The sequence below is a fragment of the Canis lupus genome, chromosome 7 (assembly GCF_011100685.1).
Source record: "Canis lupus familiaris isolate Mischka breed German Shepherd chromosome 7, alternate assembly UU_Cfam_GSD_1.0, whole genome shotgun sequence".
Taxonomy (NCBI): Eukaryota; Metazoa; Chordata; class Mammalia; order Carnivora; family Canidae; genus Canis; species Canis lupus.
The window spans coordinates 41,998,731-42,248,290 of record NC_049228.1 but is presented as its reverse complement, the minus strand read 5'-3'; the positions used below and the strand labels follow the sequence as shown (position 1 = coordinate 42,248,290).

General features: G+C 41.8%; 4 protein-coding genes and 1 long non-coding RNA gene across 28 annotated transcripts; 3 read left to right on the top strand and 2 right to left on the bottom strand.

The window, feature by feature from the left end:
- Nucleotides 1-11,169: 11,169 nt before the first annotated feature.
- Nucleotides 11,170-20,459, top strand: FDPS (farnesyl diphosphate synthase). Of its 8 annotated transcripts, none has more exons than XM_038543103.1 (12): nucleotides 11,180-11,322; nucleotides 11,609-11,742; nucleotides 12,106-12,321; nucleotides 12,399-12,561; nucleotides 14,208-14,348; nucleotides 18,005-18,085; nucleotides 18,213-18,335; nucleotides 18,640-18,728; nucleotides 18,816-18,888; nucleotides 19,501-19,578; nucleotides 19,668-19,802; nucleotides 20,200-20,459. In XM_038543103.1, the coding sequence occupies exons 3-12, from the start codon at nucleotides 12,143-12,145 to the stop codon at nucleotides 20,398-20,400; spliced, it is 1,263 nt and encodes a 420-aa protein (XP_038399031.1). In that variant the 5' UTR covers nucleotides 11,180-11,322; nucleotides 11,609-11,742; nucleotides 12,106-12,142; the 3' UTR covers nucleotides 20,401-20,459. The 8 variants fall into 8 exon arrangements, with proteins under 8 accessions (XP_038399036.1, XP_038399034.1, XP_038399031.1 ...); XM_038543102.1 differs by having other exon boundaries at nucleotides 11,219-11,322; nucleotides 11,570-11,742; XM_038543104.1 differs by lacking the exon at nucleotides 11,180-11,322 and having other exon boundaries at nucleotides 11,445-11,742; nucleotides 12,420-12,561.
- Nucleotides 20,460-20,686: 227 nt separating this feature from the next.
- RUSC1 (RUN and SH3 domain containing 1) lies at nucleotides 20,687-28,644 on the top strand. Of its 5 annotated transcripts, XM_038543101.1 has the most exons (11): nucleotides 20,687-20,838; nucleotides 21,486-22,889; nucleotides 23,172-23,584; nucleotides 24,190-24,288; nucleotides 24,434-24,510; nucleotides 24,606-24,780; nucleotides 24,949-25,054; nucleotides 25,195-25,241; nucleotides 25,698-26,247; nucleotides 26,662-26,790; nucleotides 27,956-28,644. In XM_038543101.1, exons 2-11 carry the CDS (start codon nucleotides 21,571-21,573, stop codon nucleotides 28,122-28,124), a joined length of 3,084 nt encoding a protein of 1,027 aa, XP_038399029.1. In that variant the 5' UTR covers nucleotides 20,687-20,838; nucleotides 21,486-21,570; the 3' UTR covers nucleotides 28,125-28,644. The 5 variants fall into 5 exon arrangements, with proteins under 5 accessions (XP_038399029.1, XP_038399027.1, XP_038399026.1 ...); XM_038543099.1 differs by lacking the exon at nucleotides 23,172-23,584 and having other exon boundaries at nucleotides 21,486-22,903; nucleotides 28,360-28,644; XM_038543098.1 differs by lacking the exon at nucleotides 23,172-23,584 and having other exon boundaries at nucleotides 21,486-22,903.
- A 5,062-nt stretch (nucleotides 28,645-33,706) lies between these two features.
- Nucleotides 33,707-214,652, bottom strand: ASH1L (ASH1 like histone lysine methyltransferase). Of its 4 annotated transcripts, none has more exons than XM_038543093.1 (29): nucleotides 214,549-214,644; nucleotides 201,589-201,742; nucleotides 188,049-188,569; nucleotides 151,661-156,230; nucleotides 138,179-138,280; nucleotides 130,474-131,212; nucleotides 121,080-121,259; nucleotides 97,278-97,372; nucleotides 71,101-71,174; nucleotides 69,565-69,610; nucleotides 69,343-69,451; nucleotides 63,347-63,553; nucleotides 63,072-63,218; nucleotides 54,312-54,420; nucleotides 53,752-53,916; nucleotides 53,489-53,583; nucleotides 51,350-51,507; nucleotides 49,815-49,967; nucleotides 45,350-45,404; nucleotides 45,135-45,267; nucleotides 43,353-43,601; nucleotides 42,522-42,608; nucleotides 41,526-41,616; nucleotides 40,456-40,594; nucleotides 40,177-40,349; nucleotides 39,055-39,221; nucleotides 38,343-38,383; nucleotides 36,777-37,078; nucleotides 33,707-36,077 (listed from the first exon to the last, which is right to left on the bottom strand). In XM_038543093.1, the coding sequence occupies exons 3-29, from the start codon at nucleotides 188,466-188,468 to the stop codon at nucleotides 35,986-35,988; spliced, it is 8,898 nt and encodes a 2,965-aa protein (XP_038399021.1). In that variant the 5' UTR covers nucleotides 188,469-188,569; nucleotides 201,589-201,742; nucleotides 214,549-214,644; the 3' UTR covers nucleotides 33,707-35,985. The 4 variants fall into 4 exon arrangements, with proteins under 4 accessions (XP_038399021.1, XP_038399022.1, XP_038399023.1 ...); XM_038543094.1 differs by lacking the exon at nucleotides 214,549-214,644 and adding an exon at nucleotides 213,976-214,265; XM_038543095.1 differs by lacking the exon at nucleotides 201,589-201,742 and having other exon boundaries at nucleotides 214,549-214,652.
- Nucleotides 214,653-214,958: 306 nt separating this feature from the next.
- Nucleotides 214,959-249,185, top strand: DAP3 (death associated protein 3). Of its 10 annotated transcripts, none has more exons than XM_038543086.1 (14): nucleotides 214,959-215,120; nucleotides 221,992-222,072; nucleotides 233,756-233,892; nucleotides 236,879-236,989; nucleotides 238,646-238,747; nucleotides 241,161-241,269; nucleotides 241,397-241,489; nucleotides 242,966-243,096; nucleotides 243,949-244,029; nucleotides 244,331-244,489; nucleotides 245,040-245,099; nucleotides 245,872-245,961; nucleotides 248,154-248,271; nucleotides 248,825-249,185. In XM_038543086.1, exons 3-14 carry the CDS (start codon nucleotides 233,851-233,853, stop codon nucleotides 248,989-248,991), a joined length of 1,263 nt encoding a protein of 420 aa, XP_038399014.1. In that variant the 5' UTR covers nucleotides 214,959-215,120; nucleotides 221,992-222,072; nucleotides 233,756-233,850; the 3' UTR covers nucleotides 248,992-249,185. The 10 variants fall into 10 exon arrangements, with proteins under 10 accessions (XP_038399014.1, XP_038399013.1, XP_038399012.1 ...); XM_038543085.1 differs by having other exon boundaries at nucleotides 221,989-222,072; XM_038543084.1 differs by lacking the exon at nucleotides 221,992-222,072 and adding an exon at nucleotides 215,373-215,656.
- On the bottom strand, nucleotides 234,150-238,244 carry LOC111096737. Its single transcript, XR_005362370.1, has 2 exons — nucleotides 237,882-238,244; nucleotides 234,150-235,276 (listed from the first exon to the last, which is right to left on the bottom strand). It is a non-coding gene; the product is annotated as an uncharacterized LOC111096737 (long non-coding RNA).
- Nucleotides 249,186-249,560: the final 375 nt, after the last annotated feature.

Sequence of the window (249,560 nt, the reverse complement as noted above, 5' to 3'; positions counted from 1 at the left end):
AGATGGTGCTAAACTCACTGTTACATTGTCACTAGATCTGGAGTAATGCCCCACCCTTTGTGGTTTGCAGCATGCTGTGCACACCTCAGTATATAATCCTGTTCTGAAACGTTCCTCAGTCTATCTGATCTGAGAGAGCCCTTGGTTCCTTTTTTTTTTGTTTTTAAGATTTTATTTATTTGAGAGAGAGCATGAGCAAGAGAGCACGAGCGAGAGGGGAGGGCAGCAGAGGGAGAAGCAGGCTCCCCACCAAGCAGGGAACCCGACGCAGGACTCAATTCCAGGACTCCAGGATTACGACCCAAGCCAAAGGCAGAGACCCAACTGACTGAGCCCCCCAGGCGCCCGAGCCCTTAGCTCCTGATGGAACCCTTAGCTCCTGATACACCCTGTCTGGGGTACAAATCTTGTTGGCAGCGGAGCTGGGTTTTAGAGAGTGTGATTGCAGAGGCTGAGCTGTAGCCACTAAACTCCATCCCTTCCCTCAGACTCTGGGTGGAAAAGAAAGAGGTTAGAAAGCAGGAGGGGTGAATGAGCCCGGGGTCCTTGGGTCTGTGTATAGATCACAGAACAAGTGAAGATGGTTGAAAGATATAACCAGAGGGAATGCAATAGACTTTGGGGGTTGCAGAATTAGGCTTTATGCTTGCAGTTGGGGAGGCACATGGGAGGTTGAAAGTTGGCCTGGGATTTTGAGCTCCCTGAAAGACTGCTGGGAGGACCAGAATCCTAGAGATCCAAGCCCCAAGTAGCTAACAGGAAGTGGGATTGGTGCCCCAAAACACCTCCTGTCCTATCCAAAAGCTCTGACCTGAAATCAGGTCAAAAGAGGAAAAGCAGTCTGGCTGACCCTGGGTGCACTAGTGGTCACACCACATGAGAGATGTTCTGTACTTTGTCCTGGGATGGGGGCAGGCCTGAGTAGGAGACCTGTGGGTGACAAAACCCCAATGGTGATGGGCCTGCAGGATCCAAGCAGAGCTGAGGTGTTGGGCTTTGCCTGATGGGAGCCATCCCCAGCAGGCCAGCATGCACACTCCCACACCGTCAGACATGCACAGAGCTGCTCACATGGCTTCACACACACTCACACGAGCTGGGATGTGTTCTGAGCACGTGTCCTGGCCATGCTGGACTCTGCTGGCGGAGACACAGGAATGCTGGCAGGGGGATTGGTAAAGTGTGTCAGGCCGGGTGACCTAGCTGGGTTCAGGTCGCGGCGGGGACTGGAGGGGTGGAAGTCATGGGTGACTGAGGAGGAGGTCAAGGTGCTTTCACAGTGGAGGCCACACCAGAGCTCAAGGGAGTCAGGGGCACGGACTGCCCAGGGCCGGCACACAGGCGCACATGGACGCACGAACACCCCGGGTCCACCAGGCACACGCGCCCCCACCCCGCAAACACAGAGAGAGGTTCCCATAGGTGCGCGCCAAGGGTAGCACCCGTGTCCCAGGTGGAGGCCGCCCTACCCCGCACGCAGGACGGTGGCGGGTCTGCGGGGACGCGAGAGCACTGGGCCGCTCCGCCCCCTGTGGCCTGCGGGAGCCTGCGCTTCTCCTCTGCTCCCTAGGTGGCCGAGCTTCCTGAGGCCTGGGGCCGTGGCTTGCGGGGTGGACGTGCACCTGGCCGTTGGCCTCCGACCTCGGGACCTGAAGATGGGCAGCGAGCCCTGCGTCTGTTTCCAATGGTTCCCTAGAGTTTGTTCAAATGTATTTACGTTTATTTGCATAGACACTTGCACAATGTACAAAACTCGGAGTTCCGGGGCGTAGATGGAGAGTTTCTCCCTTCCTGACCGCATCCCGGTTCCAGCCACTCAGGTCCCCCCAGCATTCTATTAGATTGCTGACGTTTCTGTGTCGTCTCTCAGAAATGCCCCAGGTGGGTACAAACAATACAACCCCTCCTTTTAATATATAAGAACACTTATTATATATATTATATAAAATATAAGAACATTTTGTTATTATTATATTATTATTAAAGACTTTATTTACTTATTTGAGAGAGAGACAGAGAGCCAAGCAGGGGGAGGTGCAGAGGGAGAGGGACAAGCAGACTTCCCATCAGGGGTGGGAAGCCAGACCAGGGGCTCAGTCCCAAGACCTGGAAATTATAACCTGAGGTGAAGTCAGACATTTACCAGATAGAGTCACCCAGGAGCCCCCTATTTATTATTATTTTTTAATAATCTCTGTGTCTCGCGTGGGGCTCAACTCCCAACCCAGAGATCAGGGGTCACATGCTCTGACCAGGGCGCCAGGTGTCCCGCTTCCCTCATTAATGCAAGTGGTAGCAGGTGCTGGTCATTCTGTTCTGTACTCCCCCCAGTTGCTCTAGAGCTTGGGCTCCTTGCACAGGAAGGGAGGCCTTACTTCTGCACACAGTTTGTAATGGACCCTCTGACATCCACCCGTGGGGACCTCTCACAGGGGAGGAAGCTGCCCAGAGTTGGGGCTCAGGCCTCTTTTGTTTTTTTTTGAAAGATTGTGGTAAAATATACATAAGATAAAATTTACCATTTAACCATTTTTAGGGGTACAATTCAGTGGCATCGATACATTCATAATGTTGGATAACCAGCAGCACTATTTCCAAAATTGTTCTCACCAACTCAAACAGAAACTCTGTTCTCCTGAAACACTAACTCCCTATTCCCACCTCCTTCAGCCTCTGGTAACTTCTATTCCACTTTCTGTGTCTATGGATCTGCCTACGACTCTACAAACCTCCTAAAGTGTGGAATCACACAGTGTTTTTGTGACTGGCTTATTTCACTCAGCTTGCTTCCAAGGCTTTCCCCAACCTCCAACCGTAGCCTCTCTCCAAACTTGCATCCTTTTTAAGGCTGAATAACCACCATTGTCTCCGGACCACACTTTGTTTATCCCTTCATCTGTGAATGCTCACTCGGCTGTCTTCACCTTTTGGCTGCGGGGAATGGTGCTGCTGTGGACCATGTGTGGGTCCAGGGAGTCTTCTGTGAAGGCCTGCCACACTTCACTCAGCTCTTGTGAGAATATGGACAGCGGGAGAGCCTCACCCAGGGACAGGGGTCTGGGGAGGAGGGGTGAGGGTGCACACCGTGCATAGCACACTGCATGACACCCGCCAGTGTTCCCACTGCACACAGAGTGCAGGCTGAAGGCCTTATGAGGCCCGGCTCCTTCCCAGTCCCCCAGTCCACCCCCTGCTTTTGTCCCATTAATCCAGTCATACTGGTCCCCATAATATGGGAAACAGGCAGAAAAAAATTAAATTTCCTTTCTACCTGCAGCCCATTGACAAGTCCTTGAAACAGGCAGAGTGACCTTCCTCTAGGAATTCAGCTGCCTGGATGTTAATACATTGCTGAGGGCGACAGGTAGTCTTAGCCTGACCCCCAGGACCCTGTAGGACTCTAACATACAAAAATTCCTTTAGAAACCTGCTTTATCTCTACCCCCTGAGATATATGTTGGCAATCATCCCCCAAGCATATGACCCACCAATGAACATCTGAAGGGTCTCATGACTGAGTTTTTTTTTTTTTCATGACTGAGTTTTTATATAACAGTAATAAATGACCTTTCCTAAAAACAGCTAGCCCCCTCAGGATACTGGAAACCCTGTATCCAAAATACCTGGGAGGCTGACATGCTCATCACAACTTGAAAGTATGTGATAGGCCACTCCCCGTGACCTTGGTGACTCTTCGTGACCCCTGTGCAGCCCATCCTGCTCACGGTCCCATCCCCGGGCTTTAATAAAACCACACTTTTGCATCAAACACGTCTCAAGAATTCTTTCTTCTCTGTCGGCTTTGGACCCTAACATCTTTCCTTCATCACCCATGTTTCTCCAATAAGGAAGATAAGCCCCTGCCTGAGAGAGGGCTGCTCTGATGTTCCCTCTATGTATGGAGGCTGCCCCTCCTTCTACTAGTCAAATGGCTTACTCACTAGGTCCCACTCATTCTTTCCAGGTGCGGCCACTGCTGGGGCCTTCTAGGACCACCCGTGTAACTCAGCAGGCTTCCCCCGTGCTTTGCTGTCCTTCCCTGCTCAGTTTTTATACACTGGACTTGTTAACCATGCCCCCCACCCCCCAACCTAGAAAATCAGTTCCGGGATAAGAGGCACTTTGTCTCTATTGCCTATCAGTCTGTTCCTAGTACCTGGTAGGGGTTCAGTGAGTCATTCTGAATGGCAGGAGGCCTGGCTCTCAGGGTGCTGGGCGGGCTCCGGCCTCTCTCTGGGGCTGCAGGCCCTCCTATCCAGTGGCCCAGCCCATGGCGGGGCTGCGCGCCACCATTTTGTGGCCAAGTCTGCCTTTCCCTTCCTTACCCGTGCTCCCACCTGTACCACCCTCAGCTGTTTCTGTGTCTTATTAGACTTGGAGCCTCTCACTACCCACAGCTAAGGTCAGTCTGCAAACCTGCAGATCCCAAACATTTTCTTTCTTTCTTTTTTTAAAGATTTTATTTATTTGTTAATGAGAGGCATACAGAGAGAGAGAGAGGTAGAGACACAGGAAGAGGGAGAAGCAGGCTCCATGCAGGGAGCCCGACGTGGGACTTGATCCCAGGACTCCAGGATCATGCCCTGGGCCAAAGGCAGGCGCTGAACCGCTGAGCCACCCAGGGATCCCCCCAACATGTATTTTTAGGGGGTAGAGATAAAGGAAATTTCTTTTTTCTTTTTTTTTTTTAATTTTTATTTTTTTATGATAGAGAGAGAGAGAGAGAGAGGCAGAGACATAGGCAGAGGGAGAAGCAGGCTCCATGCCCGACGTGGGATTCGATCCTGAAGACGATCGCGCCCTGGGCCAAAGGCAGGCGCTAAACCGCTGCGCCACCCAGGGATCCCGAGATAAAGGAAATTTCTAAAGGAATTTTTATATGTTAAAGTTGACTTTGGGCAGCCCAGGTAGCTCAGCGGTTTAGCACCCACTTCATCCCGGGGTCTGATCCTGGAGACCCGGGATCGAGTCCCACGTTGGGCTCCCTGCATGGAGCCTGCTTCTCCTTCTACTTGTGTCTCTGCCCCTCTCTCTGTGTGTGTGTCTCATGAATAAATAAATAAAATCTTAAAAAAAAAAAAGTTGACTTACAGGATCTGGGGGTCGAGCTAAGATTGCCTTTTGCCCTCAGCAAAGTATGAACATTGAGGCAGTTGAGTCCATAGAGGAATGTCCCTTTGCCTGTTTCAAGGACTTGTCAGTGTGCTTTCCTGGGCTTGTGCTTTGTCCTCAGTTAGTCCTCGTTCCCCCACCATTTTCCAAACCCACCCCCTTCTGTTGTTGCTGCCACAGACTGTGGCTTCAATGCCGTGCCTTGCACACACTGTCCCCTACACCTATGTGCCCTTCTTCATCTTCTCTCTTAGACAACATTCCTGTTTGATCACTTAGGCTTCACCTCCTCTCTGGCATCATTAGATGGGCTTCTCCAGGTAAGTTAAATTTAAGATATTCATCCTAGAGGCATCTGGCCGGCTCATTCCATAGAACATGTGATGTTTGATCTTGGGGTGGTGAGTTCAAGCCCCATGTTGGACGTAGAGCTTACTTGAAACTAAACTAAACTAAAATACTCATCAGTAGCTATTATTTTTTTTAAATATTTTATTTATTTATTCATGACAGAGACAGAGAGGGGCAGAGACACAGGTAGAGGGAGAAGCAGGCTCCATGCAGGGAGCCTGACGTAGGACTCGATCCCGGGTCTCCAGGATCACAGCCTGGGCTGAAGGAAGTGCTAAACCGCTGGGCCACCAGGGCTGCCCCTCACCAGTAGCTATTAAAACCTTTAAGTTCGGGCAAACTGGGTGATCCTGGAGACCTGGAATCGAGTCCCACATTGGGCTCCCTGCATGGAGCCTGTTTCTCCCTCTGGCTGTGTCTCTGCAACAACCCCCCCCCCCCCACCCCCAATGTCTCTCATGAATAAATAGATAAAATCTTTTTTTAAAAAAATCTAATAAATAAATAAAAAAATAAAACCATTAAGTTTGGCACCACTGAAAGTGGGGCAACCAGGCCTGTGTGTCTTCTGGCCCAGTGCAATGGGAGTACATGTCTTGAAAGAATTCTGGTTCTCCTGGAGCCTCCAACCTAACTACTGGTTCACAGGAAGTACAGGGAATAGAGGAATGGGTTAATCACTTGTGGATGCCATCAGCCAGACCCAGTACCTGGGCAATTCTAGTAGCAAAAGACCCAGTTCCATCAACAACTAAATAGCATGAAAAAGGGGGGGGGGGAAGAGGAGCTGTTTGTTTAAAAATGATTTTAAGACACATACCAACCAAATGCAGTGTGTTTGCAATCCAATCCTGAATTGGATTCCGATTTGAACAAAACAATTGTGAAATACATTTTTGACACACCCAGGAAATTTGAACATGGATTGGGTATTTGATGCTATTATGGTATTACTGTTAATTTTGTGCGTTGCATTAAAAAAAAAATTCCTTGTTGGGATGCCTGGGTGGCTCAGTGGTTGAGCATATCTGCCTTTCGCTCAGGGTGTGATTCTGGAGTCCTGGATCGAGTCCCACACTGGGCTCCTTGCATGGAGCCTGCTTTTCCCTCTGCCCATGTCTCTGCCTCTCTCTGTGTCTCTCATGAAAAAATAAATAAAATCTTAAAAAAATATATTCAAAAAATTTCTTGTCTACCAGAGATACATCCTGAAGAGTTTATAGGTATAATGATATTGATGGTGGAAGCTTAATTTAAAATAATCCTGCAGGGGATCCCTGGGTGGCTCAGTGGTTTGGTGCCTGCCTTCAGCCCAGCGCATGATCCTGAAGTCCCAGGATTGAGTCCCACGCTGGGCTCCCTGCATGGAGCCTGCTTCTCCCTCTGCCTCTCTCTCTCTCTCTCTCTCTCTCTCTTTTTAAAGATTTTATTTATTCATTCATGAGAGACACAGAGTGAGAGCGAGAGTGAGAGAGGCAGAGACGCAGGCAGAGGGAGAAGCAAGCTTCATGCAGGGAGCCTGACGTGGAACTCGATATGGGGTCTCCAAGGCAGCATTAAACTGCTGAGCCACCAGGGCTGCCCTTCCTCTGTGTGTGTGTGTGTGTGTCTCATGAATAAATAAATAAATCTTTAAAAAAATCCTGCAGGGGTGCCTGTTTGGCTCAGATCATGATCTTGGGGTCCTGGGGTCGAGCCCTGTGTTGGGCTTCCTGCTCAGCAGGGAGCTTGCTTCTCCCTCTGCCTCTGCTCCCTTGCTGGTCCTGTGCTCTTTCTCTGTAAATAATAAAATAAAAAAAAAGTAAAAAAAAAGTAAAAAAAATATTCCTGCAGGGGAGGAGTATGGTGCCTGATGTGTAAGAAAAGAGGGTCGTTTGACAAAATCAGATGAGCACAATGCTCCCATGTGAAAGTTGGGTGACAGTTACATGAGTGCTCTTAGGATATTTCTCTACTTGGGGCACCTGGGGGGCTCAGTCAGTTAAGCCTCTGACTCTGACCTGACTCAGGTCACCATATAGATATCATGGGATCCAGCCCTCTGTCGGGTCGTACTCAGCAAGGAGTCTGCTTGAGATTCCCTCTCCCTCTCCTTCTGCACCTCCGCCCCCTCATGTTCTCTCCCCCCTCCTAAAATAAATAAAGAAATATTTAAAACAAAGACTATTTTGGGCAGCCTGGGTGGTTCAGCGGTTTAGCACATCTTCAGCCCAGGGTGTGGTCCTGGAGACCCGGTATCGAGTCCCACCTCAGGCTCCCTGCATGGAATCTGCTTCTCCCTCTGCCTGTGTCTTTGCCTCTCTCTCTCTCTGTGTCTCTCATGAATAAATAAATAAAATCTTTAAAAAATATTTCTCTACTTATCAAAATAAATTCCATATAGGTTTCTTCTTGGGGCAGACCCTGTGCCCCTGTCTCCCTCTGGAGACAACGACAAAGATGTGTTCCTGTCCTCAAGAAGTTCCAGGTGATGGGACGCCTGGGTGGCTCAGTGGTTGGGCATCTGCCTTTGGCCCAGGGGTGATCCTGGAGACCCAGGATCAAGTCCCACATCGGGCTCCTTGCATGGGGCCTGTTTCTCCCTCTGCCTGTGTTTCTGCCTCTCTCTCTCTCTCTCTCTCTCTGTGTGTGTGTGTCTCTCATGAATAAATAAATAAAATCTTTTTTTTTTAAATAAATAAAATCTTAAAAAAAAAAAAAAAAAGAAGTTCCAGGTGATGGAGAAGACAGGTGAGAATTCAGGCCCTGTCCATGTTCAGTGATCAGGGCAGGCCTGGGGGGAACTTGGTAGCGACAGGGAGACAGAAAGCTACCTGACCCAATGAGGGGAGTCCTCCTAGATAGAGTACAGCTCAGGTCTGGCCTCTGTAACAAGAAATGACAAAATAGGGCAGCCCGGGTGCTCAGCGGTTTAGTGCCGCCTTTGGCCCAGGGCCTGATCCTGGAGACCTGGGATTGAGTCCCACATCGGGCTTCTGCATGGAGCCTGCTTCTCCCTCTGCCTGTGTCTCTGTCTCTCTGTCTCTCTGTCTCTGTCTCTCTCTCTCTCTGTGTGTCTCTAATGGATAAATAAATAAAATCTTTGGAAAAAAAAAAGATATAACAAAATACAACAGCTCCAAGCAGACATAGTGTGAAGATATGGCTGAAAACTGGCCTGTGTTATGGATGGAGTGCTGCTCTCATCTGTATATGGAAAAACACCTGGCATAAACTTGTGAGATACATATCATCACTGTTCTAGGGAGGAGAAAAATGACGTTCAAACAGGTTAGGTAACCCAAGTTACACAATTAAGAAGAATTTAAGTCAGAGTTTGAACCCAGGACTGGCTGCCTGCAAAAGTGTGTTCTTCCCTTAGCACTAGAGGTTTCTTCTTTCCAGGGACCTGGGGCAAATAGGATGCTCTGGCTTATTGCTGGGCCTAGTGCTTCCCACCAAAAGCTAGGTTGGGCATAGGAGAGCCCGGGGGCTCTCATCCTAGCCAGGCTGGTCCAGACTGTCCCACGCTTGCCCTGAGTCCCACAGCAAAGGTCCCTTCTAGGCGGTTCCAGGCTGGGAATGAGGAAGCAAGAGTGCTTGAGTTCTGGAGGACACCAGCTCCCCCATATCAATCCTTTCTCCTTCTAACCCTCACCCCCCAAAACCTTGAGTTTGCAGTGAAAGTGGATTAATCACTCCTTGGATATAAGTGGATGTGAATATTTATGAAGACTTCCCCACTTTGCCACTTTGACCCTCAATTTAGCTCTGTAAGTCAGTTAGGTAGGGTGCATGTTGGTACTTTGACTCATTAAAGTACACCTAGGTCACCTAAAGTATTCTGCTGTCATCATTTTGCAGTTTTAAGCCCACTCAATGGGGTCACATGGCTTGCTGAAGTTCTCCCAGTCGGGTAGTCTGGGGCCAAGGCTTGAACCCAGGCAGCCCTGAAGCCAGGGGAGTTCCACCTCAGCTGGACAGGGAAGTTGCAGGACCCAGCCTGGAATCAGTTTCCCTTCCCAGCCAGTTTCATGCTCTTCTCCCTGAGAGTGAGTTAGCTGGCAGCTGCACCTGATTCTCATCAGACCACACAGGACAAGCCAGGTAATATTCAATTAGCTAGAAGCTCTTCTCCTAGAATTCTCACTCACCTTAGACTCACCTTAATATATGTATTTTCCTGAAGTGCCTTCCCCCAGGCTCCACACACCATGTTAGCATCTTCCCCCTTCCTAAAAGTGTCATTTGCTTTTTGAACTGCTTTGGGCTTTCTGCCGCTCCACTGAGCATCTCTCATCGGCATCCTTACCCTTTGATAATCCCTCCCCCCTGCCCAGCCCCCTGCAAAATCACTGGTGGGGGAGTGAGAGGACCATGACCCATGGGAGGCCTTGATGGAGAGATGACTCTAGGAAGGAAGAAGTGGGCCTGGGGGAAGAACCCACAGGCTCCTTAGAGGTGAGATGTGCAGATTCACAGGCAGATGAAGTAGATTCTGGGTGTGGCTGGGTGTGATCTGGGCTTTAATTTACTGTGGGTAATGAAATTTTCCGGACCTCCCCCTGGTTCTCCAGGTGAGCACATGATTCTCAGGTGGTTTTTTTTAATTGTGGTAAAATATGCATAACATAAAACTTATCATTTTAGCCACTTTTTTTTTTCTGATCAATATGTCTATCTTTATGCCAGTACCACATTGTTTTGATTATCCTAGCCCTGTAGTAAAATTTGAAATTGGGAAGTGCGAGTCTTGACGTTCTTTTTTACTTATGGGACTCCTGGGTGGCTCAGCGGTTAAGCCTCTGCCTTCCGCCCAGGGTGTGATCCTGGAGTCCCCAGATAGAGTCCCACATTGGGCTCCCTGCATGGAGCCTGCTTCTCCCTCTGCCTGTGTCTCTGCCTCTCTGTGTCTCTCATGAATAAATAAAATCTTTAGGGAGAAGCCAGCTCCAGTGTGAAAGTGGATTGCACAGTGATTTTTTGTTTCTCAATGACAAAACCCATTTAGGTCCTAGGCGGTTTGGAGTTTCAGGCTTCTTTTCAGATGGGTGGAGTAACCTGGAATCGGGAGGGTTGGTGGAGAGCCAACAGCGTCTCGCCGTGGTGGGGCTGGTAGGCTGTGTGTAGGGGTGAGGCGTGAGGCTTCTGGTTTTTGCTCTAGGTCTTATTTCTCTTCTCCCTCCCTCCCTTCCTTCCTAGATTTTGTTCATGAGAGACACGCACACACAGAGAAAGTCAGAGACACAGGCAGAGGGAGAAGCAGGCTCCAGGCAGAGAGCCCGACGCGGGACTCGCTGAGCCACCCAGGCTGCCCATCTTATCTTACTTCTTGAACGCACTTTCTGTACGTTGCCTCATGGTCTCATCTTTGTTGAACAGACAAGGAAAGACAGTTAACGAAGGATCAGAGTTCAGTGGTTTGCCTAAATTTGAGGACTTGGCCAAGTAGGACTTGATAAAGCTGGTCCTACTGGTATTTCACTAACAAGCCGCTGGGCTGCACCGGAAGCTAAAGATATTGAGAATGTGGTAAAGGCGACAGCTGGGCGCTGGAGCAGGCGTCCCACTTCCCGGCCTCCCAGACCCGCTCGCACCGCCCGGGGCGTGGCCCTCCCATTGGCTGTCCGGTACAGGGCCCCATGCTCACACGAGGAGAGGCAGCCAATCAGTGCGGGTCGTCTCCGCCCAGCCGGCCCGCGCTAGATCGCGTCGTCTTGTCCCTCCCGCGGCATGCCGGGAATTGTAGTCGGATGAGAACTTTCTGCCTGGAGGGACGGGAGATCCGGAACTACCGGACCCAGAGGGCCGCGCGCCGAGGGGAGCTGCTTTCAGGAGTTCCCCGCCAACACCCGACCTAGAGCCGACTTCCAGGAGCAGGTGAGAGAGGTAGCGGGTGAGCTGGGCTAGGCCGGGGCCGCGGTGGGAGGCTCGGCCTCGCCGCGGTGGCAGTGCCGGGGCGGGGGGTGGGGGGTGGCGGTGTGTGGGGTCACAGGTGGGTCCGACCGGCTGGTCCTCCGGCTGCGTGCACCTGCAGCGTCCCCGGCCGCCCGTGCCGTTCCGAGTCTGGCCGTGCGGACCCCGCGCCGCCTGTGAGGCTCCGGACACCCAATCCCCGCGCCCACAGGGATACCTTGTGTCCCTGACCCCCGGGGTTCCGGTGCAGTTCTCGTCTTGGAGGTATCTTCGAGCCTGCCAGCCCTTTCCCCGCCTACGAGGGAGACCCGGGTGCCAGATTTGTCGCCGCACTCCCCACGTACCTTCCCTGCCTCCCAGAGCATCAGTTGGCCCCTCCGTAAGGTAGGGTGCTTTCAGGCTCCTTCCAGGCCCTAGTCCTCGGATGCAGTCGTCTGCAGTCTTACAGCTGCTCTCCAGGACTTGAGGGGAGAAGCCAAGACAGTAGCAATTCCAGAGGCTCCCTTCAGGACTTGAAGTTAGGTGGCATTAAGTTATTTTAAGTGCGCACTTGTGTTAAGCGCGACCAGTGGACTTTCAGTCAGTCAGCCATGCTTTTTGTAACTTGGGTTTCCTTCTTTTTGGAGATGTCTGCATGCTCAGCTCAGAAGAGAGCAGGGGGCATTCCAGGGCCCAGAGGCAAAAGGGTGGTGGGGGTGACCTGGGGAGCCACCACCGTGCATTTGCCTTTGGTGCTTGCCCCTGCAGGGAGTGCTCGGTGCCCCCTCCCTATGTCACCCCCGTGATGCCCCTGTCCCGCTGGCTGAGATCTGTGGGGGTCTTCTTGCTGCCAGCCTCTTGCTGGGCGCCCCGGGAAAGGTGGCTGGGTCTCCACCGGCGGCCCTCCCTGGTGCACGGGTTCCCAGTCCTGGGGGCCTGGCACAGTGCCCGCTGCTGGTGCCAAACGTGGACAGAGGAGCCTCGGTGAGTGCAGTCGGGGTGAAGGGCTTTGGGGAGGGGAACAGCTGCTCGGGTTTCTGACTTGGCCTTCCTCTCCTCAGAGCACTTTACTCCTCCCTCAGAATGAATGGAGACCAGAAATTGGACGCTTATGCCCAAGCAAGGCAGGATTTCATCCAGCACTTCCCCCAGATTGTCAAGATACTGACTGAGGATGGCATGGGCCACCCGGAGACAGGAGACGCCATTGCCCGGCTCAAGGAGGTGAAGGATTAGTGACTTCAGAGAGTAGATCTTTAGTTCATTCTGTATGTGTGTAGGATTCAGCTGTGGCTTTTGGGAGACCTTTGACACAGCGGATGGGGGTGGGGCAGGCTTTTACCTGAGTGACTCTGGATCTCTGGAGCAGGCAAGGCCTGGGCAGGTATACTTATTCAGCCCATCAATCCTGCCTCATGGTTCAGGTGGGCCATCTGGACTGCTTTATATAAGGTGGAGGCCCTTGGGGATGAAGGCCTAGGTCTTTGATTTTGTTGAGAAAGGGAATTACCTGTCCGGAAGTCATAAGGTGCTACTTTGTCAGAGACCTTGGGAGGAAGGCAGCCTGAGGCACTTTAGGAGGACCCAGGGATCATCAGGAAGCTCTGCTCCAGGGGTTTGCTGGGTGGTACAGTCAGTTCAGCTTCTGGCTCTTGGTTTCGGCTCAGGTCATGACCTCATGGGTCAGGAGATCAAGCCCCATGATGGCCTCTGCGCTCTGCCCTCAGCGGGAGTCTGCTTAAGACTTTGTCTCCTCCCTTTGCCCCACTCCCAAAACAAATAAATAAATTTAAAAAAAAATAATAAAAAAAGAACGAAAGAAAAGAAACCTTTGTTCCAGGGCAGGAAATCTGGCCAGGATATTTGAATTGCCTGATTTTTTTCTTTCTTGGGGGATATCTAGTAATTCTTTTATAAATACTGTCTTGTTTGTCTGAGGATAACCAAGGAAAGGGTTTGCCTACACTGGGGTAGCAGTTGAAGGTTTACCCAGTACATTAGAGCTGGTGGACAGCAGGGCAGCAGAAGGCAAAAAAAGTGCTGCCAGCAGGAGGAGATGGCACTGGAGGAGCCCTCTTCTGGCCAATTTCAAGGCCTTGTCTGTCTTTATTTATTTATTTTTTAAAAAGATTTATTTATTCATTCATTCATTCATGAGAGACACGGGGAGAGAGAGAGGGGGGCAGAGACACAGGCAGAGGGAGAAGCAGGCTCCATGCAGAGAGCCCAATGTGGGACTCATCCCAGGACTCCAGGATCATGCCCTGGGCGGAAGGGAGGTGCTCAACCTTTGAGCCACCCAGGTATCCCAAGGGCCTTGTCTTTAATACTGTGAGAGAGGCTTTTCATTTGCAGATAGTTTGAACTGTGTTTAGGAGGAGGCGGCTGGGAAGTCTAGGAGAGGGGGATGGGGCTGAAACCTGGGAAGGAGAGACCTGGACGTACCAGCCATTCCCAGGCATGTACAGAGTTTTCCCTGGGTTCAAGCCCTGTTGTGGGCCTGGGAACAAATTTTAATGTGCAGAAGCCTTTAAATTTACCTAGGAATGGGGGTACCTGGCTGGCTCAGTCAGCAGAGCGTGTGTCTCTTGATTGCAGGGTCATGAGTTCAAGCCCCACACTGGGTGTGGAACCTGCTTAAAGGAAAAGAAAAAAAAATGTACTGGGGAAGACAACGAGGAGAGAGCCTGGAGATAGGGGCACTCTTCCAACAGCACTCCAGGACTTGGGGGAAGAAGCCAAGCAATTCCAGAGAGGCTCCTGCAGGAAGAGTGGGATTTGAGGAAGTTAGCATAATGTCAAGGTTAGAGGTGGGAGAGGGCAGATACCCTGCAGACCCTGATGCCCTGTCCCTCTTCCTTTGCCCTCAGGTCTTGGAGTACAATGCTGTTGGAGGCAAGTACCAGCGGGGTTTGACAGTGCTGATAGCATTTCAGGAGCTGGTGGAGCCCAGGAAGCAGGATGCTGCTAGTCTGCGGCGGGCCCTGACTGTGGGCTGGTGTGTGGAGCTGGTAAGGGAGATGGGGGAAAGGCAGGAGAAGCAGAGGTTTTTACCAGGGTCATGGGTCCTGTGGGGAGGGGAGAGAGGAGCTTGAAACTGACTTCTCCATGTCTTTCTGCCAAGATTAGATAATGATTTACTCTAAGGGTTAACAAATGTGGGGAACTTCTTTGACAGGAGGTATGTACTTAATCTATAAACTAAGCTAGGTGTGGGCCAGGACCTTGGAGCTGGGCATGAAGGTGTCAGCTCTTTCCTCCGAGCAGATGGGAACCGTCAGAGTGACCTAACTCTTCCAGAGAATTATTCTAAAGCAGAGATTGAAAACTTGCAGCCCACCGATAGTTTTTGAAAATTAAGTACCCTAAATTCAAGAAAGGAGAGATGTTATATAAAAACCCAGATTTCGGGATCCCTGGGTGGCGCAGCGGTTTGGCGCCTGCCTTTGGCCCAGGGCGCGATCCTGGAGACCCGGGATCGAATCCCACATCGGGCTCCCGGTGCATGGAGCCTGCTTCTCCCTCTGCCTGTGTCTCTGCCTCTCTCTCTCTCACTGTGTGCCTATCATAAATAAAAAAAAAAAAAAAAAAAAAAAAACCCAGATTTCTAGGGGCATCTGGTTGGCTCAGTCGATGAAGTGTCTGCCTTCGGCTCAGGTCGAGTCCTGTGTCAGGCTCCCTTCTCAGTGGGCAGCCTGCTTCTCCCTCTCTCTCTCTGTCGCTTCCCCTGCTTGTGCTCTCTTTCTCTTTCTCTCTCTGTCTCTCTCTCAAATAAATAAGTAAAATCTTAAAAAAAAAAAACCCCTCAGATTTCTAACATCACATGGAAAATTGCTAGATCTGCGTCTGGGATCCCACATAACAACGGGCTGACGTTGAATCATAGCCACTTCACAGAGTCAGGGCACACGCGCTCTTGTGCGGTTCTGTCTCTCTGCTTTGTGCCAATCCCCGTGTGTCCTTGTCTTCTATACCCAGCTCATTTGCCCCTTAAAGGGGTATGGTTTCCTGGCCTAGCCCAGAAGCTTCCTTAGTGACAAGGAGACTGGATTCTAGAAGGGGAGGGTGGCAGAGCTCATAAGGGAAGACACTCAGGACCTGGCCTGTGGAAAGGAACAACTGCCTCCAGGGAGAATGTTACGTGCTCAGGGTCAGCCATGCTGCATTCTGCATAGGGCAGTGTGGGTGGAGCTGTCTGGCCTGTGGGTGTTGGGAATTCCAGTCTGGAGCTCATAAGTGAAAATGGGGGTGGAGAAGGGGTATTTGTCTCCAAGGAGGTAAAGGGACAGGCCCCTGGGTGACAGAGGAGCCAGGCAAGGCCAGAAGGCTGGAGCATCAGGGCAAAGCAGAGGAGCAGAGCTATGGGACCAGGGCAGGTCACCTGGTAGGATGAATGGTCCTGAGTTAACAGCTACACCCTAGGTTCACCTGGGAGAGTCCCAGGTTTTTTTTTTAAACATGGCTGTAATGCTGTCATTTCCCCTAAGATCCCTTTTGACCTGTCCACCATTGTTTGTACTTGGGTGATATTTGTTACAATTTCTGGTTTTATCTTTCTCCTGCGTCAGGTCCTTCAACCTCTTGTCTATTTCAGCATTAACTGCTTAAGAATAAGGACATTTGCCTGTATAACCACAATGCCATTGTCACATCTGTCTTAGTTCATTTGGGCTGGGCTTCTACAACAAAATACCTCACACTAGGTAGTTATAAAGAACAGAAATTTATTTCATAGAGTTCTGGAAGCTGGAAGTTGAAAATTGAGGCACCAGCATGGGGAGGGGGGGTTCTTTGGGCTCAGCGGCACCCTCCTGCCACAGTGCCTTGTGGTATAAGGAGCCAGGCAGCTCTAGAGCCTCCCGTCAGGAGGGCTCCATCTCTGAGCGCTTCCAGAGGCCCCCCCACCCCCTAATACCGTCATCTTTGACCGTTAGGATTTCAACATACGCATTTGCGGGGAACACATTCAGACCATGGCAACATCCCAAGATACTTAACCCTGATAAAGGAATATTATCTAATGTATATTCCATATTTAAATATTCCTTATTCTCCCCGGAGAGTCCATTCTAAGTTGGTTTTGTTTAAACATTTAGGGTCCAGTCAAGAGTAATGAACTGTATTTGGTAGGTCTTTAATCTTTAGAATAGCCCTTCCACCATAACCAATAATTGGGATAGATTTCTCACTTACTTGATCTGGGGTGGGACTCTGGCACTGATATTATTTTTATTTTTTTTTAAGTTCCCCTAATAAATAGAAGGTACTTTTGGGTTAAGAACCACTGCTGTGGGGCAGACGAGACTGAGGGGAGCCACGGAATGAACGCCCTTTGGAGACTGTCTTGTTGAGTGGTGCTGGTTGAAACCAGGTGGGAGAGGCACTGGACCAGTGGCATTCGTGGAACCAGGTCACTCCCAGTAAACACTCTATAAATGAAACACATGCCTCCAGTGTGGAAAGCCCAGACCCTGCCCCAGGGTGTGGTCAGAGGTAAAGCTGCAGATGGGTGCCTCCTTCCCCGAGGATTCACTTGGAACAGGAGCAAGGGCTACCATCGTCCTTTCTACGCTCTGCATGCCAGAGCCAATGGGCAGTGTTACATGTTTTAAGCAAGGGCAGACCTATTCGCGCACACCCAGAGATCAGGATACAATGAAGATTTAAAACCATGTCCTGAAAAGCTGTTTTTAAAGGCTCGAATGTGTAGCCTGAATGCAAGACGAATCATGGGGTACATGACAGTGTTTCATGATTTATGAGACAAGTGTTTATGACACATGAGCTCTGGAACTAGCACTGTGCAAGGCTCTGGGAGTGCCAGTTGGGCAAACACACTGTCCTGGCCTCCAAGGATGGGACAGCCTGGTGGGAGCCAGCACATTCCTGGGACTTTTAGGTAGGCTAGCACTTAGAAGAGAAGCCCTTTGCTGATGTTGGCATGGTTAAATGTTTAAGACCTAAGGGTGACAGCTACTGAGTCAGACTGCAGTTCTGTCCTATTAGACCTGCACTGCTAAATGAGCCCCCCAAGGTGGGGCTTTGTCCTGGGCACTGGTGCATGTAAGCAGAGGGCCTGGAGGCGACATGGGAAGTCACAGTGCATGAAGAAATCTTAACCTTGGGATCCCTGGGTGGCGCAGCGGTTTGGCGCCTGCCTTTGGCCCAGGGCACGATCCTGGAGACCCGGGATTGAATCCCACATCGGGCTCCCGGTGCATGGAGCCTGCTTCTCCCTCTGCCTGTGTCTCTGCCTCTCTCTCTCTCACTGTGTGCCTATCATAAATAAAAAAAAAAAAAAAAAAAAAAAAAAATCTTAACCTTAAGCATTCACTATAGTTTTTGGCAAAAGAAGAGTATGGGATGTAATGCTTCATCACTTCCCCCATACCAGGATCATTAGGGCTGCTTGTGTGGACATGTCTGAGACCTGCTGGAGTCTCTTACTCTGGAAACAAAAGTTTTGATCTCATGTTATATTGGGAAGTCTGAACCAATGAGGTCACATAATTTCCCATAGTGTTTGGCACAGGATAGAAATCCCGGGTCTCCCCATCCTCAACTTCCTTCCTAGCTCAGTGGTTATCAATAGCTGCAGCTCTGTTGCTGGTGGAGGGAGCATTAGTAAGGATTCATGAGGGGCTTATTCCACTCTTCCTTCTCCTAGCTCCAGGCTTTCTTCCTGGTGTCAGATGACATCATGGACTCGTCCCTCACCCGACGGGGGCAGATCTGTTGGTATCAGAAGGTATAGTGTGTAAGAGGGTGGTGGTGGGCATGGGAATAGGCCACAGAGCAGTGGTGGCAGAGGGCATCCCGAGGGTTCAGAATGGCCAGAATGACTGCTTGTGTTCTCTGTGTTGTGTCCCTGACAGCCAGGCATAGGCTTGGATGCCATCAATGACGCTTTGCTTCTGGAAGCATGTATCTACCGCCTGCTGAAGGTCTACTGCCGGGAGCAGCCCTATTACCTGAACCTGATTGAGCTTTTCCTCCAGGTGTGTTGCAGGCCAGCCCAGGGCCAGAGCCCGTCCATGCCCGGTTTGGCCTCTGTGGTTCAGGGCATGGGAGTCAGCTACAGTGGCCTGGAAAGGAACAAAGGTGTTGGGTGTCAGGCAGATTGGTGGCAGAAAGGACTTTTACTCCTCTTTGTGAGTGGAAGAAGGGGTGAGGAAGCCCTGTGTGCCTACGGGCCTTGGGATTTGGGGTCCTCTGCCTCTTGCTGCCTTTCTCTCTGCTCATGGTGTGGGTTTCCCAGCCCTGGATGAAGCCCAGCTGACGGGCCACCCTCCTCCTCCTCAGAGTTCCTACCAGACTGAGATTGGACAGACCCTGGACCTCATCACCGCCCCCCAGGGCAGCGTGGATCTCAGCAGGTTCACTGAGAAGAGGTGAGGGACGGGGGATGGTGCCCACACGGTGAGGGGGACTGGTGCTGGGCCCTGCCTTCCTGAGGACTCTGCCTTCCCCCTCCTCAGGTACAAGTCTATTGTCAAGTATAAGACGGCCTTCTACTCATTCTACCTTCCTGTGGCCGCTGCCATGTATATGGTGAGTGTGCCCACTGCCCCTTGCTGCCCACGGACCGGGCTTTTGGACCATGGGCACCCAGCAGGCAGCTTTGGACAGGGGGCCCCCACTGAATGGCTACGTGACCCTGAGCCAGTTGTCTCAGTGTCTCCTCACCTGTCCAATGACCGAGTTCCCACCTCAGGACTTCTGCAAAGATGAAGGGAGGCAGGGAATAGGAAGGAAAGTGGTTGGTACGATTCGGAAGAGCACCGACTGCTGCATCCATGTCTGGATAGGGTTGGGGGGGTTCACACTGAGAGGTAGACCAGGTCCAGACAGGCAGTGGGATTCCCTGGCCGCCTCAACCTCACTGTTCCACGTTCTGCTTTCATCCGGAAAGACACCGAGGAGGATGAGGGGCCATGGATTGGGGCCTGGCCGTCCGCAGGCCCCCAGGGCTCATCTGTGTCTGTTGGCATGCACCAAGGGCTAGAGGTTGGCCCACTGAGACATCCTGGGACCAGGAAGCCAGGGATGTCTGAAAGAAGAGGGCAGAGGATCTGGGGGCTGCTTTGGGGCCCCCTAGGAGATGCAGCAAGGAAAGTGGAGGCACCCCTGGCGTTTGATCTAGTGATCCTTTCTTCACTGTAGGCAGGCATCGATGGGGAGAAAGAGCATGCCAATGCTAAGAAGATCCTGCTGGAGATGGGGGAGTTCTTTCAGATTCAGGTAGGAGGGCACTGGTGGGGAGCAGGCCACTGCCAGCCTAGTGCCCTGCGTGGAGTGTCTTCATTGGTCCTCCTCTGCCCTCTGCCCAGGATGATTTCCTGGATCTCTTTGGGGACCCCAGTGTGACGGGCAAGATTGGCACAGACATTCAGGACAACAAGTGCAGCTGGCTGGTGGTTCAGTGTCTGCAGCAGGCATCTCCAGAGCAGCGCAAAGTCCTTCAGGTGCTTGGGAGGCCATGGATCCTGGAGCTCCCAGGAAAGGGGGCATATAAGGATTCTCAAAGGGGCTTGGCAGCATCAGCAGACATTTTTTTGTCATAACTTGGTGGGCGTGTGCACGGGCTGCAGGTATCTCTAGCGGGTAGAGGCCAGGAAAGCCGCCAGACATCCTCCAATGCACAGCAGAGCTTCCCCACAATTAGCCAGCCCCAGCCTCGGCCTCGGCCTCGGCAGTGCTGGTGTAGAGGAAACTGGCCTGAACTAGTGCAGCAGGAGAGGGAGGTTCAAAGACCCGGGAAATCGGGAAATGGGAGGCTGGAATAGATAGAGGAGGGGCGTGCCAGATGCCCTGATAGCAGGAGAAGGCTAAGCCAGTTTCCCTGCCTCCAACCCCTTCCAGGAGAATTATGGGCAGAAGGAGGCGGAGAAGGTGGCCCGAGTGAAGGCGCTGTACGAGGAGCTGAACCTGCCGGCTGTTTTCACGCAGTATGAGGAAGACAGCTATAGCCGCCTCATGAGCCTCATTGAGCGGTGCGCCTCACCCCTGCCCCCAGCCATCTTTCTGGGGCTGGCGCACAACATCTACAAGAGGAAAAAGTGACCTAGAGACGGCGAGGGTGGGGCGGGGCGGCTCTCAATAAATTGTCCAATCTTCTCGTGCGTCTGTGCCTGCTTGTAATGGTCTGGGGCACAGCTGTGTCCCCAGTAGGCAGGGTTTGGGGAGAGTGGTGCCGGCCTGCGCCGCAGCTCAGTTGGGAGAAGTCAGGGTTAGTAGGGGTGGCCGGGACCAGGGTCTTGCCTTCAGGACCCTTGGGACCTAGAGCTTAAGACTAAAGCTGCGCGGAGCCTGGATGGGTGACACAGGCGAGACGTCAAGCGCTGGGGGCGGGGTCTGAGCCCCGCCCCGCCCCTGCGTGAAGGGGCGCGGCTGCGCAGCGCCGGCGGGTCGTCCTGGCGCCCCCCATCCAGTCGGTGCGGTCCGACTGGGACCTTGGGAGTCGTGGAGGAGCCGGGCTGCAGCGGTCGCTGGAGGACCCGGGTAAGGTCAGGGGGGACGCATCCGGGCACGCTGGGTGGGGCAGGAGGGGGGGCGCAGGAAAATTGCATAGAGGAGGAGTGGGGTGGCGTCTGGGGGACAGAGCCGAGCGCGGAGAGAATGGGTGAGCGCGGCGTCGGAGCAGAGATCTGCTGGCCCACCTGCTCCGCGGACCTGCGCGCCGCCAGCTGCCGGGTGCTCGCCCCCACGCTCGCCCGCTACTCTCCTGCATTAGCAAGCTGGCCGCGCCTCCCCCACCCGATTTCGGAGCATCTGGGCGGGGCCTCCCGCAGCCCCTTCCCCTGGGAGCGAAGGGCAGGCTGGGGAAGCGGGGGTGCGGTGCAGGGCCAGACTGCAGCAGAGACGATCCGAGGCTCTATCCTGGGCTCCATCCTTTTTCAAGCCCCCGCACCTCCACAGAGATCCAGAGCGCAGCCGCATTTCTTGACCCTCCCCGCCCCAGTCCCGGGGGGCTCCTTTGGGCTCCACCTGCAAATACTGCAGTGGAAACTACCGGTCAGTCGACGGACATTGGCGTCTTATTTAAATACTGTCCAAAGCAGCCGGTGCCTTTCATGACCGCTGCAGCTGCCCGTCATCGCCGCGCCCCGCGTCCTCTCTGGCTGGGTATCACTCTCCCTGTCTTCCAGGTCTGCCTCTGCGGTTGCCAGGTAGGCGGTGTGAGAGGCCCGAGCCTCCCGACTCTCCAGAGGCCACCTCATCGCTGCCGGCACAATGCTGTCCCCTCAGAGGGCTTTGCTCTGCAACCTCAACCACATCCACCTCCAGCATGTGTCCCTGGGCCTGCACTTGTCCCGCCGTCCTGAGCTACGGGAGGGGTCCTTGAGCACATCCCCTCCCCCCGGAGACACAGGGGGCAAGGAGAGCCGCGGCCCCTGCAGCGGGGCCCTGGTGGACGCCAATTCCAACAGCCCAGCTGTGCCCTGCCGATGCTGCCAGGAGCACGGGCCCAGCTTGGAGAATCGACAGGACCCAGTGCAGGAGGAGGAGGGGGCTGCCTCTCCCTCGGACCCGGGCTGCTCCTCCTCGCTCAGCTCCTGCTCAGATCTTAGTCCAGATGAGTCCCCCATCTCAGTGTACTCGCAGGGCCTCCCAGGTGAGGAAGATGTCCACCCTCAGCCCAGCATCATCCCCCTGGAGCAGGGCTCCCCGCTGGCCTCCGCAGGCCCTGGCGCCTGCTCTCCGGACAGCTTCTGTTGCTCGCCCGATTCCTGCTCCGGAGCGTCCTCCCCACGGAGCCCCGGTCTGGACTCCAACCGCAACACCCTGACCACCTGCCAGGAGCCCCCTTCCCCGGGGCTAGAGGAGGAGGAGGAGGGAGGGGAGCAGGATCTCCTTGCCTCCGAGCTCCCGGAGCCCGACGCTGGGAAAACCGAACCCAGCTGGAAAATCAACCCCATTTGGAAAATTGACACGGAGCTCCCCGATGTCGGCTGGAAAGCCACGGGGATCATTGACTCTGGCTGCACCATCCGCGGGAACAGCAGCTCTAGCTGGACAACGGAACCTGCAAAACTCGACTCCGGCTGCAAAAGCAACCCAGTTATCACCGAAGCCAGCCCAAAAACAGATGCGGGGTGGAGTGACGTCAGCGGGGAGCCGGCGTCGCACCGGACAATCACGTCCTTCCATGAGCTGGCCCAGAAGCGCAAGCGGGGCCCGGGGCTGCCCCCCGTGCCGCAGGTCAAGAAGGACCGCAGCGACTGGCTCATCGTATTCTCGCCCGACAGCGAGCTGCCCCCCAGCGGCTCCCTGGGAGGCTCCCCGGCGCCGCCCCGGGAGGTCACCACCTTCAAGGAGCTCCGCTCCCGGAGCCGGGCCACGCCCCCGCCGGTGCCGCCCCGGGATCCCCCGGTCGGCTGGGCCTTGGTGCCGCCCCGGCCCCCGCCCCCGCCCGTCCCACCGCGGAGGAGGAAGAACCGGCCCGGGCTGCAGCCCATCACCGAGCGGCCGCCCGAGGAGGGCAGGGCGGGCAGCCCCGTGGCTGGCCAGGAGGCCGCCGCCGCCCGGGAGCCCGAGGAGCCGGGCGCGCAGGCCAGCCGCGCGGGTAAGCCGCCGCAGGGAGCCGCGGGGTCGGGGGGCGGGTAGGTGAGGGGCTGCGGCCTCGCTCCCTACCCCCCGCCTCCGGCCCGCCCCGCGCCCCCGGTCTGGGCCACCCGCCCCCTTCCCGCCCCCCTCGCCCCGCCTCCCGCCCCGCCAACGGCGAGCGCTCCGGGAGGGGGACCTGGGGGGCCGCGGGGCTATGGCACTAACTCTCTGCTCCCTCTTTCTCCGCCCGTCCCGCCTGGCTGCCGCCTCGCTCCCCCCGCCCCCCCCGCTGCAGCCGGCCCCCCCCCGCCGCGCCCGCCCTCCGCCCCCCGGTCCGCGGCCGCCCCGCGCCCCCTGCTGGAGGGCGCGGGCACGGCGGGGACTCCGCTCCCGGCGCGTCCCGCCGGCCCTCCCCGCGCGGGGCTGCGGCTACTGGGCGCGCCGAGGCCTCCGCAGGAGCGGCTGCTGCCGGTCCGCCAGTCCCCGGTGGGCGCGCACTCGCCCCCGGCTCGGGGGGCCCTGCCCTGCCTGGCCAGCCCCGAGCTGGCCCTGCTGCTCTCCCCGCTCTTTCCCAGAAGCAGCACCTTCCCCGCCGCGGCCCCCCCGCCCCGCCAGGTGCCCGCCCCCCCGCTGCCACCACCGCCGCGCCCGCAGAAGGGCTCCCGCCGGACCAGGAGCCCGCCGCCTCCGCCCAGGCTACGTAAGACGGACCCGGGCTCGCCCGCGGGGTCCCCCGCCCCCCCGAGCCCGTCCTCCCCCTCCAGGGTCCTCGGGTGAGGCGGCGCTGCCCCGCCCGCCCGTGGGGGGCACCTGGCCCCGCGCCTCGAGGCCCGGGCGAGGGGTCGCGGGCCGGGGCCTGTGCGGTGCTGGGGTGTGGGGGGCACAGTACGCCCTGCCTCGCTCGGGGGGTGAGGGGAAAGCAGGCGCCGGACCCCAGTGGGCCCACGCCCGCGCCTCCCAGCCTACCCCCCTCCCCTCCCCAGGTCGCCTCTTTCTCCGTGTCTCCTCCCACTCCCTTGGTCGGTCTGTTTGTCTGTCCATTGGTCCTGGCCCCCCACGTGCTCCCCGGGCTGCCCTCCCCCCACCCCGGCCCATTGGGCGGGGCGCGCGGGGCTGTCCGGGCGGAGGTTGGCGCGGGCCCCGGAGGGGGAGGGGCAGCGAGCTCGGGGCGCCCCACCCGGCCTAGGGCCCTGTCCCTGTCCCTGTCCCTGCTAGTTTCCGGCCCCGGGTGCTGCGGGCGACCTGGGCGCCAGCCCGGTGCCCTCGGGTCACCGTGGTAAGTGCCGCCTTCTTCCTTCGCGGCAGCCCAGAGTTCCTGGTCGTTCGCCGGTGTCCCCGGGGCCCAGCGACGGTGGATGGCAGAGGCCCAGAGCGGGACCGGCCAGCTGCAGGAGCAGAAGAAAGGTAGGACGCCCGGACCTCTGACCCCAGCCCTTGGGTTGGCTGCTGCTCTGTTAGGCCTCGGCGCCCTGTCGGCCTGTAGGAGCCTGGGTGTCCGGCCCTGGGGTGTTTGCCACACAGACGTGAGCTCCCCACCCGCCCTTTGCAGGGCTCCTGATAGCTGTGAGCGCCTCCGTGGACAAGATCATCTCGCACTTTGGGGCGGCCCGGAACTTGGTTCAGAAGGTGAGGGCGGCGGTGGGGAGGCTGTGGGGGCCCCTGAACAGTAGGTGGGGTGGGGGCAGCAGGCACCTCGGACAAGCGGGTTGTGCCACCCCCAGGCCCAGTTGGGGGACAGCCGTCTGAGCCCAGATGTGGGGCATCTGGTGCTGACTACCCTCTGTCCGGCCCTGCACGCCCTGGTGGCCGACGGCCTGAAGCCGTTCCGGAAGGACCTCATCACGGGGCAGCGCAGGAGTAGCCCCTGGAGCGTGGTGGAGGCTTCTGTGAAGCCAGGTGAGGTCCCCTGAGGGGGGTGCTGGGGTGGGCAGGCCGGATGAGGTAGGGGTAGGGGCTGGAGCTGGTGGGGTGGGGTGGGGCACAGGTAGGCAGGGGCAGGGCAAGGTGGGGCAGGGGCAGGGGCAGGGGCGGGTGGGGTCCTGGCTGATAGTGCGGTGTCCACAGGTGCCAGCAGCCGGGCGCTGGGGACTCTGTATGGCCAGGTCAGCCGTCTAGCCCCGTTGAGCAGCAGCCGCAGCCGCTTTCACGCCTTCATCTTGGGCCTCCTCAAGTGAGTGGCTGTGTTTCTGGTGCCCCTCCCATGGCTTGGGGGCCATCGGCGGTCACGGGTGGAGGGACGCAGCGTCCCTGAGGTGGCCTCCCCTCTCCGAAGCCCTACGCCGGCCTGAGCTCCTGTCCGTTCCCCTCCAGCACCAAGCAGCTGGAGCTGTGGTTCTCGAGCCTCCAGGAAGATGCAGGTCAGTCGCCCATGGGTAGGGCAGTTTGCCCACTAGGGGCAAAGAGGGGGGCACTGTCTCTTCTGTGGGTCCCCCTGGTGCCAGAGGGACCTTGATCCTCATTTCCAGTTTGGTGACTTAGACTTCTAGTGTGTCCTGTTCCCCCCTAGCAGGAAAGAGCCAGATCCTCCCTGAAACCTCCAGAGTCTTGCATGTTGGGCCTCTTCCTCCTTCCCAGGCCTGGGCAGTGTTTTTTTCCAGCTCCTTACCCCAGGGCCCTCCTTTTGCTGTGGTCACCTCCCCTCCCCCCAGGAAGTCTCCCTCATCCTTGGGGACCTTGTTGGGAGGGTCCCAGGGAGCCCACTTCCCACATTGTGTCATTGAGGGGCCAGGCCTCCTTCCTGCCATTCCGGGGTCACCACTCAGCCCATGGGCCTGGGGCTGACCTGGGGGCTGACATCAGCCTGCTGTCCCCAGGCCTGCTGTCCCTCCTGTACCTGCCCACTGGCTTCTTCTCCTTGGCCCGGGCTGGCTGCCCTGCCCTGGCCACGGAGCTGCTGCTCCTGCTCCAGCCACTGTCTGTGCTCACCTTCCACCTGGACCTGCTGTTCGAGCACCACCACCACCTGCCCCTGGGCCCCCCACCCACCACTGCCACCCCAGGCTCACCTCCTGCCCTGCAGCAGACGGTGCACGCAGTGCTGCATTGGGGGGGGCGGCTGGCCCAGAGCCTTCGGGGGGCCCCTGGGGATACGCCTTCTGGCCCTTCGGCCCTCGAGAGCACCCCAGCGCCGGGCAGCTGGTGGGAGCAGCTGACCCAGGCCTCCCGGGTCTATGCCTCTGGGGGCACCGAGGGCTTCCCCCTTCCCCGGTGGAGGGCCTGGCGTCCAGGGACGGCGGCTGGAGGCCCCCACGACAGGCCCCTGCCCACAGAGGAGGCCACGGCCGGCCGAGGTCCGTGGCTGGGGAGGCTGTTTGGAGTGCCTGGGGGCCTGGCGGAAGGGGACGGAGGAACGCTGAAGTCCAGGTACTGCCACCACCAGTCTCCTTCTAGGCCTCTGATCCTTTCTCAGAGCCCTGTTTGCCCCAGGGGGAACCTCGGGGGATCCTTGAGGCCTCTTCGTTGTGTGAGAACCCGCAGGGCACTCTCTGTGTTGCCTCTTGGCCTCAAAGATGGAGATATTTACTGCCTGCCCTTTACCGAATCTCAGGGGGCTGCTTCCGGCTCCAGGGTTGTCCTTCCATAGCTCCTTTTGGTGTTTGGTGTTGCGGACCTTGGACCCAGGTGTCTCATCACCCTGAGGCCCCCTCAGTCCGCAGCTGTCACGCCTCCCTCAGCAGTGACCCACTCCCAACCTCTTCCCATCTCCAAAATCCTGGGTTCCAGCGTTTGTTTTCTGGAGGTTGGGTGACTTCTATGACCCCGTGTCCTTTCCTCCAGGAGACCATCCAGCTGGCTGCCCCCGACAGTGAGTGTGTTGGCTCTGGTGAAGCGGGGGGCACCTCCCGAGACCAACTCGTCTCCTGAGGAACTTGAGGCCTCAGCTGCCAGCATGGTGGAGACCCACAGGTGTGGGGGTGCAAACCACAGGTGGGGGGTACAGATCACAGGTGTGGGGGTGTAGACCACAGGTGTGGGGATTGCAGACCCACAGGTGGGAGAGATAAGCATGAAAGGTCTCAGACTGTGAGGTCAGTGGTTGGCTTGCGTTCCATCTCTGCTGTTGGCATAAGGCTCTGGTCTCTGGGCCTGTTTCTCTGTAAAAGGCAGATAAGTGCTCCTTTTGTTACATAAGAGCGTGAACTTAGTTTTACAAAGGCGTGTAGCACACGGTGTGCGCCTGGTTAGTGGTTGCCAGAACCGTCCGTGTCCCCGGGTGGGGACACGTCCTATAGTGGGGATGTTTAGCTTAGATGCCAGGGGTGCTTGTGCTCTGGAGTCTGGCCTCCGTTGGGTGCTCTCAGGCCACTGAATTAGGTTTCTGGACTTTTTCTTCGTCCAACGGTATTTTTCCAGTACTTACTACGAGCCTGGCATTATGCTCCGCAGGGGCCAGGAAGGCCACCTCACTGGAGTCCATGCCCGCCTGGAGCTTTGGCCAGGGAAGGTTCCCAAGAGTGAGGCTTGGTGACAGCTACGTGTGGTGGCTGCTTTAGGAGAGAGGACTGAGGGCCTGGGGCGGTGTATGGGTCAGGAAAGGCCCCGGGTGGTGGCTGTGCGGGAGGAACCAGGAGCAGAGGCAGAGAGGCCCTGGGGATGGCGAGGAGGAGCTGGGCCTGTTTGTGTCTGGGGGGAGAATGGACATGGCAGCAGTGAAGGAGTGCTGGAGGCAGGGAACCCGGCTTCACCCTGTCACCCTGGGTGCCGGGGAGGGGTCTGAAGCCTGGAGATGAAGCAGCCATTGGTTTGGGAAGCCCTCTGGCTGCAGGCAGGGAGAGGTGAGCGGGCCCAGATCTGTGGTCCTGAGAGAGGGTGGAGCCCTAGGAGGGCGGCAGGGAGTCCATGAGGAGGATGCATGGAAAGCAAGGTGATTGAAGTTGGGGGCGACACCCCCGAGGACCCTGGGGGAGGGCCTGGCTGGGAGGGTTCAGGTAAGTGCCTTGGTTTCCATCTGTTGGATAGGAGCCCCGGGGCGTGGGGGCGGGTCAGATAAGCGGCCCCAGATGGATCCCTCGAGTTCGAGGTCCCCCGCTGCGACAGCTTCACCCCAGCCCACCCCTCTGGCTCCCCGAAGGGCCGTGCGCACGCTCTGTGACCACGTGGCGGCGACACCTGAGCAGCTGAGCTTCCAGCGCGGGGAGGTGCTGCGCGTCCTGGCCACCGTGAACGAGGACTGGCTTCGCTGTGGGCGGGATGGCGCCGAGGGGCTGGTGCCTGTGGGCTACACCTCTCTCATCCTCTAGACCGGTCACCGGTCTGGTCGGTGGCCGCCTCTCCCTCCTGCGCCCTGGAACCCAGCGGCCTCAGAACCCCGCCCAGCTGTCCTGGACACAGAACGATTCTTCCTCCCGAATCTGCATCCCTCTCTGCAAATGGGAAATGACCTTCCCTCCCCCCTCATGCCATCTGTAAGGTGAAATCTGCTCCTCTTCTGATGTGAAAAGGAGTTTCCCTCTACCTCTCTCCCCACCTGCACAGGGAAGCATCCCCTCCCGCCCACACACTGGAACTTGAGCCCCTCTGCCTCCTCCTGCTGAGTGGACTGTGCCAGTGCCACGTGCGTCTCTTTCCCCAAGACTAGAAGGGCCTCGAGGGTCCTTCCCACCTCTGGTCACCCCCACCTGCGCACCGCCCTCCTTGCCTGTATTTATTATGTTCTTATGCTGTGCCAGGTGCTAAAGTCCGGACCCCCCCCCCACCGTGGGGGGCCCCTGGTGTTGGTCTGCCTACCCCTCATTGTCCCAATAAAGTGTGGGAGCTGAACGTGTATGTGTCACTGGGTTACGGTATGGGGGCTCTGGGGACGGAGGGGGGGCCCCCTTCCCAGCAGAGATCCCAGAAAGGCAGGGTTGCCTTGTTTTCCAAGGTGATAGGGGAGGACACTCAGTGGACAGGGGCTGTGGGGAGGCTGGGCCTGTACCTGTGTTCCTGAGACCCCTGGGCCAGGTGCTGGGAGGGCTCAGAAAGTTGTAGAAGTGACACTTTTTTTAAAAGATTTTATTTATTTATTCATGAGAGACACACAGAAAGAGAGAGGCAGAGACACAGAGAGAGGGAGAAGCAGGCTTCATGCAGGGAGCCTGATGTGGGACTCGATCCCAAGACCCCAGGATTATGCCCTGGGCCGAAGGCAGGCTTTAAACCACTGAGCTACCCAGGGATCCCCGAGGTGACACTTTTTCATGTCACCAGTCCTCAGTGATACAGTTTTTTTTGGAAAGCACCCTCATGGCATTTCGGGTCCTTCGTTAGTGGATGAGGCTGCATCTGGAGAGGAGAACACATGGAACTCTCCGTGGGGCTTGGGAGGGAGGTCAGTAACTGCCCACAGGAGAGCCACCAGGAGGTGAGAAGTCAGGAGAGTCAGGGGACACAGGACCAGGAGGTGAACACAGGGAAAGGACCCTGGACAAATTTTGTTCCACCTTTGGGAACTTGGGTCAAGGTGACAACAGGCTGGCACAGAGAGAGGAGGAGGGGCCATCCTCAGGCGTGGGCTTCCCAGTTCCTGGCCCCTTCTGGGGACTCCTCTACTCCTTCCTTAGTTTTGCTCTGGCTTTGGCTGCCTTCTGGCTCTGAGACCTGACCTCTTGGGTTGGCCCCAATACACCCTTTCTCACACTGGACTGAGAGCCTTAGAATCTATTGCCTTCACGGTCTAAGTGCTCACGTTGCTGAAGCTTCTCCAATTGCTTTTTATTTTTATTTATTTTTTAAAGATTTATATTTATTTATTTATTTATTTATTTATTTATTTATTTATTTATTTATTTATGATAGAGAGAGGCAGAGACACAGGAGGAAAGAGAAGCAGGCTCCATGCTAGTAGCCCGACGCGGGACTCGATCCTGGGACTCCAGGATCGCGCCCTGGGCCAAAGGCAGGCGCCAAACTGCTGAGCCACCTAGGGATCCCTTATTTATTTTTTAAAAAAGATTTCTGTATTTATTCATGAGGAACAGGCACAGAGAGAGAGAAAGGCAGAGACATAGAGGGAGAAGCAGGCTCCTCATAGGGAGCCTGATACAAGACTCTATCCCGGATCCCAGGATCATGCCCTAAGGCGGCGCTCAACTGCTGAGCCATCCAAGTGTCCTGCTTTTTATCTTTATAATGAGGTTCTACAACAGGACACATGCCAGACTGGGGTTACTTTGACTTTGGGACCAGTGTTTCTCAGTGTGACACGCACATGGGGGGGCCCATGATTCTTGTAGGCCACAACAGAGCCTCTGCTTTCCTGACCCCACCTGCCCTGTCCTGACCCTAGCCCTGTGCACTGGCCTTCACAGTGAGTCATCCTAACCACTGGGAAGAGCCTAGAAGAGTGGTGCTACCTAGCATGTCACTGGATGCTGGTGGTCTAGTGGTCTCAGTGGTAAGACCCGCAGACCTCCTTGCAGAGCATCGTGAAATGGATCAAATATGACTAGGAAATGTAACTTTGTTATGGTCACATACTACTTAGAACAGTTGTACTGGGTACCAATGCTTAAGACATAAGGATAATAAAAACAGCGTGTGGACAAGAGTGTTGCCTAACAACAAGAGAGACTCATGTCCTTGTGGGAGCTGACAGACGTCCAGTTGGCTTGTGGCCAACTCTTTTTTTTTTTTTTTAACATTTATTTATTTATGATAGAGAGAGAGAGGCAGAGACACAGGCAGAGGGAGAAGCAGGCTCCATGCCGGGAGCCCGACGTGGGACTCGATCCTGGCACTCCAGGATCGTGCCCTGGGCCAAAGGCAGGCACTAAACCGCTGAGCCACCCAGGGATCCCAGCCAACTCTTTTTTAAAAAATTAATTAACAATTCAAATTCCAGGGTAGGTTACATTCAGTGTGATACTAGTTTCTTTCTTTCTTTCTTTTTTTTTTTTTTAAGATTTTATTTATTTATTCATGAGAGACAGAAAGACACAGGCAGAGGGAGAAGCAGGCTCCATGCAGGGAGCCCGACACAGGACTCGATCCCGGGTCTCCAGGATCATGCCCACGGCCGAAGGCGGCGCTAAACCACTGAGCCACCTGGGCTGCCCTAGTTTCTGATGTACAGTATAGTGATCCAGTAATTCCATTCATTATTCTGTTCATGGTAAATGGACTCTCAGACCCTATCATTTTTCCCCTCCCCTACCCTCTGCCTCCCACCTCCATCACCTCTGGTGACCTGCAGTGTGTTCTCTAAAGTGAAGAGTCTGTTTTTGAGTTTCTTTTTAAATTTCCTATGTTTTTTAAATTCCACTTAAATTTTTTATTTATTCGAGAGACATAGAGAGAGATGCAGAGACACAGGCAGAGGGAGAAGCAGGTTCCATGGAGGAAGCCCAAAGCGAGACTTGATCCTGGGACTCCAGGATCACGCCCTGGGCCGAAGGGAGGCACTCAACCACTGAGCCACCCAGGTGTCTCTTAAATTCCACATTTGAGTGAAATCACATGGTATTTATCTTTGACTTATTTTTTAGAGATTTTTATTTGTTTATTCACGAGAGACAGAGACACAGGCAGAGGGAGAAGCAGGCTCCCTATGGGGAGCCTGATGCGATCCCAGTACCTCAGGATTTCCACCCAAACCAAAGGCAAACACTCAACCGCTGAGCCACCCAGGTGCCTCTGACTTACTTCTTATTGCACAATCCCCTCTGGATCCATTCACGTTGTTGCAAATGGCAATATTTCATTTTTTACAGCTGAATATTATGTATGTATACAACTTCATTCATTCATCAAGGGAGAGTTGTGCTGCTTCTATAATATGGCTACTGTAAGTAATAATGCAGTAACATAGGGGTGGGGGCGCCTGAGTGGCTTAGTCAGTGGAGCATGCAACTATCACTCTCAGGTTGCAGGTTCAAGCCCCATGTTATGTGTAGAGATCACTTGAAAAAAAACTTAAACATAGGGGTACATATATCTTTTCAAATAAGTGTTTTCATATTCTTTGGGCAAATATCCAATAGTGGAATTACTGGATCATATGATAATTTTATTTTCAATTTTTTGAGGATCCTCCATGCTGTTTGCCACAGTGGCTTGCTGTTTCTTGTTTTTGAATTTAACCATTCTGGCAATTCTCATTGTGGTTTTCATTTATGTTTCCCTGATGAATGATATGGAGTACCTTTTCATGTGTCTGTTGGCCATCTGGATGTCATCTCTGGAGAAATATCTGTTCATATCTTCTGCCTATTTTTAAATTACTTTTTGGTGTTGAGTTATGGTTCTTTATATATTTTGAATACTAACCCTTTATTGGATATGTCATTTGCAAAAACCTCCCATTTTGTCATTTTTTTTTTTTAAGATTTTTTTGAGAGCAGGAGAACATAAGAGGGAGAGGAAGAAGCAGGCTTCCCGCTGATTAGGGAGCCTCATGTAGGTAGGGCTCCATCCCAGGACCCTGAGATCATGACCTGACCTGAGCCGAAGGCAGACACAACCATCTGAGCCACCCAGGAACCCCTCTTTCATCAATATAGTTTTCAGAGTGTAGGTCTTTCACCTCCTTCATGAAGTTTATTCCTAGGTATTATTTTTAGTATAATTGTAAATATGGGATTTTTTTTGGTGTGTGTGGGGTAGTTTCCCTACCTGCTACTTCATTATTAGCATATAATAATGTAGTGGATTTCTGTACATTGATTTTGTATCCTGCAATCTTACTGAAATCATTTATCAGTTCTCGTAGTTTTTTGATTTTTAGGGATTTCTGTATGTAGTATCATGTTACCTGCAAATAGTGAGTGAAAGTTTTACTTAACAATTTGGATGGCCTTTATTGCTTTTTCCTGATTGCTTATGGCTAGGACTTCCAGTACTATGTTAAACAAAAGTGGTGAGAGTGGACATTCTTGTCTTTTTTTTTTTTTTCTTGACCTTAGGGGAAAGCTCTTTTTCACCATTGAGTATGACGTTAGCTGTGCATTATCATGGTTGAATGTTGTACTTTGTCACACACTCTTCCTGCATCAATTGCAATATGATTCTTATCCTCTTACTGATGTATCATGTTGATTGATTTGCAAACATTGAACCATCCTTGCATCCCAGGAACGCAGTCTGTGGTCTTGGTGCTTGAGTAACCATTCTAGCTGAACTCAGAGCTGCAGTGCGGATCCATGTTTGGGACAACGTTCCATTGGGTCCTTCAGTTGCTGGCAGGAGTGGATTTATCTTCCTTAGTAGGATCACATTGGCTATTTGTGACACTCTTCTACTTGCAGATGAACATGATGATTTTGGAATTATGAATCCAACACTAGTTCCTAGGTGATCTCTGGCAAGTTGCTGAGATTCAGTTTTCACTTCTACTAAATGGGAATAGTAACCACAGAGGGCTATCAGGATTATCAAACTAGCTAGATGATCCTGGGTGAGTTACTTAACCTCTGTGTTGCTTCAGTTCCCTCGTCTATGAAATTGGGTTTGAGTACCTACTTAAAATGACTGTTGTGAAGATTAATAAATGAATATGCATTAACTGCTTAGGATGGAAATGGTCTGACACAGTGGCCTACTGTCACCAGGCCTGGGGTTTGTTCATGAATCCCGAATGAGGTGATGTGTGATTGGGTGCAGAGGACAGAGGGCTTGATGATTATCCTGTTGATTGGTTAGGCTGGGCTCCGACCAAAAAAATCCTCACAGTGAGGAAATGGGCTTTATCTCCTAGTCCACGGCGGTGAGTGTGTCCCTGTGGGGGCCCAGGACACTGATGATATGGTTTTAAGAAAGATCTCTCTGGAAACAAGGACAGAGGAAGGAAATCCTGAAGATAAATGCAGGGCGGGAAAGGGGAAAAAACGGCAAGCTCACCACTCTGTTGTTAGGAAAAGTTTTTTCCATTTAATACTAGACTTTCAAGGATTGAGATGCAAGCTTTTTATGCAATTACATCCAATGTTAAAATTGGTAATACATAATTTACAAAGATTAACATCAAAACAATCATCTATTTAGATATGCTTTTGTAAAAAGGAAATATATTAGCAGCATTTATATTTTCCGCAATCACACAGCCTACAGACATGCAGACTAACTCTGTATCTATTTGCAGTGATGTAGTGCTTTGCCCCGCATTTCAAACACCAAAACCCGCCTGGCAGCTAGGGGGTTCTTTTTATTTCATTATTATAAAATAACCGAAAAATAAAAAAAGGCATTAATTTCTACACCAGTAAGAAAAAACAAGTTTTTGCACTTACCTAACATTTGATTGTCTAAAAAACAGTTTTTAGTCTTTCAACAAAAGAAAGATAAGATGACAGAGCGTAGTGTCTTTTGCTTCTGTTCTCACATTGTACAAAGTTTTTTTCTTTTTTCTTTTTTTGTCTTTAAAATTTTAGTGTTTAACACTATTCAAGGAAATATTGAATTTTAATCTCTTTCTTGTCATTTTCCTGCTTTTTGACTAAAAGGAGACCCCAAAGTGCCCCTGCTTCCCACCCCCTCCCACCCTGCTCCCTGCAAAGAAAACCAAAAGGAACCACTTAAATGGGCGTGGACATGCGACGTTTCCAGCTCCACACGTGAGTATCTTATACCCAGGTCTCGTCGTAATGTACAGTGCTTCTCTACAGTAAGAAAATACTTCAAACTATTTTCTTAATTCTCTTTTTTCTTTAATAAAATATTTATTCTGCTTTTTATCTGCTCAAGGGGATCTTTGGCATCCCCTGTCTCTTTTGTTTTGTTTTCCCTCAAGATTGACACAGAAAGGAGAAAAAGAAAAAAAGATTCAATGGAATGGAAGGTGTCAATGTTTCTACCTAAACAAGTCAGAGCGTCGTCATCATCAGGGGAAATGTACAGTGAGGACAGCATTGGTCCGGGATTAGAGAGAAGTGACGGGACGTGTTACTGCTGTATTGCTTCCTAGTCACGCAGCAGATATATATACATACATACATACATACATATATATATACACACACAACTTGGCACATTTAAAAACCATCTTTTCTCTTATAAGAACATCTAAAACATATGCATATGTATGTCTGAGAAGACAACAAAGCAAAGCTTTTTAAATTTTATTTTTAAAGAGACAGTATTGTCTGGTAAGTTCTGGCCCAGAAAATGGGAAGGAAGGGGACACCCTGACGTCCTCCTGCCGCTGTGTCGCCAGGAGGCTGGAGGAGGTGGGATGGGAGGTGGGGGTGGGACGGGCACTGAAAGCCATGTGGTAAGAAAACAAGAGTAGTGTTTTAAATTGATGATGTACACTCACGACAAGCACTCTGACAGGTGAACACTGTTCAACAGTCTGTGTAGTGACTTTGGGGGGTTAGAGTCCACTTCTATGGAGGGTTTACAGGGAGTCTGTTCTGGGACGAGTCTCGACTCACATGGCAGACACACATGAGCCCCAGTGCAGGAACAGCACATGTGCTGGCGGGGCCAGGCCTCCTCATTAGAAAAAAAATAGGTTCGGCAGGTTATGAAGTTTAAAACAAGAATTGTTACAGTAAGTCCTGTGCCCTCTGACCCCATGAGCCCTTCCCTGTTCCATGATTACATTCAGGGGAGGAGAGGTAGGGAGCAGGGCAGCAGATGCAAGTGCTTTGACTTGTCTGTTCACGTTTTGCTTTGACCTGATTGGGCAAGAAAGGAGAGATATCTTTCTGGAAAGGGGCCCCAGCAATTATTTCTGTCTGAAGTCTCTGGGGTAGCTCTTGGAGCCCACAGAGAAGAGGCAGGCCAGGGCTCCCCTCTCGCTGGACTGTGAGTTATACCGGATACAGGAAGCAGCTTGGCAGCAGCGCCCATGGGATCAGAGGATGACATGGAAAGACCCAAGCTGGGGGCAGGGGCAAGTGCTATACAGTCCCACAAGGCTCTGATCGTCCCCAGGGTGCTCCGTCCTCCTCCCACCATGAACCCTCAGGGTGAAGCAGTGGAGAGGAAAACAAGTTAAACCAAACTGTTTCTCCAGACCCCCCTCTTCTCCACTAGCTCCAAGGTTTAAGTACCTTAATGTCAACAGCACGGCCCCTTCCCTGTGCTGGATGGCCCCTTCCCACCCCTGTCTACACTTAAGAGAACACGAGGCAGGATCGTTAGCTCCGCTGACTGCAGATGTTTGAGCTTCTCCTTCGAGGCTCACTTCCGAAAGCTGTTCTCTGGGATGAACAAAGTGCGCCTTCGAAGCTTCCTGCCTGACCCTTCCTCCAGCAAGTAGGTCACATCGATGGCTGAAAACAGAACCAAAGAGATCATCAAACACCACCCTCCTGTTCCTCATTCCAGATTTGAGCTCTAAGGAGGTTATAGGAGTCCAGTGACTCCTTTTCCAACCTCAAAGCACATTAGGTCTGCCTACAGCCTCAGGAGAGACGTTCTCTGGGGGCTGGGGGCCCCTCGCTGCCCACAGTGCCCTTCTTGGGATGGGTAGCTAGGAGGTTTTCACAGAATACTTCCCATCCCGGGCAAGTAATGCTATGTTGTCCTTTTTCTTTCTTTTTAAAATTTATATATATATATATATATATTTTTACTTATTTACTTATTTACTTATTTACTTACTTACTTATTTACTTATTTACTTACTTACTTACTTACTTATTTATTTATTTACTTACTTACTTATTTACTTACTTACTTACTTATTTACTTACTTACTTACTTACTTATTTACTTACTTACTTACTTACTTATTTACTTACTTACTTACTTACTTACTTACTTACTTATTTATTTATTTATTTAGGCAGAGACACAGGCAGAGGGAGAAGCAGGCTCCATGCAGGGATCCCAATGCGGGATCACGTCCTGAGCCAAAGGCAGATGCCCAACTGCTGAGCCACCCAGGTGTCCCATAAGTTGTCCTTTTTCATTCCTTCCTCACTAATTTCCCCTTTCTCTTAAATCCTAGACATGAGCCTGAGTCTCACCATTTTTCCCAGGGATTTTTTCCAGGAGGCCAAGTAGGATCTGGTTGAGCCGTTCCCGTTGGCTGTGCCGTCGCTCCTCAGGGGTACAGGCAGCCTGAGATTCTGGACCACCTTCCTCTGCTTTCTTTTCACCCTCGCTGACTTCCACAGGGGCCACTTCCCGTTCTGGCTCCTCCAGGCTGGGCAGCTCATTGGTGGCTTGCTCCTGGCTGGCCAGAACCTCTTCAATCAAGGGCAGAGCGTCATCCTCCTGGCCCAGGTCTTTTAGAGGTGGCTTTGGGCGCTCAGACTTCCAGGATGACCTGCCAGAGGGATGTGGGAATTTAGACTAAGGCCCTGCAGGGCACGGGGTGGGGAGGGACCTCAGGTTGGCTTGAGATTGAGTCTAGCTCTTCAGAGCCTTGGCTTTGGTCATCACCGTTTTGGGGCAAATCCCTACCTTTCTTTGAAATCTGTTTTCTTTCTTTTTATTATATTTTTTTAATTTTAAAAAAAATTTATTTATGATAGTCACACACAGAGAGGGAGGCAGAGACATAGGCAGAGGGAGAAGCAGGCTCCATGCACCGGGAGCCCGACGTGGGACTCGATCCTGGGTCTCAAGGATTGCGCCCTGGGCCAAAGGCAGGTGCCAAACTGCTGTGCCACCCAGGGATCCCTGAAATCTATTTTCTAATTATAAAACTCAATTTTCCTTCTTTCATGAATCCAAGGAATCCATACAATACCCCAGAGCTGGCAAAATGGCTTAGCTAGTCCTGATTGCTTCCTTAGTATAGAGAAGCATGGCACAACCTCCTGATGCCTATAGTCCAACTACAGTGAAAATCTACATGGAGTGTTTACCTTTCCTGACTCTTTCTTCATGCATATCACCTAGGACTCTGCCCTCACTGTAAGCTGATCAGTGCAGCTGTCAACATCCCCACCCAACATGCGAGGAAACTGAAGGAATGCCTTCACTGCTCTCCAAGAACAAGACTGTCATGTGTAAAACCAGCATAAATAAAAGCTACAGGGATCCCTGGGTGGCGCAGCGGTTTAGCGCCTGCCTTTGGCCCAGGGCGTGATCCTGGAGACCCCGGATCGAATCCCACGTTGGGCTCCCGGTGCATGGAGCCTGCTTCTCCCTCTGCCTGTCTCTGCCTCTCTCTCTCTCTCTGTGTGACTATCATAAATAAATAAAAACTAAAAAAAAAAAAAAAAAAAAGCTACATGCCCACAATGCTCAGTGAAAACTCTGCACCTAACAGCTACTTGATGGCAGGTCCTTGACAGACGTCCCAAGAGCTGACACCCCTCTGGATAATGAGAAAAGCCTTCAGAAATCTGTCTAGAGTTCTGTTCCAAATCTTCTTTTTCTTCTCTCTATTCCTTATAGGCCTCCCTCCCTAACCCTAACACTCCCTCAGCAGACTGTGCCTACTGATACCACTGCCCTGGGCTACTCTGTCAGAGCATCCCCAGTCCTCGGGTGGGGCCTAGTGGGCAGGTGGCGGTTCTCTTGCTCCACCCAAGTAGTTGGCCAACCCCTTATAGGCTCTCCTCACATCCCAGGGGACTCACCGCCCTCCGTTCCTCTTGTAGTTGTCTGGGACATAATGAGGCTGCAAAGAAAGGGAAGTGGTAAGTATAGTGCAGAAGCTGGATCAGATGACCTGGGGCCAGCTCAGGAAAAGGGAGCTGGGGAGGGAAGGAAATACAGGAAGCAAAAAACAGGGCTAAAGCGCTGATGAGCTGGGAGGCTGTATTTTAATGTCAGAAATTCTTTCAATTTTTGGGTATTGTACCAATACAAGACACCATGGTAGTTTTGGTGTCTTATAAGCCTATGATGACAGGGAGAGGGATGGGCTCCCAATCCTGTTTGCTATATCCTAACATCTAAGTAGTTAAGGTTGGGGCTTCAAAGCTAATCTGTGAGCTGTTGCCTGAGCAAGAAGACCAAAGAAGTCTAGATGAGGGTGTGGTGGTGAGAGAGAGAATATAAAATAAATACTGTTTAGAAAAATCCAAAAACATAATTATATGAAGAATAGGAACATGGAGTTTGGTTTCTGGTTAGATGGTTTCTATACATTCCAGGAGAGCAGCCATAATTTCTGCTAGGCATGGAACCTACTTAAAAAAAAAAAAAAACTCCCACCTAGAGACAGATTCCCTGAGTTTGGGATGGACTAACAGGATGAAGAAGCAGAGAGCTTGAAGGTTCCTACCCTAGGGATTTCATGCACAAACTATACTGCCTTAACATGACAGGTAAGAGGATGGGGCTTACTGAGAAATCTCTTTTAGGAGTGAGCTTCTTGGGGAAGTGGTCAAAGGCGTAGGGTTTGGTGCAGACAGGATAGCGATTCCGGTGAATCTTGTAAAACAGGTGTGCGGACTTGTCAAGCCGATAGTCACAGATGTATACATCTTGCTCCTTCACTCCTTTGGGTCTCCCTAGGAGTTCAAATACTGTTAAAGAACCCTCCTCTCTTCCCCTCCTTCACCCTGAACTGCCCAGAGATGAGCCCACACGACTGGGAGGGGACACTGTAGTGATTGTGAGAGCCATCTGGTGATTGCAGGAGAAAGGAGAGGGGTGTGCGTGTCTCTCAGGGATTAAGGGCAGGTCACAGGGTGGGAAGGAACCAGATAGGCAGCGCATCCAAGTGCTGCAGGGAATCCATGAGGGAACACAGAGCAGAGTGTGGGGACGTTAGGAAAGGAAAGGCAGGATGAATGATGGGAGCACACTGGGAAATAAGCACTTAATAACTGGGGGATGGAGCCCCCAGCAGCCAATGCTTGAATGGAGTACGTATTCTTCTGGACCAACTGCTATGCGATACTAAGTAGGCGAGGGAGCCAAGCTCACCAATGGTGACAAGCATACTGAGCTTTTACTGTGAGCCCAAATTGGGCCAAGTGTTTTGTACATTACTTCATTTAATCTTCACAAAACACTAGGATAGGTATGAATTCCCACTGCCAGGAGATTAGTTAACTTGCCCATGGACACACAGGTAAAAAGTGGTGGGGCTGGAATGTACAGTTGATTGACTACACAGCCTACACTGTTAACCATAGAGCTTAAAAGGCTAGTGTGCTTTTTTGATTTGTTTAATGTCCAGAGTTGACGCTGGCCTTTGGGATTTTGGAGTGGGTGGGTGGAAAAACATACATTGTGATGATACTAATAGAATGCCAAGTACACATTATTAAGAAATGCTAACTAAATTTAAAAAAAGAGGGAGGATTAACATTTACTGAGTACCAAGTGCTAGGTAAAAGAAGCTTCACAGCTGGTCTGGGACAATCTTTGATCAGACAGGAACAGTAAGAACAGAGTGGTAATTGCAGAGCAAGGATTAGGGGACAGGAGGTCATTTCTTCAGCAGCTCAGGTCACTTACCTTTACAGTATGTATAAAGGTCTAGTACACAGCAGGTCCCCACCACAGCCTCCAAGGGAATGATCTCATAGAGTGGTACCCTAAATAGCTCATTGTGATAGAAGCGGCGTGACGGAGAGTGGTGGGTCTCGTGGGGGCGGAAGTAGTGGTGACCAAAGGCAAACCGTTCCTCTCTAAGGAAGAAAGGGAGAGGTTTAGTAAACTGGCAAGATCCTAGGCGATATTCAGCTCTGTGCTGGAAGGCAGAGCTGGAAGAAGAGAGAGGACCTCAACACATACTTTTCATTCTTCCAGAGCTTCTCAATGCGGAAGATGTCAAGTTTATCTCGGTTAATGTGTGATAACAGTCGGTAGGACTGGCGGACTGGGTGGCCATCAGGGGTGCGCCGGCTATCTCGCATCAGGTACACACAGTCACCTAGGAAGGCACAGGACAAATTAAATGATGCCTGTGAACTGTTAGATGCCCACTGGTCCGACCCAAGGTCTACACAGAAGGGCTGGAAATCTAAAACAACAGATACAGAGAGCTACAACTGGGAGTCTAATGGCGATGAACATCAATTCTAGACTATGAGAATGGCACGAGGGAGGTCTCCCATCTCTTAGAATCCTATATGTTTTTCTCAGTCCTAAAATTAGCTTTATGATCTCCTGGTTTCTCCTAATTTTTATTTGGTGGAGGAGAAATGTATAAAAGCCTAAGGACTGAAGTACATACAAACCTATACCGTCAACCTTTGAACAACATGGGTTTGAGCTGCATGGGTCAAATTATACTCAGACTTTTGATGAATTACGGTAGATATAATGTAAAAAAACCTTCCTTACGTTTTTTTTTTAACATTTTCTTTTTTCTAGCTTACTCTATTGTAAGCATGCAGTATATAAATACATGTAGCACACAGAATATGTGTTAATTGGCTATTTATATGTTATCAGTAAGTCTCTGGTCAACGGTAGGCTATTAGTTAGGTTTCGGAGGAGTCAAAAGTCATATTTTTTTTTTTTTTTTAAGATTTTATTTATTTATTCATGAGACAGAGAGAGAGACAGAGAGGGAGAGACACAGGCAGAGGGAGAAGCAGGCTCCATGAAGGAAGCCCGATGCGGGACTTGATCCCAGGACTCTAGGATCACGCCCTGAGCCAAAGGCAGATGCTCAACCACTGAGCTACCCAGGCATCCCCATATGTGGATTTCTGACCATGGGGAGGGGGTTGGTGGCTCCTATACCCTGCATTGTCCAAGGGTCAACTGAATTCAAGGTCATGTGGTGACAATAACTACTATGCAGAGAGCAGATACTCCTTGCACTCAGAAAGGTAAAGTCAGCTTTGTGTACGCACCTTGACGAAGCAACAGGTCATCTCGGAGCAAACAGATGAAGTAGACACAGCCGGGCTGGGCATAGTGGGGCCGAGGGATCATGGGTACCTCCTGGTAAGAACGGAAAGCTAACAGATAAGGGCTGCAGTGACTATATCCAGCCTATTGATTTCCATTCAAGAGGAAAAGACCTCAAACCCAGAATTTGCAAACAACTTAACACTTACTGTTTAGTCATTTCAACACAACACACATGCGAACAAAGATGAAAGCAACTGAAGTTGAACTGGGAGTGTGAAGGCAGAGAACAAACCTGACAGGCCAAGTATCCCAAACTAGCTGCATAAAGCACTAACTATGTGGCTGCTCTTATACCCCCTTGGGAGCATGATAATGTGTGAAGGGGACTGATTGTCATAATGACTCAGAAAAGTTACCAGCGTTCAGTGCCCAAGGGCCAGGGAAGTCAGACATTCCCTCACAGCACAGAAATGTCCGCTCAAAATAACAACACCGCTGTTAAGAACTACCGCCTAAAACACTTCCCTTCATAGAAAAGACCTGCCCGAGATCACACGTATAAACATAGCAGAACCAGGACAAAAACTCACTTAGTAACTTGGGCAAGTTACCCCATCCACCATCTGTCCTGGAAGGGTTTAAGACTAACCTGTGTTGACTCGGAATCATGCTCCTTTCACGTCAACATTGCTTAACACAAGAGATATTTACAGTACTCGAGTTCTGGACTTCACAAGTACTTCCCTCATGGAAAATTGACAGTGTTTATATAGTACCATTCCTTCCACAGGTTTCTAAGTATTTTATTTCCCCTTTGACCACACACTTGAGAAAAGAAAGGGCAGAATTATTACCCTAGTGTTAAATATAAGAAACTAAGGTCCAGGTTGAGTAACTTATCAAAGTAAATTCAGTGCATCAGGAGCTGGGCAGGTAAGATAGCATGTGCTAAACCTCCTACGTGTAGATCAGAGTATCAGCAGAGGGCAGCTTACTCTGTCCACAGGCCTCGGGTCACACTGCTCACACAGGTAATGCTCCACGTCTGAGTTCACCCCCATACAGTCACAGTGCTGCCATACCTGTGGGGAAAACAGTAGTTGAGGGAGGACTTGGACTTATTGAGAGAAGTGCTGGGAGCTAAAAATTTAAAAAAAAAAAAAAAAAAAAAAAAAAAAGAATTGCAGCAGGACAGGATAAAGTCAAACAGGAACTAAGGGATAAGTCGGGGAGTGAGAAATAGGAGAGAAACAGTAGGAACCTGTCTGAACACATGTATATTGTTTGGTTCATAATATATACATCTGGGAAAATGAAGTGAGGAGCTGGACAGAGAAGAAGAGGATGAATGAATGTAGCACTAAGGAGCACGCACCGGTGCCCAGGCTGTTTGGGGGGGGCCATAGCCACATGATGCTTCTCTGGGCAGCTGCCTAACTGCAGCACCCCCCCTACCCCCCCACCCAACCAGACTGCTGGCGGGCCCTACCCCCCTAGGCTCCACTTCCCATTTCAGTAAGGTGGTGGGCTCAGACATTCTTCCATCAGGAGCTCCTATCCTGCACAAAAGCATCCTCCTCGATCCAGACTATGTGAGATGTGAACAATGGGAAGGGGGCAGAGAGAACAAGATGTGGAAAAGGAAGGGAAGGATCAAATTAAAGAGGTATAAAATGGGAGAAAGGCAATCTGGTGAATAGTGAGAGATGGGAGACACCAAGGCAGAGCTAAAGTTCCTGTACAGCAGGCAAATCAAGCCCAGAGGCCTTCTGCCAGGTGGCCACCATGCCCCCAAGGAGCAGGCCTGTGCCCTGCTCAGGGCTCACCATGCACTTGTCACACTGGATCATGAGGCCCTCATCCTTGTGGAGGCCACAGACACAGCGGATCACATCGTCATCCTTCTCATGCACGTTCTCCTTCTCAGAGACAGATGTTTCGCTGCTGTCGGCCTCACTTGCTGTCTCTCCCACAATCTCATCAATCTGGGCTGATGCCTCATGCCTGGCGTTGTAGTAGGTCTTCCGTAGACGGCAAACATCTCTCCCAATTGGGGATTTACGCCCGTAGTACTTCTGAAGAAAGCAGAACATAGAAATGTTCGGTCTTCTCAACATGGCTTAAAAATGTACCTGAAGAGGGATGTCTGGCCACCAGCTTAGTTTGTGGCACTGCAACTCTGGATCTCAGGGTGGTGAGTTTGAGCCCCATGCTAGGGGCAGGGCTTCCAACACACACACACACACACACACACACACACACACACACACACACACACACACAGACCCTGAGGAGGCAATAGGATTTTCATTGTCCTCCCACTTTGGTTAACAGATTTTCAATACCATCAAGTATCAACTAACATGAATAAAAATTAGGATCTACATGATGGTTTCCCATCTGCTCTGTTGCTCTGTCATTCAAGTCAGCCATAGGCATTACTGTCCATTGGATTAAATACATAGTGACCATGGAATAGGAATAATCATCACAAATGTAGTGCGCGCAAGTTCTGTACTGACAGATGCTCGGGATGCTCTTGGAGCGTCTTGGAGATGCTTGGGACAGAGCTATAAGCTCTGAATATGGAAGCTGGGTTTCAGCAGAAAGCATGTTGTGATTCAGGACTGACCTCATTCTTTCACTTGTCTGTTCTTCTCTCGCTTCTGTCTTCATCCTAATTCCTCCTTGATCCTGTAGCCCCTTGTATCCTTCCAATTCCTCTCTAAGGTTCTTCAAAATCACTGAAAAACTTCCTCTTTTCTATGTACCATACAATATCCATCTTTTCCTTCAAATCAGTTCAAGGCCACATTTTCTTCAATGAGCCTCACCTAGTCTATGACCTTTTAGTCTAATGTCCCTCAATTCCATCCTTCAATTAACTTCTATTTATTATACATAATTCTGTGTATTTCACATGTACTTATTGTCTTGAGGGAAGAAAATACAGATATGACTTTAGTATGTTAAAATGTATTATGTAACTACAAAGGTTCAATACTAAATTCTGTTTCCACGCCCCAAGATTTATCCATTCATCTAGGGAGAGAGCGTGCATGCACACATGAGTGGGTGGGGGAATGAGCAGAGGCAAGATTCTCACGGAGACTCCCTGCTGAGCATGAGCCCCATGTGCGGTTTGATCTCATGATCCTGAGATCACGACCTGAGCTGAAACCAAGAGTCATATACCCACCAAACTTGCCACCCAGGCACTCCCTCTATATTAGGTTTTTACAGAAATTTCTTTTTAGGGAGTATAATTTAGCACTCTGTAACCCTTATACAAAGGGTGCTCAATAAAAATTGCTGCCTTTTTTACCCAGAAATACAAAGGGTGATATAAAGTAAAAACCTTAAACTTCTAGAATAGTTCTCTTCAAAACAAACTTTTTTTCCTTTAAAGTTTTTATTTAAAGTATAGTTAGTTAACCTATAGTGTAATATTGATTTCTGGAGAATTCAGTGATTCACCACTTATGTACGTCACCCAGAGCTCAGCATAAGGGCCCTCCCTAATGCCCATCCTCTGTTTAGCCCACCCTTTGCCCACCTCTTCTTCAAAACAAACTTCTTAAATCCATGTATGAAATCGGCATCAGTACCTCAGCATTCCGAAACACCTTGAGCATGTCAGCGTCAAAGGCCTCCACGGTCTTGTAATGGCCGGTGAGGATCTGCCTCTCTATGGTGGCCAAGTCCAGGGGCTCTGAGATCTTCTCATAGTAATCAGCATTCCTGAGGCAGAAAGCCAGGGTGTCAGTCTGGGACACTTGATCCTGGTATAGAACTCAGAGGAGTTCCACATTTGTGCACTTACTTTTTCTTTGGGGGGAGGTTCAAGAGGGGTGCTGCCAAAGCTTGTCGGGAAGAATCTGCAAAAGAAGGCAAGGTTTAGAAGGACTATGTGACACAAAGGAGGCAAGTACTAACTCCTTGCTGAAAATGTATTATTCCCCAAATTAGAAGTCAGGAAAAACAAAAATCTAAGCTTTAAATGAGGCCTGACCGTGAATATACAGGACTCTTCAGAAATGTGGGTACTTAGTAGGAGAGAAGCTACTTTGAGGATGACCCTGAAGATGGGCAGTGAAGGATAATAAATTGTTGAGGCAGTGAGGCTGCTGAGGACAATTCCCTGCTTTACAAGTTCTTCTAAAGCAAAGAGCATCTTAACCAAAAAATATTTTCTAGTTCTTGTTAATAGACCACAGTTAATGTTATTTTGTTGGTTTGGCTTCAATTAAATTCCAGATAATGAATAATTTAGTACTGTAAATATTTTCTGAGACCCGATTTTTTTTTTTTTTTAAGATTTTATTTATTTATTTATAGAGACACAGAGAGAGAGAATGAGAGGCAGAGACATAGGCAGAGGGAGAAGCAGGCTCCATGCAGAGAGCCCAACATGGGACTCAATCCAGGGTCTCCAGGATCACGCCCCGGGCTGCAGGCGGCGCCAAACCGCTGTGCCACTGGGGCTGCCCTGAGACCTGTTTTCTTGTAACAGTTTACTTTATTTATTTATTTATTTATATATTTATATATTTATATATTTATATATTTTTATTTATTTATTTATTTATTTATTTATTTATTTATTTATTTATTTATTTATTTATTTATTTATGAATGATAGTCACAGAGAGAGAGAGAGAGAGGCAGAGACACAGGCAGAGGGAGAAGCAGGCTCCATGCACCGGGAGCCCGATGTGGGATTCGATCCCGGGTCTCCAGGATCGGGCCCTGGGCCAAAGACAGGCGCCAAACCGCTGCGCCACCCAGGGATCCCAACAGTTTACTTTATATTATGAAAACAATTCAGGCTATGGGGTTACTCTCACTACTTTACCTACATTCTTTTTAAAAATTCTATTTTATGGGGCACCTGGGTGGCTCAGTCGGTTAAGCTTCTGAATCTTGGTTCTGGCTTAGGTCAAGATCTCAGGGTCATGAGATTGAGGCCCGTGTCAGCTTTGTCCTCAGTGGGGAGTCTGCTTGACATTCTCTCTCTCCCTCTCTCTCGTTCCTCCCCTGCTTGTGTGTACACTTTCTCAAATAAATAAAAATCTTTAAAAAAATTCTATTTTAGGGGAGCCCGGGTGGGTCAGCGGTTTAGCGCTGTCTCCAGCCCAGGGCGTGATCCTGGAGACCCGGGATCGAGTCCCACGTCGGGCTCCCTGCATGGAGCCTGCTTCTCCCTCTGCCTGTGTCTCTGCCTCTTTCTCTGTGTGTGTCTCATGAAAAAAAAAAAAATTCTATTTTATTACTGATGTATAGTTAACATACAATGTTGTATTAGTTTCAGGTGCACAACATTGTGATCTGAGAATTCTGCATGTTACACAACATTCACTGCCATAAGTGCAGTCACCATCTGTCACCACACTATTACAGACTATGTTCTCTCTCTCTTTTTTTAATATTTATTTATTTATTCATGAGAGACAGAGAGAGGCAGAGACATAGGCAGAGGGAGAAGCAGGCTCCATGTGGGGAGCCCGAGTGGGACTTGATCCCGGGACCCCGGGATCATGCCCTGAGCTGAAGGCAGAGGCTCAACCGTAGACTACGTTCTCTATGCTGTACTCTTAATCTCTATAACTTATTCTGTGACAGCAAGTCTGTACCTCTTAATCCCCTTTATCTAATTCATACCTCCACTTCCCACCCCTACCCTCCAGCAAACACCAGTTTGTTCTCTGTATTTAAGAATCTATTTGCTCATTTTGCTTTTTAGATTCCACATACAAGTGAAATCACAGGGATTTGTCTGACTTACTTCACTAAGTATAATGCTCTGTAGGTCCACCCAAGTTGTCACAAGTGGCAAGATTTCCTTTTTACTCATAGCCAAGTAATATTCCATTGTATGTATATTCCACCTCTTCTTTACCATTCATTTATGGATGGACCCTGGGCTGATTCCGTATTTTGGCTATTCAAAATAATGCTGCAGGGACTCCTGGATAGCTCAGTGGTTTGGCGCCTGCCTTCAGCCCAGGGCGTGATCCTGGGGTCCCGGGATGGAGTCCCACATCAGGCTCCCTGCATGGAGCCTGCTTCTCCCTCTGCCTAGGTCTCTGCTTCTCTCTTTCTCTGTATCTCTTATGAATAAATAAATAAAATCTTAAAAAAAATAATGCTGCAAAAAATATAGGGATGCATTTATCTTTTTGAATTAGTATTTTCATTTTCTTTGGATAAATAGTGTGATTACTGGCTCATATGGTATTTTCTACCTATTTATATTTTGAATTCTTGTATTTTTTTTCTTTCCTTTTTTTTTTTTTTGAGATTTATTTATTTGTATTTGTTTGAGAAGGGGAGTGAGCATGTAGGAGGCAGGGGAAAGGGGCAGAGTGAGAGAGAGAATCCTAAGCAGACTCTGTGCTGAGTGTGTAGCTTGACATGGGGCTTGATCTCACGACACAGAGAATACAGAGAATAACATCATGATCTGAGCTGAAACCAAGAGTTGGATGCTCAACGGACTAAGCCACCCACGTAACCCCTCCATCTTTAATTTTTTGGGAACCTTTATATTCTACCCTTTAGATTCTACCTTTATTTATTTTTTTAGATTTATTTATTTAGATTTATTTATTTATTAATTATTTATCATTTATTTATTATTCATTATTATTATTTATTTATTTATTTTTATTATTATTTATTTATTTATCTACCCTTTAGATTCTACCTTTATTTTTTAGATTTATTTATTTAGATTTATTATTTATTTATTTAGATTTATTTATTTATTATTTATTTATATTTATTTATTTATTTATTTATTTATTTAGATTCTACCTTTATATTCTACCTTTATTCTTTAGCAACTTATTTACTACAGTGAGATAAAAAGACTATAATTTCATGCCCAGCATGTAGGGACATGTAGATATATTGGCAGAAGTTTCACATTAGATCAGATGGGGCTGGTTGGCAATGGGGAGTGTGACTTTTTCATGATGGAAAGGGAACAGGTACCACAAAATTTTACACATTAGGACAGGCTGATTCCTCCTTTCTTCTCTAGAACCTTAGATTAACAAAACTGCAAAGAGCCACTAAGGTATAGAGACAGGCAGTAGACTGAGAAAGAAAAGAGAAGGAAAATCAAGTTACTCAAAATCTAGGGAGAGGGAGGGAGGAATAGGCCAAAGTTGATGGCAAAAAGCTGCAATTATTTGTTAAAAATCTCTCATTTTAAACACCCCCAAATTTCCTGGTCAGAAAATGTCACATACATTACCACACTACCTACCCCAAATTAAAAACTCTCCTTATTCAACCATCACTCACAATATATACTCAAAAGAGATCTTGAAAGAAGAAAGGAGTGTTAAAGGTGTTTGCATGAAAGTGCTTTAGAAAAAGCTCAGTCAGTAGAACGTGTGACTTTTGATCTCAGGGTTATAAACTGGAGTCCCATTTGGGTGTAGAGATTACTTAAAAAAAAAAAAAAAAAAAAAAGATTTTATGTATTTATTTGAGAGCAAGTGAGAAGAGAGCACAAGCTGGGGGAGGGGCAGAGGGAGAAGCAGATTCCCTGCTCAGCAGTGAGCCTGATGCCTGAATTGATCCCAGGACCCTCAGATCATGACCTGAACTGAAGGCAGACGCTTCACTGACTGAGCCACCCAGGTGCCCCACCTACCAAAATCTTAAAAAAAAAAAATAAAAGAAACACTAAAATTATATGTTCATGACACCCTTTTCCTTAATTTGCTAATTCCCTGCCTTATTCAGGAAAATTACATCCAAGACAGAGACCTTTATCTTTCTATCCTATAGCTAAAAAATGATTTCTAAATATAGTATTTAACTATGGTAAAATTCTAATAAATATCAAAGACTTACATAGAAGGTCAAGGGATTTAGAAGCTCGCAACATGGGACACCTGGGTAGCTCAGTGGTTGAGTGTCTGCCTTTGGCCCAGGGTGTGATCCCAGTTCAGGGATTGAGTCCCGCAGCAGGCTCCCTGTGAGAAGCCTGCTTCTCCCTTTGCCTGTGTCTCTGCCTCTCTCTGTGTGCCTCTCATGAATAAATAAATAACATATTAAAAAAAAAAAAAAAAGAAAGAAAGAAAGAAAGAAGCTCGCAACACCCCCCGGAGACTAAAACCAGTCCTATAAATCCCACATTCTGACGTCAGTAAATGAAATAAATCTCAATTCCTAGCCCCGAACTGTCAGTTGTTCCTGGTCTCGGTGTCTCAGGTGAGGCTATGTGACATGAAGAAAGCTAAAGAGAAAGCCCTTGGGGTGAATATAGTCACCTTTGTAGGAGATGATGCCATCACAGATCTCTTTGAAGATTTGGGCGAGGCGGGCTGCCCGTGCCACCTCGATGTTTTCCTCTGCTGCTGCCAGGCGTCTTGTTCGAACTGATCGTGCTGTCTGCAGGGCGGAGAACTGGGTCATGAAGACGTCTGCAAGGACACAGTGAAAATCAGTTCTAGGTAAGGAGAACATTGTGTGGCTTTCTCTTCCCCCATGGATTCTTGCCATTTGCTCTATTTTCCTTGAAGTGATTAAGTGGATTAGTGATCATGGAGTTCTCTCCTCCTTAAAGAAATGTCAGGAAACCCTGGAATATACCACAGAGACCAAAGCAGCAAGTTAGAAGCAACTGATCTCAAGTGACCAAATGGTGTACAACATAGTGGCTGCAAAGCTGCACCTCAAAATGAGTCTGTGTTTGAATTCTGGCTTCGCTACTTCTTAGCTTTGTGATCTTGGACAAGTTACTTATACTCCGTGTCTCAGCTTCTTGACTAAACCAGGGGAATACTGGTAGTGCTTCTCTCAGGAGGTAACCATGCAGATTAAATGAAAGAATGCTTTTAATGTGTTGAGCTCAGAGCCTGACCTATAAAAAAAGACTCAGGAAGAGCTTGTTGTTACCAGAAGACTGGACCTAATTGGGACTTAAGTTCAGAAAATTCATGCCAGTCAGGTTACTGATAGTATATAAGGCCAATTTCTATGCCAATCAGTTCCCATATAGCAGATTCCTTCATATGCTTCTACATTTGCTTCTACATTTTGAGGGAAAGAAGGAAAGACTCAAAGAGGAGCATGAGCTTTTGAACACTCTATATGCAGTTAGAAAGGATGTTTGGACAGGTCAGTGTCTCTGCTCTCAGTTCTTTTCTGGACAACAGATCGAACTCAGGAGTGCTATTACATTATTCACTCAAGAAGCTTAGAGAACAGAAACCAGAAGGTCTGTGTATATTATGCTCATCTGAATGTGGGGGGAAGAAGTCCTCAAATTTACACTGCTGTCATCTTTTCCCACATATGATGTAATGATTTATGCATATGCAAGTTATTCTCCAGGTAGGAAGGGACACCAGGGACCCACTACCAATCACATGTCTGAACACTCTCAGGCCATAGGCAGTGTCTGGGAAGCTGGTGAAGGGGTTTCTTCCTATTCCCTAGAGCACAGCCTAGGAACTTGAACAGATGGGATGGACAGGTGATTGCTAATAGACGCTTGTACACTGGGATATTAACTTTTCTGGTCCAGACTAAAAAGAATCATTGACTAGAATGAGAGTAAAATAATCATTTTGAGGGACAACTGGTGGCTCAGCAGTTTGGTGCCTGCCTTCAGCTCAGGGCGTGATCCCGGAGTCCCGGGATCGAGTTCCACATCAGGCTCCCTGCATGGAGCCTGCTTCGCCCTCTGCTGTGTCCCTGCCTCTCTTTCTATGTGTCTCTCATGAATAAATAAAATTTTAAAAAAAATCATTTTGAGACAATATTACGGAATTAACAGGAATGTTTCATTTCCAGGCTATACCAGACTTGATGTTCCCATCATCTCGGCAGATGCCATTCCAGCGGGTGTATAATGATGCAGAGTGGAGATTATCGCTGGTATGCTTTACTTCCTCTTGTTTCTGTCGGATCTTCTCCCAGTTTCGGACCAAGAATACATGATGCTTTAACACGAAGTTCCTATAAGGAAGAAGTTTCTTTATTCAGTAACTCAGCACGTTACATGTACACTATGTAAACCATTTCTTAAAATTAAATTAAAAAAAAGATTTTAAGTCCTCTCTATACCCAGCATGGGGCTTGAACTTAAAACCCAGAGATCAAGAGTCACATACTCTACAGACTGAGCCAGTTAGGTGCCCCTAAACCATTGTTAACATGATATAAAGGAATAATTATCAGTTAATCCAGCTATTATAAAATAATTATAGAGGCGCCTGGGTGTTCCAGTCGGTTAAATGTTTGCCTTCGGTTGGGTCATGATCTCAGGGTCCTGGGATTGAGCCCTGCATCAGGTTCCCTGCTCAGTGGGGAGCTTGCTTCCCTCTCCATCTGCTGCTCTGCCTACTTGTGCTCTCTGACTCTGTTAGATAGATAAATAAAATCTTAAAAAAAAAAAACAAACATATGGGGAAACATAATTCAGTTTTGCGTCTTTTTCCCCCCTCCATATAACATTAAACACTCCCCTCTATTATTTATAAATATCTGGCAAATACCACTTAAAAGCTGCACAAATTCTGGCAAGTAAGCAGTCTGACTTGAAGGCAGAGATTTACCGAATATATATACACAAATTCTGAATGAGGTTGCCAAGATGAAGCATGGGCTCAGGATTAGTGGTAACAAGAACTGGACAGGCAGATAAAGGCAAAGACATTTCAGATAAACATGCACTGGGCAACCTACGTTCGGTGTAGTAGCTCAAAGTAGATCTCTAAGCTTAGATAAGTGATGTGTATCTTGAAAGACCCTCCACAGTTTGATGATTCCATAATTTGATCCCCACCCCAGTGCACATATATAAACAAATGTGATTCTGGGTTAAATCTCAAATTGTAGGCCTCAGTAAATTAAAATTAGACCAATTTTATAGTTCCTAACTTTGCGACATTGAAATCATCTGGGAGCTTTATGATACTGATGCCTGCCTGGGTTCCACCTCTGAAAATTCTGCTTTAAGTGATCTGAGGTGTGGCATGGGCATTAGTTTTTTTTTTTTTTTTATTAGTTGGTTTTAAAAACTTCCTAGGCTAATATGCAGCCAAAGCAGAAAACCGCTGGACTAGATGATCTGTTTTCCTGAAGTTTAAAATTTCTATGACTCAAGTGATACAGGATGAGAAGGACTAAAGTAAAATAATAAATGCAGATGAACTTTCTAAGATATTGGAATGTATGGTCAAGGAAGATGTAGAATATGTCCCAAGACAATTTGAAACATAGGACATACGTATTTACTTTGCTTGCTTCTGACATGGACAAATCTTACCTGAATATAGAGAAGAGCAAAAATGATTGCTAAAGATCTTTTTTTACTGCTCTATTAATGTATCAACAAAGCAAGGAATCTTGATCTTTTCTGTGCCATGGATTCCTTTGGCAGCCTGGTGAAGCCCATGCAACCCTTCTCTGAACAAAGTTTTAAAGTATTTAAAAATTTTTAGATTAAAAAATTTTTTTTGTACACAGGGTTAAAAGGAAACCAAATATACTGAAAATGTTTTCAGAATATTAAAAAAAAAAAACCCTGAAATTGTGATATAGAAAAAAATGTTAATTTTTTAACACATGACAAGATCTAGTGGTGGGTTTAACCACCACAGTAATTTTAAGGTAGAGATCTTATAAATGATACTTTGGGATATTTGTAATACTGTAACAGGATATGAAAATGTGAACATTGGTGGGTAGTCATGGGAACTGCAAATACCACACACACACACACACACACATTTTGCCTATGATCATATTTGAAGGAAATGCTCAATTTCAGTTAGAAATTAGGGAAAATAAAGACATATCACTCCTGCCCATCCAAATTTATAGATCCCTGATTCTTGGTGAAAGACCTCCTGCAAAAAAGAATGACTCAACCAGATGTTTAATAATTTTTAAAGCGACAAACACTTCACACGAACCAAGAAAACCTCCTTTTTACCTCTCTCGATTAGACATTGGCTTCATTTGTAATTGGGGGGTCAATCTTGTTGGAGTGTTGATGTTTTCACTGGGTTCTTCGGAGAGGTGGCCTCTCTGAAAAACATGTGGATCAGATGGCAGGAAAGAAAGGGTCAATCAGAAATCTCCTTGAAGAGTACTGGAACCACTTTAAGATGCCACCCTCCTTGTATGTAGCCCTTATCTCTGTAACTGCCCCTCAGTGGCTGTGCAGGGAAAGCCATGAATGAGATCATTATTCACCCTTTTCTTCAGCTTGTGCTTTGACTTTCTCTTCTCTTTTGACCGTCCAGACTTTTTATGGGTAGCCACAGGCTGGCTGCTTTTGCTGCTGGCGAGTCCGTTCACGCGCTGACTCTTGCCCCCAATGATTCCTCGACATTTCTCAAAGCCGCACTTACACAGTTGCTTGGAAAGGAAAGAGAGGACTTTTGGCCTACAGTCTCACAAGTTCAAACAGAATGCCCGAGCATCTGGACACCCAAAAGCAAGTTTGAGTCAAGATATTTTTGTACAGAGGAAAATAATTGAGAATAAAATAAATATAAATACGTTTCCATGGAAAAGAAAGATTAAATTTTGGGAAAACTTCACTAGGCAAGTTAAGAACTGACTGAACACCAAACTTGACTGGGTAGTCTCCTTCTACAGAGTTCTGAGATCATAATGGAGAGTTGGCACCCTACTAAGTGGGGTGAAAACCGCCTTCTCCAATGTACTTCCCAATGGCTGCAGATCAGTTAACATATTTACAGAAGGCCAGTGACAACATTCAACTTCCCTCTTGGACTGATTATGCTTACCTGTTTCTCAACATTAAAGGAATGGAAATTGTAATCATAAGTGAGCTCGGTACCAGCTGGCATATCTTTAAGAGCATACAGTCCAATCCGGTATACTCCATTGACAGACCTACAGAAAAGAAGAGGGTTAAAGGTAGAGATTCTTTTTATTTTTAAAGATTTTGAGGGATCCCTGGGTGGCGCAGCGGTTTGGCGCCTGCCTTTGGCCCAGGGCGTGATCCTGGAGACCCAGGATCGAATCCCACATCAGGCTCCCGGTGCATGGAGCCTGCTTCTCCCTCTGCCTGTGTCTCGGCCTCTCTCTCTCTCTCTGTGACTATCATAAAAAAAAAAAAAAAAAAAAAAAAAAGATTTTGAGAGAGAGAAACAAATGAAGCAGCAGGCAGAGGAAGAGGGAGAAACAGGTTCCTCGCTGACCAGGGAGCCTGATGATGGGGCTCGATCCCAGGATCCTGAGATCATGACTTGAGCCAAAGGTAGATGCTTCACTAACTGAGCCAACCAGGTGCCCCAAGGCAGAGATTCTTAATACCTTGCCTGAAATCCAGAAAAACTGATATACTGATTTCAAATTTGCCTTTTTTTTCTGTTTCCTGATCTCTTCAGCTTTAATAACACTGACAGACTAATTGTCCTCAATCAGTTTTCTGGAAAACACTCTCTATGCTGTCAGTTGGAATAGGTTTTAACTTTTCCTGCTTGGTATTCAAAGTCCCTCTAAAACATGGCATTAGTCTACTTATTATTATTTTCATATGTCCTATCTATAAAGATCTTCTAGTTCCTACTGATCTTCATCTTTCTCCCCTGTATATGAGTCTCTCTTTGGTTCTATTTTATGTAACTTATTACTGATTTATCATATACTATTCTTGATGCTTTATATAATAATTGTAGGTATCATTAATTGATTGTTATAACATTTTGTTGTAATAACTTATTTAGTCCTCCCAATAGCAGCATAAAACGGCACCTTTTTTTTTTTTTTTCCCCCAGGCCCAGCATGGATCCCCATTGAGGGCTTGAACTCAAAGTCCTGAGATCAAGACCTGGGCTGAGATCAAGAGTCAGAGGCTTCACTGACTGAGCCACCCATGTGCCCCAAGAAGGCACTATTATTAGGTAGTATTACAGCCCCCATTTTCTAAATGAGGAAGCTGAGGTACAGAGAGGTTAATAAGTAAGTTACCAAAAGTTACATGGCTAATAACTGAGGGAATCAAATTGAGTTTCAAATCAAGGCAGTCTGGCTTCAAAATCTTTTTTTTTTTTTTTAATATTTTATTTATTTATCCATGAGAGACACAGAGAGAGAGAGAGAGAGGCAGAAACACAGGCAGAGGGAGAAGCAGGCTCCATGCAGGGAGTCTGATGTGGGACTCGATACCAGGTCTCCAGGATCACGCCCTGGGCTGAAGGTGGCGCAAACTGCTAAGCCACAGGGCTGCCCTGGCTTCAAAATCTTAACCACCATGTCATACTGACAAATGGGTTAGCGCATTACTGCTCAGAATCACTGGATGAGATAGGTATTATGATCCCTATTTTATGTAGGAGGTATATGTGGCTTAGGCAGTTTGCTTAGTCACTAGCAAGTAAGCTGCATTCAAAACCAGGGGATTTGGGAACCCTGGGTGGCTCAGCAGTTTGGCACCTGCCTTCGGCCCAGGGTGTGATCCTGGAATCCCCAGGATCAAGTCCCACATCAGGTTCCCTGAATGGAGCCTGCTTGTCCCTCTATGTCTCTGCCTCTTTCTCTCTGTGTCTCTGAGGAATAAATAAAATCTTTAAAACCAAAACGAAAACCAAAACCAGGGGATTCAAATCCAGGCTGTTTGATTCCACAACTTCTTTTTTTTTTTTAATTTTTAAAAAATCTTTATTTATTTATGATAGTCACAGAGAGAGAAAGAGAGAGAGGCAGAGACATAGGCAGAGGGAGAAGCAGGCTCCATGCACCGGGAGCCCGACGTGGGACTCAATCCCGGGTCTCCAGGATCGCGCCCTGGGCCAAAGGCAAGCGCCAAACCACTGCGCCACCCAGGGATCCCCCACAACTTCTTTTATTTCATTCCTGCCTCCCTGCTAATGTTGGAAACATCAAAACTGCTTGGATCCTACCCTTGTCAAATGTAATATATTCAGTTTTTGTTTTATTTCCCCCTAAATTCAGAAAGCATTTTTAGTCTATGCTAGTGGCTGGCAAACTATAGCAAACTCCCTCTATAACTTCGTAAATTTTTACTGGCACACCTAAAAAGTTTGCTGACCCTTGGTCTACATCATAACATTTAAAATTTGATTATGCCCTGTACAGTTTTAAAAATTTGTGTGTTTTTTTTTTTTTAAATTATTTATTAATGGAAGATAGAGAGAGAGAGAGAGAGAGAGAGAGGGAGGTAGAGACACAGGGAGAGGGAGAAGCAGGCTCCATGCAGGGAGCCTGATGTGGGACTCGATCCCCGGTCTCCAGGATCAGGCCCTGGGCTGAAGGTGGTGCTAAACCGCTGAGCCACCTGGGGCTGCCCTAGTTTTAAAAATTTGGAGGAATTTGTGGGGCACCTGGTTGGCTTAGAAGAGCACATGACACTTAATCTCAAGGTTAAGTTCAAGTCTCATGTTGGGTGTAGAGATTATCAAATAAAATAACTTAAATTTTGGAGGGATTATTTACTTATTTACTTACATACAGACTTTATTTATTTATTCACGAGAGACACACATACACACACACAGAGGGGCAGAGACACAGGCATTGGGAGATGCAAGCTCTATGCAGGGAGCCCAATGTGGGACTTGATCCCGGGACTCCAGGATCACACTCTGGGCCAAAGGCAGGCACTACACTGCTGAGCCACCCAGGGATCCCCAATTCTTATTTATTTTTAGAGAGGGTAAGGCAGGGAGGGAGGGGGTAACGGAGGCAGGGAGAGAAAGAGAGAGAGAGAAGACAACAGAGGCAAGAGGCAGAGCGAGAGGAACAGAGAAAATCTTAGGCAGACTCCACACCCCATGTCGAGCAAGACATAGGGCTTGACCCCACAACCCTGACATCATGACCTGAGCCAAAATCAAGAGTCCAACATTCAACCAACTGAGCCACCCAGGTACCCCTGGGAGGGGATTCCTGTATGGAATCCTAGATGTATAGTTAGCTTGTTGAATTTATTTATCTTTACACCTGTGTAACTTCTCAGAAACCTTTCTCTCTCAATTAGTACCTTTTTCCACACAGTATCTGTTATAATTCCAAACTCTACCACTACAGTCTAGTTTTGTCTCTTTTGAACCTCAAATAAATGGAATACACTGAAGGAGGTAAATACAATCATATGCTTGGTTCTTCCAAACAATGTTACACTGTAGCTGTGATGTATCTTTGCTATGTAACATTCCATTGTGTAAATACAGCACAATTTAGATGCTTGTTCTGTTGATAAATATTTGGATTGCTTGTAGTTTTTAGCTGTTATACAACAATTTCTTTTTTTTTAAATTTTTTTAAAATTTATTTATGATAGGCACACAGTGAGAGAGAGAGAGGCAGAGACATAGGCAGAGGGAGAAGCAGGCTCCATGCACCGGGAGCCCGACGTGGGATTCGATCTTGGGTCTCCAGGATCGTGCCCTGGGCCAAAGGCAGGCGCCAAACCGCTGCGCCACCCAGGGATACCTATACAACAATTTCTGTGGATATTCTTGCACATGTTCTTTTGAAGATGAACACTCACTTCTGTTAGGGAAATACTTAGGACTGGTGTTCTGGGGTTACTGGGTATGCTTAGCTTTGATAGGCACTGGCAAACATTTTTTTAAAAGTGGTTATATAGCAATTTACACTTCTACCAGCATCTAAAAGCATTTGTGTCATACTACATACTCAGCAACACTCTGTCATTCTTTGATTGTAGCCATTTTAGGGGGAGTATGTAGTAGTTTTCCAACACAGTTTACTATTTCTCTTGGATGGTTAAAGATATTAAGCACTTATTTATGTGTTTATTGAATACATTTTTTTTTTTAAAGATTTTATTTGACAGAGCGAGAGTGAGCATGAGCAGCAGAGAGAGAGGGAAAGGAGAAGCACGTTCCCCGCTGAGTGCAGAGGAGGATGCAGGGCTTGATTCCAGGATCCTAAGATCATGACCTGAGCTGAAGCCAGACACTTAACTGACTGAACCACCCAGGTGCCCCTTTATTGAATACTTTTAAAATTTCTTTGATTTTCCCAACCTTTGAACTATTTTAAAAACTAGATTTTCTTATTTATTTATTTGTAGATTCTGGATTTAACAAGAAGTTAACCGGCCTATATTTCTTTTTTTTAACAATATTGTTAGGTTTCAGATGAAGGTTATAGCCGCCTTTTGAAATGGAAGAGTTTATATGATATTGATAGTATAGACATTATTTCTTAAGTATATAGATAATTATCAATGAAGATATTTGAGTCTGGAGCTTCTTTTGTCAGAAACTGTTATTATACATTCAATTTCACTGGTAGACATTTGCATTTTTTATCTCTTCTTGTGCTATTTTTGGTAATTTGTGCTTTTTCAAGGAATTTGTTAATTTCATTTAACTTTCTAAATAGAAGAAAGTTGTTCAGGAAAATAAACTGTGGTGAATTACACAAAGAACATTAGCCCAGAATAAAAATCAATAATCTAACAACATGGATAAATCGTAAAGCCATTCTAAGTGAAAGAAGCCAGACACAGATTTATGTATATGCAGTTCAGCAATAGGCAAAACAAATCTGGTGATGGAAACCACATCACTGCTTGCCTTCGAGGTGGTGAGCTTGTACATTCGAAACAATGGAAACATTCTATATGTTGATAAGGATGTGGGTTGTATGGGTGTATACATCTGTAAAAATGGATGGCAATTTCCACTTAAAATCTGTGTCTCTACCTAATTCATAAAGTTAAAAAACTTACAAAAATAGAGTTGCTCAAACTATCCAATTATCTTTTAAAAAGTGATGTTAAAACACACATAACATAAAATCTACCATCTCAACCATTTTAAAGTGTACCGTTCAGGGATATTAAGTATATCCACACTGTGGCACAGCCATCACCATCAACCATGCTCCCAGCTCCTTTCATCTTGTAAGACTGAAATATACTTACAGTAATCACCTGTTCCTTTTATGATTTTGAATACCGTTATATACCCCCAACCATTTATGATTTTGAATACCGTTAAGTACCTTATATAAGCAGAATTGTACAATATTTGTCTTTTTGTGACTATTTTCACTTGGCACGATGCCATCAAGATCCATCCATGATGTAGGATATTGCAAAATTTCCTTCCTTTTTGAAGATGATTTAGTTCCACTGTATATATGTATACCACATTTTGCTTATTTATTCACCCACTGATGGACACATGGACTGCTTCCACATTTGAGCTGTTATGAATGTTGTTGGGAGGAATATGAGGGTGCAGATACATCTTCAAAACTGTGCTCAGTCCTTTTGCATAAATACTCAGAGATGTAATTGCTGGGTCATATGGTAATTTTATTTTTAATTTTTTGAGGTTCCTCCATATGGTTTTCTTCAAGTAGAAATACCATTCTTCACTCCCACACACCATGTGAAAGGATCTTAATTCATCCATGTCCTCACCAACACTAGTTTTCTGTGATTTTGACAGTAGCCATTCTAATTGGTGTGAGGTGGTGTCTCATTGTGTGTGTGTGTGTGTGTGTGTGTGTTTTAAAGGTTTTATTTATTTGAGAGACAGAGCGAGAGAGATCACAGAGGTAGCTCTATTTGTTTTTTTTTTTTTTTTTTAAACAGGCTCCTTATGACCTTGAGATCGAGAGTTGCATGCTTCGTTTACTGAGTCAGTCTGGTGCCCATGAGTTTATTTTTGTGAGGAAACTCCACACTGTTCCATAGTGGGTGCACCAAGTTACATTCTTAACAGTGCACAAGCGTTCGTTTTTCTCCTCTTCCTCACCAACATTTGTGTTGTCTTTTTGATGAAAGCCATTTCAACAGGTGTGAGGTGTTATTTCACTGTGGTTTCAGTTTGCATATCTCTGATGATTAAGTGATGTTGAGCCCCTTTTCATGTACCTGTTGGCCATCTGCATGACTTCTACAGAAAGATGTCCATTCAGATCATTTGCCCGTTTTTAAAAACTGGACTGCTTTGTTGCCACTGAGTTGTGGTTCTTTTTTTTTTTTTTTAATTTTTATTTATTTATGATAGTCACACAGAGAGAGAGAGAGAGAGGCAGAGACACAGGGAGAGGGAGAAGCAGGCTCCATGCACCGGGAGCCCGACGTGGGATTTGATCCCGGGCCTCCAGGATCACGCCCTGGGCCAAAGGCAGGCGCTAAACCACTGCGCCACCCAGGGATCTCCAAGTTGTGGTTCTTTATATATTTTATGTATTACCACTTATCAGATATATGAATTGCAAATATTTTCTCCCATTTGAGGATTCCCGTTTTATTTTGTTGACGGTTTCCTTTGCTTTATAGAAAAGTTGTAGTTTGATATAATCCACTTGCTTAGTTCTACTTTCGTTGCTCTTTGCTTTTGGTGTTAAACCCCAAAAATCCTCACTAAGACTGATGTCAAGGAGCTTACAGCTTACTCCCTATGGTTCCTTCTAGGAATATTAAGATTTCAGGTGCTACCTTCAAGTGTTTAAAACATCTTGGCTTGATTTTTGTGTATGCTATGAAACTGGGGTCCAGTTTCATTCTTTTTTGTGTGGTTGTCCAGTTTTCCCAACACAATTTATTGAATAGACTGCGTGTTCCTTACTATGTATTAACGGCTCCTTTGATATAAATTAATTGATCATACAAGCATGGGTTTATTTCTGAGCTCTCTATTCTATTTGTGTCATTTTTTTAAAAAGATTTTTTATTTATTTATGATAGACATAGAGAGAGAGAGAGAGAGGCAGAGACACAGGAGGAGGGAGAAGCAGGCTCCATGCCGGGAGCCTGACGTGGGACTCGATCCCGAGACTCCAGGATTGCGCCCTGGGCCAAAGGCAGGCGCTAAACTGCTGAGCCACCCAGGGATCCCCCGTCATTTTTAAGCCAATACTATACTGCTTTGATTACTATAGTTTCACAATATAATTTGAAATCAGGACGTGAGATGCCTTTACCTTTCTTCTTCTTTTGCAATTGCTTTCACTATTTGGAGGTCTGAGGATCCTTTGGTCAATTTCTCTGAAATTGGCCACTGAAATTTTGATTTTTATTACATTGAATTTGTAGACTGCTTTAGGCAGTATGGTTGTTTTAACAATATTAATTCTTCCATTCCATGAGCATATGTCGTCATTCATTTACTTGAGCCTTCTTCAATTATTTTCATTAACAAATTAGCATTTTCAATGTACATGCCTTTCACATCTTCGATTAAACTTACTCTTAGGTATTTTATTTTCCATGCTGTTTTGCAAATGGGATTTTTTTTCCCCTTAATTTCTCTGATAGTTCATTATTAAGAGTATGGAAATGTAACTGAGTTTTATATTTTGATTTTGTATTCTAAAACCAGTTAACTGACTTCATTTATCAGTTCTAACAACTGGGAGAGTGTTTAGGGTTTCCTATGTATAAAGTCATGTCCTCTGCAATGGAGACGGTTCTACTTCTTCTCCAATTAGGTTATATTTTATTTCTTTTTCTTGCCTAATTGCTCTGGCTAATAGTTCTAGTACTATGTTGAATAAAAGTGGTGGGAGTTGCCTTTTCCTGATTTTAAGAGTAAAAGCTTTCAGACTTTCACCATTGAGTAAGATGTTGGCTGTGGTCTTGTTTTATATGGCCTTTACTATTTGAGGTATGTCCCCTTATACCCACTTTGTTTAGTCTTTATTGTAAAGGGATGTTGAATTCCTTTTTTTTTTTTTAAATTTATTTATTTATGATAGTCACGGGGGGGGGGGAGAGGGAGAGAGAGAGAGAGAGAGAGAGAGAGAGAGAGAGAGACAGGCAGAGGGAGAAGCAGGCTCCATGCACCGGGAGCCCAATGTGGGACTCGATCCCGGGTCTCTGGGATTGCGCCCTGGGCCAAAGGCAGGCGCTAAACCGCTGCACCACCCAGGGATCCCCTGGATGTTGAATTCCATTCTGTCACTTGACTGGAGAGTTTAAGTCCTATACTTTTTTTTTTTTTTAAGATTTTATTCTTGTTTTTTAAAGATCTTTGAGAGGGTGAGAGACAGCACATGAGATAGTGTGCATGCAATAGGGAGGGGTAGGGGAAGAAGCACTTTCTACTGAGCAGGGAGCCTGACGCAGGACTTGATCCCATATCTCCAGGATTACAGCCTGGTCTGAAGGCGGCGCTAAACCACTAAGCCACCCGGGCTGCCCTGAATTATTTTTTAGATGTAATTTTTTACAGTTAGAGTCTTTTCTATTTTACTTATTTTTGTTTCTCATTGCTAACAAATCCAGTGGGCATGTAATAAATATGCTGAGTAACCTAACAGGAGAAGAACCATGTAACACAGTGCCTGGCACACAGTAAGCAGTCGGTAAGTATTTGGTATTACCATTATTATATATATTGTATTTTTCTGGGAATAGTTATGATGAAGTGAAAAAATAGCAGTAGTATCTCTCTGGAGGTATGGTACAACAGGGAATTGCCTGAATTGCTTGTGTAAGCTGACTGGCACTGAGGGAAGACTCATCTCTTTGACCCTCAATGCCTTCTGCTGTCTTGGATTCGTGGATTCACCCTCCCCTGCTTCCTTACCATTTCTGCATTTCACAGTTTGGGTCACAGCTGTGGTTGATGAATCGGGCCTCATTACCCATCCGATAACTGTCAATCACCATCCCACTATCCAGGTTCAGGCAATAGTGGTCACTGTGATTATGATACTGCTCAATCATTCTGTTCCTAAAGAGGAGAAGAAGAATTGAAAGTCAGTTAGTGATTAAGTTGAAAGTAAATCTGAAATCTTCCATTCTCCATTCTAATTTGGTACCTTTGCCATTTTACTGGAGTATCATTATTCATCACTGTACCTGAACTCCTGTTCGCTGACAACCTCCCCTAGGTATTCAATGATGAACTGCCCAGCTTTTAGGGGTTCTTTGGTTCTGATTCCCCAACCTTTTTCCTCAGCTCGAAATCGTTCTAGACACTGCACCCACTCATGCCTCTGTATCCTCTGGTTACAGCACTGCTCACCACAGGGGCAAGTGTTAGGGGAACACTCAGCAAAGATCATTCTAGAAAGAAAAGAGATAACTGTATGTCAATATATATGCCTTCATGAATCCATATTTGTTTTACAGGAACTTTTAAAATGAATACAATAAATTAACAAGGTTGGATTGGTTAACAAGGTTCATAAGGACAAAGAGTAAACAACTTCAGCACTTAATAATACCGAAAATTTCAAAGTCAAGTTACAAACACTGAATAATTATTAAGCTAATGGTCCACTAAGCATCTTGAGTAAACACTATCATATTTAGCTTTGTTCTAAGAATTAAACTACAGGGCAGCCTGGGTGGCTCAGCAGTTTAGCACTGCCTTCAGACCAGGCTGTGATCCTGGAGACCTGGGATCAAGTCCCACATCCGGCTCCCCACATGGAGCCTGCTTCTTCCTCTGCCTGTGTCTCTGCTTCTCTCTCTCCTTATGTCTCTCATGAATAAATAAATAAAATCTTTGAAAAAAAAAAAGAAGATAGAACTCGTAAGTTAAAAAAAAATTTAAACTACAATAAAACTACACCCCCCACAAAAAAGATAAAACCACGACCCACAGAGGAATTAATAATTTGAAGGTTACATGGCATTCTTGTTTTGAAGCAGCTCATGGGAATTTACAGATCTTTTTTTTCCTTTTCAAATTGTAGTAAAATCACACATAAACTTTAAACTGTAAATATTTTTAAGTATATAGTTCAGTACATTTCCAATATTGTTGTTTTATAACAATTTTATATTTCATTAGTGTAAATGACATTTCCATATTGGAAATAACATTTCTAGTTTTTATACTAGAATCTATAACCTCTAGTAAATTAACAAGCAAAAAATTCTCAACATAGTAAAGTTGTTTTGAACATGTCTTCTCCTTTCTTTTTTTTACATTTCTGGATCTTTCACAGAAGCCATTTAGTTTTGGCCTATGGTTTAGAATCCCAGTAAGGGCACCATTATATTCTTGACCCTCCCTTGTTTTAATCATGTTCAGTATATATACATATACATATATATGTTTATATATGTATGTATAGACACACATAACTTACAAAACTTGTAAAGAAAGGATTTAACATTTTATAGTATAAAGTACTCTCATAGACATTCTTCAAATAACCATCCAGGACAAAACACATAGTGTCACATAAATAAGGAATAAGCAGAGAAAGAACATACCCACTAGATTATTCAACTTAAGACAATCAGTTTAACTTGTGAGAAAGACATTGTGTTACTGTCAAATTTACCACCTTTATTCTTTCTTTTAATAAATTCTTTGCTGCATAAATACTACTGAACACCTCTCCTGAAAATGTTCTCCCTCTTGATCTTTTATGATAATGGATTTTCCACCTTTTCAATAATGAGTCCTTAAAAAAAAAACATAAAACAAACATCCTTTTTTCTCCTCTATACCTTCCATGGCACATTCCTGTTCCTCTTATCCTTATAAGTCTCATTCATAGCAGGTGGGGGGATGGGGTTAACTGGGTGATAAGCATTACGGAGGCCATGTAATGTAATGAGCACTGAATATAATACAAGACTGATGAATCACTGAACTCTACCTCCGAAACTAATAACACACTGTATGTTAATTAACTGAATTTAGAGACGCCTGGGTGGCACAGTGGTTTGGCTCAGGGCATGATCCTGGGGTCCTGGGATTGAGTCTGCATCGCGCTTCCTGCATGGAGCCTGCTTCACCCCTATGTCTCTGCCTCTCTCTGCGTCTCTAATGAATAAATAAATAAAATCTTTCAAAAAAATTTAATTGAATCTAAATTAAAAAAAAAGGAAAAAAAATGGCTCATTCATGTTCATAGTTGCAACTGTAACCACCTCTTCCTTGAATATTACACCTGAATTTTCATCATATCTCAAAACACATAAAACAATAAAATTTATGTGGATAAGAGAACTAAAGTATAACAGAGTGCTGAAAGATTTTAAAATTAAAAAATTTTTCTGCCAGAGAACACTCATTAGACATTTCTAGAGTTGAAGGCATTGAAATATATTCCATTCATTTCAATGATCAAGATAAGCCCTTTATGTAAAAAGTAAAACATGTTTCTAGTCATTGTATCTGAGAAACAAAACTGTAAACTTATCAAAATCTGAAAGTAGGTGCTGTACACTAAGATGTGAAGTTGCTGATTTACCGCATAAACTGCCATTATTTTTAGCCATATAATACCATTCATTTTAAGACTAGAGAATCTTCCCCTTCTAAATATAGACCTACATAGGAAAACTCTTTCCCTCGCATGGTGAGATTTAATGTTAAATAGTTGCTGGCAAATGTACTAGTGTGACCTAACTAGCTATGGAGGTCAGGTCACCCCTTGGGAGTGGAGACAGGTTCTTATTTGAAAAATATTCCCACTATAAATCATGCCACGTAAGGAAGGAGTAAGCCTTGGAGGCAGGGAAGAGGATCCTCTCTACTTTTTTGGGACCGAGGATTTGAAGGTCTACTGCTCTTCTACAGCAAAAGTGAAGGCTCCTGGAAATTCTCACTGGGCAAGCGGAAGTGAATGATACTCAACAAAGGAGCACAGACAGGATCTAATGGGGAGTTATCCAAGGACGCTGATACTCAATTTGCAGCCTGTGAACGAGAGTTATCACTTCTGGTGGCATTACAAGGCTTACCCAGAAATGTACTCTTATCTCCTCTAAATATTTGGCTTTGTTATATGTAACATGTTTGTTGTGGAGAACTAAGAAAGTGGGCTCTGTATGTGGTGTGAGCAAATGGGTATAGAGTAAAAAAGCAGCCTGAAATGTCTGCTCTAGGCAAAGTGGCAATGTGAACTATTCTGAAGCAGTAATGGGATTGATATCGATGGTATACAGAAACAAATATTAACTTGAGAAGAGCTTATAGAATTTATAAATAACACTGATCATTCTCAGAAATTGTTTAGAAGAGAGGACATGTTTAAAAAATATTATTCATAAAAATGATTACTAGTTTTTTTTTTTGAAGATTTTATTTATTTATTCATGAGAGACACACACAGACAGAGGCAGAGACACAGGCAGAGGGAGAAGTAGGCTCCATGCAGGAAGCCCAATGCGGGACTCGATCCCGGGATTCTAGAAGCACGCCCTGGGCTAAAGGCAGAAACTAAAACCGCCGAGCCACCCAGGGATCCCCTCTATTACTTGTTTTTAAAAATAGTCCTGAATTCAGTTTTCATTGGGCTACATGAGCCTTACATAGACATAAAATTGAATCTTATAGATTCAATTCAATTCGAGTTTTTCTCACAAATATTTACAAAACCTTGAATACAAAGACAAGAAAGACATTTTAAGTGGCTCTATTTAACTAAATTATGTGGGTTACTTTTAAATATATACGGAAGTACCCATTGGATAATAATATTTTAATTTTTCTTAGGTATTTATGCATTTATCATCTCATTCATTAGATGCATGAATATATACAGTTCATATTCTCATGATATAAAGTTGGTGGCACTGTATTTGAGTTTTTTTTTAAAGAAAGGCAACACAATGGAAAGCACAAATGTGAAACTCATACTAACAAAGATGATACAAGACAATCAATATAATTATGTAAAGGTAAATATTCAGATTTCAATTCTATGTTATTAAAAGACTAATAATGACTTACATAACAGTGTATAGCGTGGAAAGAACATGAGTGACTTTCGAATCAAACACATGAGGGTCCAAATTCTATCACTTAAGTGTTATATATGTAATACAGAACAATTTACTATCCTAAGTCCAGGATCTTTCATTTCTAAAATATCAAACTATTACCTATCTTACTAGACTAATGCGAAAAAGAGAACTAACCAATGCGATAGTAGCTATATTACGGCAATTCCACTGACAATAAAACATATAAAAAATAGCAATGTTAGCATAAAAAGGAATGCAAACAAAGAATTTTAAAGACATATGATATTGCCAAACATTAAGCCAGTGAAGTATCAAAGCACCAAAAATAAAGTTAGATGTGAATACCTAAATGACGTAGAACTATGGGGAAGCGAGTATATTCAGATCCTGGTGGTTATAACCCAAATTAACTCATTATTTTATGAGAGCTACTGGATAATACACAGTAAGAAATATATAAATGTTCATATAGTTTGTACAGGTAATTCTTCTTCTGAGAGCACACCCTAAGGATTAAAAAAAAAAAAAAAAGGAATCCACACAGTTTTACAGTAGTGCTATTTTTAATAGCATAACACTGAAATAATTTGAATGATGAGTCACAGGAGGTTGGCGGATGAGGGCATACCAACCTATGGAAGATAAGAGAACTCCTAAAAATGGTGAGCTTGTGGACCACACTAATACATAAAAGTGTGTGTGTGTGTGTGTATATATATACACATATGTGGTGTGAGCAAATGGGTATAAATTGTCTCATAAAATCTCACTCCTGGCCCCCCATACATACACATATATGTATGTATACACACACACACACACACACACACACACACACACACACACACACACAAAGAAAAAAAAGACCTAACAAGAAAAAAAGTATATATAAAAAACATCTGTGAGTGAAGAAAAAAAGTCAGTGCACAACACAGACTAGGCCAGCAGCTATGACTCCTAAAATCGTATGTATGTATGTATAAGATGTGAATTAACAATGGTGTTATAAGACAGAATTTAGAAGCTGGCATGTTAACGCTGGAGATACTAAAACATAGATTCCCTGAGCCCATAGGACAGTTGACTAGAGAGACTGGGGAAGCAGTAGTCTTTGGCCAGGAAAATTATCTAGGAAAGGAAGTACTGATGTAAAGTTCATTGGCTCTTTTTTGCCCCAACTTAAAATCACAGTTTTGATCTCCAAACCAATCAAACTCCATACTTTCATTTTCTAACAGCATGACCAACTCTCATCAGCATCACTGACCCAGTCAGCATATGTGCATCTATGTGCTTATGCTAAGGATAAGCATAACCAACCTAGTTTTCCTTCAGAATATATCATGCCTTTCTTCTTTCTCACTGCCACCATCCTACCTTAATCCTTCATCATGGCTACCATGTACGGAGATATAAGAAAGTTTCTAAACTGTGGTGACTATGGTGAATACTTTATGAACATTGTCTCATAAAATCTCACTCCTGGCCCCCCATAAAGAAGGTACTACTTTTATTAGAGGGGTTAAATGACTTTCCTCAGGTCTCCTAAGTAGTAAGAGGACTTAAACCTGGGTATGGTAAGACTTTAAATTTCATTCTTTTTTTGTTACTCTAGCCCATGTGATGGGCTACATGCTTGTGTCTCCCTAAAATTAACAGCTGAAGCCGTAGCCACCAGTATAATGATTATTGGAGGTAGAGCCTTTGGGAGGTCATTTGGCTTACATTAGGGAATAAAGGTAGGAACCACATGATGGAATTAGTGTCCCTACAGGAAGAGGAACAGAGAGCTCTTTCTCCACAAGCACACACTAGGGGAAGACCCAGGAGCACATGGGAGAAAGTGGCTGTCTATAAGCCAGGACATGGGTCCTCACCAAACATTAAATACTTGCATCTTGACCTTGAACTTCCAGACTCCAGAACGTTAAGAAATAAATTTCTGCTGTTTAAGCCACCAGGGCTATGGTATTTTGCCATTAATGGCCCAAGTAGATTAGGATAGCCCAACAATTAGGTTTTATATAGCTTTGTGCAATTCCATGAGATGAAACCAAAGAGCTTATTTAACTTTTCCCTCCAAATGAAGCGTCATCTATCCTAAAGCTTGTGCTTTCAGAGAAGTCAGGTTAGTACAGTACCTATTGAGGCAGTCATCCACACAGCCCTTCCCGGTGTCATCCTCTGGCTTCTTACAGTTACAGGTGGTGGCCTCGTAACCAGAAAGGGGTTTGACATCCACGTAGACGTCTTGAGAGAAGATAGCAAAGAATAATTTGTGAACATAGAGGATAATTTTTTAAGTGCTAGGCCAAGAACACTGATGGTCTGAAGGCAGAAAATATAGCTCCTAAGTTACTCACTTGAACGGATTTTTTTATATAGTGGGACATCTGGCTTTTTGTATAGCTAGAAGAAAAGAAAGAAAAATCTTGATATAGCATTTAACTTCAAATGCCAGACAGCAGCATCAATCACTAAAAATACAAGAAATTATCCACGTGTTCTGCTCATATGTGAATATTTGTAAGATTTTCTGGGTTGGATACATTCTAGGGAAAATCTTGGTGTGATCACTTTTTACCCTGAAATAAAAAGTAACTTACTAGATCAGGGTGCGAGAGAAACAGATTCTACAACAAAGAAACGTGAAATAGCTTCATAAGAATGCATTCTCAATCACATGCATATTGGAGACAGACTTAAATGAAAATCACGCTGCAGAATGAAGCTATTCTTTTTGAATATATCAAGACTCAACTTGCCTGTTTGGGAAGAAAGGAAAACTTGCATAGGGCTTGTTGAAATGGTCTGGGTAGTATACAAAATTAAAAAGATGAGCACCTAGCCTTTTCAGGGTAGGTATTCTAGAAAAACACATTTCACATTTTAATTAAGGCAATTAATTTAGTGAATAAAGGGGAGAGGGAAGGCAGGAAAGGAAGTTCTCATTCTGCAATTAAGAATGCATTCAAAAAAAAAGGAAAGAAAAAAACAAAAAAACCCAATGTATTAGAAGAGAGGTGATCACCTGGCCAGTGTTTTACCAGAATAAACAGCATAAACAAAAGAAGCACCGTGGTCTAATTGAAGGTGTATTAACCAATTAGAACCTCCCCCCCCCCCCCCCCCCATTTTTCAGCAGGGCCAGAGAACTGTCTCCTTCATGGTCATGAACTCTGAGACAGATATCTAACATACTGATCCTCTCAGAATTCAAGAGAGGCCACCAGAGAAGAGAATGCAGAGGGGGGATGTCGACTGCTTTTGGCCTTCCAAAATTGAATTCTGGTGGAATTTTGGCAAAGGTCAGGAGCCTACTTACCTCATTTGCATGACATGCTTGTTCTTAACATGGGGACTGGGGCTATAGCTAACTACCAAAATTACTGGGGGAAACTTTTCAATTAGGGAAGTAACAGGAAAAACAGCACCTTCCTATTTTTTACTTCCCAATATATTTAAAGATCTTTTAGAAGTACTTGAGTGTTAAACATTTTCCGTTTCCTTTGATAGAAGAATCTCCTTTGTATGTGAAAAATAAATTCCGAACTGATGGGAAGGAGCCAACAAAAATAAAGCCTGGAATTTCTTAGTGCTGCTGGCAGTACATCTAAATTCTCCTGGGACCTGCATCAAAGAGGATTCTTAGAAACAGATCTCTGCTACCAGAATAAGAGTCTAGACTAATAACAGAGGGTTGCCTAGGGAAGCAGGAACTCACTGCTATTCTGAAACACGAGTAAAGGCAAATAGATCACATTAGATACGGATGCAAATTCATTTCTTAGTCTCTAACCTTCACAGGGAGCACAGGGCATAACAAGGAGGCAGAGAGAGACTTGCATTCCCCTCACCCACCCTTCAGAATGAAAACTGGTAAGATAGACTCCTTGTACCTGATTATGTTTCCACTGCCAAAGGATGTCATAGGGAAGCTGGAAGTCAATTCTCTTTTGCCTTAGATACTTTCCTGAAACAAAAAAATACTATCAATTTCACTATCTATTCATACAAAGGGTCAAACAGCCACAAGATCTAATAGGCACTGACTAGAAAAATAAAGATTTAATTTTTAATTTTATGCAGTTTTCCATCACCAGTTAATTTTAGCTACTCTTTCCCATCCACACTCCAGGGGGTAAATGCTAAAGATATTGTTTTAATAGTAGCCAATATAAAACAACTAATATAGCAAACTTACCACCAAAACATACACAGGTCATTGTGAAGCCAATTAAAAACTGAGAATGATTATTAAAATTATTAACTAGAGTATCTGACATTTGTTTTCCTACATTATTATAGTCTAAAGCTGTCTGTAAAAATGGAAAGTCTAACAGTTTTCTAGAATAAGAGTTCTTGAATTTAAATAACTCAAGAGTATTTACATTCAAATTTATGATCTCTTAATATTTCCCCCCCCCTCTTTTGAAACAGTCCTATTAGTAAAAGTCAAAAGCCCCTTTCTACCCTAAAAAGACTGCTTAGATTTCCTTACTCTCTGACCTTTCTGATCTTTAGGTGACTCATTTCTCACAGGAAGCTAAACTTCTTGTTATCTGGGTATTCATCCTATCATTGTCTCTAGACCAGCAGTTGTTAAATGTTCTGCTAATCCTAGGAGATCCAAAGGGTAAAGACTGTCTTAATACTACTAAGTACTATATATCTGCTACTATACTAATACTACCTAAGATGCTATTTATATGCCATTTTCACTATGCTGACGTTTATACTAACCATGTAAAAGGCAATGGTGGGTAAAACTGCTGGCATCTTAATATGAATCAAGGCAGGTGGCAGAAAACTGTACTAGATGAATGAAACTAATGGAAATGAACCATGGCAGCACATAAAAGCATTAAAAATTAAAGCATTCTTAATTTTTAAGTTATAAAAATTGTATTAAATTTTGACACACAAGCCAAAAATCTTAATATTCTGCATGGCACAAATGTAAGTATGCATAAAACACTTGTGCTGCATCCTTAGTGGCTGCATCTAGGAAATACACAAATGCAGATATAACAGTGAGCTGGACTAGTTTCTGCCACAGAATACCATTCATCCTTGAAAGAGTAACTGACAAGCTATGGTTATTCAGACTTAGGAAGGGGAAACAAGTGAAGTGAGCTTGTTACTTTAAGAAAAAATTGAAAGTATCTGTTTCCTCTCATAAAATTTGAAGTGAACACTGGAATTCTGGAAAACTTGTGTCCACTACCATGAGAATCTTTAGTTTTCCAATACTTAAATTTTCCTCATGAAATAAGTGGAAAGATTACATTTATTAAATGTGAACAGTTGTGAATGCACATAGCAAATGGAAGAGCAATACAATTCAGTGAATCAGAATTTCTTAATGACCAATGCATGAAGTGATAAAATCACACATGGATTAAAAAAAAATTCAACACATTAAAATTCCAACAGAGATCAATGGATTTTAAAGTAACAGAATATAAAAAGTTAATTGATTTATTTTTTTAAAAGATTTATTTATTTTTATTTATGATAGAGAGAGAGAGAGAGAGAGAGAGGCAGAGACAGAAGCAGGCTCCATGCTGGGAGCCCGACGCGGGACTCGATCCCGGGACCCCAGGATTGCGCCCTGGGCCAAAGGCAGACGCTAAACCGCTGAGCCACCCAGGGTTCCCCGAAAAGTTAACTGATTTCATAATCTACGATACAACTCACCTTCAAGGAACTATTACATTTATATTTTTGGTCGTGTGTCAAAGAAGAATTATCTGAAATTATTAAAACATTCTTATCTTTTATAACTTATTACCTGTATAAGGACAGATTTCTTCATGTATTTAAACCAAAGTAACATCAAAATGAATTGAATGAAAAAGTAGATTAGAAAATCCAGTTGTCTTCTATTAAGCCAGACACCCAAGGGATTTGTAAAAAATGTAAAATAAATCCACTTTTCTCATGAAATGTTTTTTTTTAAAAAAGATTTATTTGAGAGAGAGAGAGAGAGAGAGAAAGAGAGAGAGAGAGATGGGCAGCCCCGGTGGCGCAGCGGTTTAGCGCCGCCTGCAGCCCACAGTGTGATCCTGGAGTCCCGGGATCAAGTCCCACATCAGGCTCCCTGCATGGAGCCTGCTTCTCCCTCTGTCTGTGTCTCTGCCTCTGCCTCTCTCTCTCTATATATCTCTCATGAGTAAATAAAACAAAATCTTTACAAAAAAAAAAAAGAGAGAGAGGGAAAGAGAAGGAGAATACAAGTAGGGGGAGTGGCAGGCAGAGGGAGAGAGGGAAGATGGCTCCCCATGGTGCAGAAAGCCCAATGTGGGGCTCAATCCCAAGACTCTGGGACCACGACCTGAGTCGAGGGCTCAGCCAACTAAGCCAGTCAGGCGCCCTTCTCATGAAATTTTTCCTTGGAAAAGTTATTTCTTAAAAAAAAAAAAAAAAAAAAAAAAGCTATTTATGTTAATAGCTTTGTTAATGTGTAATGAATTTTTATTTGACAAATGTGAGGATACGGTAGCATGGATTATAGGTATATTGTGGAAGAAAGAAGTTGTGGAGTTAGGTAATATAACAAGATTTGGGGGTAACAGCTGGTAGAAAACTAGAGTCTACTTGATAGAGAAGCAAAGCTGAATGTGTAACTACAAAGTCTGCAATGAAAAAGTAGGAACAGAAAAGTTTATCAAAGGTAAGCAAACTTTGGTATATTCAAATAATAAGATATGGAGTTAATGAAATAAAATAAGGTATATATTTACTCAAATGGAAACACTCTTCAAGTTGCAAAAAGAAAATACAACATGGGCTTATTTAAACAAAAATACTTTAAAACATTAAAGGTCGTGGGGATGGCCTTGGAAAGGGCATGGGGGCACTTTCTGGTTGGGGATGCTGTTCTTGAGGAGGGGCTGGGTTATGCAAGTATATGAAAAAAGACTCTGCGTGGCTCAGTTGGTTGAGCAAAGGACTCTTGATTTTGGCTCAAATCATGATCACAGGATTGTGAGGTCAAGTTTCTCATTGGCTCCATGCTCCAGAGGGAGCCTTCTTGAGATTCTCTCCTCCTCCCACCAGCCCTACTCTTGCTCGTGCTCAATCTCTCTTTCAAATGGATAAATAAATCTTAAAAAAATAATAATAATATTGGGGCACCTGGGTGGCTCAGTCAGTTGGACAGTCAATTCTTGGTTTTAGCTTAGGTCGTGATCTCAGGGACATGGAATTGAGCCCTGCAATCAGCTCCACACTTGGTGGGAAGTCTGCTGGAGATTCTTTCTCCTTCCCCCTCAGCCCCTGCCCCTGCTCTCTCTAAAAATAAATAGATAAATCTAAAAACAAATAAAAAAGATTTATGCATATTTATTGATGGTAAATGTACCTCAAAAGAAAAATCTGTAAAGAAATATTGAGATCTTGGTTCTGATATGTACATTGCAATATTTAGGGGGAGGTATATTCCTATCTGCAATTTACTTTGGAGTGTACTCAAAAATAAGATGAATTAACACATGGATAGATAAATACATGATAAACCAAGGTCAAATGTTAATGACAAAATGTAGGTAATGTGATGTTGCATGTTCATTGTAGAGTTTTTTCAATTTTTTGCTTATTTTAAAATTAAAAAAAAATTTAAAGCTCTCAACCCAGAGCTTGAACTCACAACAAGATCAAGACCTAAGCTTAGGGATGCCTGGGTGGCTCAGAGGTTGAGCGTCTGCCTTCAGCTCAGGGCGTGATCCTGGTCCGGATATCGGTCCTGCATCGGCCTGGTCTCCCTGCCGGGAATCTCCTTCTCTCTCTGCTTCTGTGTGTCTCATGAGTAAATAAATTAAATCTTAAAAAAAAAAAAAAAAAAAAAAAAAAAAAAAGACCTGAGCTTAGATCAAGAATCTGCTCTGAACTGGATGAGCCACCCAGGTGCCCCACAATTTTTTGTTTACTGAAAAATTTTATAGTAAAGTGTTGGAAGAAAGACAGATATATATATAAAGGAAGAAGTTTGAAAGGGTATATGCTAAATTATTATTATCTCTGGGAAGAGGAGCTTTATCTTTTAATTCACACTCTTCTATTTATAATAATTGCTTTCCAAGTATGGACTCACTGTTTCTTAATAACAACACAAATATAATTTTTTTAAAAGTCAAAATTGGTCCTCACAAGATAGGACAAATCCCTTAATGTAAAGGGTTAACCATTCTTTGCCAGCAATATCTGTTCTGTTTTTGTATAAGGTATAATAGAGTGAAGGAGAAGCCAGTTATGAATTTTTTCCAGTTATGAATTTTTTAAAAGAATGCTTCCTTGATGGTGTGCTTGGGTGGCTCAGTTAGTGAAGCGTCTGCTTTCAGTTCAAGTCATCTCAGGGGTTCTAGGACTGAGCCCCACATTAGCTCCCTGCTCAGTGGAGAATCTGCTTCTCCCTCTGCCTCTGCCCCTTCCCCCACTTGCACGTGTGGGTGCTCTCTCTCAAATAAATAAATGAAATCTTAAAAAAACCCCACAACTTTCTTGGGGCACCTGGGTGGTTCAGTCGGTTTTGTGTCCAACTCTTGGTTTCTGCTCAGGTCATGATCTCATGGGTCATGAGACTGAGCCCCACGTTGGGGTCTGCTTAGATATTCTCTCCCTCTGCCCCTTCCCCTGCTCTCTCTCTCTAAAATATATACATATATCTTTAAAGAAAAAAAAAAGAATATTTTCTAAGAAATTATCCATATCTACTTCAACTAACCTCAAAGACATAGTTTTTCCCATAGTCCACCATCTTGAGTTTTTTTTTTTTAAAGGAATTTTTATTTTATTTTTTTTTAATTTTTTTAAAATTTATTTATTTATGATAGGCACACAGTGAGAGAGAGAGGCAGAGACACAGGCAGAGGGAGAAGCAGGCTCCATGCACCGGGAGCCCGATGTGGGATTCGATCTCTGGTCTCCAGGATCGCGCCCTGGGCCAAAGGCAGGCGCCAAACCGCTGCGCCACCCAGGGATCCCCATCTTGAGTTTTTTTAAAATTAAATAATTTATTTATTCATGAGAGACACACACAGAGAGAGAGAGAGAGAGAGAGAGAGGCAGAGACACAGAGAGGGAGAAGCAGGCTCCATGCAGGGAGCCTGATGCGGGACTCGATCCCAAGTCTCCAGGATCACACCCCAGGCTGAAGGCACTGCCAAACTGCTGGGCCACCAGGGCTGCCCCACCATCTTGAGTTTTGCTAACAATGAGTCTCCATAGACATATTAAAAAAGGGAGAAGACTCCAAATGGAGTCACCCATGCTAAGCCAAATCACCAAATCAGTCCTTATTACCTAATAGCAGTTTAAACTTTCTCTAGAAACAGTCTTAATTGGTTAGCACCAATGACTCCTTTCCAAATCTCCCAAATGAAGATGAGGTAAACTGCCCTTTCCTTATCCTTTGCACTTCTGCCCAGAAGATGTCTTTCTTTTTGCACAGCTCCTTGGAACAACTTTCCACGTGCTTGATGGGATGCATCGTGGAATGAACCAAGTGACTTTTAAGTTCCTGTGGTTGAAATGTTGGTGTTTAACAGTGATTCGGGTGCCTTTCCTAGCATTATTTGTGTCCCTGTACTCTAATTCACATCCTAAGAGCCAGGGGAAGAAATGATGGCTCATTCTTTCCTTTCCTTTAATAGTTCTAAAACCAGAGACAGTTTGGATTCATTTCTAGGAAGTGAGACCTGCCTCAAGAGATTTTCTTAATCAAATTCTGCTGGGGAGAATACCTCAGGGGAATCTATTCAGGAGCATCTCATTAAAAAAAAAAATTCTTTAGCTAATTCCTCTTTTAAAATGGGGGAATATTATTTTACAACCATGTGAAAATCAGATGGAATCACATCTTTTGTGGACTTTTCTTATTATGTATTAAAGTCCTGAGATCTCAAGTACTGCCACTTATCTCTAGGGAAGGAGAAAAAAAAAATCCTTTACTCTTCCCTTCGAAAGAAAACAGTATTTGTGCAACAAAGTAATTTTAAAGAGGACAGACATTACAGAAGCTCTAAAGGCTGTGCTGACCTTGAAATCTAAAAACGGTAAATCATGAAAATCAATTCTAACATGAAGAGGAAATGAATAGAGGACTTGGAGGTAGAACATCTCCACAAACATGCTCCTCTGTTAATTAGGTAGCTAGGCAAATGAGGAACTCAAAGGAGATGGAGGCACTCAATAGAAAGGAGAAAAATAACGATCTCTTTTTCCAGAAGAGATCTTAAAATCTGACAATAACTTGGGCTTTTTTTTTTTTTGTTTAAACAAGAATATAGTGACTGACTTCAGATAAAGCTCAGCTTGTTTATATATGATCTGAGTACCAGGTTACAGATTAGAATACCACTCTACAAACATAATAATTATTTAATTTGTCTTTGTTATTCTGTGTAAACTGTCCTGCTATTCTGTCTCCCTCCCCCCCAAAAAACTGTGGTAGCATTTCACTGAAAGGAGCAGTGTATCCATGAAATGTGTGCCATTAAGGAGGTTGTAAATAATGATCAAAGATACTTATATAAAACTGTTTAAGTTTTACTAAACAAAACACAAGTAAAAGTTGAGGTTTTGGTTTTGTCAGCCTGAGGAAAAATAGGTGAGACCCAAAAATATACAGAAAGTGGGCTTTTCCCCCAGTGGAAAATTGTCAGCCCCATGGAAGCAAGGATCTTCACCTATTTTGCTTACTGATGTATCCTATGCATCTAGAAAACTGCCTGGTCATAAAGTGGGTATTGAACAAGTAGTTTCTGAATGAATGAATCCAAACATGTATTCCATGGCATAAGCTTTGACATACAGCCCCAATTGTTCTCTTTTATTTATGTATTTATTAAAGATTTTATTTTTATTAAGATCTACACCCAACATGGGGCTCCAACTCACAACCCTGAGATTAAGAGTCACGTGTTCCTCACACTGAGCTAGCAAGGCACCTACCTCACTGTTTCTTTCAACCCTAGGAAGCAGCATCATCATCTTCCCTGCTGTTTTGTTTCAGGACAAATGCTCCCTTAATCCCTACTGCCGCCCCCACCCCCTGCCACTGTTTCTTGACCTCTACTCTTCCTAAGCGCAATTTTTCCTTCTTTTCTTCCTTTTATTCTTTCTTTCTGCTTGGCATACTAATTAATTTCCCCCCAGTTTTACTGAGATATAATTGCATACATCACTATGTTTGTTTATGGCATACAGCATAATGGATTAGCTTGCATGTATTGTGAAATGATTACTGCTGTAAATTTAGTTAGCATCCACCACCTCTTATAGATACAATAAAAAGAGGAAACAGAAAAAGAAAAAAAAGTGTTTTCATTGTGATGGAAACTCTTAGGTTTACCCTCTTAACATCTTCCACATAGAGCATACAGTAGTGTTAGGTATAGTCATTGTGCTGTAGGTTATATCTTTAGTACATGTACTTATCTTGTAACAAGAGCTTCAACTTTTGACCACCTTTTTCCTATCATGATACCCCCTTTCCTCTGCTCACTTCTGGTAACCACAAAGCTGATCATCACCAACCTCTCTTTCTAAAATAGATTTTTGCTTTATTATTATTATTATATTTTAAAGTAATCTCTACACCCAGTGTGGGGCTGAGCCAGCCACATGCCTCTGATGCTGTGCTCTGAGTTTGTTTTTGTATTTTAGATTTCATATATAAATGAGATTATAAAGTGTTTGTTTTTTTCTGGCTTACTTCACTGAACATAGTGTCCTCAAGGTCCATCGATGTTGCAAATGGCAGCACTCTCTCTCTCTCATTCTCTTTTCTTTCTTTCCCCTCTTTTTTTTTTTTAACAAGGCTAGGTAGTATTCTACTGCATGTAAATACTGCCTCTTCTTTATCCATTCATCCCCTGATGGATACTTAGGTTGCTTCCATGTCTTGCCTATTACAGATAATGCTGGTATGAACATGGGGGTGCACATATTTTTTTGAGTTAATGTTTTCATTTCCTTTGGATATATTCCCAGAAGTGGATTTGCTGGATCATATGATCATATTACTTTTAATTTTTCGAGGATTCTCCTTACTGTTTTCCATAATGGCTGTGTCAGCACAATTTCTTAAACACAATCAGCTCCCTCCTGCTTTCACATTCTCATGTGTCATTTCTCCCACCAGAAAGTGAATCTTCTCAACCAAACTAAGCCTTTTGTCTCTTTTTTTAAAGTTTTAATTATTTAAGTAAGGCTATATCCAACATGGGGCTCAAACTCATGACCTTGAGATCAAGAATTGTGTGCTATACTGACTGCACCAGCCAGGTGTTCCCCATTTGCCTCATTCTAAACCTTACTTAACAATCTGTAATTTGATTTTTTTTATTTTTATTTTTTAAATAAATATATTTTTAAAGTCTTTATTTACTTATTCATAGACATGCAGAGAGAGAGAGAGAGGCAGAGACACAGGCAGAGGGAGAAGCAGGCTCCATGCAGGGAGCCTGACGTGGAACTCGATCCCGGGACTCCAGGATCATGCCCTGGGCTGCAGGCGGCGCTAAACCGCTACGCCACCGGGGCTGCCCACAATCTGTAATTTTAACATAACTATCGTAGACAACCATATTTAACCCCAATTTCACATCTTTTATATGATAGTGCATGTAATGAAATTTATCAATCTTTTTTTCTTCTGGTGTTTATACATTTTGTGGTCTTCCTTGGCCATGTTATAAAGATATTCTATTTATCATATATCTGATAATTAATACCCAGAATATATACAGAACTCCTAAAGCTCAAGAACAAGGAACAAGTGAGTCAATTCAAAAGTAAACCAGCACTTGAATACACATTTCACTAAAGAAGACACACAAATAGCCAAAAGTACATGAGCAAATGCTCGACAGCACTATTAGGGAAATACAAATCAAAACCACACAAGATACCACTGTGCATCCATTAGGATGGCTATGATGAAAAATAACAGAGAACGACAAGTATTATTGAGGATGTGGAGAAACTGAACTCTCAAGAATTGCTGGTGGGGATATAAAAGTGGTGCAGCCACTGTGGAAAATATTCAGCAGTTCGCAAAAATTAACTGTAGACTCACCATATGAGCCAGCAATCCCACTTCTGGGTATATAGACAAAAGAATTGAAAGCAGGGTCCTCAACAGAGAATTGTAAACCAATGTTCATAGCAGCATTATTCACAACTGCAAAAAGGAGGAAACAACAGAAATGTCCATCGGCGGATGAATGGATAAACAAAATATGGAGTGTGTGTGTGTGTATTCAAAGGCATATTATCCGGCATTAAAAGGGTTGAAATTCTCACATATGCTATAATACAGAAGAAGAACCTTAAGGAAATTATGCTGAGTGAAATATGATAGAACCAAAGGGACAAATATTGTAAGATTCCACTATATGATGTACCATAGAGATAAAAAGAAGAACAGTGGCTACCGGGGGCTGGGGAATGGGCAATTATGATTTAATGGGCACAAAATTTTAGTTGGGATGATAAAAAAGTTCTGAAGAGGTATGGTGTTATAGTTGCACAATAATGTGAATGTACTTAGTGCTGTTGAACCTTACACTGAGAAATGGAAATGAAAAATACAAATTCTAAGTTACATATATTTTACTACAAATTAAAAACATTAATAACACAATGTACCAAAAACCACTGTATACTTTAAATGGGTGAATTGTAGGATACAGGATTATGTCTCAATAATTGTTTAAAAATACATCAGTGTTAAAACTTTTTGCTTTATTTATTAAAAAGTTACTTACTTAAAAGACTCAAAAGGAGGAGAGCCTGCTGTACACGCCCATAAATGTACTTACTGTTCTTTCTGCCTTCCTGATGTTCCAAGGTCCCTTCTTTATTTCTTTTCTGTTCAGAGACCTTCTTTTACCCACAGGGTAGGTCTGCTAGCAACACACTCTTTTAGGTATTATCCTTCATATAGGAAGGCTTTGACTCCCACTTAATTCCTGAAGGATACTTTCACTGGGTTTAGAATTCTGGTTAGACACTTTTCCTTTCAGCCTTTGAGAAATGTTGTGCCATTTCCCTGGATTCAGACAAGCAATCCAACTATTGTCTGAACTGTCTTATCGCTATGGGCAAGGACTCATTTCTCTCCCAGTTTACAACTGCTGCGTCTTCACTGTGCTGAAGTTGGACTAGGGTGTGCCTACACAGAGGTCACTTCAAGAGGGTCCTGTTGGGTTTGAGCATCAACTTCCATCAGTAGCTTCATGTCTCCTGCCAAATCTGTGAAGTTTTCAGCTATTATTTACCAAATGAGCTTGTCATCTGTATCTCTCTCCTTCTTTGAGCACACCAAGGATACAAAGTTCACCCCCCCCTTTTAAAAAGATTTTATTTATTCATGAGAGACACACACAGAGAGAGAGGCAGATATAGAGGCAGAGGGAGAAGCAGGCTCCTTGTAGGGGGCCCGATGTGGGACTCGATCCTGGGACTCTCAGATCATGCCCTGGGCCAAAGGCAGGTGCTCAACCACTGAGCCACACAGGCATCCCCAAAGTTCTCTGTTTGTCATGATCCCACAGCATCTGTTAGGTTGACTTTTACTTTTGCTCAGATGGGACTGACTCCTTCCTTCCTCCCTCATCCTGCTGCTGAGCACATCCCTAAGCCTTTACTGCAGCTACTGCATCTTTCAATTCTAAAAGCCCTACTTGGGTATTTCTATTTCCTTGCTGAGGCTTTCTACTGTTTTCATGTTTTGAGCAAATTCACAACTGCTTGTTGAAGGTGTGTGGGTGGTTTTTAAAAAAATCTAACTGCTTTAAAATCTTTGTCAGGTAATTCTAACATCTTGGTGATGACATATATTGACTGTCTTTTAAAATTCAGTTTAAGATCTCCCTGGTTTTTAGGATGCCTGGGTGGCTCAGCGGTTAAGTGCCTGCTTTCAGCTCAGTACATGATCCTGGAGTCCTGGGATTGAGTTCTGCATCGAGCTCCCTGCATGGAGCCTGCTTCTCCCTCTGCCTGTGTCTCTCCTGAATAAATAAATAAAATCTTAAAAAAAAAAAAAAAAAAAAAAAAGATCTCCCTGGTTCTTAATAGGACATATGACTTTCAGTTCAAAGCTAGACATTTCAGGGATGCCTGGGTGGCTCAGTGGTTTAGTGCCTGCCTTTGGCCCAGGGCGTGGTCCTGGAGTCCTGGGATGGAGTCTCACATAAGGCTCCCTGCATGGAGCCTGCTTCTCCCTCTGCCTGTGTCTCTGCCTCTCTCTCTCTCTGTGTCTCTCCTAAATAAACAAATACAATCTTAAAACAAAACAAAAAACCTAGACCTTTCTGTATTATGTTACCAGGTTCTAGATTTTACATAAACCTATTTTGGCTGACCTTTTCCAAAACTGCTCCAGCAAGGGAAGGGAATGAGATGTCCAGTCAATACCAGTTGAGAGTTCCCCACTCAGTCTCCATCAAAATCCAAGTGTTGGTGAGTTGTTACTGTAGGGGGTTGGTGGGAGTTCCAGCTTCCCATGGGGTCATTTCAACACCATGATGGGAGTGGCCATGTCACTACTGGATTATGGTAAAGTCCTGACTCCTATCAGCTTTCGCCATGTCACTACTGGATTATGGTAAAGTCCTGACTCCTATCAGCTTTCCTCTGATATCACATAGGGTGGGGGCCAGGGTGGGATACCTTATGACTGCCCACTGGAGATGGAAGCTGAGGCTCCCCATTTGGCACCTACTGGTATGAGCATGGGTAGAGTCAGTTTTTTCTGCAGTGTCTCAGTAGAGTATGGAGGATATCATCTAAAAGTTTTCTGTCTTGCTAGGTTGACTCTTTCCCTTGCTTTTGGCTATAGAAAGCAAGCTTTTCTTTGCTTGTTTTGTCTATGCTCAATGAAATTTCCAGGCTGCTAGCTTTCTCAGTTTCTGGTCTGGGATGCATGAGGTAAGAAGACAACTCAGGGAACTCATCACCATGAAGTTCCTAGTCCTGAGGTCCCTAGCTGGTCTTTCTTCTCTCCACTTTTTAAAGTCTCTTTTTTTTATATATGATATATATATATGATAGAACACTGAAGACCTTTTTATGTTTTTACTCATACTTATTGGAACAGGGAAAGGTATGTCTACTTCATTTTCTATGAGGTACAAGCATGTCAAACACAATTTTTTTTTCCCTTTTAACTGAACACACCAGTTTGTGTATCCGTTGTACTGATGGGCACCTGGACGATCTCTAGTTTACAGCCATTATACGAACAAAGGTACTATGAATATTCTTACACATACATATATTGATTTCTCTCTGGTAGGTTTATGTTTACTTTTACAAAAGCTGCCAGAACTTATCCTTTTTTAAAGATTTTTTTATTTGAGAGAGAGAAAGAGAGAGAAAACAGACAGGGAGAGTGTCAGGGAGAGGGAGAAACAGACTCCTCAATTAGTAGGGAACCTGACTTGGGGCTAGATCCCAGGACTCCAAGATTATGACCTGAGTTGAAGGCAGATGCTTAAATGACTGAGGCACCCAGGAGCCCCTGATAGAGCTTTTTTTTATAAAAGTTGTGCTATTTTATTCTCCCACAACTGTTTATAAACATTTTGGTCATGCCAACTCACTGTGGCTTTAATTTGCATTTATTTGATGAGTTATGATTTGCTGCATATTTTTCATATGTTTATTGGCCATATGTATATTTCTTTGGTAAACTGTGTTCAAATCTTCACTTTAAAATTGGGTTGTGGGATTCCTGGGTGGCGCAGTGGTTTAGCACCTGCCTTAGGCCCAGGGAGACCCGGAGATCCTAGAGACCCGGGATTGAATCCCACGGGCTCCCAGTGCATGGAGCCTGCTTCTCCCTCTGCCTGTGTCTCTGCCTCTCTCTCTCTCTCACTGTGTGCCTATCATAAATTTAAATAAATAAATAAATAAATAAATAAATAAATAAATAAATAAATAAATAAAAAAAAATTGGGTTGTGATTTTATTTTTTTAAAATATATATTTTTAAAGATTTTATTTATTTGTTTATTCATGAGAGACACACACAGAGAGGGAGAGATATAGGCAGAGAGAGGAGAAGCAGGCTCCATGCAAAGAGCCCGATGTGGGACTCGATCTTGTGACTCAAGGATCATGCCCTGAGCTGAAGGTAGATGCTCAACTGCTGAGCCATCCGGGTGTCCCTGGGTTGTGTTTTTATTTTATTTTAAAGGTTTTATTTATTCATGAGAGACACACAGAGAGAGGCAGAGACGCAGACAGAAGGATAAGCAGGGTCCATGCAAGGAGTCCGATGTGGGACTCGATCCTGGGATGTAGGGATCATGCCCTGAAATGAAAGCAGACGCTCAACCGCTGAGCCACCCAGGCGTCCCCCTGGATTGTGTTTTTAATGAAATGAAGAAAAATAAAATTGGGTTGACTTTTTAAAAAAATTCATTGTAGAAGAGTTCTTTATGTATTCAGGATATATATCATTCATGAATATTTTCTCCCAGTTTGTGCTTTGTTTTTATAATGGTGTCTTTGGTGAATACGTTTACATTTTGTTAAGGTATACTCTATCAGTGCTTTCTTTTATAGTTATTGCTTTCTGTGTCCTATCTAAGAGACCTTTAACTACATGCAGGTCATGAAGATATTATCTTATGCTTTCTTCTAAGGGCTTTATAATTTTATCTCTTACGTTTCAGTCTACAATCTGTGCCAAATTCAGTTTGTATATGCTATGAAGTTGCTGTTAAAGATTAGTTTCTTTCCTTAGAATATTTGTTTCTGCACCACTTGTTGCAGGATGTTACTTCTCCTGTCGGATTGCTTTAGTGCCTATGTCCAAATCAAAGGACCACAAAAGTGTGGATCTATTTCTGAGCTATCTATTTTGTTCCACTGATCTATTTTTATAAATATTTTATTTATTTGATAGAAAGAGATAGCAAGAGAGAGCATGGGGGGGTGGGTAGAGGGAGAGGCAGAAGCAGGCTCCCCAATGGGGGGCTCCATCCCAGGACCCCTGGGATCATGACCTGAGCGGAAAGAAGATGCCTAACTGGACTGAGCTACGGGGACATCTCCTACAGATCTATTTTAATGGCAATTTATTATATTATTTATTTTTTTTAATAGAGAGCACATGAACAGTGATGGAAGGGCAGAGGGAGAGAGCAAGAGAATCCAAAGTAGACTCCATACTCAGCGCAGAGCCCTACGTGGGGCTTGATTTCATGGCCCTAAGAACATGACCTGAGCTGAAAACAAGAGTCAGATGCCCAAGCCAACGGAGGCACCCCTATTTTTATTTAAAAAATTTATTATTATTGTTATTGTTATTTTATGTTTTTTTAAAGATTTATTTATTCATGAGAGACAGAGAGAGAGAGAGAGAGAGGGGCAGAGACACAGGTAGAGGGAGAAGCAGGCTCTTTGCAGGGAGCCCGATGCGGAAATCAATCCCTGATCCCGGGATCATGACCTGAGCCGAAGGCAGGCGCCCAACCACTGAGCCATCCAGGCATCTGTATTGTTATTTTTTAAATAGGTTTTATGCCCAACAGTAGGGCTTGAAGTCCTGACCCTGAGATCAATAGTGGTGTGCTCTACCTACTAAGCCAGCCAGGTACCACTCTAAAGTCTATTTATTTATTATTTATTTAAAAAGATTTTATTTATTGGACAGAGAGAGTGGCAGGAAGAGGGAGAACCAGGCTCCTCACTGAGCAGGGAGCCTGATGCAGGGCTTAATCCCAGGACTCTGGTATCATGGCCTGAGCTGAAGGCAGATGCTTAAGTGACTGAGCCACCCAGACACTCCTCTAAAGCCAATTTAAACCGTGTTATAGTAACTCTGGGAGTCAGATAATATAAGTTTTGGAAAAAAAACAAAACAGTTTTTTAAAAGATCACTTTGAATATTCCAGGTTCTTTGCATCTCCATATCAATTCTTAGAAAATCAGCTTATCAATTTTTACAGAAAAGCCTTCTGGTAACATAATCTACATTGCACAGAATATAACAACTGAGGCTCACCATCTCTAAATGTGGCATATTTCTCCATTTACTTAAGTCTTCTTTAATTTCTCTGATAAATGTTTTAATTTTCATTATAAAGTTCTTGCCTATTTTTGGGTATATTTATTTCTTTTTCTTGATATATTTATTTCTAATTAGTTTTATTATCCTATTATAAATGCTTTTTAAAAATATAGACTTTATTTTTTTAGAGCAGTTTTAGGTTCAAAACAGTACCGAGATTTCTAATACACATAATGCCCCTAAACAAGCACAGCCTATTCCATTGCCAACATTCCTGACCAGAGTGGTACACTGATTAACAATTGGTGTACCGGGATGCCTGGTAGCTCCGCAGTTGAGCATCTGCCTTCGGCCAGGGCGTGATCCTGGGGTCCCAGGATCTAGTCCCACATTGGGCTCCCTGGATGGAGCCTCCTTCTCCCTCTGCCTGTGTCTTTGCCTCTGTTTCTCATGAATGAATAAATAAAATCTTAAAAAACACCAAAACCCCCCCCCAAAAACCAACAAAAAAACTGGTGTACTTATACTGAAACATCATTATCACTGGAGTCCATGATTTACATTAGGGTTTGCTCTTGGTGTTGTATATGCTATAGCTTTGGAGAAATGTATTAACAATATATATCTAACTATTATTCTATCATACCCAATAGTTTCACTGACCTAAAAATTTCTGTGCTCTGCTGACTCATTCCTCTTGTTCTCTCAACCGCTGGTATTAATAATGTCTCCACAGTTTTGCCTTTTCCAGGATGTTATATAGTTGGAATCATACAGTGTGTATGTAGGCCTTTTCAGGCTGGCTTCATTGACTTAGTACAATGATTTTACAGTTCCTCAATGTCTTTTTAGGGCTTGACAGCTCACTTCCTTTCAGTGCTGAATAATATTCTATGTCTGGCTGTACCAGTTTATCCATTCACCTACTGAAAAACATTTTGGTCACTTCCAAGTTTCGGGAGTTATGAAAAAAGTGGCTGTAAAACATCTGTGTGCAGGTTATTGCATAGACATTAGTTTCCAATTTCTTTGGGTAAATGCCAATAAGTGCCACTGTTGTGTTGTGTGGTAAGAGTAGGTTCAGTTTTATAAGAATACAATTGATTCTTATATACCGATTTTATTTCCAGTAACTGTGCTAAAAAGTTGTAATAGATTTTGGGGTATCTCTCTGGATTTTATGATCCTGTAATCTGTAATCTATAAGCAGGAACGGTTTTACTTCTTTCTTCTTGATCTTTATGACTTTTATTCATCTTCCTCCCTTACTGCACTGGCTAGAACATTCAGAATAATGTTAAACAGAAGTAGTGAGGGTGGACATTTTTAGCTTTTTCCCAATTTTAGAAGGAAACACTGCATATTTCACCATTAAGTATAATGTTAACTATAAATGCCTTTTATAAGGCTGGGGAAATGCCCTTCTACTTCTAAGAGTTTCTGTCTATATGTTTAAACTCAACTTTGTTCTATAGATGTTTTTCCGCATCAAGTCTTTGTCAAATTACACTAGCCAGGGTTACACTAGCCTCAGGGTTATGAGCCAGGGTTACACTAGCCTCAAAAAATGAGCTTGGGTTACACTAGTCTCATAAAATGAGCTTGGTAGTGTTCTCCTCTATTTTCTGAAAGTGTTTGTGTAAAACTGGCATTATTTTGTTTTCAATGAGGAAATAGCCATTTAGTTGTGACATTTTTTTGTCTGAATGATTTGGTAAAGAACTAAACTAAACAACAGGCTATTCAGATATTCTTTCTTTTTGCATTAGTTTCATTAATTTGTATTTTTTTTTTTTAATTTTTATTTATTTATGATAGTTACAGAGAGAGAGAGGCAGAGACACAGGCAGAGGGAGAAGCAGGCTCCATGCACCGGGAGCCCGACGTGGGATTCGATCCCGGGTCTCCAGGATCGCGCCCTGGGCCAAAGGCAGGCGCCAAACCGCTGCGCCACCCAGGGATCCCTATATTTTTAAAGGAATTTATCCATTTCATATATATTGCTAAATGAATTGGCATAAAGTTATTCATAACATCTCCTTATTGGCCTCTTAATGACTACAGGACCTACAGGACAGACTGGTAATTTGTGTGATCTCTTATTTTCTCTTGTTCATTGTATCTAGAAGTTATCAATTTTGTTGCTCTTTTCAAATGTGTTTCCTTATTGTCTTTTAATATTTTATTGACTTCTATTCTTTTTTTTATTTTTTTAAATTATTTATTTATTTATTTTTTAATTTTATTTATTTATGATAGTCACAGAGAGAGAGAGAGAGAGGCAGAGATACAGGCAGAGGGAGAAGCAGGCTCCATGCACCGGGAGCCCGACGTGGGATTCGATCCCGGGTCTCCAGGATCGCGCCCTGGGCCAAAGGCAGGCGCCAAACTGCTGCGCCACCCAGGGATCCCCTATTCTTTTTTTTTAATATTTTATTTATTTATTCATGAGAGACAGAGAGAGAGAGAGAGAGAGGCAGAGACACAGGCAGAGGGAGAAGCAGGCTCCATGCAAGGAGCCCGACGTGGGACTTGATCCTGGGTCCCCAGGATCACACCCTGGGCTGCAGGCGGCACCAAACCGCTGCGCCACCAGGGCTGCCCTGACTTCTGTTCTTTATTAATTCCTTCTTTCTATAGATATCTGTGTTCTAGGAATGAGTGGGATGACTTTGGCTTTGCTCTTCTCACTGTCATTGAGTACTGTTACAGGAGATGAAGGGGAAGGTGTATTTACTCTATGTCAAGTGTAAAGTAAATATCACTTAATTCTCACACCTCAGGTTGGAAGTCACTGCAATACACACATGAAGATGCTGAGATGTAGAGTAGATAAAAAAGCTGTTCACAGTCATTTGGCTACAAGAATGTGGGATGGGAAGAGGAGCCTATCTGCATTTGATTCTGGGGTGTGTCTAGCCCCAAGGACATCTTCAGGTTTGGCTGACTACAGAACTCGGTATGTGGTCATACTCACAGCTAGATTTTATTACGGCCAAAGGACACAAAAGCAAAATCAGTAAAGGGGAAACATGAATCAGGCAAAACATGGAGGAAATGAGGTACAAGGTTATACACATCCTCCCAATGGAACCACACAGGATGTAATCTTTGGCAACATACTGGGACAACACATGTGAAATGTCTATCAAGGATGCTCATTACAAACTCAGTGACCAAGGTTTTGATTGGTGGCTGATCATACAGGTACTCTCTAAAATGTACCAAATTCTAGACTCTTCAAATGAAAGCAGTTTATTTTTTTAAAAAGATTTTATTTATTTATTTATGAGAGACAGAGAAAGAGAGAGAGAGAGAGGCAGAGACACAGGCAGAGGGAGAAGCAGGCTCCATGCAGGGAACCGGATGTGGGACTCGATCCCAGGACTCCAGGATCATGCCCTGGGCTGAAGGCAGGCACTAAACTGCTGAGCCACCCAGAGATTCCCCAGAGGAAAGCAGTTTAAACTGAATATACAGTTTATACACAGCAGGGACAGTAAGATACTTTCCTATTCAGGAAAGTTTTATATTAATAGAGGAAAATATTTGCCATTCAAATCACCAGATGCCAGCCAATTCCCAAACTTGGAAGCAGACTTTTTTCAGAATGGAAGTCCTAGGTCTGCTATTTTAATCCATTTTGTACATAAAGCCTATGTTTTCTCCACTGTATCAGGGAAAGGAGTCAAGATTTGGCATTAAGTCTCAATGACTGGCAGTGGCAACAAAGAAGAGCTGTGTTTGAAAGAATTCCGAATTATTTTGTGAGCTCAGCAAAAAAGGGCATCATAATATATTTAATAATAACTGCCAGAGGTAATAGCTATGTACTAAGTAACAGATTTTTGTTGACTGGTGATCTATCATAAAAAGCCAACTCTGATTCAGTAGTTATCTTTTATTAAATGATTACTATGTCCTAGGTAATGTGCTAAGTATCTTATATGCATGATTTTATTTAATATGCATATTAATTTCTATTTTACAATAAAGAATCTGGAGCCTTGAGATATGTCAGCTTGCCCAAAGTCAGGCAGATAGTAACTGGTGGAGGTAGAATCTGAATCATGGCCTGATTCCCAAAACAAATGTGAAAGACCAGGTCCTCACATGTTTTGCTCCCCAGAAGAATTTTGAAAAACTATGAATCTCCTTATTATTATTTTTTTAAATATTTTATTTCCAAGTAATCGCTATACCCAACAGAGGGACTGACTCATGAGCCCAAGATCAAGAGTCCCATGCTTTACAGACTGAGCCAGCCAGATGCCCCTCCCCTGCAAATGATGTTATATATGGTTTTATCATTTTAAAATGATGAATCTGCATACTAAAAAGATTCAATACTTATTGTTATTCATTAAAAAAGGAATATTCTCAAAAAATAAAAATAAAAAAGGAATATTCTCTTAACATTTAGAAATTGAAATAATTTATCTTTGAACATTATTTCTATTCCACTTATTCCAGAGGATTTTATCTTATTATTATGTATCTTTTCATGCTTAAAAGTTCTTTTATTGAACCTATCCTTTTACTCCAAAAAAAGTGTTTCAATTCACATTTAATAGTACCTGTGAGGGACAGGGTAACTGGGTGATGGACATTAAGGAGGGCATGTCATGTAATGACCACTGGGTGTTATATAAGATTGATGCATCATTGACCTCTACCTCTGAAACTAATAATGCATTTTTTGTTAACTAAATTTAAATAAAAATAATAATAAAAGTACCTGTGACCATAAGACTCAAAGTATTAAAATTTTTCTTTTGCATTATGTAATCACTGTAATTTTGATTAATATATGCCTGATCAAAACAATGTAACTACACTTTCAAAATAACAGCTTTACTGAAGCATAATTCATATATCATAGAATTCATTCTTTTTTTTTTTTCTTTAAGAATTCATTCTTTTTAAGTGTCCTATGCAGTGGGTTTTAGTACATGGAGTTTTGGTGACGGCTAATTTTAAGTGTCAATTTGGCTAGGTTACAGTAGACATCTAGATAGTTGGTCAAACATTATTCTAGATGTGTCTGTGAAGGTAATTGTTAGATGAAATTAACATTTAAATCACTAGGTTGAGTCAAGCTGATTACCCTCCATAATGTGGTTAGGATTCAGCCAAACCCTTGTTGAAAGCCTTAGTAAGAAAAGAGACTGACCTCCACACAGGGCATTCTCAGTAGATTGCCCTCAGACTCCTTGAGCTGTGAAAACAACCCTCCCTTGGGTCTCCATTCTGCTGGCCTGCCCTGCAGATACCGGACTTGTCAGTCGCCGCAACGGTGTAAGCCGAGACCTTAAAATAATCTCTACAGGAGTGCCTGGCTGGCTCAGTCAGTACAGCGTGTAACTCTCGATCTCAGGGTCTTGAGTTCAAGCCCCATGCTGGGCATAGAGCTTACTTAAAAAATAATAAATAAAATGTCGCAAATAAAATCTATTAAAAAAACCTATTAGAATGAGAAAGATAGGGATCTAATTTTTAAAAAATGCACCTGGCTGGCTCAGTCAATAAAGCATGTGACTCTTGATCTCAGGGTTGTGAGTTTAAGCCCCACACCGGGTGTGGAGCTCACTTAAAAAACAAAAAAAAAACTGGAACACCTGGGTGGCTCAGTGGTTGAGTGAATGCGTGATCCTGTGGTTCCCAGGATTGAGTCCCACATCAGGCTCCCTGCATGGGGCCTGCTTCTCCCTCTGACTATGTCTCTGCCTCTCTCTCTGTGTCTCTCATGAATAAATAAATAAAATCTTAAAAAAAACCCCAACACTCTACATATATCTTGGTTGTTTCCATGGAGACCTCTGACTAACACAACAAACTTCATTTCAGGACATTTTTGTCACCCCCAAAAGAAACTCTGTACCCATTAGCAGTTACTCCCCATTCCTCCCTACCCTTAGATCTTATAAATCACTAATCTACTTTGTGCTTTTATATATTTGCCTATTCTGGACATTTGATATAAATGGAATCATAGACGCACCTGAGTAGCTCAATTGGTTAGGTATCTGACTTCCGCTCAGGTCATGATCTGAGTCCTGAGATCAAGCCCCTCGTTGGGCTACCTGCTCAGTAGGGAGTCTGCTTCCTCTTTTGCCACCCCCCCCCCCACCGCCTTATATGTGCATGCTCTCCCTCTAATAAATAAATAAAATCTTTAAAAAAATGGAATCATAAAGCAAATATGCGTTTTGTGACTGGCCTCTTTTATATAGCATAATGTTTTCACAGTTCATCCCTCTTGTTACATGTTTCTACCTCATTTCTTATTATTGCCAAAGAACATTCCACTGTATGCACATTTTGTTAATCCACTTATCCACCGTGGGAAACTCGCATTACTTCCATCTTTTGGCTGTTATAAATATTGCTGCTATGAACATTTCTGTATAAGTTTTTGTATGGACATGTGTTTTCAATTCTATTGGGGAGATACCTAGTAGCAAGACTGCTGGGTCAGATGGTAACTACATGTTTAACTTTTTGAGGGACTGCCAAAATGTTTTTCCAGAGAGGGTTATACCATTCCCATTCCCACCAACAATGTATGAGGGCTCCAGTTTCTTCACATGTGCATCAGTACTTTAATTAAAGCCATTCTGGTGGGTGTGAGGTGGTACCTCATTATGGTTTTCATTTCCATTTCCCTCATAATGATGTTGAGCATCTTTTCACATGCTTATTGGCCATGTGTGTATCTCTTTTGGAGAAATGTCTATTCAGATAATTTACCCATTTAAAAAACTATGTTGTCTTTGTGTGTGTTTGCCTTTTTAATTTGAGTCTCAATAGTTCTTTATATGTATGGGTTTTTGGATACAAGTCTCTTAATTGATATATAGTTTGTAAATATTTCTCCCATTCTGTGCACTGTTTTTTCGGTTTCTTTCTTTCTTTTTTTTTTTTTAAAGATTTATTTTTATCTTATTTTATGAGAGAGAGAGAGAGAGAGAGAGAGAGAGAAAGAGAGAGGCGCAGAGACACAGGCAGAGGGAGAAGCAGGCTCCAAGCCGGGAGCCCGACGCGGGACTCGATCCCGGGACTCCAGGATCGCGCCCTGGGCCAAAGGCAGGCGCGAAACCGCTGAGCCACCCAGGGATCCCAAAGATAGATAGATAGATAGATAGATCCCAAAGATAGATAGATAGATAGATAGATAGATAGATAGATTTATTTATTTATTCATTCATTCATTCATTCATTCAGAGAGAGAGAGAGGCAGAGACACAGGCAGAGGAAGAAGCAGGCTCCATGCAGGAAGCCCGATGTGGGACTCGATCCCAGGTCTCCAGGATCACACCCCAGGCCGCAGGCGGCGCTAAACCGCTGCGCCACCGGGGCTGCCCTTGTTTTTTCAGTTTCTTGATGGTGTTCTTTGAAGCACAAAAGTTTTAAATATTGACCAAATTCAATTTGCATCTTTTTCTTTTGTTGAACAGGATTTTGGTGTTATAACCAAGAAATTATTGCCCAATGCATGAAGATTTCCTCTTTTTCTTTTTCTTTTAAGATCTTATTTATTCATGAGAGACACAGAGAGAGAGGCAGGGACCAGACAGAGGGAGAAACAGGCTCCTCATAGGGAGCCCAATGTGGGACTCGATCTCTGGATTGGGGATCACGCCCTAAGCCCAAGGCAGACACTCAACCACTGAGTCACCCGGACATCCCATGAAGATTTCCTCTTATGTTTTCTTCAAGAGTTTTATAGTTTTAGTTGTTATATTTAGGTTGATGATCAATTCTGAGTTAATTTTTCATATGGTGTGAGGCAAGCATCCAAGTTCAACCTTTTGTTATGTGTATATATCGTTATCATAGAGCCATTTACTGAAATATCATACTTTCCTCATTCAACTGCCATGGTACTCTCATCAAAAATCAATAAACTATTGGGGTGCCTGGGTGGCTTAGTAGTTGAGCATCTGCCTTTGGCTCAGGTGGTGATTCCGGGGTCCTGGGATGGAGTCCCACATCAGGCTCCCTGAGGGCAGCCTGCTTCTCCCTCTGCCTATGTCTTTGCCTCTCTCTCTCTCATGAATAAATAAATAAATCTAAAAAAAAAATCAATAGACTATAAATGTAAGGGTATAATATACATTTTCATAACTATCATGAGAAGTAAAATTTTATTTGAAATAAACTGCTCTAATGAGATAAACCTGATTTCCTTAAACGTTTAAAAAAGAAACATCATTTTCCACTTACTGATTCCGATTCTATCACTGGTAAGATTCATTATTTTATTGTTAGAACTACTTTATTCATATAATTAATACAGCAGAGACAGAGATGAACCCAGGACTGGCTGACTCAAAGTCATGTTCATGTTCTTTGTTTATGTGATACAGGAAATGACCTGTTCAAAACTGATTGGCCTACCACCCTAGCCTAATCATAAAATATTATTTGATCAACAAAATTGCATTGTCCAGGAAAAAAAGTCTATCCCCCAATAGCCTGCTTCCCTGCTTCACAGGGAAAAAGACCCACTACACTTGGAAATGTTTTTCCACTATTTATTCACTTTGCAGACCACTGAGTACAAATTAGTTTTAGTGGGACATTAAAATGGGGATGTGGAGATAAAATCTTTATTTAAATTAAGAGATTTCTATTCTGGACCTAACCACTATGTGTGCCAGAGATGCGAGAGAAATACTGGCTTATTATTTTTCCTATCTTCCTTGGAATGAACCAACACCTTCATACCCTTGAATAATTAGAGCTTCATTAAGTTAGATCACATCCAGGACAAAATCAGTAAGACCAAAATGGTTGTTTTTCTTTAAATGGGTCAGTTATTTATTTATTCATGAGAGAGAGAGACAGAGAGAGAGAGAGAGAGAGAGAGAGATAGAGGCAGAGGCAGAAGGAGAAGCAGGCTCCATGCAGGGAGCCTGATGTGGGACTCGATCCTGGGACCCCAGGGTCATGCCCTGAGCTGAAGGCAGACGCTCAACCACTGAGCCACCTGGGCACCCCTAAGTGGGTCTTTTAAATTACTTCTTTCTAAGCCTGCTTATCATTATCAGGTTCTAGGAAATAGCTAAATCTGCTGAGACTACTTCCAGTGCTATGACATCACTAGTAACAATAAAAAGCTCTTTCAGAAGAACCTTGGCAGTAATCCCGGAGAATGCAAAACTTACTCTTACCTTCATTAAGGTAAGAGAACTAAACCTTGGAACTTCATGTTGGAGTTAAACCATTCTCTATCCACCCAGTATAGAATAAAGCAAACTGTTATTATAGAATGTGTCTCTATGCTTGCTTCCTTAAGTACACTGCTGGTCCTGGACCCTCTGGAGAGACCAAGGTGATTCGACAATCATAACACAGAGAAGAGTCCCACAGTCATGAGGCCAAGCAAATCACAGTTTAAAGAGAATACCGTAATGCATAGGGTCAACATCTACTATAGAAGTACATAAGTACACTGCTCCTGTCACCTCCAATTCAATAGGTCATCCTGATTTCTCTTCTTTTACTGTCATTTGAGCATGTATTTGTTAAACTTCTGTTATGTACCAGGCACTAGAAAATCAAAGGAAAATAAGAGAGACAAATGATCCTGCACCTGGAGCCTATAATCTAATGAGGGAGACAGAGAACTAATGAGTAAAGAGAGTAATCATGGATTATAGAAATAAATGAACAGGGTGCTCCGGTGTGGAGTAATGGAAAGGAACCTCTTTGGTGGGACAATCAGAAAGCTATTCTAAGAAAAATGACATTTAAGTGGGTATTTCTAATCCTTAAAGGATAAGAAACCAACCATAGGAAGAGTAAGAACACCTTTTTAGGCAGGGGGAATAATAAGCATAGTAGTACTCTAGTGAGAAAGGCCTTAGTCTGTTCTAGGATCTGAGACAAGACCAGCAAGATATAATACAGTAGATAAGGGAGAGATGGGAACAGAGAGATAGGGATGATGGGGAGAGGTGGGCAGTTAGTCAGGGACCAGGTCATTCTCTTTTTTAAAAGATTTATCTAAAAAAATAAAAATAAATAAAATAAATAAAAGATTTATCTATTTATCTGGGGGGGAGGGGCAGAAGGAAAGGGAATCCTGAAGCAGACTCCCTGCTGAGGATGGAGCCTGCTGAGGGGCTCGATCCCAGGACCCTGAGATTAGGACCTGAGCTAAAATCAAGAGTTGGCTGCTTAACCGACTGAGCCTCCAGGTGCCCCTGAGACCAGGTCATTGTCAAAAGCTATGGTAAGGAGCTTACAGTTTACTCTGACAGTAAGATACCATAAGGTTTTAAGTATAATCTAATTATTCTTTTTTTTTACTTATGTGGAGAGTGAGCTGGAGGGGAGCAAGAATGGAAATGGACACATGTGTCAGAAGGCTGCTGCAGGAGCCTGAGCCAAAGTTAAATGTGGAACGCACTTGAGAGTGACACTGGGATCTGGAGAAGAGTGGGATGTACTGCAAGGAGGGTAACAGCAGAACTTGGGGGGATGAAAAAAAAAGAACTTGGGGATGGACTGGATATGGCACTGTTGGAACGGGAGGAATACAGGATGACTTCTAGGTACCTTTTACTTATCTGGTAAGCTCAACAATAGGATCCTAGAAGGCAAAATTACCCCAATGCTAAACAAAGCCTTGACATTTTCCCCCCAAATGAATAGAAAGATAAATCTTGCTCAATTTTCAAGCAGATAAGTGATCTGCAAAAGTATTAGGCTCTCTTTGATTACTACATATCCATAAATCTTCTCTTTCTGAATAGGGAAAACATTTGAAACTCAAGTGGTAAATCGCTGGGTTTTCCTAGATGACATACTCGGAATCAAAAGCTACAGACACAGTGTTTTTTATTGAAACTGGAGTAAGAAGATTCATGTCATTTTGACTCCTAGATAGCAAAAAATTTGTGGAATTCTTCAGAGTGAGTATAAATTAAATGATAAAGAAAGAGCTCAACCCCACTGGAGATGTAGAAATAATAAGAACATGAAGACATTTCATCCAAATGCAAGAAATACAGCAATATATTGTATACACTAAGTACTCACCAACATGAATAGGGGCTGGGAATAATCCATACTCATGCTCTCCTGGAGTGTATTCCAACTTTTCTTTCTTTAATTGGATCAATCGGCTCTTTGGGCTGTGATCAGAAAAGAATGGAAAATAATCAGAGGGTATGAAATCTCCTGTGGTCAAATAGAGAAAACAGATCCTTTGTCAAGAGTACTTGTTTTAACAGTGGGGCTCAAATTTAAACGCATACTTTTTTGGGGAGGGATATTAAGTACATTCATGTATTTTTAGAATCTATATTTTTGGAATTGTCTTTTAGGAATTACACATAAAAAGGAACCATGTTAGCATTTTCCAACAGTTTTGTAAAAGGAACCTAAATTTCAGATCTGATAATAATTATCTTATATTTGACCAATGATTTATAGTATATATTTATTATTTAAAAGTTTTTACAATTTAAAAAATATATTGTTTATTTATTTTAGAGAGAGTAAGCAAGTGAACAGGAGGAGGAGCACAGGGAGAGGGACAAGCAGACTCCATGCAGAGTGTGGAGCCTGACATGGGGCTCAACCTCATGATCCTGAAATCATGACCTGCGCTGAAATCAAGAGTTGGACATTTAACCAACTGAGCCACCCAGGCACCTATATTTTTTAAAAAATTCTTTTAAGAAAGCTGTATGCTCAATGTGGGGCTTGAATCCACAACCCTGTGATCAAGGGTTGCATGCTCCCTCAACTGAGCGCCAGGTATCCCTGATGATTTATAGGTTATAAAGTACTTTCACATATTATCATTTATATCAATCCTATGAAGTGGGTAAAAAGAAAATGTGAGCTTTAAACTACAGATTTGAAAACAGATGCTCTATGAAGTCAAGTGACTTGCCTTAATTTTAGTAGCTACTAAGCAGATTTAAGATAAAAACCTCCGTTTCTTGACTAGTTCCTACTCACCGATTATTCTTCTTATTCTACAATGTCTCCATAGACTTAACTCTTCCACTTGTCTAGTGGTCTGTGTTTCTAATGTTTGGTATGAGATCAGGCTTAAAGACATTCCACAAATACATAAAAGGGGTAAAAGGGGAAAATAAAAAGGAAACGAGGAAAAAGTGAAAAGAAAGGATTTCAGGAGGGGCTCACTTAGTCTACTCTGATTTTATTTTGCCTTTAAGTTCCAGTAAATAAGGCAGGGTTGATATATTTCTTTTCCCTATGAATCACAACACACTGATTTTCATTTTATTTTTTTTAAAGATTTTATTTATTTATTCATGAGAGAGAGAGAGAGAGAGAGAGAGAGAGAGGCAGAGACACAGGCAGAGGGAGAAGCAGTCTCCATGCCAGGAGCCTGATGCGGGACTTGATCCCAGGACTCCAGGATCGCGCCCTGGGTCAAACCGCTGAGCCACCCAGGGATCCCCAACACACTGCTTTTTAAAATACAAGTGTATTCTATTTTGCAAAAAAACAGGTATACTAATACACATTTTTGCAGATAAGAAAATTGAGGCCCCCCAAAATAAGTTATTCGTAGAACCTGAAGTTCTTAAATTTGAACACTGGTTCCTTCTACAGGATCATTCATTTATTTGTTCAATGAGCACTCATTAAGCCTACTAGGTCCTGTCCTAAGTGCTAAGAGGCATTGGTGAATATGACAGTTTACACTGTTCTTAGGTAGACAAAGACGTAAGAAAAACTAAGAAAGCAGAGGAGAACAAATCAAAAAATAATAAATGCTAGGCCAATAATTAAAATGAAAGGCTTTTCTAAGGGAGTGACTTTCAGCTCTGTTTTATTACTGGGTCTCGGCAATGAGAGGATTTGGGAAACAGAGGAAACAAATGCCTGGTAGAAGAGCAAACTGGAACAGGACCAGAGAATGAGAGCACTGATAAAAGAAGGCTGAAGGAGTCCAGATGAGGTCAGAGATTGTGAATGAAGTCATGCCAAGTGTTTAAAGCATTGGTAAGGAGTTGGGTAACAGTGTCAAAGATTAAGATCCGAGGCTATTCTACTTGTACCTAAAAACCACTTTTCTCATTTAAAAAAACTCAAAATAACTGGGAACAGAGATACGAAATTTTTAATCCAACTAAAAATTACATTTCTTCATCATGAATCAAAGTCAAATAGGGTAAGAAGACAACTGTGACTTACACAAGCAAATTGAAGAACATAAAAGTTTCTATTTAGTGACAAAAGGAATTGAAGCAAACCCAACATTTCCCCCTGCTTCTCCAAGGACTAGTAAGCAGGTAACAGACAGCAGTCAGGGAGGGCAATACTGGGCATCCTGAAGAGAGCAAACATACCAAACTACAAAAAAAATCCAGGGTAACCTGTACTGTTGTACTCTTCAACCGACCAAATGAAATATAAGCCCCCATGATTGCACCCAAAACCAATTACTGACCAATTCTCCAACAAAAACAACTTCATCCCTGATTCTGCAATGCTGATGTCCAGAATCTGTGGCATCTCTATGGAGATTACAATCAGATGAGGAATCAGTTTCCTAGCTCTTGGCCAAGTCTGATTTTGGGTCTAATTTTAGGTATGACCACTGATTTCCTTGTTGGTGATAACAGCATGGGACTCCTTCTCTCTCTCATGCATTTTCCAATATTCTATTCCATGTGAACTGTGAAGAGTGGTCAACTGAGAGAGAATCTGGCTCTCTTTGTCAGTTTGTCTTGGAGATTCTGAACACTCTTAGACATTTTCCATGGTATTCATTGTGTGTGTGACACTAATAGTTCAAATCACTCAGGAGAAAATCTGTCGGAATGAAAATAGCCATTTCAGATACATAACTGCTCTAACATATAGTAAGCTAAACAATAAGTTTCTGTGATAGGTGTTTACTTTTGGCCTATGGCTGAAGCTGCAAAACGAGATGACTATTTCTATGTATATGTGTATAAATGCAAAAACCCTTTTGCCTTTCTTATCAAAAGAAAGTAATTTCCCTTTCATAATGTTCTATTTATAAATGCAACCCATTTAGTATTTGTGCCCAGTTTTCTCTTTGGTAGTTTATTAGTTTTAATAATTTATCATTTGAATGCAGTGCAGAGATATCAAATTCAAACAGACAAATCCATCAAATGGGAGAAAAAGTATACAAATATTTAAGAAAAAAGAGAAAAAGCAAGCATTCCTAATAATGATTATTAAAGGCTACTATGTTTATCTTAAATGTTATCTATAACCATGTCTTGACTTCAGGCATTTATTACCTCATTTTAAAATCTTGTCATCTCTAATGTTGGCCCCAAACCCCAAATAACTAAACCACTAAGATGTCTTCTTTCAAGTTTCCCAGACAGCTGCTGAGTCATACCAAGGGCTTACTCTAGCACCTTGTGAGAGAGAGTATATAAGGGGATTTCTGGCAGAATCCAGATTCCAATGAATGTATCAGTATTCTAAAATCTGTCCTGTTTGGCAAACAAATAACATGAAGAGAACCTGAAAATCAAAAAGTTCAAGTTCCCTAGGTTAACAAAAGATAAGTCACAGTTTATTAATGTGAATTATGTTTTATCTATTAGGAATTTTTAAGTTTGGAGAAAAGCATATTAATGTTCCTATAAGGGACTGAAATAACTGTCAAAACTTTATTATTTTATCAAGAAAGATTTTTTCTTTCTTTTCCTTCTAGATTTGGGGATCCCTGTCATTTGGTGATGATCACGGCATAGGTTTTACTGAATATACTGGAAAAGTCTAGAGAATTGTCTGTGATATGTTTCCAATCTCTGAATAACTTCTGATCAAATCTGTTTGGCTGACTATACTAAGGACTCCACTTCCATTAATTATGAGATTACTCGTAATTTAAGAGGTTAACCAAAGTCACCACTCTTACCATCTAAAGGTGGTTACTGATTTTTCCACACGATTGGCCAAAAGCCTCAGCTACAAGCAAAACTGAGACATCAAAAAGGTTTCAGTAAAGGGCTGCATCAGTAATTTCTGACTAGTAATTCAACTGGGAACAGAATTATGGCTGCAGATTCCCCAATATTAGCTAGAGGCATCACCTCAAACGGACCACCTGTTAAAACTGTAAAAAGGAACAGAATAAGAGCTTCCAGGGCATTTTTATCTGAGAAACAAATCAATTTATGAAAATGGACTGCTTAACTTAAGATCGGCAAAATAAGAATTAATCATCAGGGATGAACAAATTTATTTATTTATTTTATTATTTTTAACAAATTGATTTAAATGTAATAAATATTGTATCCTTAATGAATGTCTAATAAAGACCTTTTCTTTTCTTTCTATAACCCTCAAGTTAATAGGCTATACTTGTACAAATTGGAAGGAAACACTCTAACAGGTATACTGTTCCAAATGTCTTAAGTTTAGAAAAAATATCCTATAATGTTAATATAGTTTATAAGCCTACAGAAAAACTTAATAATTGGCCTACTTAGAAAATTATTCAGAGTATTATGTGCATACATATAAGGTACATTTTATGTTCCAATAAACCCAGTTTTTTCCTTCCTATGCAGAAAACAAAACAAGACACCAAATAAACAAAAAATGAAACAAAAAAAGAAAAATAAACAACTCAGTTTTTCTTTACTGTGAGTTTCTTTCCTGTGTGTCTCCTTTATTTTTACGCATAATACTGTATTTATGACACTTCTGGTCACCAAATGTGTGGGATTTTACCCCACATCAGCCAATTCTCTGTGATACCAGCTTGGTGTCTTAAAACTTAATTCTGACACCACCGACCTGGAGACAGCATCAGGTCCCACACGTTAAGGGCTCAGCCCCACCAGACTGCCCACACTTCCACTTCAGATGCCAATCACAATAACACTATGTCCCTATGTTACTGACAACTTCTGACCAATTAGGCCACAAACCAGGGGTTCCCATGACCTCCTTCCTTGGGTCTGATTAATTTGCAAGAGTGGTTCACAGAACTCGAGCAAACACTTACACTTACCAATCTGTGAAGGGACTGTAACAAACACAGAAACAGTTTTTAGCCAGCTACCTGCCCTCCCATCCAGCAGCTCACAGGCAGCAGGCAGAAATGCCCAGGCTCTCCATGAAACAGGCCTATCAGCTTATCTTCACAGCTGTGGCCTCAAGGGATAGGCCTCTAGTTAGATAACTTAGGTGGATTTAACAGACATATTCCAAACAATTCATCCAAAAGCAACAGAATACACATTCTTCTCAAGCACACATGAACATCCTCCAAAACAGATCAAATGTTAGTTAATAGAACAAATCCTTATACATTTAAGAAGACTGAAATAATATCCAGCATATTTTCCAACTACAATGGTACTTAAGTAGAAATCAACTACAGGAAGAAAACTGGAACATTCACACATATGTGGAGATTAGAAAACATGCTAGGGACAACCAATGGGCCAATGAAGAAATCAAAAGAAAAAAAACATCCAGAGGCAAATGAATGGAAACACAAGACACCATAACTTACTGAATGCAGCAAAAGCAGTTATAAGAGGGAAGTTCATAGTGATAACTAACTACATTAAGAAATAAGATCTCATAGTGATAACTAACTACATTAAGAAATAAGATCTCAAATAAACAATATAACTTTACATCTCAAGGAACCAAATAATAATATTTCTAAGATCAGGCACAAGACAAGAATACCCACTCCCCCCAGTTTTATTTAACTTAATATTTTAAGTCCTAACCAAAACACCAGACAAGAAAAAAAAAGGTAAAAGGCATCAAATTGGTAAGGAAGAAGTGAAACTGTCATGCTTGCAGATGACATAATACTATACACAGAAAACCCTAAGGACTCCACCAAAAAATTATTGGAAGCAATAAAAGACTTTAGAAAAGTTACAGGGGGATCCTGGGTGGCGCAGCGGTTTAGCGCCTGCCTTTGGCCCAGGGCGCGATCCTGGAGACCCGGGATCGATCCCACGTCGGGCTCCCTGCATGAAGCCTGCTTCTCCTCCCTCTGTCTGTGTCTCTGCCTCTCTCTTTCTCTCTCTCTCTATCATGAATAAAATCTTTAAAAAAAATAGAAAAGTTACAGGATAGAAAATCAATACACAGAAATCAGTTGTGTTTCTATACACTAAATAAGTAAGTAGCAGGAACAGAAATTAAGAATCCCATACACAACTGCACCACAAAGAACAAAATACCTAGGAATAAACTTATCCAAGGAGATGAAAGACCTACACTCTGAAAACTGTGAGACACTGATGAAAGAAAACTGAAGATGACACAAAGGGAATGATATTCTATGCTCATGCACCTGAAGAATTAATACTATTAAATGTCCATATCAGCCAAAGCATTCTACAGATTCAATGCAATGCCTAGCAAAATTCCAATGGCATTTTCACAGATAGAACGAACAAACCCAAATTTGTGTGGAATTATAAAAGACCAAAGCAATCGAGAAAAAAACAAAAAAGCTGGAGGAACACTTCCTGATTTCAAGCTATACTACAAAGCTACAGTAATCAAAACAATATGGTGCTGGCGTAATAACACACACACTTACGAATAGGAGGGAGAGCCCAGAAATAAACCCAAACAAAATGGTCAATTAATTTATGACAAAGAGGGACACCTGGGTGGCTCAGCTGTTGATCGTCTGTCTTTGGCTCAGGTCATGACCCTGGCGTTCTGGGATCCAGTCCCACATCAGGCTCCCTACAGGGAGCCTGCTTATCCCTCTGCCTGTCTTTGCCTCTCTCTCCGTCTTTCATGAATGAATGAATGAATGAAGAAAGAAAGAAAAAAGCAAGGAAGGAAGGAAGAAAGAAGGAAAGAAAGAGAGAAAGAAAGAAAAACTGGAAACACAAATAGGGAAAGACATTCGCACTCTTGTTCAATGCAGCAGCATTATTTACAGTAGCCAAAACATGGAAACAGCCTGTCTACTGACAGATAAAGGATAAAGGAAATGTATGTATGTATAAACATACAAGAATACTATTTAGTTATAAAAAGGAGTATGTCCTAGGGTGCCTGAGTAGCATAGTCGGTTGAGTGACCGACTCTTGGTTTCGACTCAGGTCCTGATCTCAGGGTTGTGGGATTGAGCCCCGCATCAGACTCCATGCTGCTCAGTGTGAAGTCTGACTAAAACTCTCTCTCCCTCTGCCCCTCTTCCCTCTACCTTCTCAAATCTTTTTTTTTTCAAATAAATAAATAAATCTTAAAAAAAGACTCTCTCCCTTGTCCCTCCCCTGTATTCTCTCTCAAATAAAAATAAACAAACAAACAAGGATGTCCTGTCATTTGTGACAATACAGATGGACCTTGAAGCATTATGCTAAGTGAAATGAATCAGAGAAGGACAAATGCCATATGATCTAATATATATGTGGAATCTTCAAGAACAACAGAAACTCAAACTCCTAGATACAAAGAACAGACTAGTAGCTGCCAGAGGTAGAGTTGCAGGATGGGTGAAGATGTGTAGAAGTGGTGTAAATAAACTTTCAGTTATGAGAAAAGGAATGCCTGGGGATGTGATGCACAGCGTGGAGGCCATAGTTAATAATACTGTACTGCATAGTTTAAAGTTTGTGAAGAGAAAAAAAAAAGTTTGTGAAGAGAGTGGTGGATCTTAAAAGTTCTTATCACAAGAAACAAAATTGTACATATGTGTGGTGATGGATGTTAACTAATTGTGGTGATCATTTCACAGTACATACATAAATTGGACAATTATGTTATACGCCTGAAACCAATACTTTATATGTCAATTATATCTCAAACTATAAAAAGAACGTAAAATTTAGGAATTAGATACAAATGCTAAAACTACTAGGTGAAAGTCTAATAAGGAACAGGATATTAACATAATTTTAAAGCATCTCTGCAAATATTAGTTATATAGGAAAACTCCCAACTTTACAATGAAATAACCTGCTGGATGGCATAGGGACTGATCCAAGTGAGTTATCACCACTGGCACAGTGATACCCTATGCTTCCTGATTCACTGAGAAGAAAACATCACACTTCTGTGGTGCTCCTGCCAAAGATGCACACTTTATTTATGAAGAAACATCAGAAAAACTCAAATTTAATGATCTTTTATTTGGAAACAACTCTTCTGTACTTTTAAAAAATGTCAATATGATGAAAGTCAAAGACAGACTGAAGCACTGTTCAAATTATAGGGGAATAAACGTCAACAAGATGTGACATATGATCATATACTGCATCCTGAATCTGTTAAAAAAGCTGTTAAAAAAAGAACATTACTGACGCAACGAGTGAAAGCTGATTATGAACTGTATGTTAGGTAATAGTATTGTAGTGATGTTAAAGATCCTGAATTTAATATTTTATCCTGTTTATATAAGAAAATGTCCCTTGATCTTAGGAAATACATGCTGAAATATTTATGAGTAATGTGTCAGAATGTCTTAACTTCTTATCATCAAATAACTGAGGAAAAAAGTGTGTGTGTGTGCGTGTGAGAGTGAGAGGCTAAGAGAGGAGAGGTGAGGACAGGCGAGGTAGGGAAGGGAGTAGAGAAAGAAGTGGCAGAATATCAAAACTGGATAAATCTGGATGAAAGTTATGTGTGTTTCTATAAAATCTTGGTGATCATTTTCTTAAGTTATCATAGACTATGCATAAAAATAGAGAATAAATAAATCATGTAGGGAGTATATTAAAAAATTTTGTAAGATAATCTAATTCACTCTGATAATAGGATTTAGTGTTTAAATAAGTATAAATTTCTTTAAAACCAAATAGCTACAGGAAAGACAGGACCAAAATCATGATGAAAGGTAAAGAAAATCTGTATTGGGGTTAAATTAAAACATTGTTCTGGTGGAAAACACAATAGAACATATTTGAAAGGCTATTGTGATAAGAGATAGGATCTCTTAAGAGTTTAGGATTATGACAGATGCACTAAAATATAACTGACTTAAATGACAATGTATATAAAAACTCTCTATGTAAATGTCAATGGAGCATACAAATTGTAATAATAGTTGATCACAGAAACCGTGCTTTTATACACACACACACACAACAAACCTTCAACACAAAATCTGTCATTTACTATATTTTGGAGTATCTTTCTTGGGTGAATAGGAAAAGCATAAACTGAAATAATTTCCTTACATATTTGTTGCCAAGTAAGAGGGTAGATGCTACTTGTAGAACTTAAAATTTTCTAAGATTTTAGGTCATATGTATTATATTTTAGGAATTCAGGCAGTTGGTTCTTTTTTTCTCTTTAAAATATATTTTAAAAAAGTCTAGGTCCTATAAGATTTACAAGACAAAGGAAGTGAAGTGAACTCATGGCCTAAAGAAATTTATGGTATGATGGAAGCAAACATGCCCAGATTACTAACCTTTACTAAAAGAAAACGAAATGTAAAATTAATTTCAACTACAGAGAATTAAAGACACTTTAATGAGAAAATGTTTCAGATTTTGAATAAGGTTTGAAAGAATGAGTGGGGTTGTTTGTCAAGTAAAAGGGAAGAAGGAGGTAGGTTTTTTTTTCTTTAAGGAAGGTAGTTTTGACAATGTATAGCAAACACCTAGGATAAGCACTGAGAGGAAAGGATGGAGAAATTGGGGAAAATTAGCAGATGTTGTGGGTAAGAGGAATGAATACTTTAAGGAGTGTAACAAGGGGCACCTGAGTGGTTCAGGCTGTGATCCTGGGGTCCAGGGATGCAATCCCGAGTTGGGCTCCTGGCTCAATGGGGAGCCTGCTTTGCCCTCTCCTTCCACCCCTCTCCCTGTTTGTGCTCTCGCTCTTTCTCAAATAAATAAAGTAAGTCTTAAAGGAGTTATTTTCATCTGAGGTCACAATTAGTGATAATGGAGTAAGAAAGTCATTTTTTTTTTTTTAAACTTTTATTTATTTACTCATGAGAGACAGAGAGAGAGGCAGAGACACAGGCTGAGAGAGAAGCAGTCTCCATACAGGGAGCCTGATGCGGGACTCGTTCCTGGGACTCCAGGATTACACCCTGGGTGTGAAGGCAGATGCTTAACCGCTGAGCCACCCAGGTGTCCCAGGAAAGACATTTAAAAAAATTTATTGAATATCTACTTACTTCCTACATGTTAAGCATTTAATCCTCCACAGGTCTATGAAATAGGTCCTCTTTAATAGTGACACTGTTCAGATGAGGACACTGAGGACTTCAGTTCAGAACACACCCAACTTCATATACGTACGTTAGTGAGTGATGGAGTTGGATTTGAGACTAGTTCTATAATCACAACTTAATGCACTTTCCTTAATTAATTTAAGAATCATGTGACTCTACCCCTTTTCTCCTTAGACAATCTATGCTGTACTCTACATGCAGTTAAACTTTTGAAAATACTAATTTCACAACCTTGCTGACAATGTTAACATTTCTCAACACTCTACCAACGAATACTACTTTATATAACTGATTTATCTAACTAATTTTGTTTAGATTAACAGAAATTTACATGATTTTAGCATAATTATCAACAGGGAGATTTCCAGAATCCTATTAAAAGGAAACTCCTGGGGTGCCTGGATGGCTTAGTTGGTTGAGCATCAGTCTTTGGCTCAGGTCATGATCTTGGCATCCTGGGATCTAGCCTCATGTCGGGCTCCCTGCTGAGCTTCCCCTTCTCCCTCTGCCTGTTGCTCCCCACTGCTTGTGTACTCATGCTCTGCACCCCGCCCCCCGTCAAACAAATAAAATCTTAAAAAAACAAAACAAAACAAAACGGAAAATCCTATTACCTATGAAAAGGTATATTAAATCATACCTGGGGTAAAATATTTCTGAACAAAACTTACAGAGAACAGGGCCATGAATGAATCCCTGTGATGCTCTTTCATGCACAGCAGTATGGCAGGGTTTGTCCTAGGATGGGAAACTCGGAGGGGAGGATGTGAAAGCATATTTCTTCGTGATGTCATCTGTCCCTAACCCTTCTATCAATCAAAACCCTGTTACCCCACAACTTGAAAGCACTGAGAAGCAGGACACCTTTTTAAATAAAGTGAAAAGTTAAGATTACATTTTCAGATTACTACGTAAACTTTACCAGCCCTAACGTTTTATCTCATAAACTAAATAATGTCAAAATATACCTAGGTGCCTCTGGGCATCATCTATAGGAGGAACTATTAGGAATAACTGAAATGTTATGAAACTATAATATGTCTACATATTCAATTACTATGAAACTATAAAAACTATATTTTGGATGTATAAAAATGTTCATAGCAGCATTAATCATGACAGCAAAAAAGTACAAAAAACCCAAGTGTCCAACTGGCAAATGGGTAACTGAAATGTGGTATATCCAACAGTGGGAGATATCTGAGAAGAAAAAAGGAAATGATACATGTTACAGCATATATGAATCTTGGAAACAATATGCTAAGTGAAATAAATCAGTCACAAAGGACCCTATTTTGTGTGATTCCATATACAAAATGTCCAGAAAAGACATTTACAGAGACAGATAGTAGATGAAAGTAGATGAGGAAATTAGGGGAGATCATCACTAAACTACATGGAGCTTCTTTCTGCGATAATGAAAATGTTCTAAAATTGATTGTGGTGATGAATGTACACTCTGTGAATATATCAAAAGTCATTGAAATGTATACTTTTAACAGGTTAACTGTATGGTATATGAATTGAATCTCAAACGTTTAGGTTTTCCCTGAGCTCAGAGACCTGAAGAAGCAGACTCTCTTTTTCTTTGCTGCTGCCCTTAAAGAAGAAAACCACCACTGAGCTCTGCAACTACAAGAAAATGAATAGGAGCTTAGAATAAAAGGTGAGCCTCAGATGAGATCACAGACCCAGCTGATACCCTGATTTGAGCCCTGTGAGATACAGAACTGAAGTGCCCAGACTCCTAAAATTCTGGGGAAATTATCCTTGAGATAGTAAGTGGGTGATGTTTTAAACTGTTAAGATTGTGGTAAATTTGTTACACAGTAATAAAAAATTAATACACACGGATTTGTGCATATACATATATACACCTTGTAGAAGATTTTCAAATTTCCTTCCTTTTTAAGGCTATATAATATCCCATTCTATGTACAGAATATAATTATTTGAAGCACCTTAGATCTTGTTATTTATTAATGTATATTAAATCTTATCTATTAAATCCATCAGGCCTATATTGAGGAACAATCAAAGCAGAAATAACAATTGTTAATGAAGTCACTTTACTACCACTGGGGGGGGTGGGGTTGGGGGAGCGGGGAAGAGCAACACAGCAGCTGCTGTCTAGTTAATGGCAGCTGCAAACAAACTTTTCCCTGGCCATAAACATGAGAGAGACTGAGGCTTCCATAAAAAAAGAGAGCGGAATGTAAATATGATTGTGGACTCTCTAACCCATCTCCATTCCCAAGTGGAAGACTGAGCTTTAATAAATCATGATTTATAATTCCCACAAATACACAGTTATGGCCTGATGGCTCTACCTCCACATTAGAAGCCAAATCACATGTGGAGAGTTCTTTTTTTTTTTTTTTTAAATTTTTATTTATTTATGATAGTCACACAGAGAGAGAGAGAGAGAGAAAGAGAGAGAGGCAGAGGGAGAAGCAGGCTCCATGCACCGGGAGCCCAACGTGGGATTCGATCCCGGATCTCCAGGATCGCGCCCTGGGCCAAAGGCAGGCGCCAAACCACTGCGCCACCCAGGGATCCCATGTGGAGAGTTCTTTAATCATCTCTGTTAATGCAATCTTACCTGCTTTTTATTAAAAAAAAAAAAAAAAAAAAAGTCACTTCTGGACACATTGGTTGACAACAGTATCATTTATTATTTTAGAAAATGATTTTTTATTTTCTTCTAGGAAAAAAAAGGTAAGAAGAGCCTGTTACTACTTCAATCATGATGGGAGACTATAGAAAAAAAGAGATCAGGAAACAGGACTTAGAAGACAAATGCATAAAAAGTACTTATAAATGAATATTTTGGGAGACAGAAAAAAAATGTAATATGTAACATCAATAACCTAAAAGGGCATGTATATGGAGCTTTACAGGAGTACAGTTTGTGTATGTAATTGAAATTAACTTGGTATCAATACAAATTACATAGTTATAACTTTGGGAAGTTATATGTAATCTCCATGGTAACCATAACAAAAAGAGCTATAGACTACACCCAAAAAGGACTGAAGAGAATCAAAACGTTTCACTACAAAAAGATCAACTAAACACAAAAGAAGACAGTAGAAGAGGACATGAGGTTCAAAAGCTGTAAGACATATGGGAAATAACAAAATTTTGACAAGTGTAAGTTCTTCCCTATTGGTAATTATTTTAAATGTGAGTGGATGAAATTCTCCAGACAAAAGGCAGAGTGAAACAAAATGGATAAAAAAAAAAAAAGAAAAAGAAAAAGAAAAAGAAAAAAACATGATTCAACTATATACTGTCTATAGGAAACTCTATTTTTATTTTATTTTATTTATGTATTTTAGAGAGAGAGAAAGCATGCGTGTAGGCACAAGTGGGGGGTGGGATGGGTAGAGGAAGAGAGAACCCCAAAGTGGGGTTCAATTTCAAGACCCTGCGATCATGACCTGAGACGAAATCAAGAGTCAGATGCTCCACTGACTGAGAAACCCAGGCACCTCAAGAGACTTATTTTTGATCAGGACACAAAGAGGTTGAAAGGAAAAAGATAGAAAAAAGATACTCAAGTAAACAGTAACCAAGAGAGAACAGAATGACTATAGTATCAGACAAAAGAGATTTCTTTTTTTTTTTTTAATTTTTATTTATTTATGATAGTCACAGAAAGAGAGAGAGAGAGAGGCAGAGACACAGGCAGAGGGAAAAGCAGGCTCCATGCACCGGGAGCCCAATGTGGGATTCGATCCCGGGTCTCCACGATCGCGCCCTGGGCCAAAGGCAGGCGCCAAACTACTGCGCCACCCAGGGATCCCAGACAAAAGAGATTTCAAGTAAAAAACTGTTAAAAGAGACAAAGAAGGACATTAAATATTGACAAGAATCTGTCCACTTAGAAGCAATAATCATCATACTCACCAAACATCAAAGGACCCAAAATGTATGAAGAAATGTTCAAAGAATTGAAGGAAAAAACAGACAGCTGTACAGGAATAGCTGGAGACTTCAACCAATTCCAGTAATGGTTAGAACCACTACTACAGAGATCAATACAGATTTGAACATTATAACCAATTAGATCTAAAGGAAATATAAAAGAATACTTCATGCAACAAGAGATTACATAGTTTTCTCAAATGCACATAGTACATTCTCCAGGACAAGTCATATATTAGGCCACAAGTTAAGTCTTAATAGATTTAAAAAGACTGAAATCATACAGAGTATTTTTTCTGATCAGGAAATCTGGAAAATCCAACGTGGAAATCAAACAACATACTCTTAACCAACCAATAGGTCTAGTAAGAAATCACAAGGGGAAATGGAAAGTATCTTGAAGTGAATGAGAATGAAAACACAAACAAATAAAACTTATCTGATACAGTAAAAACAGTGGTAAAAAGGAAATTTATAGGTAAAACACACATACATTCAAACAGAAGAAAGATTTCAAATCAATAGCTGTACAATCTACAGTCAATCGAAAAGCCACTGTGGAAAAGTTTGGTGGTTCTTTAAAAAGCTAAACATAATAAGGATCTGGCACTTCTACTTCAAAGCATAGCCACAAAAACTGAAAGCAGGGACTCAAACAAATACACCTATGCCAGCATTCACTGCAGGATTATTCACAAGAGCCAAAAGGTAGAAACAACCCACGTGTTTGTTAACAAATGAGAAAGTAAACAAAATGTAGCACGTCCATACAATGGAATGTTATATTGGCTGTAAAAAAGAATAATGTACTGACACGTGCTACAATATGGGTGAACACTTAAGACATTATCAAATAATCCAGAAAAAAAAAAGCACAAATACTCTATGATTCCATTTACATGGGACAGCTACAATAGGCAAACTGACAAATGCAAAGCACATTAGACGTTACTGCTTAAAGGTTAGAGACTGTCTGGGGGGAATGAAAAATGTTGGAGGGCACCTGAGTGGCTCAGTTGGTTAAGCGATTGCCTTCAGCTGAGGTCCCAATCCCTGAGTCCTGGGATCAAGACCCACCCCACCTCAGGCTTCTTGCTCAACAGGGAGTCTGCTTCAAATTCTCTCCCCTTCCCCAGCCCCACCCTTGTGTTCTCTCTCTCACACTCTCAATTTCCCTCTCACATATATAAGATTAAAACTTAAAGATTAGGGATCCCTGGGTGGCGCAGTGGTTTGGCGCCTGCCTATGGCCCAGGGCGCGATCCTGGAGACCCAGGATCGAATCCCACATCGGGCTCCCGGTGCATGGAGCCTGCTTCTCCCCCTGCCTGTGTCTCTGCCTCTCTGCCTCTCTCTCTCTCTCTCTCTCTTTCTCTCTCTGTGACTATCATAAAAATAAATAAATAAAAATAAAATGATTTGAATTAAAAAAAAAAAAAAACTTAAAGATTAAAAAAAAGGAAAAGTTGGGGTGTCTGGGTGGTTCAGTCAGGGTGAAGCATCTCCTTTTGGCTCAGGTAATGAATCCAAGGTCCTTGGATGGAGTCTGCTTCTCCCTCTCCCTCAGCCTTCCCCCACCCCCAGCTTGTGCTTTCATAAATTAAACAAACAAACAAACAAACACATAAATACATTAAAAAAAAAGGGGGGGGGGAATGCGTGGGTGGCTCAGTGGTTGAGCATCTGCCTTTGGCTCCAGGCATGATCCCGGGTCCTAGGATCGAATCCTGCATCAGGTTCCCCACAGGGAGCCTACTTCTCCTTTTGCCTATGTCTCTCTATATATATCTCTTATGAACAAATAAAATCTTATTATTTATTTATTTATTTATTAAAGATTTTATTTACTTATTAATGAGAGACACAGAGAGAGAGAGAGAGAGAGAGAGAGAGGCAGAGACACAGGCAGAGGGAGAAGCAGGCTCCACGTAGGGAGCCTGACATGGGACTGGATCCCAGGTCTCCAGAATCACATCCTGGGCTGAAGGTGGTGCTAAACCGCTCAGCTACCCAGGCTGTCCATAAATAAAATCTTTAAAAATATATTAAAAAAAAATAAGAATGTTGAAAATAGATGGTGGTAAAGACTGCACAATACTGTGAATGCAATTAATGACACCAAACTGTAAACTTAAAAAATGTTGGAAATGTCAAATTCTGGTATTTTACCACAATAAGAAACTAATTTTAATAATAAAATATAAATATTATTAATATATGAATTCATATTATAGAAGTATTCATGCTTACATGGTAAAAATTAATGTAATATACTAAAAACTATGAACTTAAAATAAGGTTAATTGTATGGTATGTGAATTACATCTCAATAAAACTGTTTAGAAAAAGGAGGAGGATAGGAAACACTCTTGGGGAGAGTGAGATGCAGAGTGCCTACTGTGTGCCAATTATTTCATATATATATAATTTCACTTGGATAGCAATGGAGGAGACACTAGAATGCATACTTTAGAGAGAAACATTCAGCTAGGGAACATGAAAAAGCTCTGAAGATGGACAGTGATAATGGTTACACAGCAAAGTAGTGTATTTAATGCCACTGAACAGTGCACTTAAAATTATTAAAATGGTTAACTTCATGTTATATGTATTTAAGCACAATAGTAGTTAATTAAAATATATTAAAACATGAAGGTGCCTTTGTTTTTAATACTTTATCGTGGGACATCAGTCTTGGCAATAATTTTTTGAATCTGATACCAAAAGCAAAGGCAAATAAAGTAAAAATGAACAAGTTGGACTACATCAAACTAAAGGTCATCTGTATAGTAAAGGAAACCACCAATAAAATGAAAAAGCAATCTACCAAATGGGAGAAAATATTTGTAAATCATCTATCTGATAATAGGTTAATATCTAAAATATATAAAGAACGTGTACAATTCAACAGTAAAAAACAATTCAACTTAAAAAATGGGTGGAGGCTCTGACCTGAGTAGACATTTTCCCAAAGACATTCAGATTGCCAAAGGACACATGAAAAGATGCTCATCACTCATTATCAGGGAAGAGCAACTCAAAACCACAAATGAGAGATCACCTCATATTCATGAGAATGGCTGTTAGCAAAAAGAAGAGAAATGCAAGAAACAACATATGCTGGGAGGGAGTGGAGAAAAGGGAGCCTGTGTGTGCTGTTGGTGGGAATGAAAACTGGTGCAGCCACTGTGGAAAACAGCATGGAGGTTCCTCAAAAAAATTAAAAATATAACTACCATACGATCCTGCAATTCTACTTCTGGGTATTTATCCTAAGAAATGAAAATATTACCTGGAAAAGATATATGCAACCTCACGTTCACTGTAGCACTATTTACAATATATGAAAGCAACCTACATGTCCCTTGATAGATGAATGGATAAAGAAAATATGGTATATATACACACAATGAAATATTATTCAGTCATAAAAATTAATAAAATCTTGCGATTTGCAACAACACAGATGGATTTTGAGGGCATCATGCTAAGTAAAGGAAGTCAGAGAAAGAGAAATATGTGATTTCACTTATAAGTGGAATCTAAAACAAGAACAGAAACAAAAAACCCCCAAACCCAAAGAACAAAATACCAAGCTCAGAGAACATACTGGTGTTGCCAGGAGTGTGGGGCTCTGGGGGGTTAGGTTAGGTGAAATGGGTCAAAGGAGTCAAAAGGTACAGCTTCTAGATATTAAATAAACAAACAAGGCATGGGGATGTAATGTAATGTACAGCATGGCAACTATAGTTAATAAAGCTATATTATATTATATATTGGGTACTGGCAGAAAAACAGACATATAGATCAATGGAACAGAATAGAGAACCCAGAAATGGATTCTCAACTCTGTGGTCAACTAATCTTCAACAGAGCAGGAAAGAATATCCAATGGAAAAAAAGGCAGTCTCTTCAACAAATAGTGTAGGGAAAATTGGACAGCCACACATAGAAGAATGAAACTGGACCACTTTCTTACACTGTACACAAATATAGACTCAAATGGATGAAAGACCTAAATGTGAGACAGGAATCCAAAGTCCTAGGGGAGAACGCATGCAGCAATCTTTTGACCTCAGCCACAGTAACTTCTTGCTAGACACGTCTCTAAAAGGAGAGCAGAACAAAAGGCAAAAATGAACTATTGGGACTTCATCAAGATAAAAAGCTTTTGCACAGCAAAGGAAACATTCGATAAAACCAAAAGACAACCAACAGAATGGGAGAGGATATTTGCAAATGACGTATCAGATAAAGGGCTAGTATCCAAAATTTATAAAGAACTTATCAAACTCAACACCCAAAAAACAAACAATCCAGTCAAGAAATGGGCAGAAGACATGAACAGATACAAATCAAAACCACAATGAGATGCCACCTTATACCTGTCAGAAGGCTAAAGACAGAAGTCAGGAAATGACAGATGTTGGCAAGGATGAGGAAAAGGAGGAACCCTGTACACTGCTGGTGGAAATGTAAGCTGGTGTAGCCACTCTGGAAAACAGTACGGATATTCCTCAAAAAGTTGAAAATAGAGGTACCCTACGACTCAGCAATTGCACTACTGGGTATTTACCTCAAAGATACAAATGTAATGATCTAAAGGGGCACCTGCACCCCAATGTTTATAGCAGCAATGTCCACAACAGCCAAACCATGGAAAGAGCCCAGATGTCCATCAATGGATGAATGGATAAAGAAGATGTGGTATATATACACAATGGAATATGACTGAGCCATCAAAAAAAATAAAAATAAATAAGGAAATCTTGTTATTTGCAATGATGTGGATGGAATTAGAGGATATTATGCTAAGTGAAATAAGTCAATCAGAGAAAGACAATTATCATAGGATTTCACTCATATGTGAAATTTAATAAACAAAACAGAGGATCCTAGGGGAAGAGAGGAAAAAACAGACCAAGACAAAATCAGGGAAACAAACCAGAAGAGACTCCTTTTTTTTTTTTTTTTTAAGAAGAGACTCTTAATCATAGGAAACAAACTGAGGGTTGCTGGAGGGGAGGGGAATTGGGGAATGGGGTAACTGGGTGATGCACATTAGGAGGGCACATGATGGAATGAGATTGATGCATCACTGACCTCTACCTCTGAAACCAATACTACATTATGTGTTAAGTAATTGGATTTAAATAAATTAAAAAAAAAAGCTATATTGTATATTTCAAAGTTGCTAAGAAAATAAATCTTGGGTGGCTCAGACAGTTGGGTGTTAAACTCCTGATTTCTGCTCAGGTCGTGATCTCAGGGTGGTGAGATTGAGCCCCACATTGGGCTCTGTGCTCAGTGGGGAATCTGCTCGAGATTCTGCCCCTCCTCCTCCCTTTGTCCCTCTCCCACTTGCACACATGTTCCCTCCCTCTCTAAAACAAACAAATAAATCTTAAATAGAAAGGCGAAGAAAAAAAGTCTTATTCTCATGGTGGGGCACCTGGCTGGCTCAGTCAGTAGAACATGTGACTCTTGATCTTGAGATTGTGAGTTCAAGACCTACTTTCATTTGCTTAGTGACTGAAATATCAAATAAGCTGAATTTTCAACCTGGTTTACCTAAAAATGATGTGTGATCTGAGTAAGTCATTTAATCTTTTACTAACATCAGTAATTTCATCTGTATACAAACTGTATAGTTCAAAAGATTCATTTTACTCATAAAATTTCATTTTTATTATTTCAGAGAAACTAAAGTGCCCAAAATGTTACATGGCAGTGGTGGAACCAAAGACTCCTGTCCAAGGTAGTGTTAGTTTTCCTACACTATTTCCTCACCTGGAAAACCACAAAAGTATCCTGCTCCTTAATCAACCTTTTAACTTCTAGTTCTCCTCATCTAAGTCACCTCCCATGCCCATGCTGGTTTTATTTAGATCGACGTTTGATGGAGTCCCACTCTCCCCTCATAACTTTGTTTTTAAAAAATTTTAATTCCAGTATAGTTAAACATACAGTGTAATATTAGTTTCAGGTATACAATATAGTGATTCAACACCCCCATGAATCACCTAGTGCTCATCATGACAGCACTCCTTCCTCCCCCATCATGTTTCCCTTGCACCAACCCCCTCCCTACCCCCGCCTACCTTCCCTCTAGTGACCATCAGTTTGTTCTCTAGGGTGAAGTGTTCTTTGTTTCTTGGCTTGTCTCTTTCTTTTTCCTTTGTTTTGTTTCATTTCTTAAATTCCACATAGGAGTATGTAGAATCATATCCCCTCATAACTTTTTAAAACCTATAATGATTTATATACAAAAGAGTAACTTTGCAATTTCTTTGTACTGTTCTGTGGCCCAAAAACCAAACTGACAGAGCATGGAGGATTTTTGGGGGCAGGGAAGCCATTCTGTGTGATATTACAATGGTGGATACATGTCATTATACATTTATGAAAACCCAAATGACACCAAGAGTGAACCCTAATGTCAACTATGGACTTTGGGTGATAATGTTGTGTCAGTGTAGGTTTCACTGATTATAATACATCTAACACTCACTGTGGTGTAAGATATTGAAAATAGGAGAGGCTGAGAGGTCAGGGGGTGTATGCAAACTCTCTGTACTTTAGATCAATTTTACTGTGAACCTAAAACTGCTCAAAATAATTGTTTATAAATTAAACAACAAAATAAAGAAAAAAACAAATTGCTACAAACCACCACCAACCAGCCCACAAAAATATATTGGCTTCATAGTTTAGAAGAATGCATACATATTTCGGTCTGATCAATTTCTTTAAAATATTCCAAAATAAACCCTTTTTCTTCCTCCTTATTTCTAAAAGGTGAGTAGCTAGTTCTTACATAAACAGGGTGATATTTCAAGTCTATTCTCAGAGTAAAGACTTGTCTGACCAGAGACATTTATTTATTATTATTTAACATTTTTATGGGGAGTGAGGGGCAGAGGGACAGGTAGAGAGAATCTTTTTTTAAAAAAGATTTTATTTATTTATTTATTCATGAGAGACACACAGAGAGAAAGAGAGAGGCAGAGACACAGGCAGAGGAAGAAGCAGGCTCCATGTAAGGAGCCCGATGTGGGACTTGATCCTGGGATTCCAGGATCACGCCCTAGGCCGAAGGCAGGGGCCAAACTGCTGAGCCACCCAGGGATCTCCAGGAGAGAGATTCTTAAGCAGACTCCATGCCCAGCTTGAGCCCAATGCACGCAAATCAATCTCATGACCCTGAGATCATTACCTGAGCCAAAATCAAGAGTTGGTCGCTCAATGACTGAGCCACCCAGGTATCCCCATGACCAGAGACATTTTTTTTTAAAGATTTATTTATTTATTTATGATAGACAGAGAGAGAGAGAGAGAGAGAGAGAGAGAGGCAGAAACACAGGCAGAGGGAGAAGCAGGCTCCATGCAGGGAGCCCGATGCGGAACTCGATCCTGGGACTCCAGGATTGCGCCCTGGGCCAAAGGCAGGCGCCAAACCGCTGAGCCACCCAGGGATCCCCTAGAGACATTTTTCAAACAGTGATGTGGTTGAAGATACCAATCTTTTGACTCACAGTCTGACTTTATTATTAATTTCTCTTTTCAAGTATTTAATCCAGAAAAAGTACACTAATACAAACAGAAGCAAAACTTGAACTTACATTTTTTTTAGAACATGTGAGAAATAGATTTTTCTTTATTCAGAAAAAACATGCTTAAAATTATAACTGAAATAGCTCTTTCCAAGATACATTTCTATTTCCTCATTTGTAGTGACAGAATGCTAATTTTTTTATAAGGCATTGTCATCTGCAATATGAGCTATTATTTTTGAGCCTGATCTGTGGCTGAAGTGGGGCTCCAGGATTATGCTCTGGCCAGAGTCTATAAATGAGGTTTTTTTTTTTTTTTTTTTTTTTTAACTTTTTTTTATTTATTTATGATAGTCACACAGAGATAGAGAGAGAGAGAGGCAGAGACATAGGCAGAGGGAGAAGCAGGCTCCATGCACCGGGAGCCCGATGTGGGATTCGATCCCGGGTCTCCAGGATCGCGCCCTGGGCCAAAGGCAGGCGCCAAACCGCTGCGCCACCCAGGGATCCCTATAAATGAGGTTTTGAAGTTCCTTTCGTGGTCAGTTTGGGCTACTGTAACACATTACCACTGACTGGGTGGCTTAAACAACAAATGTTTATTTGCTTACTCGTCTGGAGGCTGGGAAGTCCAAGATCACAGCTGAGTTCTAATGAGAACATTGTTCCTGGCTTGCAATGACACCTTTTTGCTACTCCTCACATAGTGGAGAGAGATCACTGCTTTGTGTTTCTTCTTAGAAGGTCACTAATGCTATTCACAAGGGCAATTCCCTCATGACCTAATTACTTCCCAAAGGTCCCATCGCCAAATACCATCACATCACGGATTGGGGCTTCAAATTATGATTTGGGGCTGGGGTATGGGAAGATACACTCACGTCACACTGTTTCCTTACAAAGAAGGTACATGCTTTTCATACTCCCTTCTTTTCTGCTTTCTAAAATGAAGACTTATGGCTGAACACTAGCAGCTATGTTGGAACAAGAGGTAACCATAGAAATGGAAGCTTAATGTTGAAATGGAAGAACAGAAAGAAAGAGAAGTCTAGATCCCTGAAGATACTATGAAGTTACCACATTAACCGAAAAGTGTGTACTTCATAATATTTTTTAAATTAAAGGAAAGTGAATGTCTATCTTCTTAAAGCCTTGGATATTTGAGAGAATTTCCTATTACTCAGAGCTGAAACTAATAAGCTTAATGAATAAAACATTTTCATGATCAAAGCAGCAGAAATAGGGTACACTGAGTTTATGTGGCATCTACTTAGGTGGCATATCTATAGAAAATCTTTTCAATGCAAAATAAAGTGCTGTCATTTACACAGAGATCACTTGAAGCACATCAAATAAGATATATCTCTAAAATCTAATGTTTCCTCTTTCAATTTTACTCTTTCTTGCTAAAAATCAGACCCATCAGACCCTCATGACCTTTTGAGGGACACTGCATTTCTGCCATTAGTCACTCCCTCATTCGTTTCCTGCTCTGCTACTAGAGTTATCATCTTATAACACATACTGCACTTTTCATTTTCTTTCCTAAAAATATCATGTTTAATTTCCTATAGCCTAATGAGTTAAGTATCTTAGAGTCCATTAGGTCCATGGTTTTGTGGCCCCTAGCACGCAATGCTTATTTTCCACAACACCACTACATTATTTTTAATTAAGAAAAAAGGCACCATTAAAATCTAAACTTCAAATATATAATTTTTTTTTTTTCAAATATATAATCTAAAAAGGCAGAGAGAAGATAATGATCAGGGAAGATACTGAAACTAGTATTACACAATATGTTAACTGACTAGGATGTAAATAAAAAATTTAAATAATTGGGCAGCCCGGGTGGCTCAGCGGTTTAGCGTTGCCTTCGGCCCAGGGCCCGATCCTGGAGACCTGGTATCAAGTTCTGTGTCGGGCTCCCTGCGTGGAGCCTGCCTCTCTCTCTCTCTGTGTGTCTCTCATGAATAAGTAAATCTTTAAAAAAAAAATTGGAACAACAAAAATCAGAGAAAATTAGCCTCAACACAGTGCAGTATCATGAAAAAAGTGAACACTTACGTGTCTGTGCAGATTCATATTTGTGTATATTACATTTATATCGTGTTTTTTGGTAGTCAAAGTATTTTTTCGAACATGGAAGAATAACAGGTCTTTAAAGCATGTCAGCTGACAGGTAATACTACTTACTCTGTAGTTTTGTAAACGTCAGAATACAGCCCTGCTTTCTGATACTTCTTCTTTGGGGGACGTGGGGCCTTCTTTTCCCTTGGGATGAGAGAAAGCACAGGCTGCAAGGTACTTTCAGGTTCGGAAGGCTTGGCTGGGGTTTCAGGAGGACTGGGAATCTCAACTGCTGCTTCAGTAAAGCTAGAAAGAGAAGTTTGAAGGAAATTTTTATTATTGTCTATTTAAAGAACATGACAGCTTGTAAAACATGAAGTACGGAACTTACTCATCTGACCATGATGGATAACGATACCAGCCTTGTCCTCCTGACAGAAATCATTAGAAATACAGCAAATTACTATAAACCTGGAGAAGGTTTACAAAACAATTATCAGACATTGGACAAATAGTACACCACTGTGATCCCTGAGAAAATTGAAAAGAAAAAAAATAAAAACAATTAGAATAAGGGTGCGCCTGGGTGGCTCCATCAATTGGGAATCGAACACTTGATCTCTGCTCAGGTTCTGATCTCAGGGTGTGGGTTTGGGCCCTGCGTTGGGCTTCATGCTGGGTGTGGAGCTACTTAAATAAATAAATAAAAGTAAGAATAGTCCTACAACCAGTCTGCCTTTATAGGGGGGATGATGGTGTAGGGAGTAGAACAACAGCACAGAATAGCCAAAATGATAAACTGAAAAGACAAAGAGGTCAGAGCCCATAGAGGTTGAGGGCACTGCAGCTGGGTAGAGAGGAAAGTAATTCTAGAACATCGCGCAGGGGCGCCTGAGTGGCTCAGTCAGTGAAGTGTCTGCCTTTAGCTCACATCATGATCTCAGGGTCCTAGGATCAAGCCCCACCTTAGGCTCCCTGCTCAGTGGGGAGTCTATTTCTCCCTCTCCCTCTGCTGCTCTCCCTGCATGTGCTCTCTTTCCTGCTCATTCTCTCTCAAATACATAAATAAAATCTTAAAAAAATTTTTTTAAAGATTTATTTTATTCATTCATTATTTGTTCATTCATGAGAGACACACAGAGAGAGGCAGAGACACAGGCAGAGGGAGAAGCAGGCTCCATGCTGGGAGTCCAATGTGGGAACTCGATCCTGGGACTCTGGGATCAAGTCAAAGGCAGATGCTCATCTGCTGAGCCACCCACACGTCACTTAAAAAAAAAAAATTAAGTTGATTCCAGTTTCAGTTAAAGATGGAATAGATACCACCATTTACTCTTCCATTAAGCAAAACTAAAAATCCTGGAAATTATATGTAAAATAAATATAAATAGATTGGCTAGGGACCATGGGACCGATGCAATGACATGGCAGGGAATTTCCTAGATAGTCTTCCACTATTGAGTATGAGGCAAAAAGAATAAACTGTTTTCCTAATATTAAGGACAAGGAAATTGTCTGCTCTCATCATATATTCAACATGGAAGAAAAAAGGTTCTAGTCAATGCAAAAAAGGTGAAAAAAATCTCCAGATGAGCCAGTTCTCTAATTTCATTATTTTTCAAGACTGTTTTGGCTGTTTGGGATTCCTTGAGATTCCAGACGAATTTTAGGGTTTTTCTATTTCCACAAAATACATCCCTGGGATTCTGCACTGAATCTATAGATTGCTTTGAGTAGTTCTGATATTGTAACAGCATTAGAGCTTCCAGTCCATGAACATAGGCTGTCTCTCCAGTTAGTCACGTTGTCTTTCATCCTCACTGAACAATGTTTTGTCGTTTTCAACGTACAAGTTTTGCCCTCCTAAATTGATTCTTAACTATTCTTTAGTTATTTAGCTGTTCTTTGCCCTTCTAAATTTATTCTTAACTATTCTAGGAAAACTGTTGGTGTACAGAAATGCAGGTGATTTTGTGTGTGGATTCTGTGTTCTTCACTGCTGAACTCATTCAGTAGCTTAACAGGGTTTTTCTGTGAGAACTTCAAGGTTTTCTGCTTATAAAATCATGGTGTCTGTGAACAGAACTAATTTTAATTTTTCCTTTCCAATGTGGATGCCTTTTGCTTCTTTTCCTTGCCTTACTACTCTGGTTGGAAATTTTAATATGATGCTGAATTCAAGTGGCACAAGTGGGCATCTTCCCTCCTTCCTGGTATCAGGGGAAAAGCTCTCAATCTCTCACCAGAGCAGCTGACTACTGCAGTTTCTTTGTGTATGGCCATTTATTATGTTGAGGTAGTTTCTTTCTGATCCTAGACTGCTCAGAGTTTTTATCACAAACGTGTTAGAGCCTGTGAAATTATGTTTCTTCATTTATTAATAGGACTGTGTGATTTTTCTTCTTTAGTTTTTTGGTGTGATGAATAACCTTAATTGACTTTTAACTGTATTCTGGTTTGGATTTTTTTGAAGGTTTTATTTATTTACTTGAGAGAGAGCAAGCATGAGCAGTGGGGAGGGGCAGAGGGAGAGGGAGAGGGAGAAGCAGACTCCCTGCTCAGCAGGGAGCCTGATGAGGGTCATCCCAGGACTCTAGGATCATGAGTTGAGCTAAAGGCAGACGCTTAACCAACTGAGCTACTCAGGCGCCCCTGACTTTTAACTGTCAAATAAGTCTTGCATAACTGGGATAAATCATACTTGGTTATAGGTTCTATCTACCCATCCGTCTATCCAATCAATTTATTATTTATCTTTTTACCTGTCCTTATTTATTTAATTTATTATTTATTTCTTATTGTTCTCCTTACCAGGCAAATTCATTTCTATATCTGTGCTTTATCTTATTTCTTTTTTCTGCAATCAAAAATGTTTTCTGTTTCCCTCTTATCACCTACATATAAATTCTCTCAGTGCTGTTTCCCCAAGTTCTGTCCATAGACCATACACATCAGAATTATAATGAGGGCTTACAAGAAATGCAAATGCCTATTCATGGATTTAAAAAAACTTTTATTAATGAAGTCCTGGATGGACAACTTCCTAACCTTGCTAGTGTCTATACCCAACAGTGGGTGCACTCTCTCTCTTCTTTAAAGATTTATTTATTTATATTTGAGAGAGAGCCCATGAGCAAGCAAATGGGGGGAAGGGCAGAGGGAAAGAGAGAGGGAGAGAAAGAAAGGGAGAGGGAGAAAGAGAGAGAAGCAGACTCTCTGCTGAGCATGAAGCCTGACATGGGGCTTGATCTCACCATCCCAAGATTATAACCTGAGGCAAAATCAAGATCCAGATGCTTAATCAACTACATTGCCCAGGCACCCCTGGTCACTCCCTTTATAAGAGCATCCAACTCATGCTACTCAGGTTCTGGCACCCTTAGCTGGCCTGATGCTCTTCCCACTTTGTCCCAGTGGCCTAAGTCCTCATTCCATTAAGTCTCTAACATGAATCTCAGAGTCAATATGGTTTCCATACCCCATTTTGATACCTATACTCAATTACTTTACGCTAATATTTCAAGGGGCTCCTGGGTGGCTCAGGAGGTTGTGCCTGAGCAATTCTTGGTTTCTGATCAGGTCATGATCTTGGAGTAATGAGATCAATCCCTGTGTTGACCTCCACACTCAGCATGGAGTCTGCTTGCGATCCCCTCCCCACCATGCACATACTCTAAAAAACTGGTTTTATGGGGGTGCCTGGGTTGCTCAGTCAGTTAAGGGCTGGACTTTTTTTTTTTTAAGGGCTGGACTCTTGATTTGTCTTAGGTCATGATCTTAGGGTCATGAGATCGAGCTCCTTGTGGGGCTCTACACTGGGCATGGAGCCTGCTTAAGATTCTCTCCTCTGCACCTCCACTACCTGCATCCTCCATTTGTGCATGTGCTATGTATCTTAAAAAAAAAAAAAAAAAAAAAAAAAGAAGGGGAAAAAAAGGAAAAAAAGATAAACTATGGTTTTGTGATATATTTATCTATGCCAATATAATACTTTAATTTCATGTTTTTAATTTTTGTTTTCCCCCTTTTTTTGCTTCATAAAAGTAGTACCAGTTAGTAAATAATTTTTAGAGACTTCCTTTTTTACTTAATACTACATTTCTAAGACTCATCTATTATTATGTATCAGCTATAATTATTTTTTATTACCATATCATATTCCATTGTATAAAAAATTACAATATATTTATTCCTTTTCTTGGTAATCTTGGATATTTCCACTTTGTCTATGTTCTAACCAATCTTGCTACTATCTTTCTGAAAAGTGTTTTCTGGTGACTGTTGGGCAAGAGGTTTTTCTAAAGGGGAACTGCTAGATTATACAGTATTTATTTGTAATACATTTTTTTGTTGTTATATATTTTGGACACTAAAACTATATGCATTATAAATTTATAAACTTCCCAGTTTGTATCAAATCTTCAAAATATTTGTCATGATGATGTTTGATGAGTAGAAATTCTTATTTTTATCTTTTCTTGGTTTTAACATAATCCAGTATATCAGTCTTTACTTGTATGGTTACTGCTTTTGTTAGCTTGTTTATGAAATCCCTTCTGATAACAAGGTTGTGAAATTTTTCTCCTTCTATCTATCAGCCTTTGAAAGTTTAAAATTTTGCTTTTAGCACTTACAGATTTAGTCAACTGGGAATTAATTTTTGTATATGGGATGAGACAGAATCCAATTTCATTTCCATTATTATGTGACATCAACTTTTAGGGCATAATTTATTAAATATTGTTTTCTGTCCCTGTTGTTATGCAGTTACTTACCTCTGTCATAGAGCGAGCTGCATACATGCACAGATCAGTTCCACACTAGCTTAGGATACCATAGCTTGAAATTAATTTTGGGGACAAAACTTTTACTTTATTCATTAATTCCATTCTTCAGAATATACCTAGAGAAAGTAGTGCCCATATCCACCAGTGGACATTAAAGGAATATTAACAGCAGCAATTTTGGATAATAGCCTCAAAGAGGAAATAACAGTAAAATGGAAAAACTGTATTGTATACAAACAATGGATTAGTACACAATAATGAAAAGAAGGTAAGTACAGCAACATGCAACAGCAGAGATGGTTTAACAGGTTTATGAGGAGCAAAAAAGGTGATACACAAAAACATAAATCAATAATTCTTTTCAAATGAAGTTCAGTAAGGATAAACTAAATATTATCAGTGTTACAGACTTAAATGATATTACAGATGTGGTTACCTTAGAAGTCAGGAAACTGACTATGGCTAATGGTAAGGAAGAAGTTTGTGATTGGGAAGGCATATGGGATGCTAGCTAGCAATGTTCTATATATTCAACCCTTCTATGTCTACACTGGTTAACTTTCAAAAAGTTAACTGATTTCTTATGTTTATGTACTTTCTGTGTATTCCTTTCCTTCCTTCCTTCATCATCTCAAAAGAGGGTTTTTTTTTTTTAAGTTTATTTATTTATATAAGTATCTCTAAACCCAACCAGGGGCCCAAACTCATGATCCTGAGATCAAGAGTCATACACTCCTCTGACTGAGTCAAACAGGCGTCTAGTGAGTTTTAAATGAAACAAGAACGATCCTTTTATTTCAAGTGTGGTTGAATTTCTTATAAACCGTCTGGTCCTGCCTCTTTCTTTGCCATAAGACTTTAAATTAAAGATTTGATTCATAGAAAAGAAGCACTTAGGCTAGTTCTTCTTGGGTAGGCATTTCCTAGGAATAAGTACATCTCAACTGAAATTTATTGGGTGTAATGTGCTTATAGTAGTCCTTTTATAATCTCTCATATATAGCTTATCTCTTTTTTAAAAAAGATTTTATTCATTTACTCATTAAAGACAAACAGACAGAGGCAGAGACATTTAGGGAGAAGCAGGGTCCTTGCAGGGAGCCTGATGAGGGACTTGATCCCTGCACTGGGATCACACCCTGAGCCAAAGGCAGATGCTCAACCACTGAGCCACCCAGGTGTTCCAGCTTATCTCCTTTTTAACTCATAATTTTCTTCATCGGTCAACTTAACCAGCAGTGTGTATATTTTATTAGTCTTCAAGGAACTAACTTTGGTGATTCTCTATATCGTACCTTAGTTTTGTTTTGTTAATTTAATTTATATTTTTCATCTCCTTCATTTACCATTTTGGGGCTTCTTCTCTTGTTTTTCTCATTTCTTAACTGGACTCTTGGTTCATGAATTTTCAACATTAAGAAAATAAGAATATAAGCCTTAAAGACTATGAATCTCTCTCTGGCACCTCTTAAGACATATCCCACAAGGTTTAATATATAGCATAGTGTTTCTTCAGTTCTAAATATTTTAAATATGATTTTATTTTTTTAATCTAGTTTTAAGAATTTATCATTTTTCCTGTTAGAATCAGGATTTGAACCCAGGCTCTTCTGAGTCTAGAACCTTGCTCATAACCATTATATTATTCTTTTGCAATCTGGTTTGTTATTAATCAACAAATGTGTCCAAACTCTTTATTATGCAAACAAGGCCTTCTGCATGATCTGGTCCCCACAATCTTTTCTTCAGACTCATTCTCCAGACTCTAGACCCTACTACTCTAATTAGCTCTGTGTTTTGGACAGAAAAGCTTTTTTTCCTTGAACCTGCCATGCTTCTTCATTAAAAAAAAAAAAAAAGCCCATAATGTTTATTCTACCCTTCCTCCTTTAAATAACAGATGACGTTTACTCTTCAGATTTTAATTTAATAATTACTTCCACAGACACCTAGGTCAATTACGTTAACCATATATTCCTGTAACACTAAATAATTGTTCACATTGGTACTTAGTCTGTGTGATCCATGAGAGTAGGGAATATATCTATTTTTGCTTATTACTGTTATCTATCCTTAGCACAAAGAATAAATAGTTTTGTAATAAATACTTATGAAATAAGTAAATTAACAAAACCCTGCTACATAAACAAGTACTATAGTAGGTTCCAGTTAGAAAAAGGTAAAAAAACTGTTGCTGTTTCTGGGAACTCCACGTCATGTCCTTTCTTGATATATCCCCTCTACTCTTGAGGGTAGAAACTGTTTCTTTTCATAATTTCTCCAAATTCCAAAATATAATTTTGTGGAAAATGAAGTGCTTAATGTTGGTAACTATACTAGAATTTTCTCGAACAGAAAAGCTATATAGAATAAATCCTTTCTGTGAAATACACTTTTAAGGTGACCCTTTCCCTAAAGTGAATGGTCAAAATGTCAAGAATTGTCACTTTTTTACTATAGTGAAGGCAGAAATCATCCTCTTCAATATTTTTTTTTAATGATTTTAATTATTTATTCATAGAGATGCAGGGAGAGAGAGAGAGAGAGAGGCAGAGACACAAGCCGGCTCCATGCAGAGAGGCTGACATGGGACTCATCCAGGGTCTCCAGATCACACCCTGGGCTGCAGGTGGCGCTAAACCGCTGCGCCACCAGGGCTGCCCCATCCTCTTCGATATTTTAAAGCCTCGGTGATTAAAATGAAAAAACACTGATACTAGAATAGTCTGATGGGAAGAAACTATGAAGAGAGACCCTAAGACCCAAAGACATAAGAATTTAGTATATAATAAAGGTATCATTTCACATAAGTAGGGAAAAAAATAAATCAATAAACAGTGCTAAGACCACCATTTAAAAATTTTTTTAAGGGGATCCCTGGGTGGCTCAGTGGTTTGGTGCCTGCCTTTGGCCTAGGGTGCGATCCTGGAGTCCCAGGATTGAGTCCCGTGTCGGGCTCCTTGCATGGAGCCTGCTTCTCTCTCTGCCTGTGTCTCTGCCTCTCTCTCTCTATCATAAATAAATCAATAAAATCTTAAAAAAAATAAAAATTTAAAAAATTTATTTAAAGATTTTATTGATTTATTCATGAGAAACAGAAAGAAAGACAGGCAGAGACATAGGCAGAGGGAGATGCAGGCTCCCCACAAGGAGCCTGATGCGGGACTCATTCTGAGATCCCAGGATCACGCCTGAGGCAAAGGCAGATGCTCAACTGCTGAGCCACCCAGGCGTCCCTTTTTTTTTCTTCTTTTTTTAAAAAAATTTAAATCTCTTTTTAAAATAAAATCTTTTTCTGTCTTTCCAAAAAAAAAAAAAAAAACTCCAATTCAGTGGTAATATAAAGAGTAAAAACTACATATACATAAAAACAGCCATGTTTATAAATCTGTAACCTTGGCAAATGAGTAGTCATAAATATTGCATTAACTCATTTCTCACACAAAAGCAAATTTCAACTCATTTAAACACCTATATGTTAAAGGTAATACGGAATCCACTGAAGGAGAACAGTTAAATAAATTATGTCATATTTTTAGCATGGAGTAAGGTAATTCTACATGTACTAATGACAAGAGTTCTGAGATACAAGAGAAAGAGTTAACTATAGTGTGTTTCGCTTACAGGCAACATCAGCTTTGTAAACGCACACATTTGTACAGGTGTAAGAGAAGATGTCAAAGTATACATAGTATACTGATTTTTTGGGTTTTTTATTATTTATTTATTTTTTAAGATTTTATTTATTTATTTTTTAAGATTTTATTTATTTATTCATGAGAGACACACACAGAGAGAGAGGCAGAGACACAGGCAGAGGGAGAAGCAGGCTCCATGCAGGAAGCCTGATGCAGAACTCGATCCCGGGTCCCCAGGATCAGGCCCTGGGTCAAAGGCGGCACTATACCACTGAGCCACCTGGGCTGCCCAAATTCTTAAAAAAAAAAAAAAAAAAAAAAAGAGTGGAGGGTAAATGGCGTATGACTGTTACTGTATCATGTTAGTAAAAGTATAAACAGGTATGGCTTTTAAGAGGGCAGTTTGAACATAAATGTTAAGAGGCTTAAAATGTGTCTAGTAGTTTTAATTTGTATTTCTGTAACTGTGAACACAGGCTGCCATGGAACTATGACTGAACACGCTACATTTAATAAAGGAAAAGTCATTTCCAAATGGTGAACATTGTATTAACTCATTTAAAATTACCAAAAATACCTTCAGGGAAAAATCTCGTTGGATACATAACAAAAGAGTTTAAAAAAAGTTCTTTTATGGGGGTGTGTGTGATTTTTGGCTCTGTGCTCTATACCTTTTAGAAAAAAGTAAAAAAATAACCAGGAAACTATGAAGAAAATAAATCTAACATGTAGCAAAATGTATGTGCAGAAAGGATGAAAAGTTTGGAGCACACAGAAGACAGTATGAGCCTAAAAATAACTGCAGACACAGAGCTGTGTGTGTACTGGGTTAAATATACAACCTCTCTGGGTCTTCAACTCCTCTTCTGCAAAATCAGGGGCTCAAGATTGGACTTGTTACGTCCCCTGTGCTTCTTAATTATTTATAATTTTGAGGAGCTGTAAGTAAGAACACTTGAATAAAACAGAAGGGCAGAGGTTTTACATAATGAAAGGTCAGCAGGTTACCTTAAGAATTCAGCTGCATACGTTATGTTAAATTTGTAAAAAGCTATTTTTCTTTCCTCAGATAAAACATCAAACAAGGATAATTACCTCTTGGGATGCTCTTGTTCTTCCTCTGGGAATGGCTTCTGCTTTTTCTTGGTCTGTTCTTCCAACAGCCAACTTTTCCTCTTCAGCCCCTTCTTATGTTCTGGACTCAGGTTTACGCTCTGCACAACAGCCTCGATGACATCCGTAACTGTGTCTGGACGGAGGGGCAGGGCTGCTCTTTCTTCACCTTCATTAGCATCGGGGCTGACGAATCGGGCAGCCTGGAATGCTTGCATTGACACCACTGCCTGGAGGGGGCATTTCCGAGGTCGCCCTGGTCTGCGTTTCACGAAGTTATTCCCTGTCCTGGCCTGTCTTTGAAGCTTTTTGGCTTTTAATATTTTATTGACATGGTCCAGGTTTTTCTTTGTGGCCAAGATTTTGTCATAATTGCACATTTTCCGAGCTTGGCGCTGCATGGCTTCCACGACACTCCTCTTGATATGGTGGGGTGAGCAGCTGCTCGGCAACTTCTCAGACAGGAGTGAGATGCTGCTGCTACAAGAGTCACTGGGGGCTGCGGGCACTAGAAGGCTATCTGGTTTTCCCAGGGCTCGTTCCTTGCTGTGGCTGTGGCCTGGACTGGAAGAAGGTGGCCCCGAGGCAGATGCAATCACGGCATCTAGATTCTTCTCCAGGGGCTCTTGGTCCTCATGTTGTACCATCCGCTGCAGCAGACTATCCACAGAGTCATCCCCAGGGGCAAGCAATCTTGGACTTCGAGAAGGAAGTCCGTTTACTAAATAAGATGACAAAGCACACACAGATACAAATTGAACACAGCCAGTCATTTAAATAACTTTTTACATAGAAGGAAAGGAATAGTGCCGCATTTTTCTTAACAGGATTAAACATCCTAACACCATATGCATTTGTCTCTCCCAAGCAAGTTGATGGTTTACTTTCCTGAATAAGGCATATTACAGGAATCATAATAAATCCAAAAGTGGCCTGTTCCCCTAACAATATGTGAGTTAAAAAGCAACAACAATTCTCACTCTGTGAGATGAGGAGCAGAAAGAAATAGTTTATTTTTTCAAAACTGATGGTCCATTTAAGTTTAGAGACTTGCCAGTTAAATGTTGGTGTTATTTCTAGTTCAGTGCTTTTTCTGACAATGCTGCAAGTACAAAGGATGTAGTGAAACTTCTTGGGAAAAGCTTTAAACCTAGAATACTAAACATTTGTATAAACTAATTTAGAAAGAATACATGTTGAGGGTAAGATTGGAAAATAAGTGGTCTTCGATGTACCTTGTTATCTTAGTGGCTCAACGACTTGGTCATCTTTGTTTCTTCAAATACCACTCCGTACTTCCTTGTGATTACACTTCCTCTGGCAAGCCACGTCAGTTTTACAATATTTGTAAACATCAGATCGTCATAGGGCCACCTCCAAAGATGCATAGTTGTTTACTACTAATGAACACAGGTCATACTTTTCCAAAGCTGATCTATGGATTTCCCATCTATATGTGTCTAATCTAAGATGTGATGTTACTCTAGGTACTCCTTTACAGGCCCCGGGCATTCCAAGTTCCAGTCTCATCAGACTACACTGGAATTTTTCTCAAATTACCAATAACTTCCATATGTGTCCATATCAAGTAGTCTTCTTTAAATTCAGGATTTTTCACATTTCAAATTCTAATTCTTTTTTTTTTTTAAAGATTTTATTTATTCATGAGAGAGAGAGAGAGAAAGAGAAAGAGAGAGAGAGACAGAGAGAGGGAGAAAAGCAGGCTCCAAGCAGGGAGCTGATGTGGGACTCAATCCCGGGACTTCAGGATCACACCCTGGGCTGCAGGCAGCACTAAACCACTGTGCCACCGGGGCTGCCCTATATCACTAATCTTAAAATCCAGCCTCCACTGTTTCTCTGATAATACACTGATTATCTTCCAATTACTTGCAACTCCATCAGATTTAACTGTTGAGATTGTTGATGCCCACCCAGTATTGTGTCTTTACTGTTCAACATATTTATTCTCACAGTTTCAATGATCAGAACACATAAACTAATCTTAAATTGTGCCTGAAGATCACCACAATGATAGCTGCCTACTTCCTATACCTGGCTTGAGGCTGAGAGTGCGGCTCACTTTCTCTGCTACAAGAGCTTTCCTTGATGCAACTCTCGATAATTCATTGAACTACCACTTAGATTCTTATGACACCCAAATCTTCATTTTCTGAATATAACTGTATTCTACTTCTCTGCTTTCGCATGTTTCACAGATTTTTCAAACTCATATTCATAATTTAAGTCATTACCCCCTCCTTAAACCCTGTTCCTCCAGACTACCATTATGTAGATTGAGCACCAATCACATGGGAATTTTGTCAGCCAAGCTTAGGCCACACCATCTATTATTTCTCCTCTACTTTCCCCACAAACCATAAAATGTGATTTTATGTTAATCTGGTCACTTAAACCTACTTTCCTTCATGCTATCACAGCCACTAGATGCTAAGCTAACCTTGTCTCTCTGTCCTCAAGCAAAAGACTGCTTGTAGAGCTATTACAACCTGTACACGTCTTTTACTTCTCCCATCAAGTGATAGCATTTAACTCCCCTCCTCTTGAATATGAGCTGTCCTCAGTGAGTTGCTTCTAGCAAAGAATTCCACAGAAGTAAGAACCAGCTGATTTCTAAGTCTAGTCCAGAAAAGGCAGGACATATTCCGCCTGGCCCTCTCTGAGAACATCTGCCCCTGGAACCCAGCTTCCACATTATAATTCTATGCAGTCTATGATCATGTTTCCCAATAGATCCTGCTGAGGTCATAGCCAACAGCTTCTATTACAATGACTACAGCCATCAATAAAATCATATTTTTATGTATTATCCCTTTTAGTGCATTTATCCCTTTGGATTTTTTTTTTTTAAAGATTTTACTTATTTATTCATGAGAGACACACACACACAGAGAGGCAGAGACACAGGCAGAGGGAGAAGCAGGCTCCATGCAGGGAGCCTGATGTGGGACTCGATCCCAGGACACCAGGATCACGCCCTGGGGCAAAGGCAGGCACTAAACTGCTGAGCCACCCAGGGATCCCCTATCCCTTTGGATTTATTTCATTTTTTTTTTTTTTTTTGGATTTATTTCAAAGCAGAGTGTTAGCTCAAGGATGGGCCATGTCTTGCACAAAATTGTATTTGTTCAGTTGTTTACATATCTTAATTACTGAACAGATGAACAGATGATCTCCACACATATTTCTTTGTCTGTAACTAGAAGGTTAGGACATAGTTCTGACTGAGCGATTTGTTTTTCAAAACAAATAAAGGGTGTCATTCTTGTGCAACTGGAGTAAATGAGAATGCTAGGTCAACCAAGATTGAGGATATGCTGATCAAAAACACTTATGTTTATACTGAATAGGAATTAAATTTGCATTTGGCTCTGGAAGAACTCAGGGCACTATCACTCAACAGCAAGTTTTCATTAATTTTTTTCTGGGTCCCAAGGCAATATAAATCTGCATGTGAGACAGGAGGTAAGAATGAGCTTGTGGAAAGGAGCTCCTTTTCCAGCTCTTTCCAAAGCCAAACTGAAACAAGGAACCGCCTTCTTCTGTGATGGGTTTGTTTCCATTTATTCTTACCCTGGTAAATGTCACCTTGAAGGAATGCCAGATTTATGCAGGGAAATCTGAAGTGAACTTCTGTGCTACTCAGGCCCTATGCCACAAGGAAAATGGCAGATGTCAAGCAGCTCTAATATCTTCAGTGCTGTTGAATCAAGCTTTCTGAAAATTTGTTTCCTACTTATTTCAAAATTCAGCAATGTTTTAAGAAATGTTTTCCATATCTTATCTAGTATTTTTAGGTATAAAGAATGTCGTTTGTTTGCTCTATACATCTAATCTACCTCATTGCTGGAAATAAAGGGCTCAAATTTATACTAAGGCTACCTGAATTCTAGCAGTCCCTTTTCAAGCAAACTGCTTTCTCTCCACATGCAGCCTGGCTTTATAAAAATCATTTCCCCAATTATTAATACTTTCCAAATCTTTCTTGACCTCTTGTGAAATCTGACATTAAAAGGCTTCTACTACATGTGGTCTTTGATTTTCTATATAAAAGAAATCTAGGGGTGCCTGGGTGGCTCAGTGGTTGACCGTCTGCCTTTGGCTCAGGGCATGATCCCTGAGTCCCAGGATCGAGCCCGCATCGGGCTCCCCACAGGGAGCCTGCTTCTCCCTCTGCCTGTGTCTCTACCTCTCTCTCTGTGTCTCTCAGGAATAAATAAATAAAACCTTAAAAAAAATAAATCTATCCAAAGCTTTTATGTAATCACTGACATCGTTTCTTCCACTTCTCTCCAATGCAAATGCTTCTTAAATCTGCATTCCTGCCATCCTTGCTGGGTTAGCTCACTTACGGTCAGGTTAAAGTTTCTATTACATACTGCTAGGTCTGCATCTCTACCAGTGATCCCGGCTCAAACTATAAGCCTCCCCTTCCAAATGGCTAACACCTCCACCTCATCAGCCCAAATGCTGCTCAAATTGAACATATCCAAACATGAAGCCATTATCTGAATTATACAATATATCAAATAATTTTTATCTTCCCTGGTCAAAATCCTTCAGTGGCTCCCAACTGCCTCCACAATCAGGTTTCAACTCGTTCAAATGAAAAACTAACCAACAAACAACAAAGAAAAAAGCCTATGCCAGGGGCGCATGGGTGGCTCAGTGGGTCAAGCATCTGCTTTCTGCTTAGGTCATGATCTCAGGGTCCTGGGATAGAGTCCCCTGTGGGGCTCCCTGCTCAGCTTCTTCCTCTCTCTGCCCCTCCCCCTGCTTGTGCTCGCACTCACGCTCTCTGTCAAATAAATAAATAAAAGTCTTTAAAAACATTAAAAAAAAAAAAAGCCTATGCCAGTATGGGGTCCAGTCTATTACTTTTACAACCTCACTCTCCACTATAATCGCATGATCTCTTTCACACACTAGTAACATCAAACAATGTACTGCTCTCCAAAAATAGCATTCTCTTGTATGGTTTTGTGCCTTTCTTTGGGAATGTTATTGTCAGTGTGTTAAACACATTCTTATTCTTTACTTTGCCCCACATGCTGAAGCAAGTTACAGTAGTATATGTGTCACATCTTCAGGGACATCTTTAGTCACGCACATGCTAAGTGCTGGAGTCCCTTGTAACACTGGTCCATCACAGAATTGAATATACCTTTCAATGGTGAATGTGTCTGAATCCTTGGGGCAACCCCGGGGGGCTCAGTGGTTTAGCACCACCTTCAGCCCAGGATGTGATCCTGGAGCCCTAGGATCGAAGCCTGCATCAGGCTCCCTGCATGGAGCCTGCCTCTCCCTCTGCCTGTGTCTCTGCCTCTCTCTCTCTCCCCGTGACTCTCATTAATAAATAAATAAAATCTTAAAAAAAAAAAGTGTCTGAATCCTTGAAAGCAGGAACTTTATCTCACTCATGTTTATATTTCCAGTGCTCAGTATTCAGTTACTCTCAATAAATATTTTTTGAATGAATAAAACAGTATTATGGTAAGAGTAACTTTATGGATCTAGGTGTTAATTTCTTTCGTTTACTAAAGTGAAATATTTTGGTGGTTTTCTTTGTGGCTATCTCCTTGAAACCTCATTCTTTCTTCTCAGGGGTTGGCAAACTTTTTGTGTAAAAAGCTCAATAGTAGATATTCTAGGCTTTTGAAGACACATGTGAGGTCTCACAAACACTTTTTTCCTTTCTCCTTTGTTTTATTAAGCTACCCTTTAAAAATATAAAAACAGGGGCGCCTAGGTGGCTCAGTCAGTTAAGTGTCTAATTCTTGGTTTCTGCTCAGGTCATCATCATCTCTCAGGCCTGTGGGATCAAGGCCTGCCTCAGGCTCTGTGCTTATGGGGATTCTGCTTGAAATTCTCTCCTTTTCCCTCTCCTTCATCCCTACTTCTCTCCTCTCTCCCAGCTAGAGCTCTCTCTCCAAGTACCTAAATAAAATCTTAAAAAAAAAAAAAAAAAAGAAAAAGAAAAAAGTAAAAATTTTTAGCTGAGGGCTGCACTAAGCTGTATCTCATCTGGTCCACAGGCTGCAGTTCACTACATGCTAGTCGTCAAACATAGTCACTCAATATTTAAGAATCTCTCTGAAATAGTATGAAAACAGAGCATACTGAGAGACAAATCCTCACTGTTGCTTGAGTTCAACTGTACCTCTGGCACAATGGTGCTAATAAAAAGCTTCAAATATGTTGAAACTCATCATCAGATAAATTCAGTAAGTATGATACAGCTATAATTTGACAGGGTAGCCTTGAATTGATGAAGGAATTAGATTTCTGATCATCAGTCACAAGTGATCTCCCAATTAAAAAACATGATAGAAAGCCAAGAAATGATCTGTCAATTCCTTGCCTAGAACTTTCAGTGGTTCTCGAGTGTTATTAATAAGGTACCCTACCTGCCTTTCCAGCCGCATCTTCAGTCCCTTTAACCTAACCATGCTGGTTCTTTTAGTTAGTTTCTTAAACTGATTATTCTCCCCTTTACATGTTACTGCTGTTGCCTGGAATGACCCTACCGCTGCCCATGTCTCCTGATGATACAGATAGATTATAAAGGACTTCTTCCTCTGCAATCCTCAAACACAGGGCAGACATATTACCATACATACATACATACATGCACATATAACGTTTTGTTTTTGTAACCACGCAATTGGTAAAAAGGGAAAATTGACAGCATAATCTAAATGTATGAACTACATAAATATGATATACTCTATTAAGATGTTATATATATTTAAAACATATAAAATTACACATCTTATTTATTTATTTTTAAGATTTTATTTATTTATTCATGAGACACACAGAGAGAGGCAGAAACACAGGCAGAGGGAGAAGCAGGCTCCATGCAGGAAGCCTGATGTGGAACTCGATCCCAGAACCCTGGGATCATGCTCTGAGCCAAAGGTAGACGCTCAACCACTGAGCCACCCAGGCATCCCAACATTGCACATTTTAAAAGTTGAGGTTGAAATAAATAGTAACAGAGATTCTTCTTATAACCTCATAAATTATTTGCATATCTCAGAGAATTGTGAATATTACTTTGGAAACTCTTGCTTTACTAAAATAATTTTATACATATAGCCAAGTCTTTATTAAATAGTTCGAATCCACACTGCTCTATAATACCACATACTCCTTTACCTCAACTTTTAAAATCTCTGTTTTTGGGGCACCTGTGTGGTTCAATTGGTTAAGCCTTTGGCTCAGGATCAGGCTCCCTGCTCATTGAGGAGTCTGCTTCTCCCTCTCCCTCTGCTGCTCCCCCTGCTTGCGTGAGCTCTTTCCCTGTGTCAAATAAATTTTAAAAATCTTAAAAAACAAAAACAAAACCCCTCTATTTTTGTGTCTGCCTACTCTTTTACCTAGTCATTTTGAGTTATTCCCTTTGGATCACATCAAAACCACTATACCTCTGGGAGTAAGCCTACTTGGACTTAAGAAGCAGGAAAGAGAAGATGAGGACACTGTTTTAGTGTACGTTTGCTCATTCACATATCTGACAACTCCATCTATTTTTTCTACAATATCATATGTAAATATAAATTGTAATTTATGTTGTAAAAGTTTATAGTATCATATTTTAAGTATGTTCATAAGTCACAAATGGGAATTATAGTTAAAATCTGGTAAAACAAATATTACTTGCCTGTTGAAGAAGTACTCTCAGATGAAGACCTCTTCCGGGTAGGGCTACAGTTTGTGCTCTCTGATGGTCGCTGGGAAGACTTATCTGAGGTTGGCTGGGAACCTGGAGAGAGAGGAAAAGATAGAAATTATAGAAAAATTCAAATATAAAATAAAGTCAAACCATTCTGTGTCAGACTGCAATATTTTAGTTGTTGTCACTGCCATTCCCTGCAATAATACAACTTTTAAGCTGACAATAAGTAGACAATAAGCAGAGGACAAACCATACTATGTGCTGCCGACAAAATTTCACAGGTCTCATATACATAAATTTCTCCTGTTACATTAACAGAGGAAAAACTAGTTTTAGTGGAAGAATGAACAGAATATACAATTTAGTTTTTATGTATCACCACTATGAAACATATCATTAAGATATTTATTGATAAAGATGACTAGCAATATTCTAATGCCTGTTCCTGATAATCAATTCAGATTCATCATATGAACTGACAAAATTTATAATGTAATTAATTAGGGATGACTAATGTGAGAAAGCAGGTCCAACTGAGCATTTCATTTGCTAGAATCAGAAGTGAGAATCTGAGTCAGACCTTAAACCCGTATATGCAATCGACTCCGTAGAAGTCACTTTCATAGTCTGTATATTTCCTCAACAGCATATTCTGGAAGAACTGGTAACTAATTTGTCCATGAAATACACCAAGCCTACTTTAAAGCTGTGCACGTAAAGTTCCTGGATTATTGGAGCTCATAAAGACAATTTCTTTTCAAAAAGTCACACACTTTTTGCCAAAACCCCTAATCAATGCAGTATAATTTAACACATTGCTTACTCAAAAGAAAAGTTCAGAAAGATTTTTTTTTCTGAATAAAATATACTTGGTTCTGATACTAGATTCCTTATCAGAAAAGCCAGCTATTGAGAATACATAATGAATGTCCACCTCTTAGGTTTGTCCAAAAACTAGCAGTACCATGAAATGTTCACTTTTAACATGAAAAGAAATTACAAATAGAAAGCCTTACACATAACTAGCAAGGTACAAGAAAGGTGCAAGAAATCAAATACTTGAAGATTTTTAAGTTCTGCCTCTAAAGGAGAGCTAACTCCTTAATGAAGATGTGACTAAGTGAATGAAGAACAATCTTGAGAAGAAATGAACAGAACTATGTTTCTAGTATTTCCCTTTCTCTGAGAGAAATAACAAAACTTGAGCTCTGTTTTATTTATGTAGTATCTTAAAGCACATCATTGTAAACCCTCTTTTAGCATTGCCCAGGTGAGATATAGGACCACATATTGCCATTCAAGAGTAACAAGTTAGATTTTTGGGAAATTGTTATCGTGACAGTACATCCTACTTCTCAAACACAGTTACTACTGTGAGACCTAATCAAAAAGCAAGACTGTTTATTGTTGAAATTTAAAAATGAACACAAAGGGAGTTTAAAAACCAAGAGTACAATAAATCCCCCGGATTGTGGTGTAGGTAAGATTTCCATTAAAGAGCTAAATACCACAATAAAGGGGCACCTGGGTGGCTCAGGTCATGACCCTGGGGTCCTGTCTCCCTGCTCAGTGAGGAGTCTGCTTCTCATTCTTCCTCTTCCTCTCCCCACCACTCATGCTCGTGCGCTCTCTCTCTAATAAGTAAGATCTTAAACACACACACACACACACACACACACAACCCCACAATAAAAATAACTAAGAGGCAAAAGCCCAGGCATTGGTCCAGACATAACTTTGTAAGTATTAATATTGAAAAATTCATACACTGCACAGATAAATATTTCCTACTCAAACACACAGCCAAGACAGAAGATAACAGTGGCCAAGAAGCTTGAGACATCAGTGAACACTCTATCACTATTCTCCTGATGAATGGGCAATCTTAGATTAACTACTAGGAAAAGGTGGGGTTGGAGAGTACTTTTTATAAAGTCTTCTCTCTCAGTCATAAACTAGCACTTATTGAGTATACTTTATATGCTTGGTCTTATGCTAAGCATTATGAGGTGGGGGAGAGATATAAAAACAGCATACATCTGCCCTCAAGGAGCTGATCTAAGGTCTTGAATGTCATCATGTACTACATTTCAGATGGCATTTGTGCCATCCATTCTTGAGCTCCGTCTTCAGTTTCTAGGCTATTTGGTAACGTTTCCCAAATTTCTTGGTCATCTTCAAGAAAGTCTTGATGAAGGCTTCAACTGTACCTTTGATCATCAGGATATCCTGAGAATCACCCTGCCTGGCCTCACCCACCTCAGGGTAAAAGAGGGTACAGGCACTTTCTTCAAAGCTCCTTCTTTTGGTGGCATCTGGAGCTGCAGAGGAGGCAGTGGGAGGTGGAATGGGGGTCAGATCCCCGGAGATCGTTATTGGCAGCATTGTACAGCAATTCCTGAGAAACTGAAACAATTGAGAGAGACATGGCTTAGCTCACTTAGCTTCTGAGCCACTTTTCATTTCCTGAAAATAATGGAGGCCAGCAGCCTATTCTTAGGATTTAATAGAAGATTGGAATAAAACTTCATTCAGGATGGTTTTCATTTTTCATTTTAAAAGTCTTTTTGAATTCCCTTTTCACAAAAAGCAGAGATGTTCTTAACAATATTCCGTATTTAAGGGGAATAAGGAGGTATCCCTGAGATACGGATCTCTTGGGTTTGGTAATCATCAGATCTAGATCCTTATTTCATTTAAAAATGTTGCTTATAGGACACTGAGATGAGAATACCTGAAAAAAGTTACCTAATGATGTAGAGCAACCAAGATTAAGACTGGAAAATGATGATCAAAACTTATATGCATGAGGTAGCAACATGGCCAGGGTCAAACTGGCCTAACAGCGGAAATCTACAAATATTATCTCCAACACTTCCAAAAACATACTGTGCAGCTGGGTGGCTGGGGAAGAGCAAAGTAACACCCAGAGAGAACAAGCAAGTCCATCTCAAAAGAGACCAATATATCCATGTTTTAAAACCTAAAACAGAATGAGTTCAGTACAGAGCTGTGTGTGGTAGAGTGTTAAGTACATCACCATGGGGTAAGGTGTCCTGAGTGTGAATCCTGACTCTGCTATGAATCAGATTATGAGATCTAGGTGAGTAAACATACTCAAATGTTGGTTTGATAAAGCACTCTAACTCACATGGCTAATGTGAACTCCAAAGTGAGGTAATGTGAAAAAATGAAAGGTTTTTAGAAATGTTACACTAATTATAAATTGGCCTCTTAGGTTTATCATACATTTTTAGATCCTAATTACTTAAAAACATCACTGACATGTGTAGGCAACTATTTGATATTAAAATAACAATTAAAGAAGTGCAGGGACTTATGTCCATTTAGGAAATGGAATTAATGTAGACTATCAAGCATTATTCTTAAACATGAAGAAGTGCTGGTAAAAGCAGCATGTCCGACAGGGAAGGAGGAGGAAGACAGGTACCTCCAAGGCTCGTAGGTACCCCCAAGGTTGGAAAAACCACCTCTGAAGTGAATCTTGAATCCACTGACTCTTCAGCACAGCTTCTCCAGGGCTAGGGTTATGCTCTGGATTATATCAATAAAACCGTTGTGCCCACAGGAGGCACCAGAATTTGTTCAGCTCTGTTCAGAACGAGTGCCGCTGTCTGCTTCCCCTGCTTGCTCCTCACATCTTCGACAGCATGGCGGACTCCTCAGGGTGGTGACTGCTCTATGGCGGTCTCCGTCATGTGACACGGGTTTGTTCACGTCTCATCAGTGGTCACATCAGTCTGCCTGGGGGGACAAATGAAGCCTCTCCACTCCTTGTAGGACAAAAGGTTTGTATGGATTCCAGTTCAAGAACACACATGGAGAATACATATAATTTTACTTATCAAGAGAGTTCCCATCATTTCTCATTTCAATAAGTATAAAGCCAAATAATTAAGTACTTCAGAAGGAAACAGGATATAAATGAAATTTCTCAATTCACAAAACTATTGGGTAGAAACACTAGTGGGTGTCTCATTAATCAGATATCTGGCAGCTTCAGAACTAGGTTTACAAATGCCACACACATTAATGAAGCAGAAATTATAGATAAATAACAAAATAAGTACCCAAATAAAACTACACTTCAGCATAAATATAAGGTGATTACTACACATACATTCGTTTCCTTCAGTTGGAAAATCAGAGGCCTTCATGTAAAACAGAAGGCAGACTATCAGTAAGGAGGGAAACTGAAGAGAGAATATAAATTGGGAAAATAATGAGGGAATAAGAATTGAACACACTCAGACATGTGAGGGAACCTTGGAAGTTGTTTTAACTACACGGTCTCTGGATTTTACTTGGCCACTAGTCAATGAGCTTTTAAACATAAACATAAAGACAGATTTTGGGGAACTATCTTTGTAAAATTTGACAAAAAGGGGAAAAGATAGCACTTATAGAGCAAAACCAGAAGATGAAATCATGGATAAGAATGACAGAAAGTTGAGAAAACAAAAAAGAATATAACTGGATTTTAAAGGATAAGAATCTAGAAATCCTTCTGTTATGCACAAAAACAGGTGGTAACCAAGAAGCTGTTCTGAAGTTCATTTGTCACAAAAGATCTTGCTTGATGTCTACACAGGAGGAACTGAAACCAATCTAAGATAAAAAAGAAATACAACATTTACAGATGCCTAGGTGTGTGGACAGAGTCAAATGGACTGAGGTATCAGCATTCCCACTGATAATTGTTGGGTGGGTGGGTGGGTGGGGGAGCCATCACAAAGAAAAAACTGGAATAATAATCCAACCTAAGTACTTCTTTGAAGCCCCAAGTATCCTAGGTTAAAAATGAGGAATTTCCAAATATAAATTAACAAAAGGACACAGTGAATAAAACCAACAGCTGCTTGGATAAAACACGTATTTCTTTAGTGTAAATCCACTATGAGAACTTTCATAACTTATAGTTATGAATGCTGGTCATGCCCTGTAGGGTGCTCAGCACTAAAGACCCAAGAAACTAGGGAATAGTTTGGGTGAGCAGATTGTTTGATGTTTATTTCTTTCCTTTTTTTTTTTTAAGTATTTTTTTAAAGTAATCTCTACACCTAACGTGGGGCTTGAACTCATGACCTCTGGGATCAATGGTCACATGCTCCTTGAGCCAGCCAGGTGCCCCTGTTTGATGTGTCTAGTGCTAGAAATACCTTTGGGTAAGCTACGGTAAAACAGATTAACTGTACCAGATAAGGAAGGATACCATGCTGTAGCCAGCTTATAGATGATATACATTTATTTTAAAATCACATATTTAAAACCAATTTCTCACATTTAAATCATTCCTTCCCACCAAAACTAATAATTGTAAAATTTTAATTTTAAGAAAGAAGCTTACGTTATCATTTACAAATCAGGCCTATTTGCAGTTTTTCTTGTACAGTAAATGAATAAAAACAGGTTATAATAGAAATGAATACCATTAAAAAAAAAAAAAGAATACCATAGTAAAAGAATATAAACATAAAATACCAAACTATCTGGAAGCTTCCGATGAGGTTTTTCTGTTTCCAGATTCATATTCTGAATCCTTTGCTGTGGTTCACAGCTCAGGAGCCCTGAAAGCTCCTCTTGAATGAGCTGAGTGCTGAGATAAAAGTTGGGTCCATGATAAAAACAGCTGTTTCCAATTGTGGGAAATATATTTACTGAGAGCAATACGTTTCATCTGAGTCACCAATTAAATGCACTACAAGAGAGAATGATTCAGAGCTTATGCTGGTGATTTTTAAGCTAAAAAGTCTGTTTTTTCCCCTCTAATTAGGCTATTTCTCATAATGTACAAATTAGATCATTCACTGAAATGGAATTCCTCTGGAAATCCCCAGAACTGCATAAACCACCACAATCAGTTTTCTGACTTCATCTCCACATGTTCACACTTCACTTTGGGTGTACCTTTCTTTATACTTCATGCTAGTGAAATGGTCATAAATCAGAAAAATCTGATTAATGTGTACAATCAGTTAAAGAGAAAACAAAACAGTCTATTTTGTTCAACTATTATGCTTTAACAGTGAGCCTACTCTTTTTCCAAACAAAATGAAAACTTAAAAAAAAAAAAGAAAACTTAGCTCTAATTTATTCTTGGGGGATAAAATAATTATCAAAACATATCATGTATGTATGTATATATGTATTTACACATTCTATAATTTGTAAGCTAAAATTTGGAAATACTCCATGCTACTGCTCTCATTTCTGAAATCAGGTTGCAGATTCTGACATGTACAGCCAGCCATGAGTTGAAAATGCTGAAGAATAGGGATAGAATATGTGTTCTCCAGGTCAGAAACACTTGTTTTCATTAGGCCTATCTTATGTCTAACACAAATACTTTTTTTTTTTTTTTTTTTTTACTAACACGAATACTTAACCAGAATTAGTTATGAGGACTGGATGAAGCCAAAACGCCTGGCTTACCTGTGAAATCACTATAATTTCATGTGCATCAGGCAGGTCTTAGACTGTTAGTCTGTAACAGTTACTACAGAAAAGCACCTAAGTTAAAATAAGCTAACCACCACATAAGTTATCATTTATAAAATGACTAGATCTGTTACTCTTTTTTTTTGTTGTTGTTACTCTTTTTAAAGCTTTATGCAACTTAATTTGTTTAGTCCAAATCTGCTCAAGTAATTGTCAGTTTGCCCATCTACGAAACAAGAGAAAGTTAGCTACCTTGCTCTAGACTACCTAGAAAGGACTATTCTTCCTGCCTGTGCCCCTGATCTAATTTCATTTATTTTCTTCATATTCACATCAACACAATCAGATATGCCTGTTTTGCAACAACAAACACATTAAACTACTTAATACAAACATTTTTATTATTTTTCTTTAGTTATCAGTTTGAGATAGGATTTACTCAAGAATTAGTCCTTTTTTAAAAAAGATTTTATTTATCTATTTGAGATTCAGAGAGAAAAAAAGAGAGCGTGCACACACACAAGTGGGAGGGGCAGAGGGAGAGGGAGAAGCAGACTCTCTCCTGAGCAGAGAGCCAGAGGTGTAGGGCTTGACCACAGGACCCTGAGACCATGACCTGAGACAAAGGCAGATGATTAACTGAACCACCCAGGCACCCCAGTCTCTGCTTTAAGAAAAAAACTAAACTGGTTGTTTTGGAATCATTTTAAATTTAGGAAAGATGGTAAAGACAGTACAAAGTGAGACTTCTCATACATCCTTTACCCAATTTCCCCTAATGTTAACCTCTTATATAACTATGGTACATTTGCCAAAACTATGAAATTAACATCAATAGAATTTTTCCACTTACAACCTTTTCCTCTTCTAGAGTTCAAGCTAGGATATCACATTGTATTTAGTTGTCATGTCTCCTTAATCTCCTCTAAGACAGTTTCTCAGACTTCCCTTGTTTTCTCAGGTCCTGGATTACTTTTGAGGAGTACTGGTCACATATTTTGTACAATGGCACCCACCCCCTACCCCTTTTTTGGCTTAAGTATTACTAGACTGGGGTTGTGTTTCTGTAAAGAATACCTGTGCTGTGAATTTTTGGAAAGAATACCAGAGAACAAAGGAACCCTCTAATTAACTCATATTAGAGGGTATCATCATAATTTATCTATCATTGGTCATGTTGAACTTGTTCCGATTAAGTGCTGTCCGCTAGGTCTCTCCACTATAAAGTTACTATTTTATCCTTTCTGTATTGTTATGTGGCATTAGCTCACTAAGTTCAGTCCATATTAAAGAGGAGGGTTAATGAATTAAGCTCTACCTCTTCAAAGAGGATAGTCAACATACAATAACTTGGAATTCTTATTAAGGAGGGTTTGTCCCTTTCCTCCACTGATTTAATCAATTATTTGTATTTTTCCCCCCCAAGTAAGCTTTATGCCCAACTGGGGAATGCACTCACAACCCTGAGATCAAGAGTCGCATGCTCTTCCAACTGAGCCAACCAGGCATCCCATACAATCATTTATTTATATCAACATGGACTAGTGGGTATTCACCATATTTTTTACATTATAATCCAATTTTGTCATTATTAACTTTGTTGCCTTACCTATTCCTGCTTTGGCCACTAGAAGCTATTTCAGGATAATGTTCAGAAGGTACTTGGCAATTTTGTAATATATGGTATATATAAGTAGTTTTTTGGATATTTTAGCCAATTAATGTATAACAAATCTATCTCCAAAGTATGTCCAGAAGAAATATCAGCTGAAGACCGAGGTCAATTTAAAATAAAAAAGTTTGGGCAGCCCTGGTGGCGCAGCGGTTTAGCGCCGCCTGCAGCCCAGGGAGTGATCCTGGAGACCCTGGATCGAGTCCCACGTTGGGCTCTCTGCATGGAGCCTGCTTCTCCCTCTGCCTGTGTCTCTGCCTCTCATTCTCTGTGTCTCTATAAATTAATAAATAAAATCTTTTTAAAAAATAAATAAAATAAAAAAGTTTAGGGCGACTGGGTGGCTCAGTTAACCGTTTGCCTTTGGCTTAGGTCGTGATCCCAGGGAATGGGGATTGAGCCTCATATTCAGCTCCCTGCTCAGCGGGGAGCCTTTTCCCCCAGTCCCTCCTCCTTTTGCGCTCTCTCAAAAGAAAAAAAAAAATCAAGATATACTTATCAAAAAAGTGATTGTGAAGAAGATGAAGAGGTTCCAAGATACAGGCTAATTAACAGAAGAATTAAGACTGGTTATAATAAAGAATTTATCTGTTCTTTGTCTTGGATTCTTGGCAAAAGCTTCAAAAACCCTTGGAATTTCCTGAGTGATTGAAGTGTCTGTGCTATGCCAAAGAGGTGACTTAAGGTCCCCACCCCCCCATAGCCTCCGTGATGGGGCTGCTTACTGGAAAGATCAATCACAGGATTAGAGTGCTGAAATTTTGGGCTAGCCCAATCTACAGTGAGCTAGAGACTGGGTTCAATCACACAGTCAGTGATTTAATCTGTCGTGCCTACGTAGCCCAATCAAAACTCTAACCCCACAGTTCTGGTGTTGCATCTTGATTGGTGAACACAGTGATGTGCTGGGAGGGTGACATACCCAGATCCCACAAAAAGATGGCAAGGAAGTGGTGTGTTCCCTTCTCCACCCTAGACATTGCCCTATGAATTTCAATTCCTGATCTGCATCCTCTATAATAAAACTGTAATCCTAAATACAGTGGTTTCTGTAAATTGAGTCGTTCTACCAAAATATCAAAACTGAGGGGTTGTGGGAAGCCTCAAATTTGTGGCAGGCTAGACAGACAAGACTTGCTCAGGCACAGTAAGGGAGGTCAGTCTCTTTTGAAGGACTTTGCTCTTAATTCTCAGGGTCGTTCCTAACTCCCGGTAGCTAGTATCAGAACTGAACTGTAGGACCACCCAGTTAGTGACAGGAAGTTAGTGTCAGAACTGATGTCAGAGATCTTAATGTTTTGTTATTTCTTTAAAGGGGAAAGAGACAAATTTCTTACTCTTAAAGTAGATATTTTCCTGTATCAGACCTGTATGTCATGTCCTGCGGACCCTGAAACCAGGCTCACATTTACTCTTTCAGTTTACCTCCTGTAAGTGATCTCTTGAGTGAGTCTAATGTCTATGTAGATAATACACTCAGCTACCTCATCTGCCTTCTCACTCACCTCCACCTCAATCCCTCCTCACCTTTTCTAAGCTCCTCATAACTCTTAGAGGCCTCAAGGAACTAAAATGTTCCTTGGAGACAGGTACTCTACTTGAACACCTGAACCAGGCTGGGTACAGCATCCTACTGGAAACTGTGAGGACTGAGGGGAATTTAAGAATACATATCCCAACGGGAGGAGGAGGGAGTGGGGGACTGCCACTACTGAGACACAGCCACTGATGTCATCCAGGAAATGTGGATAAACTATTGCCACATGTTCTGATTTTTCCTTTAAAGAAAAGCAGACTTCTGTGAAAGTCTGCTTTTTTGTGAAAACTCTAGATTTTCAAACTTTAGCAATTAATTTTTTAAAAACAGAAGAGATCACAAGGGGTCCCAGATAAACCAAAGGCTGATGGCTGTTAACCACTACTTTAAATACTGCCACCCCTCAGGGTTGTCCTAGGCCCTCTTTAGGGGAGGCACCATCCATCACACGATGACAGACACACCAACAGTTCAAAAATGTATAATCTTTTTTATAGTACAATGAAACAGCTCAAACACAACTGATAAGAAGAATTCCAGGACAATATGGAAATTGTACAAGTCCACACATGATTTTTCAAAGCACATTAATGTTCTGAAGCACCAAGTTAACAGTGGAAGAGAAGATACTAACACAAACTAAATGGAGCGAACCATGGAGCAATGTACTTCTCTTCACAGTGCCCATTAATCTCATAGTCCTCTTCTTAGCTCCAGCGAGTACTTATCCTGTGGTTTCCCCCAATATTCATGGCAAAAAACCCAAACAAGGACAATAAGCCAGACCAGCTCTATGTGGCATCATTTTATTTATCTGCCAATGAAATACATTTTGTGCTTCCAATTGAGCACTTCAACCCTTTTTTATACTCCTATCAAGTTACTTTCATATTTTCCTAAAAAGTTAAATCCTATGTTTTGTATTTCTTTATTTATTAAACAATTTAACTTGTCTTTTTAACTGCTATTGGCATTTTCTAGAACTATTTTTTTTCTTGGTGCTCTGGTTACAAAGTTGCATACATCTGGAGAATCTGCTCCCAGCTTTATCTTTTCTAGAAGCCCTTTTAGTTTCAGTGAACAATACTGAAAAGAGTTTCTCAAAACCTCATAGTGAAATGCCCCCATCTCCAGCCAAAACATCTTTATTGAGCTCCAGAACTAGATCTGCCACTGCTTGCTCAACATATCCACTTGAATGTTCTGAAGGCATCCTAAAGGTTACGAAGATTAAAAGAACAAACTGTGCTTCCGAAAAAGTGCGCCTTCCTGCAGTTGGCACCAGACTCTCCAGTGCTCCTACAGAAGTCTGCCAGCATGCTTGCTGAAGGGCCATCCAGACAGACCACTGTGCCGCAAACAAACTGGTCTCCCTGTAGTTGATTTTTCTCCTCTCAGTTAAGTGTTCACACATGAGCCAGAATGATCTTTTAGAAAAGCAAATCCAAAATCAATTCTCCTCTGTCCCTTGCCTAAGCCTAGGATAAAACCTAAACTCTGTAAACATGGTCTGGCGCCATCCTTTGTGTCCCTGTCCTATGACAGTGACCCTGCCACTAAGTTTTTTTTAACACCCAAGCCCTTAGTCCAGGATCTTCAAATGTGCTCTTTACTTAAACCTCAGCTGAGAAGCCAGTGAGTTCTCATCTTTTCAGTTTCAACTTTCTGTCCCTGGGCTACAACTAATAACTTTATCTAAATAGGTGTCCCCCACCCCTAATGAGCCACACCTTGACCCTGTTACAGGGACCTGGCAGCATTTTTCCTCAATTATACCTTTATGTGCTTGCAATGCTGTCTTCCTTCACTAAAGCTGAAAGCTAATGAGGCCTGCCATCATGTCTTTACTATATGCCAGTGACTGGAACAGCACCACATGTTTTAAAACGTAATAAAGGAAGGAGTGAAGAAATGAATACAGGAATGAGTAGAATCCTATTTCCCCAGCTAACTTAGCTCCTCATCCTTCAGGTAACAACCAGTTTAACAGTTACTTTCACAGGGACAGCTTGGTGAGTTAGGCCCCCATTCCATGCTCTCACAGAACCATGTTCTTTTTTTTTTTTTTAATATATTTTATCAATTAATAGTGACATTTAATACATACATCTTAAAAGACTTTTTTACTTCTTTATTCATGGGAGATGCAGAGACACAGGGAGAGGGAGAAGCAGGCTCCCTATGGGGAACCCAACACTGAACTCGGAACTTGATCCTAGGACCCCTAGGATCTATCGCCACCTGAGCCACCCAGGTGACCCTAATGCATGAATTTTTTTATTACCCCACTCTTCCATTTTAAGTTCCATGAAAACAATGAACCTGTGTGCCTTATTCCCTAACATTATATCACAAAGGCCCACAAAGTGAATGCCTGGCAGACAGATATTCAGTAACAGTTGTTAATGAAATATTTAGCAGATATTTGTTGAATGAACCTAAAGATAAATTTAGGAATATTTTTTCTCTTATTATATTGCTAAAAACTAAAGAATGCTCAGTTTCTCAACCCAAATGGCTTTTATTTTTTTAAAGTTTATGAATAATGAACATCAGGAGCAAAAACTCTTATCTCTGAGGGGTTTATCATTTTCTCTTATGCACAAGTATTTAATCTTTTGGGGAACAATACTGCCAATTAACATCTGTGTACTTACTATGTGCAAATCCCTTCAGTAAACACTATAATCTCATTACTTCTCATGATTACCCTATTATTACCATTTTATAGAAATGGATATGGTGGCTTAGAGAATTTACTTGGAGAATCTGATGGAACGTATGCATTTTCTCCTGAAAACACACACACAAGCAAACATACACATAATTTTACTTGTAACAAGAGAGGTTGTATGAACTCCCTCGGGTTAATTTACAAACCTCCAAGGTTGAGCTCTCTGACAGAACTTCTGATTAGAAATGCTTTTTGCATGATTGGGCAACTGCTTCCTGTTCCTTATTTTCTCTCTTTGTTTCAATTCTTTCTTTTATATATAAAATTTTATAATTTTTTATATAAAAATTTATAATTTTTATTTATGATAGTCACAGAGAGAGAGAGAGAGAGAGAGAGAGAGAGAGGCAGAGACACAGGCAGAGGGAGAAGCAGGCTCCATGCATCGGGAGCCCGACGTGAGATTCAATCCCAGGTCTCCAGGATCGCGCCCTGGGACAAAGGCAGGCGCCAAACCGCTGCGCCACCCAGGGATCCCTCTTTGTTTCAATTCTTAAGAGGCTTGTAGATGTTACAAATGTATTCTCTAGTTTTGTTTCCTGTCATTTTATATGCAATTGAAGCAGCTTTTATGGGGAGATATGTGCAGAGATAACTGCACAATGAAGTCCCTCTGAATATTGTTATCTTTTATGAAGCTGATGTGTAGATTTTTATTATGAGACATACAGGGTTAACATTGCTTCCTAGAACTTAAAATCACTTATAATTATTAGGTGAGCATATATTAAAAATTCTGCACAGCTACTAACATATATCTATGAGCCGTTTATCACTGAAGAAGCCATTTAATGGCCTTTTTGCACAAGAAAGAATCATCTTCCCTGGTTTCCAAAATTTTATAATCAATCTCTTCTCAAAATTCAAAATTAATGCAAAGACACGCCTTATCTTACTTCTCACATCTAATGAAAGTGAGAACTCTGAAGACATTTCATATTTACTTATAAAACCAAAACAAAAACCAGGTCTATTAAAGGTCCACATACACGTATCAGGAAACCTGTGGGTAAAATAATCTCCTTTTCCAACACAAATAACAAGGCAAGAAAATAACCCTCTTACCTGTCATGGTCTGTACTGCCCTTTCGCTGGAAGGCAGTGGCTCCTTTCTGTGAGGCCGAATTAGTGAAGTGTCCTGTGCAGAAAACAGTCCAGGGCTATCAGTTAATTTCTTCCGGCCACTGGAGTTAGGGTTTGAAACTCTGCAGCTGCCTTGCACTATTGCACTTGTGAAAAGGTTTGTATGTTCATCACTGCTGGCCGGATCAGAGTTGGGAGTGAATCCTCCAAGAGATAAACTTGGAGAACTTTCGGAACAGTCAATCTGTAAAGGTGTTTGCAATCCCAAAGCCAATGGACTAGATTCTGAAGGCTCTCGGTGGACCCATTGTTCTTCTCTATTTATTAAGCTTTTCGAAGGAGAGAGATGAGGGCAGGACATATGACATCGGTGCTTTTCCTTATGTTTATATCGCTCTCCAACAGTTTCCTTTCCAAATCGATAGCGCTTCAAAGACTCCAAAACAGATCTGGAAGAGCCAGCATCCATGGAAACCTGGGGTTGCTCAGAAGAACGGTGTTCTCTGTGCTTGTGACGATGCCTATGTTTGTGCTCAACCATCCAACCATAGGCCATCTCAGGAGGAACACTAGGGTAGGTACTCATGGAAAGGAGGGGAGTCCTGCTGGTTGTTAGAAAGGCCTCCTGGCGAAGTAGCTTATGCTTTTTCTTATGGTATTTGGTTGGATTGAGAAGTAAATGGCCAGCATGCATATAGGAAGGAGGAGGAAGTGGGGGGGTGAAAGAAGGTGAAGGAGGAGGAGGATAGAGAGTGGGAGGGTACCTTCCATAGTAACCTAATCCTAGGGGAGTGGCTGTAAGGGGTGAGGGAGAGTAAGGCATGCCATAGGAGGGATAGAATCCAGTACTAGAAAGAGGAAAACTAAGGCTGTGCATGAAGGGCATCTCAGCCATTGCCTCCCTCATCTTAGGAGGTCTCCCTCTCTTCTTTTTTAAGTCAGGTTTTCGAATGTAGTGCAAGGGGTCTAAGGGGAAAGAAGGATGTGTATAGAAACTATTAAAGTTGATTCGAAAAATAGTTGGCAGCAGGTCTCGGGGGATAAAATGATGGCTTCGATGGGTGATTCGAATTTCACTCAGCCGACTTATCAATTCCTCCAGATCCGCAATAAAGTCTGGATCCTGTCTGCTACGGAGCTGGGGGTATTTCTTTTTCCGTTTTCGTTTCTGCCTTTTCATCTTGTCATAGCTGAGGTAATCGTGATTCCGGCGCTTACATTTATGTTTATGTTTTTCTTTAAGACTGCTCAGGACTGTAGAGGTTTCAGGGGGAATCAGAGAAACATGTTCAAAAGAGTGCCTCCTCTTTTTCTGTCCACAAAATTTCTCTGCTCTGTCCGATGTGCTGTTATTATCTGTTCCAATTCCACTATCACTGGGAATGGTCTCATCACTATGAGACTCACTAATGGGAGAAGGAGTAGCTTCTTTCAGAGAGGTGAGTTCACTCAAGTGTGAAGGAGAATTTGGCAACAAAGTAGGAGGAGAAAGTCGCCTCCTCCCCTTTGAGGCCTTTTTCATCGCAAGAGTCTGAATCATACTGCCCTGTCTGGAGTGTAAATGCAAATATGGCACTGAGCTGGGTTCAACAAAGCCTGCATCACTACTTACAGGGCTCTGACCACCACTAGTCCCAGAAGACTGAGAGCAAACAGGCGATGGGAGAATCTCTGAGCTACTAGCAGATGAAGGCAGTAAAGGGGGAAGTATCTGTCCCAATGCTGAGCCGGCAGCCTGTTGAGCAGTTTGCTCAAGGACAGCAAGGCTGGTAGGGCTACCAGAAAGAATGCCATTTAAGACAGTTTTTGGTTTTCGACCCCTTCTCTTTCCTATGTAAATGGTTCCTTTCTTGCTGACATTTATCTGTTGGCCCAATTTAGAGCCAAACGTGGCAGCAAGACTTGACACTGTATTATGGAGTTTGGATTGCACTTTCCCTTTATTACTTGATTCTACAGAGCTTGAAAGAATCTGATTCAACAGTTTCTTCCTTTTTAAAGTCTTCATTTTATTTATTTTGCGGATAATTGTTTTCATTAATTGTCCATTGTTTCTCTTTGTAATTTTTTTATCTGGTTCCATCTCAAGGTCACTCATGCTGCAGACAGCCGGCCTATGACTGTCGTCCAGATCATCTGGGTCCTGAAGCTGATCCTCACTCTCAAAGAAATCACTGCTGCTTCGATGGTTATCACTTTCAGACTCCAGCTTGCTTGGACTCTCCGTGGCAACAAATGGAGCCACTGATAGTACAGGTGGCTTCATCTTGACCGGTGACCTCAACTGCCTCTTAGGTCTGCCTCGCTTTTTTGGAAAAGGAGATACAGAAAGACTTTGTTTGAAGGAAGGAATTTCAATTTCTGGCTGTAAAATTGGGGGTTCTTGTTCTTCCTTAGACTGCAAAGAAAAAACTTTAGAGGCAGGGATTTTTAAAGTCCTTTTAGGTGGACCTTCCAGTTGAGGCATCTCTTTAGCTTTAGGTCTTCCTCTTTTGGGCTTATAAATATCAGACAAAAGGTCACTAGAGACACACATACTGGAGGATAATTTGTGAGTAGCAAAAGCCTTGTGAGATGGTTTTTCACTATCAGTTAAGAGAGCAAGAGATGGAGTTGTGGACTTGCTCAACTTTGGCAATCGGCGTTTAAGGAAGTCATGATCTACAAATGAAGATGGTCCAATGTTTTTCATGAACTTGGCTGGCTCAGAATTACTATTTGATAGTGAGCTACATGAAACACTTTTAAAAAGCTCTGATCTTTCTAAATCTAGCCCTTTTGGAGACCGGCATGTGCTTCTTGCCACCACTTTAGTCCACCGAGCTTTTCTTCCTTTCCTTTTTTTTAATGGTTTGGACTGCAAACTAGAGCTTAGGCTTTCAGCAACCTGGCAGTGTTTGTCAGAAGCAGATACTGCACCAAGTTTTAGAAACGGCTTGTTACTAAATAAACTAGTGAAGTTAACAACTGAAGGGGTAATTGTGTGAATACTGGATTCAGAAGTCAAACTTGGCTTTTTTCCCAGGGAAGAGCTTATTCTTGGAATATCTATATGTGCAGTTTTTGAATCAGTTAGCTCTTTATCAATCCCTTTACATTCAATATTCATGCTGTGACCCACAGACCTATGACCAATGTTCAAGTGGGTACTTTCAGAAGTAAACTGGTTCTTCCCAACGGATTCAGAAATGTCTTCCATTAGTTCTGTGGTAGGACTTAAAAGTAACGGATTAGGAGCCAACTGTGAAGAAGTTTCAGGGGGACTTCTGGTTAAAGGATTAACAGATACAGTAGGTGATGGGGAAGGGAGATTGCTTTCTCCTACTGCACTAAATGGGGATTTTGCCATAGATGCATCAGAAGCAGCTCCCATTTGAAAGTCTGGAGAAGTGCAATACACGGGAGGTTGCTTTTCATGCTTTGAGGTTTCATAAGGCCCCCTGTCATTGGATGAGAAACTGTCTTGCTGAATGCATGTTCCCTCGTTAAACATTTCTTTCTCCAAATTAATGATTTCTTTTCGAACTGAGAACTTTTCCAATATGCTTTCTTTACTCTGCCGTATAACATTCTTCTCAAAAGTTTTGCTGGTGGTACTATCTTTCAGGGATTCAGAAAGTTCCTGATTTTCATGACTACTGATGTTTGTACTACAAGAAGCCTTAAGTGGTTCCTGAGTGGGGAGCAGTGCTTCGGCTTTAAGGTTTATGGCATCTTTACTGACCAATCCTGCCATAGAACAACTCACTAGTTTCTTTCCCATGTCTTTAGTAACTAATCCCATTGTTGAATTGGCTACAATCTTCTTTGCACAGTCCTTGGCCACTAGACCGACAGTAGAACTCAACTTCTTGCCCAAGTCTTTATTAACCAGTCCGACCACAGTGCCGAGTCCTAACTTCTTTCCAGATTCCTTATTCACTAAACCTGGAACAATACCAATTCCTAGCTTCTTTCCTGAATCCTTGCTCAGCAGTCCTACTGTAGTGACAGTCCCTGGCTTTCTGCCTAAGTCTTTATTAATGAATACCGCTGTAGTGCCAGCTCCTAGTTTTTTCACAGAGTCCTTATTGACCAATCCTACTGTTGCATTAAACACTGGCTTTTTCCCAGGATCTTTAGTTACCAATCCAACTGCTGTGCTGATAGCTGGTTTTTTAATTAAATCTTTATGTATTATTCCAGCTACAGAGCCAACACCTGCTTTCCTGATCAAATCCTTACTAACCAATCCTGCGCTGGTGCCACTTCCTAACTTCTTCGGTTTAGTCTTGGAAGACTTAGAGGGAGGACAGGTTGCAATAAGCTGTGCCAACTTTTCTGTTACACTTGTTCCTCCATTAAGTAATGCTCTATCCTTTAAATCAGGATCCCGGCTACCAACAAGAGTAGATGATGCTGCATTCATGTAATCTGTCATCTCTGAGTGTCCTGGAGAAAGCTTCTTAGACAAAGGACTGTTTTCTCCCTGTGAATGAAGATGGATGCTCTCTTCAGATTGGCATTCAACGGCTGCAACATCACCTGTTTTCTTGTACAACTTTGAAGGGTCCTAAAATTTGAATAAGAAAAAGGTTTCAGAGAGAGAATAAACCTATCATTTCAGTCATTTCAGTTTAGCTTACAACTGAACAAATCAACTGATCACTATCAGATAAAAGGCAATAGTGTTTTCTGAAAAAACCTAATGAACGTTATAGTGACATAAGATTTGAGTTTCTCTACTGCTATCAGAGGCTAGCAAAATGTTATCTTTGTTGACTTTCAACCAACCATATAAACCTATATGTTACTTGGTATTTAGAAATATCCCCATTATTTTTGACATTTTTTAAAAAGGCAAATTAACAGTCTACTCTCACTTTACTTTAAATTGAATAAATATACATTGGCATAGAAATATACTGTTTTTGAAAAGAGAAATATTATTAGTTACAATAATATCCCATGGTCCTCTTTTATTTTATTTTATTTTTTTAAATTTTTATTTATTTATGATAGTCACAGAGAGAGAGAGAGAGAGAGAGAGAGGCAGAGACACAGGCAGAGGGAGAAGCCGGCTCCATGCACCGGGAGCCCGACGTGGGATTTGATCCCGGGTCTCCAGGATCGCGCCCTGGGCCAAAGGCAGGTGCCAAACCGCTGCCCCACCCAGGGATCCCCCCATGGTCCTCTTTTAAAACAATCGATCGATCACTGCCTACCTCCTTCATTGATTTCAAAGATTTCCAACCAGCACGATACAACCCCACCCATTTCTACTCCTTTAGCGCTCGCTCTCGCGCGCGCTCTCTCTCTCATGTTTTTTTTTTTTTTTAAAGATTCATTTATTTATTCATGATAGATATATAGAGAGAAAGAAAGAGGCAGAGACACAGGCAGAGGGAGAAGCAGGCTCCATGCCAGGAGCCCGATGCAGGACTTGATCTCGGGACTCCCAAGATTGCGCCCTGGGCCAAAGGCAGGTGCCAAACTGCTGAGACACCCAGGGATCCCCTCGCTTATGGTCTTGAATGATCAGTCACTCCACTTCCCTCGTAAATGACAGGAATAAGAAAGACAATGAAATACATTCACATTTTCTTTAGATTGTATTTTTATATAACATTCTAGGACTGGAAGTAACTTTTAAGTCATTGACATAAATTGTTATCCAGTTCATGAATCCTCACCATATATATATTTTTTTATTTTTATTTATTATTTATAATAGTCACACAGAGAGAGAGAGGCAGAGACATAGGCAGAGGGAGAAGCAGGCTCCATGCACCGGGAGCCTGATGTGGGATTCGATCCCGGGTCTCCAGGATCGCGCCCTGGGCCAAGGGCAGGCGCCAAACCACTGCGCCACCCAGGGATCCCCTCACCATATATTTTACAAGTGAATTCATTACTTCACACAATAATCTGTTTTACTTTTGGATAACAAAGAGTTCTCTTTTTTCCCATGTTTCAGCATAGGTGTTTTTTTTTTTTTTTAAACAATTGAAGTATAATTAACAGAAAGAGTTCCTTTTAATCATGAAATAGAAATGAAAGACTTGAACAAATAGAAAGACTTACTATGTTTCTGTATTAGGAAGACATAAAGATGATGATTTTTCCCTAAACAAATTAATAAATTTAATGCTATCCCAATAAAAATACCACAAAAATTTCTGTCAGGAATAAGAAAAACTATCACATTCATTGGAAAAAATAGACAAGCAAGAATAGCTAGTAAAATCTAAAAGAAGAAAGCTGGGGTGCCTGGGTGGTTCACTTGGCTAAGTGTCCAACTCTTGATTTCAGCTCAGGTCATGATCTTAAAAGAGTTGTGAGATTGAGCCCCATACTGGGCTTCATACTGGCCGCAAAGCCTACCTAAGATTCGTTCTCCCTTTTCCTTTCCCCACCCTCCCAAACACACACAAAAAAGAAAAACAAGGGGATAACTGTATCAAATGTTAAAATATTTTTTTAAACCTTCAATCATGAAAACAGTATGGAACCAACATATGAAAAGACAAAAACCAATGAAATAAGGCAGAGCAACACATAATCAAATATCCAAAACATAATCAAATAACACATAACATGGTGTGAGTCCTATAGCAGGATGACTGTTGAGAACTAGGAAACTATCAGCTGCATCAACTACACCTTTGACCAAGGAATCCCATTGTGAGAGATCTATTCCAAGACACACTGGCAGAAACAGAATGGCTACAGAAAGCTATAAAATGTACCACTGTTTGAAGATTTTATTTTTAAGTAATTTCTACACCCAATGTAGGGCTCAAACTCATAACCCTGAACTAGAGTCACACACTCTCCTTCACTGAGCCAGCCAGGCACCCCTACCATTATTTTAATGACAAATCCCTAAAACAATTATCTAAAAGACAGTGGTTGTGTAAACCTAAGTATATGTGTACAACAGAGTACTATGAAACAGAAAAAAAAAAAAAAAAAAAAAGGAAATACTAACATACTGCTATGTGATGCTCTTCAAGAATATACTATTAAGGGGATCCCTGGGTGGCTCAGCAGTTTAGCGTCTGCCTTTGGTCCAGGGTGCGATCCAGGATTGAGTCCCACATCAGGCTCCTGGCATGGGCCTGCTTCTCCCTCCTCCTGTGTCTCTGCCTCTCTCTCTCTCTATGTCTATCATAAATAAATAAATCTTTAAAAAAAAAAAAAAAGAAGATTGTCTTAAAAAAAAAAACAATATACTATTAAATGAAAAAAGCAGGATTAAGGAATATGAATATATACCCGAATAAACATGGAAGAAAAAAACAAAAATGAATGAAAATGGTGACTTTTGAGGGAGGAAAGAGACCTACAGGTTAGATCTCTCTGCATCTGCTTATGGTTCTAACTTTGCAATTAGTATTTTAAATATTTAAGAAACAGAATTACACCATATAGAATTATACCATATAGAAAAATACTCCAAATCTTTAAATATTGAAAACAATGTAAACAAATACATCTATCAAATTAACTACATAGCTACATGGAAAACTATTTTTAATTTTTTTAAGATTTATGTGTTTATTTTGGAGAGAGAAAGCATGAGAGTGGGGTGAGGGGCAGAGAGAGAGAGAGAGACAAGTAGACTCCTGAGCACAGAGCCCCACATGGGGTTTGATTCTCACAACCCTAAGATGATGACCTGAGCCGAAATCAAGAGTCAGATGTTTAACTGATTGAGCTACACAGGACTCCTATTTTGAATTACTTTAAAACCCAAGATTTAGTCTACATGTTTTATTTTTTTTAAGATTTTATTTATTTATTCATGAGAGACACGGAGAGAGAGAGGCAGAGACACAGGCAGAGGGAGAAGCAGGCTCCATTGCAGGGAGCCCGACATGGGACTCGATCCTGGGTTTCCAGGATCAGGCCCTGGGCCGAAGGCGGAGCTAAACAGCTGAGCCACCCGGGCTGCCCTAGTCTACATGTTTTAAAGACAAAAAGCTGTCCATACAGAAGTCTTAAATTGCATCCAGTGAGAATATCAGTGGTAATATTGGCATAATTATTTTAAGATTTTATTTATTTATTAGAGAAAGAGAGGGAGAGGGGCAGAGACACAGGCAGAGGGAGAAGCAGGCTCCATGTAGGGAGCCCAATGTGGGACTTGATCCCGAGTCTTCAGGATCACGCTCTGGGCCCAAGGCGGCACTAACCACTGGGCCACCAGGGCTGCCCTGGTATAATTATTTTGAACCTAGATAGATAATTGATGGAAAAACAGATCAAATAAATTAGTATATGAATGTCAATATGAACCAAAATTTTGTAAGAAAAAGGAGATATAATATATAATCAAAGAGGTTGGGATGCCTGGTGGCTCAGCGGTTGAGCATCTGCCTTCAGCCCAGGGTGTGATCCTGGAGTGCTGGGATCGAGTCCCACGTCAAGCTCCCTGCATAGAGCCTGCTCCTCCCTCTACCTATGTCTCTGCCTCTCTCTCTCTGTCTCTCATGAATAAATAAACAATATCTTAAAAAAAAAGAGGTTAATCAAAAACTATAATTTTAAGCTGGAATTAGAAATCTTCAAAGTCTTTAACATACATGTGCACACACACATGCTTATTCCTCTATCTCTAGCAAACTTCCAACAACTCTACGCTCAAGACTGTGGTCTCTACCTACCACTTCCCATTAAAATGAACCAGAATTACTCGTAGAACAGACTGTATCTAAGTATTGGATAGGAAATGTACAAGATGATCTTAATGATGGGTCTGTAGCTCTTCATTTGTACTAGTCACTCTACTGTTTGAAATTTACCACAGTGAAATGCTTTTATTAAAAAAAGTTCTTCCTAAGAGTAAAATGCCTTTCTGTAATTTGCATTTATTGATCTGAGTCTTACCTTGCTAAACCACATAAAATAAGTCTAATGCTTTGCTTTCCAATAGCTTTTCACCCATTTGAACTCAACCAACATATTCAACCTTCTCTCCCTAAGCAACCGCTTTCTGGTCATTTTCTGATAGATGCATTTCAGTTTCTCAATATTCCTCTTCACATTATGGCAACTAAGTAGAACATACCACCACCAAAAGTCAATCAAATCAGAATTAAGGGAACTTAATTCTCTCTTTTGGACTCAACTCCTCCAATTTTGTTCAAGAGGAAACAGACTTTTCTGACAGTCTCCCTATACAACTTACAAATGTGAAGCTCATAATTAAAGAAACCTCTTACATTTTCTTCCCATTCTATTAACACGATATTCTCATTCTGTACTTTCACAATTACTTTTCAAAATTTAAAAATTAAGAGGATTTACTATTTTAAGTATTTTTAAGTATATTTGTATCTGAAAACTATAACATTTCCAATTTTAAAACTGACCTAAATCTGTCTTATATAAACTATAACTATGTGCAATTGCATGGATAAAGCTTACTAACAGTAGTAAGTGGAAGGAGCCACTGTATACTATATAATTCCATTTATATTAAGTTCATAAACAGGCATTACTAGTTATAATATTAAGTCAGGAAAATGGTATGGTATGGGGTAGGAGTAAAAGGAAAGGAGCATGAGGAGGGTTTAACGGGTGCTGGCAGTGTTCTCTTAACCTGAATGCTGGCTAAATGGGGTGTTTGAGTTTGTGAAAATTCATTGAGCTGTTATACTTAAGAATTAAATGTATTTATATTTCAATAAAAAAGTTATTTTTAAAATTCTCCCCGAAAGTAGAGATATAAAGAGCTCCCATAATTTGCTAAAGGACTAAAGTCGAATCTGGGTTTTCATCTCTATCAGAAATCAGCCTAAGATAGTCTGCCACAGTAAATGGTCAATGATTAAACAGATAAAAACAAAACAAAACAAAACAACAACAAAAAAAAACAGAACAAAACAACAACAAAGACATACACAGTTTTGTTTTGGCTTCAAAAATCTTTTCTTTCAAATCCTGATATTAGATAAACTGAGTGGATGACATAATATTAATAAGGTGTTGAAAACTACATTTGGTACTGGTGATAGTATCATCTTATATTTTTCTAAGAACCCTTTAAAATGACAACTAGTAAATGATAAGTACCATACTTAAGAAGGTATATCATATACCAGCCAATGAAAAGGTTATTGTATCAAAACATCCTATTAGGCATATAATTTTTTTCAACATGAAAAGGGCTTTATTCCAAATATGCTTATTTAAAAAGAGGCGAAAATGCTATCATCCATGGATAAATACTTGTATATTTCAGGTATTTCCATCACACACACAACATACACATGTACATTCTTTTATAAAAATGGGCCCAAAATGCTTTTTGTTTGTAGCTCGGTTAAATAATACAAGATACCATTCTGTGCAAATAAATGAGATGTTAGACTACTGATTCAATGGTTTCAAAATAGTCCGTAATTCATAAAACCAACTGCCTACTTGGTGAGTTTAAAATAATTTCCAGTTATTTATTATGAATATATGATAAATATCCAGTTGCATCTTTTTTTAAAAAGATTTTATTTATTCATGAGAGACCCACAGAGAGAGGCAGATACATAGGTAGAGGGAGAAGCAGGTTCCTTGTGGGGAGCCTGATGTGGACTCAATCCCGGGACCCCGAGATCACGCCCTGAGTGGAACCGAAGGCAGATGCTCAACCACTGAGCCATCCAGGCGTCCCAACATAAATCTTTACCTACTTGTTCAATTACTTCCTTTAGAGGACGACTGCTAGGTCTAAAGGGATATACAATAAATAGTTACACATGTGGACCAGCTATGTATCAAAGGGAGAAAAAGTTTTTTTAAAGCAAAAAAGAGTTCATTATAAAAATCCAGACTGTACAAACAATACTCTTCTGCAACTCAAGATAACAATTTAGGATGTGTGATTTCCTACACTGTTAGGCAATGCTTCTTAAAGCAGTAACAATACGATCTGACAACCTGGTCTTGATAATTCTGAAATTCAACACTGTCGATTTGGGTGGTTTGGTTTTAGCCAGGTTCAGAAATTTTACTGCCTCCGATTTACCATTCTAAGAAGTTCATTATTACATTTTCATTTCAAATGCCATTAATTCTAGGATTAATTACTTTTTAAGTTCATTTTCAAATCTACTTGTTATTGTCCTGTTTTTAATCAAAGGCTCTTTGCTCATTTAAGCACATAAAATCTTTCAGGTGGTTCCCTCATCTACAGCTCTTTGTAAAGACTACATGTGCATGAACTAACTTGCCCTACTGTGGGTTTGTGATCGAGAGCTATCTGTAGTTTTCTGTTTAGTGTTTACAACATGCTTACATGAGTTTTTTGGTGGGATGTGAACATTCTAAATGTGAAGAGAAGACCGTGTATTCCCATTGTCAGTGTTTAAGATTTCACAACCTATAATGTGGGCTTTTTTGTATTTCTTTTTACATTTATTGTTATTCTGAATGTCCTGTCACATGATTCTGCGGGCCATGCATAGTTCCTCAGCATGGAAGTAACTGTTTAAGGCCTTGTTCCCAATTCTCTTTCTATATTTTGGAGTTGATCATTACTGATTTAGAAGAGCCCTCAGTATGTTGGAGAGAATAGTTCTTTTTTTGTTCTCTCACATTATACCCATTTCCCCCAATTTGTCAGTCATCTTTCCACTTCCTGTTAGATTTCTTAAACAAGTTACAATCTTTTATGCGTTCAAATATACATGAAAAACTCTGAGCACCTCGCACAGGTTGTCAGTGAAGCCCCAAGGCTGCATGACACAGGAACTGCAATTAAGATCAGTAAGAACACACGAGAAGAGATGAGATACTACCTGCCCAAGGTCACCTAACCAGGTAAGTGCGGTAAGATTTACACTTAGTCTCCTTTCACAAACCTTAACCATTAGAGTCAACGCAAGGGTCTCTTTAGCTTCACCGCTGTTATCACAGTGAACTTGAAAAGGTCATGCCCTCCTGAAGACGACAATCTTGACCACCTTTTCAGTGAATGGTTTTGTTCTTTTTCCTTTGAATTTTAAAATAATCTGTGAGTAGGTACACATCTTTTACCTCAAAAGGAAGTTTTCCACTACTCACTTCATGTTCACTGACTTGAAATACATTCATCATCTATTTATATTTGGGTCTTTCTTTAAGCCATTTTGCTTCACTCACATTTACCTTTGTTCCTGAGCCCCTAATACAATATATTGATACTATAACGTTATAAAAAGTTTTAATACTTGAAAGGACTAATTTTTCTTTGTTATATTCCTGTAGAAATTTCTTGGCTATTTTATTTATAACATTATTTAGATATAATTCATATACCATAAAATTCTCTTTTAGAGCACAAATTCAATGTTTTTTTAGTATATTCACAGACTTGCATATCCCATACCACTAATTTTAGAACATTTTCATAAGGTTACCTTATTATTTTTGCATATGTATACTTCCAGGTGGCTCTGAAATCCATTTGAAATTTCAAAAAATCCAAATGGCTTTAACTTTGTATATTAAGATAGGAAAAAAGATATCTCAACACTAACATCAGCACCACAATAACAGAGCAAATTTATCTATTTAAATTTTTTGGTGTTACTGGACATTTATAATATCTTATTTAAAATAGATCCTAAACACTTGCTGTCAAGTTTATTTCTAAATATTTCATAAATAACATTACTTTCATGAATAAATTTTTTGTTAGATTTTTCTAATTCGGGAACAGACTGGGCGGCTCAGCAGTTTAGTGCCACCTTCAGCCCAGGGTGTGATCCTGGAGACCTGGGATGGAGTCCCATGTCGGGTTCCCTGCATGGAGCCTGCTTCTCCCTCAGCCTGTGTCTCTGTCTGTCTCTCTCGTGAATAAATAAATAAAATCTTAAAAAAAAAAAAAAAGATTTTTCTAATTCTAAATTAATGATATTTGAGAACACTATTTTATTATCTTGAATTCTTGCTTAATCAAGAACTCATTTTTTTTTCAGAAAATACTAAATACCTACTATTTAAGTGCCAAGAATAAAAGCAGAGAAAAAAATCCCTTTCATCATGGAGAGTTCATTCTAATGCATGAGCGGGGTAGAAGTAATAAAAAGGTAAGTCAAATATTCAGTATTTCAGGTGGTGAAATATGCTATGCAGAAAATAAGAGCATGGAAGAAGAAGAAAGACTAGGCTTGGAAAGCATTTACAATATTAAGACAAGCTGTCTGGAAAGTCTTGATTGAGAAGACCACATCTCCACAGAAAGCCAAAGGTAAGTTACCTGAGAAGAGAATATCTCAAAGATAAAACATTGAGAGGAAAGGCCCTGTGGCAGGAGCTTCTCTGGTGTAATTGAGTAATGATAGCCAGGTTTGTAATTAATGGGTTTGTGATCGAGAGCTATCTGTAGTTTTCTGTTTAGTGTTTACAACATGCTACATGAGTTTTTTGGTGGGATGTGAACATTCTAAATGTGAAGAGAAGACTGTGTACTCCCATTGTCAGTGTTTAAGATTTCACAACCTATAATGTGGGCTTTTTTGTATTTCTATTTACATTTATTACCTGTTATTTTGAATGTCCTGTCACATGATTTTGCGGGTCATGCACAGTTGCTCAGCATGGAAGTGTTTGTAGTTAAGTTTGTAATTAAGTGTGGCAGGAAGTAGAGGGGCAGACTTGACAAACTTTTGTTAGTCCAAGAGAGGGGAAGCCATTGGAAGGTTTTACACAGAAGAGGTATGTGACCTAATTCTTCATTCAACAAATGTATATTGGATGCCTAACTCAGCGTTGGAGATATATCAAATAATAAAGAAAAAATTCCTGTTCTTGCATAGATTGTTTTAATAGAAAAAAAAAAGATAATAAAGAAAACCAAGTATTATAAAAATATTATGTTATAAGCTGGTGACTATTATGGGAAAAACTGAAGGCCACTGAGAGAGTTAGGAGAGGCTGAGAAACTGAGCTGTGTGACTGAGTGATGCCTCATTGGCCAGATGACACATGGGCAAAGACTAGAAGTGAGGAAGTTATGAAAGGAAACATCAACAATGCTGGTGTAGCATGATTTGAGCAACTGAATGCGGACAGCAATACAATACGTGATGGGGAGCACACCAATGAGGGCCTTTAGGCTCTTACAAAGGCTTGAGCTTTTTCTCTGAAGGAAATAGGGAGTCCCAAGAAGGTTTTCAGCAGAAGAGTGATGTGATGTCACTTAAATCTTCAAACAATTCCTCCCTCCAGCTGCTTTCTTCATAAAGCTTTGTTAAATGACAGGGACTCGAGGGTGTAGCTCCATGAAGTCTTGTTAGTAAGCCATTGTGTTATCTGGACAAGAGAGAATAGAGACCCTGGACTAGGGTAAACAGTTTAAGTGATGAGAAGGCCACATACACTTATGGTGGGGGACGGAACAGAACTATCAGGAGATCAGTTTTGGTTGTGGTATGACTAAAATGGCCTCTACCACCAGAGAAGTGTGACCAGGAAGTTTCAAATCTGCAAGACAACAGCACACAGACATTTAAAGCTTTGAGGCTGGCTAATGTAGCCAGGTAAAGGTGAATGTGAATGGAAAAGAGGACTAATGGCAAAATGCTGGGGCACAGCCACATCATGAGATGAAGAAGAGCCAGCAAAGACTAAGGAGCCACAGGTAAGAGCAGAAGGCAGGAGAAGCAGAAGCACAAGTGAACATGTGGTACTCTAGAGCTGAGGCGAGGAACCCATCTCCACAAGGGCTGACTACTGACTGCCAACTGCCACTGATGGATCAAACAGAAACGACAGCATGGATCTCTCTGCTGGAGGTGGCACTGTGGGGTTGTGGGTTACAGAAAGTGCTGTTGCACAGTTAAGTCCAAGAGCAAAACCCTGATTGGAATGAGTTTAAAAGAGAATGGGGAGAGAAAAATGTAAAACCAAGTAATGAATAACAGGGAATCAGAAAAGCTAGAAGATAAAGTGGAATCAGAGATGCTTTTCAAATGTGAAAAACAATGGCATATTTTGATTCTCAAAGGAAATACAGCAGTGAGGGTCGCCTTGGTGGCTCACTTGGTTAAACATCTGAGGCTTGATTTCAGCTCAAGTCATGATCTCAGGGCTGTGAGACTGAGCCCCCTATCTACCTCCATGCTCAGTGGGGAGTCTGCTTGGGATTCTCTCACTCCCTCTGACAACCCCCACCCCATTCTCTCTCTTTAAAAATAAATATATCTGGGGTGCCTGGGTGGCTCAGTGGTTAAGCATCCACCTCCTGGTTTTCCCTCAGGTCATGATCATGATATCAAGCCCCAAATTTGGCTCCCCATTCACTGAGTAGTCCACTTGGGATTCTCTTCCTTCTCTTTCCCTCTGCCCTTCCCCACTCTCTAAAATAAAAATAAATAAATCCTTAAAAAAATTAAATTTATAAAATTAAAAAAATGAATCCAAAAAGTTTAAAAAGGATATATAGCTGTGAGAAAATGATGAAAAAAATCATATTCTCCTGAAGTTTTATATATCCATATATGTGTAAAATCCCTAGACAACTACTCAGTTCCAATAGAATTTACCAAATCATTTTGTCATTCATCCTATGACATGAAATACACTTTTCATACATTAAGTTCTTGGGTCTACTGCTAGATTTCCATTCTGTGTCACTGATTTTCTCTATGTACATTCACTACTACCACAATGTTCCATCATTTTAACTTTATATTCTTGTAAGACTGATTCCTACCTGTAACTGCTTGGTTCAGAAATGTCACTGCTACTCTTATTTTTCCATATAAATGGTACAAGCAATTTATCTAGTGCCAAAAAAAAATATCATTTTAACTGCCATTGTTAAATTTACAAATACTCCCCAAAGAAGTGAAGGAAGGGACTTGTGTAGAGATTTCTGCACTGATGTTCACAGCAGCATTATTCACCAACAGCCAGGAGGAAGTAATTCCATTGATGTCCACTGACAGGTAAATGATAAAGAAAATGTGGCATATATACACAATTGTTTATTATTCTGCCTTAAAATGGAAGGAAATTTTGACATATACTATACAACATGGATGAACCTTGAGAACATTAAGCTAAAGGACATAACCCCATCACAAAAAGACAAATATTATATGATTCGATTTATATGGTACCTGGAGTAGTCAAATTTATAGACAGATTGTAGAGTAGCAGCTGCCAAGGGGCTGCAGAGCTGGGAAGCTCTGTTCTGTCAATGTTAAGTGGAGTACAGAATTTCAGTTGGGGGAAGATCAAAAATGTTCTACAGGTAGTGATTCACAACAATGTGAATGTACTTAATGCCCACACAATTGTAAATGTGGGACGGTTTAAAAGGTAAACGTGGCATTATATATATTTTACCACAATAAAAAATTCACAGATAAATTTTGGGAGAACTTCATGATGATCTTTTTCAAAACCATTTCCATTTGCTCAAAACTCAATAGTATTTTGAAGCATTCTTCATATAGATCTTAAGCCCTGATAGTTTTTGTTTCTATATATTTCACTTCTTTTATGTGGAAATCTATTCTTTCATTTTATCTTTTGATTCTTTGTATACATATGAAGGTTATTGATTTCTCATTTATTACTGTCAGTCACTTCATTGAATTCTCTTACAAGGTCCAGAGACCTTTATTTCAGCATATATGAAATTAAAAGGTGAGGCACAAATCTAATAAAAATGGGGTCCCTGTAAGAAGAAGAGTACTCATAGATCTCTTTGCTTTGCATTGACATAGAAGAGGTCATATGGGGAAACATCAATAAAGTGACTATATCTAAGCCAGTCCTCACCAGAAATCAACCTGGACAGCAAAATGATCTCAGACTTGTAAACTCGAGAACTGTGATGAAATAATTTTTTTTCCCATTTTTAAAGATTTTATTTATTTATTCATGAGAGACACAGAGAGAGAGAAGCAGAGACACAGGCAGAGGGAGGAGGCGGCTCCATGCAGGCCCCTGACGTGGGACTCGATCAAAGGTCTCCAGGATCAGGCCCTGCGCTGAAGGCGGTGCTAAACTACTGACCCACCCAGGCTGCCCAATAAATTTGTTTTTATTTTTATTATTTATTTATTTATTTTTTAATATTTATTTTTATTTATTTATGATAGACAGAGAGAGAGAGAGAGAGAGGCAGAGACACAGGCAGAGGGAGAAGCAGGCTCCATGCCAGGAGCCCGACGTGGGACTCGATCCCAGGTCTCCAAGATCCCTCCCTGGACCAAAGGTGGTGCTAAACCGCTGAGCCACCCGGGCTGTCCTGCAGATCAATTTTAAATTCTTCTCTAGGGGACTATTTTTCTGGGAGAAAGGTAACAAAAAAATATATAAAGGAAAACATGGAGATATAGTTAAAAAAAAAACACACTATTTATTTATTTGAGAGAGAGAGAGAGAGAGCACGTGCAAACGCACAAGCAGGGGGAGGTGCAGAGTCAGAGGGAGAGAAGCAGATTCCTGGCTCAGTGAAGAATCCAAGATAGGGCTTGATCTCCAGATCCCGAGATCATGATCTGAACCAAATCCAAAAGTGGGATGCCTAACCAATTCAGACACCCTGGATCCCCACTGAGATATAGCTTTGCTTTATTTTATTTTTTATTATTTTATTCATATATTCATGAGAGACAGAGAGAGAGAAGCAGACATAGGCACAGGGAGAAGCAGGCTTCTTGTGGGGAGTCTGACGTGGGACTTGATCCCAGGATCTGGGATCACAACCTAAGCCAAAGGCAGATGCTCAATCATTGAGCCACCCAGGCATCCTGGGATATAGCTTTTAAAAAATAATAACAAACAATATCTTAAACATGAACAAAGATATGAACAGACAATTTGAAGCAGAGAATTAAATAGCAGAACAAGAAAACACATTCAAACTCACTAGAATAAGGGAAGAAATAAATGCTAAAAGATAGGGCTTTTATACTTTGCCATTACTATGAGTGACTACCAAGAAGTGAAGAATTAAGAAAATAATGAGACCTCAGGAAACATATTCACAGAATCTAATGAATGGGTAAATTATAAAGAGGAAGACAGGAAAAAAATAAAAATTACAGAAATATTTAAAAATATCTTCTAGGGGATCCCTGGGTGGCTCAGCAGTTTAGCACCTGCCTTCATCCCAGGGCATGATCCTGGGGTCCCAGGATTGAGTTCCATGTCCGGCTTCGTGCATGGAGCCTGCTTCTCCCTCTGCCTGTGTCTCTGCCTCTCTCTCTCTGTCATGAATAAATAAAATCTTAAAAAAAAGAATCTCCTTCTAAAGGATACTATGAATTTATACTTGAAGGCAGATTTTTACCAAGTTTGGCTTCAGTCTCAAGAAAGTCAAACAATTGAATGTTTACTTTCATGCTTTTTCTGGTATCACAAAACTAGGAGTAATCACCATAATAGATTACTACTAGTTATAATCAGTCTAACATTGTCAATAATACAAATAAGGCATGACACTTGGATTTGTGGTATTACTTGAATTTTCACTTTCAAATAAAGGTAAGAATTCTATTTGAAACAGGAAGAACTTCCTTAAAGGCATCAGGTGTTAACATTTAGTAAGCAGAGGTATATGTATTATTTTAAAACTGAAATGCTGAAATACTTATAATCACAAAAACTTGTTAGTTTCATGTTCTAAAACAAACTTTCAAATAGTTAAATAAGCAAGGACATTGACAATATAAATATTAAGAGTATGTTATCTAGATTAATATGAACATTTTAAGATTAAGTAAATAGATGCTAACAGAATTTAAATAATCATAAAAGAATAACAGACTTGGGGATCCCTGGGTGGTGCAGCGGTTTGGCGCCTGCCTTTGGCCCAGGGCACGATCCTGGAGACCCGGGATCGAATCCCATGTCGGGCTCCCGGTGCATGGAGCCTGCTTCTCCCTCTGCCTGTGTCTCTGCCTCTCTCTCTCTCTCTCTCTCTCTCTCTCTCTCTCTGTGACTATCATAAAAAAAAAAAAAAGAATAACAGACTTGCATTTACATCATAATTTTCACCTTCCTAGAATTTTAGTGCACTAAGCTAAGTAACATTAAACATTAACTTTTAAGTAAAATGTTTTACTCTTTAATCCTTGGAGCTTTCAAGAAAAATACCTCTTTAGCAATTCTTCATGTTGTATGAAAATTAATTAAAAGCATGCCAACTTGGGATCCCTGGGTGGCGCAGCGGTTTAGCGCCTGCCTTTGGCCCAGGGCGCGATCCTGGAGACCCAGGATCGAGTCCCACATCGGGCTCTGGATGCATGGAGCCTGCTTCTCCCTCTGCCTGTGTCTCTGCCTCTCCCTCTCTCTCTGTGTGACTATCATAAATAAATAAAAAATAAAAATTAAAAAAAAGCATGCAAAAAAAAAAAAAGCATGCCAACTTTTAGCTCAAAGTTTCACAAGAGAAAACTCCAAAATAAATCATCTTCAATCATATAACCTTTGATCTGGACATAATAAAGTATCTTAAAAAGTAGGAAATATTAGAGGAAAACAAAACATCTACAAGTGTGGTTCTTCATAAAAAAAATTAAATGCTTTAAGGTGTATGATTCAGGAGGCCTAAAATTTTTTTTTTAAGATTTTATTTATTTATTCATGAGAGACACAGACAGAGAGAGAGGCAGGCTCCATGCAGGGAGCCCGATGCGGCACTCGATCCCGGGTCTCCAGGATCATGCCCTGGGCTGCAGGGGCCGCTAAACCACTGAGCCACCCAGGCTGCCGGAGGCCTAAAATTTGAATAATGCTTTTTGAAGCACTGCTACAGACTGACAATCATTTTCAGTAGTTGAAAAATATTTTTTTGAGATCTGCCCACTAAGTTCCTTTGAGAAAACATCCTATTAAAAAAACTTGTTCCTAAATCTTTCTACTGTAAACAAAATGTGAATATGATTAAATATGCTGCATCTGTTTCTTGCACATCAAACATTCATATACATAAAAACATGCATGCTTGACAGCATGAGATGATAAACTTCTGCTTTGGTTTTTGCTGAAAGATACTTGCATGTCACACTGCTTAAACGAATGAATCGGACTAAAATAAACTGTTATAGAAAGGAAAAATCAATAAAGGAAAAATATAGGTGCCTGAGTGGCTCAGTCAGCTATGCATCTGCCTTGGGCTTAGGTCATGATCCCAGGATCCCATGATCGAGCTCTGCGTCAGGCTCCCTGCTCAGTGGGCAGTCGGTTTCTCCCTCTCCCCCTGTCTCCGGTCTCTCTCCCTCAAATAAATAAATAGAATCTAAAAAAAAAAAAAAAAAAAAAGGAAAAATATGCAAAATTATCATCTAATTAATACTGACAAAAGAACAAATATAGTGAAAGCTATGAATGACTTGGGAATCATCAGACTAGAATATTCTGTTCAGGGATGCTTGGGTGGTACAGTTGGTTAAGTATATGATCAGCTCAGGTTATAATCCCAGGGTCATGGGATCCAGCCAAGCCCTGCCTCAGATTCCACTGCAGTGCTTCTCTCTCTCCCCCTCCCCCTGCTCGTACTCTGATAAATATAATCTTAAAAAAAAAAAAAAAAAAAAAAAAAGCTTTGATCACATCCTCAAGTTGTATGTTTAGAGAATTAGAGCACAGACTTGTTGTCAGTAAACATAAATACAGTAGTAGGCTATTTTCATCATTTTTTTTTTAAGATTTTCTTTTTTTATTCATGAGAGACAGAGAGAGAGACAGAGAGAGAGAGAGAGAGAGAGGCAGAGACACAGGCAGAGAGAGCAGGCCCCATGCAGGGAACCCGACATGGGACCCAGGATCACGCCCCGGGCCGAAGGCGGCACCAAACCGCTGAGCCAAACAGGCTGCCCTTCATCATTCTTGTTACACCAGAGATTTTAAGATTAATTTGCCATGTACTTAACGAAACAAGAAGAACTAGCCTTATTACATGGTTAGAAAAAAAAAAAAAGAGTGACTTAAATATGGAAAGCTCTAATGTTACTCTACAAATAACATCAACATAGGAAAACTTATTCAAAGTAGTTTATTTACTGGAACCCACTGAAACAATGTTGTGCCTTAGGAGTGTGTGAGTGCGGTGGGAAGTTCCTCAACCTATTGTTCTATTACATGGCATATATTGAAACTAGTGTTCATGCAATGAAAGCTGAGATGCAGATGGAAATTTAGACAACTCTATTATCTTGTAAAGCAATTACACACACCAACATTGCACTGTCTATAGATACAAGGTTTATGAAGAATTTGGAATGTTACCACTCCATCCTAACAAAAAGTAAAAAGCTAAGCAAATTGAAAAATCAACAAGTGTTTTTTTTTTTTAAGATTTTATTTATTTTATTCATGAGAGACACACACATGGAGAGAGAGGCAGAGACACAGGCAGAGGGAGAAGCAGGCTCTATGCAAGGAGCCTGACGTGGGACTCGATCCCACGACTCCAAGATCACGCCCTGGGACAAAGGCAGGTGCTAAACCGCTGAGCCACCCAGGAATCCCCTCAAGTGTTCTTACATCCATACTGGAAGTAGGTCACAGGGCAAACTACTACTGTCCCCCAAACTGAAGTGACCTAAAGAGAGTCCTAAATTACCAGAGCAGAAAAAAATGAGCTGAAACGTTGGTAGAGAGCCCTGAACTGTAACTTCCAAACTGTGAGAGGCTTAGTGCACAACCATCTGGGAGCTGAAAACTCCTGGGGGAATCAGCCACTGCCATCCTCCACACTTCTCTGAGTTTTACGCTCCTGTATCTATAACCAGGTTCTCACAATGAGAACCCCTTATCCCACTTCCCAGAGGAGGAGGGAGAAAGAGAACTATTTTGAAATATGTCAGAGTATTATATTAATAAGGTCTGCCCTCAGGAGACACTACTAAGCAGAGTATATAAACCTATTGGAATTTAACAAAACCTAACTGCTCTGGGGAAAGGGAAACATCCAACTCTAGCCTACTCTAACCATTCTGTCCTACCTCAAGAGGAGAGGGGGAAACTGAGAAGCATTTGTGAAGTTCACAGTCTAGAAATGCAGGCTTCCTAAAAGAGCGAGGCCTAGTAATGAGACTAAAGACTATCTCCCCTCCCCTCACACCTTACACCTTATATCATTAAAAGTCTATTTACAGCAATTCCTTTTACCCAGTACATTATGCCTACTCATCAAGAAAAAATTACAAGATATACTAAAAGACAAAAAACACAGTTTGAAGACATTGAAAGCATTAAAATCAGACTCAGGGGCATCTGGGTGGCTCAGCTGGTTAAAGGTCAGCCAGACTCTTGCCTTCAGCCCAGCTGGTGACCTCAGCAGTGCGAGACCAAGCCCCTAAGCCCCTCTTCAGGCTCTGGGCTCAATGCAGAGTTTGCTTAAGACTCTTACTCTCTCTCCCCCTCTGCCTCTCCCCACCACAAACTCACATATTTTCTCTCTCTCTAAAATAAACAAATAAGGATGCCAGAGTGGCTCAGTGGTTGAGCACCTCCCTTTGGCCCAGGGTATGATCCTGGAGTCCAGGGATCAGGTCCCACATCAGGCTCCCTGCATGGAGCCTGCTTCTCCCTTTGCCTGTGTCTCTGCCTCTCTCTGTGTCTCTCATGAATAAATAATTAAAATCTTAAAAAAAAAAAAAAAAAGAACATCAGGCTTAATGTCTGCCTTTGGCTCACATCATGATCCCGGGGTCCTGGGATTAAGCCCTGAATCTTGGCTCAGAGGGTGCTTCCCCCTCTGTCCCTCAAGTCAGCTCATATTATTTTTTCTAATACATTAAAAAAAAATTTTTTTAAAGATTTTATTTGTTCATGAAAGGCACACACACACACACACAGGCAGAGACACGGCAGAGGGAGATGCAGGCTCCATGTAGGGAGCCCGATGCAGGACTCGATCCGGAGTTTCCAGGATCACACCCTGGGCTGAAGGCGGCGCTAAACCGCTGGGCCACTGGGGCTGCCCCATTTAAAAAAATTTTAATAAAAAGTTAATTAAAAAAAAATCCTCCTTAAATACTACAGGGTGTCAAAGTATCCAACTGGAAATTTAAAACAACTATGATGAATATGCTACTAGATAAGGTAGACCTCATGTGAAAACAGATAGGTGAAGCATGCAGAGAGGTGGAAATTCTAAGAAAGAAACAAAAAAAGTTCTAGAGAACAGAAACACTAAAAATGAAGAGTGGCTTTGATGAGCTCATTAGCAGACAAAATACAACTGAGGAAAGAATCTCCCAGCTTGAGGATATCTTAATAGGAACCTCTAAAACTAAAAAAGCAAAGAGGAAAATGACTGAAAAAAACAGGACAATAGATATAGAAAGTGTGGGAAACTGTAACATTTGCATAAGGGGAATAAAAGAAGGAGAGAGAAAAGAACAGGAAAAATATTTGAAATAATGATTGACAATATTCCCAATTTAATACCAGCCACCAGGGATCCCTGGGTGGCGCAGCGGTTTGGCGCCTGCCTTTGGCCCAGGGCGCGATCCTGGAGACCCGGGATCGAGTCCCACGTCGGGCTCCCGGTGCATGGAGCCTGCTTCTCCCTCTGCCTGTGTCTCTGCCTCTCTCTCTCTCTCTCTCTCTCTCACTATCATAAATAAATTTGAAAAAAAAAAAAAATAATACCAGCCACCACAAACCAAGTACAAAAAACTCACAGAATAATAAGATAAATGCAAACAAAACAAAACCAAAATAACCTATACCAAGACTCACTGTTTTCAAACTACAGAAAATCAAAGATAAAGGAAAAAATCCTAAATGAAGCCAAAGGGTAAATATACCTTCATACAAAAGAGCAAACCTAAGAATTATATCCAACTTCTTGGAATGTGCAATGAAGAACAGTGGACTGAAATTGATTTAAAGTGTTAGAAGAGGGATCCCTGGGTGGCGCAGCAGTTTGGCGCCTGCCTTTGGCCCAGGGCGCGATCCTGGAGCCCCGGGATCGAATCCCACGTCGGGCTCCTGGTGCATGGAGCCTGCTTCTCCCTCTGCCTGTGTCTCTGCCTCTCTCTCTCTCTCTCTGTGACTATCATAAATAAATAAAAATTTATTTAAAAAAAAAAAAGTGTTAGAAGAAAAAAAAATCACCAATCTAGAATTCAGTACCCTGTGAAATTATCCTTTAAAAGTGAAGAAGAGGTGGCACACCTGGGTGGCTCAGCGGTTAAGCCGTCTGCCTTCAGCTCAGGTAGTGATCCTGGAGTCCTAGGGATCAAGTCCCACATCAGGCTCCCTGCATGGAGCCTGCTTCTCCCTCTGCCTATGTCTCTGCCTCTCTTTCTCTCTCACATGAACAAATAAAATCTTTTAAAAAGTAAAAAATAAAAAAATAAAAATGAAAGTGAAGAAGAAGGGCTCCTGAGTGGCTCAGCTGGTTAAGTGTCTGCCTTTGGCTCAGGTCAGAGGGTGCAGAGCTCAGGGGGGGTAGTCTGCTAACCCTAACCCTCTGCCACTCCCCCTGCTCTTTCACTTTCTTTGTCAAATAAATAAAATCTTAAAAAAAAAAAAGTGAAGAAGAAATATTTTCACTGACAAAAATTGAGGGAATTTGTATCCAGCAGACCTGCCTTCCAAGATGTTAAAATTTTTCAGAGAGAACAAAAATATTTCAGAAACTAGATAAAGACAGATAAACTAAGAAAGGAAGACCACTGAGGAAGGAAAAAGTGAAGATGACATATAAACTTTCATTTTTTTTATTCTTAATTGACCTAATAGGCAAGTTTGTTTAAAATAATAGCAACAATGTATTTGACAAAGTACAATTATATATATATATATATATATATATATATATAAAATTATATATATCCTTATATAGAAGTGAAATGAACCATGATTATGACATAAAGGGGAGGGGGAAGAAGGAATTTGGATTATTTTGTTATTATAATGTACCCATGAAATGCCAGGCTTATCTAAAAATGAACTTAGTTTAATTATTATAACTGTGTTGGGGAAATGCTAGGATAGCCACTAAAAAATGTAAGGAAAGAGATTTATGGACAAATTTTTCCCCAACGATAGTAAGAAATGTTAAGTTACTTGTAAAACTACATTTGAAATTAGAAATATAGGGACACCTGGGTGGCTGGGTGGTTGAGCATCTCTGCCTTCAGCTCAGGTTGTGATCCCCGGGTCCTGGGATGGAGTCTGCCTCTTCCTCTGCCTATGTCTCTGCCTCTCTCTATATATCTCTCATAAATTCATAAATAAAAAATCTTAAAAAAAGGAATTAGAAATATAGAGATGTCTGACTGGCTCAATTTCATAAAATCCCTAGGTTTTTTTTGTTTGTTTTGTTTTTGTTTTTTTTTCCCCCTAGGTTTTGTTATCTCATCATGTAAGGCTTTAATTCTGATGTCTCCCCCAAAGTCTTTATTTGTTTCTATGCAGCTATATCTTGAAATTAATTAGCAACGAGCACTTATGGAGCAGTCTGTATGTGAGCATAGCTGGAGTGATTTACAGTCATTAAAATGAAATAAAAGATATGAACAGGCAACCATAAAAAGCAGCATGTGAATTAGCAAGTCAGCATGATAATATTTAGGCTTAATTCCCTGGGACTTAAGGAAACCTATGCCTTCTTTTAATGTAGTTCAATAATGACTTTTTCCATTACCAAGATCAACAATGAAATGAGAGATATTCACATTCACCATACCTCATTTTGTATACCAAACAAACCACAATACAGAGTCAAGCAGATATCCTTAAATCCAGCACTTTAAGAGAACGTGAACTGCTCAATCAGCCAAATGTAGCACTGATTAGAGAAGTTTCTACCACAAAATGAAAAGAACTGAGGATGAGCCTGATGAAACTGACTATGATAGTTTGAATTTTCCTGGTACATTTATAGCAGAGTCTGCTGCACATTGCAATAGACGGAATCTGCTTTCCCCTCCATTTACAGGAGCAGATGTTTCCATAATAGACGGTATTTTGGGAAAAGAGTGGCATCTTGTTTTGTCTCCAAGGCTTAAGACAGATCATAGCTGCCCCCTTAGCTGTTTGTGTATGTAAAAGGAAGGCTTTATTGAAATGTGAAGATCCAGGATAATGTGCATAATAGCGGCTGCCATGGAGAAGCTGGGCTTTGTGCCAGCTGTTCTCTTCTCTACTACAAAATAACTAGTTCAAGCACCTTCCAAAATAACAATCAGTATGAAGGTAAGACAACAGAACTCCACTCAAAGCAGGACCTGAAGATACCTGAACACCATCAGGTCTTCCTGTTTGAATAACTTTTGTCAATAAGAACACAGGAGTGGAAAGGTAGCAGTGGGATAAGGTAGCCTCGAATTCTGGATCCTTTTTTGACTTAGTATGAGAAAGAGTACACTCAGAGATGGCACTTAACTCACAAGGTGCAGGTAAGATGAGAGATTGTGACCTCTTATTCCCTGGATAGAGCTAAGAAGCCTCAACCAGAAACACTGATTAAAAAGGAAAAAGAAAAAAAAAGGAACTGGAATAAACGACACCTGACAGAAGTATAGATAAAACAGTGTCACTTGGGCTCATCTTGTACCACCTTTAGTGGATGAGTCACTAAGATGTGTTAAATGCTTTGAAGAGGGGTGGCCCCGGGTGGCTCAGCGGTTTAGCGCCACCTTTGGTCCAGGGTCTGACCCTGGAGACCCGGGATGGAGTCCCACGTCAGGCTCCCTGCATGGAGCCTGCTTCTCCCTCTGCCTGCGTCTCTGCCTCTCTCTCTCTCTGTGTCTCTCATGAATAAATAAATAAAATCTTTAAAAAATAAAAAAAATAAATAAATGCTTTGAAGAGGTATTTGACATCTAAAAATGCTTTCTTAAACTAAGAACCTAATGTGGGATTGTTTTTGAACGGAGATATTACAGACAGCTTAGTTTAGCACTCTATTGTGGTAAAATTAAGAAAGGTTTTGTTTGACCTATTATAAGACAAATGGGTTTTCTTTTTTTTTTTTTTTTTAAAGATTTTATTTATTTATTCATGATAGTCACACAGAGAGAGACAGAGAGGCAGAGACACAGGCAGAGGGAGAAGCAGGCTCCATGCACCGGGAGCCCGATGTGGGATTCGATCCCGGGTCTCCAGGATCACGCCCCGGGCCAAAGGCAGGCGCCAAACCGCTGTGCCACCCAGGGATCCCACAAATGGGTTTTCTAAGGGAAATCACCAAAGTTGTGATTTACCCGGAAATTCATGAAACAGCCACAGGTAATAACACTAATTTCTTAAAAGTAGCAAACTATAGATTGTTTGAAATAGACCTAATAGTTTTAATAAATGCTTTTAGTAACTGAAAGGAGAAAATATTTATGAGTAGTTTAGTTAGGAAAATATATGCAAAAAGCACCATCTTAGGGCTATGGAAACAATTCCTCTTATTACCAAGCTAAATGTTAATGGGTTTATTTTTGGTGCTGGTATTTTTTTTTTAAATGCTGACCGATCTTAACACACAGTCCATAATCTTAATGACCTATTTTTTAAGCATGGTTTGTGATTCTTTTTTTTTTTTTAATTTTTTTTTTTTTTTTTTTATTTATGATAGTCACAGAGAGAGAGAGAGAGAGGCAGAGACACAGGCAGAGAGAGAAACAGGCTCCATGCACCGGGAGCCCGACGTGGGATTCGATCCCGGGTCTCCAGGATCGCGCCCTGGGCCAAAGGCAGGCGCCAAACCGCTGCGCCACCCGGGGATCCCCTGGTTTGTGATTCTTAAATACAAAAACTAAAATGATCAACCTTACATTCAAGGAACATTCATTCACTGGTAAATAAAAGACAAGCATATAACTGCAGTATAACATGACACATATTATAAAACAAATACACGCAGGGAAGCACAGAGGTTAGTGCCCAGGAAACCTTTCATAGAATTAGGTACATGTGAGCTGAGTACTTTCTACCCTCTCATCCTCCCTCCTTTCTCATTGCATATGAAACTTTTTTCTTTTTTCTTTTTATTTAAGAACTTAGTAACAAATTTATTTTTCTAATTTTTCATTTTTATCTTAGCTAACTTACTTCTTGAGATTGAAATTAACAGAAAGCTGTGTCAACCAAGTACGCTCAGGAGAACTTCCAGTTTTCTGATAATTCCTAGCAGTCACAATCAACAAGCTTCTTAAAGAAAAGCTATCAAGCTCCCTTTTGCCTCTGGCTTCTAATTGTCTGTGATTTGCTCCGCAGCCTTCTGTCGACTCTACGCATGCAATGAAGGACTAGACAAGGAACTATGGGACAATCACACTCAGCAATTTTGGCAAAAAATAAAAATATGGTGTTGAGAAGCAGGTTCTATCTTATTTCACTGTTGTTACTGTAAAAAGTTACTACTGCAATTGTTAGGATCATCTTTCTGCTTTCACGTGTATTCTGAGGTGTTACTAATTCCATGTAGCTTGGCTAAAACCAGCTAAAATATCCTAGTGTATCTACCGTCTGTGCATTTGTGTCAGAATGCCTTTGCACACCTTCTAAACTCTGACTTCCTAATACAGCAGCAGACCTTTGTATTGTAAGCTTGTAAACTTGGCTTTCAGATATTTTCCAAAACTGATGGTAAAACATATATAGTAGGTAAAAACTTGGCTGTTAAAAATGAAGAGTAGAAAAAGACCAAATTTAATAGTTCAGAACCCATTTTATTTAGAGTGAGTAGTGGCTACTATTTCACTTTACCAGTATTACCATTTCTGACATCTTTGTTCACATTATCTTCTTTTGCTAATCTGTATAATCTCAATTTAGATAATATACTCTGGATAAACTAAAGGCTCAGGAACACCATAATTCCAGCTTGAAGACCCATATTTATATTAAGGGGTTCCAAGGAAATCACAGTTAATACGCAAACCACCACCCACCCCCTTCCTTGGTAGGTCTTCAGTCAATCATATTAACTCCTGACATTAGGTACTTCCTGGAACAAAGTGATACTCATTTATTACAAAAAGGAAACGGTTATTACACAGATCTTAGATAATGTCTTTATATTTTTCCACCTTTTAGTTGTGAGGGGAGAGGGGTGTATTAGACATATAACAAGTTTCCTTTTCTTCTGGGAAGAGAATTCTTTTTTTTTTTTGGAAGAGAATTCTTAATTCTAAGAAGTACAATTCTATTATGAAGCAGTTGGTTTAAAAAAAAAATCTTTGACAAACCAACACCAAGAAGGGTCACGCTGAGCTTTGCCCACTGCATCCTGAGCCCCCAATACACCTCATTTCCCTTCCCCCTTTAATATTTAAATCCTTGCCGCTCGTCCTTAAACCTGATCTCTAATGCCACCTGCTGTTGCAGTTATGTGTGCTCAAGAAGCGGCACCACTCTGCCTGAATATTATTCCTGCTTGACTTTTACTCCGCATGAAAGACCAAGGTAGTTCACTATTAATAGGTCTGTAAAATAAAATCCAGGCACTGTATCTTTGGTAAGATTTAACATTATAGATATAAATGACAGGGTTCCTACTAACTACAAATAATTCCAAATAAAAAAAAAAACTTATCAAAAAAGCAATTTTAACTTTAAAATGTTTCCTCCTTCGGGGCGCACCTGAGTGGCTCAGTGGTAGAGCGTGATCCCAGTCTTGGGATCAAGTCCCACATCGGGCTCCTTGCAGGGAGCCTACTTCTCCCCCTCTGCCTCTCATGAATAAATAAATCTTAAAAAAAAAAAAAATTTCCTCTTCCTAAAAGGTACAGTGATATAAAGTACAACCACAACATTTTTGAACTTTAAAAACAAAGAAAAAAGTCCTTAAAAACAAATGTGCATGGTCACACAACTTTTAAAAATTTATGTTAGAAGCAACACTACATGGTTTGAAAATTAAAATACTTTGTAAGTCAGAACAGAGAAAAAAAACTTCAACCCAAGATTTCTTAAGAAACTGCAGACAAAAACTGAAGTGGAGTTTCCCTAAGTTTTGAGTACAACAGAAAGCACAACATGTAAGTACCTCAACTAGGCCTTCATTCTGTTTTCTCAGGACTCACCTAAACTAAAGGGCTTTCAAATTCTTGTCCTATATCACAACTGACAATGTCTATAAGACATGCTATCTGTGCCTCTGCCCTTATATTTACTTTGCCCCCAAAGCCCCTCTTTCTAGCAAATTCTAACAAAGATGTCAATACCTAATTCTGAATACAAATGTCTCTAATAAAGCTTTCCTTGCATATTCTCCTCCCACCTTCTCCCAACAATTCTGTGAATTCATAAATACTCTGTATTTTTGTGGAAGTTGTTATCACATGATAATAACCTGTTTAATGCACAGCATAGGCACTCAAATATTTTATGGAGAAATAAATCAAAGAACACTGTCAGACTAGACAGAAATTATGTTCAAAATAAAGTGATATAAAATTTGATCTTCCTTTGTGAAAAGTATAAATATGAGTAATATAAGTAACGTGAGTAAAATATTAGTTCTTTAACCAGTTATCTAAAGTGTAATAGACACGGGCACCTGGGTAGCTCTGACGGGTAAGCCTCTGACTCTTGATTTCAGCTTAGGTCATGATCTCAGGATCTTGAGATTGAGCCCCACATCACACTCTGCATTGAGCATGCTTAGGATTCTCTCCCTCCTTCTACCTCTGTCCCACTCACCCATCCCCAGGTTGCACGCACTCTTTTCCTCTCTCTCTGGAAAAAAAGAAAGAAAGAAAAGCCAAAATCTAGGTAGTATCTGGCCCACTTTTGCCCCAATTTCATCTCAAAACAAGTGGGATTTGGGTGCAGCAAATTAAAAACTGCTAGGCAAATTAGCTATACTAAGCAAGAGCTGAGGTACTATTATTATTATCCGCATATTTTCTTATTAAAAAAACATTAATCTATCAGTTCTGTAATTTAATAAAATCTCAGACCAACAGGACTTAATTAGAATACTTGGATTCACGTGGATTTTAATAACTTTCCATAAAAATCACTTCGCTGAGGTTCAAAATTGCCTCTTCAATGAACTGTTTCCTAAAGAATCTATTACATTGGCACAGGCATTTCTTTTCCAAAGAGAAAACTATCTTTTGGAGGAAAATTATAATTAGCTCTGTAAATTTTATTTATAATCCACTGTGCTCATTAAATACACTTAACTGGGCTAAAATGGCACCAAATAAACTATTCACCAGCAAAATGGTAGACAACACAGTACTAGAGGTCAATGCTCTGCAACCTAAATGGTAATCAGGGTAGAGCAGTATTGAAATAGACCCTCATCTCTTTAAGCTCAAACAAGTTTGTTTGAATCACCTGCTACAGGAAACATGTATTTTATTTTTCATTTGTCACAAAAGTACCTTTTTTGGGGCTTAGTATCCTAAGCAAACTAGGATCATGTATAAACTACACATACATGCTACACAATTTCATAACTGAAATTTTGTTTAAATGCTAGAAAGGAAGGAACATTACCTCTTCTCCTTTTAAGTTCGTGTATAATAAATGTAGGTAAATATGACTTCCAGCTCTACTCTCACTTTCTAGCATGCTGCTATAGAAGAACAAATAGTCCATTCTGACAACTTATGAAATGACACAGACACTATATGAAGTGGCAAGATAACAAAACCAAAGTTTTACAGGAATTTTTTTTAAAGATATTATTTATTTATTTTAGAGAGAGAAAGAGCACGTGCAGGGAGTGGAAGGAGGGGCAGAGGGAGAAGGAGTAGCAGACTCCCTGCTGAGCTCCAGGAGAGGCTCAATCTCCAGAGGACTAAGGGAGCTGAATCAAGAATCAGATGCTTAACTGACTGAGCCACCCAGGTGTCCCCAGCCATTTATATTTTTTAATGAGGGAGGAGGGGGACATATGTATTTGCCTGTATATACATATCTGTGGGAGATTAATTAAAGACACTGATGTTGGAGTTATCCTAGAAGATTCTTTGCACCAAGTTTGGTTCCAAAACAAGTAATTCTTAATGTGGTATTACTTTCCAAGTGTAAATGTAAACCTGAAAATGCATTCAATATACACATCAGTTTTCTTCATTTTGATTGAGAAATGGCTATTCTGCTTGATCAGTTATCGCAGTCAGTAAGGGGTTATCACAAGATCGTCTAAAAGGGGATTCTGAAATAGAATTACTCAGAGGGGGAGAAGGATAATGATGGTAACACTATTTCATTGTTTTCCCCTTTTATCTCTTAAATTCTGAATCATAGGAGTCTATTACCTAATCAAATTAATATTTTCTGGTCCAATATCCATACTATTATGCATGACATTTAATTTACTTATGGGGGGGAGGGGTAGAGGGAAAAGGTGACAGCATCATCTATGCACACACATCACAGAGCCAGATGTGGGTCTCAATCTTTCAACCTTGAGATCATGACCTGAGCTAAAATCAAGAGTTGGATGCTTAATTCACTGAGCCATCCAGATGCCTCTACACACGACATTTTTTATAACAGCTTCCCATGTCCAAAGTATCCCTTGCTATCTGAATTAGTTTCTGAATTCAGAGAGCATGTTCAGGGTGAGATGGATACCTGAAAATCTCTCACTTAAACAGAAGAGCTAAAATGATAAAGCCCTGAAGAAAACATAGAAGAAAATCTTCAAGAATTTGGATTTGACAGTGATTTCTTGGATGGGACACCAAAAACACAGGCAATAGAATAAAAAACAGACCAAGTAGTTCAGCAAAACCCAAAACCCTTGTGCATAAGAGGACACTGTTAAGAAAGTGAGAAGACAACCCACACAGAGGGAGTTAATATTCCCAAGTCTTACACAGAATGTATAAAGAACCCTGTAAACCAACAAAAAAAGCAGCATAATTCAAAAAGTGCTATACCAATTTACTCAACATCAGCAGTGAATGAAAGAGCCTGTTTCCCTAGATTCCTGCCAACACTGAATTACTATCATTATTAGGATGAAATTTTTTAGTTTTGCCAAAATGTATTATAGAAAGTCTCAAAATCATTGAAACATAAACGAAGTATGCCTTCACATCAAGTACACAGCATTGTAAGTCAATTATATCTTTAAATACATATTAAATTTAAAAAACATATTAAATAAACACATTACAAATACATTAAATACAGAATCAGGATCCTTAAAATCTATGATATAACTTTATTTAAAAAGACTTTATTTACTTGACAAAGAGCACATAGACAAGCAGGGGGAGAGGCAGAGGGAGAGGGAAAAGACTCCCCACCGAGCAGAGAGCCTGATGCAGGGCTTGATCCAGGACTCTGGGATCACCACCCAAGCTGAAGGCCGATGCCACCTAAGTACCCTTATAATATAACTTTAAGTAAAAGACATTAAAAGAGCATCATCTCCTAATATTTTCACAAAAGAATGAACTTCAAACTTCAATTATTAATATGCCAGTTTCTAAACAATGAATTGAAATTTTTAATAAATTAGTGAAATATTTGAAGTATGTCACATAATTCAAGAAAAGGGAAAATTTCACTCATGGAATGGAACCTGGGTTTTGTTTTTACATTTTTTTTTAAAGATTTTATTTATTTATTCATGAGAGACAGAGAGAGAGAGAGAGAGAGAGAGAGACAGGCAGAGACACAGGCAGAGGGAGAAGCAGGCTCTATGTAGGGAGTCCGATGTGGGACTCAATCCCAGGACTTCAGGATCACGCCCTAGGCTGAAGGCAGGCGCTAAACCGCTGAGCCACTCAGGGATCCCTGGGTTTTGTTTTTAAAAACCACATAAACAGTTTTATTTTATTTTATTTTTTTTCACATAAACAGTTTTAAAAAAATTACATAAACAGTTAATAATCATTCAATACTAATCATGACAGAAAATAATTTATTTTTTTTCAGAGGGTCTTGTTTTTGCTCTCTATTGCCAAAAGAAAAATTCTACAGAGACAAAATATATGATCTATATTTGTTTTTACTAGTAATGTAAGGCTTAATATTTGCTTTATTTTTTATTTTATTTTTTTAGGGAGAGGGAAAGGCAGAGAATCTTAAGCAGGCTCCATGCCCAGCACAGAGCTGAACATGGGGCTCAAGCTCACAACCCTGAGATCATGACCTGAACCGAAATCAAGAGTCAGACACTTAACTGACTGAACCACACAGGCATCCTATAATAATTGCTCTAAAAGCAGCACTAACAAAAACCCAACTACTTTTGAAGAATTGGGGGTACATGTTTCAGTTACATTTGGTAAAGCCTTGTTTTAAAATAAAGCCCCTCCCAAAAAATAATAAAATAAAATAAAAGCCCCAACATGCCTCATAATATTCCATCTTTCCCTTCTTGGCCAAGGATACTTAATCTTTTTACAGTCATGAACTCCTCTAAGAAGCTGGTGAGAGCTATGTAAAAAATGTACCCAAACAAACACAAAACTCTGTACAGACTGTCAGGTTGCCTTGTGAGGACAACCACACACACCCGCACCCTCCCAAGGACCACAGGTTGTGAAGCCGGACATCAGGCTATAAGGAAAAGAAAATATTCACAGGAACCTGTCACAAGCCAGATGCTTTATATAAATTTAATTCTGTATACAACCATTGAAGATAATAGGCATTTATAGTCCCACACTATAAAGAGAAGGCCAAGGCTGAGTAAGATAAACCCAATTGTCTGTGTGTAGTTATTAAGCTTGGGTTCTAAAGAAAAAAAAATTGGGTTCTGATTCCACAGCCCATGCTCTTTCCATTACTTCTGAAGCACTAATTCAGAGGTTACTAATATATCCAACATCCTATGCTAAAGTAGCTGTCTGAAAAATAAATACCAACTTAATCACTAGCAGTTCTGTAACCTTCTATCAGAAACCACAGATTATATTCTATTTAAAAACAAGATATATGGATATAAACCACCTATGTATTGAGAGTAAATATGTACTGTGAAATCATCGAAGTACAAAACCTCATCATTAGCATGGACTATTAAAAAAAACTATAGAAAGATTACTAAGACTTCTATAGCTGTAGAAGATAAGCTGTAACATTGTTTCAAAGGAAAAGGTCTAGATAAAAATCTTTGCCAATCAACCTTATGAAAATCCTTGAGGTCAGCAGGAACAGATATTCCCTTCTGAGAGATGAGGAAAATAGGGCTCAGACGAGGTTAATCAATTTAGCAAAGATTCATCCCGTTCATTTTTTCAAGAACTGGTACAATACCCATTTTTTTCTTGGCTTGTAATCTAACTCATTCGCAGTTCATTTTATCAACAAAACATCCCAAGCTACTTCATATGTCTATGATCTTTGAAGAATAGCAACTATTAGAAATTTGTGGATGCTACAGCAATTTGGAGAAAAACAAAAGTGCCTGTATCATTAAGGTTTCTGGTAACATGTAAAAAGCACATGAATTTGATGTTAAGGAATTAACAGTAAAAATCAAGTTATTTCACGCAGTCAGAAATATTCCAAAATTTTAGCCAGAGTGTTAAGTCAATTCTTTCTACCTAGATTCATTGTTTTACTTATATATGCATATAATTTAAGTATGCATGTGGGCCTGTATGGTACCCATCACCTGAAATTAGATATTATATGAAATGGCTAAAACTTGTGGTCAACACATGACCTAAAATAAATTTAGTATCTTTACTACAGAGTAAATAGGGTTAAGAAAAATCAGTTATTATATTTGGATAGCCTATGAGAAAGAAGGGATGGGGACGATTTTTAATGTATCAACTTGCTTTATGAGGAGTGACAGGAATTAATCCTTGTATTAAACAATTCATTGTACAAAAGCTTTCAACATATGGCATGCCTGAGTGGCTCAGTTAAACATGTGACCCCTGATTTTGGCTTAGGTCATGATGTCAGGGCTATGAGATGGAGCCTTGCTTAAGATTCTCTCTCTTCCTCTCCCTCTGCCCCTCCCCTAACTCCTCACTCTCTCCCATCTTCTATTAAAAGACAAAACAAACAAGAAAACCCAAAAACAAAATGGAACAAAAAACCCACAAAAGCTTTCAACATATGTTAATAAACTGGATCCCTATAACCACCTCAAAAGACAGGTGGTATTATATAATCATTAAACATCTCTGAGCCTCAATTTCTTCCCTGTTAATCTGTCTAGTAAATAAGAAGGTGAGATTCAAATCTAGGTTTCCTGATTACAAACCCAGTATTCTTTCCCAACGCCATGTAGTAGTAACAACATAGGTATATCCCATTTCAAACGCCTGCCATAAAAACACAAATGCATACATGGTCACCCTGCCATGCATAGTCCTAGACAAGCCTCAGAGCCTGTTGTAGTCTCAAAAAAAAAAAAAAAAAAAAGACTATTTGGAGATAATACAGAGATTAAACTCAAACTTCCATAATAAGTATCAAGTTTAAATAAAAAGTCCATATAGAGAAATCCTCGGATCCCCAATGAGCACAAGGTGATGGCAATTGTACTCACCCGTCTTGAAGGACAGTGCTCATCCTTCTCCTCTGTCATCTTCCCACCTTTAAGTGCTTTCCTTGGGTGCTTGATAGTTGTTTTTATGGCAGGTCGACATACATAGTTCTCCAAGTTTTTTGGAGGTTTTTTAGTTCTCTTAGCCTGAAGGCCAATTTTCAATTTTAAGTTTCCCTCTGAAAAGTTTGTTTCTTTCACTGAAAACTGTTGCTGTGCATCAGTCAAACCATCCTCCTTCCCTGCTTCGCTGTTTCTGTCCCAATTCCTCTTGCGAAGGTCCTCTTCCTCTTTCGTGTTGCTCTCTAGCTCTCCTTCTCTCTTGCTGACCACTGTGCCGGTACCAAGGGCAGAGGGACTCTTCCTTGAAAATCCTTCCGAGTCAGAACCCAATCCTAACATAGCAGTATTTCTAGGGTCCATCACAAGTGTCTGTTATTGCCAAAGAAGCTTATGAAAATTTTACAGAACTGTGTTCCATAAAAAACAGGGATCTCCAAAACTTGCATCCAGCATCTCTTTCTCTGCAGGATAAACCATAACAAATAGTCATCAGAATAGAAGCAACTACTGATTAATATGAGAAATAGGTATAAGGGGAGAGGGACAAGGAGGCCAAGAAGAACCCCAAATCACAGTTAAAACTAACCAAAATATAGTACAAAATGAATTTAATATAGTTATAAATAAACTTAAAATTTTTTAGAGTAAGCTTATTATTCTACAGATATCATTAAACAGGCTATAGTGGTACATGTTAGGAATTGGTTTAGTGCTCCATTTATAAGGCTTTTCAGGTTAGGACTCTTTTTTGAAAAAAAATATTTATTTATTAATTCACGAGAGAGAAACAGAAAGAGGCAGAGACATAGGCAGGAGAAGAAGCAGACTTCCTGCGGGTAGGCTGATGTGGGACTCGATCCCAGGACCCCGGATCACGCCCTGAGCCAAAGGCAGACGCTCAACCACTGAGCGACCCAGGTGCCCCCAGATGAGGACTCTTAGGCAAGAATTCTTTGCTGCTGGTGTACAATTCAACTCTGAATTCATACACTCACTCATTCATTCAAAAATATTTCTGGGCTCCTATCATGTGTCAGGCATTGTATAATAATCTGGTAATACAGTACTTGGCAAAACAGACCCAGTTCCTAAATTTACAAGCCTTATACTCTAGTGAGAAAGACAAATACTAAAAAGTTGTTATACAAATCATTTATAACAATTGTTATAAAAATTCTGAAAACCACAAATTTAATCTTACAAGTTTTCCTAATAGCAAATAGTCAGTGGACATTTTAATTCCCCAAATCCATACTCTTTTCCTAAATCATAAAATATTTTTAAACAAGCAAATTATTATTTTCAACAGATGTACACCTTACCTGAGAATCTAAATAATCTACACAGGGCAAACTTCTTCTCATAAAGATCCTCAGGAAACCAGATTACCATATAATCAAAAGGCTGACTAGTCAATACAAAACCAAAACAATTCACTATTCTTGAGGATTGACAGACTAGTCTTTATTCTAAATACTCGATCCCGGGACCAGGATCACGCCCTGAGCCAAAGACAGACGCTCAACTGATGAGCCACCCAGGCATCCTGAAGATCCTATTCCTTAGAACATTCCATTTATGAAACTATGTATATTTCGTAAACTATGAACCTTAAGACATTTCTGTACAACAAGATTATAAAATTCTCAAAGACAAAGATCATGTAACTATTTCACAATTTCTACAAGGAATGTAAGTAAAATGCATTAAGCTGATGACTGGCAATACAGCAAGGGTTTGAGAGAAGATACCAACAATTAGTTATTATTACAAATAACAGCAGTTAGCAGTATATTAAGTACTTGACAAATACTGGCCAATGACTCAACTCTTCAGTTTGTTCCTACTCTTCTCAGTCACAAGGATAATCTTCCAATCAGCTAACTGACAATTCTTGCTGTCTACTGCTTTACAGATTAACACTTCACAATAGTTTTCAAGGCTTTTCATAATCCAGCTCTTAAGTATTCAACCTTGTTGGTCCTTACTTCCTAACACACATCCCCTATGATGTTGTCAATTCAGTTTCCCTTACCGTCCCTAACAAATCAAATTCATTTCTGCTTCTGTGCCATGTGCTTTCCTTCCCTCCAAAAGTACAAAGTCCTGTTTTATCCACGATGGGTTCAAATCCTGAAATTTAAAACTCAGAGAACCACAAGATTTTTCCTAACTCACTAGTGACAAAATCTGACCAGATCTGATCTGGATCCATTTGGTCTTAATTACCACAATTTTTGTGAATAGTCATACATTTTAATGTAAAAGTATTAATGTGCTTGATGAAGAAGTGCTACTCTAAGCATCACTACATTGTCTTTCTAAAAGTAAAAAAAAAAAAATGTAGTAGGTGGGGGGATGGGGTGACTGGGTGACAGGCACTGAGGAGGGCACCTGAGGAGCACTGGGTGTCATACTATATGTTGGCAAATAGAACTTCAATAAAATAAAAATAAAAAACACACACACAAAAAAAATAGAACCAAAAAACCCGAACTTTTGTATGATGGTTTGTGGACATCTAGTCTCACACTTATTTTTAATTAAGCTTGCACTGACCAGATCCTTCCCTAAATACCTACTATCCAATAGGATCACAATTTGAGTAATCAGTTTTTTTTTCTTGCTCCACATATGTCAACCACATCTCCAAATAAGATTATAGTTACAGTGTAAGTTTCATGAGGGTAGGGACCTCTTCTGGCTTGTTCCCCACTGTTTCCCCAGCATCCAGAACAATGAGCAGCACATATATTAGTACCCAATAAATAGCTGAATGAATTTTAAGGCCCCCATAGCCTCTAACATAATGTCTGGCATGTAGAAAATGTTTCTCCTTTCTTTTCTTTTCAAATATTTTATTTATTCATGAGAGACACACAGAGAGAGGCAGAGACACAGGCAGAGGGAGAAGCAGGCTCCATGCACGGAGCCCAATGTGGGACTCAATCCCGGGACTCCGGGATCACACCCTGAGTGAAAGGCAGACGCTCAACCACCAAACCACCCAGGCGTCCCTCTCTTTTCGTATATGATTTCATCTTGTGTTAGAATGAGAGTCCCATATACAAGTTTTTTCTTTTTTTCGTATATGTTTATTATATGTATTTTATAGAGGTGGTTTCAACAAATTCACAATATCTTAATTGTACCAGTCACAGCTTCAAAATTATGTCTTCTACCTCTTCTCTGTACCATCAAAGCTGGTCTAAGGAAAACAATCAGGTTCACTGATCTCATTTTACATTCCTTTTTTTTTTTTTTTTAAAGATTTTATTTATTCATGAGACACAGAGAGAGAGAGAGAGAGAGAGAGAGAGAGAGGCAGAGACACAGGCAGAGGGAGAAGCAGGCTTCATTCAAGGAGCCTGATGTGGGACTTGATCCCAGATTCATGAATCATGCCCTGAGGCAGACGCTCAACCACTGAGCCACCCAGGCATCCCTCATTTTACATTCCTAAATGCTAACCTCAACTGGGCCTTTAGTGTTAAAACGTGTTTCCCTAACCCACCACTCTCCTATACAACTACCTCAAGTTGTCTCCACCCTCACTGACTTTGCTTCCAATCTGATGATGGCAGTAGAAACAATCAGAAGACAACTGCCACAGGCTTCCACTATACTGCATACCTACCCACCTCCTGGTGTCTGCTCCTATAGATTCTGCCTTCCCTACTATCATAATATACTGGGGTGCCTGGGTGGCTCAGTCAGTTTAGCATCCAACTCTTGGTCTCAGCTCAGGTTTTAATATCAGGGTCATGAGTTCAAGCCCCAAGTTGGGCTCCACACTAGGTATAGAGACAATTAAAGAAATATCTATATTTATACATCTCCAACCCCACCACTTGAGCACTGAATCCTATCCACCTTGCATTCTCAAGAGCTTTATTTGGGCAACCTATCCTTTCTCCCTTGCAACATCCATTTCTCATTTTTCCTCTGGATGATGCCTATCAGCATGAAAACACAGTACAATATTTCTCATCTAAGAAAACTCTTGACCCCGTATCTTCTACCAGCTTCCCATTTCTCCGTCCCTGTCCCGTACAACAAAACTTCTTCAAAGAGTAGTAGTAGTAGTCCATTCTCACCATCTCTAAATCCTTGTCTTTTTCCTCTGGAATGCACTGATCACACTTCTACCACCATCTCCCCACAGAAAGTGCTGGTCAAGGTCACCAATGTACTCAACACTGCTAAGTACACCAGTGAGTTCTTAGTTGTCCACACAACCTAGCTACAGAATGTGACACAGCAGAACAGCCCCTTCATCTCTGCACAAGAGCCCTCTCTGGATTCTTCTGCCTTACTGGCTAATCAACCTCAGTCTCCTTTGCTAGTTTTTTCTTTTCTCCCCAAACTTTAAACACTGGAGCACCCCAGGGTATGCTCTTCTGTTGCCTATCTACTACATCTACTTGCTACATAAACCAAATCTAATCTTCTGGCCTTAAATTCCATCTAACATTATTGATTCAAAAATTTCTATCATAGGCACAAACACCTTTCTCAAACTTTAGACTCCTATAACTCTAAATGCCTACTTGACACAATGCCTAGATGTCTACTAGTTAGGCGCCGCAAGCTTAGCATGTCTAAAACCAACTCATCTTCTCCCTCATCCCCCCATGTGCTCATCCCACAGGCTGCCTCATCTCAATAAATAAATGCAACTCCAGCTAGAAGTATTTAGACTAAAAATTCCTAATCACCCTTAATTCTTTTCTCTTGCCTCACATGTCCATTTAGTCGGCAAAGTCTTCCTTAGCTTTGAAATACATGGACAACCTATTTCCTGCTAATTTGACCACTACCACTCAGATCCAAGTAATAACATCTCACCTGGTCTACTGCAAAAGTCTTCACTGGCTCCTTGCTTCAGCCCTTTGTAGCTCTCTACAGTCTTCTCAACACAGCAGCCAGGTGATCCTTCTAAAGCTCGTATCAGATCATCTCACTCCTCTGCTTAACACCCTTTCAATGGCTTCCCATCTCACTCAAAGCAGAAGTCAAAGTCCTTACAATGGTCTAAAGGCCCTATTTTACTCTGGCATACAATCCTCTCTACCTCCTTTCCATCTATTACCAAAATCTCCACTTAGTTCCAAGAAGGGGGGGCACGGGTCTCCTTCTGTTTCTCAAGTAAAGAAAAATACTCCTACCGCAGGCCCTTTGCAATTATTATTCTGCTTGATGAGAATTCTCTTTCCGCAGACAACTGCATGGTTTGCTCTTTCATGTCCTTCACATGTTTGCCTAAACGTAACCTTACAGAACAGGCAGTCCCTGACAGTCCTTTGTAAAACAGAAAAACACTCATCTCACCATTCTGTCCTGTTTTATTTTTCTACATGACTCCTAACACTCTGTCCTGTTTTATTTTTCTACATGACTCTTCTCACCATCTGATGTACAATGTATTTATTTATTGTTGATTTCTTTCCATTGGGATGTAAAATCCACCAGGAAATAGATTTTTGTCAGTTTAGTTCAATGTAATGTCCTAGCACCTAGAACTGTACCTGGCATATAAGAGGTGTTCAATAATTATTTGAATTAATGGCATGTTTTTTGTGATATACATATATATATTTTAAGATTTTACTTATTTGACAGAGAAAGACAGCACAAGTAGGGGGAGTGGCAGGCAGAGGGAGAGGGAGAGGGAGAAGCAGACTCCCCACTGAACAGGGAGCCTGATGCAATGTGGGACTCGATTCCAGGACCCTGGGATCATGACCTGAGCCCAAGGCAGATGCTTAACTACTAAGCTATTCAGGCGCCCCTACATTACTAGCTTTAATATGTTCCTTTTCTAGTTCTTTTCTCCCCTTTCTTCTTAAATCTTCTTTCTTGTTTCTTACTTAAGTAGGCTCCATGTCCAGAGTGGAATCCAACATAAGTCTTAAACTCACGACCCTGAGGTCAAGAGTCAAACACTTGGGGCACCAGGGTGGCTCAGCTGATCAAACATCTGACTCTTGATTTCAGCTCAGGTCATGAGATCAAGCCTTACGTCTGGCTCCAAGCTCAGGCTGCTGACAATTCACTCCCTTTCCTTCTGTCCCTCTCCTTGTTCTCTGACTCTCTGACATTGTCTCTCTAAAATACATAAATCTTAAAAAAAATAAAAAAAGAGAGAGAGAGAGAGAGAGAGAGAGAGTTGGACACTTAACTGAGCCCCCCAGGCACATGTTTTAATTTTTAATACCCATCTTAGGCTCATGGGTGGTTCAGCTGGTGAAGCATCTGCATTCAGGTCATGATTCTGATCCCTGCTCAGCAGGGAGCCTGCTTCTCCCTCTATATCTGCCACTCCCTTGCTATGCTCACTCTTGCAATCTCTCTGTCAAACAAAAAAATATATATATTAAAAAAAATTAATACCCATCCTGTGTTTCATGTTACTAGGTGAATTGACAGACCTGTCATATATTTTTTTGGTTAGTCATGAAAACAAATCTGTCCTAAAATAAAAACAAATAATTTACACAAAAATAACTGCTTTTATAATATTCACTCAGAAACACACACATTTTAAACTTTCCCTGCAATTTATTCATAATAAAGGAATTCCAGAACTCTTAATATACACGTATAAAAGTGAAGCAGAATTTCAGTATTTCCTCCAAAGAACTCAAAAGCATTTACACCAGCACTTAGTCACTTTTAACACATTCCAGAGAAGGGTTTGGAGAGCATGATTCTCTTCACTTTAAAATGGAAAAATTGAATCTGAGTGACACAGATTATATAAATAGAATACCAATAAACCAAAAAAGAATTAATTTGACAACACTGATCACTACCCCAGAAATGTTTGTAAGAATAGAGAAACATTATGCTTCCCTAACTTGATCAAAGAGGAATAATATGCCGAAGGGCATATTTTGTGAACCCATCTAGGCAGTGAGACTGGAAAAGCATGATGGGCAAACACTACATACCAAATTTAAGTGTTTCTAGTAAAGATAAATCCAAATTCTGAAGATACTTCACAACATAGAATGCTTTTTATCTGCTAAATGTAAACTGCTTGAAAACCAATCCCTACACCAGCTGCCGGAATGCTGATTCTGAACTTTGAAAGCAGTGTTCTTTGTGAATGATACTCTTTAAGTTTTTGGAAAGGTATCTATATAATCTAGGTATGCTGTCCAGGAATAAGAATGCCACGTTGTTACAAAATGTATTCTGGTGACTACTACAATATATTCAAGTCAAAATACAGTTACTAGGAGAAACAGAACTAAAGACTGCTAGAATCTCTTTGCTTTAAGAGACAAATTCAATATTCATCTCACAGGCAACTTTGGGATTTATAGGATATATTTAAATCACTAAAACAATCCAGAACAATCTAGTCCAAATTCAAGGGAAACTAACACTAAATCTATAGCATGAAGTCCTTTTGCTGCGATCATTTTAGCTGTGAGCAAACTTTTTAGAAAATTACTAATTGGGATGCCTGGGTGCCTCAGCGGTTGAGCATCTGCTTTCAGCTCAGGGCATGATCCTGAGGTCCTGAGATCGAGTCCCACGTTGGGCTCCCTGCAGCGAGCCTGCTTCTCTCTCTGCCTCTCTCTCTGCCTGTGTCTCTCATGAATAAAAAATAAAAATGGGCAGCCCCAGTGGCGCAGCAGTTGAGCGCCGCCTGCAGCCCGGGGTGTGATCCTGGAGACCTGGGATGGAGTCCCATGTCGGGCTCCTTGCATGGAGCCTGCTTCTCTCTCTGCCTGTGTCTCTCTCTCACTCTATGAATAAATGAACAAATAATCTTGAAAAAAATAAAAAATAAAAATAAAATCAACTACATATTTTTTAAATACTACAAAATTGAGTCCTTATAGTGGATGCAGCATATGTAAAAAAAAAAAAAAAAAAAAAAAAAAAAAAAGAAAACCAAAAAAATATATATCTAAAAATTTACTGAGCTCTTAGTATGTGCAAAGTTCTATGCTAATCCATTATATAGATTATCTCAGTTACTATAATTATTCCATTTTCAGAGATGTAAAAAAACCAGTTAATAATCAATAAAAGGTTGAGCCCAAGTCTGTCTGGCTCCTTTCAAATACTATGTTATACTGCCTCCCAAAGAGCATTTTTATTCCTGGTCTTATCACTCCTCTCTCTTATATGTAGCATACTTGCTGTTTGAAATTCTTACTTGCCTTCTATAATCACACATTCTATTGGCTCTCCAACTACCTGTGCAACCATTATATCATTTCCTTTATGTGTTCATCATTCTTAATCTATCCCTTCATTCAATGAATATTTTGAGAGCCTCAAAATATATTTTGAGAATATATTTAAAATACAAAGGATGTATTTTGTGACAACCACTATAGAAATAGTTATAAGTAATACAGTATGGTTCTAGGTCTTAGGAACTTTAAATTTTAGAGGGGGAGGCCAATAAATGACTACTTAACTATGCAATTGTAACATGATAGATGTGAAGGTATTATCTATATGAGGTAGTATATCAAGGAAACTTGGAGGGATAGGGAACATATCTTAGAAAAACAGTTAACTTTAAGCTGAAGCCTAGTTTGAGTAGGAAACAGCAGGGCAAAATGTAGAGGTAAGTGTGTTCTAAAAATAGGGAATAGTATGTATAAAAAGTCCCTGAGATTGTAAAGATTAACAGCAGATAAACCAAAGGGGGGACAGCACAAAACAAAAGTGGAAAGATAAATGAAAATAGCTTTCAAAGAGCCTTGTTGGGCTTCCTCAAGCACTGGAATCCAAAAAGCAGCTCTGAGAAGCAGAATAATAAGATACAGTTTATACTTGAAGAAAACCTCTCTGGCTGCTGTGGAAGAATGATTAGAAAGACAGCAAAAGTTGGGGTGCCTGTGTGACTCAGCTGGGGTCATGATCTCAGGGTCATGAGATCCAGTCTGGAGTTGGACTGACTCAGCTTGGAGTCAGCTTGAGATTCTCTCCCTATCCTGCTGTCCCTCTCTCAACTCGTACTATTTCTAAAATAAATAAAATCTTGAAAAAGGAAGAAAGACAGAAGTTGATTCTGGAATATCAATTATAAAATTCACAGATTAGGGAAATAGCACTGGAAACAAGAAAAATGGATGCATTGAGAGTTCAAAGGCATAACTGATTCGATTTGTCAGCAAGATGTAGGAAAGGAGGGAGAGAACTGAAGACTTAAGCACTGGTGAATAGGTATGGTGGTACCACTTAAACATTCCATCAACAACTATTTACCAATTGCCTATTATGTAACAGGAACTGGGGATATAGCAGTGCAAAAACATAAAAATTCCTGACCTCATGGGGCTGACATTATAAAAGCTGTCTACTGGGATGAGACAGAAAAGGGGAGATTAAGAGTTCAGTAAGTACATTAAATTTTAGATATCTGTGAAACATTTAAGTGGAAAGGTCAAGCCAACAGCTAGGAACACATGTACACAACATATAGAGAGGAAGGCTGTATGATAGCACTGTATAAAATATATAATGGAGTTCTATATTTTTTTTCCAATTTAATAAGAAAGATAATTTATCTTAACTCTAATATGTAAGAATAACTCTTCTTTTTTTAGGTAAGTACACTTATCTAAAATTACCACATTGCAGATTGAACAATGCTGGTAGATTTTAGGCTTAAAATAAGTCTAGTCTGTCTCATCTGTGATAAATTTTTGTTTTCTCTGTGGTCTTTATCAAACAAAGAGACTGTAATCATTGTTCTAATTCTCAACAGTAAAAAAAAAACAGGTATCAATTAACTGTATAAGACTTAAAAAAAAATACAGCACATCATGCATCTTAATTTGTCCTAGTTTTCATACTTTTTAATCATACATCTTACAGATGACCATCCTATTTCTTAGGATATATCATATTAGCCAAGGAAGCATAGTACCACCAGTTGATTAAGTCAGAAACCTGGCAGTCATCCTTGATTCCTCTCACTCCCTTAATCCCAACATGAACCATATATATATATATAAAATACAGCAGCTTTCTAACTTCTCTGCATATCTACCTTGTTCTTCTATCCCTTCTCTAAGATGTAGCTAGAAATAGGATTAAAAAATAATCTGATTATGTCATTTCCCTGCTGGACCAAGAGAGAGCTCCCTGATGAGTGCTCATGTGGCATTCTGTAAGTCTCTTAACACTCACATCCTTGAATGTTATATGCTTAGTTAGAGACTGTGAACTCAGGGACAAGGCACATGGTTTCACACTAAACAAAAGGGCCAATTCAAAAGGGCACCATTCACATTGTAAATATCTTGCATTTGATTTTTATAAAAATTTTCTGTGGAGAAATGAGTAGGAATGTAAAATGGTACAGACACTTTGGAAACAGTTTGGCAGTTCCTCAAAAGGTTAAATAGAGTTACCAGATGGCTCAGCAAGTTACTGCTTAGGTATATACCCAAGAAAAATGAAAACACAGGTACACAGAAAAGTTGTATACAAATGTTCACAGCAACATGATCCATACAATGGAATGTCATTCATCAACAACAACAAAAAAATGAAGTCTGGGGCACTTAGGTAGCTCAGTCTGTGTCCGACTCTTGATTTTAGCTCAGGTCATGATCTCAGGGTCCTGGGATAGAGGCTTTGTTGGGATCCGCCCTCAGTAGGGATTCTGCTTGAGATTCTTTCCTGCTGCCCTTCCCCACACTCACATGTGCTCTAATAAATAAATCTTAAAAAAAAAAAAAAAAAAAAAAGAAAGGAATGAAATACTGGTACATATTTTAAAAAAAGGAATGAAACACTGGTACATATTATAATAAGGTTTAAGATGAATCTTAAACATTATGCTAAATGAAAGACACACTAGTTCTAGAATACAACAAATTATATTATTCCATTTATGCAAAATGTCCAAAAAAGGCAAATCCAAAGAGAAAGCAAGTAGATTAGTGGCTACCTAGGGATACGGGAAAAGGGGAATGTCTGGGATGGGGAGACTGCTAGCTAACGGACACCAAGATCAAATGTTCTAAAATTAGGTAGTGGTGGTGGCTGAATAACTATGTGAATATATCAAGAACCACTGAATTGTACACTTTAAATTAATGAATTTTATAGGACACTAAATGCATCTCAATGCCATTTAAAATTTTCTGGCAGACCAAAATAAGGTATCTTGTGGAAGGTGTTCCTTTCCTTGTGTAAAAACAAAATATGGGTTAGTGGTAATCCTGCAAAAACGTTCAATTATAGCTTTCAATGTGGCAACAAGCTGATTTATATGACATATGTTGCTATGTGTTGACCTAATTGGCTATTCATTTGGAGAAAACAAAGTCAGATCCATTCTTCATGTTATACACAAATATAATTTCCTCATGGATTAAAGAGCTGTATGCAAAAATGAAAGTACTTGAGGGATATTTGTGAATATTTCTATAGCCTATTGTAGAGAAACCTTTCTATAATTTTTTTTTTAAATTTTATTTGTTTATTTATGAGAGATAGAGAGGCAGAGACACAGGCAGAGGGAGGAAAACAGGTTCCATGCCGGGAACCTGATGTGGAAACTCAATCCTGGGACTGCGGGATCATGCCCTGAGCCAAAGGCAGACGCTCAACCACTGAGCCACCCAGGTGTCCCTGTAGAGAAACCTTGAGCAAATCAAGAAACTAGAAGCCAAAAAGGAAAATACTGACAGATTTGATTACATAAAAACACAGATCAGTATGGTTAAGAGTTATTCTATAAGATGATATGAGAGATGTGCACAGGCAATCATAGAAGAGATGGTAATAATCAAGAAGAAACAGAAAGAGACATCACATCAATAATAGCCAGGGAGGTATGAGTTAAAATAAGACCATTTTCACTCATCAGTTTGGTTGAAATTTAATACACTGATAAAAACTAATAGTAGCGGGACACTAGTTGAGTGGTTTGAGCGTCTGCCTTTGGCTCAGGGCATGATCCCAGACTACTGGGATCAAGTCCCACATCGGGCTCCCTGCATGGAGCCTGCTTCTCCCTCTGCCTGTGTCTCTGCCTCTTTCTCTCTCTCTCTCATGAATAAATAAAATCTTAAAAAAAAAAAAAAGAATACTAGCAAAGTATATAGGAAAATAAACACTAGTGGCCACCATCATTTATTGTGGAAAGCAAGATCTACAGCATTTATGACAATTTTAAGTTTTACATACTCTCTGACTTCAACAGCAATTCTACTTTTGAGACTCTATCATAGAAAAACAAAAGCATTAATAAATTATATATTGCAGCACTGCTTAATGTGGCCATACCAAAAAAGTTAAATATATATACATTCTCTCTCTCTCTCTCTCTCACACACACACACACACACACACAGAACCGTGTCTGCCTTTTTTCAGTAAAAGAACAAGCATGATGTTACATGTATAAAAATAGGAAAATATACGTATTTGTATGCATAACAGAAATAAATACAAATGATTATACATCAGCTGACAGCACTGGTTACTTTAGGGGTAAAGGTCTGGAAGTAAAAAGGAAATAAAATTCTATGTATTTTTTCTTGACTTATTACAGAATTTATATTCGTTTTATAACTAAACAAAAATCCAGTAAGAACATATTTTTTAAAAGATCTGAAATACAAAAAAAAAAAAAAAAAGATCTGAAATACACATAGCTACCATATGTCCATACCTCTCAAAGTCTTATTATATTCATATCTACATGAAATTAAGCAAAGTAAACCAATTAACTCTGGACATATTTTCTAACTCCATTATTCTTCTACTGTCCAGCTATTTTCTTAAAACACTCCTCTCCTGTTCATTTCCATTCAATCAAGTACCACTTACTACACACATCTTTTTTTATGATGTTACTGTAGTTAAGAACACGTAACACGAGATTTACCCTCTTAAAATTTTTAAGTATGCAATATGGTACTGTTAACTATAGGCACAATGCTGTACAGCACATCTCCAGAACTTATTCATCTTGCTTGACTGAAACTTCATACCTATTGGTATGGAATTCTCCATTTCCCCCACTCCTAATTACATACCTCCTCAAATAGAACACCATTCCTCTTTTAAGGGGAGAGGGGGAGATAAACTGGACTTTATAAAAAATATGAACTTCTGTTTATCAAAACAAACCATGAGAGTGAAAAGGCAAGCCACACATTGGATCATGTTATGTGCAATGCATATACTGGAGAAAAGGATTGCATTCAGAATATTTATTAAGAGTAGGTACTTCACAAAGATACCCAGATATCCAACAGGCACTAAAAGATGCTCAACCTCACCAATAATCAGGGAAATGCAAATCAATACCACAGTGAAATACTATTACCCAATAAAATGGCTAAAATTAAAAAGAATGACAACAAATGTTGGTGAAGGTGTGGAACAAAAGAAATACCTACACATTCCCGGTACAGTTACAAAGTCATACAATCAGTTTGGAAAACTGTTTGACAATATTAACTAAAGATAAAAATAGGCTTACCCTGTGGCCCAGCAATTCCACTCCTAGGTATATGCCAAAGAGAAATGAGTGCATATTGTTCACCAAAAGAGGGGAGGTGGCCGGGTAAGGCTTCTCAGCATCAAGTTGAACTTTGTCTCAGAAGATGGGTAGGTGTTCTCTAAGCAGCCAGGCACTGAGAGGAACATGAAAGTCATGGAGATATAAACAAACTGTGTTTGGGAATGGCAACGGTTCCAAACAGCTGAAGCACAAGGGTAAGAGACCCAAGAAGACACAAAGCTGAAGTGGTTGGCAGGATCTTGAAGAAAGAGCTAGGCAGTCTATTCTGCCAGGAGACATGGTCAGGTCTGGGTTGAGAAACATTCAGAAAGGTGGGTGGGATGTAGCCAGGAAGCCAATCAGGAGTGGGGCACAGAGCGGGAATTCTCACTTTGCTGCCATTTTACCCATTTGAAGAATTGCTTTTCTTATACTCAGCCTGCCATTCTAACACTGGTATGCTGCTTTAACTGATGATCCTCCAGAATTTACTTTATTACCAAAATGATGAAAGGGAAAAGTAGGTGGATGACAATCCAGCAAAGATTTACTAATACTATTCTCCACAACCACCACTGTCCTTATATGAGTTAACTTCTGTTTTTAAGAGCAATCTCTGTCGAGGAACAGGTAAAGAATGCAACTGTCATTCCATGACATTCATAATTAAGAGGCCTATGAAACAAGGAATGTTGGCCTACAACCAAAATTACCTAAAAACTCCTAAAATTTATAAAAAATTTTACATGTATATGTGCACTTTTTGAGAAAGGATACAAAGATTTCGTTATATTCTCAATGGGGCCCATAATTACTACTACCATTACTACTACTACTGCTGCTACCGCTAGTACTACTAGTACTACCACCACCACCACCACCACCGGAGTTATGATCTGTTTTTGAGGCCAGCGTCAAATGTACAGTACAGAAGGATACTCAGGAAACCAGAAGATGGCCATTTTGAACCATCTAAGTTCTAAGCCTCAGTGAACAGTTTCCAGATGTTTATGGGAACAGATTCATCTAGAAATAGTTTTAGACGCTTATCTGAACCCCAAATCATATTACGGTCTTAAACATCTCAGTTTCTTCTTAAGAAGATCACCTCTAACCTATCTGGAAATCTTTGTAGTGATTTCTTACAGACACCATTTACCTGGAAGAGAAATGGCTCTCTAATGTACACAAGTGATGATTCTTTGACATGGGAAAAAGAAATCATACATGATGGACCTTAACTCTTTGGTGATTTCTATAAAATTGCAACAAGATGTCAGATAAACCCTGGGGAATACGTTATTAGAAATGTCTCCCCTTAATGTTCTGGAATTAATTTCTCTTCCTGGACTACAAAGTCCAAAACTACTGGCCTTTTAGGCATAGTGCCAACTCAACAGATGGGCCCTACATTTTCCTAATGGTAGAGGTAGATTGGCAAGTGTGAAGTCATATACTCAAGCAAGAGAGTATTAGTTTCATGCAGTAGTGAAGAGGACTTCTGTTAAAAGTTTTAAATCAACCACACAAAATAAGCAATATGCTGTGATTCTGTAATTTCTATTCCTTTATATTTTTGGTATCTCAAATACATTTAAATAGATCCCTACCCAAACCCAGATGTCCCAAAATACACAGTAAGTCAACCTAAATAATATGAAGTGCCTAATACCTTCAAGTATCAGATCTTACACATGTATTCTCAGATATGAGATATGTTGACTCAGTAAGTCCACACATGAAAAACCAGCTTCTTTAAAGGTAGGTTTAACAATGCCTCGTGAGAGACCAAAGAAGAAAACAGGAGGCAGCTGGATCTCACTCCCTAAATTTTCAAAGCCAGAAATGGTTATCACGTGAATGGGTAAGAAGCTTCCTGTCTTGTGATACTTTATTATTTTATTATTTTTTTTTAAAGTTTAAGTAATCTCTACACCCAACATGGGGCTCAAACGCATCACCCTGAGATCAAAAGCTGCATGTTGGGGGCAGCGGTTTGGCGTCATCTGCAGCCCAGGGTGTGATCCTGGAGACCCGGATTGAGTCCCACATCGGGCTCCCTGCATGGAGCCTGCTTCTCCCTCTGCCTGTGTCTCTGCCTCTCTCTCTCTGTGTCTCTCATGAATAAATAAATAAAATCTTAAAAAAAAAAAAAAAAGCTGCATGCTCCTCCAACTGAGCCAGCTAGGTACCCCAAAACTTCATTGTTTTATAAGTTTATATTTATTTTACTTTATGTTGCCTTCCACAATGATTACCTAGGAAAGTAACAACCATTCTGGCCATCTTTTCAGTGTACTCTAGTAAAAATAGGGACTCTGATTTTTAGTTTCATATGAGTGTTCTGATCTCTGCAGCACCATCAAAAAGTTATTTAACAGATAAAAAAATAAATCTGTTCAGCAACCATTTTATTTTTGTCTCTATGTTTACTAATCAGTATTTGGTAGCATTTCTCAAGAAAGTATTATTCCTAAAATGAGCAAACGATTCTTTCAGCTCTGGCATTACTGATTAAATGCCTCTAAATGTCAATACCCCACAATTCCTTCCAAGAACTTCACCTCTTCTCTATCTACACCCACTCTCCAGGTAATCTCATCAAGTCCTATGGCTCTGAATAGCAGCTGTACCCTGATCAACTACTAAATTTATATTTGCTCCAATCCTGAGATATTATATATTAAACTGCCCACTCAGTATCTCAACCAGAAACATGTAACAGAAAATTCAAAGTCAGTAGTACATCCAAACCAAATTCATAATTTCTGCACTCCTGCAACCTGCCCCATCCAGTGTTCAAAATCCAGGTAAATGATGCTCAATTCAACAGTCATGATTGTAGTCAATCTTGACTACTTTTTTACTCAGACCCCACAGCCAATCCAAGTTATCATCTACCCACCTTTAAAAATATATCCCAAACAAAAATATATATATATATCCCAAATCCATCTCCCTGATAACACCCGAAGTTCAACTCACAATCATCTGTTGCCTCAAATATCACAATGGCCTAACTGGTTGTTCTGGTTGCATCACTCTTGCCTTTCAAAGTGTATATGTTAGATCAAGTCACTTCCCTGCTCAAAACCTCCCAAGATTCCTATCAAATCTAGAATAAACTCCAGACACTTAGTCAAGTCTTATAAGTCCCTAAGTTATATAGCCCCAGGCTCCATCTTCTACCTGTTTCCTATCATTCATCCCTACCTTGTTGACTCCATTCTAGTCCTTTCTTATTTCTTAAACACAGCAAACATACCACTGCCTCAGGGCTTATGCTCATAACCCAGACAGCTCCATGGGATGCTTCATATCATTCAGGTCTCTATTCAAGTACCACTACCTCAAAGGACTACCTTAAACACTGAACTTCCTTTTACTTTGTTTACATTTCCTTTACACTACCTATTGTAGAAATGCTATAATATCATATCCATTTATTTAATATCTATCTTACTAGAAAGTGAGCACCAATGATTTTTTAAAGTAATCTCTAGGGATCCCTGGGTGGCGCAGCGGTTTGGCGCCTGCCTTTGGCCCAGGGCACGATCCTGGAGACCCGGGATTGAATCCCACGTTGGGCTCCCGGTGCATGGAGCCTGCATCTCCCTCTGCCTGTGTCTCTGCCTCTCTCCCTCTCTCTGTGTGACTATCATAAATAAATAAATAAATAAAAAATTTAAAAAAACAAAAATAAGCAAAATCTTTAAAAAAAAAAATAAAGTAATCTCTATATGCAACATGGGGCTCAAACGCAAGACTCAGAGATCAGGAATTGCATACTCTACCAACTGAGCCAGCCAGGTGCTCCTGAAAGCAATGATTTTTGACTGCTTTATTCACTGCTGTATTCCCTGGGCTTAGAACAGCACCTGGTATAATGTACGCATACAATTAATATTTACTGAATGAAAGACTATATATATATTCCTTCTGTTAGAAGGCACAAGAGACAGAATGCTGGTTTTAGTTTTTATCTGACTCTGAACGAGGACTTAATCTACTGATATCGCAAAAGACTAACTGTCCAATGAACTGCCTGGATAAATCACAGGCATACACTAAAGAACCTCAAGAGGAAAAGATTTTTGTCCTAGAACTGACTTCCTCTGGCATAAAATCATCATATCTCAAGACATTTTTACAGAAACCTCTACAATATGTTTCTCAAACCACATGTAATATGATAGAAGCAGCACATTACAGCAGTACTAAAAGATCTTGTTCTGGGAGAGTTACATGAAAATGCCCAAGGACCTTATTTTGTTCATTCATCACTGTATCCTAAAGCCAGTACATAATAAACACTCAATAAACTGAAGTGGTTTAGGGAAAGCAATGGGTTCTGCTTTGAAAGAATACACTGGGCTCCTAAAAAATCAAAGGAAATGCTGATCAGATTTAAAAAGAGATGGGATGCCTGGGTGGCTCAGCGGTTGAATGCGGCTGAATGCCTGCCTTCAGCTCAGGGCATGATCCCCGGGTCCTGGGGTCAAGTCCCATGTCAGGCTCCCTGTGAGGAGCTTGCTTCTCCCTTTGCCTGTTTCTCTGGTCCTCTCTCTGTGCCTCTCATGAATAAATAAAAAAAAATCTTTAAAACATAAAAATAAAGAGAGAACTGTCCTGGGGCACCTGGGTGGCTCAGTCAGTTAAGCATCTGCCTTCAGCGCAGGTCATGATCTCGAGGTCCTGGAATTGAGCCTTGCATCAGGCTCCCTACTCAGTGAGGAGCAAGCTTCTCCCTCTCCCTCTGTCCCTCCCACTGATCACAGTCAGTGTCTCTCTCTCTCTCTCTTTCTCTCTCTCTGAAAGATAGTTTCTTGTTCACTTGAAGACAAATCTCTGATTTAGTAAGAAGCCTAATCTCGGGGTACCTGGCTCAGTTGGTAGAGCATGTGACTCTTGATCTCAGCTGTAAATTTGAGTCCCACGTTGGGTGTACATAGAAATTACTCAAACATAAAATCCTTAAAAAGAAAAAAAAAAAAAAGCCTATTCTAGAGTTAAGTGAGAAAACATAAAAATGGAATTTGTATGTGAGGAAAGTAACATAAGTTGAGAATTAGAAAAAAATACATATACATGTAACAAAGTTGTTTATACATACTTTCAAAAATGGATTTTGCATATTCTTACCTCCTATAAGGGAGGTCATCTGCTTTGCTCAAAAATTCTTTTTTTTTTTTTAGGAAATAAGAGAAATTAATAATAATAGCAAATCTGTATTATGTACTTGATACAGGACATAAATTATGCTAAGCACATTATACATATTATCTAGTTCAACCTTTTAACAGCCCTGTATTATCATCATTTTACAGTCAAGAAAACCAAAGACCGTAAGTATTTTGCTAAAGGTCACACAGTAAGTAGCAAAACTGGGATCTGAGCCTAGTCAATATGATTTCTGAGTCCATCATCTTAATCACTATTTAGGATTTTCAACAAATTGAGGGAATATATACCAATATGAAGGCTGGGAGATTTGTTCATTACTAAGAAGAACAATTACACAATGCTTTTATTTGGCTAGATGCATATTACAATAATCAATACCCCATTAACTAACATTTTGAACGTGTGGAATATACTCTAGTAAAAGTTTTCTGAGTAACTAAAACATAAACAATTATTTTCTTGATTTTAATCTGTTAGAAATTACCTATAGTAATAACAGCATAGTACTATTTTGTCTAAGCAGAGTATATGGAACACAGTTCCACCTTTATTCTGTTGATTTCTAAGTACAAAACCCAACTTTACATAGTACTGAAGACACAAGAAAACAGTTGGAAAGTACAAATCCAAATTACAGTCCCTTGAACTCATTCTGCTGTTATTTTCATTTTCACACCTTTGTAAGTGATCCTTCCCTACCTAGATGGCCCCTCTAAACCTTACTGAGTAACTCGTATTTATCCTTTAAGACTTGGTTCTTCTCCCTTGCAGAAAGCTATCCTTAACCTTTCCTTTCTATCCACAGATTTAATAAATTTCCCCCTTCTCTACCTAGGAGAAATGTATTACACTGTATATTGTAGTTGTTAATGTGATGTTCCTCTTACTAGATGCACTACTTTCTGAGGCAAGGAAAAAAAAAAACTTCTCCCAATATAAGCACAGAAATGGAAATGAGATAACCATTAGAAAAATGTTAATTGGGTGAATGAGAGATGAACATAAAGAATACTTGTTTTTATTTGTTTTTTAAAGTAGGCTCCAGGCCCAGCGTGGAGCCCAACTTGGGGCCTGAACTCATAATCTAGAGATCAAGATCTAAGCTGAGATCAAGAGTCTGATGCTCAAGCCACTAAGCCACCCAGGTGCCACAGAAAGAATACTTGTTAAACAGAATTAAACTTTATCTACATTCATATATTATACACACACACAATATTAAGTTATATCTCTCCTTTTAGTTTCAAGGTGATTACCCTTTTTTATTTCATATGCTTCTGCATCTAAATTTAAACTTCCCAATGTGTTGTTATCACTTAGCTTGATGAAATCTATACCTGAGATTTGTATCCTCCAATCTTCTTTGAAGGCCTTTATACTGTACATATTTTCATTAATATACATAATTATTATGTATAATAACTAATTATACATGATTGATTCACTCCTCCATTTTCTCAAACGTCAGAGTTAGCAGGTTCTTCTTTCAAAGACAATCTTTTAAATTCTCTCCATTCAGCCCTAAAAGGCTTTTTATATTAGTAAATATTTAAATTCTGGTGCTGCCATTTTCAGCAGTGCTGAATTTAAAAAAACATATCAGGGATCCCTGGGTGGCGCAGCAGTTTGGCGCCTGCCTTTGGCCCAGGGCGCGATCCTGGAGACCCAGGATCGAATCCCACGTCAGGCTCCCGGTGCATGGAGCCTGCTTCTCCCTCTGCCTGTGTCTCTGCCTCTCTCTCTCTCCCTCTGTGTGACTATCAATAATAAATAAAAAAAAAACAAAAAACAAAAAAAAAAACATATCATAAGGACTATCTCCTCCATATTCTAAATAATGTCATTTATATTAAGAAGCCAACAATATAGCTACTTTCTAATCTGGCACTGTCCACCTGTGGTCTTAGGACATAAAGAGAATAAGAAGAATGATTAAGGATCAAGTATGAGAAATATAAAACAAGATTAAGTCAAAGATTCATGATCTATGGGACTATAACATAAGATACAACAAAAGATAAATTAACCAAAGTTTTGCTAGTTGATAGAATTCACTCATAATTATAACTGTCAGCCTTTTTATAGAAGGCTAAATTCTACTTTACTAACAATTATTTCAAATCTCTACATTCTGATTTACCTTTATAATAACAGGAATACTTTCTTTTTCTACAGCTAATTTCTATACTCATCATGATTACCCTGCTCTGTATCATAGTTTGTATTTAACAACAGAAGCAATGGAACGGACTCTCAAATGTCCACAATTAGAATTTCAAAATTCAAAACAGGGCAGCCTCAGTGGCTCAGCAGTTTAGCACCGCCGTCAGCCCAGGGCATAATCCTGGAGACCCCAGATCGAGTCCCACATCGGGCTCCCTGCATGGAGCCTGCTTCTCCCTCTGCCTGTCTCTGCCTCTGTGTGTGTGTGTGTGTGTTTCTCATGAATAAATAAATAAAATCTTTAAAAAAATTCCAAAACAATGTTATTTCATACTGTTCAAGCTGATTTTAGACCAAATTCAACTCCTGTTCAATATCAGCAGGATTATCTTATTTCTTTGGTAACTAGATCCTGTTAGAAAACCAAGAACAAGAACTCGAAAATGTTTTTACCATCTTGTCAATAGCACTTAAAAAAAAAAAAAAAAAAGACTATAAGAGATACATTATTTCTTACTTGTACATTAGAAAAATGCTGATAAGCTTTTCTGGCAAACGAAGGATCTGTTTGCATTTTTCGATGCAAACATCTAAAAAGCAGTGAGGCTAATTCTACTCCATTCATTTCTTATAGTTTGCAGAGGGAACCCCTATGGACAGGTAAAATAGATCAGAAATGGTTTAATTCCACTTATCATCAGATACTTTTGTTTTAAAAATTATATAAAACTTAGCTATGGAGAAATAATTCCCCATTAAAGAGTAAAAAGAATGCACACCCTGACATATTTATGAATAAAATGATATAATATCTGTAAGATTTGTTTCAAAATAACCAAAGCAGAGGAGAAGACAGAGAGGCCAGTAGATAGGGATACAGTGTGATAGCTGGGTGCTGGTAACTGCTGATGCTGGATGTTGAGTATACAAGAACTCACTGCACTATTCTCTTCATATCTGTAGGTTTTAAATTTTCCACACTTAAAAAAGGAACAAAATAAAATGGAAAAAGTATACAATTCTGTCATCAACTTCCTTAGGTCTAAGACCAAATGACTAAAAACTATGAAAAGCAAAACCAAGTAATGCAAAAATAAGATTTTATAGATTCTTCAAATATACATGAAGACAATACAACTCTTGAAATAACAAGGGTATTAAATTTCTGTTATCACTTAAATCCATAATTTATTATGTTGTGTCAACATCACACTGCCATTAACAACCCCCAATGAGGCAGTCACTAAAACACTGATTTCTAAAACATGAAATGTAAAATTGAGTTACTGTTAACTAAGGAGACAAATCATAAGTATGAAAAGCTAACCTCTGCATACAAAAGAATATAAACAAAAAAAATTACAATTTAAAGAAAAAAATTTAAAACAACAAAATAACTCAAAACAAAAACTAATTTCCCTCTTTTATGGCAACCAGGTTTAGGACATCACATGCCTCTAAAAAGGCTGACACAAGTAGACTTCACAGCAGTCATCAATGGGCTCAGACCAACAAACATAACTCAAACAGCAATGTTTAACTAGAGATGCATCACCTACACATGCGGTAAAACTTCTCCACAGTGGACAAGTAGATCATTTTGGCAGGACGGAATGTTGCCACTTCTTTATTTGTAGGTCCTGGAAGAAGACTTAGGATAAAATCTCAAGTGGTACTACTAAGGCCATAAAGACATAATGCCTATCAAGACATAGGGAAGTTATGCTTCATATTTTAAAACACTACTCAAGAATATGACATGAAAATTGCTTCTGATCCTTAAAGATCCTGAATAATTTCTTGTGATTGTTTTTAAAGTTATGAAGTATCTCAAACATCCAAGACTATATAAATATGTAACTATATGCACAGATATACACTACACACGTGTATATGTGTTATTTTAAAAACCCACAAATTTACTACCCAAGTTAAAAAATCAGAAAATATTAAACTTTACACAAATTTACATGACGTCCCTATACACAGGCCATGGCAACCAAGAGAAGAGACAATCAGCCCATTTTTCTTCAGATCTTTCCATTATCTTACCGAATCCTGTAATCTGTGCTATCAAAACACCTTTCTGAATTCCGTTCTTTTAAAAATCCAGTTATTTTAAATTTCCAGTAGTAGATTCATGGGTAGTCTGTCAAATGGTCACTGCATTTTACCTCAGAAATGTTTCCTGAATGGATATACACCCCAAAATGACATTAAGACCTTTATTACAAATTCATTACAGAAATATACTGAATACAAGATAAGCAATACAAGGGAAGTATGCCTCCTTTTCAAAAACACCAGATGATACCAAATCACATCTTATAGCTACAAAGTTGCACAGAGAGTGGGAAGACTTTATAGCTTCCTAAGAATTAGTTATTGGCAAAAACTCTGCAATTAAGTCATGAAACCTCAGCTTCAAGGAATATTCTTCCCTCCTCCTTCCCCTTTTGAAAGCCTCCACCATCACAGAATCCTTAGCTTCAACTGGATTAAAAATCTCTTCAAGAACAGAGATCATATATTACCCATCTTTGTGTCTCCTGTATAGAATTCAGTCAATAATATTTGTTGTAATATAAACTCCAGTAAATGAGTTTCAGAAGCTTCAGTCCCAAAGCAAAACTGGAAAGAGAAGAGTTTAAGAATAAAAAGGAAAAAGAATAAAACTATAAATATTTGTGCAGTATATTTTCTTACCACCTAATTCAGAATCATGCACTAACACTGCAAAAAGGTGTTTGTGAAGAATAAAATGCATGACCTTAAAGTTCTCCTTACTTTCAGCATACTAAAAATTCACAAAATCTTTCACCTTAAACTCCTATCATCTTCATCCCAAACAAAGCTCTATGCATTTTAAATGGCTTTCAAATGAGATCTAAATATAAAAAGGTTATACTTCATCACAATTTAAGTTCCTGAAATTGTATGCATAATTTGTGTGATTGTGCTTAAGCTCACTTAACAGATTCTCAGGATAACTGATTCAAAAAACCTTTAAGAACTACTAATCTAGCATATCAAAAACATATTATTTTCCAGAGATATACAGTTAATGTATCCTACGTCAAGTATTTTTCCCTATTATTCACTGACAGAATCCTTACTGCAAAATTAGTCTTTAAAGAACTCCTTTAGCCCAGCCAAAAAGTTCCAATCTTCACAGCAACGTATAGCAACAATTCCCAGATCCAAAAAAGTTTACTCACAAACGCAAAAAAAAAAAAAAAAAAAAAAAAAAAAAAAAGGAAAAGAGGTTATACTGTATCACAAAATTGCCACGCTCTTACTTTTTAAAAAGATTTGGGAGAGAAAGAGGGAGTGAGCACACAAGCAGAGGCAGAGGGAAAAGCAGACTCTGTGCTAAGCAGGGAACTGAATGCGGGGCTCCATCCCAGGACCCTGGGATCATGACCTGAGCAGCGGGCAGACACTAACCAACTGAGCCACCCAGGAGCCCCTTGCCATGCAAGGTTTTAGACTGCTAAATAGACTTGTATCCTTTCATGGTAAAATGTCTAGGATATGTAAATTTCCTCCAAACTGAACAGACTTTTTAGAAAGTTTTAGTTTCAATTCCACACTGATTTGTCCTCCTTGCTGGACTTAACAGCTACCACTGTCAAAGGCCAAATCCCCTCATATGTACCCAGGTTGTTTCAACAGGGTCACCTTGATTATTCTCAGCCTAAGGCAGGGACCACTTACTGAGTAATTATTCAATAAACGTCTGCTGAATGAGTAAGATCCTCCGTCCCATAAAGCGAGCAGCCAGCCCCATACAGCTGCTCCAGGACGAGTTCAAGCTCTAAAAGACTTCTTCCCTCCCTCAAGTATAGAAGCAAAGTATCAGTCATGCTGATGCCTTAATACACAAGAAATGATGTGGTCGTGGATGCCGGTTTCCTAGCGGCCACCCTGGATCCCGGCATGGGTGTAGACACGCGCAGCCTCTGGCACATCCCGTGCGGCCAGTCGCACGTGGCCCTACCTTACCGGGGACTCAGACGGTGACAGGACCTCCAGAGGCCTGCGGGGAACACACCCCTGGACCAGTAGTCTCAGCACTGGAGGTCCAGCCCCAACTTTGTCACCAAGTTTAAGCGTGACCTTGGAAAAATCATCTATGCCTCAATCTGCGCCTCTTATGAGCTGGAAAAAACATCCATTCTACCATCTTCGCACCGAGATGCAGGACCCCACGGAAGCACACAGGCTTCTCCCCCGGTGGGCGTCCACACCGCGGCCCCCCCTCCCCCGTCCCGGGCACCAACTGTTCAGGGGACCAGGGCTGGCCGCGCTCGACCCCACGCCGAGGCCACACGGTGCACACCACCGCCATGACTACTCGTCCCCGACCAGAAGCACTGCGCCCCGAGCTCCACGACGCACACAACCTCCGGAAGGGAACATCCCGGATTTCATTTTAAAAACGCGGTGCCGTGTGAGGGAACTCCAGCACACTCGCACGGACAGGCGCCAACTCTCCGGAACACTTTCCTGCCGCGCGTGCACACAAACACGACCGCGGCACACCAGTACACCATCTGTCTCCCAGACCAGAAGCACGGCTCTCCTGGTCCAAACTCACCAGGAACATTCGTTAAACTTCCACCAGCGACGCGGGCCGAGAGTGCCGGGTCAAGCACCCCCACCCCAAGCCCACCTCCTGGGCCACTCTGCGCGGCCGTGGGATGGGGGGGATGCTCCCGCCGCGCCTCCGCGACGCGCCAGCCGACCTGTCAGGGGCCGGGGCGACTCCGCCTCCGCTCCCGACTTTCCCGCCCCCTCCCCGGGTCGGGAGCCCGCCCACCAGGGGCACCCCTTCCCCCTCGCCGGGAGGGACTTCCCGGTCCGCGCAGGATCCCCTCGCCTCCTCCCCTCCCCCACCCCGCCGCCGCTCCCCGGAGAGGTCCAGGTCCGGGAGCTGACAGTGGCTCCCGGGCCGCTGAGGCTCGCCCGGCTCCCGGAGCACTTAGGCCCGAAGCCTTGGCGGGCGGTTATGCTCACCGTGTCAGAGGCCGCGGCCGAACGAGAGGAGAGTGCAGGGAAGTGGGGAAGGGGGGCGGCCGCCAGCAGGCTCCTCCGCGTCCCCGGGTCGGCGGCCGATCCCTGCCGCCTGTCAGAAGGCGGCCCGCGGGTGCACGGACCGGCGGAAAGGCGAGCGAGGAGAAGAGAACGGCATGCGGCCGAGCAAGGGCCACCGAGGGGAGGCGGTCCCGCAACCAAGACGGGGATCGTCTCCCCCTCCGCAAAGCGAACCCAAAATGGCGGCGGGAGCGGCGGCGGCAGAGCGGCGGCGGCGGCGGCTGCTGCTCGGGAGGGAGGGCGGGCGCGAGCGAAGGGCGCCTCGTGCCCCCCCACCTCCCACCAGGCCCTCCCCGCGCCCCCCCCGCGGCCCCCCCCGCCCCCGACTCGGGCGGCGGCGCGCGCCCGCCCGCCCGCACACGCCGGACAGTCTCCCGGCTCGCCGCTCGCTCTGCCCCGGCCCCCGCCTTCGGCCGCCTGGCCCGCCCGCCCGCACGGCCCCCAGTTCCCCCGCGGCCCCTGTCAGGACAGCCGGGCGCGGGCCCTCACGCATACCTTCGGCGGCGCGAGCCCCGGCCTCCTCCTCCTCCACCGCCTCTTCTTTCCTCCCCCCCTTCCCCGCCCCCACGGCCACCAACCGCCGCCACAGCCGCCGCCGCCGCCGCCGCCCCCCCACATGCCCTCCGCCCCTCGCGCGTGCGCCTCCCACAATCCCCCCCGCCGGACCGTTCCATTCCCGCCGCCGCGGGAGCGCGAGGGGGGAGACCCGGGCCGCGGTGGAGCTGTGCTGACGGCTGGGGCTGCCGAGGGGCGGCCAGAGGTCCACACGACTCACCTCCGCGGCCGCCACTCCGCGCCGCCCAGGCTCGCTTTCTCGCTGCGCAGCCTGGCCGCGTGGGGATCGTCGAGGGCGGCCCTGCTCCCCTCCGCGGGCGGGCGGTTGGAGGCCGCGGCGGCTGCGCGGTAAGCAGCTTCCTGCCCTACAGCCCGCGCTCGGCGGTCTTCTGCGGGGAGCTCGGGGAGCGGCCGGCACGCCGTGAGGAGTACGGTGCGGAGAGCAACCCTGCGACCCCGGCGCGCACCTCGCGGGGAAGGCTTCAGGGACGGCGGGACCGAGCCCCCGCGAGGTAGGCAGAGGCGCCCGGGGCCGGCGGCCGTCCTCGGAGCTGGGACCGAGGGGGCGCCGCTTACAGCTGCGTGCCGCCCAACCTACCCAGGCTTCCCCGCCCGAGGGGGTCGCGCGCGTTCCCCTGGGGTGGATGTTGCACCCTCACCGCCTCGGGCAGCTTGGAAGCAGGAGTCTTTGTAGCTGGGCTCCTATCTCCCCGGTCTTGCGTGCCCTTCAGAAAGTGGGTTTTTCTTGGTTGTGTATCAAAAAGGAACGAAAAAATAGGCATCAAAATTGGTCGACCCGAAAGCGGCCTTCGGAGTTGATGTTGACACGAGTTGGAGTTGTTCAGTCGGACACGAGGCACTGAAGGCAGAGCCGAGTGCGCGTTCCCAGCTTGGGCGATGCGGGTCGGCTGTGTGGCTCCGGTTGTGGCGCGTGTCCTGCCCCCCAGCTGGTCCACAAAACCGTGCTGACCCGAGGCCTGTCAGGTTTCTGCGGCTCCTGGCCCAGCTGTCTCAGAATTCTGCACGAACACCCCAGTGTTCTTAATGAGTAAGTTCAGGAGACTTATGGACTGTCAAAACCCAAAGTCTGCCTAATTCAGTCTGTTTCGTTTCATCCGGAGGGTTTCCCTTTCCTTTGCTTCTGCGAACTTCTAAGAGTCGAGGGGACACTTTGAAAATCAGTCTACTAGATTGACCTCAAAGCCTTATTCAAGCTCTGAAGTTTAAGCAGACATTTCCCCCCATTCTACATTTCCATGTTTGATCAGGTTTTGTTTGCTTGCTTTGTTTTCTTAAGGTAAAGAGCTTTAATGACCTCACTCTGTCTTTGCTTTTCCTACCCGTGTCTTTTTTTTTTTTTTTTTTAAAGATTTATTTATTTATTCAGGATAGACATAGAGAGAGAGAGAGGCAGAGACACAGGCAGAGGGAGAAGCAGGCTCCATGCCGGGAGCCTGACGTGGGACCCGATCCCGGGACTCCAGGATCGCGCCCTGGGCCAAAGGCAGGCGCTAAATCACTGAGCCACCCAGGGATCCCCCCTACCCGTGTCTTAAGTCTCAGTTCGTTCATGGAGCCCACTTAGGTTTGCTTTGGGTCTTTCTTTAATGGTGTCAGATACGCAAATGTGATACCCTACCAACATTTTTAATTTGACGGCAGGGACTAGATCTAGCACTTCTTTTGTATGGTTGTATAGCCCTAATGCAAAGTGAATGGTGGAAATGTTGAAAGAATGTTAGATACTTAAAATCTAAGAAGGGAGAGAGAATTAACGTTTGTGGAATGCTATGTCTGGAGAACACACATTCCTGCTTGATTCTTAGAATGACACTTTGAGATAGATCATCCTAATCCCCGTTTTATACATGAGAAGCCTGAGGCTCAGAGAAGTCCAGTAACATCTTTACATTTTGCTTTACCTGTCCTAAAAACCTTTTTCACTGTATCGCATTGTCTTCATAGTAAAAATTTGTCATCACCAACATAATTATATATGTTACAAAGAAAAGCCACTTAATGGGATTCCATTGCACCAGTATATAAAGAGAAGAAAGTTACTTGCTTGTGGTCCCTGCCTTCATCTGGCTTTCCTGAATTGTCGCCTAAGTATACACAAGATAGTACCCTGTTCTTTTGTATAAGCTTCAGTGCCTATTAAGTCTCAGTAAAGTGACCTTTTCTAATGAATGAAACCTGAATTACTTGAACCAGGAAAGGTATGGAAGGCAGAATAATGGTCCCCCAAAGATGCCCGTGGCCCAGTCCCTGGAGCCTGGGCATATGTTATATTACATGGCAAGAGGGAATTAAGGATGCAGTTGGAATTAAATTTGCTAATCAGCTAACCTTAAAATAGGGAGATTATCCTGGATTATGTGGTAGGCCCACTGTAAGTACAAGAGCTGTGAAAAGATGGAAGAGGGAGAAGAGTCAACATCTGAATGCTGCTATGTGACAAAGCCTTGACCAGCTGTTGCAGGCTTTGAAGATGAAAGAGCAGCCTCTAAAAGCTGCAAAAGTCAGAAAACCAGGTTCTCTACTAGAGCATCCAGAAAGAACACAACCAAACATATACACCTTGATTTTGTTCAACTACAGAACTCTGAGATGACAAATTTGTGTAGTTTTATGCCACTAAGTTTGTAGTAATTTGTCACAGCAGCTGAAAACTAATGCAGAAAGAGGAGCCAAATCATGATTGACCTCCAGAATACCTGCTTTGGATTGTGGTTTTGTGTTTTAATTCAAGAGTTTGTTTTATTTTAGGATTTTATTTATTTATGAGACAGCGCATGAGCAGGGGGGATGGGAGGGAATGAGCAAAGGGAGTGGGACAAGCAGACTCGCGCTGAATGTGGAATTGGATGCGAGGCTTGATGCCAGGACCCTGAAATCATGACCTGAGCAGAAATCTAGAGTCTGATGCTTAGCAGACTAAGCAACCCTGGCACCCCAGTGCTGTAATTCAAATGAGGATGTGGTTCATCTGAAAGTTTGCCCCAAGCAAAGTGATCCACACTCAACCAAGCTGCCTGGATTTCCTGTATTTTCCTGCTGCTATGCTTCTGGCATGAGTCCTCAAGCTGTAAATAGACAGCTGGGTTCTCTGGTCCTGCTGTATTGCAGCAGTCTTTGCTAAGCTGCCTTCAGACTTGCCTACTAGAATAGAAGCAATTAAACATTCATTACATGGTGCTTTCTTGTTGGGGTGTTGTCTAAATGCAGTATAGATAAGCAGGAAAACCTCTTCAGTACAAACTTCAAAATAAGGTTTCAAATGTTAAATTTTTTAAAAAAGATTTTATTTATTCATGAGAGACACAGAGAGAGAGACAGGCAGAGACGCAGGCAGAAGCAGTCCCTGACTTACAGAAAGTGTTAGTAATATGTTCGTTATTCGAACCCTAGATTTTTTCCCAATGTGCTTGTGTCACTGGAAATAAGGAAACATCAACGCAGACGCTCCTGATTTCTGCCTTGACCAGCACAGCTCTTTTATCTCTTTTATATGTTCCTACTGTCATTGTTCTTGAGTTGGTAAAAGTTAGATTACCAGAGGGGAAAAGAGCCTGGAAAACATACCCGAGTGGCCTTGTTTTATAGGTAGGACACTTAAGCCCAGAGAGGAGGAAGAAAGACTTGTAGGATCTTCAACCATGTTGTTTTTCTCTTGTAGAAAAGTTATGTGACAGGTACTCGTCTGAGCCCAAAGGTCTTATCAAACAGCCCTGAGGTAGATTTAGATGCCAGGTTGGGATAAGGACCCACTACTTTTAATTACTTATCTTCAATCTCTAACAGAGTTTGATGCAGCAGGGTTATCTGTCCAGTAGTTCATGCGAGAAATTATGGGTTAACTTTAAAGGATTCACTAAGAGTTTGTTGATTTAATTTTGTAAAATTTACTCTGCTGGGTAATAGCAACCTAATTCAGATTAAAAAAATATCAAAGACACCACTCTCCCTTCTCCTGCTCCCATAGGAACCTGTTCTTAATCCCTGAGAGCAACCAGTATTATCAGTTTTTGTATATCCTTCAAAATATGTACCTTTTTACAAACAAATTGTATATATATTTTCCCCCTTTTACACAAATGATGACTAACTGTATACATTGTTCTGTGCGTTTTCTTCCCTCCTTAATATATATTGGAGATTTTTCCTAATTAGTATGCAGAGAGCTCCTAGGGTTGAGATTTTATTTATTTATTCATGAGAGAAACAGAGGGGGAGAGAGAGAGGCAGAGACACAGGCAGAGGGAGAAGCAGGCCCCATGCAGGGAGCCCGACGCAGGACTCGATCCCTGGACTCCAGGATCACATCCTGGACAGGCGCCAAACTGCTGAGCCACCCAGGGATCCCGGTTGTTTTGTTTTTAAACAGCTGCATGATGTTCCAGTGTATGGCTATGCCTTATCCACTGGTGACAGATATTTAGGTTCTTTCCATTTTAATAGAAATAGTGTTGCAGTTGAATAATCCTATATACATAGCAATCTCTTTTTATCAGTCTTTATAAAAATGGTTTTGATTAGGTTAAAAGGTTAAAAACTTTTTAACTTGGACACCTTACTGAAGTTTGGACAATTTTTATTACATCAACAGTGTTATTAATACTGCTAATTTTTGCTAATAACATTGCAAAAAAATAAAAAAAAGTTACCTGTAACATGAGCACTGCAATAGGTCAGATTGGTTTTTTGTATATCCTTTTCTTTAAGGCTTCATCCATCTCCACTTCAAAAGGAGAATCTAAATGTACCATTGGATTGAGATCAATTTACATGTACCCCGGGCCCTAAAGGTCTAGGGTGTGAAGACCAGGCATGTGTGTTCATGTAACATGCCTTCTGTGAAGCCTTCAGAAACCTTTCAGATGTTTCACCAGTCTTGCTTGAGTCCAGTTCTTGAGGAATTTCGCAGGTTCAGTTTGTTGAGAATCCAGGGTGTCCCCAGCCTCAGAAAAAATCCTAGTTCTGCCCATTTCCTCCCTTTGCTTTCTCCATTAGAGTTAATCCGTTGCATTGTCCCTTGCTCCCTTATCCTTGGGAGGGCGAATACATATTGTTTCCAGCAAAAATACCTGGTGGTAGAACACAGAGCTTATAGAAGTTTGCACTTGTTCAAGTTTGTCATAATCAGTTTGTTTCAAAGAAGCTCCTTTACTTTGAGAGCTCAAATGTTTCTCTAAGAACCCAAACTTGGGGAAGTAGATATAATGATTACAGAAAGCAGCATAACAAATCCTGTTTTTTTTCTAACTGAAATTATGAAAGCAGTGAGATTAGTCTCTGTGAACCAGATTTTTCCTAAAGGACTCAGGATTTAGAATAATCTTTCTCAACCTCAGCATTCACTATTGACATTTGAGGCTATGTAATTTGCTGTGGGAGCCTCTTCTGTGCATGACAGGATGTTCAGCAAAATCCCTGGCCTCTGCTCACTAGATGTCAGTAGCACCCCTCCCCCGAGGTGTGGCAACGAAAAATTCGTCCAGACATTACTGAATGTCCTCCAGAGGGCAAAATTGCCCCAATTGAGAGCCATCGGTTTAGAAAAAGAATTGCTAATCACCAGAAAATCAGTCTAGCTTCAGTAGAGAAAAAGTCACAGCAGACCAATACATCTTTTTTGTCTGAATTCCTAGAATGGTAAATCAAGATAATATCATTATGTATATCATGTCTTCAGTAAAGTAAGGCATTTGACAGTCTCATTATGGCTTTTTGAGGAAGTATGTCCTAAATGTTTAAGTGTTTGAATAATCATACCCAAAGACTCCATGTTAAATAGGTTGAAATTCCCTTAACGATTGACATCTGTGTGGGAGTTCTTAGTCTTAGCTGCACATTGGAATCAGCTGGGGAATTTTTTTGTAAGTGCCAATGTATTTTAAGTCTCCCTACAAGAAATTGTGATTGGTCTGAGATGGGATCTGGGCATGAAACATTGTAATTTCAGGCGTACCTCGTTTTACTGTGCTCGGCTGGGTTGCACTTCACAGCTATTGGGTTTTTACAAATGGAAGGTCTGTGGGAACCCTGTTGGTGCCAGTTTTCCAATAGCATTTGCTCACCTCATATCTCAGTGTCACATTTTGGTGATTCTCACAATATCTAAAACATTTCCGTTATTTTTCTATGGTGACCTGTGATGAGTGATCGTTGACGTTACCATCATCATGGTCGGGGGCGGGTTGGTGTCACAGACTGCATCCACATAAGATGGCAAACTTGGTCACCGTGTGTTACGATTGCCCACTGCCACTGTTCCTCGTCTCTGCCCCTCCCCACGGGGCCTCCCTCCTCTCTGAGACACAACAGTATGGAAATTAGGCCAGTTAATAATTCGATGCTGGCCTCCACGTGTCCAGGGGAGAGGGAGTCGCACCCCTGAGGCCTGGAGTCAGGAGCCAGCAGGGCATGTCCAGCGCTAAGACAGTGAAAGCCTCGGCCTCTGGCGCCAGACCGTTAGCCACGTTGTGAACGCGGAGGCAACGTTCTTGAAGGAGATGCAGAGCGCTCTTCCAGTGAACACGCAGACGATGAGGAAGCTGACTGGCCTGTTGCTGATGTGGAGGAGGTCTGAGTGGTCTGGACCGAACCAAACCTCAGAGCAGCCATGGCATCCCCTGAAGCCGAAGTCTCCTCTCTACATCCAGGCCCAGAAAGGGGAGGGAGCTGCCGGAGCACCGTCTGGAGCGAGCAGAGGGTGGTGTGTGAGGTGTGGGGAAAGAAGCCCTCTCTCTGTAACAGAAAAGTGCGAGGTGAAGCAGGCAGCACATTCTCCAGAAGATCTAGCTGAGAGAATCACTGAAGGTGCTACGCTAACCAACAGATTTTCGAAACAGCCTTCTGTGGGAAGAGTTGGCATCTAGGGCTTCTGTGGCTTGAGAGGAGAGGTCAGTGTCTGGCTTCCCAGCTTCAGAGGACAGGCTGCCTCTCTTACTAGGGCCTGACGTGGCTGGTGACTGTGAGCTGAAGCCGAGGCTCGTTGACAATTCTGAAAATCCCAGGAATGATGTTGAATCTACTCCATCTGTGCTCCAGAAAGGGCACCACAAAGCCTGGATGATGGCACATCTGTTCACAACAGAGTTTACTGAATGTCTTAAGTCCACTGCTGAGACCTGCTCAGAAGACGGATCCCTTTCCACATGCTGGTACTCATTGACAATGCACCTTTGCAGTTTTGCTTGCCTAAGTTTTTTTAAATAGAAACTGAAAATACTGTGAAAGCTTACCACTTGCAGCTCTTTATCGGTGTGGCTCAAGATTTCTAATTTGTGTGAACAAAATAAAAGCTGAATTTCATTTGATGCTGAAACTGAAAACTGCAACTCAGTTTCATCTTTTTTTTTTTTTTTTTAACTCTAGCAGAGTTACATACAGTGTTGTATTAGTTCCTGGTATGCATTATACTGATTCCACACTTCCCTACATTCCTCAGTGCTTGTCACGGTAAGTGTATGCTCTGACCCCCTCACCTGTTTCCCCATTCCCCTCATCACCTCTACTCTGATGACCCACAGTTTATTCTCTAGAGTTGAGTCTGTTTTTTCGTCTTTTTTTCTTCATTTATCTCTTTATATTCTTTGTTTTGTTTTTAAATTCCACATTTGAGTGAAGACATATATGGTCTTTGTCTTTCTCTATTTCAGTCATCATCATACTCTCTAGCTCTATCTGCCGTCATTGCATGTGACAAGGTTTCATCTTTTTGATGGCTGAGTAATATTCCATTGTGGATGCATATATGCGTGTGTACCACATATTCATTTATTCATCAAAAGACATTCACACTGCTTCCATGTTATGGCTACTGTAAATAATGCTGCAATAAACATAGGAGTGCATATATCTTTTTAATAGCATTTCCATACTCTTTAAATACCCAATAGTGAAACTACTGGATCATGTAGTAATTCTAAATTTTTTGAGGGCCCTCCATGCTGTTTTCCACAGTGGCTGCCCTAGCTTGCATTCCCATCGACAGTGCACGAGGGTTCCTTTTCATCCACATCCTCAACAGCACTTGTGTTTTTGGTTTTAGCCAGTCTGGCAGGTGTGAGGTGACTGCTCGTTGTGTTTTTGCTTTGCATTTCCCTGATGTTGAGTGATGCTGAGCATGTTTTTGAGTGTCTGTTGGCCATTTGTCTTCTCTGGAGAAATGTCTGTACATGTGTTCTGCCTATTTTTAATTGATTTTTTTTGTTTTTTGGTATTGAGTTGTAGAAGTTCTTTATATATCTTGGATCCTGATCCTTTATAGGGTGTTATTTGCAAATTTCTTCTCCCATTCACTAGTTGTCCTTTAGTTTTATTGTTTCTTTTGCTATGCAGAAGCTATATATTTTGATGTAGTCCCAATACTTTATTTTTGTTTTTGTTTCTCTTGCCTCAGGAGACAAATCTAGAAAAAGTTGCTATGGTTAATGTCAGACAAATTATTGCCTGTTCTCTCTCCGAGGATTTTTATGGTTTCAGTTCTCACATTTAGGTCTTTTATCCCTTTTGAGTTTATTTTTTGTGTATGGTGTGAGAAAATGTTTATGTTTCCTAATTTCTGATCTGGAATTTTATCGAAACAATGTCTAGTTCTCATTGGTTAACTTTATAACTAATTGTTAAAAACTGCATACTTATAAGCACTTTTATTGCATAAAAGAAGACCTCTACAAACTAAAATAAGGTTCACTATTAATAAAATAGATTTTTAATAATTACTAAGATTAAAATCAACAAATAGCTACACAAATAAATGATAGAGGTCACCTAGGAAGAAACATGGTATAATGATAAGGATGTAGGCTCTTAAGTCCAACAACCATGTTTGCATGCAAGAATCTCCATTTTCTTATAATTTATTCAAAATAGGAGTACAGAAGCTAATTATTTTTAAATTTTTTATTTAAATTCAATTTAAGAGGCTCCATTTTTTAATAGTATGGTGATTTCCATGTGTCAGAAAAATTGTGATTTTTCTAGCTCATTCCATAGAAAGATCAAGTCTACTCCCCACCCCACCCCTGCACCCCAAACTGTAACGGGCTGTAACAGAATGTGACTGACTGCTGATTCTGAGCCAGGTTTGAAGAGGTCTTCAGTTCTTTAGCTCTCTTGGACCTTTGCCACTGCTATGACAAGTCAGGCCATACACTGCTACATGATGAGAGACAGTGTGGAGCAGAGTCAGTCACCCCAGGTAAGGCCGGCCTTGACTAGCCAGCTGACCCTAGATACATGCTGAAGCCCACCGGACATAACCAGACCTGGTCCAGAACAAAGAACTACCTAGCCTGTAGCTGCAGACTTGTTAGCAATAATAACAAGATACTGTTTTAAGCCACCGAGTTTTGGGGTAGTCTGTCATACAGTGATAGCTGGTTCAGTGTTGCAAAATGATGCTATAATGATAAAATGATACAAAGCATTTGATGTCTACACGACATTGGCTGACATATAGTAATGAGGACAACTAATTGTGGTGGTTTCTGCTATTGCTGTTTTAATATGGCTGCATAGCAACATTTTTTAATAATGGCTTTAGTAAGATTCACAAACCATAAAATTCAGTATCGTTAAAGTATACAATTCAGTGGGTTTTTAGTATATTCATAGAGCTGCATAATCACTATTGCTACCTAATATTAGGATGTTATTGTCACCTCAGAGAGAGACCCATCAGTGGTTACTCTACGTTCTCTCCCAGCCCCTGGCAACCACTGATCTAATTTACTGTCTCAATAGATTTACCTGTGGTGAACATTTCATATAATTAGAATTATACTATAAGTGATCTTTTCTGACAGCCTTTTCCTTCCTGTTAAAGGTTCACCCATGTTGTAGCATTTATCAGATCTTCATCTATTATTCTTAGTACTGAATAATATTCCATTGTGTGGCTACACCACACTTGGTTTATCCATTCATTGGTTGATGGACATTTGGATTATTTCCACATTTTGGCTATTAGGAATAATGCTGCTGTGAGCATTTGTGAGCAAGTTTCTGTGTGCACATATGTTTTCATTTCTCTTGGATATACAACTGGGTGTATAGTAGAAATGCTTGGGTCATTTGGTAACTACATGTTTAGTCTTTTGAGGAACTACCAAACTGTTTTTCAAAGTAGCTGCCCCATTTTACACCAGCAATGCATGAAGATTACAGTTTTTCTACATTCTCCCCAACACTTGTTATTATCTGTTCTTTTGATTTTAGCTATTTTTGTATCATATTATGTTTTTGGTTTGCATTTTCCTAATGACTATGGCACTGAACAACCTTTCAAGTGCTTATTCACCATGATGTATCTTATTTGGAAAAATGTCCGTTTAAATCTTTTGCCCAGTTTTTAGTTGGTTGTCTTTTTTATTGTTGAATTGTAGAGTTCTTTATTATGATGGATACAAGTTCTTAGCAAATATTTTCTTCCATTCTGGAATTTGTCTTTTACTTTCTTCATGGTATCCTCTGAAGCAGAAATTCTTAATTTTGATAAAGTCCAAGTATGTATTTTTATTTTTGTCACTTTAGCTTTTGTTATCACTAGGAAACCATCATCTGGTACAGGGTCACAAAGATTTGCTCTTCTTATGTTTTAAGAGTTTTATTGTTTCAGCACTTCCATTTAGGTCTGTGATCTATTTGAATTAATTTCTATGTATGATGTGAGGTAGGAGTCCAATTTAATTTATTTAGTTAATTAATTTATCTTTTTTTCTTCCCCCTAAGGAAAAGGAGGGCTGCAGAAGTGACTTTGATTGCCAGCTCATGCAGGAAGTGAATAGTGTTACCATTCTCCAAAAAATAAAATACTTAGGGAGAACCAGGCTTTGATTTTTTGTTCTGTCCTTTTATTGATTTTTTTTCTATGTATTTTGTTTTGTTTTGTTTTTTAATTGAAGTATAGCTGACACAGTTGCTTTAGTTTCAGGTGTATAACATAATGATTCAGAAAGTTTGTTTTTAAGGTTTATTTATTCATTTTAGAGAGGGAGAGAATCTCCAGCAGACTCCATGTTGAGCACGGAGCCAAACGCTGGGCTCCATCCCACAACCCTGAGATCAACCTGAGCTGAAATCATTACTTGGATGCTTCACTGACTCAGTCACTCAAGCACCCCAACAAGTTTATATGTTATTCTGTGCTCACCACAAGTGTAGCTACCATCTGTCACCATATAATACTATCATTGACTACATCCTTCCATGGTATTTGTTTTATTACTATGGCTTATTTATTCCATAACTGGAAGCCTTATCTCCCATTCCCCTTTACACATTTTGCCCATCCTTCACCCCACCCCCTCCAGCAATCATCAGTTTTTTTATCTGTCGGTTCATTTCTGCTTATTTGTTTATTCATTTGTTTTGTTTTTAAGATCCTATATATAAGTGAAATCATGTATTTGTCTTTCTCCGATAGCATAGTACACCCTAGGTCCATCCATCTGGTTTTGCAGATGACAAGATCTCATCCTTTTTATGACCAAGTAATACTCCATTATACACACACCATCCCCACATCTATCATTGGACATGTGGGCTCCTTCTGTATCTTGGCTATTGTAGATAATGCTGCACTGTACATAGGGGATGGCACTGGTATGGCTCACTGGTTGAGTGGCTGCCTTTGGCTCAGGTTGTGATCCTGGGGTCCCGGGATTAAGTCCCACATCAAGCTGTCTGTAGGGAGCCGGCTTCTCCGTCTGCCTTTGTCTTTGCCTCTCTCTGTGTCCTCTCATGAATTAATAAGTAAAATCCTTTAAAAAAATAGGAGAGCATGTATCTTTTCAAATTAGTGTGTTTGTATGCTTTGGGTAAATAAGCACTTCGATTTAAGTATTTTATATGTGGATATCCAGTTGTCCCACCACCCTTTGTTGAAACAGTCTTCTTTTGCCCTATTGAAATGTCTTGGCACCTGTGTTGAAAATCAGCTGATGGTGATGTAAGGAATTCTTTCTAAACTTTCAGCTCTCCCCCACTGACTCATAGATGTGGGTCAGATGCATTTAATCTATAGGCATATGCTAATAATACAGTCTTGATTACTGTAGCTTTGTAGTAAGTTTTGAAATCAGGAAACGGGAGCCCTCCAACTTTGTTCCTTTTTTCCAAGGTTAGTTATGCTATTTGGGTCCATTGCATTTCCATGTGAATTCTGAAATCAGCTTGACAATCACCATAAAAGATGTTGCCGGAATTTTGATAAGTAACAATATTTTTTTAAAAGAGAAAGAACTGGGCAGCCTGGGTGGCTCAGCAGTTTAGCACCGCCTTCAGCCCAGGGTGTGATCCTGGAGACCCGGGATCGAGTCCCACGTCGGGCTCCCTGCGTGGAGCCTGCTTCTCCCTCGGCCTGTGTCTGTTCCCCCCCCCCCCCCCCCTGTCTCTCATAAATAAATAAAATCTTTTTTTAAAAAAAGAGAAAGAATTGCCGATTTTAATGAACTTCATTCTCAATGAAACAATGATGTGATAGAATTTTTTAAAATAGTCACTCTTAAAATATAAAATCTAGGGATCCCTGGGTGGCGCAGCGGTTTGGCGCCTGCCTTTGGCCCAGGGCGCGATCCTGGAGACCCGGGATCGAATCCCACGTCGGGCTCCCGGTGCATGGAGCCTGCTTCTCCCTCTGCCTGTGTCTCTGCCTCTCTCTCTCTCTCTCTCACTGTGTGCCTATCATAAATAAAAAATAAATAAATAACTTTAAAAATATATATATAAAATCTGATAATGATGGATTGTACTTAAGGAGTATTGTATTGTGTAATGATTGCTTTAGAAAACTGTAGGCATTTAGCCAGGAAAAGAAAAAATAGAGTGCATAACTACCTTCAGTTCATCATGTGGAAAATGGCTTGTAAAACCCAAGAGAAAGACTGGGACAATGAATGGAAGCTGCAAGAGACATCTCAGCTCAGATTGTGAAAGGATTTTCCAGAAAAGTTGTCTGATAATCACATGGCGTGTCTTCATGTTCCCCTGTGGCTGGAAATGTTTAAGCACTTGATACACGACACGCAGTGGCTAACAGGAAAGGCTGCCACTTTTAGCAAGTGATTTAGGTTATCCATCCCTATTTTCACTGGGGTATAATAATGCCTACTTAATAGGATTGTTGTGAGATAATACCTATAAATTGCTTAATACAGAACCTATTTCTAAAAATATTTAGTGATTTTATTGAAATCATTGTGGCACTAATTCTAAAGAATTCAATTCTTGAGCTAGATCATCTTAACTTTCAGAATTTTTGATTCAATCTGTATAAAAGCCTCTTCATAGCAGTTTTGTCCATAATAGAAAAAGCTGGAGATAATCCATAGGTCTTTCACTGGTTAACTAGTTAAACAGATGCATCCTTACCATGGACAGTGTTCAAGATTAAAGAAACAATCTATTAATGCATATAATACACATATCCTGGGTGATTGTCCAGTAAATTATGATAAGTGAAAAAAAGCCAGTATCAGGGCACCTCGCTGGCTCAGTTGGTTAAGCCTGAGCCTTTGGCTCAGGTCATAATCCCAGGGTCCTGGGATCAAGCCCCTCCCTGCTTGATCCCTGCCCCCTGCTCAGCAGGGAGCCTGCTTTTCCCTCTGCTGCTCCCTCTGCTTGTGTTCTCTCTCTCTCAAATAAATACATAGACTCTTTAAAAAAGAAAGAAAGAAGCCAGTATCAAAAGGCCACATACAGTGTGATTTCATTCACCTAACATCCTTGAAATTTCAAAATCACAGAAATGGAGAACAGATGAGTGGTTGTCAGGGGTTAAGGAGTGGGAGAGAGGCCAGAGAACTCGGAAAGGACAACATGAGGGGATCCTTAAGGTGATGGAGACGTCCTGCACAGGTACTATATGGACGTCAGTGTCCAGGCTTGATGGAGTGCTGTCACTGTGCAACCTGTCATCACAGGGAGGAACTGGGGAAAGGGCACACGGAGTTCTTTCAGCTGCAGGGGTCTCTATAATGACCTCAACAGAACAAGTTAAATTTAAAAAACAAACTGATTTTTGTAATCCCTGAAGTCTTAGTCTTAGCGTATAGTCTTTGGGATACCTTTCTAGATTTGGTCCGAGCCTATTCTGACTCACTTCTCAGTATACATTTGAGCTTCCTATGTGAGACTTTTTTATTTTAGAGAGAAAAAGGACTAACACTAGCTAAAAAGTTTCATCACAGCATTTAAAGTGCTGAGCAAGTACTTTGCAGGTGCACCTGGAAAAGCTTCAGATGGCTTAAAGACTAAGGAAATTGTCTCTGGGATTTGTTTTATCCACATTTAAAACAAAGCATGTGATCAGAGAGAAGACTCTTCTGTCTCAGAAGACAAGTGGACAGTTTATCTTTGATTTTTACCATTAGTCATTTGTTTTGTTTGTGGTAAAATATGCAAGCGTAAAATTTACCATAATTTTTAAGTGTGCAATTCCATGATGTCACACACATGCGGCTGTCACCACCATTCATCCCCATAATTCTTTTCGTCTTGTACCATCAATCAATTCTCATAGGAAATCCGTCCCCTTACCTACCTTCCAGTAATAAGCAGTATGTCTAACTTTTGCTCCTGCAAAGGACATGAAAAAGCTGAAAGGAGAAACCAGTACTTGGATTTTTTCATACTACTAGTGGCTTGAGCCTTTATCTTGCACTGCCCTGGTATTTATATGCCCTTAAAAGTGGAATGATCAAATATTCCTGTCTTCAGCTTACATTTGGCCTATCGATAAGATTTTTTTTCTGCAAACGGGTATTTTAAAAGACATGGAAAATGTTTAGTCCAGGTTATTGGCTTTGAGATCAAACTTTCAAGATTCCCCACCTTCCCTTTGTTTTTTTTTTTTTGTTTTTTTTTTTAAATTTTTTTTTATTTATGATAGTCACAGAGAGAGAGAGAGAGAGAGGCAGAGACACAGGCAGAGGGAGAAGCAGGCTCCAAGCACCGGGAGCCCGACATGGGATTCGATCCCGGGTCTCCAGGATCGCGCCCTGGGCCAAAGGCAGGCGCCAAACCGCTGCGCCACCCAGGGATCCCCTTCCCTTTGTTTTTAAAGTAACTTCCATTATTCTTTAAGATTTATTTATTTATTTTAAGAAAAAGCATGCATATAAGCAAGAGGGACAAGGAGAGAGAATCTCTAGCAGATTGCACGCTGAGCTTGGAGCCCAGCCACGGGGCTCCGTCTCACCACCATGAGATCATGACCTGAGCCAAAATCAAGAATTGGTCACTCAGGGCACCTGGGTGGCTCAGTAGTTGAGCATCTGCCTTCGGTGCAGGTCATGATCCCGGGGTCCTGGGATTGAGTCCCGCATCAGGCTCCCCACAGGGAGCCTGGTTCTCCCTCTGCCTGTGTCTCTGCTTCTCTGTGTGTGTCTCTCATGAATAAATAAACTCTTAAAAAAAAAAAAAAAAGATTTGGACTCAGCCAACTGGACACCCAGGAGCCCCTAAAGTAATTTCGACTATTCTTATATAGAGAGATGTGTGTATGTGTTGCCTTTACCCTTAAAAAGCAGTGGGGGAAATATTGAAGGATTTTAAGCAAGACTTGAGTGTAAAAAATGGATTGGAGAAGTTCACATGGAAGCTGTAGACCAATTGTATAATGCAAGATGGTAGTGTCCTGGGATAGAGAGCTGGTCACATTTTCATTACCAATATTTCCCATAATGTCAAAAACATGGCCAGAGTAATGGCCCCAATGACCACAGGCACACCTATAGGAAGAATTGACCTCAGGACCATGTCATCTGCTCTTTTCTCTCCAGAAACCAGCCCCCCTTCAACGCTGCAGCCCACAGCTGTTTGTAATGGGATGCATTGGGAAGATGCGGGAAGCAGGGTTGGGTGGGCCAGGCATTGTCAGAGTCACATTGGGGTCATAAGTAGTTTTGAAGTAGAGAAAGTTGAGGTTGAATTGAGGGCTGAGGGTTGGAAATGCATAATGTGGAAGGTTAGAATTAGTGTGGCAGCTTACTGTCATGGATGGGGGAAGACAGTGCTGGAGGCAGGGAGCTGAGGTAGTTTAAGTAGGGGAGGATTGAGAAGAGCTGAGGTTAAGAAAATTGAGCTGGTTAGTGTCGGGCGATACTGGGTGGTGATGGATTCTGGGCGGCGGTGGTGGACACCAGGTCGTTGTGTCTTAGTTGCCAAGGGCATTCCCAGCATCTGATTCCCTATGAGGACTTGGAAGTCAGCACATAGTCATACTTAAGACTGTGATTTATTACAGGGGAGGGTATGATGCCAAATCAGCAAAGGGAAAGACATACCAGGCAAAGTGAAGGAAAGCAAGCACTAGCTTCCAAGAGTCTTTTCCCAGTAGAGTGACACAGGAAACATGACATCAGCAAGTTGTGACCACACACATGAAATGGTGTCAGCTGGGGAAACTCATCAGTGTCAGTGCCGTGGAGTTTTGGGCTGGTCATGTAGTCATTATTTGCCTAGAAATTCCAGACTCTCAGAAGGAAAGCGGGTACTCAACCTAAGCCATGCTGTTTGTATATATAGTTTGGGCACAGTGACCCACTCTTACCTGTTGTAGGGTTTCCAGACAGCTGCCCAGAGGGCAGCTGCCTCCCTGCCTGCCCTTTAGCTCTTCCACCATTGCTGGCTGGCTGCGCATGGTGCTGGGCAAAGGGCTGTGTCAGACAGCAGTGGAGGGCAGAGGTAAGGATACCGAACAGAGTGCAAGGAACAGAGGGGACCCCCTCCTCCCCCCCCCCCCCCCCCCCCCGCCGCTGTGGGGTAATAGAACTTCATCTTCAGGCCTGGGTACATGCACACAGCCACCTCCTTCCTCCACTAGCATCCAGGAGAATGATACTAATAGTATTTTGCAACAGTGGTGTCCCAAGGGTTCAAAGACCTAGTGAATTTGGGTTAAAATGAAGTAACTACTTAGTCTCAAATTTCTCAGCCATAGAGCTGTGGTGCATTTGATGACTAGTTAGCATTCACCTAAACTCAGTTTGGGAACTGCTGCCAAGGACCTGTGGTTTTCAAACCCAGCAAAGGAGCCCTGGAATCCCATAGTTAACAAGGGAGCCAGGTCAGCAGGAACCATGCCAGTCTGGTTGAGCACTGTATACTCCTTGGGGTGTGGGCATGTGAAAACATATGACTTGAATGACGGGATAAAGGTATGCATTGGCATCTTCATCAAAAAGTAGCTTTGGAAACTAAACAGATGGAATTCAAAGGACTTTGTGTCGTCTCTTGATTCCTGGTAAGCCCCAATGGATCAGGGACTGTAGAAGGTTTGTTCACTGGCTTATTCACAGGGCCTGACACAGCAGGTACTCGGTAACTGTTGACTAAATGGCACACTGCTGCTGCTGCTGCTGCTGCTGCTGCTGCTGCATCAAAAATTTCAGGTGTAAGAGAGGTTAAAATGAATAATCAAAGTGACCTGGAGATTAGATTGAGGTATGTTATCACTACTGAATATTGAGAGTTGCACTTAAGTATTTTAAACATCTTTTAGCTCTCTGATTAGGGGTTTTTTAATGAACTATCTTTTTTAAGATTTTATTTATTCATGAGAGACAAAGAGAGAAAGAGGCAGAGACACAGGCAGGGGGAGAAGCAGGCTCCCCACAAGGAGATGGCGCAGGACCTGATCCCCGACTCAGAGATCACGCCCTGAGCCGAAGGCAGACACTCAACCACTGAACCACCCAGGCATCCCTGAACTATTTTCAACATACAGATGGATACGTATAACACACGTGATATAAAAACAGTAAAATAAAACTCTTGTACCCATGATGCAACATTAGAAATAGATCATCTCCAATGTCGCTGTGCCCTGCCCAGCCTTCCCCTTTACCCCCTCCCCTACAGGAAGCAGCATTCTGCATGGGCTTATCCTTCTGCTTCTCCTTCAGTTTGACAATGTATATGTATATCCCCCAGTGAGTGAATTAGGTTTTACATTTTTGAATTTTACATAAATTGTATCATGCTGTATATAATAGTTCTCACACAGTATTAGTTTTCAAAATTCGTCAATGTCCTGCATATAACTACAGTTGAGTCTTTTCTTGCTGTGCAGCGTTCTATTGTTTGACCATATTTCTGTTTATACACTCCTCTGTTAATGGGTATTTGAGCTTTTTACAGTTTTTGATTATTCATACTCTACAGTGAACAACTATACACATATAAGTATTTCTACAGTTATACATATTTCTCAGTGCACAAATGTTTTCTACCATAAATACCAAGGAATAGAGGGGTGCCTGGGTGGCTAAGTAGGTAAGCATCTGCCTTTGGCTCAAGTCATGAACCTGGGGGTCCTGGGATCGAGTCCCACATTGGGCTCCTGCTCTGCAGGGACCCTGCTCCTCTTCCTCTCTCTTTCTCTCTCTCTCCTTTTTTTCTTAAGATTTTATCCATTCATTCATGAGAGACAGAGAGATACGGAGACACAGGCAGAGGGAAAAGCAGGCTCCCCACAGAGAGCTCAATGTGGGACTGGATCACTGGACCCAAGATTACACCCTGAGCTGAAGGCAGATGCTTAACCGCTGAGCCACCTAGATGTCCCTCTCTCTCTCTGTCTCTCTCTCTGTATCTCATGAATAAATCTTTAAAAAAAATACCAAGGAATAGAAATCATAGGTCAGAGACCTGTACATTTTCAACTTTATAGGATAATGCCAAATTCACTTTTTTTTTTAAAGATTTATTTATTTATTCATAGCGAGAGAGAGGCAGAGACACAGGCAGAGGGAGAAGCAGGCTCCATGCAGGAAGCCCGATGTGGGACTCGATCCCGGGTCTCCAGGATCACACCCCGGGCTGCAGGCGGTGCCAAACCACTGCGCCACCAGGGCTGCCCCGCCAAAATCACTTTTTTAGGATGATTATACTCCCACCCCCTCTGACAGTATCTCCCATGCTGCAAAGCCTCTGGCACATTTCCTTTTGTCTTTCTCATTTTTCCCAAAATGGTAGGTGAATGGTTTTCATCATGGTGGTTTTAATTTATAGTTCCCTGACTTGTAGTGAGGATGAAAATCTTTTCATGGGTTTATTAGGTTTACTAGCCATTTCCTGTTCTATATCTTATTTGTATTTTCTGCCCCCCCCCCCTTTTTTTTTGGTCAATGTGTAGGTGTTCTGTATGTACTCTAGATAGGCGTCCATCCGTGCTGGTAACATTGCCCAGTTGTGGCTTGCATCTTCACTTTACTTAAGATTACAGCCACGATGCTGAGAAGGATGACAAGGCTTCTCTCTGGGGCCCGGCAGGTGAGTCCTAGCTGACCTAAAAGCTTTGTGCATATTGTCTTTCGGTGGAGTTTTTATTTCTAGATGGATTCACTGTATCCAGAATAACATGCTCTGGAAAACCTCTGTTGCCAAGTGCTGTAATTTACAAGTTTGCACTTTAGAAGACAGTCACAACTCCATTCCTCTACCCTAAAAATCTGACAGCCCTCAGCACAAAAGCTATGCTTGGAGATGTATTAGAGAATTAACATTAAAAAAGAAACACATAAGCTTGATTGCAGTTATCTTTATTAACTTTTATTATATCTAATGAGACTCATGATTATCATCCCTTAGTGAAGTATTTAAAAGAAAAATAAGTTGCTTCTTTAGACTTTTAGCATCTGATAGTTTAACAAAATAATAAAATCATATATAAATACGACCATTGTGTTGCTTTACTTCATTTATTGAGCAGATATTTTCTCAGTACCTTCTACCAGGCAGGTGCTCAGGATTCTACAGTGACTCATTTCACCATTAGTAATTATGGTTTGTTGGACATTTGTTATGTGCCAGGCACGATGACCAGCCCAGGAAATAAGTATCTCTGTTTCACAGATAAAGAAAGTGATGATTAGCAAGGCTAAGTAAAGTGCCTGAGGTAACATTCTGTGAAGTTGTAGAATCCAGGCTGTCTGACTGCAAAGCCTGTGGCCTTGAGCGCTGTACTATGTGGCATTTTATGGTCCCTGTTGTCCAGGACCTCACACTTCCAGTAGCGGAGTCACAAACGAATGGCACCTGTAGCCCAGTGCTGTCACAGCACCCAGAGGAGCATCTGCTGTGGGTTAGCAGGGCCCAGAGGGCACCCTCAGACTCCAGATTCATCCCAAGTCCCAAAGGGTGAGAGCCAGATCAGCAGGGCTCTGGCACTTCCATCTGATCATTTCATTACAGATTAGATCTCCTAGAGGAGGAGCCCTTCCTTCCATAGGGCTCCTCTTTTTTTCCAGTGGTTCATGATAAAACTCGTAAAGGCAAAATAACCCATTCTTAGGAAATAAAATGAAAAAAAGACCAAGGATCAACAGAGGGATGGATTCAGGCCTCAACTATTTTCATTAAAGGGCTAGAATATGTTCTTCCTTGATAGCAGACAAGAAACACCTGAGTCCAAACTGCAGCAAGGGGTCAGAAGAATTTTATGCTTTCAGTAGATTGATTTAGTAACCTTGATGGGATCACAAATGCTGTTCTTTCGGGAACTGCCTGGTTTTCCTTCCAGAGCTGTGCAGAGGCAAGTGTACACATGGTTGCCTTCCCCGGAAACACAAGACTGTCAGGGTGAGGCCGTATATAACACTGTAAGAAGTAAGGAATCCATTTTGCTAGGTCTTAATTTGCTGCAAAAAGCATTTAACTAAAAAAAAAAAAAAAAAAAAACCAAGTTTAGTGTAGAAATACCACCACCTTGTGGTCCTTGAATATCTTTGATTTTTTATTTACTGCTTTTTTTTATGAAGAACTGGTGCTTTGTCTCCGGTAGAATGGAGAAAATTGAGTAGCACCAGCACTGGGGCATTCCGTTCAGACTTCTGAGCTGACAAACCATACCCTGGGTTTTCATCGGCCCAGTGCGACAAGTGCTGCTGTTTGTATCGTAGATGTTCTGTTTCACTCTTGCTGTCACCACATTTCCAAGATGGTTTGTGGTCCATCATATTGTGTGCCATCTCAGCATGTTGATTTTAATGTTTAAACAATTATTATTTTGCTCATAAAAATTATACCCATTTAAGTTCTACAATAACTTTCTAACTGGTATTTTCACCTCTAAATCTTGACTCTTCGTCTTTCATAGTCCAAAAGATTTATCTCCCCTCATAAAATGCTTAACCTCCAGCTAATCAGAAAGAGTGGCCGAGGGACCCCTGGCTGGCTCAGTTGGGAGAGTGTTTGACTCTTGGTCTTGGGGTTGTGAGTTTGAGCTCCATGTTGGGTTGTAGAGATTACTTAAAATAAATAAATCTTTAAAGATTTTATTTATTTATTTATTCATGAGAGGCTGAGACACAGGCAGAGGGAGAAGCAGCCTCCAGGCAGGGAACCTGATGCAGGACTCAATCCCAGGACCCCAGGATCATGACCTGAGCCAAAGGCAGACGCTCAGCCACTGAGCCATCCAGGCACCCCATAAATTTAAAAATTTTTAAAGAAAAAGAAAGCATGGCTGATTCCCTGCCACTGTCAAGATAAGTCCCAGAGACTCCGCACGATAATCGATAACCAGGCCAGTGTGCTGACTTCACCTGCTTTTCTATTTTTATTATGTAAATTCTTGTTCCCCAGCCGTATTATGCTGGCATCTTTTCATTTCTATGTAAGGCCTTTCATTCCTCAGCTCAGTTTTACAAGGTTCTCCGGGTAGTATTTTCTCAGCTTTGTCTCCTGAAATCCCGTACCCAGCACAGGGGTCCCCTGTGCAGTTTACTGAGCTGCCCATCCAGCACTATATCTCACTTAGCTGGAGGTTTTCTGCACTCCCTCATCACACATCCTTAATCAGAGAGTCTTTATTCCAGGACACAGCTAGCAAGAAAATTATTGTGGGGAGTGTCATGATAGCTGTCAAATGGGAGCACCGCACCAGTCCCCTAATAGAAGTGGCTGTGATTGTCACGGTGGGGGGTGGGGGGCCACACACTGGCCTAGTGGCCGTCTACCACCGGGGGCAAGAGCATAGGAGGATGTGCCCTGCTCCGGGACCATCTCCAACAGATGCATTTGCTTCTATGTGGGACAGAGCCCTGCCAGAGCAACACAAGCTGCAGCAGATTCAGAGTCTGGATAACATGATTGGATGTAGAGAATTGTAAAAATAAGGATTACTTTTACATAAAACTAAAATGTGTATTAGTGACAGTTTCCCTGTTGTAGAGGGGCTTTAAAACCTCAGTTTTGTAGTGATCCTAATACTAAAAAGTCTGCTGATTCCAAAACATGAAAATGGTTTCTTTTATAGTTGGACCCTGGACGTTTTTTGCACAGGGGGTCCCCCGCCCCTCAGAGCCTTGATGCTCACCTGGATGACCAGAGACCCAGAGCCGTATCCTGTACTAGTGAGGATGACCCGGTGAGTTGCTAGCATGTGTATGGATTCCTTTCAGTTCTTATACTTTGTGGTGCTGTCATTTTACATATTGGGACAATTGAAACCCAGAAAAGTGAAGCAGATCTGCCTGTGGTCAGACAGTGCACCCAAGACAACACTCCGGAGCCCAGATCAGCCTCTTCCCTGTCTGAGGCCGTATTCACATAAACCTCAGGCAGGCCAGTCCACACTGGATTTAACTCCTGCCACTGAAGGCCACTCATGCCCTGGATTTTGTCCGGCATGAAGCAGGTGCATAGTAAATACTTAAGTCAGTTCCTGAGACGTTCCATTTAGTAGTTACTGATCTTACTGGGTCAGCAGACTTTTCTCCTTAGAGGCCAGACAGTAAATATTTCAGGCTTATAAGCTGAAGTGGTCTCTGTCCCAACTACTTAGCTCTGCCTTATGTAAACAAGTAGATGTGGCTTTAAAAAATAATAGTAGAGAGAGAAAGAAAGAAAAGAAAGAAATAAAAAAATAAATAGGGAGCAGCCCGGGTGGCTCAGCGGTTTAGCACCACCTTGAGCCCAGGGCGTGATCCTGGAGACCTGGGATCGAGTCCCATGTCGGGCTCCCTGCATGGATCCTGCTTCTCCCTCTGCCTGTGCCTCTGCCTCTCTCTATATGTGTCTCTCATAAATAAATAAATAAAATCTTAAAAAAAAAAAAAAGAATAAATAAATAGATAAAAGCTTATTTACAAGAATGGGAGCCATAGTCAACCAGTCCTGGTATGGAGAATCCTAAAGACATTGACTTACCCAGGATCACATGGCAGGGCAGCTAAAGAACCCAGTTTTTCTGTTTGCCAGTCTGGTGCTACATTCCACCTTTCTAAGTGGACTTCCTAGTGTCTGGAGGGGGAACTAACCTGATTCATTGAGAACAGCATTGAAAGTGAAGTCTGTCGGCAGAAGCCAGCATTCCAGCAGTTTCCAGTGTTGCATTTTGTGCTTCTCGTCCTTTGAGGCCAGATGATTTCTTTTCTCCTACCCCAGCACGAAAGTGGCCCCTCCTAAATGACATTTGTCATGTGATCTGTGCGTAAATGTGGAAGGAGCCAATAGCTTTTTCTACTTTCTTGCACCTTCCCTGCCCACAGGCCTCCCCACCTTAACCTGTGCTGTGCATGTGGAAAGGGATCAATAACTCATCACCCAGGCTGCCAGCTCAGGAGGGTGTTTTCTTTATGTCTCTGGCGCTCATCTACTTTCAAAAGCACAAAGTAAACCGAATGAGTGAAGTCACTGCGGTGTCTTTCAGCTTTGCTTGGAATTGTAGTCCCTTTATCACCAGCTCCTCTGGGGTTTCTATGGAAACAGTGGTGTGCAGTCACTCTTGTCACATGACTGGAGCATCTCCATGCACAGCACAGAATCCAGATGGCAAGGATTGTCTCTGTCACCTCCACAGGCAGGGTTTATGTTGCTGAGCAACTGGCTTCATCACTGAGCCAACAGGCGCTTTATATACACACCATAGATTCAAGGACATCCAGCATCTTTTGTCTAAGATAAGAAATGAAAGACCTCTTCTCCAGCCCTGAGAGATGACCTTTCTACTTAACATGGTCTAGCAGGCCCTTTCCACTTTGTCTGTGGCCCTGTTACAGTTGTTTGCATTTTCATTTCACAGGCCAGGCATGGGGAGCAGCACGCCGCTCTACACTACCACATCCCCCTCCAGGATCTGAAGACTGTGTTCCCCCAGGGCCTGCCCCCTCGCTTCATCATGCAGGTGCTCCATGCAAGAGGGAGCTGAAGGTGGGGGGGTTGAGGGGGCTCAGAACATGCTGCTACTGGCTGCTGGCAGAGGGTGGGATTCAGTGAGTAGAAAACTGTAAAAGATGAAATTTGAATCTAAGACAGATGAGTTCAGCTGTTTTGTGAATAGTGCTGTTACTATAGTTACTTTAAGTGGGCTTTTATTTGTGGCGCACCATCGAGGGCAGGCATAATATTCTTAGATAAATGATAGCCCACTGTTTTCCTTGTGTTACCCACCTGACAGATTTCTAGAACCTTTGGCATTCAAATAATTCAAATAATAATTGTTTATAATGAATTTAATATTTGCCTTAGCAATGAATTTAATATTTGCCTTAGCAAAAGATCATGAAAATGATTAGCATGTGTAGAGAATCACAATCTGTTCCTGAGCCAAACAGAAGTGATTTTTGGATTAGATGTATTATTGGTTTTCATTCTCCTGGATTTCCAGAAAATGTAGTTTTGTGGCTCCAACTTCAACCCAGACATGTCATCTTGGGTTGCTTTATAGCCATTGAAAGAGGGCAACCTTGGTAGCACAGCGGTTTAGCGCTGCCTGCAGCCCGGGATGTGATCCTGGAGACCCGGGATCAAGTCCCACGTCAGCTCCCTGCATGGAGCCTGCTTCTCCCTCTGCCCCTCTCTCTCTCTCTCTCTCTCTCTCTCTCTCTCTCTGAATAAATGAAAAAATAAAATAAAATCTTTATAGCCATTGAAAGAATTCATGATTAACTGAAAGCACAGTCTGTTGGCATCATTGGTTCTTTGGACTCAGTCCTGCTGAATTGCTGTCAGCCTCAGAGACGGTCCCTTCTTACTGAAATAGCAGATTTGACCATGCAGGTGATTTTCAGCCTCGGAGCCAGAGGGTAGCATTCCTTCAGTGTGCTCTATTTCAGAAGATCAGATGAAACCCCAGTGAAGGAGTTAATTCTAGCCCATGAATAGCCTTGTCATCAAAACTGTTAAATTTGGGACGGGGGGGTGGGGGGGGGCTTATATTTGGAAATAGGACACAACCAGAAGGAGTCATCTGTGATGGCACTTAAACTGTCCAAAGACATTTGTAGTACAGCCTCTAGCTTTAGTGTTGTAACCGGCTCCAGTTGCTTTCAGACTGGCCTGACCCCCAGGGCTTTGGAGGGTATTACTCATACATTCTTTCCATAATTTCCATTTACGTGAAGGCCAGCTCCCCATTGTTTGTGTGTTTTAGCACGGTCATATTTCCTAATACGGCATTTCTGTTTTAATTTCTGTGTCAGGTTTTTGAAAGTTTCACTTTTCATTAAATTTGAACTTGCCTGTCAAGTCCTTCCCCAATCGAGTTGCACAGATAGGATTTCTTTAAAAAATACCAACACTGGGGATCCCTGGATGGCTCAGCGGTTTAATGCCTGCCTTTGGCCCAGGGCATGATCCTGGAGTCCCGGGATTGAGTCCCCACATCGGGCTCCCTGCATGGAGCCTGCTTCTCCCTCTGCCTGTGTCTCTGCCTCTCTCTCTCTCTCTCTCTCTCTCATGAATAAATAAATAAAATCTTAAAAAAAAAAAAAAAAAAAAAAGGGCACCCGGGCGGCTCAGTGGCTGAGCCTCCGCCTCAGTTTCGGCTAAGGTCATGATCTCAGGGTCATGGGATCGGGCCCTAGTTTGGGTTCTGTGCTCAGTGGGGTGTCTGCTGGGTCTCCCTTGTTCTGCCCCTCTCCCTGCTCATGCTTGCACATAGTGTCAAGTAAATAAATCTTTAAAAAGGAAAATGCCAACACTATTTTAATTCTCATGTCACACATATCAGTGATTTCCAGATTTTTCCACCAGACTATTCCTGGTGACAAAAAGGGATTGAACTTTGTGTGTCAGTGCTCTGGCATCTGCATGTTGCTGGTGTCCAGAGTGGCCCATGGGCTTTGGGGCACCTGGTCACACCTGCTCTGAGCTGTCATATATGTATTTGTAGAGAAAAGTCCAGATACTTACAAGAATTAGCTAAAAATAAACTTAAAAGAATTAACATTTATTCAGTACTTACCATGTGTCAGATACTTTGTTAAATGTTTTACATTCTTTCAATATTTATGTTAATCCTAAGTGGTATACATAACTATGTTACAAGATGGCTATAGATCATATGTAGATTTCAGCTTATGGACTATATGACTGACATAATATTACTGCTTCTTTAAGAGAAATAATCAGAAGGTGACTATTGTGTTACTTGCTGTGGGTAACGTGTTTCAAATTTTAGCTGAATTATGTGGATACCAGCTGCCAGCCCAGCCTCTCCTGAGTGAACAGGTGAAGAGTGCACTTGGCTGCTCTGGTTATGGTATTAGGCTCAGTATGCTGCACGCACCACCTTGCCCTCCTTCTTGTTTTGTCAGGTGAAGACATTCAATGAAGCTTGTCTGATGGTGAGGAAACCAGCCCTCGAGCTTCTACATTACCTGAAAAACACCAATTTTGCTCACCCAGCTGTGCGGTATGTTCTCTGTATCCTTTCCTGCCTCCGGAGTCGTCTGGAGCCAATGAGGGTTAAGAGGAAGTGGAAAGGGGGGCCATTTGTTGACAGTGTAGGTGTCCCTTCTGGTGATGTTTTCTTTAACAATGGGTGCTCTAGATGGGGAGAAGGGAACAGGAAAAACCCTCAGTCTTTGCCACGTTGTTCATTTCTGTGCAAAACAGGACTGGCTAATATTGCACATTCCAGATGGTAAGAACGCCCTCTCCTCACTGGGTCGGGTCAGGTCCCTGTTACAATGCTGGCATCCAGGCTGTGACAGCATCTAGGTTGCAATGGTTTTTCAGAAGCCTTCTGTTCCAGGTGCAGGCCAATCTAAGCTGGCTCATCATGATGTCACAGTAATCACAGGCAGGTGTATGTGCAACAAGAGGAAGTGCAGCAAAAACCTTACTAGAGCCTTTTGGTAATAAGAATGAAGTATTTTGGGGGTGCCTGGGTGTCTCAGTCAGCTGAGCGTCCTACTCTTGATTTCAGCTCAGGTCATGATCTCAGGGTTGTGGGATTGAGCCCTAAGTCAGGCTCCACACTCAGTAAGTAGGGCATCTGTGTGAGATTCTCCCTCCCTCTCCCCCTGCCCCACCCCTCCCACATGAACATGCTTGCTCTCTTGCTCTCGCTCTCTCTCAAATAAATAAATCTTTAACAAAAAAAGAAAAAAAGTATTTTGGCCTAGTAGTCCTCACTTGGATGTGACACCCAAGAGCATGAACTCCTGCCTTAGAGGTCACCACAGGCTTTCCTGCCAACGGTCAGCAGTTTTGAGTCCCTGGGGTTAGGGCGGGTACGTGGGGCTATTTGTTAGCATCCTAGAGCCATCAGCATGGATCTTGAAAACTTAAACTCTCATACTTCACGTGCAGCCCTCTCCGTTGTGTTGGGCATTGCGCACATCCGGTGAGGGTTTTCTTTTTCTCTCTTTAAATACTGCAAGGAAAAAAACAACAACTGCCAGGAAGCTAAAGTGACCTTTAACCCGCTTGAGTAGTGATTGCAATCATGTGTTATCTCAGATGGACCAGACAGAAACGTAAACCTCCGAAGTTAAGAGGTCTTTAAGGAATACATAGTTGGCTCTTGAACACCATGATTTCCAACTTGCTGGTCCTGTTAACACACAGAAGTCTTTCAATACATCATGGGCTGTAAATATATCTTCTCATCCTTAGGATCTTCTAAGTCACATTGTCTTTACACTAATTTGCTTGACTAAGAATACAGTGTATAAAATACGTACAGCATTCAAAATCTTTCTTCATCGACTCTGTTATCAGTAAGGCTTCTTCTGGTCAGTTATAGGCTAGTAGTAGTTCAGCTTTGGGGAGTCTGAAGTTAGATGCAATTTTTTTTTTTTAAGATTTTATTTATTCGTGAGAGAGAGAGAGAGGGGCAGAGACACAGGCAAAGAGAGAAGCAGGCTCCCCAGGGGGACCCTGATGTGGGACTCAATCCCAGAACCCCAGGATTATGACCTGAGCCGAAGGCAGATGCTCAACGGCTGAGCCACCCAGGCACCTGATGCAGATTTTCAAGTGCATGGCAGGGGGGCCAGTGTCCCTTGCCCCTTGTTGTTCAAGAGTCATCTCATGTAACGTAAAGAAGCAGAGAGTATTTTGAGTTGAATACAGTCAGTTCCTGCCTGGTTTGTATCCTTGTTTGTTTTTTTAGCTCATCTTTGGGTGAAAAATTGTCGGGGTCTCCTGCAGTCTTCCTACAACAAGCAGCGCTTTGATCAACCTGTAGAGGCTTCGATATGGCTGAAGAATTTCAAAACTGCAAATGAGCGTTTCTTGAGTCAGGTGACTAGACTCCCAGAAGTTCGATGCTGGACAGTCTCTTAAATAGACTTTATCTTTGTTGTGTCTTTTTTTTTTTTTTTTTTTTTTATTTATGATAGGCACACAGTGAGAGAGAGAGGCAGAGACATAGGCAGAGGGAGAAGCAGGCTCCATGCACCGGGAGCCCGACGTGGGATTCGATCCCGGGTCTCCAGGATCATGCCCTGGGCCAAAGGCAGGCACTAAACCGCTGCGCCACCCAGGGATCCCTCTTTGTTGTGTCTTGAGCACAGTTGACTGTAGAGAACTAATATCATAGTTGGGGTGACTGTGCCATGTTCCTCTCGTACATTTTATGCTCATCTGTGTGAAATACAGCAGTGGTATAAGCCATCCCTGGGAATTTTCTGAGGAGCAAGGTGCAGTGCAGATGGATTCACTGACTTTTCCGCAGCAACAGTCTCCCGTCCTCTGAGGCATATTTTCAGCTGTGTAATCTTCGCCAGATAAGGTCTTCCATGGAACTAGACATGTATTGGCAGAATTATTCTTTGCTCTGGTGATTCTTGGATACAATCTCTAGGCCAGAAGTTTTCAACTCTGGATATAAATCCAAGTCATCTCAGAGAGCTGGTTATGAATGTGGTTGCCACAGCCTCATCCCAGACCTTTGTTATCAGAAAGCCTCACCGGCTTTGTTCTTGAGCCCCAGGCAGAGAAAGGCTGGGAGGCATTCACTTTTATTCTGGAGGCTCTTACACAGCTGGAAAAATCAACTCAAATGGACTCCTAACAACCTTACCTTCCTACCTTCTTAGTTGGGATCATCTTTAGGCTAAATAGCTTTTTTTGTTGTTTTTATTTTGTTTTTAGATAAAAGTTCAAGAGAAGTACGTCTGGAATAAGCGAGAAAGCACTGAGAAAGGCAGTCCTCTGGGAGCAGTGGTTGAACAGGTATAAAAAAAGTCCCTAGGGGATCCCTGGGTGGCTCAGCGGTTTAGCACCACCTTCGGCCCAGGGCGTGATCCTCGGGTCCCCACATCGAGTCCCACGTCGGGCTCCCTGCACGGAGCCTGCTTCTCCCTCTGCCTGTGTCTCTGCCTCTCTTTCACTCTCTCTCTTTCTCTCTCTCTCTCTCTTTCTCTCATAAATAAATAAACAAACAAACAGTCTTTAAAAAAAAAAGTCCCTGGATGTGGACCCTCATTCCAGAGGCCTCTTCTGGGCTGCAGGCCTCTGCCTCTCTTCCCTGCAGGGCCTGACGCGGGTGAGGAATGCCACAGATGCAGTTGGGATTGTCCTCAAGGAGCTCAAGAATCAGAGTTGTTTGGGTGCGTTCCATCTGTTGGTGGCGGTGGACGGAGTCAATGCTCTCTGGGGAAGGACCTCGCTGAAGAGGGAAGATAAGAGCCTGGTAGGAAAACCCAGTCTGTCTTGTCACTCTGACCTCTGGCACCGGCGTGTGTGGCGGCTGGACATAGCCTCATAGCCCATGCGGTAGATTTTCTTGCCTTGGGAGTATGTGGATTGAGATGGAGGGTGAAGATGGCACCCAGGGCCAAGGGGGGTGCGGAAGCCCCCCCCCCCCAATACCATGAAAACCAAGGCAGGGATTTGGAAACCAACCCCCACAGCGAAACCTGTGTTTGTCCATTTCTCTTGTCCCTCTATTTTCAGAACGGGGCTAGGTGACTGTTTTCTGTATTATGGCACCCAAGCCACCTACCTCTGAGCAGAAGACAGCAGCATCGGGTTGGGGGTGTTCTCCCTCGGTGACTGGTTTTCATCAGAAACTGGGCAGAGGGCAGAGGGGTCCAGGGCTGGCAGCCCCTTCCTCTCAGAGGCTGTGCCATCGGTTGCTGGGTTTATGGAACCGCTGAGAACGTTCTAGTTGGTGCCAGGAGAGCGTCCAAGGGGAGCTCGTCCTGACATCTATCCCCTGTCCTCACACTGGTGGCGTGCAGATAGCCCCCGAGGAGCTGGCGCTCGTGTGCAGCCTGAGGAAGATGGTGAGAAACGACTGGGTGAGTACACGGGATGCTCACTACTCGTCAGTCTCTGAGTTTAGGGAAGAAAGCTCTTCTGTCTCTTCTAATTCCCGTAACTGCTAGAAGTTAAAGTCTATGTATTTAGGGGCGCCTGGGGGGATTCAATTGGTGAAGTGTCTGCCTTCAGCTCAGGTCATGATCTCAGGGTCCTGGGATCGAACCCCACATTGGGCTCCCTGCTCAGCGAGGAGTCTGCTTCTCTCTCCGTCTGCCCCTCCCCCTGCTTTCACTCCCCCTGCCAATAAATAAGTAAAATCTTTAAAGTCTATGCATTTGGTCTCTAATCTTTCCACCTGATTGGGAAAAAACTCATTGTATTTAAATATTGGCACAATTTTACTTGGCAGTTGTTCAGAGTGTTTTTATGTCTTAACTTTGGAAAAGATTTTTAATTTATTTTTATTTATTTATGATAGTCACACACAGAGAGAGAGAGAGAGAGGCAGAGACATAGGCAGAGGGAAAAGCAGGCTCCCTGCACCGGAGCCCGACGTGGGATTCGATCCCGGGTCTCCAGGATCACGCCCTGGGCCAAAGGCAGGCGCTAAACCGCTGCGCCACCCAGGGATCCCATGGAAAAGATTTTGATAAACGTGAGATCAGGTAGCAGTTTGTGGTCCAGAGCCAAATGCAGAACTAAGAACCTGCTCAGTTGCCATTTACCTGTACTAAAAATCTACAGATGATTAAAAGCATTTTTTTTATCTTCTCCACTCTTTCCTCATTTGGCCTTTGTCCTCTCTTTCAGCACGGAGGCGCCATTGTGTTGACGCTGAGCCAGACTGGGTCTCTCTTTAAGCCAAGGAAGGCCTATCTGCCCCAGGAGCTGCTGGGAAAGGTACAATCATCAGAAAATCTGGTTCCCCTTAGTCACTCTGTCTGAAGAGGGTTTTGTTTTGTTTTTAACGAAATTACAGGCTTGAAGAAAAATCGTATTCCTGTATGACTTCACCCAGATTCCTAAAGTGTTAACACTTTTCCATATTGGCTTTATTCTTCTGCATCTACTTTTTCCCCTGAATTATGTAACAGTAATCGGAGACATGATGCCTATTTCTAAATAATGTGTATTTCCTTAATCAGAGATGTCCTAAATATACAACCACAGCATAATTATCAGGAAACTAGCATTGGTATAATTCTGTTAGCTCATCTTTAGGACTTATTGCGATCTTGCCAGCTGTCCCAATACCCTTCCCAAAGACAGAAAGTCCTGGATTGAGTGTCACAGTCAACTGTCCTGATTCTTCAGTCTCCTTCAGTCTGGGACAGCACCTCAGTCTTTGTCTTTACAACCTTAATATTTCTGTATTGGAAGAGTACGTGCCAGTCATGGGTGGCTTTGTGAGTGTTTTCTCCTGAGCACGTGATGTTAGATGTGATGCCATGTGTCCTTGAGGCACCTCTGAAACCCATCTCTCCTGGCAGCTGCTAGAATGAACTTCGGACACCTGATCCAGGTGCCATCCATCTGGTTTCTCCTCAGGAGACTGACAGTCTGCCTTCTGTAATGAATAAGCTCCTCATGGAGATAGGCTTTGAGGTTGTGTCACTGTCCCATTACTCCTCACACTTTACCTTCTGGTTTGAGCATTCACTTGTGATTCTTCCCTAAACTCAGGTGTGATACTTGCAAAATGGTATCTTCTAGCTCCTTCATGTCTTCTACATGTGTCAGCTGGATTTCTGGCAAGAACTTACTTTCCCCTGACACATTTGTTTCAGTATGGACATGTAGACTCCTCTTTAATTAGTTCTAAACTTTTGCTATCATTATTTTGGTGCTTAAATTATCCCAGATTTGGCCAGCAGATGCCCCTTCAAACTGGCTTCTGTATCCTTTTCATATGCCCCCATCATTCTTGAGGCCCTACTTTACTTTTGGGGAAGGAATATATATGTTCCACAGTCGTCTTATCCTTTCCATGTGCTGTCCTAGAATCAACCACTCCTCCAAGCAGCCCCAGTTCATTGTAGAGAAGAGTATTCAGATCCAAGGCCTGGGGAACGCCTGGCCAGCTCAGTCAGTAGAGTGTGTGACTCTTGATCTCAGGGTCATGAGTTCAAGGTCCACATTGGGTGTGGAGCCTACTTAAAAAAAAAAAAGTTTAAAATATGCTCTTCAAGAGGTAGAACCAAATCTCCCAACTCTTAAGCATGGGCTGGCTTTTAGATCCCAAGACGTGAGTGTTCAGTATATTTATGCTGCTGGAGTATCACTTCTAGGCCTTTGAGTCTGACATAGGTACCCATCCTAGTCATGCTGCACACATACATGGGTATGTGCCATGTTCACACGTATGTGTCTCCATGTACACACCCACACACCTCTGTCCATTTCTCTGTCTTTGTGGAAAACCGGTGAGCTCACATCGATACCAGCCAGCATTGCAGCCTCACCTTCTGCCCCCTCCTGGGTCTCCGCCAGTCACCACCTGTGTGGTGTCTCCCTGCTGGCACGGCCCAAGCTCGCAATGACAGCACTTCCATGGCCGCCAACACTTTACTCTGTGAATAGGACACTGCAGACTGGGGCTCAGTATTTGCTTGGTGTGCTTTTTGTCCTCCTGGACAGGGTCTTTCTTTGTCCAGGGGCCCTGTTCAGAAGTGAATTCAGGCTGGCTTCCCTCCTTAAGTGTTATTTGAAATTTGAAATACACTTTGATTCATTTATTTCAGTTTTCATTCCATTTAGTGGATCTTTATCCCCACCCTTGTTAATTTTCTGGTTTTTGAGTTTATCAAAGTATCTTAAGTGGTTGTTGGCTAATAAAGTCAGACCTGTAAAAAAAATTTTTTTTAAATAAAATAAATTATATACGTAGAGACACACTCAGACAGGTGGTGGCCCCCAGCAGGATGGTGTCTTTTACAAATGCAGGTGCATGGCCATGAACTACAGCAGCCAGCTGCCCTATGCAGAGCCCCAGTGAGAAGCAGAGAAGGAAAGCAGGACCTTCCGTGCAAGCATTTATGTCCAGTCTCTCTCTCTGCTGACTCCGTACTAAGTGGCTACTCTTCCTTCTCCAGGAAGGATTTGATGCCCTGGATCCCTTTATTCCCATCCTGGTCTCCAACTATAACCCAAAGGAGTTTGAAAGTTGTATCCAGTATTATTTGGAGAACAAGTGGCTTCAACATGAGAAAGGTGGGTTATAAAATTTTTCCCTGTCGGGGCTTTGTGCTCTCCTTCCCACAGCAACAGCCTACAATTCGTGTTTGTCTTCTCCCTTTATCTGGCCGCCTCTCTGGCCAATTAGACAGTAGGAAAGGCAGGGGGTGGGGTGGTTAAGGTTTAATTTACACAACAGCACATACTTCTCTTCCCAAGATCTCACTAGTTGGTCTAGAGTAAGATGCTCGTGCTACTACCCAGCTGTGTGTGGGCAGCTTGCCAGCAGCAGAGCAGCCTCAGCTCTGGCGTGTGGAGGAGGCAAGAAGGTGGTTCTGTTGCAGGGTAAGAGAGGACTGGCTGCCAACGAGGAGGTTATTCCAGGAATAGAGGGGAGAGTATAAAGCAGCTGTAGCATTTGGAGGTTTGGGAGGCACAATGCAGAGATTTCTCAGGGAGTTGGCATTTGACAAAGTCCAAAAGTCCAGAAGATGTTCTTGGAACAGTGGGAGACAGAGATGCCAGACTAGAGGAATAAAGACAGGAAAAATAATAGTTTTCGGAGACAACTAGAAGTGAGGTCTCTTAGGAGTGGTCATTGCATTCCAACATGATCTGGATCACGGAGCCTCCACACAGACGTTTCTGGGTGACACCATGCTGCAGAGAGCACTGCCAGCTGTCCTTCCCTCCTCCCTCCCCCTGCCCACCAGCTCATACGGAGGAAGGGAAGAAAGAGCTGCTGTTCCTGAGTGACGCCAACCCTGGGCAGCTGGAGCGGCTCTGCGCCTACCTTTAGGTCACTGCGCACATCTGCTCCCAGCCTTCGCTGAAGAGTGACCAGAGCAGCCAGGAGATGCCCTCCTGTTCCTAAAACTAGTTCATTAGCTGGGGTTTTTCATGTTAGGTAATTATGGATTTTTCCCTAAAATAAATTATCTTTCTTAAAAGTGTTGTATCAGGCTTATAAAATGGAAAGAGGCTTCAGTTGGCCAAATTGAATTTCTCTGACGTTCTGTGTGTAAGGGGTGTGAAGAGACCAGATTCTGCAGAAACTTCCACTAGTTCTAGACTTTATTCAGGTGAGGAGACTGACATTCACCCCTTCAGTTCCCCCTCTGGCACCCGGACACACCCGCCGATGGCCTCTCCATGCTGCCTAGGCCTGTGCCCCTTCCCGCCAGGCCCAGGGACTTGGCCCCACACGCCTGCTACACACCCACAGGAGGCAGGAGCCTCTCCCTCACACAGATATGTGTGCCAGCTTTGGGAGATTTGGGAAAATAATGACTCCCAGCAGTTTCAGGGAGTTGAATCCTCTGCCC

Coding starts and splice junctions, on each gene's coding strand:
- FDPS (XM_038543103.1), top strand. CDS start 12,143: ATGCCCCTGTCCCGCTGGCTGAGATCTGTGGGGGTCTTCTTGCTGCCA. Junction 14,349..18,004: donor TGGGCTGGTGTGTGGAGCTG/GTAAGGGAGATG, acceptor TCCTTCTCCTAG/CTCCAGGCTTTCTTCCTGGT. Junction 18,729..18,815: donor AGCAGGTTCACTGAGAAGAG/GTGAGGGACGGG, acceptor CCCCCTCCTCAG/GTACAAGTCTATTGTCAAGT.
- RUSC1 (XM_038543101.1), top strand. CDS start 21,571: ATGCTGTCCCCTCAGAGGGCTTTGCTCTGCAACCTCAACCACATCCAC. Junction 24,289..24,433: donor GCTGCAGGAGCAGAAGAAAG/GTAGGACGCCCG, acceptor CGCCCTTTGCAG/GGCTCCTGATAGCTGTGAGC. Junction 24,511..24,605: donor CCCGGAACTTGGTTCAGAAG/GTGAGGGCGGCG, acceptor TGCCACCCCCAG/GCCCAGTTGGGGGACAGCCG.
- ASH1L (XM_038543095.1), bottom strand. CDS start 188,468: ATGGACCCTAGAAATACTGCTATGTTAGGATTGGGTTCTGACTCGGAA. Junction 69,611..71,100: donor GGCAGTGGAAACATAATCAG/GTACAAGGAGTC, acceptor CTTTTCTTCTAG/CTATACAAAAAGCCAGATGT. Junction 36,078..36,776: donor AAAAATCCCTGGGAAAAATG/GTGAGACTCAGG, acceptor TTCTGTTTTCAG/CCATCGATGTGACCTACTTG.
- DAP3 (XM_038543083.1), top strand. CDS start 233,851: ATGCTGAGAAGGATGACAAGGCTTCTCTCTGGGGCCCGGCAG. Junction 245,962..248,153: donor CCCAGGAGCTGCTGGGAAAG/GTACAATCATCA, acceptor TTCCTTCTCCAG/GAAGGATTTGATGCCCTGGA. Junction 248,272..248,824: donor GTGGCTTCAACATGAGAAAG/GTGGGTTATAAA, acceptor GAGGTCTCTTAG/GAGTGGTCATTGCATTCCAA.